This window comes from Lepidochelys olivacea (assembly GCF_965140295.1).
Source record: "Lepidochelys olivacea isolate rLepOli2 genome assembly, chromosome: 26".
Classification (NCBI taxonomy): Eukaryota; Metazoa; Chordata; order Testudines; family Cheloniidae; genus Lepidochelys; species Lepidochelys olivacea.
The window spans coordinates 16936382-17215146 of record NC_140436.1 but is presented as its reverse complement, the minus strand read 5'-3'; positions in this window follow the sequence as shown (position 1 = coordinate 17215146).

The window sequence follows — 278765 nt, the reverse complement described above, 5'->3', positions numbered from 1 at the left end:
CCTCAGCAAGCAAGCAAACAAACACAGACTCGGATACTTACCAGTCCCAGAAAAACTCCTCCTGTGAGGTGCTCTGCTGTCCCCGCTGCTCAGCTGGTTCTCTGCCACTCAGTTGGTTCGTGAAGCTCTGGCTATCTTTAAACAGCCAGGCTTCCCTGTCGCAAACCAACAGACACCCTACTGCCCGCTCCCTGCAGGCTAGCAGCCAATCAGACAATCACTCAGGCTTTCGCACTCCAGCCCCAGCAAACACACGCTCGGATGATTCCTCAGCAAGCAAACAAACACAGACTCGGATACTTACCAGTCCCAGGCTAACTCCTGCTGTGTGCTGCTCTTCTGTCCCCGCTGCTCAGCTGGTTCTCCGCCGCTCAGCTGGTACGCGAAGATCTGGCTATTTTTAAACAGCCAGGCTTCCCTGTCGCAAACCAACAGACACCCTACTGCCCGCTCCCTGCAGGCTAGCAGCCAATCAGACACTCACTCAGGCTCTCACACTGCCCCCCCAGCAAACACACACTCGGATACTTCCTCAGCAAGCAAACAAACACAGACTCGGATACTTACCAGTCCCAGGCAAACTCCTGCTGTGTGCTGCTCTGCTGTCCCTGCTGCTCAGCTGGTTCTCCACCGCTCAGTTGGTTCGCGAAGCTCTGGCTATTTTTAAACAGCCAGGCATCCCTGTCGCAAACCAACAGACACCCTACTGCCCGCTCCCTGCAGGCTAGCAGCCAATCAGACACTCACTCCGGCTCTCACACTGCCCCCCGCAGCAAACACACGCTCGGATACTTCCTCAGCAAGCAAACAAACACAGACTCGGATACTTACCAGTCCAAGGCAAACTCCTGCTGTGTGCTGCTCTGCTGTCCCCGCTGTTCAGCTGGTTCTCCGCCACTCAGCTGGTTCGCGAAGCTCTGGCTATTTTTAGACAGCCAGGCTTCCCTGTTGCAAACCAACAGACACCCTACTGCCCGCTCCCTCCAGGCTAGCAGCCAATCAGACACTCACTCAGGCTCTCACACTGCCCCCCCAGCAAACACACGCTCGGATACTTCCTCAGCAAGCAAACAAACACAGACTCGGATACTTACCAGTCCCAGGCAAACTCCTGCTGTGAGCTGCTTTGCTGTCCCCGCTTCTCAGCTGGTTCTCCGCCGCTCAGTGGGTTCACGAAGCTCTGGCTATTTTTAAACAGCCAGGCTTCCCTGTCGCAAACCAACAGTACCCTACTGCCCGCTCCCTGCAGGCTAGCAGCCAATCAGACACTCACTCAGGCTCTCACAATGCCCCCCCAGCAAACACACGCTCGGATACTTCCTCAGCAAGCAAACAAACACAGACTCGGATACTTACCAGTCCCAGGCAAACTCCTGCTGTGAGCTGCTCTGCTGTCCCAGCTGCTCAGCTGGTTCTCTGCCACTCAGTTGGTTCGTGAAGCTCTGGCTATCTTTAAACAGCCAGGCTTCCCTGTCGCAAACCAACAGACACCCTACTGCCCGCTCCCTGCAGGCTAGCAGCCAATCAGACACTCACTCCGGCTCTCACACTGCCCCCCCAGCAAACACACACTCGGATACTTCCTCAGCAAGCAAACAAACACAGACTCGGATAATTACCAGTCCCAGGCAAACTCCTGCTGTGTGCTGCTCTGCTGTCCCCGCTGCTCAGCTGGTCCTGCACCGCTCAGTTGGTTCGCGAAGCTCTGGCTATTTTTAAACAGCCAGGCATCCCTGTCGCAAACCAAGAGACACCCTACTGCCCGCTCCCTGCAGGCTAGCAGCCAATCAGACACTCACTCCGGCTCTCACACTGCCCCCCCCAGCAAACACACACTCGGATACTTCCTCAGCAAGCAAATAACACAGACTCGGATACTTACCAGTCCCAGGCAAACTCCTACTCTGAGCTGCTCTGCTGTCCCCGCTGCTCAGCTGGTTCTCCGCCGCTCAGCTGGTTCGCGAAGCTCTGGCTATTTTTAAACAACCAGGCTTCCCTGTCGCAAACAAACAGACAGCCTACTGCCCGCGCCCTGCAGGCTAGCAGCCAATCAGACACTCACTCAGGCTCTCACACTGCCCCCCCAGCAAACACACGCTCGGATACTTCCTCAGCAAGCAAACAAACACAGACTCGGATACTTACCAGTCCAAGGCAAACTCCTGCTGTGTGCTGCTCTGCTGTCCCCGCTGTTCAGCTGGTTCTCCGCCACTCAGCTGGTTCGCGAAGCTCTGGCTATTTTTAGACAGCCAGGCTTCCCTGTCGCAAACCAACAGTACCCTACTGCCCGCTCCCTGCAGGCTAGCAGCCAATCAGACACTCACTCAGGCTCTCACAATGCCCCCCCAGCAAACACACGCTCGGATACTTCCTCAGCAAGCAAACAAACACAGACTCGGATATTTACCAGTCCCAGGCAAACTCCTGCTCTGAGCTGCTCTGCTGTCCCCGCTGCTCAGCTGGTTCTCCGCCGCTCAGCTGGTTCGCGAAGCTCTGGCTATTTTTAAACAGTCAGGCTTCCCTGTCGCAAAAAAACAGACAGCCTACTGCCCGCCCCCTGCAGGCTAGCAGCCAATCAGACACTCACTCAGGCTCTCACACTGCCCCCCCAGCAAACACACGCTCGGATACTTCCTCAGCAAGCAAACAAACACAGACTCGGATACTTACCAGTCCTAGGCAAACTCCTGCTGTGTGCTGCTCTGCTGTCCCCGCTGTTCAGCTGGTTCTCCGCCACTCAGCTGGTTCGCAAAGCTCTGGCTATTTTTAGACAGCCAGGCTTCCCTGTCGCAAACCAACAGACACCCTACTGCCCGCCCCCTGCAGGCTAGCAGCCAATCAGACACTCACTCAGGCTCTCACACTGCCCCCCCAGCAAACACACGCTCGGATACTTCCTCAGCAAGCAAACAAACACAGACTCGGATACTTACCAGTCCCAGGCAAACTCCTGCTGTGAGCTGCTCTGCTGTCCCCGCTGTTCAGCTGGTTCTCCGCCGCTCAGCTGGTTCGCGAAGCTCTGGCTATTTTTAAACAGCTAGGCTTCCCTGTCGCAAACAGACACCCTACTGCCCGCCCCCTGCAGGCTAGAAGCCAATCAGACACTCACTCAGGGTCTCACACTGCCCCCCCAGCAAACACACGCTCGGATACTTCCTCAGCAAGCAAACAAACACAGACTCGGATACTTACCAGTCCCAGGCAAACTCCTGCTCTGTGCTGCTCTGCTGCCCCGCTGCTCAGCTGGTTCTCCACCGCTCAGTTGGTTCGCGAAGCTCTGGCTATTTTTAAACAGCCAGGCTTCCCTGTCGCAAAAAAACAGACAGCCTACTGCCCGCCCCCTGCAGGCTAGCAGCCAATCAGACACTCACTCATGCTCTCACACTGCCCCCCAGCAAACACACGCTCGGATACTTCCTCAGCAAGCAAGCAAACAAACACAGACTCGGATACTTACCAGTCCCAGAAAAACTCCTCCTGTGAGGTGCTCTGCTGTCCCCGCTGCTCAGCTGGTTCTCTGCCACTCAGTTGGTTCGTGAAGCTCTGGCTATCTTTAAACAGCCAGGCTTCCCTGTCGCAAACCAACAGACACCCTACTGCCCGCTCCCTGCAGGCTAGCAGCCAATCAGACAATCACTCAGGCTTTCGCACTCCAGCCCCAGCAAACACACGCTCGGATGATTCCTCAGCAAGCAAACAAACACAGACTCGGATACTTACCAGTCCCAGGCTAACTCCTGCTGTGTGCTGCTCTTCTGTCCCCGCTGCTCAGCTGGTTCTCCGCCGCTCAGCTGGTACGCGAAGATCTGGCTATTTTTAAACAGCCAGGCTTCCCTGTCGCAAACCAACAGACACCCTACTGCCCGCTCCCTGCAGGCTAGCAGCCAATCAGACACTCACTCAGGCTCTCACACTGCCCCCCCAGCAAACACACACTCGGATACTTCCTCAGCAAGCAAACAAACACAGACTCGGATACTTACCAGTCCCAGGCAAACTCCTGCTGTGTGCTGCTCTGCTGTCCCTGCTGCTCAGCTGGTTCTCCACCGCTCAGTTGGTTCGCGAAGCTCTGGCTATTTTTAAACAGCCAGGCATCCCTGTCGCAAACCAACAGACACCCTACTGCCCGCTCCCTGCAGGCTAGCAGCCAATCAGACACTCACTCCGGCTCTCACACTGCCCCCCGCAGCAAACACACGCTCGGATACTTCCTCAGCAAGCAAACAAACACAGACTCGGATACTTACCAGTCCAAGGCAAACTCCTGCTGTGTGCTGCTCTGCTGTCCCCGCTGTTCAGCTGGTTCTCCGCCACTCAGCTGGTTCGCGAAGCTCTGGCTAATTTTAGACAGCCAGGCTTCCCTGTCGCAAACCAACAGACACCCTACTGCCCGCTCCCTGCAGGCTAGCAGCCAATCAGACACTCACTCAGGCTCTCACAATGCCCCCCCAGCAAACACACGCTCGGATACTTCCTCAGCAAGCAAACAAACACAGACTCGGATACTTACCAGTCCCAGGCAAACTCCTGCTGTGAGCTGCTCTGCTGTCCCCGCTGCTCAGCTGGTTCTCCGCCGCTCAGTGGGTTCGCGAAGCTCTGGCTATTTTTAAACAGCCAGGCTTCCCTGTCACAAACCAAGAGTACCCTACTGCCCGCTCCCTGCAGGCTAGCAGCCTATCAGACACTCACTCAGGCTCTCACACTGCCCCCCCAGCAAACACACGCTCGGATACTTTCTCAGCAAGCAAACAAACACAGACTCGGATACTTACCAGTCCCAGAAAAACTCCTCCTGTGAACTGCTCTGCTGTCCCCGCTGCTCAGCTGGTTCTCCGCCGCTCAGCTGGTTCGCAAAGCTCTGGCTATTTTTAAACAGCCAGGCTTCCCTGTCGCAAACCAACAGACACCCTACTGCCCGCCCCCTGCAGGCTAGCAGCCAATCAGACACTCACTCAGGCTCTCACACTGCCCCCCCAGCAAACACACGCTCGGATACTTCCTCAGCAAGCAAACAAACACAGACTCGGATACTTACCAGTCCCAGGCAAACTCCTGCTGTGAGCTGCTCTGCTGTCCCAGCTGCTCAGCTGGTTCTCCGCCGCTCAGTGGGTTCGCCAAACTCTGGCTATTTTTAAACAGTCAGGCTTCCCTGTCGCAAACCAACAGTACCCTACTGCCCGACCCCTGCAGGCTAGCAGCCAATCAGACACTCACTCAGGCTCTCACACTGCCCCCCCAGCAAACACACGCTCGGATACTTCCTCAGCAAGCAAACAAACACAGACTCGGATACTTACCAGTCCCAGGCAAACTCCTGCTCTGTGCTGCTCTGCTGCCCCGCTGCTCAGCTGGTTCTCCACCGCTCAGTTGGTTCGCGATGCTCTGGCTATTTTTAAACAGCCAGGCTTCCCTGTCGCAAAAAAACAGACAGCCTACTGCCCGCCCCCTGCAGGCTAGCAGCCAATCAGACACTCACTCATGCTCTCACACTGCCCCCCAGCAAACACACGCTCGGATACTTCCTCAGCAAGCAAGCAAACAAACACAGACTCGGATACTTACCAGTCCCAGAAAAACTCCTCCTGTGAGGTGCTCTGCTGTCCCCGCTGCTCAGCTGGTTCTCTGCCACTCAGTTGGTTCGCGAAGCTCTGGCTATCTTTAAACAGCCAGGCTTCCCTGTCGCAAACCAACAGACACCCTACTGCCCGCTCCCTGCAGGCTAGCAGCCAATCAGACAATCACTCAGGCTTTCGCACTCCAGCCCCAGCAAACACACGCTCGGATGATTCCTCAGCAAGCAAACAAACACAGACTCGGATACTTACCAGTCCCAGGCTAACTCCTGCTGTGTGCTGCTCTTCTGTCCCCGCTGCTCAGCTGGTTCTCCGCCGCTCAGTTGGTTCGCGAAGCTCTGGCTATTTTTAAACAGCCAGGCATCCCTGTCGCAAACCAACAGACACCCTACTGCCCGCTCCCTGCAGGCTAGCAGCCAATCAGACACTCACTCCGGCTCTCACACTGCCCCCCGCAGCAAACACACGCTCGGATACTTCCTCAGCAAGCAAACAAACACAGACTCGGATACTTACCAGTCCAAGGCAAACTCCTGCTGTGTGCTGCTCTGCTGTCCCCGCTGTTCAGCTGGTTCTCCGCCACTCAGCTGGTTCGCGAAGCTCTGGCTATTTTTAGACAGCCAGGCTTCCCTGTCGCAAACCAACAGACACCCTACTGCCCGCCCCCTGCAGGCTAGCAGCCAATCAGACACTCACTCAGGCTCTCACACTGCCCCCCCAGCAAACACACGCTCGGATACTTCCTCAGCAAGCAAACAAACACAGACTCGGATACTTACCAGTCCCAGGCAAACTCCTGCTGTGAGCTGCTCTGCTGTCCCCGCTTCTCAGCTGGTTCTCCGCCGCTCAGTGGGTTCACGAAGCTCTGGCTATTTTTAAACAGCCAGGCTTCCCTGTCGCAAACCAACAGTACCCTACTGCCCGCTCCCTGCAGGCTAGCAGCCAATCAGACACTCACTCAGGCTCTCACAATGCCCCCCCAGCAAACACACGCTCGGATACTTCCTCAGCAAGCAAACAAACACAGACTCGGATACTTACCAGTCCCAGGCAAACTCCTGCTGTGAGCTGCTCTGCTGTCCCCGCTGCTCAGCTGGTTCTCCGCCGCTCAGTGGGTTCGCAAAGCTCTGGCTATTTTTAAACAGCCAGGCTTCCCTGTCGCAAACCAACAGACACCCTACTGCCCGCCCCCTGCAGGCTAGCAGCCAATCAGACACTCACTCAGGCTCTCACACTGCCCCCCCAGCAAACACACGCTCGGATACTTCCTCAGCAAGCAAACAAACACAGACTCGGATACTTACCAGTCCCAGAAAAAATCCTCCTGTGTGCTGCTCTGCTGTCCCCGCTGCTCAGCTGGTTCTCCACCGCTCAGTTGTTTCGCGAAGCACTGGCTATTTTTAAACAGCCAGGCATCCCTGTCGCAAACCAACAGACACCCTACTGCCCGCTCCCTGCAGGCTAGCAGCCAATCAGACACTCACTCAGGCTCCCACACTGCCCCCCCCAGCAAACACACGCTCGGATACTTCCTCAGCAAGCAAACAAACACAGACTCGGATACTTACCAGTCCCAGGCAAACTCCTGCTGTGAGCTGCTCTGCTGTCCCCGCTGCTCAGCTGGTTCTCCGCCGCGCAGTGGGTTCACGAAGCTCTGGCTATTTTTAAACAGCCAGGCTTCCCTGTCGCAAACCAACAGTACCCTACTGCCCGCTCCCTGCAGGCTAGCAGCCAATCAGACACTCACTCAGGCTCTCACAATGCCCCCCCAGCAAACACACGCTCGGATACTTCCTCAGCAAGCAAACAAACACAGACTCGGATACTTACCAGTCCCAGGCAAACTCCTGCTCTGAGCTGCTCTGCTGTCCCCGCTGCTCACCTGGTTCTCCGCCGCTCAGTGGGTTCGCGAAGCTCTGGCTATTTTTAAACAGCCAGGCTTCCCTGTCACAAACCAAGAGTACCCTACTGCCCGCTCCCTGCAGGCTAGCAGCCTATCAGACACTCACTCAGGCTCTCACACTGCTTGCTGAGAAAGTATCCGAGCGTGTGTTTGCTGGGGGGGCAAACAAACACAGACTCGGATACTTACCAGTCCCAGAAAAACTCCTCCTGTGAACTGCTCTGCTGTCCCCGCTGCTCAGCTGGTTCTCCGCCGCTCAGCTGGTTCGCAAAGCTCTGGCTATTTTTAAACAGCCAGGCTTCCCTGTCGCAAACCAACAGACACCCTACTGCCCGCCCCCTGCAGGCTAGCAGCCAATCAGACACTCACTCAGGCTCTCACACTACCCCCCCAGCAAACACACGCTCGGATACTTCCTCAGCAAGCAAACAAACACAGACTCGGATACTTACCAGTCCCAGGCAAACTCCTGCTGTGAGCTGCTCTGCTGTCCCCGCTGCTCAGCTGGTTCTCCGCCGCTCAGTGGGTTCGCCAAACTCTGGCTATTTTTAAACAGTCAGGCTTCCCTGTCGCAAACCAACAGTACCCTACTGCCCGACCCCTGCAGGCTAGCAGCCAATCAGACACTCACTCAGGCTCTCACAATGCCCCCCCAGCAAACACACGCTCGGATACTTCCTCAGCAAGCAAACAAACACAGACTCGGATACTTACCAGTCCCAGGCAAACTCCTGCTGTGAGCTGCTCTGCTGTCCCAGCTGCTCAGCTGGTTCTCTGCCACTCAGTTGGTTCGTGAAGCTCTGGCTATCTTTAAACAGCCAGGCTTCCCTGTCGCAAACCAACAGACACCCTACTGCCCGCTCCCTGCAGGCTAGCAGCCAATCAGACACTCACTCCGGCTCTCACACTGCCCCCCCAGCAAACACACACTCGGATACTTCCTCAGCAAGCAAACAAACACAGACTCGGATACTTACCAGTCCCAGGCAAACTCCTGCTGTGTGCTGCTCTGCTGTCCCCGCTGCTCAGCTGGTTCTGCACCGCTCAGTTGGTTCGCGAAGCTCTGGCTATTTTTAAACAGCCAGGCATCCCTGTCGCAAACCAACAGACACCCTACTGCCCGCCCCCTGCAGGCTAGCAGCCAATCAGACACTCACTCCGGCTCTCACACTGCCCCCCCCAGCAAACACACACTCGGATACTTCCTCAGCAAGCAAATAACACAGACTCGGATACTTACCAGTCCCAGGCAAACTCCTACTCTGAGCTGCTCTGCTGTCCCCGCTGCTCAGCTGGTTCTCCGCCGCTCAGCTGGTTCGCGAAGCTCTGGCTATTTTTAAACAACCAGGCTTCCCTGTCGCAAACAAACAGACAGCCTACTGCCCGCGCCCTGCAGGCTAGCAGCCAATCAGACACTCACTCAGGCTCTCACAATGCCCCCCCAGCAAACACACGCTCGGATACTTCCTCAGCAAGCAAACAAACACAGACTCGGATACTTACCAGTCCCAGGCAAACTCCTGCTCTGAGCTGCTCTGCTGTCCCCGCTGCTCAGCTGGTTCTCCGCCGCTCAGTGGGTTCGCGAAGCTCTGGCTATTTTTAAACAGCCAGGCTTCCCTGTCACAAACCAAGAGTACCCTACTGCCCGCTCCCTGCAGGCTAGCAGCCTATCAGACACTCACTCAGGCTCTCACACTGCCCCCCCAGCAAACACACGCTCGGATACTTTCTCAGCAAGCAAACAAACACAGACTCGGATACTTACCAGTCCCAGAAAAACTCCTCCTGTGAACTGCTCTGCTGTCCCCGCTGCTCAGCTGGTTCTCCGCCGCTCAGCTGGTTCGCAAAGCTCTGGCTATTTTTAAACAGCCAGGCTTCCCTGTCGCAAACCAACAGACACCCTACTGCCCGCCCCCTGCAGGCTAGCAACCAATCAGACACTCACCCAGGCTCTCACACTACCCCCCCAGCAAACACACGCTCGGATACTTCCTCAGCAAGCAAACAAACACAGACTCGGATACTTACCAGTCCCAGAAAAACTCCTCCTGTGTGCTGCTCTGCTGTCCCCGCTGCTCAGCTGGTTCTCCACCGCTCAGTTGTTTCGCGAAGCACTGGCTATTTTTAAACAGCCAGGCATCCCTGTCGCAAACCAACAGACACCCTACTGCCCGCTCCCTGCAGGCTAGCAGCCAATCAGACACTCACTCAGGCTCCCACACTGCCCCCCCCCAGCAAACACACGCTCGGATACTTCCTCAGCAAGCAAAGAAACACAGACTCGGATACTTACCAGTCCCAGGCAAACTCCTGCTGTGAGCTGCTCTGCTGTCCCCGCTGCTCAGCTGGTTCTCCGCCGCTCAGTGGGTTCGCCAAACTCTGGCTATTTTTAAACAGTCAGGCTTCCCTGTCGCAAACCAACAGTACCCTACTGCCCGACCCCTGCAGGCTAGCAGCCAATCAGACACTCACTCAGGCTCTCACAATGCCCCCCCAGCAAACACACGCTCGGATACTTCCTCAGCAAGCAAACAAACACAGACTCGGATACTTACCAGTCCCAGGCAAACTCCTGCTGTGAGCTGCTCTGCTGTCCCAGCTGCTCAACCGGTTCTCTGCCACTCAGTTGGTTCGTGAAGCTCTGGCTATCTTTAAACAGCCAGGCTTCCCTGTCGCAAACCAACAGACACCCTACTGCCCGCTCCCTGCAGGCTAGCAGCCAATCAGACACTCACTCCGGCTCTCACACTGCCCCCCCAGCAAACACACACTCGGATACTTCCTCAGCAAGCAAACAAACACAGACTCGGATACTTACCAGTCCCAGGCAAACTCCTGCTGTGTGCTGCTGTGCTGTCCCCGCTGCTCAGCTGGTTCTGCACCGCTCAGTTGGTTCGCGAAGCTCTGGCTATTTTTAAACAGCCAGGCATCCCTGTCGCAAACCAACAGACACCCTACTGCCCGCCCCCTGCAGGCTAGCAGCCAATCAGACACTCACTCCGGCTCTCACACTGCCCCCCCCAGCAAACACACACTCGGATACTTCCTCAGCAAGCAAATAACACAGACTCGGATACTTACCAGTCCCAGGCAAACTCCTACTCTGAGCTGCTCTGCTGTCCCCGCTGCTCAGCTGGTTCTCCGCCGCTCAGCTGGTTCGCGAAGCTCTGGCTATTTTTAAACAACCAGGCTTCCCTGTCGCAAACAAACAGACAGCCTACTGCCCGCGCCCTGCAGGCTAGCAGCCAATCAGACACTCACTCAGGCTCTCACACTGCCCCCCCAGCAAACACACGCTCGGATACTTCCTCAGCAAGCAAACAAACACAGACTCGGATACTTACCAGTCCAAGGCAAACTCCTGCTGTGTGCTGCTCTGCTGTCCCCGCTGTTCAGCTGGTTCTCCGCCACTCAGCTGGTTCGCGAAGCTCTGGCTATTTTTAGACAGCCAGGCTTCCCTGTCGCAAACCAACAGTACCCTACTGCCCGCTCCCTGCAGGCTAGCAGCCAATCAGACACTCACTCAGGCTCTCACACTGCCCCCCCAGCAAACACACGCTCGGATACTTCCTCAGCAAGCAAACAAACACAGACTCGGATACTTACCAGTCCTAGGCAAACTCCTGCTGTGTGCTGCTCTGCTGTCCCCGCTGTTCAGCTGGTTCTCCGCCACTCAGCTGGTTCGCAAAGCTCTGGCTATTTTTAGACAGCCAGGCTTCCCTGTCGCAAACCAACAGACACCCTACTGCCCGCCCCCTGCAGGCTAGCAGCCAATCAGACACTCACTCAGGCTCTCACACTGCCCCCCCAGCAAACACACGCTCGGATACTTCCTCAGCAAGCAAACAAACACAGACTCGGATACTTACCAGTCCCAGGCAAACTCCTGCTGTGAGCTGCTCTGCTGTCCCCGCTGCTCAGCTGGTTCTCCGCCGCTCAGCTGGTTCGCGAAGCTCTGGCTATTTTTAAACAGCTAGGCTTCCCTGTCGCAAACAGACACCCTACTGCCCGCCCCCTGCAGGCTAGCAGCCAATCAGACACTCACTCAGGCTCTCACACTGCCCCCCCAGCAAACACACGCTCGGATACTTCCTCAGCAAGCAAACAAACACAGACTCGGATACTTACCAGTCCCAGGCAAACTCCTGCTCTGTGCTGCTCTGCTGCCCCGCTGCTCAGCTGGTTCTCCACCGCTCAGTTGGTTCGCGAAGCTCTGGCTATTTTTAAACAGCCAGGCTTCCCTGTCGCAAAAAAACAGACAGCCTACTGCCCGCCCCCTGCAGGCTAGCAGCCAATCAGACACTCACTCATGCTCTCACACTGCCCCCCAGCAAACACACGCTCGGATACTTCCTCAGCAAGCAAGCAAACAAACACAGACTCGGATACTTACCAGTCCCAGAAAAACTCCTCCTGTGAGGTGCTCTGCTGTCCCCGCTGCTCAGCTGGTTCTCTGCCACTCAGTTGGTTCGTGAAGCTCTGGCTATCTTTAAACAGCCAGGCTTCCCTGTCGCAAACCAACAGACACCCTACTGCCCGCTCCCTGCAGGCTAGCAGCCAATCAGACAATCACTCAGGCTTTCGCACTCCAGCCCCAGCAAACACACGCTCGGATGATTCCTCAGCAAGCAAACAAACACAGACTCGGATACTTACCAGTCCCAGGCTAACTCCTGCTGTGTGCTGCTCTTCTGTCCCCGCTGCTCAGCTGGTTCTCCGCCGCTCAGCTGGTACGCGAAGATCTGGCTATTTTTAAACAGCCAGGCTTCCCTGTCGCAAACCTACAGACACCCTACTGCCCGCTCCCTGCAGGCTAGCAGCCAATCAGACACTCACTCAGGCTCTCACACTGCCCCCCCAGCAAACACACACTCGGATACTTCCTCAGCAAGCAAACAAACACAGACTCGGATACTTACCAGTCCCAGGCAAACTCCTGCTGTGTGCTGCTCTGCTGTCCCTGCTGCTCAGCTGGTTCTCCACCGCTCAGTTGGTTCGCGAAGCTCTGGCTATTTTTAAACAGCCAGGCATCCCTGTCGCAAACCAACAGACACCCTACTGCCCGCTCCCTGCAGGCTAGCAGCCAATCAGACACTCACTCCGGCTCTCACACTGCCCCCCGCAGCAAACACACGCTCGGATACTTCCTCAGCAAGCAAACAAACACAGACTCGGATACTTACCAGTCCAAGGCAAACTCCTGCTGTGTGCTGCTCTGCTGTCCCCGCTGTTCAGCTGGTTCTCCGCCACTCAGCTGGTTCACGAAGCTCTGGCTATTTTTAGACAGCCAGGCTTCCCTGTCGCAAACCAACAGACACCCTACTGCCCGCCCCCTGCAGGCTAGCAGCCAATCAGACACTCACTCAGGCTCTCACACTGCCCCCCCAGCAAACACACGCTCGGATACTTCCTCAGCAAGCAAACAAACACAGACTCGGATACTTACCAGTCCCAGGCAAACTCCTGCTGTGAGCTGCTCTGCTGTCCCCGCTTCTCAGCTGGTTCTCCGCCGCTCAGTGGGTTCACGAAGCTCTGGCTATTTTTAAACAGCCAGGCTTCCCTGTCGCAAACCAACAGTACCCTACTGCCCGCTCCCTGCAGGCTAGCAGCCAATCAGACACTCACTCAGGCTCTCACAATGCCCCCCCAGCAAACACACGCTCGGATACTTCCTCAGCAAGCAAACAAACACAGACTCGGATACTTACCAGTCCCAGGCAAACTCCTGCTGTGAGCTGCTCTGCTGTCCCCGCTGCTCAGCTGGTTCTCCGCCGCTCAGTGGGTTCGCGAAGCTCTGGCTATTTTTAAACAGCCAGGCTTCCCTGTCACAAACCAACAGACACCCTACTGCCCGCTCCCTGCAGGCTAGCAGCCAATCAGACACTCACTCAGGCTCTCACACTGCCCCCCAGCAAACACACGCTCGGATACTTCCTCAGCAAGCAAACAAACACAGACTCGGATACTTACCAGTCCCAGACAAACTCCTGCTGTGAGCTGCTCTGCTGTTCCCGCTGCTCAGCTGGTTCTCCGCCGCTCAGCTGGTTCGTGAAGCTCTGGCTATTTTTAAACAGCCAGTATTCCTGTCGCAAACAAACAGACAGCCTACTGCCCGCCGCCTGCAGGCTAGCAACCGATTCGACACTCAATCAGGCTCTCACACTGCCCCCCCAGCAAACACACGCTCGGATACTTCCTCAGCAAGCAAACAAACACAGACTCGGATACTTACCAGTCCCAGGCTAACTCCTGCTGTGTGCTGCTCTGCTGTCCCCGCTGCTCAACTGGTTCTCCACCGCTCAGTTGGTTCGCGAAGCTCTGGCCATTTTTAAACAGCCAGGCTTCCCTGTCGCAAACCAACAGACACCCTACTGCCCGCTCCCTGCAGGCTAGCAGCCAATCAGACACTCACTCAGGCTCTCACACTGCCCCCCAGCAAACACACGCTCGGATACTTCCTCAGCAAGCAAACAAACACAGACTCGGATACTTACCAGTCCCAGACAAACTCCTGCTGTGAGCTGCTCTGCTGTTCCCGCTGCTCAGCTGGTTCTCCGCCGCTCAGCTGGTTCGCGAAGCTCTGGCTATTTTTAAACAGCCAGTATTCCTGTCGCAAACAAACAGACAGCCTACTGCCCGCCGCCTGCAGGCTAGCAACCGATTCGACACTCAATCAGGCTCTCACACTGCCCCCCCAGCAAACACACGCTCGGATACTTCCTCAGCAAGCAAACAAACACAGACTCGGATACTTACCAGTCCCAGGCTAACTCCTGCTGTGTGCTGCTCTGCTGTCCCCGCTGCTCAGTTGGTTCTCCGCCGCTCAGCTGGTTCGCGAAGCTCTGGCTATTTTTAAACAGCCAGGCTTCCCTGTCACAAACCAACAGACATCCCAATGCCCGCCCCCTGCAGGCTAGCAGCCAATCAGACACTCACTCAGGCTCTCACACTGCCCCCCCCAGCAAACACACACTCGGATACTTCCTCAGCAAGCAAATAACACAGACTCGGATACTTACCAGTCCAAGGCAAACTCCTGCTGTGTGCTGCTCTGCTGTCCCCGCTGTTCAGCTGGTTCTCCGCCACTCAGCTGGTTCGCGAAGCTCTGGCTACTTTTAGACAGCCAGGCTTCCCTGTCGCAAACCAACAGGACCCTACTGCCCGCTCCCTGCAGGCTAGCAGCCAATCAGACACTCACTCAGGCTCTCACAATGCCCCCCCAGCAAACACACGCTCGGATACTTCCTCAGCAAGCAAACAAACACAGACTCGGATATTTACCAGTCCCAGGCAAACTCCTGCTCTGAGCTGCTCTGCTGTCCCCGCTGCTCAGCTGGTTCTCCGCCGCTCAGCTGGTTCGCGAAGCTCTGGCTATTTTTAAACAGCCAGGCTTCCCTGTCGCAAAAAAACAGACAGCCTACTGCCCGCCCCCTGCAGGCTAGCAGCCAATCAGACACTCACTCAGGCTCTCACACTGCCCCCCCAGCAAACACACGCTCGGATACTTCCTCAGCAAGCAAACAAACACAGACTCGGATACTTACCAGTCCCAGGCAAACTCCTGCTGTGAGCTGCTCTGCTGTCCCCGCTGCTCAGCTGGTTCTCCGCCGCTCAGCTGGTTCGCGAAGCTCTGGCTATTTTTAAACAGCTAGGCTTCCCTGTCGCAAACAGACACCCTACTGCCCGCCCCCTGCAGGCTAGCAGCCAATCAGACACTCACTCAGGCTCTCACACTGCCCCCCCAGCAAACACACGCTCGGATACTTCCTCAGCAAGCAAACAAACACAGACTCGGATACTTACCAGTCCCAGGCAAACTCCTGCTCTGTGCTGCTCTGCTGCCCCGCTGCTCAGCTGGTTCTCCACCGCTCAGTTGGTTCGCGAAGCTCTGGCTATTTTTAAACAGCCAGGCTTCCCTGTCGCAAAAAAACAGACACCCTACTGCCCGCCCCCTGCAGGCTAGCAGCCAATCAGACACTCACTCATGCTCTCACACTGCCCCCCAGCAAACACACGCTCGGATACTTCCTCAGCAAGCAAGCAAACAAACACAGACTCGGATACTTACCAGTCTCAGAAAAACTCCTCCTGTGAGGTGCTCTGCTGTCCCCGCTGCTCAGCTGGTTCTCTGCCACTCAGTTGGTTCGTGAAGCTCTGGCTATCTTTAAACAGCCAGGCTTCCCTGTCGCAAACCAACAGACACCCTACTGCCCGCTCCCTGCAGGCTAGCAGCCAATCAGACAATCACTGAGGCTTTCGCACTCCAGCCCCAGCAAACACACGCTCGGATGATTCCTCAGCAAGCAAACAAACACAGACTCGGATACTTACCAGTCCCAGGCTAACTCCTGCTGTGTGCTGCTCTTCTGTCCCCGCTGCTCAGCTGGTTCTCCGCCGCTCAGCTGGTACGCGAAGATCTGGCTATTTTTAAACAGCCAGGCTTCCCTGTCGCAAACCTACAGACACCCTACTGCCCGCTCCCTGCAGGCTAGCAGCCAATCAGACACTCACTCAGGCTCTCACACTGCCCCCCCAGCAAACACACACTCGGATACTTCCTCAGCAAGCAAACAAACACAGACTCGGATACTTACCAGTCCCAGGCAAACTCCTGCTGTGTGCTGCTCTGCTGTCCCTGCTGCTCAGCTGGTTCTCCACCGCTCAGTTGGTTCGCGAAGCTCTGGCTATTTTTAAACAGCCAGGCATCCCTGTCGCAAACCAACAGACACCCTACTGCCCGCTCCCTGCAGGCTAGCAGCCAATCAGACACTCACTCCGGCTCTCACACTGCCCCCCGCAGCAAACACACGCTCGGATACTTCCTCAGCAAGCAAACAAACACAGACTCGGATACTTACCAGTCCAAGGCAAACTCCTGCTGTGTGCTGCTCTGCTGTCCCCGCTGTTCAGCTGGTTCTCCGCCACTCAGCTGGTTCACGAAGCTCTGGCTATTTTTAGACAGCCAGGCTTCCCTGTCGCAAACCAACAGACACCCTACTGCCCGCCCCCTGCAGGCTAGCAGCCAATCAGACACTCACTCAGGCTCTCACACTGCCCCCCCAGCAAACACACGCTCGGATACTTCCTCAGCAAGCAAACAAACACAGACTCGGATACTTACCAGTCCCAGGCAAACTCCTGCTGTGAGCTGCTCTGCTGTCCCCGCTTCTCAGCTGGTTCTCCGCCGCTCAGTGGGTTCACGAAGCTCTGGCTATTTTTAAACAGCCAGGCTTCCCTGTCGCAAACCAACAGTACCCTACTGCCCGCTCCCTGCAGGCTAGCAGCCAATCAGACACTCACTCAGGCTCTCACAATGCCCCCCCAGCAAACACACGCTCGGATACTTCCTCAGCAAGCAAACAAACACAGACTCGGATACTTACCAGTCCCAGGCAAACTCCTGCTGTGAGCTGCTCTGCTGTCCCCGCTGCTCAGCTGGTTCTCCGCCGCTCAGTGGGTTCGCGAAGCTCTGGCTATTTTTAAAGAGCCAGGCTTCCCTGTCACAAACCAAGAGTACCCTACTGCCCGCTCCCTGCAGGCTAGCAGCCAATCAGACACTCACTCAGGCTCTCACACTGCCCCCCCAGCAAACACACGCTCGGATACTTCCTCAGCAAGCAAACAAACACAGACTCGGATACTTACCAGTCCAAGGCAAACTCCTGCTGTGTGCTGCTCTGCTGTCCCCGCTGTTCAGCTGGTTCTCCGCCACTCAGCTGGTTCGCGAAGCTCTGGCTATTTTTAGACAGCCAGGCTTCCCTGTCGCAAACCAACAGGACCCTACTGCCCGCTCCCTGCAGGCTAGCAGCCAATCAGACACTCACTCAGGCTCTCACAATGCCCCCCCAGCAAACACACGCTCGGATACTTCCTCAGCAAGCAAACAAACACAGACTCGGATATTTACCAGTCCCAGGCAAACTCCTGCTCTGAGCTGCTCTGCTGTCCCCGCTGCTCAGCTGGTTCTCCGCCGCTCAGCTGGTTCGCGAAGCTCTGGCTATTTTTAAACAGCCAGGCTTCCCTGTCGCAAAAAAACAGACTGCCTACTGCCCGCCCCCTGCAGGCTAGCAGCCAATCAGACACTCACTCAGGCTCTCACACTGCCCCCCCAGCAAACACACGCTCGGATACTTCCTCAGCAAGCAAACAAACACAGACTCGGATACTTACCAGTCCTAGGCAAACTCCTGCTGTGTGCTGCTCTGCTGTCCCCGCTGTTCAGCTGGTTCTCCGCCACTCAGCTGGTTCGCAAAGCTCTGGCTATTTTTAGACAGCCAGGCTTCCCTGTCGCAAACCAACAGACACCATACTGCCCGCCCCCTGCAGGCTAGCAGCCAATGAGACACTCACTCAGGCTCTCACACTGCCCCCCCAGCAAACACACGCTCGGATACTTCCTCAGCAAGCAAACAAACACAGACTCGGATACTTACCAGTCCCAGGGAAACTCCTGCTGTGAGCTGCTCTGCTGTCCCCGCTGCTCAGCTGGTTCTCCGCCGCTCAGCTGGTTCGCGAAGCTCTGGCTATTTTTAAACAGCTAGGCTTCCCTGTCGCAAACAGACACCCTACTGCCCGCCCCCTGCAGGCTAGCAGCCAATCAGACACTCACTCAGGCTCTCACACTGCCCCCCCAGCAAACACACGCTCGGATACTTCCTCAGCAAGCAAACAAACACAGACTCGGATACTTACCAGTCCCAGGCAAACTCCCGCTGTGTGCTGCTCTGCTGTCCCCGCTGCTCAGCTGTTTCTCCGCCACTCAGCTGGTTCGCGAAGCTCTGGCTATTTTTAAACAGCCAGGCTTCCCTGTCGCAAACCAGACACCCTACTGCCCGCCCCCTGCAGGCTAGCAGCCAATCAGACACTCACTCAGGCTCTCACACTGCCCCCCCAGCAAACACACGCTCGGATACTTCCTCAGCAAGCAAACAAACACAGACTCGGATACTTACCAGTCCCAGGCAAACTCCTGCTCTGTGCTGCTCTGCTGCCCCGCTGCTCAGCTGGTTCTCCACCGCTCAGTTGGTTCGCGAAGCTCTGGCTATTTTTAAACAGCCAGGCTTCCCTGTCGCAAAAAAACAGACAGCCTACTGCCCGCCCCCTGCAGGCTAGCAGCCAATCAGACACTCACTCATGCTCTCACACTGCCCCCCAGCAAACACACGCTCGGATACTTCCTCAGCAAGCAAGCAAACAAACACAGACTCGGATACTTACCAGTCCCAGAAAAACTCCTCCTGTGAGGTGCTCTGCTGTCCCCGCTGCTCAGCTGGTTCTCTGCCACTCAGTTGGTTCGTGAAGCTCTGGCTATCTTTAAACAGCCAGGCTTCCCTGTCGCAAACCAACAGACACCCTACTGCCCGCTCCCTGCAGGCTAGCAGCCAATCAGACAATCACTCAGGCTTTCGCACTCCAGCCCCAGCAAACACACGCTCGGATGATTCCTCAGCAAGCAAACAAACACAGACTCGGATACTTACCAGTCCCAGGCTAACTCCTGCTGTGTGCTGCTCTTCTGTCCCCGCTGCTCAGCTGGTTCTCCGCCGCTCAGCTGGTACGCGAAGATCTGGCTATTTTTAAACAGCCAGGCTTCCCTGTCGCAAACCTACAGACACCCTACTGCCCGCTCCCTGCAGGCTAGCAGCCAATCAGACACTCACTCAGGCTCTCACACTGCCCCCCCAGCAAACACACACACGGATACTTCCTCAGCAAGCAAACAAACACAGACTCGGATACTTACCAGTCCCAGGCAAACTCCTGCTGTGTGCTGCTCTGCTGTCCCTGCTGCTCAGCTGGTTCTCCACCGCTCAGTTGGTTCGCGAAGCTCTGGCTATTTTTAAACAGCCAGGCATCCCTGTCGCAAACCAACAGACACCCTACTGCCCGCTCCCTGCAGGCTAGCAGCCAATCAGACACTCACTCCGGCTCTCACACTGCCCCCCGCAGCAAACACACGCTCGGATACTTCCTCAGCAAGCAAACAAACACAGACTCGGATACTTACCAGTCCCAGGCAAACTCCTGCTGTGTGCTGCTCTGCTGTCCCCGCTGCTCAACTGGTTCTCCACCGCTCAGCTGGTTCGCGAAGCTCTGGCTATTTTTAAACAACCAGGCTTCCCTGTCGCAAACAAACAGACAGCCTACTGCCCGCGCCCTGCAGGCTAGCAGCCAATCAGACACTCACTCAGGCTCTCACACTGCCCCCCCAGCAAACACACGCTCGGATACTTCCTCAGCAAGCAAACAAACACAGACTCGGATACTTACCAGTCCAAGGCAAACTCCTGCTGTGTGCTGCTCTGCTGTCCCCGCTGTTCAGCTGGTTCTCCGCCACTCAGCTGGTTCGCGAAGCTCTGGCTATTTTTAGACAGCCAGGCTTCCCTGTCGCAAACCAACAGGACCCTACTGCCCGCTCCCTGCAGGCTAGCAGCCAATCAGACACTCACTCAGGCTCTCACAATGCCCCCCCAGCAAACACACGCTCGGATACTTCCTCAGCAAGCAAACAAACACAGACTCGGATATTTACCAGTCCCAGGCAAACTCCTGCTCTGAGCTGCTCTGCTGTCCCCGCTGCTCAGCTGGTTCTCCGCCGCTCAGCTGGTTCGCGAAGCTCTGGCTATTTTTAAACAGCCAGGCTTCCCTGTCGCAAAAAAACAGACAGCCTACTGCCCGCCCCCTGCAGGCTAGCAGCCAATCAGACACTCACTCAGGCTCTCACACTGCCCCCCCAGCAAACACACGCTCGGATACTTCCTCAGCAAGCAAACAAACACAGACTCAGATACTTACCAGTCCTAGGCAAACTCCTGCTGTGTGCTGCTCTGCTGTCCCCGCTGTTCAGCTGGTTCTCCGCCACTCAGCTGGTTCGCAAAGCTCTGGCTATTTTTAGACAGCCAGGCTTCCCTGTCGCAAACCAACAGACACCATACTGCCCGCCCCCTGCAGGCTAGCAGCCAATGAGACACTCACTCAGGCTCTCACACTGCCCCCCCAGCAAACACACGCTCGGATACTTCCTCAGCAAGCAAACAAACACAGACTCGGATACTTACCAGTCCCAGGCAAACTCCTGCTGTGAGCTGCTCTGCTGTCAGCGCTGCTCAGCTGGTTCTCCGCCGCTCAGCTGGTTCGCGAAGCTCTGGCTATTTTTAAACAGCTAGGCTTCCCTGTCGCAAACAGACACCCTACTGCCCGCCCCCTGCAGGCTAGCAGCCAATCAGACACTCACTCAGGCTCTCACACTGCCCCCCCAGCAAACACACGCTCGGATACTTCCTCAGCAAGCAAACAAACACAGACTCGGATACTTACCAGTCCCAGGCAAACTCCCGCTGTGTGCTGCTCTGCTGTCCCCGCTGCTCAGCTGTTTCTCCGCCACTCAGCTGGTTCGCGAAGCTCTGGCTATTTTTAAACAGCCAGGCTTCCCTGTCGCAAACCAGACACCCTACTGCCCGCCCCCTGCAGGCTAGCAGCCAATCAGACACTCACTCAGGCTCTCACACTGCCCCCCCAGCAAACACACGCTCGGATACTTCCTCAGCAAGCAAACAAACACAGACTCGGATACTTACCAGTCCCAGGCAAACTCCTGCTGTGAGCTGCTCTGCTGTCCCCGCTGCTCAGCTGGTTCTCCGCCGCTCAGTGGGTTCGCCAAACTCTGGCTATTTTTAAACAGCCAGGCTTCCCTGTCGCAAACCAACAGTACCCTACTGCCCGCTCCCTGCAGGCTAGCAGCCAATCAGACACTCACTCAGGCTCTCACACTGCCCCCCAGCAAACACACGCTCGGATACTTCCTCAGCAAGCAAGCAAACAAACACAGACTCGGATACTTACCAGTCCCAGAAAAACTCCTCCTGTGAGGTGCTCTGCTGTCCCCGCTGCTCAGCTGGTTCTCTGCCACTCAGTTGGTTCGTGAAGCTCTGGCTATCTTTAAACAGCCAGGCTTCCCTGTCGCAAACCAACAGACACCCTACTGCCCGCTCCCTGCAGGCTAGCAGCCAATCAGACACTCACTCCGGCTCTCACACTGCCCCCCCAGCAAACACACACTCGGATACTTCCTCAGCAAGCAAACAAACACAGACTCGGATACTTACCAGTCCCAGGCAAACTCCTGCTGTGTGCTGCTCTGCTGTCCCCGCTGCTCAGCTGGTTCTCAACCGCTCAGTTGGTTCGCGAAGCTCTGGCTATTTTTAAACAGCCAGGCATCCCTGTCGCAAACCAACAGACACCCTACTGCCCGCTCCCTGCACGCTCGCAGCCAATCAGACACTCACTCCGGCTCTCACACTGCCCCCCCCAGCAAACACACACTCGGATACTTCCTCAGCAAGCAAATAACACAGACTCGGATACTTACCAGTCCCAGGCAAACTCCTACTCTGAGCTGCTCTGCTGTCCCCGCTGCTCAGCTGGTTCTCCGCCGCTCAGCTGGTTCGCGAAGCTCTGGCTATTTTTAAACAACCAGGCTTCCCTGTCGCAAACAAACAGACAGCCTACTGCCCGCGCCCTGCAGGCTAGCAGCCAATCAGACACTCACTCAGGCTCTCACACTGCCCCCCCAGCAAACACACGCTCGGATACTTCCTCAGCAAGCAAACAAACACAGACTCGGATACTTACCAGTCCAAGGCAAACTCCTGCTGTGTGCTGCTCTGCTGTCCCCGCTGTTCAGCTGGTTCTCCGCCACTCAGCTGGTTCGCGAAGCTCTGGCTATTTTTAGACAGCCAGGCTTCCCTGTCGCAAACCAACAGTACCCTACTGCCCGCTCCCTGCAGGCTAGCAGCCAATCAGACACTCACTCAGGCTCTCACAATGCCCCCCCAGCAAACACACGCTCGGATACTTCCTCAGCAAGCAAACAAACACAGACTCGGATATTTACCAGTCCCAGGCAAACTCCTGCTCTGAGCTGCTCTGCTGTCCCCGCTGCTCAGCTGGTTCTCCGCCGCTCAGCTGGTTCGCGAAGCTCTGGCTATTTTTAAACAGCCAGGCTTCCCTGTCGCAAAAAAACAGACAGCCTACTGCCCGCCCCCTGCAGGCTAGCAGCCAATCAGACACTCACTCAGGCTCTCACAATGCCCCCCCAGCAAACACACGCTCGGATACTTCCTCAGCAAGCAAACAAACACAGACTCAGATACTTACCAGTCCCAGGCAAACTCCTGCTGTGAGCTGCTCTGCTGTCCCCGCTGCTCAGCTGGTTCTCCGCCGCTCAGTGGGTTCGCGAAGCTCTGGCTATTTTTAAACAGCCAGGCTTCCCTGTCACAAACCAAGAGTACCCTACTGCCCGCTCCCTGCAGGCTAGCAGCCTATCAGACACTCACTCAGGCTCTCACACTGCCCCCCCAGCAAACACACGCTCGGATACTTCCTCAGCAAGCAAACAAACACAGACTCGGATACTTACCAGTCCAAGGCAAACTCCTGCTGTGTGCTGCTCTGCTGTCCCCGCTGTTCAGCTGGTTCTCCGCCACTCAGCTGGTTCGCGAAGCTCTGGCTATTTTTAGACAGCCAGGCTTCCCTGTCGCAAACCAACAGGACCCTACTGCCCGCTCCCTGCAGGCTAGCAGCCAATCAGACACTCACTCAGGCTCTCACAATGCCCCCCCAGCAAACACACGCTCGGATACTTCCTCAGCAAGCAAACAAACACAGACTCGGATATTTACCAGTCCCAGGCAAACTCCTGCTCTGAGCTGCTCTGCTGTCCCCGCTGCTCAGCTGGTTCTCCGCCGCTCAGCTGGTTCGCGAAGCTCTGGCTATTTTTAAACAGCCAGGCTTCCCTGTCGCAAAAAAACAGACAGCCTACTGCCCGCCCCCTGCAGGCTAGCAGCCAATCAGACACTCACTCAGGCTCTCACACTGCCCCCCCAGCAAACACACGCTCGGATACTTCCTCAGCAAGCAAACAAACACAGACTCGGATACTTACCAGTCCTAGGCAAACTCCTGCTGTGTGCTGCTCTGCTGTCCCCGCTGTTCAGCTGGTTCTCCGCCACTCAGCTGGTTCGCAAAGCTCTGGCTATTTTTAGACAGCCAGGCTTCCCTGTCGCAAACCAACAGACACCATACTGCCCGCCCCCTGCAGGCTAGCAGCCAATGAGACACTCACTCAGGCTCTCACACTGCCCCCCCAGCAAACACACGCTCGGATACTTCCTCAGCAAGCAAACAAACACAGACTCGGATACTTACCAGTCCCAGGCAAACTCCTGCTGTGAGCTGCTCTGCTGTCAGCGCTGCTCAGCTGGTTCTCCGCCGCTCAGCTGGTTCGCGAAGCTCTGGCTATTTTTAAACAGCTAGGCTTCCCTGTCGCAAACAGACACCCTACTGCCCGCCCCCTGCAGGCTAGCAGCCAATCAGACACTCACTCAGGCTCTCACACTGCCCCCCCAGCAAACACACGCTCGGATACTTCCTCAGCAAGCAAACAAACACAGACTCGGATACTTACCAGTCCCAGGCAAACTCCCGCTGTGTGCTGCTCTGCTGTCCCCGCTGCTCAGCTGTTTCTCCGCCACTCAGCTGGTTCGCGAAGCTCTGGCTATTTTTAAACAGCCAGGCTTCCCTGTCGCAAACCAGACACCCTACTGCCCGCCCCCTGCAGGCTAGCAGCCAATCAGACACTCACTCAGGCTCTCACACTGCCCCCCCAGCAAACACACGCTCGGATACTTCCTCAGCAAGCAAACAAACACAGACTCGGATACTTACCAGTCCCAGGCAAACTCCTGCTGTGAGCTGCTCTGCTGTCCCCGCTGCTCAGCTGGTTCTCCGCCGCTCAGTGGGTTCGCCAAACTCTGGCTATTTTTAAACAGCCAGGCTTCCCTGTCGCAAACCAACAGTACCCTACTGCCCGCTCCCTGCAGGCTAGCAGCCAATCAGACACTCACTCAGGCTCTCACACTGCCCCCCAGCAAACACACGCTCGGATACTTCCTCAGCAAGCAAGCAAACAAACACAGACTCGGATACTTACCAGTCCCAGAAAAACTCCTCCTGTGAGGTGCTCTGCTGTCCCCGCTGCTCAGCTGGTTCTCTGCCACTCAGTTGGTTCGTGAAGCTCTGGCTATCTTTAAACAGCCAGGCTTCCCTGTCGCAAACCAACAGACACCCTACTGCCCGCTCCCTGCAGGCTAGCAGCCAATCAGACACTCACTCCGGCTCTCACACTGCCCCCCCAGCAAACACACACTCGGATACTTCCTCAGCAAGCAAACAAACACAGACTCGGATACTTACCAGTCCCAGGCAAACTCCTGCTGTGTGCTGCTCTGCTGTCCCCGCTGCTCAGCTGGTTCTCAACCGCTCAGTTGGTTCGCGAAGCTCTGGCTATTTTTAAACAGCCAGGCATCCCTGTCGCAAACCAACAGACACCCTACTGCCCGCTCCCTGCAGGCTCGCAGCCAATCAGACACTCACTCCGGCTCTCACACTGCCCCCCCCAGCAAACACACACTCGGATACTTCCTCAGCAAGCAAATAACACAGACTCGGATACTTACCAGTCCCAGGCAAACTCCTACTCTGAGCTGCTCTGCTGTCCCCGCTGCTCAGCTGGTTCTCCGCCGCTCAGCTGGTTCGCGAAGCTCTGGCTATTTTTAAACAACCAGGCTTCCCTGTCGCAAACAAACAGACAGCCTACTGCCCGCGCCCTGCAGGCTAGCAGCCAATCAGACACTCACTCAGGCTCTCACACTGCCCCCCCAGCAAACACACGCTCGGATACTTCCTCAGCAAGCAAACAAACACAGACTCGGATACTTACCAGTCCAAGGCAAACTCCTGCTGTGTGCTGCTCTGCTGTCCCCGCTGTTCAGCTGGTTCTCCGCCACTCAGCTGGTTCGCGAAGCTCTGGCTATTTTTAGACAGCCAGGCTTCCCTGTCGCAAACCAACAGTACCCTACTGCCCGCTCCCTGCAGGCTAGCAGCCAATCAGACACTCACTCAGGCTCTCACAATGCCCCCCCAGCAAACACACGCTCGGATACTTCCTCAGCAAGCAAACAAACACAGACTCGGATATTTACCAGTCCCAGGCAAACTCCTGCTCTGAGCTGCTCTGCTGTCCCCGCTGCTCAGCTGGTTCTCCGCCGCTCAGCTGGTTCGCGAAGCTCTGGCTATTTTTAAACAGCCAGGCTTCCCTGTCGCAAAAAAACAGACAGCCTACTGCCCGCCCCCTGCAGGCTAGCAGCCAATCAGACACTCACTCAGGCTCTCACAATGCCCCCCCAGCAAACACACGCTCGGATACTTCCTCAGCAAGCAAACAAACACAGACTCAGATACTTACCAGTCCCAGGCAAACTCCTGCTGTGAGCTGCTCTGCTGTCCCCGCTGCTCAGCTGGTTCTCCGCCGCTCAGTGGGTTCGCGAAGCTCTGGCTATTTTTAAACAGCCAGGCTTCCCTGTCACAAACCAAGAGTACCCTACTGCCCGCTCCCTGCAGGCTAGCAGCCTATCAGACACTCACTCAGGCTCTCACACTGCCCCCCCAGCAAACACACGCTCGGATACTTCCTCAGCAAGCAAACAAACACAGACTCGGATACTTACCAGTCCCAGGCAAACTCCTGCTGTGAGCTGCTCTGCTGTCCCCGCTGCTCAGCTGGTTCTCCGCCGCTCAGTGGGTTCGCGAAGCTCTGGCTATTTTTAAACAGCCAGGCTTCCCTGTCACAAACCAAGAGTACCCTACTGCCCGCTCCCTGCAGGCTAGCAGCCTATCAGACACTCACTCAGGCTCTCACACTGCCCCCCCAGCAAACACACGCTCGGATACTTTCTCAGCAAGCAAACAAACACAGACTCGGATACTTACCAGTCCCAGAAAAACTCCTCCTGTGAACTGCTCTGCTGTCCCCGCTGCTCAGCTGGTTCTCCGCCGCTCAGCTGGTTCGCAAAGCTCTGGCTATTTTTAAACAGCCAGGCTTCCCTGTCGCAAACCAACAGACACCCTACTGCCCGCCCCCTGCAGGCTAGCAGCCAATCAGACACTCACTCAGGCTCTCACAATGCCCCCCCAGCAAACACACACTCGGATACTTCCTCAGCAAGCAAACAAACACAGACTCGGATACTTACCAGTCCCAGGCAAACTCCTGCTGTGTGCTGCTCTGCTGTCCCCGCTGCTCAGCTGGTTCTCCACCGCTCAGTTGGTTCGCGAAGCTCTGGCTATTTTTAAACAGCCAGGCATCCCTGTCGCAAACCAACAGACACCCTACTGCCCGCTCCCTGCAGGCTCGCAGCCAATCAGACACTCACTCCGGCTCTCACACTGCCCCCCCCAGCAAACACACACTCGGATACTTCCTCAGCAAGCAAACAAACACAGACTCGGATATTTACCAGTACCAGGCAAACTCCTGCTCTGAGCTGCTCTGCTGTCCCCGCTGCTCAGCTGGTTCTCCGCCGCTCAGCTGGTTCGCGAAGCTCTGGCTATTTTTAAACAGCCAGGCTTCCCTGTCGCAAAAAAACAGACAGCCTACTGCCCGCCCCCTGCAGGCTAGCAGCCAATCAGACACTCACTCAGGCTCTCACAATGCCCCCCCAGCAAACACACGCTCGGATACTTCCTCAGCAAGCAAACAAACACAGACTCGGATACTTACCAGTCCAAGGCAAACTCCTGCTGTGTGCTGCTCTGCTGTCCCCGCTGTTCAGCTGGTTCTCCGCCACTCAGCTGGTTCGCGAAGCTCTGGCTATTTTTAGACAGCCAGGCTTCCCTGTCGCAAACCAACAGTACCCTACTGCCCGCTCCCTGCAGGCTAGCAGCCAATCAGACACTCACTCAGGCTCTCACAATGCCCCCCCAGCAAACACACGCTCGGATACTTCCTCAGCAAGCAAACAAACACAGACTCGGATATTTACCAGTCCCAGGCAAACTCCTGCTCTCAGCTGCTCTGCTGTCCCCGCTGCTCAGCTGGTTCTCCGCCGCTCAGCTGGTTCGCGAAGCTCTGGCTATTTTTAAACAGCCAGGCTTCCCTGTCGCAAAAAAACAGACAGCCTACTGCCCGCCCCCTGCAGGCTAGCAGCCAATCAGACACTCACTCAGGCTCTCACACTGCCCCCCCAGCAAACACACGCTCGGATACTTCCTCAGCAAGCAAACAAACACAGACTCGGATACTTACCAGTCCTAGGCAAACTCCTGCTGTGTGCTGCTCTGCTGTCCCCGCTGTTCAGCTGGTTCTCCGCCACTCAGCTGGTTCGCGAAGCTCTGCCTATTTTTAGACAGCCAGGCTTCCCTGTCGCAAACCAACAGACACCCTATTGCCCGCCCCCTGCAGGCTAGCAGCCAATCAGACACTCACTCAGGCTCTCACACTGCCCCCCCAGCAAACACACGCTCGGATACTTCCTCAGCAAGCAAACAAACACAGACTCGGATACCTACCAGTCCCAGGCAAACTCCTGCTCTGTGCTGCTCTGCTGCCCCGCTGCTCAGCTGGTTCTCCACCGCTCAGTTGGTTCGCGAAGCTCTGGCTATTTTTAAACAGCCAGGCTTCCCTGTCGCAAAAAAACAGACAGCCTACTGCCCGCCCCCTGCAGGCTAGCAGCCAATCAGACACTCACTCATGCTCTCACACTGCCCCCCAGCAAACACACGCTCGGATACTTCCTCAGCAAGCAAGCAAACAAACACAGACTCGGATACTTACCAGTCCCAGAAAAACTCCTCCTGTGAGGTGCTCTGCTGTCCCCGCTGCTCAGCTGGTTCTCTGCCACTCAGTTGGTTCGTGAAGCTCTGGCTATCTTTAAACAGCCAGGCTTCCCTGTCGCAAACCAACAGACACCCTACTGCCCGCTCCCTGCAGGCTAGCAGCCAATCAGACAATCACTCAGGCTTTCGCACTCCAGCCCCAGCAAACACACGCTCGGATGATTCCTCAGCAAGCAAACAAACACAGACTCGGATACTTACCAGTCCCAGGCTAACTCCTGCTGTGTGCTGCTCTTCTGTCCCCGCTGCTCAGCTGGTTCTCCGCCGCTCAGCTGGTACGCGAAGATCTGGCTATTTTTAAACAGCCAGGCTTCCCTGTCGCAAACCAACAGACACCCTACTGCCCGCTCCCTGCAGGCTAGCAGCCAATCAGACACTCACTCAGGCTCTCACACTGCCCCCCCAGCAAACACACACTCGGATACTTCCTCAGCAAGCAAACAAACACAGACTCGGATACTTACCAGTCCCAGGCAAACTCCTGCTGTGTGCTGCTCTGCTGTCCCTGCTGCTCAGCTGGTTCTCCACCGCTCAGTTGGTTTGCGAAGCTCTGGCTATTTTTAAACAGCCAGGCATCCCTGTCGCAAACCAACAGACACCCTACTGCCCGCTCCCTGCAGGCTAGCAGCCAATCAGACACTCACTCCGGCTCTCACACTGCCCCCCGCAGCAAACACACGCTCGGATACTTCCTCAGCAAGCAAACAAACACAGACTCGGATACTTACCAGTCCAAGGCAAACTCCTGCTGTGTGCTGCTCTGCTGTCCCCGCTGTTCAGCTGGTTCTCCGCCACTCAGCTGGTTCGCGAAGCTCTGGCTATTTTTAGACAGCCAGGCTTCCCTGTCGCAAACCAACAGACACCCTACTGCCCGCCCCCTGCAGGCTAGCAGCCAATCAGACACTCACTCAGGCTCTCACACTGCCCCCCAGCAAACACACGCTCGGATACTTCCTCAGCAAGCAAACAAACACAGACTCGGATACTTACCAGTCCCAGGCAAACTCCTGCTGTGAGCTGCTCTGCTGTCCCCGCTTCTCAGCTGGTTCTCCGCCGCTCAGTGGGTTCACGAAGCTCTGGCTATTTTTAAACAGCCAGGCTTCCCTGTCGCAAACCAACAGTACCCTACTGCCCGCTCCCTGCAGGCTAGCAGCCAATCAGACACTCACTCAGGCTCTCACAATGCCCCCCCAGCAAACACACGCTCGGATACTTCCTCAGCAAGCAAACAAACACAGACTCGGATACTTACCAGTCCCAGGCAAACTCCTGCTGTGAGCTGCTCTGCTGTCCCCGCTGCTCAGCTGGTTCTCCGCCGCTCAGTGGGTTCGCGAAGCTCTGGCTATTTTTAAACAGCCAGGCTTCCCTGTCACAAACCAAGAGTACCCTACTGCCCGCTCCCTGCAGGCTAGCAGCCTATCAGACACTCACTCAGGCTCTCACACTGCCCCCCCAGCAAACACACGCTCGGATACTTTCTCAGCAAGCAAACAAACACAGACTCGGATACTTACCAGTCCCAGAAAAACTCCTCCTGTGAACTGCTCTGCTGTCCCCGCTGTTCAGCTGGTTCTCCGCCGCTCAGCTGGTTCGCAAAGCTCTGGCTATTTTTAAACAGCCAGGCTTCCCTGTCGCAAACCAACAGACACCCTACTGCCCGCCCCCTGCAGGCTAGCAGCCAATCAGACACTCACTCAGGCTCTCACACTGCCCCCCCAGCAAACACACGCTCGGATACTTCCTCAGCAAGCAAACAAACACAGACTCGGATACTTACCAGTCCCAGAAAAAATCCTCCTGTGTGCTGCTCTGCTGTCCCCGCTGCTCAGCTGGTTCTCCACCGCTCAGTTGTTTCGCGAAGCACTGGCTATTTTTAAACAGCCAGGCATCCCTGTCGCAAACCAACAGACACCCTACTGCCCGCTCCCTGCAGGCTAGCAGCCAATCAGACACTCACTCAGGCTCCCACACTGCCCCCCCCCAGCAAACACACGCTCGGATACTTCCTCAGCAAGCAAACAAACACAGACTCGGATACTTACCAGTCCCAGGCAAACTCCTGCTGTGAGCTGCTCTGCTGTCCCCGCTGCTCAGCTGGTTCTCCGCCGCTCAGTGGGTTCGCCAAACTCTGGCTATTTTTAAACAGTCAGGCTTCCCTGTCGCAAACCAACAGTACCCTACTGCCCGACCCCTGCAGGCTAGCAGCCAATCAGACACTCACTCAGGCTCTCACAATGCCCCCCCAGCAAACACACGCTCGGATACTTCCTCAGCAAGCAAACAAACACAGACTCGGATACTTACCAGTCCCAGGCAAACTCCTGCTGTGAGCTGCTCTGCTGTCCCAGCTGCTCAGCTGGTTCTCCGCCGCTCAGCTGGTTCGCGAAGCTCTGGCTATTTTTAAACAGCCAGGCTTCCCTGTCGCAAACAAACAGACACCCTACTGCCCGCCCCCTGCAGGCTAGCAGCCAATCAGACACTCACTCAGGCTCTCACACTGCCCCCACAGCAAACACACGCTCGGATACTTCCTCAGCAAGCAAACAAACACAGACTCGGATACTTACCAGTCCCAGGCAAACTCCTGCTGTGTGCTGCTCTGCTGTCTCCGCTGCTCAGCTGGTTCTCCACCGCTCAGTTGGTTCGCGAAGCTCTGGCCATTTTTAAACAGCCAGGCTTCCCTGTCGCAAACCAACAGACACCCTACTGCCCGCTCCCTGCAGGCTAGCAGCCAATCAGACACTCACTCAGGCTCTCACACTGCCCCCCAGCAAACACACGCTCGGATACTTCCTCAGCAAGCAAACAAACACAGACTCGGATACTTACCAGTCCCAGACAAACTCCTGCTGTGAGCTGCTCTGCTGTTCCCGCTGCTCAGCTGGTTCTCCGCCGCTCAGCTGGTTCGCGAAGCTCTGGCTATTTTTAAACAGCCAGTATTCCTGTCGCAAACAAACAGACAGACTACTGCCCGCCGCCTGCAGGCTAGCAACCGATTCGACACTCAATCAGGCTCTCACACTGCCCCCCCAGCAAACACACGCTCGGATACTTCCTCAGCAAGCAAACAAACACAGACTCGGATACTTACCAGTCCCAGGCTAACTCCTGCTGTGTGCTGCTCTGCTGTCCCCGCTGCTCAGTTGGTTCTCCGCCGCTCAGCTGGTTCGCGAAGCTCTGGCTATTTTTAAACAGCCAGGCTTCCCTGTCACAAACCAACAGACATCCCAATGCCCGCCCCCTGCAGGCTAGCAGCCAATCAGACACTCACTCAGGCTCTCACACTGCCCCCACAGCAAACACACGCTCGGATACTTCCTCAGCAAGCAAAGAAACACAGACTCGGATACTTACCAGTCCCAGGCAAACTCCTGCTGTGAGCTGCTCTGCTGTCCCCGCTGCTCAGCTGGTTCTCCGCCACTCAGCTGGTACGCGAAGATCTGGCTATTTTTAAACAGCCAGGCTTCCCTGTCGCAAACCAACAGACACCCTACTGCCCGCTCCCTGCAGGCTAGCAGCCAATCAGACACTCACTCAGGCTCTCACACTGCCCCCCCCCAGCAAACACACACTCGGATACTTCCTCAGCAAGCAAACAAACACAGACTCGGATACTTACCAGTCCCAGGCAAACTCCTGCTGTGTGCTGCTCTGCTGTCCCCGCTGCTCAGCTGGTTATAAACCGCTCAGTTGGTTCGCGAAGCTCTGGCTATTTTTAAACAGCCAGGCATCCCTGTCGCAAACCAACAGACACCCTACTGCCCGCTCCCTGCAGGCTAGCAGCCAATCAGACACTCACTCCGGCTCTCACACTGCCCCCCCAGCAAACACACACTCGGATACTTCCTCAGCAAGCAAACAAACACAGACTCGGATACTTACCAGTCCCAGGCAAACTCCTGCTGTGAGCTGCTCTGCTGTCCCCGCTGCTCAGCTGGTTCTCCGCCGCTCAGTGGGTTCGCGAAGCTCTGGCTATTTTTAAACAGCCAGGCTTCCCTGTCACAAACCAAGAGTACCCTACTGCCCGCTCCCTGCAGGCTAGCAGCCTATCAGACACTCACTCAGGCTCTCACACTGCCCCCCCAGCAAACACACGGTCGGATACTTTCTCAGCAAGCAAACAAACACAGACTCGGATACTTACCAGTCCCAGGCAAACTCCTGCTGTGTGCTGCTCTGCTGTCCCCGCTGCTCAGCTGGTTCTCCACCGCTCAGTTGGTTCGCGAAGCTCTGGCTATTTTTAAACAGCCAGGCATCCCTGTCGCAAACCAACAGACACCCTACTGCCCGCTCCCTGCAGGCTAGCAGCCAATCAGACACTCACTCCGGCTCTCACACTGCCCTCCCCAGCAAACACACACTCGGATACTTCCTCAGCAAGCAAACAAACACCGACTCGGATACTTACCAGTCCCAGGCAAACTCCTGCTCTGAGCTGCTCTGCTGTCCCCGCTGCTCAGCTAGTTCTCCGCCGCTCAGCTGGTTTGCGAAGCTCTGGCTATTTTTAAACAACCAGGCTTCCCTGTCGCAAACCAACAGACACCCTACTGCCCGCTCCCTGCAGGCTAGCAGCCAATCAGACACTCACTCAGGCTCTCACACTGCCCCCCCAGCAAACACACACTCGGATACTTCCTCAGCAAGCAAACAAACACAGACTCGGATACTTACCAGTCCCAGGCAAACTCCTGCTGTGTGCTGCTCTGCTGTCCCTGCTGCTCAGCTGGTTCTCCTCCGCTCAGTTGGTTCGCGAAGCTCTGGCTATTTTTAAACAGCCAGGCATCCCTGTCGCAAACCAACAGTACCCTACTGCCCGCTCCCTGCAGGCTAGCAGCCAATCAGACACTCACTCAGGCTCTCACACTGCCCCCCAGCAAACACACGCTCGGATACTTCCTCAGCAAGCAAGCAAACAAACACAGACTCGGATACTTACCAGTCCCAGAAAAAACTCCTCCTGTGAGGTGCTCTGCTGTCCCCGCTGCTCAGCTGGTTCTCTGCCACTCAGTTGGTTCGTGAAGCTCTGGCTATCTTTAAACAGCCAGGCTTCCCTGTCGCAAACCAACAGACACCCTACTGCCCGCTCCCTGCAGGCTAGCAGCCAATCAGACACTCACTCCGGCTCTCACACTGCCCCCCCAGCAAACACACACTCGGATACTTCCTCAGCAAGCAAACAAACACAGACTCGGATACTTACCAGTCCCAGGCAAACTCCTGCTGTGTGCTGCTCTGCTGTCCCCGCTGCTCAGCTGGTTCTCAACCGCTCAGTTGGTTCGCGAAGCTCTGGCTATTTTTAAACAGCCAGGCATCCCTGTCGCAAACCAACAGACACCCTACTGCCCGCTCCCTGCAGGCTCGCAGCCAATCAGACACTCACTCCGGCTCTCACACTGCCCCCCCCAGCAAACACACACTCGGATACTTCCTCAGCAAGCAAATAACACAGACTCGGATACTTACCAGTCCCAGGCAAACTCCTACTCTGAGCTGCTCTGCTGTCCCCGCTGCTCAGCTGGTTCTCCGCCGCTCAGCTGGTTCGCGAAGCTCTGGCTATTTTTAAACAACCAGGCTTCCCTGTCGCAAACAAACAGACAGCCTACTGCCCGCGCCCTGCAGGCTAGCAGCCAATCAGACACTCACTCAGGCTCTCACACTGCCCCCCCAGCAAACACACGCTCGGATACTTCCTCAGCAAGCAAACAAACACAGACTCGGATACTTACCAGTCCAAGGCAAACTCCTGCTGTGTGCTGCTCTGCTGTCCCCGCTGTTCAGCTGGTTCTCCGCCACTCAGCTGGTTCGCGAAGCTCTGGCTATTTTTAGACAGCCAGGCTTCCCTGTCGCAAACCAACAGTACCCTACTGCCCGCTCCCTGCAGGCTAGCAGCCAATCAGACACTCACTCAGGCTCTCACAATGCCCCCCCAGCAAACACACGCTCGGATACTTCCTCAGCAAGCAAACAAACACAGACTCGGATATTTACCAGTCCCAGGCAAACTCCTGCTCTGAGCTGCTCTGCTGTCCCCGCTGCTCAGCTGGTTCTCCGCCGCTCAGCTGGTTCGCGAAGCTCTGGCTATTTTTAAACAGCCAGGCTTCCCTGTCGCAAAAAAACAGACAGCCTACTGCCCGCCCCCTGCAGGCTAGCAGCCAATCAGACACTCACTCAGGCTCTCACAATGCCCCCCCAGCAAACACACGCTCGGATACTTCCTCAGCAAGCAAACAAACACAGACTCAGATACTTACCAGTCCCAGGCAAACTCCTGCTGTGAGCTGCTCTGCTGTCCCCGCTGCTCAGCTGGTTCTCCGCCGCTCAGTGGGTTCGCGAAGCTCTGGCTATTTTTAAACAGCCAGGCTTCCCTGTCACAAACCAAGAGTACCCTACTGCCCGCTCCCTGCAGGCTAGCAGCCTATCAGACACTCACTCAGGCTCTCACACTGCCCCCCCAGCAAACACACGCTCGGATACTTCCTCAGCAAGCAAACAAACACAGACTCGGATACTTACCAGTCCAAGGCAAACTCCTGCTGTGTGCTGCTCTGCTGTCCCCGCTGTTCAGCTGGTTCTCCGCCACTCAGCTGGTTCGCGAAGCTCTGGCTATTTTTAGACAGCCAGGCTTCCCTGTCGCAAACCAACAGGACCCTACTGCCCGCTCCCTGCAGGCTAGCAGCCAATCAGACACTCACTCAGGCTCTCACAATGCCCCCCCAGCAAACACACGCTCGGATACTTCCTCAGCAAGCAAACAAACACAGACTCGGATATTTACCAGTCCCAGGCAAACTCCTGCTCTGAGCTGCTCTGCTGTCCCCGCTGCTCAGCTGGTTCTCCGCCGCTCAGCTGGTTCGCGAAGCTCTGGCTATTTTTAAACAGCCAGGCTTCCCTGTCGCAAAAAAACAGACAGCCTACTGCCCGCCCCCTGCAGGCTAGCAGCCAATCAGACACTCACTCAGGCTCTCACACTGCCCCCCCAGCAAACACACGCTCGGATACTTCCTCAGCAAGCAAACAAACACAGACTCGGATACTTACCAGTCCTAGGCAAACTCCTGCTGTGTGCTGCTCTGCTGTCCCCGCTGTTCAGCTGGTTCTCCGCCACTCAGCTGGTTCGCAAAGCTCTGGCTATTTTTAGACAGCCAGGCTTCCCTGTCGCAAACCAACAGACACCATACTGCCCGCCCCCTGCAGGCTAGCAGCCAATGAGACACTCACTCAGGCTCTCACACTGCCCCCCCAGCAAACACACGCTCGGATACTTCCTCAGCAAGCAAACAAACACAGACTCGGATACTTACCAGTCCCAGGCAAACTCCTGCTGTGAGCTGCTCTGCTGTCAGCGCTGCTCAGCTGGTTCTCCGCCGCTCAGCTGGTTCGCGAAGCTCTGGCTATTTTTAAACAGCTAGGCTTCCCTGTCGCAAACAGACACCCTACTGCCCGCCCCCTGCAGGCTAGCAGCCAATCAGACACTCACTCAGGCTCTCACACTGCCCCCCCAGCAAACACACGCTCGGATACTTCCTCAGCAAGCAAACAAACACAGACTCGGATACTTACCAGTCCCAGGCAAACTCCTGCTGTGAGCTGCTCTGCTGTCCCCGCTGCTCAGCTGGTTCTCCGCCGCTCAGTGGGTTCGCCAAACTCTGGCTATTTTTAAACAGCCAGGCTTCCCTGTCGCAAACCAACAGTACCCTACTGCCCGCTCCCTGCAGGCTAGCAGCCAATCAGACACTCACTCAGGCTCTCACACTGCCCCCCAGCAAACACACGCTCGGATACTTCCTCAGCAAGCAAGCAAACAAACACAGACTCGGATACTTACCAGTCCCAGAAAAACTCCTCCTGTGAGGTGCTCTGCTGTCCCCGCTGCTCAGCTGGTTCTCTGCCACTCAGTTGGTTCGTGAAGCTCTGGCTATCTTTAAACAGCCAGGCTTCCCTGTCGCAAACCAACAGACACCCTACTGCCCGCTCCCTGCAGGCTAGCAGCCAATCAGACACTCACTCCGGCTCTCACACTGCCCCCCCAGCAAACACACACTCGGATACTTCCTCAGCAAGCAAACAAACACAGACTCGGATACTTACCAGTCCCAGGCAAACTCCTGCTGTGTGCTGCTCTGCTGTCCCCGCTGCTCAGCTGGTTCTCAACCGCTCAGTTGGTTCGCGAAGCTCTGGCTATTTTTAAACAGCCAGGCATCCCTGTCGCAAACCAACAGACACCCTACTGCCCGCTCCCTGCAGGCTCGCAGCCAATCAGACACTCACTCCGGCTCTCACACTGCCCCCCCCAGCAAACACACACTCGGATACTTCCTCAGCAAGCAAATAACACAGACTCGGATACTTACCAGTCCCAGGCAAACTCCTACTCTGAGCTGCTCTGCTGTCCCCGCTGCTCAGCTGGTTCTCCGCCGCTCAGCTGGTTCGCGAAGCTCTGGCTATTTTTAAACAACCAGGCTTCCCTGTCGCAAACAAACAGACAGCCTACTGCCCGCGCCCTGCAGGCTAGCAGCCAATCAGACACTCACTCAGGCTCTCACACTGCCCCCCCAGCAAACACACGCTCGGATACTTCCTCAGCAAGCAAACAAACACAGACTCGGATACTTACCAGTCCAAGGCAAACTCCTGCTGTGTGCTGCTCTGCTGTCCCCGCTGTTCAGCTGGTTCTCCGCCACTCAGCTGGTTCGCGAAGCTCTGGCTATTTTTAGACAGCCAGGCTTCCCTGTCGCAAACCAACAGTACCCTACTGCCCGCTCCCTGCAGGCTAGCAGCCAATCAGACACTCACTCAGGCTCTCACAATGCCCCCCCAGCAAACACACGCTCGGATACTTCCTCAGCAAGCAAACAAACACAGACTCGGATATTTACCAGTCCCAGGCAAACTCCTGCTCTGAGCTGCTCTGCTGTCCCCGCTGCTCAGCTGGTTCTCCGCCGCTCAGCTGGTTCGCGAAGCTCTGGCTATTTTTAAACAGCCAGGCTTCCCTGTCGCAAAAAAACAGACAGCCTACTGCCCGCCCCCTGCAGGCTAGCAGCCAATCAGACACTCACTCAGGCTCTCACAATGCCCCCCCAGCAAACACACGCTCGGATACTTCCTCAGCAAGCAAACAAACACAGACTCAGATACTTACCAGTCCCAGGCAAACTCCTGCTGTGAGCTGCTCTGCTGTCCCCGCTGCTCAGCTGGTTCTCCGCCGCTCAGTGGGTTCGCGAAGCTCTGGCTATTTTTAAACAGCCAGGCTTCCCTGTCACAAACCAAGAGTACCCTACTGCCCGCTCCCTGCAGGCTAGCAGCCTATCAGACACTCACTCAGGCTCTCACACTGCCCCCCCAGCAAACACACGCTCGGATACTTCCTCAGCAAGCAAACAAACACAGACTCGGATACTTACCAGTCCCAGGCAAACTCCTGCTGTGAGCTGCTCTGCTGTCCCCGCTGCTCAGCTGGTTCTCCGCCGCTCAGTGGGTTCGCGAAGCTCTGGCTATTTTTAAACAGCCAGGCTTCCCTGTCACAAACCAAGAGTACCCTACTGCCCGCTCCCTGCAGGCTAGCAGCCTATCAGACACTCACTCAGGCTCTCACACTGCCCCCCCAGCAAACACACGCTCGGATACTTTCTCAGCAAGCAAACAAACACAGACTCGGATACTTACCAGTCCCAGAAAAACTCCTCCTGTGAACTGCTCTGCTGTCCCCGCTGCTCAGCTGGTTCTCCGCCGCTCAGCTGGTTCGCAAAGCTCTGGCTATTTTTAAACAGCCAGGCTTCCCTGTCGCAAACCAACAGACACCCTACTGCCCGCCCCCTGCAGGCTAGCAGCCAATCAGACACTCACTCAGGCTCTCACAATGCCCCCCCAGCAAACACACACTCGGATACTTCCTCAGCAAGCAAACAAACACAGACTCGGATACTTACCAGTCCCAGGCAAACTCCTGCTGTGTGCTGCTCTGCTGTCCCCGCTGCTCAGCTGGTTCTCCACCGCTCAGTTGGTTCGCGAAGCTCTGGCTATTTTTAAACAGCCAGGCATCCCTGTCGCAAACCAACAGACACCCTACTGCCCGCTCCCTGCAGGCTCGCAGCCAATCAGACACTCACTCCGGCTCTCACACTGCCCCCCCCAGCAAACACACACTCGGATACTTCCTCAGCAAGCAAACAAACACAGACTCGGATATTTACCAGTACCAGGCAAACTCCTGCTCTGAGCTGCTCTGCTGTCCCCGCTGCTCAGCTGGTTCTCCGCCGCTCAGCTGGTTCGCGAAGCTCTGGCTATTTTTAAACAGCCAGGCTTCCCTGTCGCAAAAAAACAGACAGCCTACTGCCCGCCCCCTGCAGGCTAGCAGCCAATCAGACACTCACTCAGGCTCTCACAATGCCCCCCCAGCAAACACACGCTCGGATACTTCCTCAGCAAGCAAACAAACACAGACTCGGATACTTACCAGTCCAAGGCAAACTCCTGCTGTGTGCTGCTCTGCTGTCCCCGCTGTTCAGCTGGTTCTCCGCCACTCAGCTGGTTCGCGAAGCTCTGGCTATTTTTAGACAGCCAGGCTTCCCTGTCGCAAACCAACAGTACCCTACTGCCCGCTCCCTGCAGGCTAGCAGCCAATCAGACACTCACTCAGGCTCTCACAATGCCCCCCCAGCAAACACACGCTCGGATACTTCCTCAGCAAGCAAACAAACACAGACTCGGATATTTACCAGTCCCAGGCAAACTCCTGCTCTCAGCTGCTCTGCTGTCCCCGCTGCTCAGCTGGTTCTCCGCCGCTCAGCTGGTTCGCGAAGCTCTGGCTATTTTTAAACAGCCAGGCTTCCCTGTCGCAAAAAAACAGACAGCCTACTGCCCGCCCCCTGCAGGCTAGCAGCCAATCAGACACTCACTCAGGCTCTCACACTGCCCCCCCAGCAAACACACGCTCGGATACTTCCTCAGCAAGCAAACAAACACAGACTCGGATACTTACCAGTCCTAGGCAAACTCCTGCTGTGTGCTGCTCTGCTGTCCCCGCTGTTCAGCTGGTTCTCCGCCACTCAGCTGGTTCGCGAAGCTCTGCCTATTTTTAGACAGCCAGGCTTCCCTGTCGCAAACCAACAGACACCCTATTGCCCGCCCCCTGCAGGCTAGCAGCCAATCAGACACTCACTCAGGCTCTCACACTGCCCCCCCAGCAAACACACGCTCGGATACTTCCTCAGCAAGCAAACAAACACAGACTCGGATACTTACCAGTCCCAGGCAAACTCCTGCTGTGAGCTGCTCTGCTGTGCCCGCTGCTCAGCTGGTTCTCCGCCGCTCAGCTGGTTCGCGAAGCTCTGGCTATTTTTAAACAGCTAGGCTTCCCTGTCGCAAACAGACACCCTACTGCCCGCCCCCTGCAGGCTAGCAGCCAATCAGACACTCACTCAGGCTCTCACACTGCCCCCCCAGCAAACACACGCTCGGATACTTCCTCAGCAAGCAAACAAACACAGACTCGGATACCTACCAGTCCCAGGCAAACTCCTGCTCTGTGCTGCTCTGCTGCCCCGCTGCTCAGCTGGTTCTCCACCGCTCAGTTGGTTCGCGAAGCTCTGGCTATTTTTAAACAGCCAGGCTTCCCTGTCGCAAAAAAACAGACAGCCTACTGCCCGCCCCCTGCAGGCTAGCAGCCAATCAGACACTCACTCATGCTCTCACACTGCCCCCCAGCAAACACACGCTCGGATACTTCCTCAGCAAGCAAGCAAACAAACACAGACTCGGATACTTACCAGTCCCAGAAAAACTCCTCCTGTGAGGTGCTCTGCTGTCCCCGCTGCTCAGCTGGTTCTCTGCCACTCAGTTGGTTCGTGAAGCTCTGGCTATCTTTAAACAGCCAGGCTTCCCTGTCGCAAACCAACAGACACCCTACTGCCCGCTCCCTGCAGGCTAGCAGCCAATCAGACAATCACTCAGGCTTTCGCACTCCAGCCCCAGCAAACACACGCTCGGATGATTCCTCAGCAAGCAAACAAACACAGACTCGGATACTTACCAGTCCCAGGCTAACTCCTGCTGTGTGCTGCTCTTCTGTCCCCGCTGCTCAGCTGGTTCTCCGCCGCTCAGCTGGTACGCGAAGATCTGGCTATTTTTAAACAGCCAGGCTTCCCTGTCGCAAACCAACAGACACCCTACTGCCCGCTCCCTGCAGGCTAGCAGCCAATCAGACACTCACTCAGGCTCTCACACTGCCCCCCCAGCAAACACACACTCGGATACTTCCTCAGCAAGCAAACAAACACAGACTCGGATACTTACCAGTCCCAGGCAAACTCCTGCTGTGTGCTGCTCTGCTGTCCCTGCTGCTCAGCTGGTTCTCCACCGCTCAGTTGGTTTGCGAAGCTCTGGCTATTTTTAAACAGCCAGGCATCCCTGTCGCAAACCAACAGACACCCTACTGCCCGCTCCCTGCAGGCTAGCAGCCAATCAGACACTCACTCCGGCTCTCACACTGCCCCCCGCAGCAAACACACGCTCGGATACTTCCTCAGCAAGCAAACAAACACAGACTCGGATACTTACCAGTCCAAGGCAAACTCCTGCTGTGTGCTGCTCTGCTGTCCCCGCTGTTCAGCTGGTTCTCCGCCACTCAGCTGGTTCGCGAAGCTCTGGCTATTTTTAGACAGCCAGGCTTCCCTGTCGCAAACCAACAGACACCCTACTGCCCGCCCCCTGCAGGCTAGCAGCCAATCAGACACTCACTCAGGCTCTCACACTGCCCCCCAGCAAACACACGCTCGGATACTTCCTCAGCAAGCAAACAAACACAGACTCGGATACTTACCAGTCCCAGGCAAACTCCTGCTGTGAGCTGCTCTGCTGTCCCCGCTTCTCAGCTGGTTCTCCGCCGCTCAGTGGGTTCACGAAGCTCTGGCTATTTTTAAACAGCCAGGCTTCCCTGTCGCAAACCAACAGTACCCTACTGCCCGCTCCCTGCAGGCTAGCAGCCAATCAGACACTCACTCAGGCTCTCACAATGCCCCCCCAGCAAACACACGCTCGGATACTTCCTCAGCAAGCAAACAAACACAGACTCGGATACTTACCAGTCCCAGGCAAACTCCTGCTGTGAGCTGCTCTGCTGTCCCCGCTGCTCAGCTGGTTCTCCGCCGCTCAGTGGGTTCGCGAAGCTCTGGCTATTTTTAAACAGCCAGGCTTCCCTGTCACAAACCAAGAGTACCCTACTGCCCGCTCCCTGCAGGCTAGCAGCCTATCAGACACTCACTCAGGCTCTCACACTGCCCCCCCAGCAAACACACGCTCGGATACTTTCTCAGCAAGCAAACAAACACAGACTCGGATACTTACCAGTCCCAGAAAAACTCCTCCTGTGAACTGCTCTGCTGTCCCCGCTGTTCAGCTGGTTCTCCGCCGCTCAGCTGGTTCGCAAAGCTCTGGCTATTTTTAAACAGCCAGGCTTCCCTGTCGCAAACCAACAGACACCCTACTGCCCGCCCCCTGCAGGCTAGCAGCCAATCAGACACTCACTCAGGCTCTCACACTGCCCCCCCAGCAAACACACGCTCGGATACTTCCTCAGCAAGCAAACAAACACAGACTCGGATACTTACCAGTCCCAGAAAAAATCCTCCTGTGTGCTGCTCTGCTGTCCCCGCTGCTCAGCTGGTTCTCCACCGCTCAGTTGTTTCGCGAAGCACTGGCTATTTTTAAACAGCCAGGCATCCCTGTCGCAAACCAACAGACACCCTACTGCCCGCTCCCTGCAGGCTAGCAGCCAATCAGACACTCACTCAGGCTCCCACACTGCCCCCCCCCAGCAAACACACGCTCGGATACTTCCTCAGCAAGCAAACAAACACAGACTCGGATACTTACCAGTCCCAGGCAAACTCCTGCTGTGAGCTGCTCTGCTGTCCCCGCTGCTCAGCTGGTTCTCCGCCGCTCAGTGGGTTCGCCAAACTCTGGCTATTTTTAAACAGTCAGGCTTCCCTGTCGCAAACCAACAGTACCCTACTGCCCGACCCCTGCAGGCTAGCAGCCAATCAGACACTCACTCAGGCTCTCACAATGCCCCCCCAGCAAACACACGCTCGGATACTTCCTCAGCAAGCAAACAAACACAGACTCGGATACTTACCAGTCCCAGGCAAACTCCTGCTGTGAGCTGCTCTGCTGTCCCAGCTGCTCAGCTGGTTCTCCGCCGCTCAGCTGGTTCGCGAAGCTCTGGCTATTTTTAAACAGCCAGGCTTCCCTGTCGCAAACAAACAGACACCCTACTGCCCGCCCCCTGCAGGCTAGCAGCCAATCAGACACTCACTCAGGCTCTCACACTGCCCCCACAGCAAACACACGCTCGGATACTTCCTCAGCAAGCAAACAAACACAGACTCGGATACTTACCAGTCCCAGGCAAACTCCTGCTGTGTGCTGCTCTGCTGTCTCCGCTGCTCAGCTGGTTCTCCACCGCTCAGTTGGTTCGCGAAGCTCTGGCCATTTTTAAACAGCCAGGCTTCCCTGTCGCAAACCAACAGACACCCTACTGCCCGCTCCCTGCAGGCTAGCAGCCAATCAGACACTCACTCAGGCTCTCACACTGCCCCCCAGCAAACACACGCTCGGATACTTCCTCAGCAAGCAAACAAACACAGACTCGGATACTTACCAGTCCCAGACAAACTCCTGCTGTGAGCTGCTCTGCTGTTCCCGCTGCTCAGCTGGTTCTCCGCCGCTCAGCTGGTTCGCGAAGCTCTGGCTATTTTTAAACAGCCAGTATTCCTGTCGCAAACAAACAGACAGACTACTGCCCGCCGCCTGCAGGCTAGCAACCGATTCGACACTCAATCAGGCTCTCACACTGCCCCCCCAGCAAACACACGCTCGGATACTTCCTCAGCAAGCAAACAAACACAGACTCGGATACTTACCAGTCCCAGGCTAACTCCTGCTGTGTGCTGCTCTGCTGTCCCCGCTGCTCAGTTGGTTCTCCGCCGCTCAGCTGGTTCGCGAAGCTCTGGCTATTTTTAAACAGCCAGGCTTCCCTGTCACAAACCAACAGACATCCCAATGCCCGCCCCCTGCAGGCTAGCAGCCAATCAGACACTCACTCAGGCTCTCACACTGCACCCACAGCAAACACACGCTCGGATACTTCCTCAGCAAGCAAAGAAACACAGACTCGGATACTTACCAGTCCCAGGCAAACTCCTGCTGTGAGCTGCTCTGCTGTCCCCGCTGCTCAGCTGGTTCTCCGCCACTCAGCTGGTACGCGAAGATCTGGCTATTTTTAAACAGCCAGGCTTCCCTGTCGCAAACCAACAGACACCCTACTGCCCGCTCCCTGCAGGCTAGCAGCCAATCAGACACTCACTCAGGCTCTCACACTGCCCCCCCCCAGCAAACACACACTCGGATACTTCCTCAGCAAGCAAACAAACACAGACTCGGATACTTACCAGTCCCAGGCAAACTCCTGCTGTGTGCTGCTCTGCTGTCCCCGCTGCTCAGCTGGTTATAAACCGCTCAGTTGGTTCGCGAAGCTCTGGCTATTTTTAAACAGCCAGGCATCCCTGTCGCAAACCAACAGACACCCTACTGCCCGCTCCCTGCAGGCTAGCAGCCAATCAGACACTCACTCCGGCTCTCACACTGCCCCCCCAGCAAACACACACTCGGATACTTCCTCAGCAAGCAAACAAACACAGACTCGGATACTTACCAGTCCCAGGCAAACTCCTGCTGTGAGCTGCTCTGCTGTCCCCGCTGCTCAGCTGGTTCTCCGCCGCTCAGTGGGTTCGCGAAGCTCTGGCTATTTTTAAACAGCCAGGCTTCCCTGTCACAAACCAAGAGTACCCTACTGCCCGCTCCCTGCAGGCTAGCAGCCTATCAGACACTCACTCAGGCTCTCACACTGCCCCCCCAGCAAACACACGGTCGGATACTTTCTCAGCAAGCAAACAAACACAGACTCGGATACTTACCAGTCCCAGGCAAACTCCTGCTGTGTGCTGCTCTGCTGTCCCCGCTGCTCAGCTGGTTCTCCACCGCTCAGTTGGTTCGCGAAGCTCTGGCTATTTTTAAACAGCCAGGCATCCCTGTCGCAAACCAACAGACACCCTACTGCCCGCTCCCTGCAGGCTAGCAGCCAATCAGACACTCACTCCGGCTCTCACACTGCCCTCCCCAGCAAACACACACTCGGATACTTCCTCAGCAAGCAAACAAACACCGACTCGGATACTTACCAGTCCCAGGCAAACTCCTGCTCTGAGCTGCTCTGCTGTCCCCGCTGCTCAGCTAGTTCTCCGCCGCTCAGCTGGTTTGCGAAGCTCTGGCTATTTTTAAACAACCAGGCTTCCCTGTCGCAAACCAACAGACACCCTACTGCCCGCTCCCTGCAGGCTAGCAGCCAATCAGACACTCACTCAGGCTCTCACACTGCCCCCCCAGCAAACACACACTCGGATACTTCCTCAGCAAGCAAACAAACACAGACTCGGATACTTACCAGTCCCAGGCAAACTCCTGCTGTGTGCTGCTCTGCTGTCCCTGCTGCTCAGCTGGTTCTCCTCCGCTCAGTTGGTTCGCGAAGCTCTGGCTATTTTTAAACAGCCAGGCATCCCTGTCGCAAACCAACAGACACCCTACTGCCCGCTCCCTGCAGGCTAGCAGCCAATCAGACACTCACTCCGGCTCTCACACTGCCCCCCGCAGCAAACACACGCTCGGATACTTCCTCAGCAAGCAAACAAACACAGACTCGGATACTGACCAGTCCAAGGCAAACTCCTGCTGTGTGCTGCTCTGCTGTCCCCGCTGTTCAGCTGGTTCTCCGCCACTCAGCTGGTTCGCGAAGCTCTGGCTATTTTTAGACAGCCAGGCTTCCCTGTCGCAAACCAACAGACACCCTACTGCCCGCCCCCTGCAGGCTAGCAGCCAATCAGACACTCACTCAGGCTCTCACACTGCCCCCCCAGCAAACACACGCTCGGATACTTCCTCAGCAAGCAAACAAACAAAGACTCGGATACTTACCAGTCCCAGGCAAACTCCTGCTGTGAGCTGCTCTGCTGTCCCCGCTTCTCAGCTGGTTCTCCGCCGCTCAGTGGGTTCACGAAGCTCTGGCTATTTTTAAACAGCCAGGCTTCCCTGTCGCAAACCAACAGTACCCTACTGCCCGCCCCCTGCAGGCTAGCAGCCAATCAGACACTCACTCAGGCTCTCACACTGCCCCCCCAGCAAACACACGCTCGGATACTTTCTCAGCAAGCAAACAAACACAGACTCGGATACTTACCAGTCCCAGAAAAACTCCTCCTGTGAACTGCTCTGCTGTCCCCGCTGTTCAGCTGGTTCTCCGCCGCTCAGCTGGTTCGCAAAGCTCTGGCTATTTTTAAACAGCCAGGCTTCCCTGTCGCAAACCAACAGACACCCTACTGCCCGCCCCCTGCAGGCTAGCAGCCAATCAGACACTCACTCAGGCTCTCACACTGCCCCCCCAGCAAACACACGCTCGGATACTTCCTCAGCAAGCAAACAAACACAGACTCGGATACTTACCAGTCCCAGAAAAAATCCTCCTGTGTGCTGCTCTGCTGTCCCCGCTGCTCAGCTGGTTCTCCACCGCTCAGTTGTTTCGCGAAGCACTGGCTATTTTTAAACAGCCAGGCATCCCTGTCGCAAACCAACAGACACCCTACTGCCCGCTCCCTGCAGGCTAGCAGCCAATCAGACACTCACTCAGGCTCCCACACTGCCCCCCCCCAGCAAACACACGCTCGGATACTTCCTCAGCAAGCAAACAAACACAGACTCGGATACTTACCAGTCCCAGGCAAACTCCTGCTGTGAGCTGCTCTGCTGTCCCCGCTGCTCAGCTGGTTCTCCGCCGCTCAGTGGGTTCGCCAAACTCTGGCTATTTTTAAACAGTCAGGCTTCCCTGTCGCAAACCAACAGTACCCTACTGCCCGACCCCTGCAGGCTAGCAGCCAATCAGACACTCACTCAGGCTCTCACAATGCCCCCCCAGCAAACACACGCTCGGATACTTCCTCAGCAAGCAAACAAACACAGACTCGGATACTTACCAGTCCCAGGCAAACTCCTGCTGTGAGCTGCTCTGCTGTCCCAGCTGCTCAGCTGGTTCTCCGCCGCTCAGCTGGTTCGCGAAGCTCTGGCTATTTTTAAACAGCCAGGCTTCCCTGTCGCAAACAAACAGACACCCTACTGCCCGCCCCCTGCAGGCTAGCAGCCAATCAGACACTCACTCAGGCTCTCACACTGCCCCCACAGCAAACACACGCTCGGATACTTCCTCAGCAAGCAAACAAACACAGACTCGGATACTTACCAGTCCCAGGCAAACTCCTGCTGTGTGCTGCTCTGCTGTCTCCGCTGCTCAGCTGGTTCTCCACCGCTCAGTTGGTTCGCGAAGCTCTGGCCATTTTTAAACAGCCAGGCTTCCCTGTCGCAAACCAACAGACACCCTACTGCCCGCTCCCTGCAGGCTAGCAGCCAATCAGACACTCACTCAGGCTCTCACACTGCCCCCCAGCAAACACACGCTCGGATACTTCCTCAGCAAGCAAACAAACACAGACTCGGATACTTACCAGTCCCAGACAAACTCCTGCTGTGAGCTGCTCTGCTGTTCCCGCTGCTCAGCTGGTTCTCCGCCGCTCAGCTGGTTCGCGAAGCTCTGGCTATTTTTAAACAGCCAGTATTCCTGTCGCAAACAAACAGACAGACTACTGCCCGCCGCCTGCAGGCTAGCAACCGATTCGACACTCAATCAGGCTCTCACACTGCCCCCCCAGCAAACACACGCTCGGATACTTCCTCAGCAAGCAAACAAACACAGACTCGGATACTTACCAGTCCCAGGCTAACTCCTGCTGTGTGCTGCTCTGCTGTCCCCGCTGCTCAGTTGGTTCTCCGCCGCTCAGCTGGTTCGCGAAGCTCTGGCTATTTTTAAACAGCCAGGCTTCCCTGTCACAAACCAACAGACATCCCAATGCCCGCCCCCTGCAGGCTAGCAGCCAATCAGACACTCACTCAGGCTCTCACACTGCACCCACAGCAAACACACGCTCGGATACTTCCTCAGCAAGCAAAGAAACACAGACTCGGATACTTACCAGTCCCAGGCAAACTCCTGCTGTGAGCTGCTCTGCTGTCCCCGCTGCTCAGCTGGTTCTCCGCCACTCAGCTGGTACGCGAAGATCTGGCTATTTTTAAACAGCCAGGCTTCCCTGTCGCAAACCAACAGACACCCTACTGCCCGCTCCCTGCAGGCTAGCAGCCAATCAGACACTCACTCAGGCTCTCACACTGCCCCCCCCCAGCAAACACACACTCGGATACTTCCTCAGCAAGCAAACAAACACAGACTCGGATACTTACCAGTCCCAGGCAAACTCCTGCTGTGTGCTGCTCTGCTGTCCCCGCTGCTCAGCTGGTTATAAACCGCTCAGTTGGTTCGCGAAGCTCTGGCTATTTTTAAACAGCCAGGCATCCCTGTCGCAAACCAACAGACACCCTACTGCCCGCTCCCTGCAGGCTAGCAGCCAATCAGACACTCACTCCGGCTCTCACACTGCCCCCCCAGCAAACACACACTCGGATACTTCCTCAGCAAGCAAACAAACACAGACTCGGATACTTACCAGTCCCAGGCAAACTCCTGCTGTGAGCTGCTCTGCTGTCCCCGCTGCTCAGCTGGTTCTCCGCCGCTCAGTGGGTTCGCGAAGCTCTGGCTATTTTTAAACAGCCAGGCTTCCCTGTCACAAACCAAGAGTACCCTACTGCCCGCTCCCTGCAGGCTAGCAGCCTATCAGACACTCACTCAGGCTCTCACACTGCCCCCCCAGCAAACACACGGTCGGATACTTTCTCAGCAAGCAAACAAACACAGACTCGGATACTTACCAGTCCCAGGCAAACTCCTGCTGTGTGCTGCTCTGCTGTCCCCGCTGCTCAGCTGGTTCTCCACCGCTCAGTTGGTTCGCGAAGCTCTGGCTATTTTTAAACAGCCAGGCATCCCTGTCGCAAACCAACAGACACCCTACTGCCCGCTCCCTGCAGGCTAGCAGCCAATCAGACACTCACTCCGGCTCTCACACTGCCCTCCCCAGCAAACACACACTCGGATACTTCCTCAGCAAGCAAACAAACACCGACTCGGATACTTACCAGTCCCAGGCAAACTCCTGCTCTGAGCTGCTCTGCTGTCCCCGCTGCTCAGCTAGTTCTCCGCCGCTCAGCTGGTTTGCGAAGCTCTGGCTATTTTTAAACAACCAGGCTTCCCTGTCGCAAACCAACAGACACCCTACTGCCCGCTCCCTGCAGGCTAGCAGCCAATCAGACACTCACTCAGGCTCTCACACTGCCCCCCCAGCAAACACACACTCGGATACTTCCTCAGCAAGCAAACAAACACAGACTCGGATACTTACCAGTCCCAGGCAAACTCCTGCTGTGTGCTGCTCTGCTGTCCCTGCTGCTCAGCTGGTTCTCCTCCGCTCAGTTGGTTCGCGAAGCTCTGGCTATTTTTAAACAGCCAGGCATCCCTGTCGCAAACCAACAGACACCCTACTGCCCGCTCCCTGCAGGCTAGCAGCCAATCAGACACTCACTCCGGCTCTCACACTGCCCCCCGCAGCAAACACACGCTCGGATACTTCCTCAGCAAGCAAACAAACACAGACTCGGATACTGACCAGTCCAAGGCAAACTCCTGCTGTGTGCTGCTCTGCTGTCCCCGCTGTTCAGCTGGTTCTCCGCCACTCAGCTGGTTCGCGAAGCTCTGGCTATTTTTAGACAGCCAGGCTTCCCTGTCGCAAACCAACAGACACCCTACTGCCCGCCCCCTGCAGGCTAGCAGCCAATCAGACACTCACTCAGGCTCTCACACTGCCCCCCCAGCAAACACACGCTCGGATACTTCCTCAGCAAGCAAACAAACAAAGACTCGGATACTTACCAGTCCCAGGCAAACTCCTGCTGTGAGCTGCTCTGCTGTCCCCGCTTCTCAGCTGGTTCTCCGCCGCTCAGTGGGTTCACGAAGCTCTGGCTATTTTTAAACAGCCAGGCTTCCCTGTCGCAAACCAACAGTACCCTACTGCCCGCTCCCTGCAGGCTAGCAGCCAATCAGACACTCACTCAGGCTCTCACAATGCCCCCCCAGCAAACACACGCTCGGATACTTCCTCAGCAAGCGAACAAACACAGACTCGGATACTTACCAGTCCCAGGCAAACTCCTGCTGTGAGCTGCTCTGCTGTCCCCGCTGCTCAGCTGGTTCTCCACCGCTCAGTTGGTTCGCGAAGCTCTGGCCATTTTTAAACAGCCAGGCTTCCCTGTCGCAAACCAACAGACACCCTACTGCCCGCTCCCTGCAGGCTAGCAGCCAATCAGACACTCACTCAGGCTCTCACACTGCCCCCCAGCAAACACACGCTCGGATACTTCCTCAGCAAGCAAACAAACACAGACTCGGATACTTACCAGTCCCAGACAAACTCCTGCTGTGAGCTGCTCTGCTGTTCCCGCTGCTCAGCTGGTTCTCCGCCGCTCAGCTGGTACGCGAAGATCTGGCTATTTTTAAACAGCCAGGCTTCCCTGTCGCAAACCAACAGACACCCTACTGCCCGCTCCCTGCAGGCTAGCAGCCAATCAGACACTCACTCAGGCTCTCACACTGCCCCCCCCCAGCAAACACACACTCGGATACTTCCTCAGCAAGCAAACAAACACAGACTCGGATACTTACCAGTCCCAGGCAAACTCCTGCTGTGTGCTGCTCTGCTGTCCCCGCTGCTCAGCTGGTTCTCCACCGCTCAGTTGGTTCGCGAAGCTCTGGCTATTTTTAAACAGCCAGGCATCCCTGTCGCAAACCAACAGACACCCTACTGCCCGCTCCCTGCAGGCTAGCAGCCAATCAGACACTCACTCCGGCTCTCACACTGCCCCCCCAGCAAACACACACTCGGATACTTCCTCAGCAAGCAAACAAACACAGACTCGGATACTTACCAGTCCCAGGCAAACTCCTGCTGTGAGCTGCTCTGCTGTCCCCGCTGCTCAGCTGGTTCTCCGCCGCTCAGTGGGTTCGCGAAGCTCTGGCTATTTTTAAACAGCCAGGCTTCCCTGTCACAAACCAAGAGTACCCTACTGCCCGCTCCCTGCAGGCTAGCAGCCTATCAGACACTCACTCAGGCTCTCACACTGCCCCCCCAGCAAACACACGGTCGGATACTTTCTCAGCAAGCAAACAAACACAGACTCGGATACTTACCAGTCCCAGAAAAACTCCTCCTGTGAACTGCTCTGCTGTCCCCGCTGCTCAGCTGGTTCTCCGCCGCTCAGTGGGTTCGCCAAACTCTGGCTATTTTTAAACAGTCAGGCTTCCCTGTCGCAAACCAACAGTACCCTACTGCCCGGCCCCTGCAGGCTAGCAGCCAATCAGACACTCACTCAGGCTCTCACACTGCCCCCCCAGCAAACACACGCTCGGATACTTCCTCAGCAAGCAAACAAACACAGACTCGGATACTTACCAGTCCCAGGCTAACTCCTGCTGTGTGCTGCTCAGCTGTCCCCGCTGCTCAGCTGGTTCTCCGCCGCTCAGCTGGTTCGCGAAGCTCTGGCTATTTTTAAACAGCCAGGCTTCCCTGTCGCAAACCAACAGACACCCTACTGCTCGACCCCTGCAGGCTAGCAGCCAATCAGACACTCACTCAGGCTCTCACAATGCCCCCCCAGCAAACACACGCTCGGATACTTCCTCAGCAAGCAAACAAACACAGACTCGGATACTTACCAGTCCCAGGCAAACTCCTGCTGTGAGCTGCTCTGCTGTCCCAGCTGCTCAGCTGGTTCTCCGCCGCTCAGCTGGTTCGCGAAGCTCTGGCTATTTTTAAACAGCCAGGCTTCCCTGTCGCAAACAAACAGACACCCTACTGCCCGCCCCCTGCAGGCTAGCAGCCAATCAGACACTCACTCAGGCTCTCACACTGCCCCCACAGCAAACGCACGCTCGGATACTTCCTCAGCAAGCAAACAAACACAGACTCGGATACTTACCAGTCCCAGGCAAACTCCTGCTGTGTGCTGCTCTGCTGTCTCCGCTGCTCAGCTGGTTCTCCACCGCTCAGTTGGTTCGCGAAGCTCTGGCCATTTTTAAACAGCCAGGCTTCCCTGTCGCAAACCAACAGACACCCTACTGCCCGCTCCCTGCAGGCTAGCAGCCAATCAGACACTCACTCAGGCTCTCACACTGCCCCCCAGCAAACACACGCTCGGATACTTCCTCAGCAAGCAAACAAACACAGACTCGGATACTTACCAGTCCCAGGCAAACTCCTGCTGTGTGCTGCTCTGCTGTCTCCGCTGCTCAGCTGGTTCTCCACCGCTCAGTTGGTTCGCGAAGCTCTGGCCATTTTTAAACAGCCAGGCTTCCCTGTCGCAAACCAACAGACACCCTACTGCCCGCTCCCTGCAGGCTAGCAGCCAATCAGACACTCACTCAGGCTCTCACACTGCCCCCCAGCAAACACACGCTCGGATACTTCCTCAGCAAGCAAACAAACACAGACTCGGATACTTACCAGTCCCAGACAAACTCCTGCTGTGAGCTGCTCTGCTGTTCCCGCTGCTCAGCTGGTTCTCCGCCGCTCAGCTGGTTCGCGAAGCTCTGGCTATTTTTAAACAGCCAGTATTCCTGTCGCAAACAAACAGACAGACTACTGCCCGCCGCCTGCAGGCTAGCAACCGATTCGACACTCAATCAGGCTCTCACACTGCCCCCCCAGCAAACACACGCTCGGATACTTCCTCAGCAAGCAAACAAACACAGACTCGGATACTTACCAGTCCCAGGCTAACTCCTGCTGTGTGCTGCTCTGCTGTCCCCGCTGCTCAGTTGGTTCTCCGCCGCTCAGCTGGTTCGCGAAGCTCTGGCTATTTTTAAACAGCCAGGCTTCCCTGTCACAAACCAACAGACATCCCAATGCCCGCCCCCTGCAGGCTAGCAGCCAATCAGACACTCACTCAGGCTCTCACACTGCACCCACAGCAAACACACGCTCGGATACTTCCTCAGCAAGCAAAGAAACACAGACTCGGATACTTACCAGTCCCAGGCAAACTCCTGCTGTGAGCTGCTCTGCTGTCCCCGCTGCTCAGCTGGTTCTCCGCCACTCAGCTGGTACGCGAAGATCTGGCTATTTTTAAACAGCCAGGCTTCCCTGTCGCAAACCAACAGACACCCTACTGCCCGCTCCCTGCAGGCTAGCAGCCAATCAGACACTCACTCAGGCTCTCACACTGCCCCCCCCCAGCAAACACACACTCGGATACTTCCTCAGCAAGCAAACAAACACAGACTCGGATACTTACCAGTCCCAGGCAAACTCCTGCTGTGTGCTGCTCTGCTGTCCCCGCTGCTCAGCTGGTTATAAACCGCTCAGTTGGTTCGCGAAGCTCTGGCTATTTTTAAACAGCCAGGCATCCCTGTCGCAAACCAACAGACACCCTACTGCCCGCTCCCTGCAGGCTAGCAGCCAATCAGACACTCACTCCGGCTCTCACACTGCCCCCCCAGCAAACACACACTCGGATACTTCCTCAGCAAGCAAACAAACACAGACTCGGATACTTACCAGTCCCAGGCAAACTCCTGCTGTGAGCTGCTCTGCTGTCCCCGCTGCTCAGCTGGTTCTCCGCCGCTCAGTGGGTTCGCGAAGCTCTGGCTATTTTTAAACAGCCAGGCTTCCCTGTCACAAACCAAGAGTACCCTACTGCCCGCTCCCTGCAGGCTAGCAGCCTATCAGACACTCACTCAGGCTCTCACACTGCCCCCCCAGCAAACACACGGTCGGATACTTTCTCAGCAAGCAAACAAACACAGACTCGGATACTTACCAGTCCCAGGCAAACTCCTGCTGTGTGCTGCTCTGCTGTCCCCGCTGCTCAGCTGGTTCTCCACCGCTCAGTTGGTTCGCGAAGCTCTGGCTATTTTTAAACAGCCAGGCATCCCTGTCGCAAACCAACAGACACCCTACTGCCCGCTCCCTGCAGGCTAGCAGCCAATCAGACACTCACTCCGGCTCTCACACTGCCCTCCCCAGCAAACACACACTCGGATACTTCCTCAGCAAGCAAACAAACACCGACTCGGATACTTACCAGTCCCAGGCAAACTCCTGCTCTGAGCTGCTCTGCTGTCCCCGCTGCTCAGCTAGTTCTCCGCCGCTCAGCTGGTTTGCGAAGCTCTGGCTATTTTTAAACAACCAGGCTTCCCTGTCGCAAACCAACAGACACCCTACTGCCCGCTCCCTGCAGGCTAGCAGCCAATCAGACACTCACTCAGGCTCTCACACTGCCCCCCCAGCAAACACACACTCGGATACTTCCTCAGCAAGCAAACAAACACAGACTCGGATACTTACCAGTCCCAGGCAAACTCCTGCTGTGTGCTGCTCTGCTGTCCCTGCTGCTCAGCTGGTTCTCCTCCGCTCAGTTGGTTCGCGAAGCTCTGGCTATTTTTAAACAGCCAGGCATCCCTGTCGCAAACCAACAGACACCCTACTGCCCGCTCCCTGCAGGCTAGCAGCCAATCAGACACTCACTCCGGCTCTCACACTGCCCCCCGCAGCAAACACACGCTCGGATACTTCCTCAGCAAGCAAACAAACACAGACTCGGATACTGACCAGTCCAAGGCAAACTCCTGCTGTGTGCTGCTCTGCTGTCCCCGCTGTTCAGCTGGTTCTCCGCCACTCAGCTGGTTCGCGAAGCTCTGGCTATTTTTAGACAGCCAGGCTTCCCTGTCGCAAACCAACAGACACCCTACTGCCCGCCCCCTGCAGGCTAGCAGCCAATCAGACACTCACTCAGGCTCTCACACTGCCCCCCCAGCAAACACACGCTCGGATACTTCCTCAGCAAGCAAACAAACAAAGACTCGGATACTTACCAGTCCCAGGCAAACTCCTGCTGTGAGCTGCTCTGCTGTCCCCGCTTCTCAGCTGGTTCTCCGCCGCTCAGTGGGTTCACGAAGCTCTGGCTATTTTTAAACAGCCAGGCTTCCCTGTCGCAAACCAACAGTACCCTACTGCCCGCTCCCTGCAGGCTAGCAGCCAATCAGACACTCACTCAGGCTCTCACAATGCCCCCCCAGCAAACACACGCTCGGATACTTCCTCAGCAAGCGAACAAACACAGACTCGGATACTTACCAGTCCCAGGCAAACTCCTGCTGTGAGCTGCTCTGCTGTCCCCGCTGCTCAGCTGGTTCTCCACCGCTCAGTTGGTTCGCGAAGCTCTGGCCATTTTTAAACAGCCAGGCTTCCCTGTCGCAAACCAACAGACACCCTACTGCCCGCTCCCTGCAGGCTAGCAGCCAATCAGACACTCACTCAGGCTCTCACACTGCCCCCCAGCAAACACACGCTCGGATACTTCCTCAGCAAGCAAACAAACACAGACTCGGATACTTACCAGTCCCAGACAAACTCCTGCTGTGAGCTGCTCTGCTGTTCCCGCTGCTCAGCTGGTTCTCCGCCGCTCAGCTGGTACGCGAAGATCTGGCTATTTTTAAACAGCCAGGCTTCCCTGTCGCAAACCAACAGACACCCTACTGCCCGCTCCCTGCAGGCTAGCAGCCAATCAGACACTCACTCAGGCTCTCACACTGCCCCCCCCCAGCAAACACACACTCGGATACTTCCTCAGCAAGCAAACAAACACAGACTCGGATACTTACCAGTCCCAGGCAAACTCCTGCTGTGTGCTGCTCTGCTGTCCCCGCTGCTCAGCTGGTTCTCCACCGCTCAGTTGGTTCGCGAAGCTCTGGCTATTTTTAAACAGCCAGGCATCCCTGTCGCAAACCAACAGACACCCTACTGCCCGCTCCCTGCAGGCTAGCAGCCAATCAGACACTCACTCCGGCTCTCACACTGCCCCCCCAGCAAACACACACTCGGATACTTCCTCAGCAAGCAAACAAACACAGACTCGGATACTTACCAGTCCCAGGCAAACTCCTGCTGTGAGCTGCTCTGCTGTCCCCGCTGCTCAGCTGGTTCTCCGCCGCTCAGTGGGTTCGCGAAGCTCTGGCTATTTTTAAACAGCCAGGCTTCCCTGTCACAAACCAAGAGTACCCTACTGCCCGCTCCCTGCAGGCTAGCAGCCTATCAGACACTCACTCAGGCTCTCACACTGCCCCCCCAGCAAACACACGGTCGGATACTTTCTCAGCAAGCAAACAAACACAGACTCGGATACTTACCAGTCCCAGAAAAACTCCTCCTGTGAACTGCTCTGCTGTCCCCGCTGCTCAGCTGGTTCTCCGCCGCTCAGTGGGTTCGCCAAACTCTGGCTATTTTTAAACAGTCAGGCTTCCCTGTCGCAAACCAACAGTACCCTACTGCCCGGCCCCTGCAGGCTAGCAGCCAATCAGACACTCACTCAGGCTCTCACACTGCCCCCCCAGCAAACACACGCTCGGATACTTCCTCAGCAAGCAAACAAACACAGACTCGGATACTTACCAGTCCCAGGCTAACTCCTGCTGTGTGCTGCTCAGCTGTCCCCGCTGCTCAGCTGGTTCTCCGCCGCTCAGCTGGTTCGCGAAGCTCTGGCTATTTTTAAACAGCCAGGCTTCCCTGTCGCAAACCAACAGACACCCTACTGCTCGACCCCTGCAGGCTAGCAGCCAATCAGACACTCACTCAGGCTCTCACAATGCCCCCCCAGCAAACACACGCTCGGATACTTCCTCAGCAAGCAAACAAACACAGACTCGGATACTTACCAGTCCCAGGCAAACTCCTGCTGTGAGCTGCTCTGCTGTCCCAGCTGCTCAGCTGGTTCTCCGCCGCTCAGTTGGTTCGCGAAGCTCTGGCCATTTTTAAACAGCCAGCCTTCCCTGTCGCAAACCAACAGACACCCTACTGCTCGACCCCTGCAGGCTAGCAGCCAATCAGACACTCACTCAGGCTCTCACAATGCCCCCCCAGCAAACACACGCTCGGATACTTCCTCAGCAAGCAAACAAACACAGACTCGGATACTTACCAGTCCCAGGCAAACTCCTGCTGTGAGCTGCTCTGCTGTCCCAGCTGCTCAGCTGGTTCTCCGCCGCTCAGTTGGTTCGCGAAGCTCTGGCCATTTTTAAACAGCCAGGCTTCCCTGTCGCAAACCAACAGACACCCTACTGCCCGCTCCCTGCAGGCTAGCAGCCAATCAGACACTCACTCAGGCTCTCACACTGCCCCCCAGCAAACACACGCTCGGATACTTCCTCAGCAAGCAAACAAACACAGACTCGGATACTTACCAGTCCCAGGCAAACTCCTGCTGTGAGCTGCTCTGCTGTCCCCGCTGCTCAGCTGGTTCTCCGCCGCTCAGCTGGTACGCGAAGATCTGGCTATTTTTAAACAGCCAGGCTTCCCTGTCGCAAACCAACAGACACCCTACTGCCCGCTCCCTGCAGGCTAGCAGCCAATCAGACACTCACTCAGGCTCTCACACTGCCCCCCCAGCAAACACACACTCGGATACTTCCTCAGCAAGCAAACAAACACAGACTCGGATACTTACCAGTCCCAGGCAAACTCCTGCTGTGTGCTGCTCTGCTGTCCCCGCTGCTCAGCTGGTTCTCCACCGCTCAGTTGGTTCGCGAAGCTCTGGCTATTTTTAAACAGCCAGTCATCCCTGTCGCAAACCAACAGACACCCTACTGCCCGCTCCCTGCAGGCTAGCAGCCAATCAGACACTCACTCCGGCTCTCACACTGCCCTCCCCAGCAAACACACACTCGGATACTTCCTCAGCAAGCAAACAAACACCGACTCGGATACTTACCAGTCCCAGGCAAACTCCTGCTCTGAGCTGCTCTGCTGTCCCCGCTGCTCAGCTAGTTCTCCGCCGCTCAGCTGGTTCGCGAAGCTCTGGCTATTTTTAAACAACCAGGCTTCCCTGTCGCAAACCAACAGACACCCTACTGCCCGCTCCCTGCAGGCTAGCAGCCAATCAGACACTCACTCAGGCTCTCACACTGCCCCCCCAGCAAACACACACTCGGATACTTCCTCAGCAAGCAAACAAACACAGACTCGGATACTTACCAGTCCCAGGCAAACTCCTGCTGTGTGCTGCTCTGCTGTCCCTGCTGCTCAGCTGGTTCTCCTCCGCTCAGTTGGTTCGCGAAGCTCTGGCTATTTTTAAACAGCCAGGCATCCCTGTCGCAAACCAACAGACACCCTACTGCCCGCTCCCTGCAGGCTAGCAGCCAATCAGACACTCACTCCGGCTCTCACACTGCCCCCCGCAGCAAACACACGCTCGGATACTTCCTCAGCAAGCAAACAAACACAGACTCGGATACTGACCAGTCCAAGGCAAACTCCTGCTGTGTGCTGCTCTGCTGTCCCCGCTGTTCAGCTGGTTCTCCGCCACTCAGCTGGTTCGCGAAGCTCTGGCTATTTTTAGACAGCCAGGCTTCCCTGTCGCAAACCAACAGACACCCTACTGCCCGCCCCCTGCAGGCTAGCAGCCAATCAGACACTCACTCAGGCTCTCACACTGCCCCCCCAGCAAACACACGCTCGGATACTTCCTCAGCAAGCAAACAAACAAAGACTCGGATACTTACCAGTCCCAGGCAAACTCCTGCTGTGAGCTGCTCTGCTGTCCCCGCTTCTCAGCTGGTTCTCCGCCGCTCAGTGGGTTCACTAAGCTCTGGCTATTTTTAAACAGCCAGGCTTCCCTGTCGCAAACCAACAGTACCCTACTGCCCGCTCCCTGCAGGCTAGCAGCCAATCAGACACTCACTCAGGCTCTCACAATGCCCCCCCAGCAAACACACGCTCGGATACTTCCTCAGCAAGCGAACAAACACAGACTCGGATACTTACCAGTCCCAGGCAAACTCCTGCTGTGAGCTGCTCTGCTGTCCCCGCTGCTCAGCTGGTTCTCCACCGCTCAGTTGGTTCGCGAAGCTCTGGCCATTTTTAAACAGCCAGGCTTCCCTGTCGCAAACCAACAGACACCCTACTGCCCGCTCCCTGCAGGCTAGCAGCCAATCAGACACTCACTCAGGCTCTCACACTGCCCCCCAGCAAACACACGCTCGGATACTTCCTCAGCAAGCAAACAAACACAGACTCGGATACTTACCAGTCCCAGACAAACTCCTGCTGTGAGCTGCTCTGCTGTTCCCGCTGCTCAGCTGGTTCTCCGTCGCTCAGCTGGTTCGCGAAGCTCTGGCTATTTTTAAACAGCCAGTATTCCTGTCGCAAACAAACAGACAGCCTACTGCCCGCCGCCTGCAGGCTAGCAACCGATTCGACACTCAATCAGGCTCTCACACTGCCCCCCCAGCAAACACACGCTCGGATACTTCCTCAGCAAGCAAACAAACACAGACTCGGATACTTACCAGTCCCAGGCTAACTCCTGCTGTGTGCTGCTCTGCTGTCCCCGCTGCTCAGTTGGTTCTCCGCCGCTCAGCTGGTTCGCGAAGCTCTGGCTATTTTTAAACAGCCAGGCTTCCCTGTCACAAACCAACAGACATCCCAATGCCCGCCCCCTGCAGGCTAGCAGCCAATCAGACACTCACTCAGGCTCTCACACTGCCCCCACAGCAAACACACGCTCGGATACTTCCTCAGCAAGCAAAGAAACACAGACTCGGATACTTACCAGTCCCAGGCAAACTCCTGCTGTGAGCTGCTCTGCTGTCCCCGCTGCTCAGCTGGTTCTCCGCCGCTCAGCTGGTACGCGAAGATCTGGCTATTTTTAAACAGCCAGGCTTCCCTGTCGCAAACCAACAGACACCCTACTGCCCGCTCCCTGCAGGCTAGCAGCCAATCAGACACTCACTCAGGCTCTCACACTGCCCCCCCAGCAAACACACACTCGGATACTTCCTCAGCAAGCAAACAAACACAGACTCGGATACTTACCAGTCCCAGGCAAACTCCTGCTGTGTGCTGCTCTGCTGTCCCCGCTGCTCAGCTGGTTCTCCACCGCTCAGTTGGTTCGCGAAGCTCTGGCTATTTTTAAACAGCCAGGCATCCCTGTCGCAAACCAACAGACACCCTACTGCCCGCTCCCTGCAGGCTAGCAGCCAATCAGACACTCACTCCGGCTCTCACACTGCCCCCCCCAGCAAACACACACTCGGATACTTCCTCAGCAAGCAAACAAACACAGACTCGGATACTTACCAGTCCCAGGCAAACTCCTGCTGTGAGCTGCTCTGCTGTCCCCGCTGCTCAGCTGGTTCTCCGCCGCTCAGTGGGTTCGCGAAGCTCTGGCTATTTTTAAACAGCCAGGCTTCCCTGTCACAAACCAAGAGTACCCTACTGCCCGCTCCCTGCAGGCTAGCAGCCTATCAGACACTCACTCAGGCTCTCACACTGCCCCCCCAGCAAACACACGCTCGGATACTTTCTCAGCAAGCAAACAAACACAGACTCGGATACTTACCAGTCCCAGAAAAACTCCTCCTGTGAACTGCTCTGCTGTCCCCGCTGCTCAGCTGGTTCTCCGCCGCTCAGCTGGTTCGCGAAGCTCTGGCTATTTTTAAACAGCCAGGCTTCCCTGTCGCAAACCAACAGACACCCTACTGCTCGACCCCTGCAGGCTAGCAGCCAATCAGACACTCACTCAGGCTCTCACAATGCCCCCCCAGCAAACACACGCTCGGATACTTCCTCAGCAAGCAAACAAACACAGACTCGGATACTTACCAGTCCCAGGCAAACTCCTGCTGTGAGCTGCTCTGCTGTCCCAGCTGCTCAGCTGGTTCTCCGCCGCTCAGCTGGTACGCGAAGCTCTGGCTATTTTTAAACAGCCAGGCTTCCCTGTCGCAAACAAACAGACACCCTACTGCCCGCCCCCTGCAGGCTAGCTGCCAATCAGACACTCACTCAGGCTCTCACACTGCCCCCCCAGCAAACACACGCTCGGATACTTCCTCAGCAAGAAAACAAACACAGACTCGGATACTTACCAGTCCCAGGCAAACTCCTGCTGTGTGCTGCTCTGCTGTCCCCGCTGCTCAGCTGGTTCTCCACCGCTCAGTTGGTTCGCGAAGCTCTGGCCATTTTTAAACAGCCAGGCTTCCCTGTCGCAAACCAACAGACACCCTACTGCCCGCTCCCTGCAGGCTAGCAGCCAATCAGACACTCACTCAGGCTCTCACACTGCCCCCCAGCAAACACACGCTCGGATACTTCCTCAGCAAGCAAACAAACACAGACTCGGATACTTACCAGTCCCAGACAAACTCCTGCTGTGAGCTGCTCTGCTGTTCCCGCTGCTCAGCTGGTTCTCCGCCGCTCAGCTGGTTCGCGAAGCTCTGGCTATTTTTAAACAGCCAGTATTCCTGTCGCAAACAAACAGACAGCCTATTGCCCGCCGCCTACAGGCTAGCAACCGATTCGACACTCAATCAGGCTCTCACACTGCCCCCCCAGCAAACACACGCTCGGATACTTCCTCAGCAAGCAAACAAACACAGACTCGGATACTTACCAGTCCCAGGCTAACTCCTGCTGTGTGCTGCTCTGCTGTCCCCGCTGCTCAGTTGGTTCTCCGCCGCTCAGCTGGTTCGCGAAGCTCTGGCTATTTTTAAACAGCCAGGCTTCCCTGTCACAAACCAACAGACATCCCAATGCCCGCCCCCTGCAGGCTAGCAGCCAATCAGACACTCACTCAGGCTCTCACACTGCCCCCACAGCAAACACACGCTCGGATACTTCCTCAGCAAGCAAAGAAACACAGACTCGGATACTTACCAGTCCCAGGCAAACTCCTGCTGTGAGCTGCTCTGCTGTCCCCGCTGCTCAGCTGGTTCTCCGCCGCTCAGCTGGTACGCGAAGATCTGGCTATTTTTAAACAGCCAGGCTTCCCTGTCGCAAACCAACAGACACCCTACTGCCCGCTCCCTGCAGGCTAGCAGCCAATCAGACACTCACTCAGGCTCTCACACTGCCCCCCCAGCAAACACACACTCGGATACTTCCTCAGCAAGCAAACAAACACAGACTCGGACACTTACCAGTCCCAGGCAAACTCCTGCTGTGTGCTGCTCTGCTGTCCCCGCTGCTCAGCTGGTTCTCCACCGCTCAGTTGGTTCGTGAAGCTCTGGCTATTTTTAAACAGCCAGGCATCCCTGTCGCAAACCAACAGACACCCTACTGCCCGCTCCCTGCAGGCTAGCAGCCAATCAGACACTCAATCAGGCTCTCACACTGCCCCCCCAGCAAACACACGCTCGGGTACTTCCTCAGCAAGCAAACAAACACCGACTCGGATACTTACCAGTCCAAGGCAAACTCCTGCTGTGTGCTGCTCTGCTGTCCCCGCTGTTCAGCTGGTTCTCCGCCACTCAGCTGGTTCGCGAAGCTCTGGCTATTTTTAGACAGCCAGGCTTCCCTGTCGCAAACCAACAGACACCCTACTGCCCGCCCCCTGCAGGCTAGCAGCCAATCAGACACTCACTCAGGCTCTCACACTGCCCCCCCAGCAAACACACGCTCGGATACTTCCTCAGCAAGCAAACAAACACAGACTCGGATACTTACCAGTCCCAGGCAAACTCCTGCTGTGAGCTGCTCTGCTGTCCCCGCTGCTCAGCTGGTTCTCCGCCGCTCAGTGGGTTCACGAAGCTCTGGCTATTTTTAAACAGCCAGGCTTCCCTGTCGCAAACCAACAGTACCCTACTGCCCGCTCCCTGCAGGCTAGCAGCCAATCAGACACTCACTCAGGCTCTCACAATGCCCCCCCAGCAAACACACGCTCGGATACTTTCTCAGCAAGCAAACAAACACAGACTCGGATACTTACCAGTCCCAGAAAAACTTCTCCTGTGAACTGCTCTGCTGTCCCCGCTGCTCAGCTGGTTCTCCGCCGCTCAGCTGGTTCGCAAAGCTCTGGCTATTTTTAAACAGCCAGGCTTCCCTGTCGCAAACCAACAGACACCGTACTGCCCGCCCCCTGCAGGCTAGCAGCCAATCAGACACTCACTCAGGCTCTCACACTGCCCCCCCAGCAAACACACGCTCGGATACTTCCTCAGCAAGCAAACAAACACAGACTCGGATACTTACCAGTCCCAGAAAAACTCCTCCTGTGTGCTGCTCTGCTGTCCCCGCTGCTCAGCTGGTTCTCCACCGCTCAGTTGTTTCGCGAAGCACTGGCTATTTTTAAACAGCCAGGCATCCCTGTCGCAAACCAACAGACACCCTACTGCCCGCACCCTGCAGGCTAGCAGCCAATCAGACACTCACTCAGGCTCCCACACTGCCCCCCCCAGCAAACACACGCTCGGATACTTCCTCAGCAAGCAAACAAACGCAGACTCGGATACTTACCAGTCCCAGGCTAACTCCTGCTGTGTGCTGCTCTGCTGTCCCCGCTGCTCAGCTGGTTCTCCGCCGCTCAGCTGGTTCGCGAAGCTCTGGCTATTTTTAAACAGCCAGGCTTCCCTGTCGCAAACCAACAGACACCCTACTGCCCGCCCCCTGCAGGCTAGCAGCCAATCAGACACTCACTCAGGCTCTCACACTGCCCCCACAGCAAACACACGCTCGGATACTTCCTCAGCAAGCAAGCAAACAAACACAGACTCGGATACTTACCAGTCCCAGGCTAACTCCTGCTGTGTGGTGCTCTGCTGTCCCCGCTGCTCAGTTGGTTCTCCGCCGCTCAGCTGGTTCGCGAAGCTCTGGCTATTTTTAAACAGCCAGGCTTCCCTGTCACAAACCAACAGACATCCGAATGCCCGCCCCCTGCAGGCTAGCAGCCAATCAGACACTCACTCAGGCTCTCACACTGCCCCCACAGCAAACACACGCTCGGATACTTCCTCAGCAAGCAAAGAAACACAGACTCGGATACTTACCAGTCCCAGGCAAACTCCTGCTGTGAGCTGCTCTGCTGTCCCCGCTGCTCAGCTGGTTCTCCGCCGCTCAGCTGGTTCGCGAAGCTCTGGCTATTTTTAGACAGCCAGGCTTCCCTGTCGCAAACCAACAGACACCCTACTGCCCGCCCCCTGCAGGCTAGCAGCCAATGAGACACTCACTCAGGCTCTCACACTGCCCCCCCAGCAAACACACGCTCGGATACTTCCTCAGCAAGCAAACAAACACAGACTCGGATACTTACCAGTCCCAGGCAAACTCCTGCTGTGAGCTGCTCTGCTGTCCCCGCTGCTCAGCTGGTTCTCCGCCGCTCAGCTGGTTCGCGAAGCTCTGGCTATTTTTAAACAGCTAGGCTTCCCTGTCACAAACAGACACCCTACTGCCCGCCCCCTGCAGGCTAGCAGCCAATCAGACACACACTCAGGTTCTCACACTGCCCCCCCAGCAAACACACGCTCGGATACTTCCTCAGCAAGCAAACAAACACAGACTCGGACACTTACCAGTCCCAGGCTAACTCCTGCTGTGTGCTGCTCTGCTGTCCCCGCTGCTCAGTTGGTTCTCCGCCGCTCAGCTGGTTCGCGAAGCTCTGGCTATTTTTAAACAGCCAGGCTTCCCTGTCACAAACCAACAGACATCCCAATGCCCGCCCCCTGCAGGCTAGCAGCCAATCAGACACTCACTCAGGCTCTCACACTGCCCCCACAGCAAACACACGCTCGGATACTTCCTCAGCAAGCAAAGAAACACAGACTCGGATACTTACCAGTCCCAGGCAAACTCCTGCTGTGAGCTGCTCTGCTGTCCCCGCTGCTCAGCTGGTTCTCCGCCGCTCAGCTGGTTCGCGAAGCTCTGGCTATTTTTAAACAGCCAGTATTCCTGTCGCAAACAAACAGACAGCCTACTGCCCGGCCCCTGCAGGCTAGCAGCCAATCAGACACTCACTCAGGCTCTCACACTGCCCCCCCAGCAAACACACGCTCGGATACTTCCTCAGCAAGCAAACAAACACAGACTCGGATACTTACCAGTCCTAGGCAAACTCCTGCTGTGTGCTGCTCTGCTGTCCCCGCTGTTCAGCTGGTTCTCCGCCACTCAGCTGGTTCGCGAAGCTCTGGCTATTTTTAGACAGCCAGGCTTCCCTGTCGCAAACCAACAGACACCCTACTGCCCGCCCCCTGCAGGCTAGCAGCCAATGAGACACTCACTCAGGCTCTCACACTGCCCCCCCAGCAAACACACGCTCGGATACTTCCTCAGCAAGCAAACAAACACAGACTCGGATACTTACCAGTCCCAGGCAAACTCCTGCTCTGTGCTGCTCTGCTGCCCCGCTGCTCAGCTGGTTCTCCACCGCTCAGTTGGTTCGCGAAGCTCTGGCTATTTTTAAACAGCTAGGCTTCCCTGTCGCAAACAGACACCCTACTGCCCGCTCCCTGCAGGCTAGCAGCCAATCAGACACTCACTCAGGCTCTCACACTGCCCCCCCAGCAAACACACGCTCGGATACTTCCTCAGCAAGCAAACAAACACAGACTCGAATACTTACCAGTGCCAGGCAAACTCCCGCTGTGTGCTGCTCTGCTGTCCCCGCTGCTCAGCTGTTTCTCCGCCACTCAGCTGGTTCGCGAAGCTCTGGCTATTTTTAAACAGCCAGGCTTCCCTGTCGCAAACCAGACACCCTACTGCCCGCCCCCTGCAGTCTAGCACCAATCAGACACTCACTCAGGCTCTCACACTGCCCCCCCAGCAAACACACGCTCGGATACTTCCTCAGCAAGCAAACAAACACAGACTCGGATACTTACCAGTCCCAGGCAAACTCCTGCTGTGAGCTGCTCTGCTGTCCCCGCTGCTCAGCTGGTTCTCCGCCGCTCAGTGGGTTCACCAAACTCTGGCTATTTTTAAACAGCCAGGCTTCCCTGTCGCAAACCAACAGTACCCTACTGCCCGCTCCCTGCAGGCTAGCAGCCAATCAGACACTCACTCAGGCTCTCACACTGCCCCCCAGCAAACACACGCTCGGATACTTCCTCAGCAAGCAAGCAAACAAACACAGACTCGGATACTTACCAGTCCCAGAAAAACTCCTCCTATAAGGTGCTCTGCTGTCCCCGCTGCTCAGCTGGTTCTCCGCCACTCAGTTGGTTCGTGAAGCTCTGGATATCTTTAAACAGCCAGGCTTCCCTGTCGCAAACCAACAGACACCCTACTGCCTGTCCCTGCAGGCTAGCAGCCAATCAGACAATCACTCAGGCTGTCGCACTCCAGCCCCAGCAAACACACGCTCGGATGATTCCTCAGCAAGCAAACAAACACAGACTCGGATACTTACCAGTCCCAGGCTAACTCCTGCTGTGTGCTGCTCTGCTGTCCCCGCTGCTCAGCTGGTTCTCCACCGCTCAGTTGGTTCGCGAAGCTCTGGCTATTTTTAAACAGCCAGGCATCCCTGTCGCAAACCAACAGACACCCTACTGCCCGCTCCCTGCAGGCTAGCAGCCAATCAGACACTCACTCAGGCTCTCACACTGCCCCCCCAGTAAACACACGCTCGGATACTTCCTCAGCAAGCAAACAAACACAGACTCGGATACTTACCAGTCCCAGGCAAACTCCTGCTGTGAGCTGCTCTGCTGTCCCCGCTGCTCAGCTGGTTCTCCGCCGCTCAGTGGGTTCACGAAGCTCTGTCTATTTTTAAACAGCCAGGCTTCCCTGTCGCAAACCAACAGTACCCTACTGCCCGCTCCCTGCAGGCTAGCAGCCAATCAGACACTCACTCAGGCTCTCACAATGCCCCCCCAGCAAACACACGCTCGGATACTTCCTCAGCAAGCAAACAAACACAGACTCGGATACTTACCAGTCCCAGGAAAACTCCTGCTGTGAGCTGCTCTGCTGTCCCCGCTGCTCAGCTGGTTCTCCGCCGCTCAGTGGGTTCGCAAAGCTCTGGCTATTTTTAAACAGCCAGGCTTCCCTGTCACAAACCAAGAGTACCCTACTGCCCGCTCCCTGCAGGCTAGCAGCCTATCAGACACTCACTCAGGCTCTCACACTGCCCCCCCAGCAAACACACGCTCGGATACTTTCTCAGCAAGCAAACAAACACAGACTCGGATACTTACCAGTCCCAGAAAAACTCCTCCTGTGAGCTGCTCTGCTGTCCCCGCTGCTCAGCTGGTTCTCCGCCGCTCAGCTGGTTCGCAAAGCTCTGGCTATTTTTAAACAGCCAGTATTCCTGTCGCAAACAAACAGACAGCCTACTGCCCGCCGCCTGCAGGCTAGCAACCGATTCGACACTCAATCAGGCTCTCACACTGCCACCCAGCAAACACACGCTCGGATACTTCCTCAGCAAGCAAACAAACACAGACTCGGATACTTACCAGTCCCAGGTTAACTCCTGCTGTGTGCTGCTCTGCTGTCCCCGCGGCTCAGTTGGTTCTCCGCCGCTCAGCTGGTTCGCGAAGCTCTGGCTATTTTTAAACAGCCAGGCTTCCCTGTCACAAACCAACAGACATCCCAATGCCCGCCCCCTGCAGGCTAGCAGCCAATCAGACACTCACTCAGGCTCTCACACTGCCCCCACAGCAAACACACGCTCGGATACTTCCTCAGCAAGCAAAGAAACACAGACTCGGATACTTACCAGTCCCAGGCAAACTCCTGCTGTGAGCTGCTCTGCTGTCCCCGCTGCTCAGCTGGTTCTCCGCCGCTCAGCTGGTACGCGAAGATCTGGCTATTTTTAAACAGCCAGGCTTCCCTGTCGCAAACCAACAGACACCCTACTGCCCGCTCCCTGCAGGCTAGCAGCCAATCAGACACTCACTCAGGCTCTCACACTGCCCCCCCAGCAAACACACACTCGGATACTTCCTCAGCAAGCAAACAAACACAGACTCGGATACTTACCAGTCCCAGGCAAACTCCTGCTGTGTGCTGCTCTGCTGTCCCCGCTGCTCAGCTGGTTCTCCACCGCTCAGTTGGTTCGCGAAGCTCTGGCTATTTTTAAACAGCCAGGCATCCCTGTCGCAAACCAACAGACACCCTACTGCCCGCTCCCTGCAGGCTAGCAGCCAATCAGACACTCACTCCGGCTCTCACACTGCCCCCCCCAGCAAACACACACTCGGTTACTTCCTCAACAAGCAAACAAACACAGACTCGGATACTTACCAGTCCAAGGCAAACTCCTGCTGTGAGCTGCTCTGCTGTCCCCGCTGCTCAGCTGGTTCTCCGCCGCTCAGTGGGTTCGCGAAGCTCTGGCTATTTTTAAACAGCCAGGCTTCCCTGTCACAAACCAAGAGTACCCTACTGCCCGCTCCCTGCAGGCTAGCAGCCTATCAGACACTCACTCAGGCTCTCACACTGCCCCCCCAACAAACACACGCTCGGATACTTTCTCAGCAAGCAAACAAACACAGACTCGGATACTTACCAGTCCCAGAAAAACTCCTCCTGTGAACTGCTCTGCTGTCCCCGCTGCTCAGCTGGTTCTCCGCCGCTCAGCTGGTTCGCAAAGCTCTGGCTATTTTTAAACAGCCAGGCTTCCCTGTCGCAAACCAACAGACACCCTACTGCCCGCCCCCTGCAGGCTAGCAGCCAATCAGACACTCACTCAGGCTCTCACACTGCCCCCCCAGCAAACACACGCTCGGATACTTCCTCAGCAAGCAAACAAACACAGACTCGGATACTTACCAGTCCCAGGCTAACTCCTGCTGTGTGCTGCTCTGCTGTCCCCGCTGCTCAGTTGGTTCTCCGCCGCTCAGCTGGTTCGCGAAGCTCTGGCTATTTTTAAACAGCCAGGCTTCCCTGTCACAAACCAACAGACATCCCAATGCCCGCCCCCTGCAGGCTAGCAGCCAATCAGACACTCACTCAGGCTCTCACACTGCCCCCACAGCAAACACACGCTCGGATACTTCCTCAGCAAGCAAAGAAACACAGACTCGGATACTTACCAGTCCCAGGCAAACTCCTGCTGTGAGCTGCTCTGCTGTCCCCGCTGCTCAGCTGGTTCTCCGCCGCTCAGCTGGTTCGCGAAGCTCTGGCTATTTTTAAACAGCCAGTATTCCTGTCGCAAACAAACAGACAGCCTACTGCCCGGCCCCTGCAGGCTAGCAGCCAATCAGACACTCACTCAGGCTCTCACACTGCCCCCCCAGCAAACACACGCTCGGATACTTCCTCAGCAAGCAAACAAACACAGACTCGGATACTTACCAGTCCTAGGCAAACTCCTGCTGTGTGCTGCTCTGCTGTCCCCGCTGTTCAGCTGGTTCTCCGCCACTCAGCTGGTTCGCGAAGCTCTGGCTATTTTTAGACAGCCAGGCTTCCCTGTCGCAAACCAACAGACACCCTACTGCCCGCCCCCTGCAGGCTAGCAGCCAATGAGACACTCACTCAGGCTCTCACACTGCCCCCCCAGCAAACACACGCTCGGATACTTCCTCAGCAAGCAAACAAACACAGACTCGGATACTTACCAGTCCCAGGCAAACTCCTGCTGTGAGCTGCTCTGCTGTCCCCGCTGCTCAGCTGGTTCTCCGCTGCTCAGCTGGTTCGCGAAGCTCTGGCTATTTTTAAACAGCCAGTATTCCTGTCGCAAACAAACAGACAGCCTACTGCCCGGCCCCTGCAGGCTAGCAGCCAATCAGACACTCACTCAGGCTCTCACACTGCCCCCCAGCAAACACACGCTCGGATACTTCCTCAGCAAGCAAGCAAACAAACACAGACTCGGATACTTACCAGTCCCAGGCTAACTCCTGCTGTGAGCTGCTCTGCTGTCCCCGCTGCTCAGCTGGTTCTCCGCCGCTCAGTGGGTTCACGAAGCTCTGGCTATTTTTAAACAGCCAGGCTTCCCTGTCGCAAACCAACAGTACCCTACTGCCCGCTCCCTGCAGGCTAGCAGCCAATCAGACACTCACTCAGGCTCTCACAATGCCCCCCCAGCAAACACACGCTCGGATACTTTCTCAGCAAGCAAACAAACACAGACTCGGATACTTACCAGTCCCAGAAAAACTTCTCCTGTGAACTGCTCTGCTGTCCCCGCTGCTCAGCTGGTTCTCCGCCGCTCAGCTGGTTCGCAAAGCTCTGGCTATTTTTAAACAGCCAGGCTTCCCTGTCGCAAACCAACAGACACCCTACTGCCCGCCCCCTGCAGGCTAGCAGCCAATCAGACACTCACTCAGGCTCTCACACTGCCCCCCCAGCAAACACACGCTCGGATACTTCCTCAGCAAGCAAACAAACACAGACTCGGATACTTACCAGTCCCAGAAAAACTCCTCCTGTGTGCTGCTCTGCTGTCCCCGCTGCTCAGCTGGTTCTCCACCGCTCAGTTGTTTCGCGAAGCACTGGCTATTTTTAAACAGCCAGGCATCCCTGTCGCAAACCAACAGACACCCTACTGCCCGCACCCTGCAGGCTAGCAGCCAATCAGACACTCACTCAGGCTCCCACACTGCCCCCCCCAGCAAACACACGCTCGGATACTTCCTCAGCAAGCAAACAAACGCAGACTCGGATACTTACCAGTCCCAGGCTAACTCCTGCTGTGTGCTGCTCTGCTGTCCCCGCTGCTCAGCTGGTTCTCCGCCGCTCAGCTGGTTCGCGAAGCTCTGGCTATTTTTAAACAGCCAGGCTTCCCTGTCGCAAACCAACAGACACCCTACTGCCCGCCCCCTGCAGGCTAGCAGCCAATCAGACACTCACTCAGGCTCTCACACTGCCCCCACAGCAAACACACGCTCGGATACTTCCTCAGCAAGCAAGCAAACAAACACAGACTCGGATACTTACCAGTCCCAGGCTAACTCCTGCTGTGTGGTGCTCTGCTGTCCCCGCTGCTCAGTTGGTTCTCCGCCGCTCAGCTGGTTCGCGAAGCTCTGGCTATTTTTAAACAGCCAGGCTTCCCTGTCACAAACCAACAGACATCCGAATGCCCGCCCCCTGCAGGCTAGCAGCCAATCAGACACTCACTCAGGCTCTCACACTGCCCCCACAGCAAACACACGCTCGGATACTTCCTCAGCAAGCAAAGAAACACAGACTCGGATACTTACCAGTCCCAGGCAAACTCCTGCTGTGAGCTGCTCTGCTGTCCCCGCTGCTCAGCTGGTTCTCCGCCGCTCAGCTGGTTCGCGAAGCTCTGGCTATTTTTAGACAGCCAGGCTTCCCTGTCGCAAACCAACAGACACCCTACTGCCCGCCCCCTGCAGGCTAGCAGCCAATGAGACACTCACTCAGGCTCTCACACTGCCCCCCCAGCAAACACACGCTCGGATACTTCCTCAGCAAGCAAACAAACACAGACTCGGATACTTACCAGTCCCAGGCAAACTCCTGCTGTGAGCTGCTCTGCTGTCCCCGCTGCTCAGCTGGTTCTCCGCCGCTCAGCTGGTTCGCGAAGCTCTGGCTATTTTTAAACAGCTAGGCTTCCCTGTCACAAACAGACACCCTACTGCCCGCCCCCTGCAGGCTAGCAGCCAATCAGACACTCACTCAGGTTCTCACACTGCCCCCCCAGCAAACACACGCTCGGATACTTCCTCAGCAAGCAAACAAACACAGACTCGGACACTTACCAGTCCCAGGCTAACTCCTGCTGTGTGCTGCTCTGCTGTCCCCGCTGCTCAGTTGGTTCTCCGCCGCTCAGCTGGTTCGCGAAGCTCTGGCTATTTTTAAACAGCCAGGCTTCCCTGTCACAAACCAACAGACATCCCAATGCCCGCCCCCTGCAGGCTAGCAGCCAATCAGACACTCACTCAGGCTCTCACACTGCCCCCACAGCAAACACACGCTCGGATACTTCCTCAGCAAGCAAAGAAACACAGACTCGGATACTTACCAGTCCCAGGCAAACTCCTGCTGTGAGCTGCTCTGCTGTCCCCGCTGCTCAGCTGGTTCTCCGCCGCTCAGCTGGTTCGCGAAGCTCTGGCTATTTTTAAACAGCCAGTATTCCTGTCGCAAACAAACAGACAGCCTACTGCCCGGCCCCTGCAGGCTAGCAGCCAATCAGACACTCACTCAGGCTCTCACACTGCCCCCCCAGCAAACACACGCTCGGATACTTCCTCAGCAAGCAAACAAACACAGACTCGGATACTTACCAGTCCTAGGCAAACTCCTGCTGTGTGCTGCTCTGCTGTCCCCGCTGTTCAGCTGGTTCTCCGCCACTCAGCTGGTTCGCGAAGCTCTGGCTATTTTTAGACAGCCAGGCTTCCCTGTCGCAAACCAACAGACACCCTACTGCCCGCCCCCTGCAGGCTAGCAGCCAATGAGACACTCACTCAGGCTCTCACACTGCCCCCCCAGCAAACACACGCTCGGATACTTCCTCAGCAAGCAAACAAACACAGACTCGGATACTTACCAGTCCCAGGCAAACTCCTGCTCTGTGCTGCTCTGCTGCCCCGCTGCTCAGCTGGTTCTCCACCGCTCAGTTGGTTCGCGAAGCTCTGGCTATTTTTAAACAGCTAGGCTTCCCTGTCGCAAACAGACACCCTACTGCCCGCTCCCTGCAGGCTAGCAGCCAATCAGACACTCACTCAGGCTCTCACACTGCCCCCCCAGCAAACACACGCTCGGATACTTCCTCAGCAAGCAAACAAACACAGACTCGAATACTTACCAGTGCCAGGCAAACTCCCGCTGTGTGCTGCTCTGCTGTCCCCGCTGCTCAGCTGTTTCTCCGCCACTCAGCTGGTTCGCGAAGCTCTGGCTATTTTTAAACAGCCAGGCTTCCCTGTCGCAAACCAGACACCCTACTGCCCGCCCCCTGCAGTCTAGCACCAATCAGACACTCACTCAGGCTCTCACACTGCCCCCCCAGCAAACACACGCTCGGATACTTCCTCAGCAAGCAAACAAACACAGACTCGGATACTTACCAGTCCCAGGCAAACTCCTGCTGTGAGCTGCTCTGCTGTCCCCGCTGCTCAGCTGGTTCTCCGCCGCTCAGTGGGTTCACCAAACTCTGGCTATTTTTAAACAGCCAGGCTTCCCTGTCGCAAACCAACAGTACCCTACTGCCCGCTCCCTGCAGGCTAGCAGCCAATCAGACACTCACTCAGGCTCTCACACTGCCCCCCAGCAAACACACGCTCGGATACTTCCTCAGCAAGCAAGCAAACAAACACAGACTCGGATACTTACCAGTCCCAGAAAAACTCCTCCTATAAGGTGCTCTGCTGTCCCCGCTGCTCAGCTGGTTCTCTGCCACTCAGTTGGTTCGTGAAGCTCTGGATATCTTTAAACAGCCAGGCTTCCCTGTCGCAAACCAACAGACACCCTACTGCCTGTCCCTGCAGGCTAGCAGCCAATCAGACAATCACTCAGGCTGTCGCACTCCAGCCCCAGCAAACACACGCTCGGATGATTCCTCAGCAAGCAAACAAACACAGACTCGGATACTTACCAGTCCCAGGCTAACTCCTGCTGTGTGCTGCTCTGCTGTCCCCGCTGCTCAGCTGGTTCTCCACCGCTCAGTTGGTTCGCGAAGCTCTGGCTATTTTTAAACAGCCAGGCATCCCTGTCGCAAACCAACAGACACCCTACTGCCCGCTCCCTGCAGGCTAGCAGCCAATCAGACACTCACTCAGGCTCTCACACTGCCCCCCCAGTAAACACACGCTCGGATACTTCCTCAGCAAGCAAACAAACACAGACTCGGATACTTACCAGTCCCAGGCAAACTCCTGCTGTGAGCTGCTCTGCTGTCCCCGCTGCTCAGCTGGTTCTCCGCCGCTCAGTGGGTTCACGAAGCTCTGTCTATTTTTAAACAGCCAGGCTTCCCTGTCGCAAACCAACAGTACCCTACTGCCCGCTCCCTGCAGGCTAGCAGCCAATCAGACACTCACTCAGGCTCTCACAATGCCCCCCCAGCAAACACACGCTCGGATACTTCCTCAGCAAGCAAACAAACACAGACTCGGATACTTACCAGTCCCAGGAAAACTCCTGCTGTGAGCTGCTCTGCTGTCCCCGCTGCTCAGCTGGTTCTCCGCCGCTCAGTGGGTTCGCAAAGCTCTGGCTATTTTTAAACAGCCAGGCTTCCCTGTCACAAACCAAGAGTACCCTACTGCCCGCTCCCTGCAGGCTAGCAGCCTATCAGACACTCACTCAGGCTCTCACACTGCCCCCCCAGCAAACACACGCTCGGATACTTTCTCAGCAAGCAAACAAACACAGACTCGGATACTTACCAGTCCCAGAAAAACTCCTCCTGTGAGCTGCTCTGCTGTCCCCGCTGCTCAGCTGGTTCTCCGCCGCTCAGCTGGTTCGCAAAGCTCTGGCTATTTTTAAACAGCCAGTATTCCTGTCGCAAACAAACAGACAGCCTACTGCCCGCCGCCTGCAGGCTAGCAACCGATTCGACACTCAATCAGGCTCTCACACTGCCACCCAGCAAACACACGCTCGGATACTTCCTCAGCAAGCAAACAAACACAGACTCGGATACTTACCAGTCCCAGGTTAACTCCTGCTGTGTGCTGCTCTGCTGTCCCCGCGGCTCAGTTGGTTCTCCGCCGCTCAGCTGGTTCGCGAAGCTCTGGCTATTTTTAAACAGCCAGGCTTCCCTGTCACAAACCAACAGACATCCCAATGCCCGCCCCCTGCAGGCTAGCAGCCAATCAGACACTCACTCAGGCTCTCACACTGCCCCCACAGCAAACACACGCTCGGATACTTCCTCAGCAAGCAAAGAAACACAGACTCGGATACTTACCAGTCCCAGGCAAACTCCTGCTGTGAGCTGCTCTGCTGTCCCCGCTGCTCAGCTGGTTCTCCGCCGCTCAGCTGGTACGCGAAGATCTGGCTATTTTTAAACAGCCAGGCTTCCCTGTCGCAAACCAACAGACACCCTACTGCCCGCTCCCTGCAGGCTAGCAGCCAATCAGACACTCACTCAGGCTCTCACACTGCCCCCCCAGCAAACACACACTCGGATACTTCCTCAGCAAGCAAACAAACACAGACTCGGATACTTACCAGTCCCAGGCAAACTCCTGCTGTGTGCTGCTCTGCTGTCCCCGCTGCTCAGCTGGTTCTCCACCGCTCAGTTGGTTCGCGAAGCTCTGGCTATTTTTAAACAGCCAGGCATCCCTGTCGCAAACCAACAGACACCCTACTGCCCGCTCCCTGCAGGCTAGCAGCCAATCAGACACTCACTCCGGCTCTCACACTGCCCCCCCCAGCAAACACACACTCGGTTACTTCCTCAGCAAGCAAACAAACACAGACTCGGATACTTACCAGTCCAAGGCAAACTCCTGCTGTGAGCTGCTCTGCTGTCCCCGCTGCTCAGCTGGTTCTCCGCCGCTCAGTGGGTTCGCGAAGCTCTGGCTATTTTTAAACAGCCAGGCTTCCCTGTCACAAACCAAGAGTACCCTACTGCCCGCTCCCTGCAGGCTAGCAGCCTATCAGACACTCACTCAGGCTCTCACACTGCCCCCCCAACAAACACACGCTCGGATACTTTCTCAGCAAGCAAACAAACACAGACTCGGATACTTACCAGTCCCAGAAAAACTCCTCCTGTGAACTGCTCTGCTGTCCCCGCTGCTCAGCTGGTTCTCCGCCGCTCAGCTGGTTCGCAAAGCTCTGGCTATTTTTAAACAGCCAGGCTTCCCTGTCGCAAACCAACAGACACCCTACTGCCCGCCCCCTGCAGGCTAGCAGCCAATCAGACACTCACTCAGGCTCTCACACTGCCCCCCCAGCAAACACACGCTCGGATACTTCCTCAGCAAGCAAACAAACACAGACTCGGATACTTACCAGTCCCAGGCTAACTCCTGCTGTGTGCTGCTCTGCTGTCCCCGCTGCTCAGTTGGTTCTCCGCCGCTCAGCTGGTTCGCGAAGCTCTGGCTATTTTTAAACAGCCAGGCTTCCCTGTCACAAACCAACAGACATCCCAATGCCCGCCCCCTGCAGGCTAGCAGCCAATCAGACACTCACTCAGGCTCTCACACTGCCCCCACAGCAAACACACGCTCGGATACTTCCTCAGCAAGCAAAGAAACACAGACTCGGATACTTACCAGTCCCAGGCAAACTCCTGCTGTGAGCTGCTCTGCTGTCCCCGCTGCTCAGCTGGTTCTCCGCCGCTCAGCTGGTTCGCGAAGCTCTGGCTATTTTTAAACAGCCAGTATTCCTGTCGCAAACAAACAGACAGCCTACTGCCCGGCCCCTGCAGGCTAGCAGCCAATCAGACACTCACTCAGGCTCTCACACTGCCCCCCCAGCAAACACACGCTCGGATACTTCCTCAGCAAGCAAACAAACACAGACTCGGATACTTACCAGTCCTAGGCAAACTCCTGCTGTGTGCTGCTCTGCTGTCCCCGCTGTTCAGCTGGTTCTCCGCCACTCAGCTGGTTCGCGAAGCTCTGGCTATTTTTAGACAGCCAGGCTTCCCTGTCGCAAACCAACAGACACCCTACTGCCCGCCCCCTGCAGGCTAGCAGCCAATGAGACACTCACTCAGGCTCTCACACTGCCCCCCCAGCAAACACACGCTCGGATACTTCCTCAGCAAGCAAACAAACACAGACTCGGATACTTACCAGTCCCAGGCAAACTCCTGCTGTGAGCTGCTCTGCTGTCCCCGCTGCTCAGCTGGTTCTCCGCTGCTCAGCTGGTTCGCGAAGCTCTGGCTATTTTTAAACAGCCAGTATTCCTGTCGCAAACAAACAGACAGCCTACTGCCCGGCCCCTGCAGGCTAGCAGCCAATCAGACACTCACTCAGGCTCTCACACTGCCCCCCAGCAAACACACGCTCGGATACTTCCTCAGCAAGCAAGCAAACAAACACAGACTCGGATACTTACCAGTCCCAGGCTAACTCCTGCTGTGTGCTGCTCTTCTGTCCCCGCTGCTCAGCTGGTTCTCCGCCGCTCAGCTGGTACGCGAAGATCTGGCTATTTTTAAACAGCCAGGCTTCCCTGTCGCAAACCAACAGACACCCTACTGCCCGCTCCCTGCAGGCTAGCAGCCAATCAGACACTCACTCAGGCTCTCACACTGCCCCCCCAGCAAACACACACTCGGATACTTCCTCAGCAAGCAAACAAACACAGACTCGGATACTTACCAGTCCCAGGTTAACTCCTGCTGTGTGCTGCTCTGCTGTCCCCGCTGCTCAGTTGGTTCTCCGCCGCTCAGCTGGTTCGCGAAGCTCTGGCTATTTTTAAACAGCCAGGCTTCCCTGTCACAAACCAACAGACATCCCAATGCCCGCCCCCTGCAGGCTAGCAGCCAATCAGACACTCACTCAGGCTCTCACACTGCCCCCACAGCAAACACACGCTCGGATACTTCCTCAGCAAGCAAAGAAACACAGACTCGGATACTTACCAGTCCCAGGCAAACTCCTGCTGTGAGCTGCTCTGCTGTCCCCGCTGCTCAGCTGGTTCTCCGCCGCTCAGCTGGTACGCGAAGATCTGGCTATTTTTAAACAGCCAGGCTTCCCTGTCGCAAACCAACAGACACCCTACTGCCCGCTCCCTGCAGGCTAGCAGCCAATCAGACACTCACTCAGGCTCTCACACTGCCCCCCCAGCAAACACACACTCGGATACTTCCTCAGCAAGCAAACAAACACAGACTCGGATACTTACCAGTCCCAGGCAAACTCCTGCTGTGTGCTGCTCTGCTGTCCCCGCTGCTCAGCTGGTTCTCCACCGCTCAGTTGGTTCGCGAAGCTCTGGCTATTTTTAAACAGCCAGGCATCCCTGTCGCAAACCAACAGACACCCTACTGCCCGCTCCCTGCAGGCTAGCAGCCAATCAGACACTCACTCCGGCTCTCACACTGCCCCCCCCAGCAAACACACACTCGGATACTTCCTCAGCAAGCAAACAAACACAGACTCGGATACTTACCAGTCCCAGGCAAACTCCTGCTGTGAGCTGCTCTGCTGTCCCCGCTGCTCAGCTGGTTCTCCGCCGCTCAGTGGGTTCGCGAAGCTCTGGCTATTTTTAAACAGCCAGGCTTCCCTGTCACAAACCAAGAGTACCCTACTGCCCGCTCCCTGCAGGCTAGCAGCCTATCAGACACTCACTCAGGGTCTCACACTGCCCCCCCAGCAAACACACACTCGGATACTTCCTCAGCAAGCAAACAAACACAGACTCGGATACTTACCAGTCCCAGAAAAACTCCTCCTGTGAGCTGCTCTGCTGTCCCCGCTGCTCAGCTGGTTCTCCGCCGCTCAGCTGGTTCGCAAAGCTCTGGCTATTTTTAAACAGCCAGTATTCCTGTCGCAAACAAACAGACAGCCTACTGCCCGCCGCCTGCAGGCTAGCAACCGATTCGACACTCAATCAGGCTCTCACACTGCCCCCCCAGCAAACACACGCTCGGATACTTCCTCAGCAAGCAAAGAAACACAGACTCGGATACTTACCAGTCCCAGGCAAACTCCTGCTGTGAGCTGCTCTGCTGTCCCCGCTGCTCAGCTGGTTCTCCGCCGCTCAGCTGGTTCGCGAAGCTCTGGCTATTTTTAAACAGCCAGTATTCCTGTCGCAAACAAACAGACAGCCTACTGCCCGGCCCCTGCAGGCTAGCAGCCAATCAGACACTCACTCAGGCTCTCACACTGCCCCCCCAGCAAACACACGCTCGGATACTTCCTCAGCAAGCAAACAAACACAGACTCGGATACTTACCAGTCCTAGGCAAACTCCTGCTGTGTGCTGCTCTGCTGTCCCCGCTGTTCAGCTGGTTCTCCGCCACTCAGCTGGTTCGCGAAGCTCTGGCTATTTTTAGACAGCCAGGCTTCCCTGTCGCAAACCAACAGACACCCTACTGCCCGCCCCCTGCAGGCTAGCAGCCAATGAGACACTCACTCAGGCTCTCACACTGCCCCCCCAGCAAACACACGCTCGGATACTTCCTCAGCAAGCAAACAAACACAGACTCGGATACTTACCAGTCCCAGGCAAACTCCTGCTCTGTGCTGCTCTGCTGCCCCGCTGCTCAGCTGGTTCTCCACCGCTCAGTGGGTTCACCATACTCTGGCTATTTTTAAACAGCCAGGCTTCCCTGTCGCAAACCAACAGTACCCTACTGCCCGCTCCCTGCAGGCTAGCAGCCAATCAGACACTCACTCAGGCTCTCACACTGCCCCCCAGCAAACACACGCTCGGATACTTCCTCAGCAAGCAAGCAAACAAACACAGACTCGGATACTTACCAGTCCCAGAAAAACTCCTCCTGTGAGGTGCTCTGCTGTCCCCGCTGCTCAGCTGGTTCTCTGCCACTCAGTTGGTTCGTGAAGCTCTGGATATCTTTAAACAGCCAGGCTTCCCTGTCGCAAACCAACAGACACCCTACTGCCTGTCCCTGCAGGCTAGCAGCCAATCAGACAATCACTCAGGCTGTCGCACTCCAGCCCCAGCAAACACACGCTCGGATGATTCCTCAGCAAGCAAACAAACACAGACTCGGATACTTACCAGTCCCAGGCTAACTCCTGCTGTGTGCTGCTCTTCTGTCCCCGCTGCTCAGCTGGTTCTCCGCCGCTCAGCTGGTACGCGAAGATCTGGCTATTTTTAAACAGCCAGGCTTCCCTGTCGCAAACCAACAGACACCCTACTGCCCGCTCCCTGCAGGCTAGCAGCCAATCAGACACTCACTCAGGCTCTCACACTGCCCCCCCAGCAAACACACACTCGGATACTTCCTCAGCAAGCAAACAAACACAGACTCGGATACTTACCAGTCCCAGGCAAACTCCTGCTGTGTGCTGCTCTGCTGTCCCCGCTGCTCAGCTGGTTCTCCACCGCTCAGTTGGTTCGCGAAGCTCTGGCTATTTTTAAACAGCCAGGCATCCCTGTCGCAAACCAACAGACACCCTACTGCCCGCTCCCTGCAGGCTAGCAGCCAATCAGACACTCACTCAGGCTCTCACACTGCCCCCCCAGCAAACACAGGCTCGGATACTTCCTCAGCAAGCAAACAAACACAGACTCGGATACTTACCAGTCCAAGGCAAACTCCTGCTGTGTGCTGCTCTGCTGTCCCCGCTGTTCAGCTGGTTCTCCGCCACTCAGCTGGTTCGCGAAGCTCTGGCTATTTTTAGACAGCCAGGCTTCCCTGTCGCAAACCAACAGACACCCTACTGCCCGCCCCCTGCAGGCTAGCAGCCAATCAGACACTCACTCAGGCTCTCACACTGCCCCCCCAGCAAACACACGCTCGGATACTTCCTCAGCAAGCAAACAAACACAGACTCGGATACTTACCAGTCCCAGGCAAACTCCTGCTGTGAGCTGCTCTGCTGTCCCCGCTGCTCAGCTGGTTCTCCGCCGCTCAGTGGGTTCACGAAGCTCTGTCTATTTTTAAACAGCCAGGCTTCCCTGTCGCAAACCAACAGTACCCTACTGCCCGCTCCCTGCAGGCTAGCAGCCAATCAGACACTCACTCAGGCTCTCACAATGCCCCCCCAGCAAACACACGCTCGGATACTTCCTCAGCAAGCAAACAAACACAGACTCGGATACTTACCAGTCCCAGGCAAACTCCTGCTGTGAGCTGCTCTGCTGTCCCCGCTGCTCAGCTGGTTCTCCGCCGCTCAGTGGGTTCGCAAAGCTCTGGCTATTTTTAAACAGCCAGGCTTCCCTGTCACAAACCAAGAGTACCCTACTGCCCGCTCCCTGCAGGCTAGCAGCCTATCAGACACTCACTCAGGCTCTCACACTGCCCCCCCAGCAAACACACGCTCGGATACTTTCTCAGCAAGCAAACAAACACAGACTCGGATACTTACCAGTCCCAGGCAAACTCCTGCTGTGTGCTGCTCTTCTGTCCCCGCTGCTCAGTTGGTTCTCCGCCGCTCAGCTGGTTCGCGAAGCTCTGGCTATTTTTAAACAGAAAGGCTTCCCTGTCACAAACCAACAGACATCCCAATGCCCGCCCCCTGCAGGCCAGCAGCCAATCAGACACTCACTCAGGCTCTCACACTGCCCCCACAGCAAACACACGCTCGGATACTTCCTCAGCAAGCAAACAAACACAGACTCGGATACTTACCAGTCCCAGGCAAACTCCTGCTGTGAGCTGCTCTGCTGTCCCCGCTGCTCAGCTGGTCTCCGCCGCTCAGCTGGTTCGCGAAGCTCTGGCTATTTTTAGACAGCCAGGCTTCCCTGTCGCAAACCAACAGACACCCTACTGCCCGCCCCCTGCAGGCTAGCAGCCAATGAGACACTCACTCAGGCTCTCACACTGCCCCCCCAGCAAACACACGCTCTGATACTTCCTCAGCAAGCAAACAAACACAGACTCGGATACTTACCAGTCCCAGGCAAACTCCTGCTCTGTGCTGCTCTGCTGCCCCGCTGCTCAGCTGGTTCTCCACCGCTCAGTTTGTTCGCGAAGCTCTGGCTATTTTTAAACAGCCAGGCATCCCTGTCGCAAACCAACAGACACCCTACTGCCCGCTCCGTGCAGGCTAGCAGCCAATCAGACACTCACTCAGGCTCTCACACTGCCCCCCCAGCAAACACACGCTCGGATACTTCCTCAGCAAGCAAACAAACACAGACTCGGATACTTACCAGTCCCAGGCAAACTCCCGCTGTGTGCTGCTCTGCTGTCCCCGCTGCTCAGCTGTTTCTCCGCCACTCAGCTGGTTCGCGAAGCTCTGGCTATTTATAAACAGCCAGGCTTCCCTGTCGCAAACCAGACACCCTACTGCCCGCCCCCTGCAGGCTAGCAGCCAATCAGACACTCACTCAGGCTCTCACACTGCCCCCCCAGCAAACACACGCTCGGATACTTCCTCAGCAAGCAAACAAACACAGACTAGGATACTTACCAGTCCCAGAAAAACTCCTGCTGTGAGCTGCTCTGCTGTCCCCGCTGCTCAGCTGTTTCTCCGCCACTCAGCTGGTTCGCGAAGCTCTGGCTATTTTTAAACAGCCAGGCATCCCTGTCGCAAACCAACAGACACCCTACTGCCCGCTCCCTGCAGGCTAACAGCCAATCAGACACTCACTCAGGCTCTCACACTGCCCCCCAGCAAACACACGCTCGGATACTTCCTCAGCAAGCAAGCAAACAAACACAGACTCGGATACTTACCAGTCCCAGAAAAACTCCTCCTGTGAGGTGCTCTGCTGTCCCCGCTGCTCAGCTGGTTCTCTGCCACTCAGTTGGTTCGTGAAGCTCTGGCTATCTTTAAACAGCCAGGCTTCCCTGTCGCAAACCAACAGACACCCTACTGCCCGCTCCCTGCAGGCTAGCAGCCAATCAGACAATCACTCAGGCTGTCGCACTCCAGCCCCAGCAAACACACGCTCGGATGATTCCTCAGCAAGCAAACAAACACAGACTCGGATACTCACCAGTCCCAGGCAAACTCCTGCTCTGAGCTGCTCTGCTGTCCCCGCTGCTCAGCTGGTTCTCCGCCGCTCAGCTGGTTCGCGAAGCTCTGGCTATTTTTAAACAACCAGGCTTCCCTGTCGCAAACAAACAGACAGCCTACTGCCCGCCCCCTGCAGGCTAGCAGCCAATCAGACACTCACTCAGGCTCTCACACTGCCCCCCCAGCAAACACACGCTCGGATACTTCCTCAGCAAGCAAACAAACACAGGCTCGGATACTTACCAGTCCAAGGCAAACTCCTGCTGTGTGCTGCTCTGCTGTCCCCGCTGTTCAGCTGGTTCTCCGCCACTCAGCTGGTTCGCGAAGCTCTGGCTATTTTTAGACAGCCAGGCTTCCCTGTCGCAAACCAACAGACATCCGAATGCCCGCCCCCTGCAGGCCAGCAGCCAATCAGACACTCACTCAGGCTCTCACACTGCCCCCACAGCAAACACACGCTCGGATACTTCCTCAGCAAGCAAACAAACACAGACTCGGATACTTACCAGTCCCAGGCAAACTCCTGCTGTGAGCTGCTCTGCTGTCCCCGCTGCTCAGCTGGTCTCCGCCGCTCAGCTGGTTCGCGAAGCTCTGGCTATTTTTAGACAGCCAGGCTTCCCTGTCGCAAACCAACAGACACCCTACTGCCCGCCCCCTGCAGGCTAGCAGCCAATGAGACACTCACTCAGGCTCTCACACTGCCCCCCCAGCAAACACACGCTCTGATACTTCCTCAGCAAGCAAACAAACACAGACTCGGATACTTACCAGTCCCAGGCAAACTCCTGCTCTGTGCTGCTCTGCTGCCCCGCTGCTCAGCTGGTTCTCCACCGCTCAGTTTGTTCGCGAAGCTCTGGCTATTTTTAAACAGCCAGGCATCCCTGTCGCAAACCAACAGACACCCTACTGCCCGCTCCGTGCAGGCTAGCAGCCAATCAGACACTCACTCAGGCTCTCACACTGCCCCCCCAGCAAACACACGCTCGGATACTTCCTCAGCAAGCAAACAAACACAGACTCGGATACTTACCAGTCCCAGGCAAACTCCCGCTGTGTGCTGCTCTGCTGTCCCCGCTGCTCAGCTGTTTCTCCGCCACTCAGCTGGTTCGCGAAGCTCTGGCTATTTATAAACAGCCAGGCTTCCCTGTCGCAAACCAGACACCCTACTGCCCGCCCCCTGCAGGCTAGCAGCCAATCAGACACTCACTCAGGCTCTCACACTGCCCCCCCAGCAAACACACGCTCGGATACTTCCTCAGCAAGCAAACAAACACAGACTAGGATACTTACCAGTCCCAGAAAAACTCCTGCTGTGAGCTGCTCTGCTGTCCCCGCTGCTCAGCTGTTTCTCCGCCACTCAGCTGGTTCGCGAATCTCTGGCTATTTTTAAACAGCCAGGCATCCCTGTCGCAAACCAACAGACACCCTACTGCCCGCTCCCTGCAGGCTAACAGCCAATCAGACACTCACTCAGGCTCTCACACTGCCCCCCAGCAAACACACGCTCGGATACTTCCTCAGCAAGCAAACAAACACAGACTCGGATACTTACCAGTCCCAGGCAAACTCCTGCTGTGTGCTGCTCTGCTGTCCCCACTGCTCAGCTGGTTCTCCGCCGCTCAGTTGGTTCGCGAAGCTCTGGCTATTTTTAAACAGCCAGGCTTCCCTGTCGCAAACCAACAGACACCCTACTGCCCGCCCCCTGCAGGCTAGCAGCCAATCAGACACTCACTCAGGCTCTCACACTGCCCCCCCAGCAAACACACGCTCGGATACTTCCTCAGCAAGCAAACAAACACAGACTCGGATACTTACCAGTCCCAGGCAAACTCCTGCTGTGAGCTGCTCTGCTGTCCCAGCTGCTCAGCTGGTTCTCCGCCGCTCAGCTGGTTCGCGAAGCTCTGGCTATTTTTAAACAGCCAGGCTTCCTTGTCGCAAACAAACAGACACCCTACTGCCCGCCCCCTGCAGGCTAGCAGCCAATCAGACACTCACTCAGGCTCTCACACTGCCCCCACAGCAAACACACGCTCGGATACTTCCTCAGCAAGCAAACAAACACAGACTCGGATACTTACCAGTCCCAGGCAAATTCCTGCTGTGTGCTGCTCTGCTGTCCCCGCTGCTCAGCTGCTTCTCCACCGCTCAGTTGGTTCGCGAAGCTCTGGCCATTTTTAAACAGCCAGGCTTCCCTGTCACAAACCAACAGACATCCCAATGCCCGCCCCCTGCAGGCTAGCAGCCAATCAGACACTCACTCAGGCTCTCACAATGCCCCCCCAGCAAACACACGCTCGGATACTTCCTCAGCAAGCAAACAAACACAGACTTGGATACTTACTAGTCCCAGGCAAACTCCTGCTGTGAGCTGCTCTGCTGTCCCCGCTACTCAAGCTACTCAAGCTGTTGTTCAGCCTCTCGGCACTGGGTGCCAGCAACAGCATTTGGCGTCTCTGGGTGGGACGTCCCCAGCTGCCAACTATAAAGGGAGCAGCCAGTCAGGCAGCGGCACAGGAGCTAGCAAACAGAGCTGTAAACAGGGGAGTTTGAGTGGGAGTTCTGTTGGAGGAGAAGGTATTTGTGTTTGTTTGGTTTTGTATTGGTAGTACCTGTATGTGTAGAGGCTTGTAGGTTCTCTGTGCTGGGAGAGAAGCTGAGCCCTGATTAGGGGGCGGGGCTTCCCTGACTAGGGGTCCAATAAAGGCAGCGGCACAGACAGCTGCAGCGGCACAGGAGCTAGCAAACAGAGCTGTAAACAGGGGAGTTTCAGTGGTGGTATCTGTATGTGTAGAGGCTTGGAGGGGCTTTGTGCTGGGAGAGAAGCTGAGCCCTGATTAGGGGGCGGGGCTTCACTGACTAGGGGTACTATAAAGGGAGCAGCCAGTCGGGCATCGGCACAGGAGCTATCAAACAGAGCTGTAAAGAGGGGAGTTTGACGGGGAGTTCTGTTGGAGGAGAAGGTATTTGTGTGTGTTTGGTTTTGTTGGTAGTATCTGTGTGTGTAGAGGCTTGGAGGGGCATTGTGCTGGGAGAGAAGCTGAGCCCTGATTAGGGGGCGGGGCTTCACTGACTAGGGGTCCTATAAAGGGAGCAGCCAGTCGGGCATCGGCACAGGAGCTATCAAACAGAGCTGTAAAGAGGGGAGTTTGAGTGGGAGTTCTGTTGGAGGAGAAGGTATTTGTGTGTTTGGTTTTGTATTGGTAGTACCTGTATGTGTAGGGGCTTTGTGCTGGGAGAGAAGCTGAGCCCTGATTAGGGGGCGGGGCTTCACTGACTAGGGGTCCTATAAAGGTAGCGGCACAGACAGCTGCAGCGTCACAGGAACTAGCAAACAGAGCTCTAAACAGGGGAGTTTGAGTGGGAGTTCTGTTGGAGGAGAAGGTATTTGTGTGTGTTTGGTTTTGTACTGGTAGTATCTGTATGTGTAGAGGCTTGTAGGGGCTTTGTTCTGGGAGAGAAGCTGAGCCCTTATTAGGGGGCGGGGCTTCACTGACTAGGGGTCCTATAAAGGTAGCGGCACAAACAGCTGCAGCAGCACAGGAGCTAGCAAACAGAGCTGTAAACAGTGGGGTTTGAGTGGGAGTTCTGTTGGCGTAGAAGGTATTTGTGTGTGTGTGTTTGGTTTGTATTGTTAGTATCTGTATGTGTAATGGGCTTTGTGCTGGGAGAGAAGCTGAGCCCTGATGAGGGGGCGGGGCTTCCCTGACTAGGGGTCCTATAAAGGGAGCAGCCAGTCAGGCAGCGTCACAGGAGCTAGCAAACAGAGCTGTAAACAGGGGAGTTTGAGTGGGAGTTCTGTTGGAGGAGAAGGTATTTGTGTGTGTTTGGTTTTGTATTGGTAGTATCTGTATGTGTAGAGGCTTGGAGGGGCTTTGTGCTTAGAGAGAAGCTGAGCCCTGATTAGAGGGCGGGGCTTCACTGACTAGGGGTCCTATAAAGGTAGCAGCTAGTCAGGCAGCGGAACAGGAGCAAGCAAACAGAGCTGTAAACAGGGGAGTTTGAGTGGGAGTTCTGTTGGAGGAGAAGGTATTTGTGTGTGTTTGGTTTCGTATTGGTAGTATCTGTATGTGTAGAGGCTTTGTGCTGGGAGAGAAGCTGAGCCCTGATTAGGGGGCGGGGTTTCCCTGACTAGGGGTCCTATAAAGGGAGCAGCCAGTCAGGCAGTGGCACAGACAGCTGCAGCGGCACAGGAGTGTTGGGAACACTGGGGCATGGCCACTAGGTAACTTAAGGGGATGGAAGACCACGAGTGTCGATGAAGCCCCCTCGCACTAGGCCCCAGTGTCCTTGCCCCCCCCTTCTGCCTGGAGGCACTTACAGCAGCTCTGCGTGCTAGGCCCAAGTGTCCTTGGCCCCCCCGCCTGGGGGCACACACAGCAATTATGCTGAAAATTTGCAACAGTATGTTGCAGAGTTAAACTGCTTAAAACTAAGCAAGGCCAAACAAAAAAAATATAAAAAACAATGCTAAATAAAGCAGCTTTATGTATAGTTTAACAAATAATACAAAAAATTAAAAAACTAGCTGGGAACTGGATTGGCTGGCTCTATAAATACTTGGAGCAGCTTGCTATTAAATAAATATGCTAAAAAAATGTATAAAAGCCTGTGTAACTTCCTGCTCTGTGGTACAGGATTTGAAATTCAAATCTCCCTATACCTTTTTAAAGCTTCAAATAAACTTTTCTGCTTCTCCACCCCGTTGTAATTATTGGGTGTAGCACACCGGGTAACGAACCAACTCAAGCTGTTGTTCAGCCTCTCGGCACTGGGTGCCAGCAACAGCTTTTGGCGTCCCTGGGTGGGCTCGAGGCTGCAATTTAGCCTTGCCCGGACCCCTCCTGGAGGTCAAGGATTGCGGCAAGAACCGACGCCCAGTGCACACCGGTGAGTTCATCGGGGGCCTCGGAGGAGACGCGATTTGATCGACCCCAGAGGGCACAACCGTGCAACGCACTCATATAGTGGAGAAGCTGTTGTGGACCACGGTGAAGAACCGGTCCCTTAGACGTGGGGAGGAGCAGCTGCAGGCCATGGTGAAGAACCGGTTCCTTGGATAAGGTAGGATCCTTTTAAAATCCGGATTATATGCTCTGTTGGAACCTGGGGACGCCCAGAGTTACCCTGTAGGTATGGGACAGGGACAGAGCTCAGAGGTTAGGGCACGGTGTACGCCCCTAGAGTGCATTCTAGCAAACTGGAAGATATTTGGTGCGAATCCAATAACTAAAAGCCAATTAAAACAATTCTGTACAGTTGACTGGCCTCAATATCAACTAAAGGACCAGGAGTGGTGGCCACCAGGAGGGTCAATTAATTACAACACGATCCTTCAGTTACTTCTGTTCTGTCAAAAAACAAGAAAATGGAATAAACATATGTATGCGCATTTGTTTCTGACTTTATGTACTCGACCAGATATTTTACAGCGCTGTAATCTGACTCCAACTGGTTTGGTAGCAGCTAATGTTAGTCCCCAGACCCCCACCCCCACTGTAATGGCAGAGCCGGTGTCCCCTTCGGCCCCTACACCCACACCTTGTAAGTCCCCAATGGTTGGCCTATACTCCTTAATCACTGAAACTAAAGTCGCCCGGTCTGAATCAGACAGGCGTCCTGCCACAACTATGCAGGTTTATACTCATGTGCCCTTTAATCCTGTGGATTTGGCTGCTTTCAAAGCACAGGCAAAAGAGTTTTCCACCAACCCAAGCAGGTTTATATCAGTCTTTAAGGGGTGCCTCAGTAGTCACAAGCCGGACTGGAATAATTGTAACGTCCTCCTGAGAACCCTGTTGTCTAAAGTGAAGAGGAATCAGGTTACAGCTAAGGCAAGGGGAGCGTCAGCTTTCAAAAAAAAATCTATCTGTCAAGTTCCTACCCCAAGTAACCTTAAGCGGCTCAGGGCATTTCTGGGTATGGCAGGCTTTTGCAGAATATGGATCCCAGAGTTTGGACTGTGGGCTAAACCCCTGTACAACTGTGTAAAAGGAGCAAATCATGACCCCTTCTATTGGACCCCAAAGGCTAACAAAGCATTTAAAATCCTAAAAAAAAAAAATTAATAAAAGCCCTGGCTCTGGGCCTGCCAGATCTCTCTAAACCGTTTCAGTTGTATGTACATGAACGAAGGGGGGTGGCGCTAGGAGTGCTTACACAGCTGTTAGGCGCATGGAAGCGTCCTGTGGCTTATTTTTCTAAGCAATTGAATCAGGTTGCAAAGGGTTGGCCGGCATGTTTACGGGCGGTCGCAGCTACTGCCCTATTGCTTAAAAAAACCGAGAAGCTAACATTGGAAGGGGTTACGCAAATCTATACTCCCCATATGGTCCGAGCCTTATTGAATACAAAGGGAGGGCTTTGGCTCACCCAGGCTCGGATTGCTCGGTACCAGGCTAAGCTGTTAGAGAACTCTGAAGTCACCTTACAGCCTTGCCCCTCCCTTAACCCAGCCACTCTCTTGCCAGAAACAGAGGAACAGAAACATGACTGTTTAAAAATCATAAATGTCCAGTACTCCAGCCGTCCGGATTTAAAGGATGTACCTCTCCCAAATGCAAATTATGAGTGGTACACTAATGGTAGCAGTACTGTAATAGATGGGCAAAAAAGGGCGGGTTATGCTGTTGTGACCCTCCATGACACTGTGGAAGCTGAAGGTTTGCCTGCTGGGACCTCTGCCCAGCTTGCCGAACTAATAGCCCTGACCCGTGCACTTAAACTGTCAAAAGGAAAGCGGGTCAACATTTTTACTGATTGAAAGTATGCTTTTGGTGTGCTGCATGCTCATGCTAGCCTATAAAAGCAAAGGGGAATGCTGACAGCCCAAGGCTCCCAGTCAAGTACGGGCCCCAAATCCTCCGGCTCCTAGAAGCTGTACAACTCCCCTCGGAAGTGGCGGTGGTACACTGTAAAGCCCATCAAAGGGAGAATCAAGATGTGGCCAGAGGTAACGCCCGGGCAGATAGAGAGGCTAAGCATGCTGCCACCCTGCCATCCCCTCAGACTGAGAACGCCCATATGCATGCCCTTATCCCATCAGTAGGGGAGCTTCCAACCCCTCAGTACTCTGGGAAAAAAAGACAGCTAACTGACAAACTCGGTCTCCGGGAAAAGGAGGGATGGCTCCATTCCCCAGAAGGGAAGGTCCTCCTACCAAAGGGCCTAATCCAGCCGGTGCTGCAGAACCTACATCAAACCACTCATGCTGGCAGAAAAGCACTTATCCAGCTAATGGGAAAATACTTTATCACTTCCGGACTCCGACCCCTGGCTGCCCAGGTACAAGCGGACTGCTTAGTCTGCCAAAAGAATAACCCCTGACCGGGACATCCTGTGCCACCAGCTGCCCTAGAACCCACTCCGGGCCCCGAACAAATGTGGCAAATAGACTTTACTAAGTTTCCCCGGACCCAAGGGTTCAAATATCTCCTTGTTATAGTGGATCGGTTCAGCGGATGGCCAAAAGTCTTCCCATGCCGTAACTGCACTGCCAGGACAGTGGCCCCCCAAGTTTGTTAAGGAGCTCATTCCTCGCTTTGGACTCCCCCTGTGAATGGAATCTGACAACGGGACACACTTCACATCAAAAATCATTCAAAGCATCTCACATGCCTTACAGATCCCCTGGAAACTCCATACGCCCTGGAGACCGCAAGCCAGTGGGGTAGTGGAGCGTACCAATCAGACCCTTAAATGGCATCTCTCAAAAGTGTGCCAAGAAGCCTCACTGCGATGGCCTGATGCTTTGCCCCTCGTCCTACTCCGTATCCGCGTTCTCCCAAAGGGTAGATTAGGGCTCAGTCCCTTTGAAATTATGTTTGAAAGGGCATGGCCCATGAATGGCACCCCGGTTCTGTCAGGGGAATGAAAGTTGGGTAATGTTTTTTTGTCACAGTATATGTGTTCCCTGTCTGCTGTTCTCTTGTCTCTTCACAGGTATACCAAGGATTCCCAGCTTCTCCCCTTGGACTCTCCCGTCCACTCCTTACAGCCCGGTGACTCTGTGCTTGTTTGCACCTAAAAAAACGAGCCTCTCCAAAAAAAGTAAAAAGAACCCTATACCATCCTGCTGATTTCCCATACAGCGGCAAAAATCAAAAAAACACAAGAACTGGATCCATCACTCTCGTCTGAAGGCAGTACCTGCCCCCTCGTCAGCAGAACCGTGGACCGTCCAACCTGCTGACTCCTCATCTAGTAACAATCTCGGGCTAAAGCTACTGTTTAAAAAACACAAATTGCGGGCTGGGGTTTGTCGTCTTGGCTTGGTGGTTTATTTAGCCTGCTATTGAAATTTCTCTTTCCTGTATTGCTTGTATTACTGGTATTATGCTGTGCGGTATCATGTGTCAGGGCCCTTTTGCAAAAGTTAATAAGTCATTCTCTTCAGGGCTATCACAAAGTGCTTATGCAAAGTTATATTATAAAAAAATAAGTAGCCCGAGTAAAAAAACTCAAAGCCAAGGCTGTTGAGTGTTCTCAAAGGGGGGAGTTGTTGGGAACACTGGGGCATGGCCACTAGGTAACTCAAGGGGCTGGAAGACCACAAGATTTTTCAAATCTCCCTGTAGCTTTTTAAAGCTTCAAATAAACTTTTCTGCTTCTCCACCCGGTTGTAATTATTGGGTGTAGCACACCGGGTAACGAACCAACTCAAGCTGTTGTTCAGGCTCTCGGCACTGGGTGCCAGCAACAGGAGCTAGCAAACAGAGCTGTAAACAGGGGAGTTTGAGTGGGAGTTCTGTTGGAGGAGAAGGTATTTGTGTGTGTTTGGTTTTGCATTGGTAGTATCTGTATGTGTAGGGGCTTTGTGCTGGAGGAGAAGCTGAGCCCTGATTAGGGGGCGGGGCTTCACTGACAAGGGGTCCTATAAAGGTAGCGGCACAGACAGGTGCAGCGGCACAGGAGCTGGCAAACAGAGCTGTAAAGAGTGGGGTTTGATTGGGAGTTCTGTTGGAGGAGAAGGTATTTGTGTGTGTGTTTGGTTTTGTATTGGTAGTATCTGTATGTGTAGGGGCTTTGTGCTGGGAGAGAAGCTGAGCCCTGATTAGGGGGCGGGGCTCCACTGACTAGGGGTCCTATAAAGGGAGCAGCCTGTCAGGCAGCGGCACAGGAGCTAGCAAACAGAGCTGTAAACAGGGGAGTTTGAGTGGGAGTTCTGTTGGAGGAGAAGATATTTGTGTGTGTTTGGTTTTGTATTGGTAGTGTCCGTATGTGTAGGGGCTTTGTGCTGGGAGAGAATCTGTGCCCTGATTAGGGGGCGGGGCTTCACTGACTAGGGGTCCTCTAAAGGTAGCCGCCAGTCAGGCAGCGGCACAGACAGCTGCAGTGGCAGAGGAGCTAGCAAACAGAGCTGTAAACAGGGGAGTTTGAGTGGGAGTTCTGTTGGAGGAGAAGGTATTTGTGTGTGTTTGGTTTTGTATTGGTAGTATCTGTATGTGTAGGGGCTTTGTGCTGGGAGAGAAGCTGAGCCCTGATTAGGGGGCGGGGCTCGCCTGACTATGGGTCCTATAAAGGTAGCAGCCAGTCAGGCAGCGGCACAGGAGCTAACAAACAGAGCTGTAAACAGGGGAGTTTGAGTGGGAGTTCTGTTGGAGGAGAAGGTGTTTGTGTGTGTTTGGTTTTGTATTGGTAGTATCTGTATGTGTAGAGGCTTGGAGGGGCTTTGTGCTGCGAGAGAAGCTGAGCCCTGATTAGGGGGCGGGGATTCCTGACTAGGGGTCTTTTAAAGGTAGCAGCCAGTCAGGCAGCGGCATAGACAGCTGCAGCGGCACAGGAGCTAGCAAACAGAGCTGTAAAAAGGGGAGTTTGAGTGGGAGTTCTGTTGGAGGAGAAGGTATTTGTGTGTGTTTGGTTTTGTATTTGTAGTGTCTGTATGTGTAGGGGCTTTGTGCTGGGAGAGAAGCTGAGCCGTGATTAGGGGCGGGGCTTCACTGACTAGGGGTCCTATAAAGGTAGCAGCCAGTCAGGCAGCGGCACAGGAGCTAGCAAACAGAGCTGTAAACAGGGGAGTTGGAGTGGGAGTTCCGTTGGAGGAGAAGGTATTTGTGTGTGTTTGGTTTTGTATTGGTAGTATCTGAATGTGTAGGGGCTTTGTGCTGGGAGAGAAGCTGAGCCCCGATTAGGGGGCGGGGCTTCACTGACTAGGGGTCCTATAAAGGTAGCAGCCAGTCAGACAGCGGCACAGGAGCTAGCAAACAGAGCTGTAAGCAGGGGAGTTTGAGTGGGAGTTCTGTTGGAGGAGGAGGGATTTGTGTGTGTTTGGTTTTGTATTGGTAGTATCTGTATGTGTAGAGGCTTGGAGGGGCTTTGTGCTGGGAGAGAAGCTGAGCCCTGATTAGGGGGCGGGGCTTCACTGACTAGGGGTCCTATAAAGGTAGCAGCCAGTCAGGCAGCGGCACAGACAGCTGCAGTGGCACAGGAGCTATCAAACAGAGCTGTAAACAGGGGAATTTGAGTGGGAGTTCTGTTGGAGGAGAAGGTATTTGTGTGTGTTTGGATTTGTATTGTCAGTACCTGTATGTGCAGGGGCTTTGTGCTGGGAGAGAAGCTGAGCCCTGATTAGGGGGCGGGGCTTCACTGACTAGGGGTCCTATAAAGGTAGCAGACAGTCAGGCAGCGGCACAGGAGCTAGCAAACAGAGCTGTAAAGAGGGGAGTTTGAGTGGGAGTTCCTTTGGAGGAGAAGGTATTTGTGTGTGTTTGGATTTGTATTGTCAGTATCTGTATGTGCAGGGGCTTTGTGCTGGGAGAAGCTGAGCCCTGATTAGGGGGCGGGGCTTCCCTGACTAGGGGTCCTATAAAGGTAGCAGCCAGTCAGGCAGCGGCAAAGGAGCTAGCAAACAGAGCTGTAAACAGGGGAGTTTGAGTGGGAGTTCTGTTGGAGGAGAAGGTATTTGTGTGTGTGTGTTTTTGTATTGGTAGTATCTGTATGTGTAGAGGCTTTGAGGGGCTTTGTGCTGGGAGAGAAGCTGAGCCCTGATTAGGGGGCGGGGCTTCACTGACTAGGGGTCCTATAAAGGTAGCAGACAGTCAGGCAGCGGCACAGGAGCTAGCAAACAGAGCTGTAAAGAGGGGAGTTTGAGTGGGAGTTCTGTTGGAGGAGAAGGTATTTGTGTGTGTTTTTGTATTGGTATTATCTGTATGTGTAGAGGCTTGGAGGGGCTTTGTGATGGGAGGGAAGCTGAGCCCTGATTAGGGGGCGGGGCTTCACTGACTATGGGTCCTATAAAGGGAGCAGCCAATCAGGCAGCGGCACAGACAGCTGCAGTGGCACAGGAGCTAGCAAACAGAGCTGTAAACAGGGGAGTTTGAGTGGGAGTTCTGTTGGAGGAGAAGGTATTTGTGTTTGTTTGGTTTTGTATTGGTAGTATCCGTATGTGTAGAGGCTTGGAGGGGCTAGGTGCTGCGAGAGAAGCTGAGCCCTGATTAGGGGGCGGGGCTTCACTGACTAGGGGTCCTATAAAGGTAGCAGACAGTCAGGCAGCGGCACAGGAGCTAGCAAACAGAGCTGTGAACAGGCGAGTTTGAGTGGGAGTTCTGTTGGAGGAGGAGGGATTTGTGTGTGTTTGGTTTTGTATTGGTAGTATCTGTATGTGTAGAGGCTTGGAGGGGCTTTGTGCTGGGAGAGAAGCTGAGCCCTGATTAGGGGGCGGGGCTTCACTGACTAGGGGTCCTATAAAGGTAGCAGCCAGTCAGGCAGCGGCACAGACAGCTGCAGTGGCACAGGAGCTATCAAACAGAGCTGTAAACAGGGGAATTTGAGTGGGAGTTCTGTTGGAGGAGAAGGTATTTGTGTGTGTTTGGTTTTGTATTGGTAGTATCTGTATGTGTAGGGGCTTTGTGCTGGGAGAGAAGCTGAGCCCTGATTAGGGGGCGGGGCTTCACTGACTAGGGGTCCTATAAAGGTAGCAGCCCGTCAGACAGCGGCTCAGGAGCTAGCAAACAGAGCTGTGAACAGGGGAGTTTGAGTGGGAGTTCTGTTGGAGGAGAAGGTATTTGTGTGTGTTTGGTTTTGTATTGGTAGTATCTGTATGTGTAGAGGCTTTGAGGGGCTTTGTGCTGGGAGAGAAGCTGAGCCCTGATTAGGGGGCGGGGCTTCACTGACTAGGGGTCCTATAAAGGTAGCAGCCCGTCAGACAGCGGCACAGGAGCTAGCAAACAGAGCTGTGAACAGGCGAGTTTGAGTGGGAGTTCTGTTGGAGGAGAAGGTATTTGTGTGTGTGTGTTTTTGTATTGGTAGTATCTGTATGTGTAGAGGCTTTGAGGGGCTTTGTGCTGGGAGAGAAGCTGAGCCCTGATTAGGGGGCGGGGCTTCACTGACTAGGGGTCCTATAAAGGTAGCAGACAGTCAGGCAGCGGCACAGGAGCTAGCAAACAGAGCTGTAAAGAGGGGAGTTTGAGTGGGAGTTCCTTTGGAGGAGAAGGTATTTGTGTGTGTTTGGATTTGTATTGTCAGTATCTGTATGTGCAGGGGCTTTGTGCTGGGAGAAGCTGAGCCCTGATTAGGGGGCGGGGCTTCCCTGACTAGGGGTCCTATAAAGGTAGCAGCCAGTCAGGCAGCGGCAAAGGAGCTAGCAAACAGAGCTGTAAACAGGGGAGTTTGAGTGGGAGTTCTGTTGGAGGAGAAGGTATTTGTGTGTGTGTGTTTTTGTATTGGTAGTATCTGTATGTGTAGAGGCTTTGAGGGGCTTTGTGCTGGGAGAGAAGCTGAGCCCTGATTAGGGGGCGGGGCTTCACTGACTAGGGGTCCTATAAAGGTAGCAGACAGTCAGGCAGCGGCACAGGAGCTAGCAAACAGAGCTGTAAAGAGGGGAGTTTGAGTGGGAGTTCTGTTGGAGGAGAAGGTATTTGTGTGTGTTTTTGTATTGGTATTATCTGTATGTGTAGAGGCTTGGAGGGGCTTTGTGATGGGAGGGAAGCTGAGCCCTGATTAGGGGGCGGGGCTTCACTGACTATGGGTCCTATAAAGGGAGCAGCCAATCAGGCAGCGGCACAGACAGCTGCAGTGGCACAGGAGCTAGCAAACAGAGCTGTAAACAGGGGAGTTTGAGTGGGAGTTCTGTTGGAGGAGAAGGTATTTGTGTTTGTTTGGTTTTGTATTGGTAGTATCCGTATGTGTAGAGGCTTGGAGGGGCTAGGTGCTGCGAGAGAAGCTGAGCCCTGATTAGGGGGCGGGGCTTCACTGACTAGGGGTCCTATAAAGGTAGCAGACAGTCAGGCAGCGGCACAGGAGCTAGCAAACAGAGCTGTGAACAGGCGAGTTTGAGTGGGAGTTCTGTTGGAGGAGGAGGGATTTGTGTGTGTTTGGTTTTGTATTGGTAGTATCTGTATGTGTAGAGGCTTGGAGGGGCTTTGTGCTGGGAGAGAAGCTGAGCCCTGATTAGGGGGCGGGGCTTCACTGACTAGGGGTCCTATAAAGGTAGCAGCCAGTCAGGCAGCGGCACAGACAGCTGCAGTGGCACAGGAGCTATCAAACAGAGCTGTAAACAGGGGAATTTGAGTGGGAGTTCTGTTGGAGGAGAAGGTATTTGTGTGTGTTTGGTTTTGTATTGGTAGTATCTGTATGTGTAGGGGCTTTGTGCTGGGAGAGAAGCTGAGCCCTGATTAGGGGGCGGGGCTTCACTGACTAGGGGTCCTATAAAGGTAGCAGCCCGTCAGACAGCGGCTCAGGAGCTAGCAAACAGAGCTGTGAACAGGGGAGTTTGAGTGGGAGTTCTGTTGGAGGAGAAGGTATTTGTGTGTGTTTGGTTTTGTATTGGTAGTATCTGTATGTGTAGAGGCTTTGAGGGGCTTTGTGCTGGGAGAGAAGCTGAGCCCTGATTAGGGGGCGGGGCTTCACTGACTAGGGGTCCTATAAAGGTAGCAGCCCGTCAGACAGCGGCACAGGAGCTAGCAAACAGAGCTGTGAACAGGCGAGTTTGAGTGGGAGTTCTGTTGGAGGAGAAGGTATTTGTGTGTGTGTGTTTTTGTATTGGTAGTATCTGTATGTGTAGAGGCTTTGAGGGGCTTTGTGCTGGGAGAGAAGCTGAGCCCTGATTAGGGGGCGGGGCTTCACTGACTAGGGGTCCTATAAAGGTAGCAGACAGTCAGGCAGCGGCACAGGAGCTAGCAAACAGAGCTGTAAAGAGGGGAGTTTGAGTGGGAGTTCCTTTGGAGGAGAAGGTATTTGTGTGTGTTTGGATTTGTATTGTCAGTATCTGTATGTGCAGGGGCTTTGTGCTGGGAGAAGCTGAGCCCTGATTAGGGGGCGGGGCTTCCCTGACTAGGGGTCCTATAAAGGTAGCAGCCAGTCAGGCAGCGGCAAAGGAGCTAGCAAACAGAGCTGTAAACAGGGGAGTTTGAGTGGGAGTTCTGTTGGAGGAGAAGGTATTTGTGTGTGTGTGTTTTTGTATTGGTAGTATCTGTATGTGTAGAGGCTTTGAGGGGCTTTGTGCTGGGAGAGAAGCTGAGCCCTGATTAGGGGGCGGGGCTTCACTGACTAGGGGTCCTATAAAGGTAGCAGACAGTCAGGCAGCGGCACAGGAGCTAGCAAACAGAGCTGTAAAGAGGGGAGTTTGAGTGGGAGTTCTGTTGGAGGAGAAGGTATTTGTGTGTGTTTTTGTATTGGTATTATCTGTATGTGTAGAGGCTTGGAGGGGCTTTGTGATGGGAGGGAAGCTGAGCCCTGATTAGGGGGCGGGGCTTCACTGACTATGGGTCCTATAAAGGGAGCAGCCAATCAGGCAGCGGCACAGACAGCTGCAGTGGCACAGGAGCTAGCAAACAGAGCTGTAAACAGGGGAGTTTGAGTGGGAGTTCTGTTGGAGGAGAAGGTATTTGTGTTTGTTTGGTTTTGTATTGGTAGTATCCGTATGTGTAGAGGCTTGGAGGGGCTAGGTGCTGCGAGAGAAGCTGAGCCCTGATTAGGGGGCGGGGCTTCACTGACTAGGGGTCCTATAAAGGTAGCAGACAGTCAGGCAGCGGCACAGGAGCTAGCAAACAGAGCTGTGAACAGGCGAGTTTGAGTGGGAGTTCTGTTGGAGGAGGAGGGATTTGTGTGTGTTTGGTTTTGTATTGGTAGTATCTGTATGTGTAGAGGCTTGGAGGGGCTTTGTGCTGGGAGAGAAGCTGAGCCCTGATTAGGGGGCGGGGCTTCACTGACTAGGGGTCCTATAAAGGTAGCAGCCAGTCAGGCAGCGGCACAGACAGCTGCAGTGGCACAGGAGCTATCAAACAGAGCTGTAAACAGGGGAATTTGAGTGGGAGTTCTGTTGGAGGAGAAGGTATTTGTGTGTGTTTGGTTTTGTATTGGTAGTATCTGTATGTGTAGGGGCTTTGTGCTGGGAGAGAAGCTGAGCCCTGATTAGGGGGCGGGGCTTCACTGACTAGGGGTCCTATAAAGGTAGCAGCCCGTCAGACAGCGGCTCAGGAGCTAGCAAACAGAGCTGTGAACAGGGGAGTTTGAGTGGGAGTTCTGTTGGAGGAGAAGGTATTTGTGTGTGTTTGGTTTTGTATTGGTAGTATCTGTATGTGCAGAGGCTTGGAGGGGCTTTGTGCTGGGAGAGAAGCTGAGCCCTGATTAGGGGGCGGGGCTTCACTGACTAGGGGTCCTATAAAGGTAGCAGCCAGTCAGGCAGCGGCACAGACAGCTGCAGCGGCACAGGAGCTAGCAAACAGAGCTGTGAACAGGCGAGTTTGAGTGGGAGTTCTGTTGGAGGAGAAGGTATTTGTGTGTGTGTGTTTTTGTATTGGTAGTATCTGTATGTGTAGAGGCTTTGAGGGGCTTTGTGCTGGGAGAGAAGCTGAGCCCTGATTAGGGGGCGGGGCTTCACTGACTAGGGGTCCTATAAAGGTAGCAGACAGTCAGGCAGCGGCACAGGAGCTAGCAAACAGAGCTGTAAAGAGGGGAGTTTGAGTGGGAGTTCCTTTGGAGGAGAAGGTATTTGTGTGTGTTTGGATTTGTATTGTCAGTATCTGTATGTGCAGGGGCTTTGTGCTGGGAGAAGCTGAGCCCTGATTAGGGGGCGGGGCTTCCCTGACTAGGGGTCCTATAAAGGTAGCAGCCAGTCAGGCAGCGGCAAAGGAGCTAGCAAACAGAGCTGTAAACAGGGGAGTTTGAGTGGGAGTTCTGTTGGAGGAGAAGGTATATGTGTGTGTGTGTTTTTGTATTGGTAGTATCTGTATGTGTAGAGGCTTTGAGGGGCTTTGTGCTGGGAGAGAAGCTGAGCCCTGATTAGGGGGCGGGGCTTCACTGACTAGGGGTCCTATAAAGGTAGCAGACAGTCAGGCAGCGGCACAGGAGCTAGCAAACAGAGCTGTAAACAGGGGAGTTTGAGTGAGAGTTCTGTTGGAGGAGAAGGTATTTGTGTGTGTTTGGTTTTGTATTGGTAGTATCTGTATGTGTAGAGCCTTGGAGGGGCTTTGTGCTGGGAGGGAAGCTGAGCCCTGATTAGGGGGCGGGGCTTCACTGACTAGGGGTCCTATAAAGGTAGCAGCCAGTCAGGCGTCGGCACAGACAGCTGCAGCGGCACAGGAGCTAGCAAACAGAGCTGTAAACAGGGGAGTTTGAGTGGGAGTTCTGTTGGAGGAGAAGGTATTTGTGTGTGTTTGGTTTTGTATTGGTAATATCTGTATGTGTAGGGGCTTTGTGCTGGGAGAGAAGCTGAGCCCTGATTTGGGGGCGTGGCTTCACTGACTAGGGGTCCTATAAAGGTAGCAGCCAGTCAGACAGCGGCACAGGAGCTACCAAACAGAGCTGTAAGCAGGGGAGTTTGAGTGGGAGTTCTGTTGGAGGAGGAGGTATTTGTCTGTGTTTGGTTTTGTATTGGTAGTATCTGTATGTGTAGAGGCTTGGAGGGGCTTTGTGCTGGGAGAGAAGCTGAGCCCTGATTAGGGGGCGGGGCTTCACTGACTTGGGGTCCTATAAAGGTAGCAGCCAGTCAGGCAGCGGCACAGACAGCTGCAGTGGCACAGGAGCTATCAAACAGAGCTGTAAACAGGGGAATTTGAGTGGGAGTTCTGTTGGAGGAGAAGGTATTTGTGTGTGTTTGGATTTGTATTGTCAGTATCTGTATGTGCAGGGGCTTTGTGCTGGGAGAGAAGCTGAGCCCTGATTAGGGGGCGGGGCTTCACTGACTAGGGGTCCTATGAAGGTAGCAGCCAGTCAGGCAGCGGCACAGGAGCTAGCAAACAGAGCTGTAAACAGGGGAGTTTGAGTGGGAGTTCTGTTTGAGGAGAAGGTATTTGTTTGTGTTTTTGCATTGGTAGTATCTGTATGTGTAGAGGCTTTGAGGGGCTTTGTGCTGGGAGAGAAGCTGAGCCCTGATTAGGGGGCGGGGCTTCACTGACTAGGGGTCCTATAAAGGTAGCAGACAGTCAGGCAGCGGCACAGGAGCTAGCAAACAGAGCTGTAAACAGGGGAGTTTGAGTGGGAGTTCTGTTTGAGGAGAAGGTATTTGTTTGTGTTTTTGCATTGGTAGTATCTGTATGTGTAGAGGCTTTGAGGGGCTTTGTGCTGGGAGAGAAGCTGAGCCCTGATTAGGGGGCGGGGCTTCACTGACTAGGGGTCCTATAAAGGTAGCAGCCAGTCAGGCAGCGGCACAGACAGCTGCAGCGGCACAGGAGCTAGCAAACAGAGCTCTAAACAGGGGAGTTTGAGTGGGAGTTCTGTTGGAGGAGAAGGTATTTGTGTGTGTTTGGTTTTGTATTGGTAGTATCTGTATGTGTAGAGGCTTGGAGGGGCTTTGTGCTGGGAGAGAAGCTGAGCCCTGATTAGGGGGCGGGGCTTCACTGACTAGGGGTCCTATAAAGGTAGCAGCCAGTCAGCCAGCGGCACAGACAGCTGCAGCGGCACAGGAGCTAGCAAACAGAGCTCTAAACAGGGGAGTTTGAGTGGGAGTTCTGTTGGAGGAGAAGGTATTTGTGTGTGTTTGGTTTTGTATTGGTAGTATCTGTATGTGCAGAGGCTTGGAGGGGCTTTGTGCTGGGAGAGAAGCTGAGCCCTGATTAGGGGGCGGGGCTTCACTGACCAGGGGTCCTATAAAGGTAGCAGCCAGTCAGGCAGCGGCACAGGAGCTAGCAAACAGAGCTGTAAACAGGGGAGTTTGAGTGGGAGTTCTGTTGGAGGAGAAGGTATTTGTGTGTGTTTGGTTTTGTATTGGTAATATCTGTATGTGTAGGGGCTTTGTGCTGGGAGAGAAGCTGAGCCCTGATTAGGGGGCGGGGCTTCACTGACTAGGGGTCCTATAAAGGTAGCAGCCAGTCAGACAGCGGCACAGGAGCTAGCAAACAGAGCTGTAAGCAGGGGAGTTTGAGTGGGAGTTCTGTTGGAGGAGGAGGTATTTGTGTGTGTTTGGTTTTGTATTGGTAGTATCTGTATGTGTAGAGGCTTGGAGGGGCTTTGTGCTGGGAGAGAAGCTGAGCCCTGATTAGGGGGCGGGGCTTCACTGACTTGGGGTCCTATAAAGGTAGCAGCCAGTCAGGCAGCGGCACAGTAGCTAGCAAACAGAGATGTAAAGAGGGGAGTTTGAGTGGGAGTTCTGTTGGAGGAGAAGGTATTTGTGTGTGTTTGGTTTTGTATTGGTAGTATCTGTATGTGTAGGGGCTTTGTGCTGGGAGAGAAGCTGAGCCCTGATTAGGGGGCGGGGCTTCACTGACTAGGGGTCCTATAAAGGTAGCAGCCAGTCAGACAGCGGCTCAGGAGCTAGCAAACAGAGCTGTGAACAGGGGAGTTTGAGTGGGAGTTCTGTTGGAGGAGAAGGTATTTGTGTGTGTTTTTGTTTTGGTAGTATCTGTATGTGTAGAGGCTTTGAGGGGCTAGGTGCTGCGAGAGAAGCTGAGTCCTGATTAGGGGGCGGGGCTTCACTGACTAGGGGTCCTATAAAGGTAGCAGCCAGTCAGGCAGCGGCACAGACAGCTGCAGTGGCACAGGAGCTAGCAAGCAGAGCTGTAAACAGGGGAGTTTGAGTGGGAGTTCTGTTGGAGGAGATGGTGTTTGTGTGTGTTTGGTTTTGTATTGGTATTATCTGTATGTGTAGGGGCTTTGTGGTGGGAGAGAAGCTGAGCCCTGATTAGGGGGCGGGGCTTCACTGACTAGGGTTCCTATAAAGGTAGCAGCCAGTCAGGCAGCGTAACAGACAGCTGCAGTGGCACAGGAGCTATCAAACAGAGCTGTAAACAGGGGAATTAGAGTGGGAGTTCTGTTGGAGGAGAAGGTATTTGTGTGTGTTTGGTTTTGTATTGGTAGTATCTGTATGTGTATTGGTTTGAAGGGGCTTTGTGCTTGGAGAGAAGCTGAGCCCTGATTAGGGGGCGGGGCTTCACTGACTAGGGGTCCTATAAAGGTAGCAGCCAGTCAGGCAGCGGCACAGGAGCTAGCAAACAGAGCTGTAAACAGGGGAGTTTGAGTGGGAGTTCTGTTGGAGGAGAAGGTATTTGTGTGTGTTTTTGTATTGGTAGTATCTGTATGTGCAGAGGCTTTGAGGGGCTTTGTGCTGGGAGAGAAGCTGAGCCCTGATTAGGGGGCGGGGCTTCACTGACTAGGGGTCCTATAAAGGTAGCAGCCAGTCAGGCAGCGGCACAGGAGCTAGCAAACAGAGCTGTAAACAGGGGAGTTTGAGTGGGAGTTCTGTTGGAGGAGAAGGTATTTGTGTGTGTTTTTGTATTGGTATTATCTGTATGTGTAGGGGCTTTGTGGTGGGAGAGAAGCTGAGCCCTGATTAGGGGGCGGGGCTTCACTGACTAGGGTTCCTATAAAGGTAGCAGCCAGTCAGGCAGCGTAACAGACAGCTGCAGCGGCACAGGAGCTAGCAAACAGAGCTGTAAACAGGGGAGTTTGAGTGGGAGTTCTGTTGGAGGAGAAGGTATTTGTGTGTGTTTGGTTTTGTATTGGTAATATCTGTATGTGTAGGGGCTTTGTGCTGGGAGAGAAGCTGAGCCCTGATTTGGGGGCGTGGCTTCACTGACTAGGGGTCCTATAAAGGTAGCAGCCAGTCAGACAGCGGCACAGGAGCTACCAAACAGAGCTGTAAGCAGGGGAGTTTGAGTGGGAGTTCTGTTGGAGGAGGAGGTATTTGTCTGTGTTTGGTTTTGTATTGGTAGTATCTGTATGTGTAGAGGCTTGGAGGGGCTTTGTGCTGGGAGAGAAGCTGAGCCCTGATTAGGGGGCGGGGCTTCACTGACTTGGGGTCCTATAAAGGTAGCAGCCAGTCAGGCAGCGGCACAGACAGCTGCAGCGGCACAGGAGCTAGCAAACAGAGCTGTAAAGAGGGGAGTTTGAGTGGGAGTTCCTTTGGAGGAGAAGGTATTTGTGTGTGTTTGGATTTGTATTGTCAGTATCTGTATGTGCAGGGGCTTTGTGCTGGGAGAAGCTGAGCCCTGATTAGGGGGCGGGGCTTCCCTGACTAGGGGTCCTATAAAGGTAGCAGCCAGTCAGGCAGCGGCAAAGGAGCTAGCAAACAGAGCTGTAAACAGGGGAGTTTGAGTGGGAGTTCTGTTGGAGGAGAAGGTATTTGTGTGTGTGTGTTTTTGTATTGGTAGTATCTGTATGTGTAGAGGCTTTGAGGGGCTTTGTGCTGGGAGAGAAGCTGAGCCCTGATTAGGGGGCGGGGCTTCACTGACTAGGGGTCCTATAAAGGTAGCAGACAGTCAGGCAGCGGCACAGGAGCTAGCAAACAGAGCTGTAAAGAGGGGAGTTTGAGTGGGAGTTCTGTTGGAGGAGAAGGTATTTGTGTGTGTTTTTGTATTGGTATTATCTGTATGTGTAGAGGCTTGGAGGGGCTTTGTGATGGGAGGGAAGCTGAGCCCTGATTAGGGGGCGGGGCTTCACTGACTATGGGTCCTATAAAGGGAGCAGCCAATCAGGCAGCGGCACAGACAGCTGCAGTGGCACAGGAGCTAGCAAACAGAGCTGTAAACAGGGGAGTTTGAGTGGGAGTTCTGTTGGAGGAGAAGGTATTTGTGTTTGTTTGGTTTTGTATTGGTAGTATCCGTATGTGTAGAGGCTTGGAGGGGCTAGGTGCTGCGAGAGAAGCTGAGCCCTGATTAGGGGGCGGGGCTTCACTGACTAGGGGTCCTATAAAGGTAGCAGACAGTCAGGCAGCGGCACAGGAGCTAGCAAACAGAGCTGTGAACAGGCGAGTTTGAGTGGGAGTTCTGTTGGAGGAGGAGGGATTTGTGTGTGTTTGGTTTTGTATTGGTAGTATCTGTATGTGTAGAGGCTTGGAGGGGCTTTGTGCTGGGAGAGAAGCTGAGCCCTGATTAGGGGGCGGGGCTTCACTGACTAGGGGTCCTATAAAGGTAGCAGCCAGTCAGGCAGCGGCACAGACAGCTGCAGTGGCACAGGAGCTATCAAACAGAGCTGTAAACAGGGGAATTTGAGTGGGAGTTCTGTTGGAGGAGAAGGTATTTGTGTGTGTTTGGTTTTGTATTGGTAGTATCTGTATGTGTAGGGGCTTTGTGCTGGGAGAGAAGCTGAGCCCTGATTAGGGGGCGGGGCTTCACTGACTAGGGGTCCTATAAAGGTAGCAGCCCGTCAGACAGCGGCTCAGGAGCTAGCAAACAGAGCTGTGAACAGGGGAGTTTGAGTGGGAGTTCTGTTGGAGGAGAAGGTATTTGTGTGTGTTTGGTTTTGTATTGGTAGTATCTGTATGTGCAGAGGCTTGGAGGGGCTTTGTGCTGGGAGAGAAGCTGAGCCCTGATTAGGGGGCGGGGCTTCACTGACTAGGGGTCCTATAAAGGTAGCAGCCAGTCAGGCAGCGGCACAGACAGCTGCAGCGGCACAGGAGCTAGCAAACAGAGCTGTGAACAGGCGAGTTTGAGTGGGAGTTCTGTTGGAGGAGAAGGTATTTGTGTGTGTGTGTTTTTGTATTGGTAGTATCTGTATGTGTAGAGGCTTTGAGGGGCTTTGTGCTGGGAGAGAAGCTGAGCCCTGATTAGGGGGCGGGGCTTCACTGACTAGGGGTCCTATAAAGGTAGCAGACAGTCAGGCAGCGGCACAGGAGCTAGCAAACAGAGCTGTAAAGAGGGGAGTTTGAGTGGGAGTTCCTTTGGAGGAGAAGGTATTTGTGTGTGTTTGGATTTGTATTGTCAGTATCTGTATGTGCAGGGGCTTTGTGCTGGGAGAAGCTGAGCCCTGATTAGGGGGCGGGGCTTCCCTGACTAGGGGTCCTATAAAGGTAGCAGCCAGTCAGGCAGCGGCAAAGGAGCTAGCAAACAGAGCTGTAAACAGGGGAGTTTGAGTGGGAGTTCTGTTGGAGGAGAAGGTATATGTGTGTGTGTGTTTTTGTATTGGTAGTATCTGTATGTGTAGAGGCTTTGAGGGGCTTTGTGCTGGGAGAGAAGCTGAGCCCTGATTAGGGGGCGGGGCTTCACTGACTAGGGGTCCTATAAAGGTAGCAGACAGTCAGGCAGCGGCACAGGAGCTAGCAAACAGAGCTGTAAACAGGGGAGTTTGAGTGAGAGTTCTGTTGGAGGAGAAGGTATTTGTGTGTGTTTGGTTTTGTATTGGTAGTATCTGTATGTGTAGAGCCTTGGAGGGGCTTTGTGCTGGGAGGGAAGCTGAGCCCTGATTAGGGGGCGGGGCTTCACTGACTAGGGGTCCTATAAAGGTAGCAGCCAGTCAGGCGTCGGCACAGACAGCTGCAGCGGCACAGGAGCTAGCAAACAGAGCTGTAAACAGGGGAGTTTGAGTGGGAGTTCTGTTGGAGGAGAAGGTATTTGTGTGTGTTTGGTTTTGTATTGGTAATATCTGTATGTGTAGGGGCTTTGTGCTGGGAGAGAAGCTGAGCCCTGATTTGGGGGCGTGGCTTCACTGACTAGGGGTCCTATAAAGGTAGCAGCCAGTCAGACAGCGGCACAGGAGCTACCAAACAGAGCTGTAAGCAGGGGAGTTTGAGTGGGAGTTCTGTTGGAGGAGGAGGTATTTGTCTGTGTTTGGTTTTGTATTGGTAGTATCTGTATGTGTAGAGGCTTGGAGGGGCTTTGTGCTGGGAGAGAAGCTGAGCCCTGATTAGGGGGCGGGGCTTCACTGACTTGGGGTCCTATAAAGGTAGCAGCCAGTCAGGCAGCGGCACAGACAGCTGCAGTGGCACAGGAGCTATCAAACAGAGCTGTAAACAGGGGAATTTGAGTGGGAGTTCTGTTGGAGGAGAAGGTATTTGTGTGTGTTTGGATTTGTATTGTCAGTATCTGTATGTGCAGGGGCTTTGTGCTGGGAGAGAAGCTGAGCCCTGATTAGGGGGCGGGGCTTCACTGACTAGGGGTCCTATGAAGGTAGCAGCCAGTCAGGCAGCGGCACAGGAGCTAGCAAACAGAGCTGTAAACAGGGGAGTTTGAGTGGGAGTTCTGTTTGAGGAGAAGGTATTTGTTTGTGTTTTTGCATTGGTAGTATCTGTATGTGTAGAGGCTTTGAGGGGCTTTGTGCTGGGAGAGAAGCTGAGCCCTGATTAGGGGGCGGGGCTTCACTGACTAGGGGTCCTATAAAGGTAGCAGACAGTCAGGCAGCGGCACAGGAGCTAGCAAACAGAGCTGTAAACAGGGGAGTTTGAGTGGGAGTTCTGTTTGAGGAGAAGGTATTTGTTTGTGTTTTTGCATTGGTAGTATCTGTATGTGTAGAGGCTTTGAGGGGCTTTGTGCTGGGAGAGAAGCTGAGCCCTGATTAGGGGGCGGGGCTTCACTGACTAGGGGTCCTATAAAGGTAGCAGCCAGTCAGGCAGCGGCACAGACAGCTGCAGCGGCACAGGAGCTAGCAAACAGAGCTCTAAACAGGGGAGTTTGAGTGGGAGTTCTGTTGGAGGAGAAGGTATTTGTGTGTGTTTGGTTTTGTATTGGTAGTATCTGTATGTGTAGAGGCTTGGAGGGGCTTTGTGCTGGGAGAGAAGCTGAGCCCTGATTAGGGGGCGGGGCTTCACTGACTAGGGGTCCTATAAAGGTAGCAGCCAGTCAGCCAGCGGCACAGACAGCTGCAGCGGCACAGGAGCTAGCAAACAGAGCTCTAAACAGGGGAGTTTGAGTGGGAGTTCTGTTGGAGGAGAAGGTATTTGTGTGTGTTTGGTTTTGTATTGGTAGTATCTGTATGTGCAGAGGCTTGGAGGGGCTTTGTGCTGGGAGAGAAGCTGAGCCCTGATTAGGGGGCGGGGCTTCACTGACCAGGGGTCCTATAAAGGTAGCAGCCAGTCAGGCAGCGGCACAGGAGCTAGCAAACAGAGCTGTAAACAGGGGAGTTTGAGTGGGAGTTCTGTTGGAGGAGAAGGTATTTGTGTGTGTTTGGTTTTGTATTGGTAATATCTGTATGTGTAGGGGCTTTGTGCTGGGAGAGAAGCTGAGCCCTGATTAGGGGGCGGGGCTTCACTGACTAGGGGTCCTATAAAGGTAGCAGCCAGTCAGACAGCGGCACAGGAGCTAGCAAACAGAGCTGTAAGCAGGGGAGTTTGAGTGGGAGTTCTGTTGGAGGAGGAGGTATTTGTGTGTGTTTGGTTTTGTATTGGTAGTATCTGTATGTGTAGAGGCTTGGAGGGGCTTTGTGCTGGGAGAGAAGCTGAGCCCTGATTAGGGGGCGGGGCTTCACTGACTTGGGGTCCTATAAAGGTAGCAGCCAGTCAGGCAGCGGCACAGTAGCTAGCAAACAGAGATGTAAAGAGGGGAGTTTGAGTGGGAGTTCTGTTGGAGGAGAAGGTATTTGTGTGTGTTTGGTTTTGTATTGGTAGTATCTGTATGTGTAGGGGCTTTGTGCTGGGAGAGAAGCTGAGCCCTGATTAGGGGGCGGGGCTTCACTGACTAGGGGTCCTATAAAGGTAGCAGCCAGTCAGACAGCGGCTCAGGAGCTAGCAAACAGAGCTGTGAACAGGGGAGTTTGAGTGGGAGTTCTGTTGGAGGAGAAGGTATTTGTGTGTGTTTTTGTTTTGGTAGTATCTGTATGTGTAGAGGCTTTGAGGGGCTAGGTGCTGCGAGAGAAGCTGAGTCCTGATTAGGGGGCGGGGCTTCACTGACTAGGGGTCCTATAAAGGTAGCAGCCAGTCAGGCAGCGGCACAGACAGCTGCAGTGGCACAGGAGCTAGCAAGCAGAGCTGTAAACAGGGGAGTTTGAGTGGGAGTTCTGTTGGAGGAGATGGTGTTTGTGTGTGTTTGGTTTTGTATTGGTATTATCTGTATGTGTAGGGGCTTTGTGGTGGGAGAGAAGCTGAGCCCTGATTAGGGGGCGGGGCTTCACTGACTAGGGTTCCTATAAAGGTAGCAGCCAGTCAGGCAGCGTAACAGACAGCTGCAGTGGCACAGGAGCTATCAAACAGAGCTGTAAACAGGGGAATTAGAGTGGGAGTTCTGTTGGAGGAGAAGGTATTTGTGTGTGTTTGGTTTTGTATTGGTAGTATCTGTATGTGTATTGGTTTGAAGGGGCTTTGTGCTTGGAGAGAAGCTGAGCCCTGATTAGGGGGCGGGGCTTCACTGACTAGGGGTCCTATAAAGGTAGCAGCCAGTCAGGCAGCGGCACAGGAGCTAGCAAACAGAGCTGTAAACAGGGGAGTTTGAGTGGGAGTTCTGTTGGAGGAGAAGGTATTTGTGTGTGTTTTTGTATTGGTAGTATCTGTATGTGCAGAGGCTTTGAGGGGCTTTGTGCTGGGAGAGAAGCTGAGCCCTGATTAGGGGGCGGGGCTTCACTGACTAGGGGTCCTATAAAGGTAGCAGCCAGTCAGGCAGCGGCACAGGAGCTAGCAAACAGAGCTGTAAACAGGGGAGTTTGAGTGGGAGTTCTGTTGGAGGAGAAGGTATTTGTGTGTGTTTTTGTATTGGTATTATCTGTATGTGTAGGGGCTTTGTGGTGGGAGAGAAGCTGAGCCCTGATTAGGGGGCGGGGCTTCACTGACTAGGGTTCCTATAAAGGTAGCAGCCAGTCAGGCAGCGTAACAGACAGCTGCAGCGGCACAGGAGCTAGCAAACAGAGCTGTAAACAGGGGAGTTTGAGTGGGAGTTCTGTTGGAGGAGAAGGTATTTGTGTGTGTTTGGTTTTGTATTGGTAATATCTGTATGTGTAGGGGCTTTGTGCTGGGAGAGAAGCTGAGCCCTGATTTGGGGGCGTGGCTTCACTGACTAGGGGTCCTATAAAGGTAGCAGCCAGTCAGACAGCGGCACAGGAGCTACCAAACAGAGCTGTAAGCAGGGGAGTTTGAGTGGGAGTTCTGTTGGAGGAGGAGGTATTTGTCTGTGTTTGGTTTTGTATTGGTAGTATCTGTATGTGTAGAGGCTTGGAGGGGCTTTGTGCTGGGAGAGAAGCTGAGCCCTGATTAGGGGGCGGGGCTTCACTGACTTGGGGTCCTATAAAGGTAGCAGCCAGTCAGGCAGCGGCACAGACAGCTGCAGTGGCACAGGAGCTATCAAACAGAGCTGTAAACAGGGGAATTTGAGTGGGAGTTCTGTTGGAGGAGAAGGTATTTGTGTGTGTTTGGATTTGTATTGTCAGTATCTGTATGTGCAGGGGCTTTGTGCTGGGAGAGAAGCTGAGCCCTGATTAGGGGGCGGGGCTTCACTGACTAGGGGTCCTATGAAGGTAGCAGCCAGTCAGGCAGCGGCACAGGAGCTAGCAAACAGAGCTGTAAACAGGGGAGTTTGAGTGGGAGTTCTGTTTGAGGAGAAGGTATTTGTTTGTGTTTTTGCATTGGTAGTATCTGTATGTGTAGAGGCTTTGAGGGGCTTTGTGCTGGGAGAGAAGCTGAGCCCTGATTAGGGGGCGGGGCTTCACTGACTAGGGGTCCTATAAAGGTAGCAGACAGTCAGGCAGCGGCACAGGAGCTAGCAAACAGAGCTGTAAACAGGGGAGTTTGAGTGGGAGTTCTGTTTGAGGAGAAGGTATTTGTTTGTGTTTTTGCATTGGTAGTATCTGTATGTGTAGAGGCTTTGAGGGGCTTTGTGCTGGGAGAGAAGCTGAGCCCTGATTAGGGGGCGGGGCTTCACTGACTAGGGGTCCTATAAAGGTAGCAGCCAGTCAGGCAGCGGCACAGACAGCTGCAGCGGCACAGGAGCTAGCAAACAGAGCTCTAAACAGGGGAGTTTGAGTGGGAGTTCTGTTGGAGGAGAAGGTATTTGTGTGTGTTTGGTTTTGTATTGGTAGTATCTGTATGTGTAGAGGCTTGGAGGGGCTTTGTGCTGGGAGAGAAGCTGAGCCCTGATTAGGGGGCGGGGCTTCACTGACTAGGGGTCCTATAAAGGTAGCAGCCAGTCAGCCAGCGGCACAGACAGCTGCAGCGGCACAGGAGCTAGCAAACAGAGCTCTAAACAGGGGAGTTTGAGTGGGAGTTCTGTTGGAGGAGAAGGTATTTGTGTGTGTTTGGTTTTGTATTGGTAGTATCTGTATGTGCAGAGGCTTGGAGGGGCTTTGTGCTGGGAGAGAAGCTGAGCCCTGATTAGGGGGCGGGGCTTCACTGACCAGGGGTCCTATAAAGGTAGCAGCCAGTCAGGCAGCGGCACAGGAGCTAGCAAACAGAGCTGTAAACAGGGGAGTTTGAGTGGGAGTTCTGTTGGAGGAGAAGGTATTTGTGTGTGTTTGGTTTTGTATTGGTAATATCTGTATGTGTAGGGGCTTTGTGCTGGGAGAGAAGCTGAGCCCTGATTAGGGGGCGGGGCTTCACTGACTAGGGGTCCTATAAAGGTAGCAGCCAGTCAGACAGCGGCACAGGAGCTAGCAAACAGAGCTGTAAGCAGGGGAGTTTGAGTGGGAGTTCTGTTGGAGGAGGAGGTATTTGTGTGTGTTTGGTTTTGTATTGGTAGTATCTGTATGTGTAGAGGCTTGGAGGGGCTTTGTGCTGGGAGAGAAGCTGAGCCCTGATTAGGGGGCGGGGCTTCACTGACTTGGGGTCCTATAAAGGTAGCAGCCAGTCAGGCAGCGGCACAGGAGCTAGCAAACAGAGATGTAAAGAGGGGAGTTTGAGTGGGAGTTCTGTTGGAGGAGAAGGTATTTGTGTGTGTTTGGTTTTGTATTGGTAGTATCTGTATGTGTAGGGGCTTTGTGCTGGGAGAGAAGCTGAGCCCTGATTAGGGGGCGGGGCTTCACTGACTAGGGGTCCTATAAAGGTAGCAGCCAGTCAGACAGCGGCTCAGGAGCTAGCAAACAGAGCTGTGAACAGGGGAGTTTGAGTGGGAGTTCTGTTGGAGGAGAAGGTATTTGTGTGTGTTTTTGTTTTGGTAGTATCTGTATGTGTAGAGGCTTTGAGGGGCTAGGTGCTGCGAGAGAAGCTGAGTCCTGATTAGGGGGCGGGGCTTCACTGACTAGGGGTCCTATAAAGGTAGCAGCCAGTCAGGCAGCGGCACAGACAGCTGCAGTGGCACAGGAGCTAGCAAGCAGAGCTGTAAACAGGGGAGTTTGAGTGGGAGTTCTGTTGGAGGAGATGGTGTTTGTGTGTGTTTGGTTTTGTATTGGTATTATCTGTATGTGTAGGGGCTTTGTGGTGGGAGAGAAGCTGAGCCCTGATTAGGGGGCGGGGCTTCACTGACTAGGGTTCCTATAAAGGTAGCAGCCAGTCAGGCAGCGTAACAGACAGCTGCAGTGGCACAGGAGCTATCAAACAGAGCTGTAAACAGGGGAATTAGAGTGGGAGTTCTGTTGGAGGAGAAGGTATTTGTGTGTGTTTGGTTTTGTATTGGTAGTATCTGTATGTGTATTGGTTTGAAGGGGCTTTGTGCTTGGAGAGAAGCTGAGCCCTGATTAGGGGGCGGGGCTTCACTGACTAGGGGTCCTATAAAGGTAGCAGCCAGTCAGGCAGCGGCACAGGAGCTAGCAAACAGAGCTGTAAACAGGGGAGTTTGAGTGGGAGTTCTGTTGGAGGAGAAGGTATTTGTGTGTGTTTTTGTATTGGTAGTATCTGTATGTGCAGAGGCTTTGAGGGGCTTTGTGCTGGGAGAGAAGCTGAGCCCTGATTAGGGGGCGGGGCTTCACTGACTAGGGGTCCTATAAAGGTAGCAGCCAGTCAGGCAGCGGCACAGGAGCTAGCAAACAGAGCTGTAAACAGGGGAGTTTGAGTGGGAGTTCTGTTGGAGGAGAAGGTATTTGTGTGTGTTTTTGTATTGGTATTATCTGTATGTGTAGGGGCTTTGTGGTGGGAGAGAAGCTGAGCCCTGATTAGGGGGCGGGGCTTCACTGACTAGGGTTCCTATAAAGGTAGCAGCCAGTCAGGCAGCGTAACAGACAGCTGCAGTGGCACAGGAGCTATCAAACAGAGCTGTAAACAGGGGAATTTGAGTGGGAGTTCTGTTGGAGGAGAAGGTATTCGTGTGTGTTTGGTTTTGTATTGGTAGTATCTGTATGTGTAGGGGCTTTGTGCTGGGAGAGAAGCTGAGCCCTGGTTAGGGGGCGGGGCTTCACTGACTTGGGGTCCTATAAAGGTAGCAGCCAGTCAGGCAGCGGCACAGACAGCTGCAGTGGCACAGGAGCTATCAAACAGAGCTGTAAACAGGGGAATTTGAGTGGGAGTTCTGTTGGAGGAGAAGGTATTTGTGTGTGTTTGGATTTGTATTGTCAGTATCTGTATGTGCAGGGGCTTTGTGCTGGGAGAGAAGCTGAGCCCTGATTAGGGGGCGGGGCTTCACTGACTAGGGGTCCTATGAAGGTAGCAGCCAGTCAGGCAGCGGCACAGGAGCTAGCAAACAGAGCTGTAAACAGGGGAGTTTGAGTGGGAGTTCTGTTTGAGGAGAAGGTATTTGTTTGTGTTTTTGCATTGGTAGTATCTGTATGTGTAGAGGCTTTGAGGGGCTTTGTGCTGGGAGAGAAGCTGAGCCCTGATTAGGGGGCGGGGCTTCACTGACTAGGGGTCCTATAAAGGTAGCAGACAGTCAGGCAGCGGCACAGGAGCTAGCAAACAGAGCTGTAAACAGGGGAGTTTGAGTGGGAGTTCTGTTTGAGGAGAAGGTATTTGTTTGTGTTTTTGCATTGGTAGTATCTGTATGTGTAGAGGCTTTGAGGGGCTTTGTGCTGGGAGAGAAGCTGAGCCCTGATTAGGGGGCGGGGCTTCACTGACTAGGGGTCCTATAAAGGTAGCAGCCAGTCAGGCAGCGGCACAGACAGCTGCAGCGGCACAGGAGCTAGCAAACAGAGCTCTAAACAGGGGAGTTTGAGTGGGAGTTCTGTTGGAGGAGAAGGTATTTGTGTGTGTTTGGTTTTGTATTGGTAGTATCTGTATGTGTAGAGGCTTGGAGGGGCTTTGTGCTGGGAGAGAAGCTGAGCCCTGATTAGGGGGCGGGGCTTCACTGACTAGGGGTCCTATAAAGGTAGCAGCCAGTCAGCCAGCGGCACAGACAGCTGCAGCGGCACAGGAGCTAGCAAACAGAGCTCTAAACAGGGGAGTTTGAGTGGGAGTTCTGTTGGAGGAGAAGGTATTTGTGTGTGTTTGGTTTTGTATTGGTAGTATCTGTATGTGCAGAGGCTTGGAGGGGCTTTGTGCTGGGAGAGAAGCTGAGCCCTGATTAGGGGGCGGGGCTTCACTGACCAGGGGTCCTATAAAGGTAGCAGCCAGTCAGGCAGCGGCACAGGAGCTAGCAAACAGAGCTGTAAACAGGGGAGTTTGAGTGGGAGTTCTGTTGGAGGAGAAGGTATTTGTGTGTGTTTGGTTTTGTATTGGTAATATCTGTATGTGTAGGGGCTTTGTGCTGGGAGAGAAGCTGAGCCCTGATTAGGGGGCGGGGCTTCACTGACTAGGGGTCCTATAAAGGTAGCAGCCAGTCAGACAGCGGCACAGGAGCTAGCAAACAGAGCTGTAAGCAGGGGAGTTTGAGTGGGAGTTCTGTTGGAGGAGGAGGTATTTGTGTGTGTTTGGTTTTGTATTGGTAGTATCTGTATGTGTAGAGGCTTGGAGGGGCTTTGTGCTGGGAGAGAAGCTGAGCCCTGATTAGGGGGCGGGGCTTCACTGACTTGGGGTCCTATAAAGGTAGCAGCCAGTCAGGCAGCGGCACAGGAGCTAGCAAACAGAGATGTAAAGAGGGGAGTTTGAGTGGGAGTTCTGTTGGAGGAGAAGGTATTTGTGTGTGTTTGGTTTTGTATTGGTAGTATCTGTATGTGTAGGGGCTTTGTGCTGGGAGAGAAGCTGAGCCCTGATTAGGGGGCGGGGCTTCACTGACTAGGGGTCCTATAAAGGTAGCAGCCAGTCAGACAGCGGCTCAGGAGCTAGCAAACAGAGCTGTGAACAGGGGAGTTTGAGTGGGAGTTCTGTTGGAGGAGAAGGTATTTGTGTGTGTTTTTGTTTTGGTAGTATCTGTATGTGTAGAGGCTTTGAGGGGCTAGGTGCTGCGAGAGAAGCTGAGTCCTGATTAGGGGGCGGGGCTTCACTGACTAGGGGTCCTATAAAGGTAGCAGCCAGTCAGGCAGCGGCACAGACAGCTGCAGTGGCACAGGAGCTAGCAAGCAGAGCTGTAAACAGGGGAGTTTGAGTGGGAGTTCTGTTGGAGGAGATGGTGTTTGTGTGTGTTTGGTTTTGTATTGGTATTATCTGTATGTGTAGGGGCTTTGTGGTGGGAGAGAAGCTGAGCCCTGATTAGGGGGCGGGGCTTCACTGACTAGGGTTCCTATAAAGGTAGCAGCCAGTCAGGCAGCGTAACAGACAGCTGCAGTGGCACAGGAGCTATCAAACAGAGCTGTAAACAGGGGAATTAGAGTGGGAGTTCTGTTGGAGGAGAAGGTATTTGTGTGTGTTTGGTTTTGTATTGGTAGTATCTGTATGTGTATTGGTTTGAAGGGGCTTTGTGCTTGGAGAGAAGCTGAGCCCTGATTAGGGGGCGGGGCTTCACTGACTAGGGGTCCTATAAAGGTAGCAGCCAGTCAGGCAGCGGCACAGGAGCTAGCAAACAGAGCTGTAAACAGGGGAGTTTGAGTGGGAGTTCTGTTGGAGGAGAAGGTATTTGTGTGTGTTTTTGTATTGGTAGTATCTGTATGTGCAGAGGCTTTGAGGGGCTTTGTGCTGGGAGAGAAGCTGAGCCCTGATTAGGGGGCGGGGCTTCACTGACTAGGGGTCCTATAAAGGTAGCAGCCAGTCAGGCAGCGGCACAGGAGCTAGCAAACAGAGCTGTAAACAGGGGAGTTTGAGTGGGAGTTCTGTTGGAGGAGAAGGTATTTGTGTGTGTTTTTGTATTGGTATTATCTGTATGTGTAGGGGCTTTGTGGTGGGAGAGAAGCTGAGCCCTGATTAGGGGGCGGGGCTTCACTGACTAGGGTTCCTATAAAGGTAGCAGCCAGTCAGGCAGCGTAACAGACAGCTGCAGTGGCACAGGAGCTATCAAACAGAGCTGTAAACAGGGGAATTTGAGTGGGAGTTCTGTTGGAGGAGAAGGTATTCGTGTGTGTTTGGTTTTGTATTGGTAGTATCTGTATGTGTAGGGGCTTTGTGCTGGGAGAGAAGCTGAGCCCTGATTAGGGGGCGGGGCTTCACTGACTAGGGGTCCTATAAAGGTAGCAGCCAGTCAGGCAGCGGCACAGGAGCTAGCAAACAGAGCTGTAAACAGGGGAGTTTGAGTGGGAGTTCTGTTGGAGGAGAAGGTATTTGTGTGTGTTTTTGTTTTGGTAGTATCTGTATGTGTATTGGTTTGAAGGGGCTTTGTGCTTGGAGAGAAGCTGAGCCCTGATTAGGGGGCGGGGCTTCACTGACTAGGGGTCTTATAAAGGTAGCAGCCAGTCAGGCAGCGGCACAGACAGCTGCAGTGGCACAGGAGCTAGCAAACAGAGCTGTAAACAGGGGAGTTTGAGTGGGAGTTCTGTTGGAGGAGAAGGTATTTGTGTGTTTGGTTTTGTATTGGTAGTATCCGTATGTGTAGAGGCTTGGAGGGGCTAGGTGCTGCGAGAGAAGCTGAGCCCTGATTAGGGGGCGGGGCTTCACTGACTAGGGGTCCTATAAAGGTAGCAGCCAGTCAGGCAGCGGCACAGGAGCTAGCAAACAGAGCTGTGAACAGGCGAGTTTGAGTGGGAGTTCTGTTGGAGGAGAAGGTATTTGTGTGTTTGGTTTTGTATTGGTAGTATCTGTATGTGTAGAGGCTTGGAGGGGCTTTGTGCTGGGAGAGAAGCTGAGCCCTGATTAGGGGGCGGGGCTTCACTGACTAGGGGTCCTATAAAGGTAGCAGCCAGTCAGGCAGCGGCACGGACAGCTGCAGCGGCACAGGAGCTAGCAAACAGAGCTCTAAACAGGGGAGTTTGAGTGGGAGTTGTGTTGGAGGAGAAGGTATTTGTGTGTGTTTGGTTTTGTATTGGTAGTATCTGTATGTGCAGAGGCTTTGAGGGGCTTTGTGCTGGGAGAGAAGCTGAGCCCTGATTAGGGGGCGGGGCTTCCCTGACTAGGGGTCCTATAAAGGTAGCAGCCAGTCAGGCACTGGCAAAGGAGCTAGCAAACAGAGCTGTAAACAGGGGAGTTTGAGTGGGAGTTCTGTTGGAGGAGAAGGTATTTGTGTGTGTTTTTGTATTGGTATTATCTGTATGTGTAGGGGCTTTGTGGTGGGAGAGAAGCTGAGCCCTGATTAGGGGGCGGGGGTTCACTGACTAGGGTTCCTATAAAGGTAGCAGCCAGTCAGGCAGCGTAACAGACAGCTGCAGTGGCACAGGAGCTATCAAACAGAGCTGTAAACAGGGGAATTTGAGTGGGAGTTCTGTTGGAGGAGAAGGTATTTGTGTGTGTTTGGATTTGTATTGTCAGTATCTGTATGTGCAGGGGCTTTGTGCTGGGAGAGAAGCTGAGCCCTGATTAGGGGGCGGGGCTTCCCTGACTAGGGGTCCTATAAAGGTAGCAGCCAGTCAGGCACTGGCAAAGGAGCTAGCAAACAGACCTGTAAACAGGGGAGTTTGAGTGGGAGTTCTGTTGGAGGAGAAGGTATTTGTGTGTGTTTGGTTTTGTATTGGTAGTATCTGTATGTGTATTGGTTTGAAGGGGCTTTGTGCTTGGAGAGAAGCTGAGCCCTGATTAGGGGGCGGGGCTTCACTGACTAGGGGTCCTATAAAGGTAGCAGCCAGTCAGGCAGCGGCACAGACAGCTGCAGCGGCACAGGAGCTAGCAAACAGAGCTGTAAACAGGGGAGTTTGAGTGGGAGTTCTGTTGGAGGAGAAGGTATTTGTGTGTGTTTTTGTATTGGTAGTATCCGTATGTGCAGAGGCTTTGAGGGGCTTTGTGCTGGGAGAGAAGCTGAGCCCTGATTAGGGGGCGGGGCTTCACTGACTAGGGGTCCTATAAAGGTAGCAGCCAGTCAGGCAGCGGCTCAGGAGCTAGCAAACAGAGCTGTAAACAGGGGAGTTTGAGTGGGAGTTCTGTTGGAGGAGAAGGTATTTGTGTGTGTTTTTGTATTGGTATTATCTGTATGTGTAGGGGCTTTGTGGTGGGAGAGAAGCTGAGCCCTGATTAGGGGGCGGGGCTTCACTGACTAGGGTTCCTATAAAGGTAGCAGCCAGTCAGGCAGCGTAACAGACAGCTGCAGTGGCACAGGAGCTATCAAACAGAGCTGTAAACAGGGGAATTTGAGTGGGAGTTCTGTTGGAGGAGAAGGTATTTGTGTGTGTTTTTGTTTTGGTAGTATCTGTATGTGTAGGGGCTTTGTGCTGGGAGACAAGCTGAGTCCTGATTAGGGGGCGGGGCTTCACTGACTAGGGGTCCTATAAAGGTAGCAGCCAGTCAGGCAGCGGCACAGACAGCTGCAGTGGCACAGGAGCTAGCAAACAGAGCTGTAAACAGGGGAGTTTGAGTGGGAGTTCTGTTGGAGGAGATGGTGTTTGTGTGTGTTTGGTTTTGTATTGGTAGTATCTGTATGTGTAGGGGTTTGGCGGGGCTTTGTGCTTGGAGAGAAGCTGAGCCCTGATTAGGGGGCGGGGCTTCACTGACTAGGGGTCCTATAAAGGTAGCAGCCAGTCAGGCAGAGGCACAGGAGCTAGCAAACAGAGCTGTGAACAGGCGAGTTTGAGTGGGAGTTCTGTTGGAGGAGAAGGTATTTGTGTGTTTGGTTTTGTATTGGTAGTATCTGTATGTGTAGAGGCTTGGAGGGGCTTTGTGCTGGGAGAGAAGCTGAGCCCTGATGAGGGGGCGGAGCTTCACTGACTAGGGGTCCTATAAAGGTAGCAGCCAGTCAGGCAGCGGCACGGACAGCTGCAGCGGCACAGGAGCTAGCAAACAGAGCTCTAAACAGGGGAGTTTGAGTGGGAGTTCTGTTGGAGGAGAAGGTATTTGTGTGTGTTTGGTTTTGTATTGGTAGTATCTGTATGTGCAGAGGCTTTGAGGGGCTTTGTGCTGGGAGAGAAGCTGAGCCCTGATTAGGGGGCGGGGCTTCACTGACTAGGGGTCCTATAAAGGTAGCAGCCAGTCAGGCAGCGGCACAGGAGCTAGCAAACAGAGCTGTAAACAGGGGAGTTTGAGTGGGAGTTCTGTTGGAGGAGAAGGTATTTGTGTGTGTTTTTGTATTGGTATTATCTGTATGTGTAGGGGCTTTGTGGTGGGAGAGAAGCTGAGCCCTGATTAGGGGGCGGGGCTTCACTGACTAGGGTTCCTATAAAGGTAGCAGCCAGTCAGGCAGCGTAACAGACAGCTGCAGTGGCACAGGAGCTATCAAACAGAGCTGTAAACAGGGGAATTTGAGTGGGAGTTCTGTTGGAGGAGAAGGTATTTGTGTGTGTTTGGATTTGTATTGTCAGTATCTGTATGTGCAGGGGCTTTGTGCTGGGAGAGAAGCTGAGCCCTGATTAGGGGGCGGGGCTTCCCTGACTAGGGGTCCTATAAAGGTAGCAGCCAGTCAGGCACTGGCAAAGGAGCTAGCAAACAGACCTGTAAACAGGGGAGTTTGAGTGGGAGTTCTGTTGGAGGAGAAGGTATTTGTGTGTGTTTGGTTTTGTATTGGTAGTATCTGTATGTGTATTGGTTTGAAGGGGCTTTGTGCTTGGAGAGAAGCTGAGCCCTGATTAGGGGGCGGGGCTTCACTGTCTAGGGGTCCTATAAAGGTAGCAGCCAGTCAGGCAGCGGCACAGACAGCTGCAGCGGCACAGGAGCTAGCAAACAGAGCTGTAAACAGGGGAGTTTGAGTGGGAGTTCTGTTGGAGGAGAAGGTATTTGTGTGTGTTTTTGTATTGGTAGTATCTGTATGTGTAGAGGTTTGAAGGGGCTTTGTGCTGGGAGAGAAGCTGAGCCCTGATTAGGGGGCGGGGCTTCACTGACTAGGGGTCCTATAAAGGGAGCAGCCAGTCAGGCAGCGGCACAGACAGCTGCAGCGGCACAGGAGCTAGCAAACAGAGCTGTAAACAGGGGAGTTTGAGTGGGAGTTCTGTTGGAGGAGAAGGTATTTGTGTGTGTTTGGATTTGTATTGTCAGTATCTGTATGTGCAGGGGCTTTGTGCTGGGAGAGAAGCTGAGCCCTGATTAGGGGGCGGGGCTTCCCTGACTAGGGTTCCTATAAAGGTAGCAGCCAGTCAGGCAGCGGCACAGGAGCTAGCAAACAGAGCTGTAAACAGGGGAGTTTGAGTGGGAGTTCTGTTGGAGGAGAAGGTATTTGTGTGTGTTTGGTTTTGTAATGGTAGTATCTGTATGTGTAGGGGCTTTGTGCTGGGAGAGAAGCTGAGCCCTGGTTAGGGGGCGGGGCTTCACTGACTAGGGGTCCTATAAAGGTAGCAGCCAGTCAGGCAGCGGCACAGACAGCTGCAGCGGCACAGGAGCTATCAAACAGAGCTGTAAACAGGGGAATTTGAGTGGGATTTCTGTTGGAGGAGAAGGTATTTGTGTGTGTTTGGATTTGTATTGTCAGTATCTGTATGTGCAGGGGCTTTGTGCTGGGAGAGAAGCTGAGCCCTGATTAGGGGGCGGGGCTTCCCTGACTAGGGGTCCTATAAAGGTAGCAGCCAGTCAGGCAGCGGCAAAGGAGCTAGCAAACAGAGCTGTAAACAGGGGAGTTTGAGTGGGAGTTCTGTTGGAGGAGGAGGTATTTGTGGGTGTTTAGTTTTGTATTGGTAGTATCTGTATGTGTAGGGGCTTTGTGCTGGGAGAGAAGCTGAGCCCTGATTAGGGGGCGGGGCTTCACTGACTAGGGGTCCTATAAAGGTAGCAGCCATTCAGGCAGCATCACAGACAGCTGCAGCGGCACAGGAGCTAGCAAACAGAGCTGTAAACAGGGGAGTTTGAGTGGGAGTTCTGTTGGAGGAGAAGGTATTTGTGTGTGTTTTTGTATTGGTACTATCTGTATGTGTAGAGGTTTGAATGGGCTTTGTGCTGGGAGAGAAGCTGAGCCCTGATTAGGGGGCGGGGCTTCACTGACTAGGGGTCCTATAAAGGTAGCAGCCAGTCAGGCAGCGGCACAGGAGCTAGCAAACAGAGCTGTAAACAGGGGACTTTGAGTCGGAGTTCTGTTGGAGGAGAAGGTATTTGTGTGTGTTTGGTTTTGTATTGGTAGTATCTGTATGTGTAGGGGCTTTGTGCTGGGAGAGAAGCTGAGCCCTGATTAGGGGGCGGGGCTTCACTGACTAGGGGTCCTATAAAGGTAGCAGCCAGTCAGGCAGCGGCACAGACAGCTGCAGCGGCAGAGGAGCTAGCAAACAGAGCTGTAAACAGGGGAGTTTGAGTGGGAGTTCTGTTGGAGGAGAAGGTATTTGTGTGTGTTTGGTTTTGTATTGGTAGTATCTGTATGTGTAGGGGCTTTGTGCTGGGAGAGAAGCTGAGCCCTGATTTGGGGGCGGGGCTTCACTGACTAGGGGTCCTATAAAGGTAGCAGCCAGTCAGACAGCGGCACAGGAGCTAGCAAACAGAGCTGTAAGCAGGGGAGTTTGAGTGGGAGTTCTGTTGGAGGAGGAATTATTTGTCTGTGTTTGGCGTTGTATTGGTAGTATCTGTATGTGTAGAGGCTTGGAGGGGCTTTGTGCTGGGAGAGAAGCTGAGCCCTGATTAGGGGGCGGGGCTTCACTGACTTGGGGTCCTATAAAGGTAGCAGCCAGTCAGGCAGCGGCACAGGAGCTCACAAACAGAGCTGTGAATAGGGGAGTTTGAGTGGGAGTTCTGTTGGAGGAGAAGGTATTTGTGTGTTTTTTTGTATTGGTAGTATCTGTATGTGTAGAGGCTTGGAGGGGCTTTGTGCTGGGAGAGAAGCTGAGCCCTGATTAGGGGGCGGGGCTTCACTGACTAGGGGTCCTATAAAGGGAGCAGCCAGTCTGGCAGCGGCACAGACAGCTGCAGCGGCACAGGAGCTAGCAAACAGAGCTGTAAACAGGGGAGTTTGAGTGGGAGTTCTGTTGGAGGAGAAGGTATTTGTGTGTGTTTTTGTATTGGTAGTATCTGTATGTGTATTGGTTTGAAGGGGCTTTGTGCTTGGAGAGAAGCTGAGCCCTGATTAGGGGGCGGGGCTTCACTGACTAGGGGTCCTATAAAGGTAGCAGCCAGTCAGGCAGCGGCACAGGAGCTCACAAACAGAGCTGTGAATAGGGGAGTTTGAGTGGGAGTTCTGTTGGAGGAGAGGGTATTTGTGTGTGTTTGGTTTTGCTTTGGTAGTATCTGTATGTGTAGAGGCTTGGAGGGGCTTTGTGCTGGAAGAGAAGCTGAGCCCTGATTAGGGGGCGGGGCGTCACTGACTAGGGGTCCTATAAAGGTAGCAGCCAGTCAGGCAGCGGCACAGGAGCTAGCAAACAGAGCTGTAAACAGGGGAGTTTGAGTGGGAGTTCTGTTGGAGGAGAAGGTATTTGTGTGTGTGTGTTTTTGTATTGGTAGTATCTGTATGTGTAGAGGCTTTGAGGGGCTTTGTGCTGGGAGAGAAGCTGAGCTCCGATTAGGGGGCGGGGCTTCACTGACTAGCGGTCCTATAAAGGTGGCAGCCAGTCAGGCGGCGGCACAGACAGCTGCAGCAGCACAGGAGCTTGCAAACAGAGCTCTAAACAGGGGAGTTTGAGAGGGAGTTCTCTTGGAGGAGAAGGTATTTGTGTGTGTTTGGTTTTGTATTGGTAGTGTCTGTATGTGTAGAGGCTTGGAGGGGCTTTGTGCTGGGAGAGAAGCTGAGCCCTGATTAGGGGGCGGGGCTTCACTGAATAGGGGTCCTATAAAGGTACCAGCCAGTCACGCAGCGGCACAGGAGCTAGCAAACAGAGCTGTAAACAGGGGAGTTTGAGTGGGAGTTCTGTTGGAGGAGAAGGTATTTGTGGGTGTTTAGTTTTGTATTGGTAGTATCTGTATGTGTAGGGGCTTTGTGCTGGGAGAGAAGCTGAGCCCTGATTAGGGGGCGGGGCTTCACTGACTAGGGGTCCTATAAAGGTAGCAGCCAGTCAGGCAGCAGCACAGACAGCTGCAGCGGCACAGGAGCTAGCAAACAGAGCTGTAAACAGGGGAGTTTGAGTGGGAGTTCTGTTGGAGGAGAAGGTATTTGTGTGTGTTTTTGTATTGGTACTATCTGTATGTGTAGAGGTTTGAATGGGCTTTGTGCTGGGAGAGAAGCTGAGCCCTGATTAGGGGGCGGGGCTTCACTGACTAGGGGTCCTATAAAGGTAGCAGCCAGTCAGGCAGCGGCACAGGAGCTAGCAAACAGAGCTGTAAGCAGGGGAGTTTGAGTGGGAGTTCTGTTGGAGGAGAAGGTATTTGTGTGTGTTTGGTTTTCTATTGGTAGTATCTGTATGTGTAGGGGCTTTGTGCTGGGAGAGAAGCTGAGCCCTGATTTGGGGGCGGGGCTTCACTGACTAGGGGTCCTATAAAGGTAGCAGCCAGTCAGACAGCGGCACAGGAGCTAGCAAACAGAGCTGTAAGCAGGGGAGTTTGAGTGGGAGTTCTGTTGGAGGAGGAATTATTTGTCTGTGTTTGGCGTTGTATTGGTAATATCTGTATGTGTAGAGGCTTGGAGGGGCTTTGTGCTGGGAGAGAAGCTGAGCCCTGATTAGGGGGCGGGGCTTCACTGACTTGGGGTCCTATAAAGGTAGCAGCCAGTCAGGCAGCGGCACAGGAGCTAGCAAACAGAGCTGTAAACAGGGGAGTTTGAGTGGGAGTTCTGTTGGAGGAGAAGGTATTTGTGTGTGTTTGGTTTTGTATTGGTAGTATCTGTATGTGTAGGGGCTTTGTGCTGGGAGAGAAGCTGAGCCCTGATTAGGGGGCGGGGCTTCACTGACTAGGGGTCCTATAAAGGTAGCAGCCAGTCAGACAGCGGCTCAGGAGCTAGCAAACAGAGCTGTGAACAGGGGAGTTTGAGTGGGAGTTCTGTTGGAGGAGAAGGTATTTGTGTGTGTTTTTGTTTTGGTAGTATCTGTATGTGTAGAGGCTTTGAGGGGCTAGGTGCTGCGAGAGAAGCTGAGTCCTGATTAGGGGGCGGGGCTTCACTGACTAGGGGTCCTATAAAGGTAGCAGCCAGTCAGGCAGCGGCACAGACAGCTGCAGTGGCACAGGAGCTAGCAAGCAGAGCTGTAAACAGGGGAGTTTGAGTGGGAGTTCTGTTGGAGGAGATGGTGTTTGTGTGTGTTTGGTTTTGTATTGGTATTATCTGTATGTGTAGGGGCTTTGTGGTGGGAGAGAAGCTGAGCCCTGATTAGGGGGCGGGGCTTCACTGACTAGGGTTCCTATAAAGGTAGCAGCCAGTCAGGCAGCGTAACAGACAGCTGCAGTGGCACAGGAGCTATCAAACAGAGCTGTAAACAGGGGAATTAGAGTGGGAGTTCTGTTGGAGGAGAAGGTATTTGTGTGTGTTTGGTTTTGTATTGGTAGTATCTGTATGTGTATTGGTTTGAAGGGGCTTTGTGCTTGGAGAGAAGCTGAGCCCTGATTAGGGGGCGGGGCTTCACTGACTAGGGGTCCTATAAAGGTAGCAGCCAGTCAGGCAGCGGCACAGGAGCTAGCAAACAGAGCTGTAAACAGGGGAGTTTGAGTGGGAGTTCTGTTGGAGGAGAAGGTATTTGTGTGTGTTTTTGTATTGGTAGTATCTGTATGTGCAGAGGCTTTGAGGGGCTTTGTGCTGGGAGAGAAGCTGAGCCCTGATTAGGGGGCGGGGCTTCACTGACTAGGGGTCCTATAAAGGTAGCAGCCAGTCAGGCAGCGGCACAGGAGCTAGCAAACAGAGCTGTAAACAGGGGAGTTTGAGTGGGAGTTCTGTTGGAGGAGAAGGTATTTGTGTGTGTTTTTGTATTGGTATTATCTGTATGTGTAGGGGCTTTGTGGTGGGAGAGAAGCTGAGCCCTGATTAGGGGGCGGGGCTTCACTGACTAGGGTTCCTATAAAGGTAGCAGCCAGTCAGGCAGCGTAACAGACAGCTGCAGTGGCACAGGAGCTATCAAACAGAGCTGTAAACAGGGGAATTTGAGTGGGAGTTCTGTTGGAGGAGAAGGTATTCGTGTGTGTTTGGTTTTGTATTGGTAGTATCTGTATGTGTAGGGGCTTTGTGCTGGGAGAGAAGCTGAGCCCTGATTAGGGGGCGGGGCTTCACTGACTAGGGGTCCTATAAAGGTAGCAGCCAGTCAGGCAGCGGCACAGGAGCTAGCAAACAGAGCTGTAAACAGGGGAGTTTGAGTGGGAGTTCTGTTGGAGGAGAAGGTATTTGTGTGTGTTTTTGTTTTGGTAGTATCTGTATGTGTATTGGTTTGAAGGGGCTTTGTGCTTGGAGAGAAGCTGAGCCCTGATTAGGGGGCGGGGCTTCACTGACTAGGGGTCTTATAAAGGTAGCAGCCAGTCAGGCAGCGGCACAGACAGCTGCAGTGGCACAGGAGCTAGCAAACAGAGCTGTAAACAGGGGAGTTTGAGTGGGAGTTCTGTTGGAGGAGAAGGTATTTGTGTGTTTGGTTTTGTATTGGTAGTATCCGTATGTGTAGAGGCTTGGAGGGGCTAGGTGCTGCGAGAGAAGCTGAGCCCTGATTAGGGGGCGGGGCTTCACTGACTAGGGGTCCTATAAAGGTAGCAGCCAGTCAGGCAGCGGCACAGGAGCTAGCAAACAGAGCTGTGAACAGGCGAGTTTGAGTGGGAGTTCTGTTGGAGGAGAAGGTATTTGTGTGTTTGGTTTTGTATTGGTAGTATCTGTATGTGTAGAGGCTTGGAGGGGCTTTGTGCTGGGAGAGAAGCTGAGCCCTGATTAGGGGGCGGGGCTTCACTGACTAGGGGTCCTATAAAGGTAGCAGCCAGTCAGGCAGCGGCACGGACAGCTGCAGCGGCACAGGAGCTAGCAAACAGAGCTCTAAACAGGGGAGTTTGAGTGGGAGTTGTGTTGGAGGAGAAGGTATTTGTGTGTGTTTGGTTTTGTATTGGTAGTATCTGTATGTGCAGAGGCTTTGAGGGGCTTTGTGCTGGGAGAGAAGCTGAGCCCTGATTAGGGGGCGGGGCTTCCCTGACTAGGGGTCCTATAAAGGTAGCAGCCAGTCAGGCACTGGCAAAGGAGCTAGCAAACAGAGCTGTAAACAGGGGAGTTTGAGTGGGAGTTCTGTTGGAGGAGAAGGTATTTGTGTGTGTTTTTGTATTGGTATTATCTGTATGTGTAGGGGCTTTGTGGTGGGAGAGAAGCTGAGCCCTGATTAGGGGGCGGGGGTTCACTGACTAGGGTTCCTATAAAGGTAGCAGCCAGTCAGGCAGCGTAACAGACAGCTGCAGTGGCACAGGAGCTATCAAACAGAGCTGTAAACAGGGGAATTTGAGTGGGAGTTCTGTTGGAGGAGAAGGTATTTGTGTGTGTTTGGATTTGTATTGTCAGTATCTGTATGTGCAGGGGCTTTGTGCTGGGAGAGAAGCTGAGCCCTGATTAGGGGGCGGGGCTTCCCTGACTAGGGGTCCTATAAAGGTAGCAGCCAGTCAGGCACTGGCAAAGGAGCTAGCAAACAGACCTGTAAACAGGGGAGTTTGAGTGGGAGTTCTGTTGGAGGAGAAGGTATTTGTGTGTGTTTGGTTTTGTATTGGTAGTATCTGTATGTGTATTGGTTTGAAGGGGCTTTGTGCTTGGAGAGAAGCTGAGCCCTGATTAGGGGGCGGGGCTTCACTGACTAGGGGTCCTATAAAGGTAGCAGCCAGTCAGGCAGCGGCACAGACAGCTGCAGCGGCACAGGAGCTAGCAAACAGAGCTGTAAACAGGGGAGTTTGAGTGGGAGTTCTGTTGGAGGAGAAGGTATTTGTGTGTGTTTTTGTATTGGTAGTATCCGTATGTGCAGAGGCTTTGAGGGGCTTTGTGCTGGGAGAGAAGCTGAGCCCTGATTAGGGGGCGGGGCTTCACTGACTAGGGGTCCTATAAAGGTAGCAGCCAGTCAGGCAGCGGCTCAGGAGCTAGCAAACAGAGCTGTAAACAGGGGAGTTTGAGTGGGAGTTCTGTTGGAGGAGAAGGTATTTGTGTGTGTTTTTGTATTGGTATTATCTGTATGTGTAGGGGCTTTGTGGTGGGAGAGAAGCTGAGCCCTGATTAGGGGGCGGGGCTTCACTGACTAGGGTTCCTATAAAGGTAGCAGCCAGTCAGGCAGCGTAACAGACAGCTGCAGTGGCACAGGAGCTATCAAACAGAGCTGTAAACAGGGGAATTTGAGTGGGAGTTCTGTTGGAGGAGAAGGTATTTGTGTGTGTTTTTGTTTTGGTAGTATCTGTATGTGTAGGGGCTTTGTGCTGGGAGACAAGCTGAGTCCTGATTAGGGGGCGGGGCTTCACTGACTAGGGGTCCTATAAAGGTAGCAGCCAGTCAGGCAGCGGCACAGACAGCTGCAGTGGCACAGGAGCTAGCAAACAGAGCTGTAAACAGGGGAGTTTGAGTGGGAGTTCTGTTGGAGGAGATGGTGTTTGTGTGTGTTTGGTTTTGTATTGGTAGTATCTGTATGTGTAGGGGTTTGGCGGGGCTTTGTGCTTGGAGAGAAGCTGAGCCCTGATTAGGGGGCGGGGCTTCACTGACTAGGGGTCCTATAAAGGTAGCAGCCAGTCAGGCAGAGGCACAGGAGCTAGCAAACAGAGCTGTGAACAGGCGAGTTTGAGTGGGAGTTCTGTTGGAGGAGAAGGTATTTGTGTGTTTGGTTTTGTATTGGTAGTATCTGTATGTGTAGAGGCTTGGAGGGGCTTTGTGCTGGGAGAGAAGCTGAGCCCTGATGAGGGGGCGGAGCTTCACTGACTAGGGGTCCTATAAAGGTAGCAGCCAGTCAGGCAGCGGCACGGACAGCTGCAGCGGCACAGGAGCTAGCAAACAGAGCTCTAAACAGGGGAGTTTGAGTGGGAGTTCTGTTGGAGGAGAAGGTATTTGTGTGTGTTTGGTTTTGTATTGGTAGTATCTGTATGTGCAGAGGCTTTGAGGGGCTTTGTGCTGGGAGAGAAGCTGAGCCCTGATTAGGGGGCGGGGCTTCACTGACTAGGGGTCCTATAAAGGTAGCAGCCAGTCAGGCAGCGGCACAGGAGCTAGCAAACAGAGCTGTAAACAGGGGAGTTTGAGTGGGAGTTCTGTTGGAGGAGAAGGTATTTGTGTGTGTTTTTGTATTGGTATTATCTGTATGTGTAGGGGCTTTGTGGTGGGAGAGAAGCTGAGCCCTGATTAGGGGGCGGGGCTTCACTGACTAGGGTTCCTATAAAGGTAGCAGCCAGTCAGGCAGCGTAACAGACAGCTGCAGTGGCACAGGAGCTATCAAACAGAGCTGTAAACAGGGGAATTTGAGTGGGAGTTCTGTTGGAGGAGAAGGTATTTGTGTGTGTTTGGATTTGTATTGTCAGTATCTGTATGTGCAGGGGCTTTGTGCTGGGAGAGAAGCTGAGCCCTGATTAGGGGGCGGGGCTTCCCTGACTAGGGGTCCTATAAAGGTAGCAGCCAGTCAGGCACTGGCAAAGGAGCTAGCAAACAGACCTGTAAACAGGGGAGTTTGAGTGGGAGTTCTGTTGGAGGAGAAGGTATTTGTGTGTGTTTGGTTTTGTATTGGTAGTATCTGTATGTGTATTGGTTTGAAGGGGCTTTGTGCTTGGAGAGAAGCTGAGCCCTGATTAGGGGGCGGGGCTTCACTGTCTAGGGGTCCTATAAAGGTAGCAGCCAGTCAGGCAGCGGCACAGACAGCTGCAGCGGCACAGGAGCTAGCAAACAGAGCTGTAAACAGGGGAGTTTGAGTGGGAGTTCTGTTGGAGGAGAAGGTATTTGTGTGTGTTTTTGTATTGGTAGTATCTGTATGTGTAGAGGTTTGAAGGGGCTTTGTGCTGGGAGAGAAGCTGAGCCCTGATTAGGGGGCGGGGCTTCACTGACTAGGGGTCCTATAAAGGGAGCAGCCAGTCAGGCAGCGGCACAGACAGCTGCAGCGGCACAGGAGCTAGCAAACAGAGCTGTAAACAGGGGAGTTTGAGTGGGAGTTCTGTTGGAGGAGAAGGTATTTGTGTGTGTTTGGATTTGTATTGTCAGTATCTGTATGTGCAGGGGCTTTGTGCTGGGAGAGAAGCTGAGCCCTGATTAGGGGGCGGGGCTTCCCTGACTAGGGTTCCTATAAAGGTAGCAGCCAGTCAGGCAGCGGCACAGGAGCTAGCAAACAGAGCTGTAAACAGGGGAGTTTGAGTGGGAGTTCTGTTGGAGGAGAAGGTATTTGTGTGTGTTTGGTTTTGTAATGGTAGTATCTGTATGTGTAGGGGCTTTGTGCTGGGAGAGAAGCTGAGCCCTGGTTAGGGGGCGGGGCTTCACTGACTAGGGGTCCTATAAAGGTAGCAGCCAGTCAGGCAGCGGCACAGACAGCTGCAGCGGCACAGGAGCTATCAAACAGAGCTGTAAACAGGGGAATTTGAGTGGGATTTCTGTTGGAGGAGAAGGTATTTGTGTGTGTTTGGATTTGTATTGTCAGTATCTGTATGTGCAGGGGCTTTGTGCTGGGAGAGAAGCTGAGCCCTGATTAGGGGGCGGGGCTTCCCTGACTAGGGGTCCTATAAAGGTAGCAGCCAGTCAGGCAGCGGCAAAGGAGCTAGCAAACAGAGCTGTAAACAGGGGAGTTTGAGTGGGAGTTCTGTTGGAGGAGGAGGTATTTGTGGGTGTTTAGTTTTGTATTGGTAGTATCTGTATGTGTAGGGGCTTTGTGCTGGGAGAGAAGCTGAGCCCTGATTAGGGGGCGGGGCTTCACTGACTAGGGGTCCTATAAAGGTAGCAGCCATTCAGGCAGCATCACAGACAGCTGCAGCGGCACAGGAGCTAGCAAACAGAGCTGTAAACAGGGGAGTTTGAGTGGGAGTTCTGTTGGAGGAGAAGGTATTTGTGTGTGTTTTTGTATTGGTACTATCTGTATGTGTAGAGGTTTGAATGGGCTTTGTGCTGGGAGAGAAGCTGAGCCCTGATTAGGGGGCGGGGCTTCACTGACTAGGGGTCCTATAAAGGTAGCAGCCAGTCAGGCAGCGGCACAGGAGCTAGCAAACAGAGCTGTAAACAGGGGACTTTGAGTCGGAGTTCTGTTGGAGGAGAAGGTATTTGTGTGTGTTTGGTTTTGTATTGGTAGTATCTGTATGTGTAGGGGCTTTGTGCTGGGAGAGAAGCTGAGCCCTGATTAGGGGGCGGGGCTTCACTGACTAGGGGTCCTATAAAGGTAGCAGCCAGTCAGGCAGCGGCACAGACAGCTGCAGCGGCAGAGGAGCTAGCAAACAGAGCTGTAAACAGGGGAGTTTGAGTGGGAGTTCTGTTGGAGGAGAAGGTATTTGTGTGTGTTTGGTTTTGTATTGGTAGTATCTGTATGTGTAGGGGCTTTGTGCTGGGAGAGAAGCTGAGCCCTGATTTGGGGGCGGGGCTTCACTGACTAGGGGTCCTATAAAGGTAGCAGCCAGTCAGACAGCGGCACAGGAGCTAGCAAACAGAGCTGTAAGCAGGGGAGTTTGAGTGGGAGTTCTGTTGGAGGAGGAATTATTTGTCTGTGTTTGGCGTTGTATTGGTAGTATCTGTATGTGTAGAGGCTTGGAGGGGCTTTGTGCTGGGAGAGAAGCTGAGCCCTGATTAGGGGGCGGGGCTTCACTGACTTGGGGTCCTATAAAGGTAGCAGCCAGTCAGGCAGCGGCACAGGAGCTCACAAACAGAGCTGTGAATAGGGGAGTTTGAGTGGGAGTTCTGTTGGAGGAGAAGGTATTTGTGTGTTTTTTTGTATTGGTAGTATCTGTATGTGTAGAGGCTTGGAGGGGCTTTGTGCTGGGAGAGAAGCTGAGCCCTGATTAGGGGGCGGGGCTTCACTGACTAGGGGTCCTATAAAGGGAGCAGCCAGTCTGGCAGCGGCACAGACAGCTGCAGCGGCACAGGAGCTAGCAAACAGAGCTGTAAACAGGGGAGTTTGAGTGGGAGTTCTGTTGGAGGAGAAGGTATTTGTGTGTGTTTTTGTATTGGTAGTATCTGTATGTGTATTGGTTTGAAGGGGCTTTGTGCTTGGAGAGAAGCTGAGCCCTGATTAGGGGGCGGGGCTTCACTGACTAGGGGTCCTATAAAGGTAGCAGCCAGTCAGGCAGCGGCACAGGAGCTCACAAACAGAGCTGTGAATAGGGGAGTTTGAGTGGGAGTTCTGTTGGAGGAGAGGGTATTTGTGTGTGTTTGGTTTTGCTTTGGTAGTATCTGTATGTGTAGAGGCTTGGAGGGGCTTTGTGCTGGAAGAGAAGCTGAGCCCTGATTAGGGGGCGGGGCGTCACTGACTAGGGGTCCTATAAAGGTAGCAGCCAGTCAGGCAGCGGCACAGGAGCTAGCAAACAGAGCTGTAAACAGGGGAGTTTGAGTGGGAGTTCTGTTGGAGGAGAAGGTATTTGTGTGTGTGTGTTTTTGTATTGGTAGTATCTGTATGTGTAGAGGCTTTGAGGGGCTTTGTGCTGGGAGAGAAGCTGAGCTCCGATTAGGGGGCGGGGCTTCACTGACTAGCGGTCCTATAAAGGTGGCAGCCAGTCAGGCGGCGGCACAGACAGCTGCAGCAGCACAGGAGCTTGCAAACAGAGCTCTAAACAGGGGAGTTTGAGAGGGAGTTCTCTTGGAGGAGAAGGTATTTGTGTGTGTTTGGTTTTGTATTGGTAGTGTCTGTATGTGTAGAGGCTTGGAGGGGCTTTGTGCTGGGAGAGAAGCTGAGCCCTGATTAGGGGGCGGGGCTTCACTGAATAGGGGTCCTATAAAGGTACCAGCCAGTCACGCAGCGGCACAGGAGCTAGCAAACAGAGCTGTAAACAGGGGAGTTTGAGTGGGAGTTCTGTTGGAGGAGAAGGTATTTGTGGGTGTTTAGTTTTGTATTGGTAGTATCTGTATGTGTAGGGGCTTTGTGCTGGGAGAGAAGCTGAGCCCTGATTAGGGGGCGGGGCTTCACTGACTAGGGGTCCTATAAAGGTAGCAGCCAGTCAGGCAGCAGCACAGACAGCTGCAGCGGCACAGGAGCTAGCAAACAGAGCTGTAAACAGGGGAGTTTGAGTGGGAGTTCTGTTGGAGGAGAAGGTATTTGTGTGTGTTTTTGTATTGGTACTATCTGTATGTGTAGAGGTTTGAATGGGCTTTGTGCTGGGAGAGAAGCTGAGCCCTGATTAGGGGGCGGGGCTTCACTGACTAGGGGTCCTATAAAGGTAGCAGCCAGTCAGGCAGCGGCACAGGAGCTAGCAAACAGAGCTGTAAGCAGGGGAGTTTGAGTGGGAGTTCTGTTGGAGGAGAAGGTATTTGTGTGTGTTTGGTTTTCTATTGGTAGTATCTGTATGTGTAGGGGCTTTGTGCTGGGAGAGAAGCTGAGCCCTGATTTGGGGGCGGGGCTTCACTGACTAGGGGTCCTATAAAGGTAGCAGCCAGTCAGACAGCGGCACAGGAGCTAGCAAACAGAGCTGTAAGCAGGGGAGTTTGAGTGGGAGTTCTGTTGGAGGAGGAATTATTTGTCTGTGTTTGGCGTTGTATTGGTAATATCTGTATGTGTAGAGGCTTGGAGGGGCTTTGTGCTGGGAGAGAAGCTGAGCCCTGATTAGGGGGCGGGGCTTCACTGACTTGGGGTCCTATAAAGGTAGCAGCCAGTCAGGCAGCGGCACAGGAGCTAGCAAACAGAGCTGTAAACAGGGGAGTTTGAGTGGGAGTTCTGTTGGAGGAGAAGGTATTTGTGTGTGTTTGGTTTTGTATTGGTAGTATCTGTATGTGTAGGGGCTTTGTGCTGGGAGAGAAGCTGAGCCCTGATTAGGGGGCGGGGCTTCACTGACTAGGGGTCCTATAAAGGTAGCAGCCAGTCAGGCAGCGGCACAGGAGCTAGCAAACAGAGCTGTAAACAGGGGAGTTTGAGTGGGAGTTCTGTTGGAGGAGAGGGTATTTGTGTGTGTTTGGTTTTGCTTTGGTAGTATCTGTATGTGTAGAGGCTTGGAGGGGCTTTGTGCTGGGAGAGAAGCTGAGCCCTGATTAGGGGGCGGCGCTTCACTGACTAGGGGTCCTATAAAGGTAGCAGCCAGTCAGGCAGCGGCACAGGAGCTAGCAAACAGAGCTGTAAACAGGGGAGTTTGAGTGGGAGTTCTGTTGGAGGAGAAGGTATTTGTGTGTGTGTGTTTTTGTATTGGTAGTATCTGTATGTGTAGAGGCTTTGAGGGGCTTTGTGCTGGGAGAGAAGCTGAGCTCCGATTAGGGGGCGGGGCTTCACTGACTAGCGGTCCTATAAAGGTGGCAGCCAGTCAGGCGGCGGCACAGACAGCTGCAGCAGCACAGGAGCTAGCAAACAGAGCTCTAAACAGGGGAGTTTGAGAGGGAGTTCTCTTGGAGGAGAAGGTATTTGTGTTTGTTTGGTTTTGTATTGGTAGTGTCTGTATGTGTAGAGGCTTGGAGGGGCTTTGTGCTGGGAGAGAAGCTGAGCCCTGATTAGGGGGCGGGGCTTCACTGAATAGGGGTCCTATAAAGGTACCAGCCAGTCAGGCAGCGGCACAGGAGCTAGCAAACAGAGCTGTAAACAGGGCAGTTTGAGTGCGAGTTCTGTTGGAGGAGAAGGTATTTGTGTGTGTTTGGTTTTGTATTGGTAGTATCTGTATGTGTAGAGGCTTGGAGGGGCTAGGTGCTGCGAGAGAAGCTGAGCCCTGATTAGGAGGCGGGGCTTCACTGACTAGGGGTCCTATAAAGGTAGCAGCCAGTCAGGCAGCGGCACAGGAGCTAGCAAACAGAGCTGTGAACAGGGGAGTTTGAGTGGGAGTTCTGTTGGAGGAGAAGGTATTTGTGTGTGTTTTTGTATTGGTATTATCTGTATGTGTAGAGGCTTGGAGGGGCTAGGTGCTGCGAGAGAAGCTGAGCCCTGATTAGGGGGCGGGGCTTCACTGACGAGGGGTCCTATAAAGGTAGCAGGCAGTCAGGCAGCGGCACAGACACCTGCAGCGGCACAGGAGCTAGCAAACAGAGCTGTAAACAGGGGAGTTTGAGTGGGAGTTCTGTTGGAGGAGAAGGTATTTGTGTGTGTTTGGTTTTGTATTGGTAGTATCTGTATGTGTAGAGGCTTGGAGGGGCTAGGTGCTGCGAGAGAAGCTGAGCCCTGATTAGGAGGCGGGGCTTCACTGACTAGGGGTCCTATAAAGGTAGCAGCCAGTCAGGCAGCGGCACAGGAGCTAGCAAACAGAGCTGTGAACAGGGGAGTTTGAGTGGGAGTTCTGTTGGAGGAGAAGTTATTTGTTTGTGTTTTTGTATTGGTAGTATCTGTATGTGTAGAGGTTTGAAGGGGCTTTGTGCTGGGAGAGAAGCTGAGCCCTGATTAGGGGGCGGGGCTTCACTGACTAGGGGTCCTATAAAGGTAGCAGCCAGTCAGACAGCGGCACAGGAGCTAGCAAACAGAGCTGTAAGCAGGGGAGTTTGAGTGGGAGTTCTGTTAGAGGAGAAGGTATTTGTGTGTGTTTGGTTTTGTATTGGTAGTATCTGTATGTGTAGGGGCTTTGTGCTGGGAGAGAAGCTGAGCCCTGATTAGGGGGCGGGGCTTCCCTGACTAGGGGTCCTATAAAGGTAGCAGCCAGTCAGGCAGCGGCAAAGGAGCTAGCAAACAGAGCAGTAAACAGGGGAGTTTGAGTGGGAGTTCTGTTGGAGGAGAAGGTATTTGTGTGTGTTTGGTTTTGTATTGGTAGTATCTGTATGTGTAGGGGCTTTGTGCTGGGAGAGAAGCTGAGCCCTGATTAGGGGGCGGGGCTTCACTGACTAGGGGTCCTATAAAGGTAGCAGCCAGTCAGGCAGCGGCACAGGAGCTAGCAAACAGAGCTGTAAACAGGGGAGTTTGAGTGGGAGTTCTGTTTGAGGAGAAGGTATTTGTTTGTGTTTTTGCATTGGTAGTATCTGTATGTGTAGAGGCTTGGAGGGGCTTTGTGCTGGGAGAGAAGCTGAGCCCTGATTAGGGGGCGGGGCTTCACTGACTAGGGGTCCTATAAAGGTAGCAGACAGTCAGGCAGTGGCACAGACAGCTGCAGCGGCACAGGAGCTAGCAAACAGAGCTCTAAACAGGGGAGTTTGAGTGGGAGTTCTGTTGGAGGAGAAGGTATTTGTGTGTGTTTGGTTTTGTATTGGTAGTATCTGTATGTGTAGAGGCTTGGAGGGGCTTTGTGCTGGGAGAGAAGCTGAGCCCTGATTAGGGGGCGGGGCTTCACTGACTAGGGGTCCTATAAAGGTAGCAGCCAGTCAGCCAGCGGCACAGACAGCTGCAGCGGCACAGGAGCTAGCAAACAGAGCTCTAAACAGGGGAGTTTGAGTGGGAGTTCTGTTGGAGGAGAAGGTATTTGTGTGTGTTTGGTTTTGTATTGGTAGTATCTGTATGTGCAGAGGCTTGGAGGGGCTTTGTGCTGGGAGAGAAGCTGAGCCCTGATTAGGGGGCGGGGCTTCACTGACTAGGGGTCCTATAAAGGTAGCAGCCAGTCAGGCAGCGGCACAGACAGCTGCAGCGGCACAGGAGCTAGCAAACAGAGCTGTGAACAGGGGAGTTTGAGTGGGAGTTCTGTTGGAGGATTAGGTATTTGTGTGTGTGTGTTTTTGTATTGGTAGTATCTGTATGTGTAGAGGCTTTGAGGGGCTTTGTTCTGGGAGAGAAGCTGAGCCCTGATTAGGGGGCGGGGCTTCACTGACTAGGGGTCCTATAAAGGTAGCAGCCAGTCAGGCAGCGGCACAGGAGCTAGCAAACAGAGCTGTAAACAGGGGAGTTTGAGTGGGAGTTCTGTTGGAGGAGAAGGTATTTGTGTGTGTTTGGTTTTGTATTGGTAGTATCTGTATGTGTAGGGGCTTTGTGCTGGGAGAGAAGCTGAGCCCTGATTTGGGGGCGGGGCTTCACTGACTAGGGGTCCTATAAAGGTAGCAGCCAGTCAGGCAGCAGCACAGACAGCTGCAGCGGCACAGGAGCTAGCAAACAGAGCTGTAAACAGGGGAGTTTGAGTGGGAGTTCTGTTGGAGGAGAAGGTATTTGTGTGTGTTTTTGTATTGGTACTATCTGTATGTGTAGAGGTTTGAAGGGGCTTTGTGCTGGGAGAGAAGCTGAGCCCTGATTAGGGGGCGGGGCTTCACTGACTAGGGGTCCTATAAAGGTAGCAGCCAGTCAGGCAGCGGCACAGACAGCTGCAGCGGCACAGGAGCTAGCAAACAGAGCTGTAAACAGGGGAGTTTGAGTGGGAGTTCTGTTGGAGGAGAAGGTATTTGTGTGTGTTTGGTTTTGTATTGGTAGTATCTGTATGTGTATTGGTTTGAAGGGGCTTTGTGCTTGGAGAGAAGCTGAGCCCTGATTAGGGGGCGGGGCTTCACTGACTAGGGTTCCTATCAAGGTAGCAGCCAGTCAGGCAGCGGAACAGACAGCTGCAGTGGCACAGGAGCTATCAAACAGAGCTGTAAACAGGGGAATTTGAGTGGGATTTCTGTTGGAGGAGAAGGTATTTGTGTGTGTTTGGATTTGTATTGTCAGTATCTGTATGTGCAGGGGCTTTGTGCTGGGAGAGAAGCTGAGCCCTGATTAGGGGGCGGGGCTTCCCTGACTAGGGGTCCTATAAAGGTAGCAGCCAGTCAGGCAGCGGCAAAGGAGCTAGCAAACAGAGCTGTAAACAGGGGAGTTTGAGTGGGAGTTCTGTTGGAGGAGAAGGTATTTGTGGGTGTTTAGTTTTGTATTGGTAGTATCTGTATGTGTAGGGGCTTTGTGCTGGGAGAGAAGCTGAGCCCTGATTAGGGGGCGGGGCTTCACTGACTAGGGGTCCTATAAAGGTAGCAGCCAGTCAGGCAGCGGCACAGGAGCTAGCAAACAGAGCTGTAAACAGGGGAGTTTGAGTCGGAGTTCTGTTGGAGGAGAAGGTATTTGTGTGTGTTTGGTTTTGTATTGGTAGTATCTGTATGTGTAGGGGCTTTGTGCTGGGAGAGAAGCTGAGCCCTGATTAGGGGGCGGGGCTTCACTGTCTAGGGGTCCTATAAAGGTAGCAGCCAGTCAGGCAGCGGCACAGACAGCTGCAGCGGCACAGGAGCTAGCAAACAGAGCTGTAAACAGGGGAGTTTGAGTGGGAGTTCTGTTGGAGGAGAAGGTATTTGTGTGTGTTTGGTTTTGTATTGGTAGTATCTGTATGTGTAGGGGCTTTGTGCTGGGAGAGAAGCTGAGCCCTGATTTGGGGGCGGGGCTTCACTGACTAGGGGTCCTATAAAGGTAGCAGCCAGTCAGACAGCGGCACAGGAGCTAGCAAACAGAGCTGTAAGCAGGGGAGTTTGAGTGGGAGTTCTGTTGGAGGAGGAATTATTTGTCTGTGTTTGGCGTTGTATTGGTAGTATCTGTATGTGTAGAGGCTTGGAGGGGCTTTGTGCTGGGAGAGAAGCTGAGCCCTGATTAGGGGGCGGGGCTTCACTGACTTGGGGTCCTATAAAGGTAGCAGCCAGTCAGGCAGCGGCACAGGAGCTAGCAAACAGAGCTGTAAACAGGGGAGTTTGAGTGGGAGTTCTGTTGGAGGAGAAGGTATTTGTGTGTTTTTTTGTATTGGTAGTATCTGTATGTGTAGAGGCTTGGAGGGGCTTTGTGCTGGGAGAGAAGCTGAGCCCTGATTAGGGGGCGGGGCTTCACTGACTAGGGGTCCTATAAAGGGAGCAGCCAGTCTGGCAGCGGCACAGAGAGCTGCAGCGGCACAGGAGCTAGCAAACAGAGCTGTAAACAGGGGAGTTTGAGTGGGAGTTCTGTTGGAGGAGAAGGTATTTGTGTGTGTTTTTGTATTGGTAGTATCTGTATGTGTATTGGTTTGAAGGGGCTTTGTGCTTGGAGAGAAGCTGAGCCCTGATTAGGGGGCGGGGCTTCACTGACTAGGGGTCCTATAAAGGTAGCAGCCAGTCAGGCAGCGGCACAGGAGCTAGCAAACAGAGCTGTAAACAGGGGAGTTTGAGTCGGAGTTCTGTTGGAGGAGAAGGTATTTGTGTGTGTTTAGTTTTGTATTGGTAGTATCTGTATGTGTAGGGGCTTTGTGCTGGGAGAGAAGCTGAGCCCTGATTAGGGGGCGGGGCTTCACTGACTAGGGGTCCTATAAAGGTAGCAGCCAGTCAGGCAGCAGCACAGACAGCTGCAGCGGCACAGGAGCTAGCAAACAGAGCTGTAAACAGGGGAGTTTGAGTGGGAGTTCTGTTGGAGGAGAAGGTATTTGTGTGTGTTTTTGTATTGGTACCATCTGTATGTGTAGAGGTTTGAAGGGGCTTTGTGCTGGGAGAGAAGCTGAGCCCTGATTAGGGGGCGGGGCGTCACTGACTAGGGGTCCTATAAAGGTACCAGCCAGTCAGGCAGCGGCACAGGAGCTAGCAAACAGAGCTGTAAACAGGGGAGTTTGAGTGGGAGTTCTGTTGGAGGAGAAGGTATTTGTGTGTGTTTGGTTTTGTATTGGTAGTATCTGTATGTGTAGGGGCTTTGTGCTGGGAGAGAAGCTGAGCCCTGATTTGGGGGCGGGGCTTCACTGACTAGGGGTCCTATAAAGGTAGCAGCCAGTCAGACAGCGGCACAGGAGCTAGCAAACAGAGCTGTAAACAGGGGAGTTTGAGTGGGAGTTCTGTTGGAGGAGAAGGTATTTGTGTGTGTTTGGTTTTGTATTGGTAGTATCTGTATGTGTAGGGGCTTTGTGCTGGGAGAGAAGCTGAGCCCTGGTTAGGGGGCGGGGCTTCACTGACTAGGGGTCCTATAAAGGTAGCAGCCAGTCAGGCAGCAGCACAGACAGCTGCAGCGGCACAGGAGCTAGCAAACAGAGCTGTAAACAGGGGAGTTTGAGTGGGAGTTCTGTTGGAGGAGAAGGTATTTGTGTGTGTTTTTGTATTGGTACTATCTGTATGTGTAGAGGTTTGAAGGGGCTTTGTGCTGGGAGAGAAGCTGAGCCCTGATTAGGGGGCGGGGCTTCACTGACTAGGGGTCCTATAAAGGTAGCAGCCAGTCAGGCAGCGGCACAGACAGCTGCAGCGGCACAGGAGCTAGCAAACAGAGCTGTAAACAGGGGAGTTTGAGTGGGAGTTCTGTTGGAGGAGAAGGTATTTGTGTGTGTTTGGTTTTGTATTGGTAGTATCTGTATGTGTATTGGTTTGAAGGGGCTTTGTGCTTGGAGAGAAGCTGAGCCCTGATTAGGGGGCGGGGCTTCACTGACTAGGGTTCCTATCAAGGTAGCAGCCAGTCAGGCAGCGGAACAGACAGCTGCAGTGGCACAGGAGCTATCAAACAGAGCTGTAAACAGGGGAATTTGAGTGGGATTTCTGTTGGAGGAGAAGGTATTTGTGTGTGTTTGGATTTGTATTGTCAGTATCTGTATGTGCAGGGGCTTTGTGCTGGGAGAGAAGCTGAGCCCTGATTAGGGGGCGGGGCTTCCCTGACTAGGGGTCCTATAAAGGTAGCAGCCAGTCAGGCAGCGGCAAAGGAGCTAGCAAACAGAGCTGTAAACAGGGGAGTTTGAGTGGGAGTTCTGTTGGAGGAGAAGGTATTTGTGGGTGTTTAGTTTTGTATTGGTAGTATCTGTATGTGTAGGGGCTTTGTGCTGGGAGAGAAGCTGAGCCCTGATTAGGGGGCGGGGCTTCACTGACTAGGGGTCCTATAAAGGTAGCAGCCAGTCAGGCAGCGGCACAGGAGCTAGCAAACAGAGCTGTAAACAGGGGAGTTTGAGTCGGAGTTCTGTTGGAGGAGAAGGTATTTGTGTGTGTTTGGTTTTGTATTGGTAGTATCTGTATGTGTAGGGGCTTTGTGCTGGGAGAGAAGCTGAGCCCTGATTAGGGGGCGGGGCTTCACTGACTAGGGGTCCTATAAAGGTAGCAGCCAGTCAGGCAGCAGCACAGACAGCTGCAGCGGCACAGGAGCTAGCAAACAGAGCTGTAAACAGGGGAGTTTGAGTGGGAGTTCTGTTGGAGGAGAAGGTATTGGTGTGTGTTTTTGTGTTGGTAGTATCTGTATGTGTAGAGGTTTGAAGGGGCTTTGTGCTGGGAGAGAAGCTGAGCCCTGATTAGGGGGCGGGGCTTCACTGTCTAGGGGTCCTATAAAGGTAGCAGCCAGTCAGGCAGCGGCACAGACAGCTGCAGCGGCACAGGAGCTAGCAAACAGAGCTGTAAACAGGGGAGTTTGAGTGGGAGTTCTGTTGGAGGAGAAGGTATTTGTGTGTGTTTGGTTTTGTATTGGTAGTATCTGTATGTGTAGGGGCTTTGTGCTGGGAGAGAAGCTGAGCCCTGATTTGGGGGCGGGGCTTCACTGACTAGGGGTCCTATAAAGGTAGCAGCCAGTCAGACAGCGGCACAGGAGCTAGCAAACAGAGCTGTAAGCAGGGGAGTTTGAGTGGGAGTTCTGTTGGAGGAGGAATTATTTGTCTGTGTTTGGCGTTGTATTGGTAGTATCTGTATGTGTAGAGGCTTGGAGGGGCTTTGTGCTGGGAGAGAAGCTGAGCCCTGATTAGGGGGCGGGGCTTCACTGACTTGGGGTCCTATAAAGGTAGCAGCCAGTCAGGCAGCGGCACAGGAGCTAGCAAACAGAGCTGTAAACAGGGGAGTTTGAGTGGGAGTTCTGTTGGAGGAGAAGGTATTTGTGTGTTTTTTTGTATTGGTAGTATCTGTATGTGTAGAGGCTTGGAGGGGCTTTGTGCTGGGAGAGAAGCTGAGCCCTGATTAGGGGGCGGGGCTTCACTGACTAGGGGTCCTATAAAGGGAGCAGCCAGTCTGGCAGCGGCACAGAGAGCTGCAGCGGCACAGGAGCTAGCAAACAGAGCTGTAAACAGGGGAGTTTGAGTGGGAGTTCTGTTGGAGGAGAAGGTATTTGTGTGTGTTTTTGTATTGGTAGTATCTGTATGTGTATTGGTTTGAAGGGGCTTTGTGCTTGGAGAGAAGCTGAGCCCTGATTAGGGGGCGGGGCTTCACTGACTAGGGGTCCTATAAAGGTAGCAGCCAGTCAGGCAGCGGCACAGGAGCTCACAAACAGAGCTGTGAATAGGGGAGTTTGAGTGGGAGTTCTGTTGGAGGAGAGGGTATTTGTGGGTGTTTAGTTTTGTATTGGTAGTATCTGTATGTGTAGGGGCTTTGTGCTGGGAGAGAAGCTGAGCCCTGATTAGGGGGCGGGGCTTCACTGACTAGGGGTCCTATAAAGGTAGCAGCCAGTCAGGCAGCAGCACAGACAGCTGCAGCGGCACAGGAGCTAGCAAACAGAGCTGTAAACAGGGGAGTTTGAGTGGGAGTTCTGTTGGAGGAGAAGGTATTTGTGTGTGTTTTTGTATTGGTACTATCTGTATGTGTAGAGGTTTGAAGGGGCTTTGTGCTGGGAGAGAAGCTGAGCCCTGATTAGGGGGCGGGGCGTCACTGACTAGGGGTCCTATAAAGGTACCAGCCAGTCAGGCAGCGGCACAGGAGCTAGCAAACAGAGCTGTAAACAGGGGAGTTTGAGTGGGAGTTCTGTTGGAGGAGAAGGTATTTGTGTGTGTTTGGTTTTGTATTGGTAGTATCTGTATGTGTATTGGTTTGAAGGGGCTTTGTGCTTGGAGAGAAGCTGAGCCCTGATTAGGGGGCGGGGCTTCACTGACTAGGGTTCCTATCAAGGTAGCAGCCAGTCAGGCAGCGGAACAGACAGCTGCAGTGGCACAGGAGCTATCAAACAGAGCTGTAAACAGGGGAATTTGAGTGGGATTTCTGTTGGAGGAGAAGGTATTTGTGTGTGTTTGGATTTGTATTGTCAGTATCTGTATGTGCAGGGGCTTTGTGCTGGGAGAGAAGCTGAGCCCTGATTAGGGGGCGGGGCTTCCCTGACTAGGGGTCCTATAAAGGTAGCAGCCAGTCAGGCAGCGGCAAAGGAGCTAGCAAACAGAGCTGTAAACAGGGGAGTTTGAGTGGGAGTTCTGTTGGAGGAGAAGGTATTTGTGGGTGTTTAGTTTTGTATTGGTAGTATCTGTATGTGTAGGGGCTTTGTGCTGGGAGAGAAGCTGAGCCCTGATTAGGGGGCGGGGCTTCACTGACTAGGGGTCCTATAAAGGTAGCAGCCAGTCAGTCAGCGGCACAGGAGCTAGCAAACAGAGCTGTAAACAGGGGAGTTTGAGTCGGAGTTCTGTTGGAGGAGAAGGTATTTGTGTGTGTTTGGTTTTGTATTGGTAGTATCTGTATGTGTAGGGGCTTTGTGCTGGGAGAGAAGCTGAGCCCTGATTAGGGGGCGGGGCTTCACTGACTAGGGGTCCTATAAAGGTAGCAGCCAGTCAGGCAGCAGCACAGACAGCTGCAGCGGCACAGGAGCTAGCAAACAGAGCTGTAAACAGGGGAGTTTGAGTGGGAGTTCTGTTGGAGGAGAAGGTATTGGTGTGTGTTTTTGTGTTGGTAGTATCTGTATGTGTAGAGGTTTGAAGGGGCTTTGTGCTGGGAGAGAAGCTGAGCCCTGATTAGGGGGCGGGGCTTCACTGTCTAGGGGTCCTATAAAGGTAGCAGCCAGTCAGGCAGCGGCACAGACAGCTGCAGCGGCACAGGAGCTAGCAAACAGAGCTGTAAACAGGGGAGTTTGAGTGGGAGTTCTGTTGGAGGAGAAGGTATTTGTGTGTGTTTGGTTTTGTATTGGTAGTATCTGTATGTGTAGGGGCTTTGTGCTGGGAGAGAAGCTGAGCCCTGATTTGGGGGCGGGGCTTCACTGACTAGGGGTCCTATAAAGGTAGCAGCCAGTCAGACAGCGGCACAGGAGCTAGCAAACAGAGCTGTAAGCAGGGGAGTTTGAGTGGGAGTTCTGTTGGAGGAGGAATTATTTGTCTGTGTTTGGCGTTGTATTGGTAGTATCTGTATGTGTAGAGGCTTGGAGGGGCTTTGTGCTGGGAGAGAAGCTGAGCCCTGATTAGGGGGCGGGGCTTCACTGACTTGGGGTCCTATAAAGGTAGCAGCCAGTCAGGCAGCGGCACAGGAGCTAGCAAACAGAGCTGTAAACAGGGGAGTTTGAGTGGGAGTTCTGTTGGAGGAGAAGGTATTTGTGTGTTTTTTTGTATTGGTAGTATCTGTATGTGTAGAGGCTTGGAGGGGCTTTGTGCTGGGAGAGAAGCTGAGCCCTGATTAGGGGGCGGGGCTTCACTGACTAGGGGTCCTATAAAGGGAGCAGCCAGTCTGGCAGCGGCACAGAGAGCTGCAGCGGCACAGGAGCTAGCAAACAGAGCTGTAAACAGGGGAGTTTGAGTGGGAGTTCTGTTGGAGGAGAAGGTATTTGTGTGTGTTTTTGTATTGGTAGTATCTGTATGTGTATTGGTTTGAAGGGGCTTTGTGCTTGGAGAGAAGCTGAGCCCTGATTAGGGGGCGGGGCTTCACTGACTAGGGGTCCTATAAAGGTAGCAGCCAGTCAGGCAGCGGCACAGGAGCTCACAAACAGAGCTGTGAATAGGGGAGTTTGAGTGGGAGTTCTGTTGGAGGAGAGGGTATTTGTGTGTGTTTGGTTTTGCTTTGGTAGTATCTGTATGTGTAGAGGCTTGGAGGGGCTTTGTGCTGGGAGAGAAGCTGAGCCCTGATTAGGGGGCGGGGCGTCACTGACTAGGGGTCCTATAAAGGTACCAGCCAGTCAGGCAGCGGCACAGGAGCTAGCAAACAGAGCTGTAAACAGGGGAGTTTGAGTGGGAGTTCTGTTGGAGGAGAAGGTATTTGTGGGTGTTTAGTTTTGTATTGGTAGTATCTGTATGTGTAGGGGCTTTGTGCTGGGAGAGAAGCTGAGCCCTGATTAGGGGGCGGGGCTTCACTGACTAGGGGTCCTATAAAGGTAGCAGCCAGTCAGGCAGCAGCACAGACAGCTGCAGCGGCACAGGAGCTAGCAAACAGAGCTGTAAACAGGGGAGTTTGAGTGGGAGTTCTGTTGGAGGAGAAGGTATTTGTGTGTGTTTTTGTATTGGTACTATCTGTATGTGTAGAGGTTTGAATGGGCTTTGTGCTGGGAGAGAAGCTGAGCCCTGATTAGGGGGCGGGGCTTCACTGACTAGGGGTCCTATAAAGGTAGCAGCCAGTCAGGCAGCGGCACAGGAGCTAGCAAACAGAGCTGTAAGCAGGGGAGTTTGAGTGGGAGTTCTGTTGGAGGAGAAGGTATTTGTGTGTGTTTGGTTTTGTATTGGTAGTATCTGTATGTGTAGGGGCTTTGTGCTGGGAGAGAAGCTGAGCCCTGATTTGGGGGCGGGGCTTCACTGACTAGGGGTCCTATAAAGGTAGCAGCCAGTCAGACAGCGGCACAGGAGCTAGCAAACAGAGCTGTAAGCAGGGGAGTTTGAGTGGGAGTTCTGTTGGAGGAGGAATTATTTGTCTGTGTTTGGCGTTGTATTCGTAGTATCTGTATGTGTAGAGGCTTGGAGGGGCTTTGTGCTGGGAGAGAAGCTGAGCCCTGATTAGGGGGCGGGGCTTCACTGACTTGGGGTCCTATAAAGGTAGCAGCCAGTCAGGCAGCGGCACAGGAGCTAGCAAACAGAGCTGTAAACAGGGGAGTTTGAGTGGGAGTTCTGTTGGAGGAGAAGGTATTTGTGTGTGTTTGGTTTTGTATTGGTAGTATCTGTATGTGTAGGGGCTTTGTGCTGGGAGAGAAGCTGAGCCCTGATTAGGGGGCGGGGCTTCACTGACTAGGGGTCCTATAAAGGTAGCAGCCAGTCAGGCAGCGGCACAGGAGCTAGCAAACAGAGCTGTAAACAGGGGAGTTTGAGTGGGAGTTCTGTTGGAGGAGAAGGTATTTGTGTGTTTTTTTGTATTGGTAGTATCTGTATGTGTAGAGGCTTGGAGGGGCTTTGTGCTGGGAGAGAAGCTGAGCCCTGATTAGGGGGCGGGGCTTCACTGACTAGGGGTCCTATAAAGGTAGCAGCCAGTCAGGCAGCGGCACAGGAGCTCACAAACAGAGCTGTGAATAGGGGAGTTTGAGTGGGAGTTCTGTTGGAGGAGAGGGTATTTGTGTGTGTTTGGTTTTGCTTTGGTAGTATCTGTATGTGTAGAGGCTTGGAGGGGCTTTGTGCTGGGAGAGAAGCTGAGCCCTGATTAGGGGGCGGCGCTTCACTGACTAGGGGTCCTATAAAGGTAGCAGCCAGTCAGGCAGCGGCACAGGAGCTAGCAAACAGAGCTGTAAACAGGGGAGTTTGAGTGGGAGTTCTGTTGGAGGAGAAGGTATTTGTGTGTGTGTGTTTTTGTATTGGTAGTATCTGTATGTGTAGAGGCTTTGAGGGGCTTTGTGCTGGGAGAGAAGCTGAGCTCCGATTAGGGGGCGGGGCTTCACTGACTAGCGGTCCTATAAAGGTGGCAGCCAGTCAGGCGGCGGCACAGACAGCTGCAGCAGCACAGGAGCTAGCAAACAGAGCTCTAAACAGGGGAGTTTGAGAGGGAGTTCTCTTGGAGGAGAAGGTATTTGTGTGTGTTTGGTTTTGTATTGGTAGTGTCTGTATGTGTAGAGGCTTGGAGGGGCTTTGTGCTGGGAGAGAAGCTGAGCCCTGATTAGGGGGCGGGGCTTCACTGAATAGGGGTCCTATAAAGGTACCAGCCAGTCAGGCAGCGGCACAGGAGCTAGCAAACAGAGCTGTAAACAGGGGAGTTTGAGTGGGAGTTCTGTTGGAGGAGAAGGTATTTGTGGGTGTTTAGTTTTGTATTGGTAGTATCTGTATGTGTAGGGGCTTTGTGCTGGGAGAGAAGCTGAGCCCTGATTAGGGGGCGGGGCTTCACTGACTAGGGGTCCTATAAAGGTAGCAGCCAGTCAGGCAGCAGCACAGACAGCTGCAGCGGCACAGGAGCTAGCAAACAGAGCTGTAAACAGGGGAGTTTGAGTGGGAGTTCTGTTGGAGGAGAAGGTATTTGTGTGTGTTTTTGTATTGGTACTATCTGTATGTGTAGAGGTTTGAATGGGCTTTGTGCTGGGAGAGAAGCTGAGCCCTGATTAGGGGGCGGGGCTTCACTGACTTGGGGTCCTATAAAGGTAGCAGCCAGTCAGGCAGCGGCACAGGAGCTAGCAAACAGAGCTGTAAACAGGGGAGTTTGAGTGGGAGTTCTGTTGGAGGAGAAGGTATTTGTGTGTGTTTGGTTTTGTATTGGTAGTATCTGTATGTGTAGGGGCTTTGTGCTGGGAGAGAAGCTGAGCCCTGATTAGGGGGCGGGGCTTCACTGACTAGGGGTCCTATAAAGGTAGCAGCCAGTCAGGCAGCGGCACAGGAGCTAGCAAACAGAGCTGTAAACAGGGGAGTTTGAGTGGGAGTTCTGTTGGAGGAGAAGGTATTTGTGTGTTTTTTTGTATTGGTAGTATCTGTATGTGTAGAGGCTTGGAGGGGCTTTGTGCTGGGAGAGAAGCTGAGCCCTGATTAGGGGGCGGCGCTTCACTGACTAGGGGTCCTATAAAGGTAGCAGCCAGTCAGGCAGCGGCACAGGAGCTAGCAAACAGAGCTGTAAACAGGGGAGTTTGAGTGGGAGTTCTGTTGGAGGAGAAGGTATTTGTGTGTGTGTGTTTTTGTATTGGTAGTATCTGTATGTGTAGAGGCTTTGAGGGGCTTTGTGCTGGGAGAGAAGCTGAGCTCCGATTAGGGGGCGGGGCTTCACTGACTAGCGGTCCTATAAAGGTGGCAGCCAGTCAGGCGGCGGCACACACAGCTGCAGCAGCACAGGAGCTAGCAAACAGAGCTCTAAACAGGGGAGTTTGAGAGGGAGTTCTCTTGGAGGAGAAGGTATTTGTGTGTGTTTGGTTTTGTATTGGTAGTGTCTGTATGTGTAGAGGCTTGGAGGGGCTTTGTGCTGGGAGAGAAGCTGAGCCCTGATTAGGGGGCGGGGCTTCACTGAATAGGGGTCCTATAAAGGTACCAGCCAGTCAGGCAGCGGCACAGGAGCTAGCAAACAGAGCTGTAAACAGGGCAGTTTGAGTGGGAGTTCTGTTGGAGGAGAAGGTATTTGTGTGTGTTTGGTTTTGTATTGGTAGTATCTGTATGTGTAGAGGCTTGGAGGGGCTAGGTGCTGCGAGAGAAGCTGAGCCCTGATTAGGAGGCGGGGCTTCACTGACTAGGGGTCCTATAAAGGTAGCAGCCAGTCAGGCAGCGGCACAGGAGCTAGCAAACAGAGCTGTGAACAGGGGAGTTTGAGTGGGAGTTCTGTTGGAGGAGAAGGTATTTGTGTGTGTTTTTGTATTGGTATTATCTGTATGTGTAGAGGCTTGGAGGGGCTAGGTGCTGCGAGAGAAGCTGAGCCCTGATTAGGGGGCGGGGCTTCACTGACGAGGGGTCCTATAAAGGTAGCAGCCAGTCAGGCAGCGGCACAGACACCTGCAGCGGCACAGGAGCTAGCAAACAGAGCTGTGAACAGGGGAGTTTGAGTGGGAGTTCTGTTGGAGGAGAAGGTATTTGTTTGTGTTTTTGTATTGGTAGTATCTGTATGTGTAGAGGTTTGAAGGGGCTTTGTGCTGGGAGAGAAGCTGAGCCCTGATTAGGGGGCGGGGCTTCACTGACTAGGGGTCCTATAAAGGTAGCAGCCAGTCAGACAGCGGCACAGGAGCTAGCAAACAGAGCTGTAAGCAGGGGAGTTTGAGTGGGAGTTCTGTTAGAGGAGAAGGTATTTGTGTGTGTTTGGTTTTGTATTGGTAGTATCTGTATGTGTAGGGGCTTTGTGCTGGGAGAGAAGCTGAGCCCTGATTAGGGGGCGGGGCTTCACTGACTAGGGGTCCTATAAAGGTAGCAGCCAGTCAGGCAGCGGCACAGACAGCTGCAGGGGCACAGGAGCTATCAAACAGAGCTGTAAACAGGGGAATTTGAGTGGGAGTTCTGTTGGAGGAGAAGGTATTTGTGTGTGTTTGGTTTTGTATTGGTAGTATCTGTATGTGTAGGGGCTTTGTGCTGGGAGAGAAGCTGAGCCCTGATTAGGGGGCGGGGCTTCACTGACTAGGGGTCCTATAAAGGTAGCAGCCAGTCAGACAGCGGCACAGGAGCTAGCAAACAGAGCTGTAAACAGGGGAGTTTGAGTGGGAGTTCTGTTTGAGGAGAAGGTATTTGTTTGTGTTTTTGCATTGGTAGTATCTGTATGTGTAGAGGCTTGGAGGGGCTTTGTGCTGGGAGAGAAGCTGAGCCCTGATTAGGGGGCGGGGCTTCACTGACTAGGGGTCCTATAAAGGTAGCAGACAGTCAGGCAGCGGCACAGACAGCTGCAGCGGCACAGGAGCTAGCAAACAGAGCTCTAAACAGGGGAGTTTGAGTGGGAGTTCTGTTGGAGGAGAAGGTATTTGTGTGTGTTTGGTTTTGTATTGGTAGTATCTGTATGTGTAGAGGCTTGGAGGGGCTCTGTGCTGGGAGAGAAGCTGAGCCCTGATTAGGGGGCGGGGCTTCACTGACTAGGGGTCCTATAAAGGTAGCAGCCAGTCAGCCAGCGGCACAGACAGCTGCAGCGGCACAAGAGCTAGGAAACAGAGCTCTAAACAGGGGAGTTTGAGTGGGAGTTCTGTTGGAGGAGAAGGTATTTGTGTGTGTGTGTTTTTGTATTGGTAGTATCTGAATGTGCAGAGGCTTTGAGGGGCTTTGTTCTGGGAGAGAAGCTGAGCCCTGATTAGGGGGCGGGGCTTCACTGACTAGGGGTCCTATAAAGGTAGCAGCCAGTCAGGCAGCGGCACAGGAGCTAGCAAACAGAGCTGTAAACAGGGGAGTTTGAGTGGGAGTTCTGTTGGAGGAGAAGGTATTTGTGTGTGTTTGGTTTTGTATTGGTAGTATCTGTATGTGTAGGGGCTTTGTGCTGGGAGAGAAGCTGAGCCCTGATTAGGGGGCGGGGCTTCACTGACTAGGGGTCCTATAAAGGTAGCAGCCAGTCAGACAGCGGCACAGGAGCTAGCAAACAGAGCTGTAAGCAGGGGCGTTTGAGTGGGAGTTCTGTTGGAGGAGGAGGTATTTGTGTGTGTTTGGTTTTGTAATGGTAGTATCTGTATGTGTAGGGGCTTTGTGCTGGGAGAGAAGCTGAGCCCTGGTTAGGGGGCGGGGCTTCACTGACTAGGGGTCCTATAAAGGTAGCAGCCAGTCAGGCAGCGGCACAGACAGCTGCAGCGGCACAGGAGCTAGCAAACAGAGCTGTAAACAGGGGAGTTGGAGTGGGAGTTCTGTTGGAGGAGATGGTATTTGTGTGTGTTTGGTTTTGTATTGGTAGTATCTGTATGTGTATTGGTTTGAAGGGGCTTTGTGCTGGGAGAGAAGCTGAGCCCTGATTAGGGGGCGGGGCTTCCCTGACTAGGTCCTATAAAGGTAGCAGCCAGTCAGGCAGCGGCAAAGGAGCTAGCAAACAGAGCTGTAAACAGGGGAGTTTGAGTGGGAGTTCTGTTGGAGGAGAAGGTATTTGTGTGTGTTTGGTTTTGTATTGGTAGTATCTGTATGTGTAGGGGCTTTGTGCTGGGAGAGAAGCTGAGCCCTGGTTAGGGGGCGGGGCTTCACTGACTAGGGGTCCTATAAAGGTAGCAGCCAGTCAGGCAGCAGCACAGACAGCTGCAGCGGCACAGGAGCTAGCAAACAGAGCTGTAAACAGGGGAGTTTGAGTGGGAGTTCTGTTGGAGGAGAAGGTATTTGTGTGTGTTTTTGTATTGGTACTATCTGTATGTGTAGAGGTTTGAAGGGGCTTTGTGCTGGGAGAGAAGCTGAGTCCTGATTAGGGGGCGGGGCTTCACTGACTAGGGGTCCTATAAAGGTAGCAGCCAGTCAGACAGCGGCACAGGAGCTAGCAAACAGAGCTGTAAACAGGGGAGTTTGAGTGGGAGTTCTGTTGGAGGAGAAGGTATTTGTGTGTGTTTGGTTTTGTATTGGTAGTATCTGTATGTGTATTGGTTTGAAGGGGCTTTGTGCTTGGAGAGAAGCTGAGCCCTGATTAGGGGGCGGGGCTTCACTGACTAGGGTTCCTATCAAGGTAGCAGCCAGTCAGGCAGCGGAACAGACAGCTGCAGTGGCACAGGAGCTATCAAACAGAGCTGTAAACAGGGGAATTTGAGTGGGATTTCTGTTGGAGGAGAAGGTATTTGTGTGTTTGGATTTGTATTGTCAGTATCTGTATGTGCAGGGGCTTTGTGCTGGGAGAGAAGCTGAGCCCTGATTTGGGGGCGGGGCTTCACTGACTAGGGGTCCTATAAAGGTAGCAGCCAGTCAGACAGCGGCACAGGAGCTAGCAAACAGAGCTGTAAGCAGGGGAGTTTGAGTGGGAGTTCTGTTGGAGGAGGAATTATTTGTCTGTGTTTGGCGTTGTATTGGTAGTATCTGTATGTGTAGAGGCTTGGAGGGGCTTTGTGCTGGGAGAGAAGCTGAGCCCTGATTAGGGGGCGGGGCTTCACTGACTTGGGGTCCTATAAAGGTAGCAGCCAGTCAGGCAGCGGCACAGGAGCTAGCAAACAGAGCTGTAAACAGGGGAGTTTGAGTGGGAGTTCTGTTGGAGGAGAAGGTATTTGTGTGTTTTTTTGTATTGGTAGTATCTGTATGTGTAGAGGCTTGGAGGGGCTTTGTGCTGGGAGAGAAGCTGAGCCCTGATTAGGGGGCGGGGCTTCACTGACTAGGGGTCCTATAAAGGGAGCAGCCAGTCTGGCAGCGGCACAGACAGCTGCAGCGGCACAGGAGCTAGCAAACAGAGCTGTAAACAGGGGAGTTTGAGTGGGAGTTCTGTTGGAGGAGAAGGTATTTGTGTGTGTTTTTGTATTGGTAGTATCTGTATGTGTATTGGTTTGAAGGGGCTTTGTGCTTGGAGAGAAGCTGAGCCCTGATTAGGGGGCGGGGCTTCACTGACTAGGGGTCCTATAAAGGTAGCAGCCAGTCAGGCAGCGGCACAGGAGCTAGCAAACAGAGCTGTAAACAGGGGAGTTTGAGTGGGAGTTCTGTTGGAGGAGAAGGTATTTGTGTGTGTGTGTTTTTGTATTGGTAGTATCTGTATGTGTAGGGGCTTTGTGCTGGGAGAGAAGCTGAGCCCTGATTAGGGGGCGGGGCTTCACTGACTAGGGGTCCTATAAAGGTAGCAGCCAGTCAGGCAGCGGCACAGGAGCTAGCAAACAGAGCTGTAAACAGGGGAGTTTGAGTGGGAGTTCTGTTGGAGGAGAAGGTATTTGTGTGTTTTTTTGTATTGGTAGTATCTGTATGTGTAGAGGCTTCGAGGGGCTTTGTGCTGGGAGAGAAGCTGAGCCCTGATTAGGGGGCGGGGCTTCACTGACTAGGGGTCCTATAAAGGTAGCAGCCAGTCAGGCAGCGGCACAGGAGCTCACAAACAGAGCTGTGAATAGGGGAGTTTGAGTGGGAGTTCTGTTGGAGGAGAGGGTATTTGTGTGTGTTTGGTTTTGCTTTGGTAGTATCTGTATGTGTAGAGGCTTGGAGGGGCTTTGTGCTGGGAGAGAAGCTGAGCTCCGATTAGGGGGCGGGGCTTCACTGAATAGGGGTCCTATAAAGGTGGCAGCCAGTCAGGCGGCGTCACAGACAGCTGCAGCAGCACAGGAGCTAGCAAACAGAGCTCTAAACAGGGGAGTTTGAGAGGGAGTTCTCTTGGAGGAGAAGGTATTTGTGTGTGTTTGGTTTTGTATTGGTAGTGTCTGTATGTGTAGAGGCTTGGAGGGGCTTTGTGCTGGGAGAGAAGCTGAGCCCTGATTAGGGGGCGGGGCTTCACTGAATAGGGGTCCTATAAAGGTACCAGCCAGTCAGGCAGCGGCACAGGAGCTAGCAAACAGAGCTGTAAACAGGGCAGTTTGAGTGGGAGTTCTGTTGGAGGAGAAGGTATTTGTGTGTGTTTGGTTTTGTATTGGTAGTATCTGTATGTGTAGAGGCTTGGAGGGGCTAGGTGCTGCGAGAGAAGCTGAGCCCTGATTAGGAGGCGGGGCTTCACTGACTAGGGGTCCTATAAAGGTAGCAGCCAGTCAGGCAGCGGCACAGGAGCTAGCAAACAGAGCTGTGAACAGGGGAGTTTGAGTGGGAGTTCTGTTGGAGGAGAAGGTATTTGTGTGTGTTTTTGTATTGGTATTATCTGTATGTGTAGAGGCTTGGAGGGGCTAGGTGCTGCGAGAGAAGCTGAGCCCTGATTAGGGGGCGGGGCTTCACTGACGAGGGGTCCTATAAAGGTAGCAGCCAGTCAGGCAGCGGCACAGACACCTGCAGCGGCACAGGAGCTAGCAAACAGAGCTGTAAACAGGGGAGTTTGAGTGGGAGTTCTGTTGGAGGAGAAGGTATTTGTGTGTGTTTGGTTTTGTATTGGTAGTATCTGTATGTGTAGAGGCTTGGAGGGGCTAGGTGCTGCGAGAGAAGCTGAGCCCTGATTAGGAGGCGGGGCTTCACTGACTAGGGGTCCTATAAAGGTAGCAGCCAGTCAGGCAGCGGCACAGGAGCTAGCAAACAGAGCTGTGAACAGGGGAGTTTGAGTGGGAGTTCTGTTGGAGGAGAAGGTATTTGTTTGTGTTTTTGTATTGGTAGTATCTGTATGTGTAGAGGTTTGAAGGGGCTTTGTGCTGGGAGAGAAGCTGAGCCCTGATTAGGGGGCGGGGCTTCACTGACTAGGGGTCCTATAAAGGTAGCAGCCAGTCAGGCAGCGGCACAGACAGCTGCAGTGGCACAGGAGCTATCAAACAGAGCTGTAAACAGGGGAATTTGAGTGGGAGTTCTGTTGGAGGAGAAGGTATTTGTGTGTGTTTGGATTTGTATTGTCAGTATCTGTATGTGCAGGGGCTTTGTGCTGGGAGAGAAGCTGAGCCCTGATTAGGGGGCGGGGCTTCCCTGACTAGGGGTCCTATAAAGGTAGCAGCCAGTCAGGCAGCGGCAAAGGAGCTAGCAAACAGAGCAGTAAACAGGGGAGTTTGAGTGGGAGTTCTGTTGGAGGAGAAGGTATTTGTGTGTGTTTGGTTTTGTATTGGTAGTATCTGTATGTGTAGGGGCTTTGTGCTGGGAGAGAAGCTGAGCCCTGATTAGGGGGCGGGGCTTCACTGACTAGGGGTCCTATAAAGGTAGCAGCCAGTCAGGCAGCGGCACAGGAGCTAGCAAACAGAGCTGTAAACAGGGGAGTTTGAGTGGGAGTTCTGTTTGAGGAGAAGGTATTTGTTTGTGTTTTTGCATTGGTAGTATCTGTATGTGTAGAGGCTTGGAGGGGCTTTGTGCTGGGAGAGAAGCTGAGCCCTGATTAGGGGGCGGGGCTTCACTGACTAGGGGTCCTATAAAGGTAGCAGACAGTCAGGCAGCGGCACAGACAGCTGCAGCGGCACAGGAGCTAGCAAACAGAGCTCTAAACAGGGGAGTTTGAGTGGGAGTTCTGTTGGAGGAGAAGGTATTTGTGTGTGTTTGGTTTTGTATTGGTAGTATCTGTATGTGCAGAGGCTTGGAGGGGCTTTGTGCTGGGAGAGAAGCTGAGCCCTGATTAGGGGGCGGGGCTTCACTGACTAGGGGTCCTATAAAGGTAGCAGCCAGTCAGGCAGCGGCACAGACAGCTGCAGCGGCACAGGAGCTAGCAAACAGAGCTGTAAACAGGGGAGTTTGAGTGGGAGTTCTGTTGGAGGAGAAGGTATTTGTGTGTGTGTGTTTTTGTATTGGTAGTATCTGTATGTGTAGAGGCTTTGAGGGGCTTTGTGCTGGGAGAGAAGCTGAGCTCCGATTAGGGGGCGGGGCTTCACTGACTAGCGGTCCTATAAAGGTGGCAGCCAGTCAGGCGGCGTCACAGACAGCTGCAGCAGCACAGGAGCTAGCAAACAGAGCTCTAAACAGGGGAGTTTGAGAGGGAGTTCTCTTGGAGGAGAAGGTATTTGTGTGCGTTTGGTTTTGTATTGGTAGTGTCTGTATGTGTAGAGGCTTGGAGGGGCTTTGTGCTGGGAGAGAAGCTGAGCCCTGATTAGGGGGCGGGGCTTCACTGAATAGGGGTCCTATAAAGGTACCAGCCAGTCAGGCAGCGGCACAGGAGCTAGCAAACAGAGCTGTAAACAGGGCAGTTTGAGTGGGAGTTCTGTTGGAGGAGAAGGTATTTGTGTGTGGTTTTGTATTGGTAGTATCTGTATGTGTAGAGGTTTGAAGGGGCTTTGTGCTGGGAGAGAAGCTGAGCCCTGATTAGGGGGCGGGGCTTCACTGACTAGGGGTCCTATAAAGGTAGCAGCCAGTCAGGCAGCGGCACAGACAGCTGCAGCGGCACAGGAGCTAGCAAACAGAGCTGTAAACAGGGGAGTTTGAGTGGGAGTTCTGTTGGAGGAGAAGGTATTTGTGTGTGTTTGGTTTTGTATTGGCAGTATCTGTATGTGTAGAGGCTTGGAGGGGCTAGGTGCTGCGAGAGAAGCTGAGCCCTGATTAGGAGGCGGGGCTTCACTGACTAGGGGTCCTATAAAGGTAGCAGCCAGTCAGGCAACGGCACAGGAGCTAGCAAACAGAGCTGTGAACAGGGGAGTTTGAGTGGGAGTTCTGTTGGAGGAGAAGGTATTTGTTTGTGTTTTTGTATTGGTAGTATCTGTATGTGTAGAGGTTTGAAGGGGCTTTGTGCTGGGAGAGAAGCTGAGCCCTGATTAGGGGGCGGGGCTTCACTGACTAGGGGTCCTATAAAGGTAGCAGCCAGTCAGGCAGCGGCACAGACAGCTGCAGCGGCACAGGAGCTAGCAAACAGAGCTGTAAACAGGGGAGTTTGAGTGGGAGTTCTGTTGGAGGAGAAGGTATTTGTGTGTTTGGTTTTGTATTGGTAGTATCTGTATGTGCAGAGGCTTGGAGGGGCTTTGTGCTGGGAGGGAAGCTGAGCCCTGATTAGGGGTCGGGGCTTCACTGACTAGGGGTCCTATAAAGGTAGCAGCCAGTCAGACAGCGGCACAGGAGCTTGCAAACAGAGCTGTAAGCAGGGGAGTTTGAGTGGGAGTTCTGTTAGAGGAGAAGGTATTTGTGTGTGTTTGGTTTTGTATTGGTAGTATCTGTATGTGTAGGGGCTTTGTGCTGGGAGAGAAGCTGAGCCCTGATTAGGGGGCGGGGCTTCACTGACTATGGGTCCTATAAAGGTAGCAGCCAGTCAGGCAGCGGCACAGACAGCTGCAGTGGCACAGGAGCTATCAAACAGAGCTGTAAACAGGGGAATTTGAGTGGGAGTTCTGTTGGAGGAGAAGGTATTAGTGTGTTTGGATTTGTATTGTCAGTATCTGTATGTGCAGGGGCTTTGTGCTGGGAGAGAAGCTGAGCCCTGATTAGGGGGCGGGGCTTCCCTGACTAGGGGTCCTATAAAGGTAGCAGCCAGTCAGGCAGCGGCAAAGGAGCTAGCAAACAGAGCAGTAAACAGGGGAGTTTGAGTGGGAGTTCTGTTGGAGGAGAAGGTATTTGTGTGTGTTTGGTTTTGTATTGGTAGTATCTGTATGTGTAGGGGCTTTGTGCTGGGAGAGAAGCTGAGCCCTGATTAGGGGGCGGGGCTTCACTGACTAGGGGTCCTATAAAGGTAGCAGCCAGTCAGGCAGCGGCACAGGAGCTAGCAAACAGAGCTGTAAACAGGGGAGTTTGAGTGGGAGTTCTGTTTGAGGAGAAGGTATTTGTTTGTGTTTTTGCATTGGTAGTATCTGTATGTGTAGAGGCTTGGAGGGGCTTTGTGCTGGGAGAGAAGCTGAGCCCTGATTAGGGGGCGGGGCTTCACTGACTAGGGGTCCTATAAAGGTAGCAGACAGTCAGGCAGCGGCACAGACAGCTGCAGCGGCACAGGAGCTAGCAAACAGAGCTCTAAACAGGGGAGTTTGAGTGGGAGTTCTGTTGGAGGAGAAGGTATTTGTGTGTGTTTGGTTTTGTATTGGTAGTACCTGTATGTGCAGAGGCTTGGAGGGGCTTTGTGCTGGGAGAGAAGCTGAGCCCTGATTAGGGGGCGGGGCTTCACTGACTAGGGGTCCTATAAAGGTAGCAGCCAGTCAGGCAGCGGCACAGACAGCTGCAGCGGCACAGGAGCTAGCAAACAGAGCTGTGAACAGGGGAGTTTGAGTGGGAGTTCTGTTGGAGGATTAGGTATTTGTGTGTGTGTGTTTTTGTATTGGTAGTATCTGTATGTGTAGAGGTTTGAGGGGCTTTGTTCTGGGAGAGAAGCTGAGCCCTGATTAGGGGGCGGGGCTTCACTGACTAGGGGTCCTATAAAGGTAGCAGCCAGTCAGGCAGCGGCACAGGAGCTAGCAAACAGAGCTGTAAACAGGGGAGTTTGAGTGGGAGTTCTGTTGGAGGAGAAGGTATTTGTGTGTTTTTTTGTATTGGTAGTATCTGTATGTGTAGAGGCTTCGAGGGGCTTTGTGCTGGGAGAGAAGCTGAGCCCTGATTAGGGGGCGGGGCTTCACTGACTAGGGGTCCTATAAAGGTAGCAGCCAGTCAGGCAGCGGCACAGGAGCTAGCAAACAGAGCTGTGAATAGGGGAGTTTGAGTGGGAGTTCTGTTGGAGGAGAGGGTATTTGTGTGTGTTTGGTTTTGCTTTGGTAGTATCTGTATGTGTAGAGGCTTGGAGGGGCTTTGTGCTGGGAGAGAAGCTGAGCTCCGATTAGGGGGCGGGGCTTCACTGAATAGGGGTCCTATAAAGGTGGCAGCCAGTCAGGCGGCGTCACAGACAGCTGCAGCAGCACAGGAGCTAGCAAACAGAGCTCTAAACAGGGGAGTTTGAGAGGGAGTTCTCTTGGAGGAGAAGGTATTTGTGTGTGTTTGGTTTTGTATTGGTAGTGTCTGTATGTGTAGAGGCTTGGAGGGGCTTTGTGCTGGGAGAGAAGCTGAGCCCTGATTAGGGGGCGGGGCTTCACTGAATAGGGGTCCTATAAAGGTACCAGCCAGTCAGGCAGCGGCACAGGAGCTAGCAAACAGAGCTGTAAACAGGGGAGTTTGAGTGGGAGTTCTGTTGGAGGAGAAGGTATTTGTGTGTGTTTGGTTTTGTATTGGTAGTATCTGTATGTGTAGAGGCTTGGAGGGGCTAGGTGCTGCGAGAGAAGCTGAGCCCTGATTAGGGGGCGGGGCTTCACTGACTAGGGGTCCTATAAAGGTAGCAGCCAGTCAGGCAGCGGCACAGGAGCTAGCAAACAGAGCTGTAAACAGGGCAGTTTGAGTGGGAGTTCTGTTGGAGGAGAAGGTATTTGTGTGTGTTTTTGTATTGGTATTATCTGTATGTGTAGAGGCTTGGAGGGGCTTTGAGATGGGAGAGAAGCTGGGCCCTGATTAGGGGGCGGGGCTTCACTGATTAGGGGTCCTAGAAAAGGAGCAGCCAGTCAGGCAGCGGCACAGACAGCTGCAGTGGCACAGGAGCTAGCAAACAGAGCAGTAAAGAGGGGAGTTTCAGTGGGAGTTCTGTTGGAGGAGAAGGTATTTGTGTGTGTTTTTGTATTGGTATTATCTGTATGTGTATAGGCTTGGAGGGGCTAGGTGCTGCGACAGAAGCTGAGCCCTGATTAGGGGGCGGGGCTTCACTGACTAGGGGTCCTATAAAGGTAGCAGCCAGTCAGGCAGCGGCACAGACAGCTGCAGCGGCACAGGAGCTAGCAAACAGAGCTGTGAACAGGGGAGTTTGAGTGGGAGTTCTGTTGGAGGAGAAGGTATTTGTGTGTGTTTGGTTTTGTATTGGTAGTATCTGTATGTGTAGAGGCTTGGAGGGGCTTTGTGCTGGGAGAGAAGCTGAGCCCTGATTAGGGCGCGGGGCTTCACTGACTAGGGGTCCTATAAAGGTAGCAGCCAGTCAGGCAGCGGCACGGACAGCTGCAGCGGCACAGGAGCTAGCAAACAGAGCTGTAAACAGGGGAGTTTGAGTGGGAGTTCTGTTGGAGGAGAAGGTATTTGTGTGTGTTTGGATTTGTATTGTCAGTATCTGTATGTGCAGGGGCTTTGTGCTGGGAGAGAAGCTGAGCCCTGATTAGGGGGCGGGGCTTCCCTGACTAGGGGTCCTATAAAGGTAGCAGCCAGTCAGGCAGCGGCAAAGGAGCTAGGAAACAGACCTGTAAACAGGGGAGTTTGAATGGGAGTTCTGTTGGAGGAGATGGTATTTGTGTGTGCTTGGTTTTGTATTGGTAGTATCTGTATGTGTAGGGGCTTTGTGCTTGGAGAGAAGATGAGCCCTGATTAGGGGGCGGGGCTTCACTGACTAGGGGTCCTATAAAGGTAGCAGCCAGTCAGGCAGCGGCACAGACAGCTGCAGCGGCACAGGAGCTAGCAAACAGAGCTGTAAACAGGGGAGTTTAAGTGGGAGTTCTGTTGGAGGAGAAGGTATTTGTGTGTGTTTGGTTTTGTAATGGTAGTATCTGTATGTGTAGGGGCTTTGTGCTGGGAGAGAAGCTGAGCCCTGGTTAGGGGGCGGGGCTTCACTGATTAGGGGTCCTATAAAGGTAGCAGCCAGTCAGGCAGCGGCACAGACAGCTGCAGCGGCACAGGAGCTAGCAAACAGAGCTGTAAACAGGGGAGTTGGAGTGGGAGTTCTGTTGGAGGAGATGGTATTTGTGTGTGTTTGGTTTTGTATTGGTAGTATCTGTGTGTGTATTGGTTTGAAGGGGCTTTGTGCTGGGAGAGAAGCTGAGCCCTGATTAGGGGGCGGGGCTTCCCTGACTAGGGGTCCTATAAAGGTAGCAGCCAGTCAGGCAGCGGCAAAGGAGCTAGCAAACAGAGCTGTAAAGAGGGGAGTTTGAGTGGGAGTTCTGTTGGAGGAGAAGGTATTTGTGTGTGTTTTTGTATTGGTACTATCTGTATGTGTAGAGGTTTGAAGGGCTTTTGTGCTGGGAGAGAAGCTGAGCCCTGATTAGGGGGCGGGGCTTCACTGACTAGGGGTCCTATAAAGGTAGCAGCCAGTCAGGCAGCGGCACAGACAGCTGCAGCGCAGAGGAGCTAGCAAACAGAGCTGTAAACAGGGCAGTTTGAGTGGGAGTTCTGTTGGAGGAGAAGGTATTTGTGTGTGTTTGGTTTTGTATTGGTAGTATCTGTATGTGTATTGGTTTGAAGGGGCTTTGTGCTTGGAGAGAAGCTGAGCCCTGATTAGGGGGCGGGGCTTCACTGACTAGGGTTCCTATCAAGGTAGCAGCCAGTCAGGCAGCGGAACAGACAGCTGCAGTGGCACAGGAGCTATCAAACAGAGCTGTAAACAGGGGAATTTGAGTGGGATTTCTGTTGGAGGAGAAGGTATTTGTGTGTGTTTGGATTTGTATTGTCAGTATCTGTATGTGCAGGGGCTTTGTGCTGGGAGAGAAGCTGAGCCCTGATTAGGGGGCGGGGCTTCACTGACTTGGGGTCCTATAAAGGTAGCAGCCAGTCAGCCAGCGGCACAGGAGCTAGCAAACAGAGCTGTAAACAGGGGAGTTTGAGTCGGAGTTCTGTTGGAGGAGAAGGTATTTGTGTGTGTTTGGTTTTGTATTGGTAGTATCTGTATGTGTAGGGGCTTTGTGCTGGGAGAGAAGCTGAGCCCTGATTAGGGGGCGGGGCTTCACTGACTAGGGGTCCTATAAAGGTAGCAGCCAGTCAGGCAGCAGCACAGACAGCTGCAGCGGCACAGGAGCTAGCAAACAGAGCTGTAAACAGGGGAGTTTGAGTGGGAGTTCTGTTGGAGGAGAAGGTATTTGTGTGTGTTTTTGTGTTGGTAGTATCTGTATGTGTAGAGGTTTGAAGGGGCTTTGTGCTGGGAGAGAAGCTGAGCCCTGATTAGGGGGCGGGGCTTCACTGTCTAGGGGTCCTATAAAGGTAGCAGCCAGTCAGACAGCCGCTCAGGAGCTAGCAAACAGAGCTGTAAGCAGGGGAGTTTGAGTGGGAGTTCTATTGGAGGAGGAATTATTTGTCTGTGTTTGGCGTTGTATTGGTAGTATCTTTATGTGTAGAGGCTTGGAGGGGCTTTGTGCTGGGAGAGAAGCTGAGCCCTGATTAGGGGGCGGGGCTTCACTGACTTGGGGTCCTATAAAGGTAGCAGCCAGTCAGGCAGCGGCACAGGAGCTAGCAAACAGAGCTGTAAACAGGGGAGTTTGAGTGGGAGTTCTGTTGGAGGAGAAGGTATTTGTGTGTGTTTGGTTTTGTATTGGTAGTATCTGTATGTGTAGGGGCTTTGTGCTGGGAGAGAAGCTGAGCCCTGATTAGGGGGCGGGGCTTCACTGACTAGGGGTCCTATAAAGGTAGCAGCCAGTCAGGCAGCGGCACAGGAGCTAGCAAACAGAGCTGTAAACAGGGGAGTTTGAGTGGGAGTTCTGTTGGAGGAGAAGGTATTTGTGTGTGTTTTTGTATTGGTAGTATCTGTATGTGTATTGGTTTGAAGGGGCTTTGTGCTTGGAGAGAAGCTGAGCCCTGATTAGGGGGCGGGGCTTCACTGACTAGGGGTCCTATGAAGGTAGCAGCCAGTCAGGCAGCGGCACAGGAGCTCACAAACAGAGCTGTGAATAGGGGAGTTTGAGTGGGAGTTCTGTTGGAGGAGAAGGTATTTGTGTGTGTTTGGTTTTGTATTGTCAGTATCTGTATGTGCAGGGGCTTTGTGCTGGGAGAGAAGCTGAGCCCTGATTAGGGGGCGGGGCTTCCCTGACTAGGGGTCCTATAAAGGTAGCAGCCAGTCAGGCAGCGGCACAGGAGCTAGCAAACAGAGCTGTAAACAGGGGAGTTTGAGTGGGAGTTCTGTTGGAGGAGAAGGTATTTGTGTGTGTTTGGTTTTGTATTGGTAGTATCTGTATGTGTAGAGGCTTGGAGGGGTAGGTGCTGCGAGAGAAGCTGAGCCCTGATTAGGAGGCGGGGCTTCACTGACTAGGGGTCCTATAAAGGTAGCAGCCAGTCAGGCAGCGGCACAGGAGCTAGCAAACAGAGCTGTGAACAGGGGAGTTTGAGTGGGAGTTCTGTTGGAGGAGAAGGTATTTGTGTGTGTTTTTGTATTGGTATTATCTGTATGTGTAGAGGCTTGGAGGGGCTAGGTGCTGCGAGAGAAGCTGAGCCCTGATTAGGGGGCGGGGCTTCACTGACGAGGGGTCCTATAAAGGTAGCAGCCAGTCAGGCAGCGGCACAGACACCTGCAGCGGCACAGGAGCTAGCAAACAGAGCTGTAAACAGGGGAGTTTGAGTGGGAGTTCTGTTGGAGGAGAAGGTATTTGTGTGTGTTTGGTTTTGTATTGGTAGTATCTGTATGTGTAGAGGCTTGGAGGGGCTAGGTGCTGCGAGAGAAGCTGAGCCCTGATTAGGAGGCGGGGCTTAACTGACTAGGGGTCCTATAAAGGTAGCAGCCAGTCAGGCAGCGGCACAGGAGCTAGCAAACAGAGCTGTAAACAGGGGAGTTTGAGTGGGAGTTCTGTTGGAGGAGAAGGTATTTGTGTGTGTTTGGTTTTGTATTGGTAGTATCTGTATGTGCAGAGGCTTGGAGGGGCTTTGTGCTGGGAGGGAAGCTGAGCCCTGATTAGGGGTCGGGGCTTCACTGACTAGGGGTCCTATAAAGGTAGCAGCCAGTCAGGCATCGGCACAGACAGCTGCAGCGGCACAGGAGCTAGTAAACAGAGCTGTAAACAGGGGAGTTTGAGTGGGAGTTCTGTTGGAGGAGAAGGTATTTGTGTGTGTTTGGTTTTGTATTGGTAGTATCTGTATGTATAGGGGCTTTGTGCTGGGAGAGAAGCTGAGCCCTGATTTGGGGGCGGGGCTTCACTGACTAGGGGTCCTATAAAGGTAGCAGCCAGTCAGACAGCGGCACAGGAGCTAGCAAACAGAGCTGTAAACAGGGGAGTTTGAGTGGGAGTTCTGTTGGAGGAGAAGGTATTTGTGTGTGTTTTTGTATTGGTACTATCTGTATGTGTAGAGGTTTGAAGGGGCTTTGTGCTGGGAGAGAAGCTGAGCCCTGATTAGGGGGCGGGGCTTCACTGACTAGGGGTCCTATAAAGGTAGCAGCCAGTCAGGCAGCGGCACAGACAGCTGCAGCGGCACAGGAGCAAGCAAACAGAGCTGTAAACAGGGGAGTTTGAGTGGGAGTTCTGTTGGAGGAGAAGGTATTTGTGTGTGTTTGGTTTTGTATTGGTAGTATCTGTATGTGTAGGGGCTTTGTGCTGGGAGAGAAGCTGAGCCCTGATTTGGGGGCGGGGCTTCACTGACTAGGGGTCCTATAAAGGTAGCAGCCAGTCAGACAGCGGCACAGGAGCTAGCAAATAGAGCTGTAAGCAGGGGAGTTTGAGTGGGAGTTCTGTTGGAGGAGGAGGTATTTGTCCGTGTTTGGTTTTGTATTGGTAGTATCTGTATGTGTAGAGGCTTGGAGGGGCTTTGTGCTGTGAGAGAAGCTGAGCCCTGATTAGGGGGCGGGGCTTCACTGACTTGGGGTCCTATAAAGGTAGCAGCCAGTCAGGCAGCGGCACAGGAGCTAGCAAACAGAGCTGTAAACAGGGGAGTTTGAGTGGGAGTTCTGTTGGAGGAGAAGGTATTTGTGTGTGTGTGTTTTTGTATTGGTAGTATCTGTATGTGTAGAGGCTTTGAGGGGCTTTGTGCTGGGAGAGAAGCTGAGCCCTGATTAGGGGGCGGGGCTTCACTGACTAGCGGTCCTATAAAGGTGGCAGCCAGTCAGGCAGCGGCACAGACAGCTGCAGCGGCACAGGAGCTAGCAAACAGAGCTCTAAACAGGGGAGTTTGAGTGGGAGTTCTGTTGGAGGAGAAGGTATTTGTGTGTGTTTGGTTTTGTATTGGTAGTATCTGTATGTGTAGAGGCTTGGAGGGGCTTTGTGCTGGGAGAGAAGCTGAGCCCTGATTAGGGGGCGGGGCTTCACTGACTAGGGGTCCTATAAAGGTAACAGCCAGTCAGGCGGTGGCACAGACAGCTGCAGCGGCACAGGAGCTAGCAAACAGAGCTCTAAACAGGGGAGTTTGAGTGGGAGTTCTCTTGGAGGAGAAGGTATTTGTGTGTGTTTGGTTTTGTATTGGTAGTGTCTGTATGTGTAGAGGCTTGGAGGGGCTTTGTGCTGGGAGAGAAGCTGAGCCCTGATTAGGGGGCGGGGCTTCACTGAATAGGGGGCCTATAAAGGTACCAGCCAGTCAGGCAGCGGCACAGGAGCTAGCAAACAGAGCTGTAAACAGGGCAGTTTGAGTGGGAGTTCTGTTGGAGGAGAAGGTATTTGTGTGTGTTTGGTTTTGTATTGTCAGTATCTGTATGTGCAGGGGCTTTGTGCTGGGAGAGAAGCTGAGCCCTGATTAGGGGGCGGGGCTTCACTGACTAGGGGTCCTATAAAGGTAGCAGCCAGTCAGGCAGCGGCACAGGAGCTAGCAAACAGAGCTGTAAACAGGGGAGTTTGAGTGGGAGTTCTGTTGGAGGAGAAGGTATTTGTGTGTGTTTGGTTTTGTATTGCTAGTATCTGTATGTGTAGAGGCTTGGAGGGGCTAGGTGCTGCGAGAGAAGCTGAGCCCTGATTAGGAGGCGGGGCTTCACTGACTAGGGGTCCTATAAAGGTAGCAGCCAGTCAGGCAGCGGCACAGGAGCTAGCAAACAGAGCTGTAAACAGGGGAGTTTGAGTGGGAGTTCTGTTGGAGGAGAAGGTATTTGTGTGTGTTTGGTTTTGTATTGGTAGTATCTGTATGTGCAGAGGCTTGGAGGGGCTTTGTGCTGGGAGGGAAGCTGAGCCCTGATTAGGGGTCGGGGCTTCACTGACTAGGGGTCCTATAAAGGTAGCAGCCAGTCAGGCAGCGGCACAGACAGCTGCAGCGGCACAGGAGCTAGCAAACAGAGCTGTACACAGGGGAGTTTGAGTGGGAGTTCTGTTGGAGGAGAAGGTATTTGTGTGTGTTTGGTTTTGTATTGGTAGTATCTGTATGTGCAGAGGCTTGGAGGGGCTTTGTGCTGGGAGGGAAGCTGAGCCCTGATTAGGGGTCGGGGCTTCACTGACTAGGGGTCCTATAAAGGTAGCAGCCAGTCAGGCAGCGGCACAGGAGCTAGCAAACAGAGCTGTGAACAGGGGAGTTTGAGTGGGAGTTCTGTTGGAGGAGAAGGTATTTGTTTGTGTTTTTGTATTGGTAGTATCTGTATGTGTAGAGGTTTGAAGGGGCTTTGTGCTGGGAGAGAAGCTGAGCCCTGATTAGGGGGCGGGGCTTCACTGACTAGGGGTCCTATAAAGGTAGCAGCCAGTCAGGCAGCGGCACAGACAGCTGCAGCGGCACAGGAGCTAGCAAACAGAGCTGTACACAGGGGAGTTTGAGTGGGAGTTCTGTTGGAGGAGAAGGTATTTGTGTGTGTTTGGTTTTGTATTGGTAGTATCTGTATGTGCAGAGGCTTGGAGGGGCTTTGTGCTGGGAGGGAAGCTGAGCCCTGATTAGGGGTCGGGGCTTCACTGACTAGGGGTCCTATAAAGGTAGCAGCCAGTCAGGCATCGGCACAGACAGCTGCAGCGGCACAGGAGCTAGTAAACAGAGCTGTAAACAGGGGAGTTTGAGTGGGAGTTCTGTTGGAGGAGAAGGTATTTGTGTGTGTTTGGTTTTGTATTGGTAGTATCTGTATGTATAGGGGCTTTGTGCTGGGAGAGAAGCTGAGCCCTGATTTGGGGGCGGGGCTTCACTGACTAGGGGTCCTATAAAGGTAGCAGCCAGTCAGACAGCGGCACAGGAGCTAGCAAACAGAGCTGTAAACAGGGGAGTTTGAGTGGGAGTTCTGTTGGAGGAGAAGGTATTTGTGTGTGTTTTTGTATTGGTACTATCTGTATGTGTAGAGGTTTGAAGGGGCTTTGTGCTGGGAGAGAAGCTGAGCCCTGATTAGGGGGCGGGGCTTCACTGACTAGGGGTCCTATAAAGGTAGCAGCCAGTCAGGCAGCGGCACAGACAGCTGCAGCGGCACAGGAGCAAGCAAACAGAGCTGTAAACAGGGGAGTTAGAGTGGGAGTTCTGTTGGAGGAGAAGGTATTTGTGTGTGTTTGGTTTTGTATTGGGAGTATCTGTATGTGTAGGGGCTTTGTGCTGGGAGAGAAGCTGAGCCCTGATTTGGGGGCGGGGCTTCACTGACTAGGGGTCCTATAAAGGTAGCAGCCAGTCAGACAGCGGCACAGGAGCTAGCAAATAGAGCTGTAAGCAGGGGAGTTTGAGTGGGAGTTCTGTTGGAGGAGGAGGTATTTGTCCGTGTTTGGTTTTGTATTGGTAGTATCTGTATGTGTAGAGGCTTGGAGGGGCTTTGTGCTGGGAGAGAAGCTGAGCCCTGATTAGGGGGCGGGGCTTCACTGACTTGGGGTCCTATAAAGGTAGCAGCCAGTCAGGCAGCGGCACAGGAGCTAGCAAACAGAGCTGTAAACAGGGGAGTTTGAGTGGGAGTTCTGTTGGAGGAGAAGGTATTTGTGTGTGTTTTTGTATTGGTAGTATCTGTATGTGTAGAGGTTTGAAGGGGCTTTGTGCTGGGAGAGAAGCTGAGCCCTGATTAGGGGGCGGGGCTTCACTGACTAGGGGTCCTATAAAGGTAGCAGCCAGTCAGGCAGCGGCACAGACAGCTGCAGCGGCACAGGAGCTAGCAAACAGAGCTGTGAACAGGGGAGTTTGAGTGGGAGTTCTGTTGGAGGAGATGGTATTTGTGTGTGTTTGGTTTTGTATTGGTAGTATCTGTATGTGTATTGGTTTGAAGGGGGTTTGTGCTTGGAGAGAAGCTGAGCCCTGATTAGGGGGCGGGGCTTCACCTACTATGGGTCCTATGAAGGTAGCAGCCAGTCAGGCAGCGGCACAGGAGCTCACAAACAGAGCTGTGAATAGGGGAGTTTGAGTGGGAGTTCTGTTGGAGGAGAAGGTATTTGTGTGTGTGTGTTTTTGTATTGGTAGTATCTGTATGTGCAGGGGCTTTGTGCTGGGAGAGAAGCTGAGCCCTGATTAGGGGGCGGGGCTTCCCTGACTAGGGGTCCTATAAAGGTAGCAGCCAGTCAGGCAGCGGCACAGGAGCTAGCAAACAGAGCTGTAAACAGGGGAGTTTGAGTGGGAGTTCTGTTGGAGGAGAAGGTATTTGTGTGTGTTTGGTTTTGTATTGGTAGTATCTGTATGTGTAGAGGCTTGGAGGGGCTAGGTGCTGCGAGAGAAGCTGAGCCCTGATTAGGGGGCGGGGCTTCACTGAATAGGGGTCCTATAAAGGTACCAGCCAGTCAGGCAGCGGCACAGGAGCTAGCAAACAGAGCTGTAAACAGGGCAGTTTGAGTGGGAGTTCTGTTGGAGGAGAAGGTATTTGTGTGTGTTTTTGTATTGGTATTATCTGTATGTGTAGAGGCTTGGAGGGGCTTTGAGATGGGAGAGAAGGTGGGCCCTGATTAGGGGGCGGGGCTTCACTGATTAGGGGTCCTAGAAAAGGAGCAGCCAGTCAGGCAGCGGCACAGACAGCTGCAGTGGCACAGGAGCTAGCAAACAGAGCAGTAAAGAGGGGAGTTTCAGTGGGAGTTCTGTTGGAGGAGAAGGTATTTGTGTGTGTTTTTGTATTGGTATTATCTGTATGTGTATAGGCTTGGAGGGGCTAGGTGCTGCGACAGAAGCTGAGCCCTGATTAGGGGGCGGGGCTTCACTGACTAGGGGTCCTATAAAGGTAGCAGCCAGTCAGGCAGCGGCACAGACAGCTGCAGCGGCACAGGAGCTAGCAAACAGAGCTGTAAACAGGGGAGTTTGAGTGGGAGTTCTGTTGGAGGAGAAGGTATTTGTGTGTGTTTGGTTTTGTATTGGTAGTATCTGTATGTGTAGAGGCTTGGAGGGGCTAGGTGCTGCGAGAGAAGCTGAGCCCTGATTAGGAGGCGGGGCTTCACTGACTAGGGGTCCTATAAAGGTAGCAGCCAGTCAGGCAGCGGCGCAGGAGCTAGCAAACAGAGCTGTGAACAGGGGAGTTTGAGTGGGAGTTCTGTTGGAGGAGAAGGTATTTGTGTGTGTTTGGTTTTGTATTGTCAGTATCTGTATGTGCAGGGGCTTTGTGCTGGGAGAGAAGCTGAGCCCTGATTAGGGGGCGGGGCTTCCCTGACTAGGGGTCCTATAAAGGTAGCAGCCAGTCAGGCAGCGGCACAGGAGCTAGCAAACAGAGCTGTAAACAGGGGAGTTTGAGTGGGAGTTCTGTTGGAGGAGAAGGTATTTGTGTGTGTTTGGTTTTGTATTGGTAGTATCTGTATGTGTAGAGGCTTGGAGGGGCTAGGTGCTGCGAGAGAAGCTGAGCCCTGATTAGGGGGCGGGGCTTCACTGAATAGGGGTCCTATAAAGGTAGCAGCCAGTCAGGCATCGGCACAGACAGCTGCAGCGGCACAGGAGCTAGTAAACAGAGCTGTAAACAGGGGAGTTTGAGTGGGAGTTCTGTTGGAGGAGAAGGTATTTGTGTGTGTTTGGTTTTGTATTGTCAGTATCTGTATGTGCAGGGGCTTTGTGCTGGGAGAGAAGCTGAGCCCTGATTAGGGGGCGGGGCTTCCCTGACTAGGGGTCCTATAAAGGTAGCAGCCAGTCAGGCAGCGGCACAGGAGCTAGCAAACAGAGCTGTAAACAGGGGAGTTTGAGTGGGAGTTCTGTTGGAGGAGAAGGTATTTGTGTGTGTTTGGTTTTGTATTGGTACTATCTGTATGTGCAGAGGCTTGGAGGGGCTTTGTGCTGGGAGGGAAGCTGAGCCCTGATTAGGGGTCGGGGCTTCACTGACTAGGGGTCCTATAAAGGTAGCAGCCAGTCAGGCATCGGCACAGACAGCTGCAGCGGCACAGGAGCTAGTAAACAGAGCTGTAAACAGGGGAGTTTGAGTGGGAGTTCTGTTGGAGGAGAAGGTATTTGTGTGTGTTTGGTTTTGTATTGTCAGTATCTGTATGTGCAGGGGCTTTGTGCTGGGAGAGAAGCTGAGCCCTGATTAGGGGGCGGGGCTTCCCTGACTAGGGGTCCTATAAAGGTAGCAGCCAGTCAGGCAGCGGCACAGGAGCTAGCAAACAGAGCTGTAAACAGGGGAGTTTGAGTGGGAGTTCTGTTGGAGGAGAAGGTATTTGTGTGTGTTTGGTTTTGTATTGTCAGTATCTGTATGTGCAGGGGCTTTGTGCTGGGAGAGAAGCTGAGCCCTGATTAGGGGGCGGGGCTTCACTGACTAGGGGCCCTATAAAGGGAGCAGCCAGTCTGGCAGCGGCACAGACAGCTGCAGCGGCACAGGAGCTAGCAAACAGAGCTGTAAACAGGGGAGTTTGAGTGGGAGTTCTGTTGGAGGAGAAGGTATTTGTGTGTGTTTTTGTATTGGTAGTATCTGTATGTGTAGAGGTTTGAAGGGGCTTTGTGCTGGGAGAGAAGCTGAGCCCTGATTAGGGGGCGGGGCTTCACTGACTAGGGGTCCTATAAAGGTAGCAGCCAGTCAGGCAGCGGCACAGACAGCTGCAGCGGCACAGGAGCTAGCAAACAGAGCTGTAAACAGGGGAGTTTGAGTGGGAGTTCTGTTGGAGGAGATGGTATTTGTGTGTTTGGTTTTGTATTGGTAGTATCTGTATGTGTATTGGTTTGAAGGGGCTTTGTGCTTGGAGAGAAGCTGAGCCCTGATTAGGGGGCGGGGCTTCACTGACTAGGGGTCCTATAAAGGTAGCAGCCAGTCAGGCAGCGGCACAGGAGCTAGCAAACAGAGCTGTAAACAGGGGAGTTTGAGTGGGAGTTCTGTTGGAGGAGAAGGTATTTGTGTGTGTTTGGTTTTGTATTGGTAGTATCTGTATGTGTAGGGGCTTTGTGCTGGGAGAGAAGCTGAGCCCTGATTAGGGGGCGGGGCTTCCCTGACTAGGGGTCCTATAAAGGTAGCAGCCAGTCAGACAGCGGCTCAGGAGCTAGCAAACAGAGCTGTGAACAGGGGAGTTTGAGTGGGAGTTCTGTTGGAGGAGAAGGTATTTGTGTGTGTTTGGTTTTGTATTGGTAGTATCTGTATGTGCAGAGGCTTGGAGGGGTTTTGTGCTGGGAGAGAAGCTGAGCCCTGATGAGGGGGCGGGGCTTCACTGACTAGGGGTCCTATAAAGGTAGCAGCCAGTCAGGCAGCGGAACAGACAGCTGCAGCGGCACAGGAGCTATCAAACAGAGCTGTAAACAGGGGAGTTTGAGTGGGAGTTCTGTTGGAGGAGAAGGTATTTGTGTGTGTTTGGTTTTGTATTGGTAGTATGTGTATGTGTAGGGGCTTTGTGCTGGGAGAGAAGCTGAGCCCTGATTAGGGGGCGGGGCTTCACTGACTAGGGGTCCTATAAAGATAGCAGCCAGTCAGACAGCGGCTCAGGAGCTAGCAAACAGAGCTGTGAACAGGGGAGTTTGAGTAGGAGTTCTGTTGGAGGAGAAGGTATTTGTGTGTGTTTTTGTTTTGGTAGTATCTGTATGTGTAGAGGCTTGGAGGGGCTTTGTGCTGGGAGAGAAGCTGAGCCCTGATTAGGGGGCGGGGCTTCACTGACTAGGGGTCCTATAAAGCTAGCAGCCAGTCAGGCAGCGGAACAGACAGCTGCAGTGGCACAGGAGCTAGCAAACAGAGCTGTAAACAGGGGAGTTTGAGTGGGAGTTCTGTTGGAGGAGAAGGTATTTGTGTGTTTGGTTTTGCTTTGGTAGTATCTGTATGTGTAGAGGCTTGGAGGGGCTTTGTGCTGGGAGAGAAGCTGAGCCCTGATTAGGGGGCGGGGCTTCACTGACTAGGGGTCCTATAAAGGTAGCAGCCAGTCAGGCAGCGGCACAGGAGCTAGCAAAGAGAGCTGTAAACAGGGGAGTTTGAGTGGGAGTTCTGTTGGAGGAGAAGGTATTTGTGTGTGTTTGGTTTTGTATTGGTAGTATCTGTATGTGTAGGGGCTTTGTGCTGGGAGAGAAGCTGAGCGCTGATTTGGGGGCGGGGCTTCACTGACTAGGGGTCCTATAAAGGTAGCAGCCAGTCAGGCAGCGGCACAGACAGCTGCAGCGGCACAGGAGCTAGCAAACAGAGCTGTAAACAGGGAAGTTTGAGTGGGAGTTCTGTTGGAGGAGAAGGTATTTGTGTGTGTTTTTGTATTGGTATTATCTGTATGTGTAGAGGCTTGGAGGGGCTTTGTGCTGGGAGAGAAGCTGAGCCCTGATTAGGGGGCGGGGCTTCACTGACTAGGGGTCCTATAGAGGTAGCAGCCAGTCAGGCAGCGGCACAGACAGCTGCAGCGGCACGGGAGCTAACAAACATAGCTGTAAACAGGGGAGTTTCAGTGGGAGTTCTGTTGGAGGAGAAGGTATTTGTGTGTGTGTGTTTTTGTATTGGTAGTATCTGTATGTGTAGGGGCTTTGTGCTGGGAGAGAAGCTGAGCCCTGATTAGGGGGCGGGGCTTCACTGACTAGGGGTCCTATAAAGATAGCAGCCAGTCAGACAGCGGCTCAGGAGCTAGCAAACAGAGCTGTGAACAGGGGAGTTTGAGTAGGAGTTCTGTTGGAGGAGAAGGTATTTGTGTGTTTTTGTTTTGGTAGTATCTGTATGTGTAGAGGCTTGGAGGGGCTTTGTGCTGGGAGAGAAGTTGAGCCCTGATTAGGGGGCGGGGCTTCACTGACTAGGGGTCCTATAAAGCTAGCAGCCAGTCAGGCAGCGGAACAGACAGCTGCAGTGGCACAGGAGCTAGCAAACAGAGCTGTAAACAGGGGAGTTTGAGTGGGAGTTCTGTTGGAGGAGAAGGTATTTGTGTGTTTGGTTTTGCTTTGGTAGTATCTGTATGTGTAGAGGCTTGGAGGGGCTTTGTGCTGGGAGAGAAGCTGAGCCCTGATTAGGGGGCGGGGCTTCACTGACTAGGGGTCCTATAAAGGTAGCAGCCAGTCAGGCAGCGGCACAGACAGCTGCAGCGGCACAGGAGATAGCAAACATAGCTGTAAACAGGGGAGTTTGAGTGGGAGTTCTGTTGGAGGAGAAGGTATTTGTGTGTGTTTGGTTTTGTATTGGTAGTATCTGTATGTGCAGAGGCTTGGAGGGGCTTTGTGCTGGGAGAGAAGCTGAGCCCTGATTAGGGGGCGGGGCTTCACTGACTAGGGGTCCTATAAAGGTAGCAGCCAGTCAGGCAGCGGCACAGACAGCTGCAGCGGCACAGGATCTAGCAAACAGAGCTGTGAACAGGGGAGTTTGAGTGGGAGTTCTGTTGGAGGAGAAGGTATTTGTGTGTGTGTGTGTTTTTGTATTGGTAGTATCTGTATGTGTAGAGGCTTGGAGGGGTTTTGTGCTGGGAGAGAAGCTGAGCCCTGATTAGGGGGCGGGGCTTCACTGACTAGGGGTCCTATAAAGGTAGCAGCCAGTCAGGCAGCGGAACAGGCAGCTGCAACCGCACAGGAGCTATAAAACAGAGCTGTAAACAGGGGAGTTTGAGTGGGAGTTCTGTTGGAGGAGAAGGTATTTGTGTTTGTTTGGTTTTGTATTGGTAGTATGTGTATGTGTAGGGGCTTTGTGCTGGGAGAGAAGCTGAGCCCTGATTAGGGGGCGGGGCTTCACTGACTAGGGGTCCTATAAAGGTAGCAGCCAGTCAGGCAGCGGAACAGACAGCTGCAGTGGCACAGGAGCTATCAAACAGAGGTGTAAACAGGGGAATTTGAGTGGGAGTTCTGTTGGAGGAGAAGGTATTTGTGTGTGTTTGGATTTGTATTGTCAGGATCTGTATGTGCAGGGGCTTTGTGCTGGGAGAGAAGCTGAGCCCTGATTAGGGGCGCGGCTTCACTGACTAGGGGTCCTATAAAGGTAGCAGCCAGTCAGGCAGCGGCACAAGAGCTAGCAAACAGAGCTGTGAACAGGGGAGTTTGAGTGGGAGTTCTGTTGGAGGAGAAGGTATTTGTGTGTGTTTTTGTATTGGTATTATCTGTATGTGTAGAGGCTTGGAGGGGCTTTGTGCTGGGAGAGAAGCTGAGCCCTGATTAGGGGGCGGGGCTTCACTGACTAGGGGTCCTATAAAGGTAGCAGCCAGTCAGGCAGCGGCACAGACAGCTGCAGCGGCACAGGAGCTAGCAAACATAGCTGTAAACAGGGGAGTTTGAGTGGGAGTTCTGTTGGAGGAGAAGGTATTTGTGTGTGTGTGTTTTTGTATTGGTAGTATCTGTATGTGTAGGGGCTTTGTGCTGGGAGAGAAGCTGAGCCCTGATTAGGGGGCGGGGCTTCACTGACTAGGGGTCCTATAAAGATAGCAGCCAGTCAGACAGCGGCTCAGGAGCTAGCAAACAGAGCTGTGAACAGGGGAGTTTGAGTAGGAGTTCTGTTGGAGGAGAAGGTATTTGTGTGTGTTTTTGTTTTGGTAGTATCTGTATGTGTAGAGGCTTGGAGGGGTTTTGTGCTGGGAGAGAAGTTGAGCCCTGATTAGGGGGCGGGGCTTCACTGACTAGGGGTCCTATAAAGGTAGCAGCCAGTCAGGCAGCGGCACAGGAGCTAGCAAACAGAGCTGTAAACAGGGGAGTTTGAGTGGGAGTTCTGTTGGAGGAGCAGGTATTTGTGTGTGTTTGGTTTTGTATTGGTAGTATCTGTATGTGTAGGGGCTTTGTGCTGGGAGAGAAGCTGAGCCCTGATTTGGGGGCGGGGCTTCACTGACTAGGGGTCCTATAAAGGTAGCAGCCAGTCAGGCAGCGGCACAGACAGCTGCAGCGGACAGGAGCTAGCAAACAGAGCTGTAAACAGGGGAGTTTGAGTGGGAGTTCTGTTGGAGGAGATGGTATTTGTGTGTGTTTGGTTTTGTATTGGTAGTATCTGTATGTGTATTGGTTTGAAGGGGCTTTGTGCTGGGAGAGAAGCTGAGCCCTGATTAGGGGCGCGGCTTCACTGACTAGGGGTCCTATAAAGGTAGCAGCCAGTCAGGCAGCGGCACAGGAGCTCACAAACAGAGCTGTGAACAGGGGAGTTTGAGTGGGAGTTCTGTTGGAGGAGAAGGTATTTGTGTGTGTTTTTGTATTGGTATTATCTGTATGTGTAGAGGCTTGGAGGGGCTTTGTGCTGGGAGAGAAGCTGAGCCCTGATTAGGGGGCGGGGCTTCACTGACTAGGGGTCCTATAAAGGTAGCAGCCAGTCAGGCAGCGGCACAGACAGCTGCAGCGGCACAGGAGCTAGCAAACATAGCTGTAAACAGGGGAGTTTGAGTGGGAGTTCTGTTGGAGGAGAAGGTATTTGTGTGTGTGTGTTTTTGTATTGGTAGTATCTGTATGTGTAGAGGCTTGGAGGAGCTTTGTGCTGGGAGAGAAGCTGAGCCCTGATTAGGGGGCGGGGCTTCACTGACTAGGGGTCCTATAAAGATAGCAGCCAGTCAGACAGCGGCTCAGGAGCTAGCAAACAGAGCTGTGAACAGGGGAGTTTGAGTAGGAATTCTGTTGGAGGAGAAGGTATTTGTGTGTGTTTTTGTTTTGGTAGTATCTGTATGTGTAGAGGCTTGGAGGGGCTTTGTGCTGGGAGAGAAGTTGAGCCCTGATTAGGGGGCGGGGCTTCACTGACTAGGGGTCCTATAAAGCTAGCAGCCAGTCAGGCAGCGGAACAGACAGCTGCAGTGGCACAGGAGCTAGCAAACAGAGCTGTAAACAGGGGAGTTTGAGTGGGAGTTCTGTTGGAGGAGAAGGTATTTGTGTGTCTGGTTTTGCTTTGGTAGTATCTGTATGTGTAGAGGCTTGGAGGGGCTTTGTGCTGGGAGAGAAGCTGAGCCCTGATTAGGGGGCGGGGCTTCACTGACTAGGGGTCCTATAAAGGTAGCAGCCAGTCAGGCAGCGGCACAGGAGCTAGCAAACAGAGCTGTAAACAGGGGAGTTTGAGTGGGAGTTCTGTTGGAGGAGCAGGTATTTGTGTGTGTTTGGTTTTGTATTGGTAGTATCTGTATGTGTAGGGGCTTTGTGCTGGGAGAGAAGCTGAGCCCTGATTTGGGGGCGGGGCTTCACTGACTAGGGGTCCTATAAAGGTAGCAGCCAGTCAGGCAGCGGCACAGACAGCTGCAGCGGACAGGAGCTAGCAAACAGAGCTGTAAACAGGGGAGTTTGAGTGGGAGTTCTGTTGGAGGAGACGGTATTTGTGTGTGTTTGGTTTTGCTTTGGTAGTATCTGTATGTGTAGAGGCTTGGAGGGGCTTTGTGCTGGGAGAGAAGCTGAGCCCTGATTAGGGGCGCGGCTTCACTGACTAGGGGTCCTATAAAGGTAGCAGCCAGTCAGGCAGCGGCACAGGAGCTAGCAAACAGAGCTGTGAACAGGGGAGTTTGAGTGGGAGTTCTGTTGGAGGAGAAGGTATTTGTGTGTGTTTTTGTATTGGTATTATCTGTATGTGTAGAGGCTTGGAGGGGCTTTGTGCTGGGAGAGAAGCTGAGCCCTGATTAGGGGGCGGGGCTTCACTGACTAGGGGTCCTATAAAGGTAGCAGCCAGTCAGGCAGCGGCACAGACAGCTGCAGCGGCACAGGAGCTAGCAAACATAGCTGTAAACAGGGGAGTTTGAGTGGGAGTTCTGTTGGAGGAGAAGGTATTTGTGTGTGTGTGTTTTTGTATTGGTAGTATCTGTATGTGTAGAGGCTTTGTGCTGGGAGAGAAGCTGAGCCCTGATTAGGGGGCGGGGCTTCCCTGACTAGGGGTCCTATAAAGGTAGCAGCCAGTCAGGCAGCGGCAAAGGAGCTAGCAAACAGAGCTGTAAGCAGGGGAGTTTGAGTGGGAGTTCTGTTGGAGGAGAAGGTATTTGTGTGTGTTTGGTTTTGTATTGGTAGTATCTGTATGTGTAGAGGCTTGGAGGGGCTTTGTGCTGGGAGAGAAGCTGGGCCCTGATTAGAGGGCGGGGCTTCACTGACTAGGGGTCCTATAAAGGCAGCAGCCAGTCAGGCAGCGGCACAGACAGCTGCAGTGGCACAGGAGCTAGCAAACAGAGCTGTAAACAGGGGAGTTTGAGTGGGCGTTCTGTTGGAGGAGAAGGTATTTGTGTGTGTTTGGTTTTGTATTGGTAGTATCTGTATGTGTAGGGGCTTTGTGCTGGGAGAGAAGCTGAGCCCTGATTAGGGGGCGGGGCTTCACTGACTAGGGGTCCTATAAAGGTAGCAGCCAGTCAGGCAGCGGCACTAGACAGCTGCAGTGGCACAGGAGCTAGCAAGCAGAGCTGTAAAGAGGGGATTTTGAGTGGGAGTTCTGTTGGAGGAGAAGGTATTTGTGTGTGTTCGGTTTTGTATTGGTAGTATCTGTATGTGTAGGGGCTTTGTGCTGGGAGAGAAGCTGAGCCCTGATTAGGGGGCGGGGCTTCACTGACTAGGGGTCCTTTAAAGGTAGCAGCCAGTCAGGCAGCGGCACTAGACAGCTGCAGTGGCACAGGAGCTAGCAAACAGAGCTGTAAAGAGGGGATTTTGAGTGGGAGTTCTGTTGGAGGAGAAGGTATTTGTGTGTGTTCGGTTTTGTATTGGTAGTATCTGTATGTGTAGGGGTTTGTCGGGGCTTTGTGCTTGGAGAGAAGCTGAGCCCTGATTAGGAGGCGGGGCTTCACTGACTAGGGGTCCTATAAAGGTAGCAGACAGTCAGGCAGCGGAACAGACAGCTGCAGTGGCACAGGAGCTCGCAAACAGAGCTGTAAGCAGGGGAGTTTGAGTGGGAGTTCTGTTGGAGGAGAAGGTATTTGTGTGTGTTTTTGTATTGGTAGTATCTGTATGTGTAGAGGCTTGGAGGGGCTAGGTGCTGGGAGAGAAGCTGAGCCCTGATTAGGGGGCGGGGCTTCCTGAATAGGGGTCCTATAAAGGTAGCAGCCAGTCAGGCAGCGGCACAGGAGCTAGCAAACAGAGCTGTGAACAGGGGAGTTTGAGTGGGAGTTCTGTTGGAGGAGAAGGTATTTGTGTGTGTTTTTGTATTGGTATTATCTGTATGTGTAGAGGCTTGGAGGGGCTAGGTGCTGCGAGAGAAGCTGAGCCCTGATTAGGGGGCGGGGCTTCCCTGACTAGGGGTCCTATAAAGGTAGCAGCCAGTCAGGCAGCGGCACAGGAGCTAGCAAACAGACCTGTAAACAGGGGAGTTTGAGTGGGAGTTCTGTTGGAGGAGAAGGTACTTGTGTGTGTTCGGTTTTGTATTGGTAGTATCTGTAAGTGTACGGGCTTTGTGCTGGGAGAGAAGCTGAGCCCTGATTAGGGGGCGGGGCTTCACTGACTAGGGGTCCTATAAAGGTAGCATCCAGTCAGGCAGCGGCACAGGAGCTAGCAAACAGCGCTGTAAACAGGGGAGTTTGAGTGGGAGTTCTGTTGGAGGAGAAGGTATTTGTGTGTGTTCGGTTTTGTATTGGCAGTGTCTGTATGTGTACGGGCTTTGTGCTGGGAGAGAAGCTGAGCCCTGATTAGGGGGCGGGGCTTCACTGACGAGGGGTCCTGTGAAGGGAGCAGCCAGTCAGGCAGCGGCACAGGAGCTAGCAAACAGCGCTGTAAACAGGGGAGTTTGAGTGGGAGTTCTGTTGGAGGAGAAGGTATTTGTGTGTGTTTGGATTTGTATTGTCAGTATCTGTATGTGCAGGGGCTTTGTGCTGGGAGAAGCTGAGCCCTGATTAGGGGGCGGGGCTTAACTGATTAGGGGTCCTAGAAAGGAAGCAGCCAGTCAGGCAGCGGCACAGACAGCTGCAGTGGAACTGGAGCTAGCAAACAGACCTGTAAACAGGGCAGTTTGAGTGGGAGTTCTGTTGGAGGAGAAGGTATTTGTGTGTGTTTGGTTTTGTATTGGTAGTATCTGTATGTGTAGGGGCTTTGTGCTGGGAGAGAAGCTGAGCCCTGATAAGGGGGCGGGGCTTCACTGACTAGGGGTCCTATAAAGGTAGCAGCCAGTCAGGAAGGGGCACAGACAGCTGCAGCGGCACAGGAGCTTGCAAACAGAGCTGTAAACAGGGGAGTTTGAGTGGGAGTTGTGTTGGAGGAGAAGGTATTTGTGTGTGTTTGGTTTTGTATTGGTAGTACCTGTATGTGTAGGGGCTTTGTGCTGGGAGAGAAGCTGAGCCCTGGTCTGGGGGCGGGGCTTCACTGACTAGGGGTCCTATAAAGGTAGCAGCCAGTCAGGCAGCGGCACAGGAGCTAGCAAACAGAGTTGTGAACAGGGGAGTTTGAGTGGGAGTTCTGTTGGAGGGGAAGGTATTGGTGTGTGTTTTTGTATTGGTATTATCTGTATGTGTAGAGGCTTGGAGGAGCTAGGTGCTGCGAGAGAAGCTGAGCCCTGATTAGGGGGCGGGGCTTCACTGACTAGGGGTCCTATAAAGATAGCAGCAAGTCAGGCAGCGGCACAGACAGCTGCAGCGGCACAGGAGCTAGCAAACAGAGCTGTAAACAGGGGAGTTTGAGTGGGAGTTCTGTTGGAGGAGGAGGTATTTGTGTGTCTTTGGTTTTGTATTGTCAGTATCTGTATGTGCAGGGGCTTTGTGCTGGGAGAGAAGCTGAGCCCTGATTAGGGGGCGGGGCTTCCCTGACTAGGGGTCCTATAATGGTAGCAGCCAGTCAGGCAGCGGCAGACAGCTGCAGCGGCACAGGAGCTAGCAAACAGAGCTGTAAACAGGGGAGTTTGAGTGGGAGTTCTTTTGGAGGAGAAGGTATTTGTGTGTTTTTTTGTATTGGTAGTATCTGTATGTGTAGAGGCTTGGAGGGGCTTTGTGCTGGGAGAGAAGCTGAGCCCTGATTAGGGGGCGGGGCTTCACTGACTAGGGGTCCTATAAAGGTAGCAGCCAGTCAGGCAGCGGCACAGGAGCTAGCAGACAGACCTGTAAACAGGGGAGTTTGAGTGGGAGTTCTGTTGGAGGAGAAGGTATTTGTGTGTGTTTTTGTATTGGTATTATCTGTATGTGTAGAGGCTTGGAGGGGCTTTGTGCTGGGAGAGAAGCTGGGCCCTGATTAGAGGGCGGGGCTTCACTGACTAGGGGTCCTATAAAGGCAGCAGCCAGTCAGGCAGCGGCACAGACAGCTGCAGTGGCACAGGCGCTAGCAAACAGAGCTGTAAACAGGGGATTTTGAGTGGGAGTTCTGTTGGAGGACAAGGTATTTGTGTGTGTTCGGTTTTGTATTGGTAGTATCTGTATGTGTATGGGCTTTGTGCTGGGAGAGAAGCTGAGCCCTGATTAGGGGGCGGGGCTTCACTGACTAGGGGTCCTATAAAGGTAGCAGCCAGTCAGGCAGCGGCACTAGACAGCTGCAGTGGCACAGGAGCTAGCAAACAGAGCTGTAAAGAGGGGATTTTGAGTGGGAGTTCTGTTGGAGGAGAAGGTATTTGTGTGTGTTCGGTTTTGTATTGGTAGTATCTGTATGTGTAGGGGTTTGTCGGGGCTTTGTGCTTGGAGAGAAGCTGAGCCCTGATTAGGGGGCGGGGCTTCACTGACTAGGGGTCCTATAAAGGTAGCAGACAGTCAGGCAGCGGAACAGACAGCTGCAGTGGCACAGGAGCTAGCAAACAGAGCTGTAAAGAGGGGATTTTGAGTGGGAGTTCTTTTGGAGGAGAAGGTATTTGTGTGTGTTCGGTTTTGTATTGGTAGTATCTGTATGTGTAGAGGCTTGGAGGGGCTAGGTGCTGGGAGAGAAGCTGAGCCCTGATTAGGGGGCGGGGCTTCCTGACTAGGGGACCTATAAAGGTAGCAGCCAGTCAGGCAGCGGCACAGGAGCTAGCAAACAGAGCTGTGAACAGGGGAGTTTGAGTGGGAGTTCTGTTGGAGGAGAAGGTATTTGTGTGTGTTTTTGTATTGGTATTATCTGTATGTGTAGAGGCTTGGAGGGGCTAGGTGCTGCGAGAGAAGCTGAGCCCTGATTAGGGGGCGGGGCTTCACTGACTAGGGGTCCTATAAAGGTAGCAGCCAGTCAGGCAGCGTCACAGACAGCTGCAGCGGCACAGGAGCTAGCAAACAGAGCTGTAAACAGGGGAGTTTGAGTGGGAGTTCTGTTGGAGGAGAAGGTATTTGTGTGTGTTTCGTTTTGTATTGTCAGTATCTGTATGTGCAGGGGATTTGTGCTGGGAGAGAAGCTGAGCCCTGATTAGGGGGCGGGGCTTCCCTGACTATGGGTCCTATAAAGGTAGCAGCCAGTCAGGCAGTGGAACAGACAGCTGCAGCGGCACAGGAGCTAGCAAACAGAGCTGTAAACAGGGGAGTTTGACTGGGAGTTCTGTTGGAGGAGAAGGTATTTGTGTGTTTTTTTGTATTGGTAGTATCTGTATGTGTATAGGCTTGGAGGGGCTAGGTGCTGCGAGAGAAGCTGAGCCCTGATTAGGGGGCGGGGCTTCCCTGACTAGGGGTCCTATAAAGGTAGCAGCCAGTCAGGCAGCGGCAAAGGAGCTAGCAAACAGAGCTGTAACAGGGGAGTTTGAGTGGGAGTTCTGTTGGAGGAGAAGGTATTTGTGTTTGTTTGGTTTTGTATTGGTAGTATCTGTATGTGTAGGGGCTTTGTGCTGGGAGAGAAGCTGAGCCGTGATTAGGGGGCGGGGCTTCCCTGACTAGTGGTCCTATAAAGGTAGCAGCCAGTAAGACAGCGGCTCAGGAGCTAGCAAACAGAGCTGTAAGCAGGGGAGTTTGAGTGGGAGTTCTGTTGGAGGAGAAGGTATTTGTCTGTGTTTTTGTATTGGTAGTATCTGTATGTGTAGAGGTTTGAAGGGGCTTTGTGCTGGGAGAGAAGCTGAGCCCTGATTAGGGGGCGGGGCTTCACTGACTAGGCGTCCTATAAAGGTAGCAGCCAGTCAGGCAGCGGCACAGACAGCTGCAGCGGCACAGGAGCTAGCAAACAGAGCTGTAAACAGGGAAGTTTGAGTGGGAGTTCTGTTGGAGGAGATGGTATTTGTGTGTGTTTGGTTTTGTATTGGTAGTATCTGTATGTGTGTTGGTTTGGCGGGGCTTTGTGCTTGGAGAGAAGCTGAGCCCTGATTAGGGGGCGGGGCTTCACTGACTAGGGGTCCTATAAAGGTAGCAGCCAGTCAGGCAGCGGCTCAGGAGCTAGCAAACAGAGCTGTAAACAGGGGAGTTTGAGTGGGAGTTCTGTTGGAGGAGCAGGTATTTGTGTGTGTTTGGTTTTGTATTGGTAGTATCTGTATGTGTAGAGGCTTGGAGGGGCTTTGTGCTGGGAGAGAAGCTGAGCCCTGATTAGGGGGCGGGGCTTCCCTGACTAGTGGTCCTATAAAGGGAGCAGCCAGTCAGGCAGCGGCACAGGAGCTAGCAAACAGAGCTGTGAACAGGGGAGTTTGAGTGGGAGTTCTGTTGCAGGAGAAGGTATTTGTGTGTGTTTGGTTTTGTATTGGTAGTATCTGTATGTGTAGAGGCTTGGAGGGGCTTTGTGCTGGGAGAGAAGCTGAGCCCTGATTAGGGGGCGGGTCTTCACTGACTAGGGGTCCTATAAAGGTAGCAGCCAGTCAGGCAGCGGCACAGACAGCTGCAGCGGCAGAGGAGCTAGCAAACAGAGCTGTGAACAGGGGAGTTTGAGTGGGAGTTCTGTTGGAGGAGAAGGTATTTGTGTGTTTTTTTGTATTGGTAGTATCTGTATGTGTAGAGGTTTGAAGGGGCTTTGTGCTGGGAGAGAAGCTGAGCCCTGATTAGGGGGCGGGGCTTCACTGACTAGGGGTCCTATAAAGGTAGCAGCCAGTCAGGCAGCGGCACAGACAGCTGCAGCGGCAGAGGAGCTAGCAAACAGAGCTGTGAACAGGGGAGTTTGAGTGGGAGTTCTGTTGGAGGAGAAGGTATTTGTGTGTTTTTTTGTATTGGTAGTATCTGTATGTGTAGAGGTTTGAAGGGGCTTTGTGCTGGGAGAGAAGCTGAGCCCTGATTAGGGGGCGGGGCTTCACTGACTAGGGGTCCTATAAAGGTAGCAGACAGTCAGGCAGCGGCACAGGAGCTAGCAAACAGAGCTGTAAACAGGGGAGTTTGAGTGGGAGTTCTGTTGGAGGAGAAGGTATTTGTGTGTGTTTGGTTTTGTATTTGTAGTATCTGTATGTGTAGGGGCTTTGTGCTGGGAGAGAAGCTGAGCCCTGATTAGGGGGCGGGGCTTCACTGACTAGGGGTCCTATAAAGCTAGCAGCCAGTCAGGCAGCGGCACAGGAGCTAGCAGACAGACCTGTAAACAGGGGAGTTTGAGTGGGAGTTCTGTTGGAGGAGAAGGTATTTGTGTGTGTTTTTGTATTGGTATTATCTGTATGTGTAGAGTCTTGGAGGGGATTTGTGCTGGGAGAGAAGCTGGGCCCTGATTAGAGGGCGGGGCTTCACTGACTAGGGGTACTATAAAGGGAGCAGCCAGTCAGGCATCGGCTAAGACAGCTGCAGCGGCACAGGAGCTAGTAAACAGAGCTGTAAACAGGGGAGTTTGAGTGGGAGTTCTGTTGGAGGAGGAGGTATTTGTGTGTGTTTGGTTTTGTATTGTCAGTATCTGTATGTGCAGGGGCTTTGTGCTTGGAGAGAAGCTGGGCCCTGATTAGGGGGCGGGGATTCACTGACTAGGGGTCCTATAAAGGGAGCAGCCAGTCAGGCAGCGGCACAGACAGTTGCAGTGGCACAGGCGCTAGCAAACAGATCTGTAAACAGGGCAGTTTGAGTGGGAGTTCTGTTGGAGGAGAAGGTATTTGTGTGTGTTTGGTTTTGTATTGGTAGTATCTGTATGTGCAGAGGCTTTGTGCTGGGAGAGAAGCTGGGCCCTGATTAGGGGGCGGGAATTCACTGACTAGGGGTCCTATAAAGGTAGCAGCCAGTCAGGCAGCGGCTGAGACAGATGCAGCGGCACAGGAGCTAGCAAACAGAGCTGTAAACAGGGGAGTTGGAGTGGGAGTTGTGTTGGAGGAGAAGGTATTTGTTTGTGTTTGGTTTTGTATTGGTAGTATCTGTATGTGTAGGGGCTTTGTGCTGGGAGAGAAGCTGAGCCCTGGTTTGGGGGCGGGGCTTCACTGACTAGGGGTCCTATAAAGGTAGCAGACAGTCAGGCAGCGGCACAGGAGCTAGCAAACAGAGCTGTAAACAGGGGAGTTTGAGTGGGAGTTCTGTTGAAGGAGAAGGTATTTGTGTGTGTTTGGTTTTGTATTGGTAGTATCTGTATGTGTAGGGGCTTTGTGCTGGGAGAGAAGCTGAGCCCTGATTAGGGGGCGGGGCTTCACTGACTAGGGGTCCTATAAAGGTAGCAGCCAGTCGGGCAGCGGCACAGGAGCTAGCAAACAGAGCTGTAAACAGGGGAGTTTGAGTGGGAGTTCTGTTGGAGGAGAAGGTATTTGTGTGTGTTTGGTTTTGTATTGGTAGTATCTGTATGTGTAGGGGCTTTGTGCTGGGAGAGAAGCTGAGCCCTGATTAGGGGGCGGGGCTTCACTGACTAGGGGACCTATAAAGATAGCAGCCAGTCAGACAGCGGCTCAGGAGCTAGCAAACAGAGCTGTGAACAGGGGAGTTTGAGTAGGAGTTCTGTTGGAGGAGAAGGTATTTGTGTGTGTTTTTGTTTTGGTAGTATCTGTATGTGTAGAGGCTTGGCGGGGCTTTGTGCTTCGAGAGAAGCTGAGCCCTGATTAGGGGGCGGGGCTTCACTGACTAGGGGTCCTATAAAGGTAGCAGACAGTCAGGCAGCGGCACAGGAGCTAGCAAACAGAGCTGTAAACAGGGGAGTTTGAGTGGGAGTTCTGTTGGAGGAGAAGGTATTCGTGTGTGTTTGGTTTTGTATTGGTAGTATCTGTATGTGTAGGGGCTTTGTGCTGGGAGAGAAGCTGAGCCCTGATTAGGGGGCGGGGCTTCACTGACTAGGGGTCCTATAAAGGTAGCAGACAGTCAGGCAGCGGCACAGGAGTTATCAAACAGAGCTGTAAACAGGGGAGTTTGAGTGGGAGTTCTGTTGGAGGAGAAGGTATTTGTGTGTGTTTTTGTATTGGTATTATCTGTATGTGTAGAGGCTTGGAGGGACTTTGTGATGGGAGAGAAGCTGAGCCCTGATTAGGGGGCGGGGCTTCACTGACTAGGGGTCCTACAAAGGTAGCAGCCAATCAGGCAGCGGCACAGACAGCTGCAGTGGCACAGGAGCTAGCAAACAGAGCTGTAAACAGGGGAGTTTGAGTGGGAGTTCTGTTGGAGGAGCAGGTATTTGTGTGTGTTTGGTTTTGTATTGGTAGTATCTGTATGTGTAGAGGCTTGGAGGGGCTTTGTGCTGGGAGAGAAGCTGAGCCCTGATTAGGGGGCGGGGCTTCACTGACTAGGGGTCCTATAAAGGGAGCAGCCAGTCAGGCAGCGGCACAGGAGCTAGCAAACAGAGCTGTGAACAGGGGAGTTTGAGTGGGAGTTCTGTTGCAGGAGAAGGTATTTGTGTGTGTTTGGTTTTGTATTGGTAGTATCTGTATGTGTAGAGGCTTGGAGGGGCTTTGTGCTGGGAGAGAAGCTGAGCCCTGATTAGGGGGCGGGGCTTCCCTGATTAGGGGTCCTATAAAGGTAGCAGCCAGTCAGGCAGCGGCACAGGAGCTAGCAAACAGAGCTGTAAAGAGGGGAGTTTGAGTGGGAGTTCTGTTGGAGGAGAAGGTATTTGTGTGTGTTTTTGTATTGGTATTATCTGTATGTGTATAGGCTTGGAGGGGCTAGGTGCTGCGAGAGAAGCTGAGCCCTGATTAGGGGGCGGGGCTTCCCTGACTAGGGGTCCTATAAAGGTAGCAGCCAGTCAGGCAGCGGCAAAGGAGCTAGCAAACAGAGCTGTAACAGGGGAGTTTGAGTGGGAGTTCTGTTGGAGGAGAAGGTATTTGTCTGTGTTTGGTTTTGTATTGGTAGTATCTGTATGTGTAGAGGCTTGGAGTGGCTTTGTGCTTGGAGAGAAGCTGAGCCCTGATTAGGGGGCGGGGCTTCACTGACTAGGGGTCCTATAAAGGTAGCAGCCAGTCAGGCAGCGGCAAAGGAGCTAGAAAACAGAGCTGTAAGCAGGGGAGTTTGAGTGGGAGTTCTGTTGGAGGAGAAGGTATTTGTGTTTGTTTGGTTTTGTATTGGTAGTATCTGTATGTGTAGGGGCTTTGTGCTGGGAGAGAAGCTGAGCCGTGATTAGGGGGCGGGGCTTCCCTGACTAGTGGTCCTATAAAGGTAGCAGCCAGTAAGACAGCGGCTCAGGAGCTAGCAAACAGAGCTGTAAGCAGGGGAGTTTGAGTGGGAGTTCTGTTGGAGGAGAAGGTATTTGTGTGTGTTTTTGTATTGGTAGTATCTGTATGTGTAGAGGTTTGAAGGGGCTTTGTGCTGGGAGAGAAGCTGAGCCCTGATTAGGGGGCGGGGCTTCACTGACTAGGCGTCCTATAAAGGTAGCAGCCAGTCAGGCAGCGGCACAGACAGCTGCAGCGGCACAGGAGCTAGCAAACAGAGCTGTAAACAGGGAAGTTTGAGTGGGAGTTCTGTTGGAGGAGAAGGTATTTGTGTGTGTTTGGTTTTGCTTTGGTAGTATCTGTATGTGTAGAGGCTTCGAGGGGCTTTGTGCTGGGAGAGAAGCTGAGCCCTGATTAGGGGGCGGGGCTTCACTGACTAGGGGTCCTATAAAGGTAGCAGACAGTCAGGCAGCGGCACAGGAGCTAGCAAACAGAGCTGTAAACAGGGGAGTTTGAGTGGGAGTTCTGTTGGAGGAGAAGGTATTTGTGTGTGTTTTTGTATTCGTATTATCTGTATGTGTAGAGACTTGGAGGGGCTTTGTGCTGGGAGAGAAGCTGAGCCCTGATTAGGGGGCGGGGCTTCACTGACTAGGGGTCCTATAAAGGTAGCAGCCAGTCAGGCAGCGGAACAGACAGCTGCAGCGGCACAGGAGCTGTCAAACAGAGCTGTAAACAGGGGAGTTTGAGTGGGAGTTCTGTTGGAGGAGATGGTATTTGTGTGTGTTTGGTTTTGTATTGGTAGTATCTGTATGTGTGTTGGTTTGGCGGGGCTTTGTGCTTGGAGAGAAGCTGAGCCCTGATTAGGGGGCGGGGCTTCACTGACTAGGGGTCCTATAAAGGTAGCAGCCAGTCAGGCAGCGGCTCAGGAGCTAGCAAACGGAGCTGTAAACAGGGGAGTTTGAGTGGGAGTTCTGTTGGAGGAGCAGGTATTTGTGTGTGTTTGGTTTTGTATTGGTAGTATCTGTATGTGTAGAGGCTTGGAGGGGCTTTGTGCTGGGAGAGAAGCTGAGCCCTGATTAGGGGGCGGGGCTTCCCTGACTAGGGGTCCTATAAAGGGAGCAGCCAGTAACGCAGCGGCACAGGAGCTAGCAAACAGAGCTGTGAACAGGGGAGTTTGAGTGGGAGTTCTGTTGCAGGAGAAGGTATTTGTGTGTGTTTGGTTTTGTATTGGTAGTATCTGTATGTGTAGAGGCTTGGAGGGGCTTTGTGCTGCGAGAGAAGCTGAGCCCTGATTAGGGGGCGGGGCTTCACTGACTAGGGGTCCTATAAAGGTAGGAGCCAGTCAGGCAGCGGCACAGGAGCTAGCAAACAGAGCTGTGAACAGGGGAGTTTGAGTGGGAGTTCTGTTGGAGGAGAAGGTATTTCTGTGTGTTTTTGTATTGGTATTATCTGTATGTGTAGAGGCTTGGAGGGGCTATGTGCTGCGAGAGAAGCTGAGCCCTGATTAGGGGGCGGGGCTTCACTGACTAGGGGTCCTATAAAGGTAGCAGCCAGTCAGGCAGCGGCACAGACAGCTGCAGCGGCACAGGAGCTAGCAAACAGAGCTGTAAACAGGGGAGTTTGAGTGGGAGTTCTGTTGGAGGAGAAGGTATTTGTGTGTGTTTGGTTTTGTACTGTCAGTATCCGTATGTGCAGGGGCTTTGTGCTGGGAGAGAAGCTGAGCCCTGATTAGGGGGCGGGGCTTCCCTGACTAGGGGTCCTATAAAGGTAGCAGCCAGTCAGGCAGCGGCACAGGAGCTAGCAAACAGAGCTGTAAGCAGGGGAGTTTGAGTGGGAGTTCTGTTGGAGGAGAAGGTATTTGTGTGTGTTTGGTTTTGTATTGGTAGTATCTGTATGTGTAGAGGCTTGGAGGGGCTTTGTGCTTGGAGAGAAGCTGAGCCCTGATTAGGGGGCGGGGCTTCACTGACTAGGGGTCCTATAAAGGTAGCAGCCAGTCAGGCAGCGGCAAAGGAGCTAGAAAACAGAGCTGTAAGCAGGGGAGTTTGAGTGGGAGTTCTGTTGGAGGAGAAGGTATTTGTGTTTGTTTGGTTTTGTATTGGTAGTATCTGTATGTGTAGGGGCTTTGTGCTGGGAGAGAAGCTGAGCCGTGATTAGGGGGCGGGGCTTCCCTGACTAGTGGTCCTATAAAGGTAGCAGCCAGTAAGACAGCGGCTCAGGAGCTAGCAAACAGAGCTGTAAGCAGGGGAGTTTGAGTGGGAGTTCTGTTGGAGGAGAAGGTATTTGTGTGTGTTTTTGTATTGGTAGTATCTGTATGTGTAGAGGTTTGAAGGGGCTTTGTGCTGGGAGAGAAGCTGAGCCCTGATTAGGGGGCGGGGCTTCACTGACTAGGGGTCCTATAAAGGTAGCAGCCAGTCAGGCAGCGGCACAGGAGCTATCAAACAGAGCTGTAAACAGGGGAGTTTGAGTGGGAGTTCTGTTGGAGGAGAAGGTATTTGTGTGTGTTTGGTTTTGTATTTGTAGTATCTGTATGTGTAGGGGCTTTGTGCTGGGAGAGAAGCTGAGCCCTGATTAGGGGGCGGGGCTTCACTGACTAGGGGTCCTATAAAGGTAGCAGCCAGTCAGGCAGCGGCACAGGAGCTAGCAAACAGAGCTGTAAACAGGGGAGTTTGAGTGGGAGTTCTGTTGGAGGAGAAGGTATTGGTGTGTGTTTGGTTTTGTATTGGTAGTATCTGTATGTGTAGGGGCTTTGTGCTGGGAGAGAAGCTGAGCCCTGATTAGGGGGCGGGGCTTCACTGACTAGGGGACCTATAAAGATAGCAGCCAGTCAGACAGCGGCTCAGGAGCTAGCAAACAGAGCTGTGAACAGGGGAGTTTGAGTAGGAGTTCTGTTGGAGGAGAAGGTATTTGTGTGTGTTTTTGTTTTGGTAGTATCTGTATGTGTAGAGGCTTGGAGGGGCTAGGTGCTGCGAGAGAAGCTGAGCCCTGATTAGGGGGCGGGGCTTCACTGACTAGGGGTCCCATAAAGGTAGCAGCCAGTCAGACAGCGGCACAGACAGCTGCAGCGGCACAGGAGCTAGCAAACAGAGCTGTAAACAGGGGAGTTTGAGTGGGAGTTCTGTTGGAGGAGATGGTATTTGTGTGTGTTTGGTTTTGTATTGGTAGTATCTGTATGTGTAGGGGTTTGGCGGGGCTTTGTGCTGGGAGAGAAGCTGAGCCCTGATTAGGGGGCGGGGCTTCACTGACTAGGGGTCCTATAAAGGTAGCAGACAGTCAGGCAGCGGCACAGGAGCTAGCAAACAGAGCTGTAAACAGGGGAGTTTGAGTGGGAGTTCTGTTGGAGGAGAAGGTATTTGTGTGTGTTTGGTTTTGTATTGGTAGTATCTGTATGTGTAGGGGCTTTGTGCTGGGAGAGAAGCTGAGCCCTGATTAGGGGGCGGGGCTTCACTGACTAGGGGTCCTATAAAGGTAGCAGCCAGTCAGGCAGCGGCACAGGAGCTAGCAAACAGAGCTGTAAACAGGGGAATTTGAGTGGGAGTTCTGTTGGAGGAGAAGGTATTTGTGTGTGTTTGGATTTGTATTGTCAGTATCTGTATGTGCAGGGGCTTTGTGCTGGGAGAGAAGCTGAGCCCTGATTAGGGGGCGGGGCTTCCCTGACTAGGGGTCCTATAAAGGTAGCAGCCAGTCAGGCAGCGGCAAAGGAGCAAGCAAACAGAGCTGTAAACAGGGGAGTTTGAGTGGGAGTTCTGTTGGAGGAGAAGGTATTTGTGTGTGTTTTTGTATTGGTATTATCTGTATGTGTAGAGGCTTGGAGGGACTTTGTGATGGGAGAGAAGCTGAGCCCTGATTAGGGGGCGGGGCTTCACTGACTAGGGGTCCTACAAAGGTAGCAGCCAATCAGGCAGCGGCACAGACAGCTGCAGTGGCACAGGAGCTAGCAAACAGAGCTGTAAACAGGGGAGTTGGAGTGGGAGTTCTGTTGGAGGAGAAGGTATTTGTGTGTGTTTGGTTTTGTATTGGTAGTATCTGTATGTGTAGGGGCTTTGTGCTGGGAGAGAAGCTGAGCCCTGATTAGGGGGCGGGGCTTCACTGACTAGGGGTCCTATAAAGGGAGCAGCCAGTCAGGCAGCGGCACAGGAGCTAGCAAACAGAGCTGTGAACAGGGGAGTTTGAGTGGGAGTTCTGTTGGAGGGGAAGGTATTTGTGTGTGTGTGTTTTTTTTATTGGTAGTATCTGTATGTGTAGAGGCTTGGAGGGGCTTTGTGCTGGGAGAGAAGCTGAGCCCTGATTAGGGGGCGGGGCTTCACTGACTAGGGGTCCTATAAAGGGAGCAGCCAGTCAGGCAGCGGCACAGACAGCTGCAGCGGCACAGGAGCTAGCAAACAGAGCTGTGAACAGGGGAGTTTGAGTGGGAGTTCTGTTGCAGGAGAAGGTATTTGTGTGTGTTTGGTTTTGTATTGGTAGTATCTATATGTGTAGAGGCTTGGAGGGGCTTTGTGCTGGGAGAGAAGCTGAGCCCTGATTAGGGGGCGGGTCTTCACTGACTAGGGGTCCTATAAAGGTAGCAGCCAGTCAGGCAGCGGCACAGACAGCTGCAGCGGCACAGGAGCTAGCAAACAGAGCTGTAAACAGGGGAGTTTGAGTGGGAGTTCTGTTGGAGGAGAAGGTATTTGTGTGTGTTTGGTTTTGTACTGTCAGTATCTGTATGTGCAGGGGCTTTGTGCTGGGAGAGAAGCTGAGCCCTGATTAGGGGGCGGGGCTTCCCTGACTAGGGGTTCTATAAAGGTAGCAGCCAGTCAGGCAGCGGCACAGGAGCTAGCAAACACAGCTGTAAAGAGGGGAGTTTGAGTGGGAGTTCTGTTGGAGGAGAAGGTATTTGTGTGTTCTTTTGTATTGGTATTATCTGTATGTGTATAGGCTTGGAGGGGCTAGGTGATGCGAGAGAAGCTGAGCCCTGATTAGGGGGCGGGGCTTCACTGACTAGGGGTCCTATAAAGGTAGCAGCCAGTCAGGCTGCGGCAGACAGCTGCAGCGGCACAGGAGCTAGCAAACAGAGCTGTAAACAGGGGAGTTTGAGTGGGAGTTCTGTTGGAGGAGAAGGTATTTGTGTGTGTTTGGTTTTGCATTGGTAGTATCTGTATGTGTAGAGGCTTGGAGGGGCTTTGTGCTGGGAGAGAAGCTGAGCCCTGATTAGGGGGCGGGGCTTCACTGACTAGGGGTCCTATAAAGGTAGCAGCCAGTCAGGCAGCGGCACAGGAGCTAGCAAACAGAGCTGTGAACAGGGGAGTTTTAGTGGGAGTTCTGTTGGAGGAGAAGGTATTCATGTGTGTGTGTTTTTGTGTTGGTAGTATCTGTATGTGTAGGGGCTTTGTGCTGGGAGAGAAGCTGAGCCCTGATTAGGGGGCGGGGCTTCCCTGACTAGGGGTCCTATAAAGGTAGCAGCCAGTCAGGCAGCGGCACAGGAGCTAGCAAACAGAGCTGTAAACAGGGAAGTTTGAGTGGGAGTTCTGTTGGAGGAGAAGGTATTTGTGTGTGTTTGGTTTTGCTTTGGTAGTATCTGTATGTGTAGAGGCTTGGAGGGGCTTTGTGCTGGGAGAGAAGCTGAGCCCTGATTAGGGGGCGGGGCTTCACTGACTAGGGGTCCTATAAAGGTAGAAGACAGTTAGGCAGCGGCACAGGAGCTAGCAAACAGAGCTGTAAACAGGGGAGTTTGAGTGGGAGTTCTGTTGGAGGAGAAGGTATTTGTGTGTGTTTTTGTATTCGTATTATCTGTATGTGTAGAGGCTTGGAGGGGCTTTGTGCTGGGAGAGAAGCTGAGCCCTGATTAGGGGGCGGGGCTTCACTGACTAGGGGTCCTATAAAGGTAGCAGCCAGTCAGGCAGCTGCAAAGGAGCTAGCAAACAGAGCTGTAAACAGGGGAGTTTGAGTGGGAGTTCTGTTGGAGGAGAAGGTATTTGTGTGTGTTTGGTTTTGTATTGGTAGTATCTGTATGTGTAGGGGCTTTGTGCTGGGAGAGAAGCTGAGCCCTGATTAGGGGGCGGGGCTTCCCTGACTAGGGGTCCTATAAAGGTAGCAGCCAGTCAGACAGCGGCACAGACAGCTGCAGCGGCACAGGAGCTAGCAAACATAGCTGTAAACGGGGGAGTTTGAGTGGGAGTTCTGTTGGAGGAGAATGTATTTATGTGTGTTTTTGTATTGGTAGTATCTGTATGTGTAGAGGTTTGAAGGGGCTTTGTGCTGGGAGAGAAGCTGAGCCCTGATTAGGGGGCGGGGCTTCACTGACTAGGGGTCCTATAAAGGTAGCAGCCAGTCAGGCAGCGGCACAGACAGCTGCAGCGGCACAGGAGCTAGCAAACAGAGCTGTAAACAGGGGAGTTTGAGTGGGAGTTCTGTTGGAGGAGAAGGTATTTGTGTGTGTTTGGTTTTGCTTTGCTAGTATCTGTATGTGTAGAGGCTTGGAGGGGCTTTGTGCTGGGAGAGAAGCTGAGCCCTGATTAGGGGGCGGGGCTTCACTGACTAGGGGTCCTATAAAGGTAGTAGACAGTCAGGCAGCGGCACAGGAGCTAGCAAACAGAGCTGTAAACAGGGGAGTTTGAGTGGGAGTTCTGTTGGAGGAGAAGGTATTTGTGTGTGTTTGGTTTTGTATTGGTAGTATCTGTATGTGTAGGGGCTTTGTGCTGGGAGAGAAGCTGAGCCCTGATTAGGGGGCGGGGCTTCACTGACTAGGGGTCCTATAAAGGTAGCAGCCAGTCAGGCAGCGGCAAAGGAGCTCGCAAACAGAGCTGTAAACAGGGGAGTTTGAGTGGGAGTTCTGTTGGAGGAGAAGGTATTTGTGTGTGTTTGGTTTTGTATTGGTAGTATCTGTATGTGTAGGGGCTTTGTGCTGGGAGAGAAGCTGAGCCCTGATTAGGGGGCGGGGCTTCCCTGACTAGGGGTCCTATAAAGGTAGCAGCCAGTCAGACAGCGGCTCAGGAGCTAGCAAACAGAGCTGTGAACAGGGGAGTTTGAGTAGGAGTTCTGTTGGACGAGAAGGTATTTGTGTGTGTTTTTGTTTTGGTAGTATCTGTATGTGTAGAGGCTTGGAGGGGCTTTGTGCTGGGAGAGAAGCTGAGCTCTGATTAGGGGGCGGGGCTTCACTGACTAGGGGTCCTAGAAAGGTAGCAGCCAGTCAGGCAGCGGCACAGACAGCTGCAGCGGCACAGGAGCTAGCAAACAGAGCTGTAAACGGGGGAGTTTGAGTGGGAGTTCTGTTGGAGGAGAATGTATTTGTGTGTGTTTTTGTATTGGTAGTATCTGTAAGTGTAGAGGTTTGAAGGGGCTTTGTGCTGGGAGAGAAGCTGAGCCCTGATTAGGGGGCGGGGCTTCACTGACTAGGGGTCCTATAAAGGTAGCAGCCAGTCAGGCAGCGGCACAGACAGCTGCAGCGGCACAGGAGCTAGCAAACAGAGCTGTAAACAGGGGAGTTTGAGTGGGAGTTCTGTTGGAGGAGAAGGTATTTGTGTGTGTTTGGTTTTGCTTTGGTAGTATCGTATGTGTAGAGGCTTGGAGGGGCTTTGTGCTGGGAGAGAAGCTGAGCCCTGATTAGGGGGCGGGGCTTCACTGACTAGGGGTCCTATAAAGGTAGCAGCCAGTCACGCAGCGGCACAGGAGCTAGCAAACAGAGCTGTAAACAGGGGAGTTTGAGTGGGAGTTCTGTTGGAGGAGAAGGTATTTGTGTGTGTTTGGTTTTGTATTGGTAGTATCTGTATGTGTGTTGGTTTGGCGGGGCTTTGTGCTTGGAGAGAAGCTGAGCCCTGATTAGGGGGCGGGGCTTCACTGGCTAGGGGTCCTATAAAGGTAGCAGCCAGTCAGGCAGCGGCTCAGGAGCTAGCAAACAGAGCTCTAAACAGGGGAGTTTGAGTGGGAGTTCTGTTGGAGGAGAAGGTATTTGTGTGTGTTTGGTTTTGTATTGGTAGTATCTGTATGTGTAGAGGCTTGGAGGGGCTTTGTGCTGGGAGAGAAGCTGAGCCCTGATTAGGGGGCGGGGCTTCCCTGACTAGGGGTCCTATAAAGGGAGCAGCCAGTCAGGCAGCGGCACAGGAGCTAGCAAACAGAGCTGTGAACAGGGGAGTTTGAGTGGGAGTTCTGTTGCAGGAGAAGGTATTTGTGTGTGTTTGGTTTTGTATTGGTAGTATCTGTACGTGTATAGGCTTGGAGGGGCTAGGTGCTGCGAGAGAAGCTGAGCCCTGATTAGGGGGCGGGGCTTCCCTGACTAGGGGTCCTATAAAGGTAGCAGCCAGTCAGGCAGCGGCAGACAGCTGCAGCGGCACAGGAGCTAGCAAACAGAGCTGTAAACAGGGGAGTTTGAGTGGGAGTTCTGTTGGAGGAGAAGGTATTTGTGTGTGTTTGGTTTTGTATTGTCAGTATCTGTATGTGCAGGGGCTTTGTGCTGGGAGAGAAGCTGAGCCCTGATTAGGGGGCGGGGCTTCACTGACTAGGGGTCCTATAAAGGTAGCAGCCAGTCAGGCAGCTGCAAAGGAGCTAGCAAACAGAGCTGTAAACAGGGGAGTTTGAGTGGGAGTTCTGTTGGAGGAGAAGGTATTTGTGTGTGTTTGGTTTTGTATTGGTAGTATCTGTATGTGTAGGGGCTTTGTGCTGGGAGAGAAGCTGAGCCCTGATTAGGGGGCGGGGCTTCCCTGACTAGGGGTCCTATAAAGGGAGCAGCAAGTCAGGCAGCGGCACAGACAGCTGCAGCGGCACAGGAGCTAGCAAACATAGCTGTAAACGGGGGAGTTTGAGTGGGAGTTCTGTTGGAGGAGAATGTATTTATGTGTGTTTTTGTATTGGTAGTATCTGTATGTGTAGAGGTTTGAAGGGGCTTTGTGCTGGGAGAGAAGCTGAGCCCTGATTAGGGGGCGGGGCTTCACTGACTAGGGGTCCTATAAAGGTAGCAGCCAGTCAGGCAGCGGCACAGACAGCTGCAGCGGCACAGGAGCAGGCAAACAGAGCTGTAAACAGGGGAGTTTGAGTGGGAGTTCTGTTGGAGGAGAAGGTATTTGTGTGTGTTTGGTTTTGCTTTGCTAGTATCTGTATGTGTAGAGGCTTGGAGGGGCTTTGTGCTGGGAGAGAAGCTGAGCCCTGATTAGGGGGCGGGGCTTCACTGACTAGGGGTCCTATAAAGGTAGTAGACAGTCAGGCAGCGGCACAGGAGCTAGCAAACAGAGCTGTAAACAGGGGAGTTGGAGTGGGAGTTCTGTTGGAGGAGAAGGTATTTGTGTGTGTTTGGTTTTGTATTGGTAGTATCTGTATGTGTAGGGGCTTTGCGCTGGGAGAGAAGCTGAGCCCTGATTAGGGGGCGGGGCTTCACTGACTAGGGGTCCTATAAAGGTAGCAGCTAGTCAGGCAGCGGCACAGGAGCTAGCAAACAGAGCTGTAAACAGGGGAGTTTGAGTGGGAGTTCTGTTGGAGGAGCAGGTATTTGTGTGTGTTTGGTTTTGTATTGGTAGTATCTGTATGTGTAGAGGCTTGGAGGGGCTTTGTGCTGGGAGAGTTGCTGAGCCCTGATTAGTGGGCGGGGCTTCACTGACTAGGGGTCCTATAAAGGGAGCAGCAAGTCAGGCAGCGGCACAGACAGCTGCAGCGGCACAGGAGCTAGCAAACATAGCTGTAAACGGGGGAGTTTGAGTGGGAGTTCTGTTGGAGGAGAATGTATTTGTGTGTTTTTGTATTGGTAGTATCTGTATGTGTAGAGGTTTGAAGGGGCTTTGTGCTGGGAGAGAAGCTGAGCCCTGATTAGGGGGCGGGGCTTCACTGACTAGGGGTCCTATAAAGGTAGCAGCCAGTCAGGCAGCGGCACAGACAGCTGCAGCGGCACAGGAGCAGGCAAACAGAGCTGTAAACAGGGGAGTTTGAGTGGGAGTTCTGTTGGAGGAGAAGGTATTTGTGTGTGTTTGGTTTTGCTTTGCTAGTATCTGTATGTGTAGAGGCTTGGAGGGGCTTTGTGCTGGGAGAGAAGCTGAGCCCTGATTAGGGGGCGGGGCTTCACTGACTAGGGGTCCTATAAAGGTAGTAGACAGTCAGGCAGCGGCACAGGAGCTAGCAAACAGAGCTGTAAACAGGGGAGTTGGAGTGGGAGTTCTGTTGGAGGAGAAGGTATTTGTGTGTGTTTGGTTTTGTATTGGTAGTATCTGTATGTGTAGGGGCTTTGTGCTGGGAGAGAAGCTGAGCCCTGATTAGGGGGCGGGGCTTCACTGACTAGGGGTCCTATAAAGGTAGCAGCTAGTCAGGCAGCGGCACAGGAGCTAGCAAACAGAGCTGTAAACAGGGGAGTTTGAGTGGGAGTTCTGTTGGAGGAGAAGGTATTTGTGTGTGTTTTTGTATTGGTATTATCTGTATGTGTAGAGGATTGGAGGGGCTTTGTGATGGGAGAGAAGCTGAGCCCTGATTAGGGGGCGGTGCTTCACTGACTAGGGGTCCTACAAAGGTAGCAGCCAATCAGGCAGCGGCACAGACAGCTGCAGTGGCACAGGAGCTAGCAAACAGAGCTGTAAACAGGGGAGTTTGAGTGGGAGTTCTGTTGGAGGAGAAGGTATTTGTGTGTGTTTGGTTTTGTATTGGTAGTATCTGTATGTGTAGGGGCTTTGTGCTGGGAGAGAAGCTGAGCCCTGATTAGGGGGCGGGGCTTCACTGACTAGGGGTCCTATAAAGGTAGCAGCCAGTCAGGCAGCAGCACAGACAGCTGCAGTGGCACAGGAGCTATCAAACAGAGCTGTAAACAGGGGAATTTGAGTGGGAGTTCTGTTGGAGGAGAAGGTATTTGTGTGTGTTTGGATTTGTATTGTCAGTATCTGTATGTGCAGGGGCTTTGTGCTGGGAGAGAAGCTGAGCCCTGATTAGGGGGCGGGGCTTCCCTGACTAGGGGTCCTATAAAGGTAGCAGCCAGTCAGGCAGCGGCAAAGGAGCTAGCAAACAGAGCTGTAAACAGGGGAGTTTGAGTGGGAGTTCTGTTGGAGGAGAAGGTATTTGTGTGTGTTTGGTTTTGTATTGGTAGTATCTGTATGTGTAGGGGCTTTGTGCTGGGAGAGAAGCTGAGCCCTGATTAGGGGGCGGGGCTTCCCTGACTAGGGGTCCTATAAAGGTAGCAGCCAGTCAGACAGCGGCTCAGGAGCTAGCAAACAGAGCTGTGAACAGGGGAGTTTGAGTAGGAGTTCTGTTGGACGAGAAGGTATTTGTGTGTGTTTTTGTTTTGGTAGTATCTGTATTTGTAGAGGCTTGGAGGGGCTAGGTGCTGCGAGAGAAGCTGAGCCCTGATTAGGGGGCGGGGCTTCACTGACTAGGGGTCCTATAAAGGTAGCAGCCAGTCAGACAGCGGCACAGACAGCTGCAGCGGCACAGGAGCTAGCAAACAGAGCTGTAAACGGGAGTTTGAGTGGGAGTTCTGTTGGAGGAGCAGGTATTTGTGTGTGTTTGGTTTTGCTTTGGTAGTATCTGTATGTGTAGAGGCTTGGAGGGGCTTTGTGCTGGGAGAGAAGCTGAGCCCTGATTAGGGGGCGGGGCTTCACTGACTAGGGGTCCTATAAAGGTAGCAGCCAGTCACGCAGCGGCACAGGAGCTAGCAAACAGAGCTGTAAACAGGGGAGTTTGAGTGGGAGTTCTGTTGGAGGAGAAGGTGTTTGTGTGTGTGTTTTTTTTTTATTGGTAGTATCTGTATGTGTAGAGGCTTGGAGGGGCTTTGTGCTGGGAGAGAAGCTGAGCCCTGATTAGGGGGCGGGGCTTCACTGACTAGGGGTCCTATAAAGGGAGCAGCCAGTCAGGCAGCGGCTCAGGAGCTAGCAAACAGAGCTGTAAACAGGGGAGTTTGAGTGGGAGTTCTGTTGGAGGAGAAGGTATTTGTGTGTGTTTGGTTTTGTATTGGTAGTATCTGTATGTGTAGAGGCTTGGAGGGGCTTTGTGCTGGGAGAGAAGCTGAGCCCTGATTAGGGGGCGGGGCTTCCCTGACTAGGGGTCCTATAAAGGGAGCAGCCAGTCAGGCAGCGGCACAGGAGCTAGCAAACAGAGCTGTGAACAGGGGAGTTTGAGTGGGAGTTCTGTTGCAGGAGAAGGTATTTGTGTGTGTTTGGTTTTGTATTGGTAGTATGTGTATGTGTAGGGGCTTTGTGCTGGGAGAGATGCTGAGCCCTGATTAGGGGGCGGGGCTTCACTGACTAGGGGTCCTATAAAGGTAGCAGCCAGTCAGGCAGCGTCACAGACAGCTGCAGCGGCACAGGAGCTAGCAAACAGAGCTGTAAACAGGGGAGTTTGAGTGGGAGTTCTGTTGGAGGAGAAAGTATTTGTGTGTGTTTGGTTTTGTATTGTCAGTATCTGTATGTGCAGGGGATTTGTGCTGGGAGAGAAGCTGAGCCCTGATTAGGGGGCGCGGCTTCCCTGACTAGGGGTCCTATAAAGGGAGCAGCCAGTCAGGCAGCGGCACAGACAGCTGCAGCGGCACAGGAGCTAGCAAACAGAGCTGTAAACAGGGGAGTTTGAGTGGGAGTTCTGTTGGAGGAGATGGTATTTGTGTGTGTTTGGTTTTGTATTGGTAGTATCTGTATGTGTAGGGGTTTGGCGGGGCTTTGTGCTTGGAGAGAAGCTGAGCCCTGATTAGGGGGCGGGGCTTCACTGACTAGGGGTCCTATAAAGGTAGCAGCCAGTCAGGCAGTGGAACAGACAGCTGCAGCGGCAAAGGAGCTAGCAAACAGAGCTGTAAACAGGGGAGTTTGACTGGGAGTTCTGTTGGAGGAGAAGGTATTTGTGTGTTTTTTTGTATTGGTAGTATCTGTATGTGTAGAGGCTTGGAGGGGCTTTGTGATGGGAGAAAAGCTGGGCCCTGATTAGGGGGCGGGGCTTCACTGATTAGGGGTCCTAGAAAGAAAGCAGCCAGTCAGGCAGCGGCACAGACAGCTGCAGTGGCACAGGAGCTAGCAAACAGAGCTGTAAGCAGGGGAGTTTGAGTGGGAGTTGTGTTGGAGGAGAAGCTATTTGTATGTGTTTGGTTTTGTATTGGTAGTATCTGTATGTGTAGGGGCTTTGTGCTGGGAGAGAAGCTGAGCCCTGGTTTGGGGGCGGGGCTTCACTGACTAGGGGTCCTATAAAGGTAGCAGCCAGTCAGGCAGCGGCACAGGAGCTAGCAAACAGACCTGTAAACAGGGCAGTTTGAGTGGGAGTTCTGTTGGAGGAGAAGGTATTTGTGTGTGTTCGGTTTGGATTGGTAGTATCTGTATGTGTACGGGCTTTGTGCTGGGAGAGAAGCTGAGCCCTGATTAGGGGGCGGGGCTTCACTGACTAGGGGTCCTATAAAGGTAGCAGCCAGTCAGGCAGCGGCACAGGAGCTAGCAAACAGAGCTGTAAACAGGGCAGTTTGAGTGGGAGTTCTGTTGGAGGAGAAGGTATTTGTGTGTGTTTTTGTATTGGTATTATCTGTATGTGTAGAGGCTTGGAGGGGCTTTGTGATGGGAGAGAAGCTGAGCCCTGATTAGGGGGCGGGGCTTCACTTATTAGGGGTCCTATAAAGGTAGCAGCCAGTCAGGCAGCGGCACAGGAGCTAGCAAACAGAGCTGTAAACAGGGCAGTTTGAGTGGGAGTTCTGTTGGAGGAGAAGGTATTTGTGTGTGTTTGGTTTTGTATTGGTAGTATCTGTATGTGTAGGGGCTTTGTGCTGGGAGAGAAGCTGAGCCCTGATAAGGGGGCGGGGCTTCACTGACTAGGGGTCCTATAAAGGTAGCAGCCAGTCAGGAAGCGGCACAGACAGCTGCAGCGGCACAGGAGCTTGCAAACAGAGCTGTAAACAGGGGAGTTTGAGTGGGAGTTCTGTTGGAGGAGAAGGTATTTGTGTGTGTTTGGTTTTGTATTGGTAGTACCTGTATGTGTAGGGGCTTTGTGCTGGGAGAGAAGCTGAGCCCTGGTTTGGGGGCGGGGCTTCACTGACTAGGGGTCCTATAAAGGTAGCAGCCAGTCAGGCAGCGGCACAGGAGCTAGCAAACAGAGTTGTGAACAGGGGAGTTTGAGTGGGAGTTCTGTTGGAGGAGAAGGTATTTGTGTGTGTTTTTGTATAAGTATTATCTGTATGTGTAGAGGCTTGGAGGGGCTAGCTGCTGCGAGAGAAGCTGAGCCCTGATTAGGGGGCGGGGCTTCACTGACTAGGGGTCCTATAAAGATAGCAGCAAGTCAGGCAGCGGCACAGACAGCTGCAGCGGCACAGGAGCTAGCAAACAGAGCTGTAAACAGGGGAGTTTGAGTGGGAGTTCTGTTGGAGGAGGAGGTATTTGTGTGTCTTTGGTTTTGTATTGTCAGTATCTGTATGTGCAGGGGCTTTGTGCTGGGAGAGAAGCTGAGCCCTGATTAGGGGGCGGGGCTTCCCTGACTAGGGGTCCTATAAAGGTAGCAGCCAGTCAGGCAGCGGCACAGGAGCTAGCAAACAGAGTTTTGAACAGGGGAGTTTGAGTGGGAGTTCTGTTGGAGGAGAAGGTATTTGTGTGTGTTTGGTTTTGTATTGGTAGTATCTGTATGTGTAGGGGCTTTGTGCTGGGAGAGAAGCTGAGCCCTGATTAGGGGGCGGGGCTTCACTCACTAGGGGTCCTATAAAGGTAGCAGCCAGTCAGGCAGCGGCACAGAAAGCTTCAGTGGCACAGGAGCTAGCAAACAGAGCTGTAAACAGGGGAGTTTGATCGGGAGTTCTGTTGGAGGAGAAGGTATTTGTGTGTTTTTTGTATTGGTAGTATCTGTATATGTAGAGGCTTGGAGGGGCTTTGTGCTGGGAGAGAAGCTGAGCCCTGATCAGGGGGCGGGGCTTCACTGACTAGGGGTCCTATAAAGGTAGGAGCCACTCAGGCAGCGGCACAGGAGCTAGCAGACAGACCTGTAAACAGGGGAGTTTGAGTGGGAGTTCTGTTGGAGGAGAAGGTATTTGTGTGTTTTTTTGTATTGGTAGTATCTGTATGTTTAGAGGCTTGGAGGGGCTTTGTGCTGGGAGAGAAGCTGAGCCCTGATTAGGGGGCGGGGCTTCACTGACTAGGGGTCCTATAAAGCTAGCAGCCAGTCAGGCAGCGGCACAGGAGCTAGCAGACAGACCTGTAAACAGGGGAGTTTGAGTGGGAGTTCTGTTGGAGGAGAAGGTATTTGTGTGTGTTTTTGTATTGGTATTATCTGTATGTGTAGAGTCTTGGAGGGGCTTTGTGCTGGGAGAGAAGCTGGGCCCTGATTAGAGGGCGGGGCTTCACTGACTAGGGGTCCTATAAAGGCAGCAGCCAGTCAGGCAGCGGCACAGACAGCTGCAGTGGCACAGGCGCTAGCAAACAGAGCTGTAAACACGGGAGTTTGAGTGGGCGTTCTGTTGGAGGAGAAGGTATTTGTGTGTGTTTGGTTTTGTATTGGTAGTATCTGTATGTGTAGGGGCTTTGTGCTGGGAGAGAAGCTGAGCCCTGATTAGGGGGCGGGGCTTCACTGACTAGGGGTCCTATAAAGGTAGCAGCCAGTCAGGCAGCGGCACTAGACAGCTGCAGTGGCACAGGAGCTAGCAAACAGAGCTGTAAAGAGGGGATTTTGAGTGGGAGTTCTGTTGGAGGAGAAGGTATTTGTGTGTGTTCGGTTTTGTATTGGTAGTATCTGTATGTGTAGGGGTTTGTCGGGGCTTTGTGCTTGGAGAGAAGCTGAGCCCTGATTAGGGGGCGGGGCTTCACTGACTAGGGGTCCTATAAAGGTAGCAGACAGTCAGGCAGCGGAACAGACAGCTGCAGTGGCACAGGAGCTCGCAAACAGAGCTGTAAGCAGGGGAGTTTGAGTGGGAGTTCTGTTGGAGGAGAAGGTATTTGTGTGTGTTTTTGTATTGGTAGTATCTGTATGTGTAGAGGCTTGGAGGGGCTAGGTGCTGGGAGAGAAGCTGAGCCCTGATTAGGGGGCGGGGCTTCCTGACTAGGGCTCCTATAAAGGTAGCAGCCAGTCAGGCAGCGGCACAGGAGCTAGCAAACAGAGCTGTGAACAGGGGAGTTTGAGTGGGAGTTCTGTTGGAGGAGAAGGTATTTGTGTGTGTTTTTGTATTGGTATTATCTGTATGTGTAGAGGCTTGGAGGGGCTAGGTGCTGCGAGAGAAGCTGAGCCCTGATTAGGGGGCGGGGCTTCACTGACTAGGGGTCCTATAAAGGTAGCAGCCAGTCAGGCAGCGTCACAGACAGCTGCAGCGGCACAGGAGCTAGCAAACAGAGCTGTAAACAGGGGAGTTTGAGTGGGAGTTCTGTTGGAGGAGAAGGTATTTGTCTGTGTTTGGTTTTGTATTGTCAGTATCTGTATGTGCAGGGGATTTGTGCTGGGAGAGAAGCTGAGCCCTGATTAGGGGGCGGGGCTTCCCTGACTAGGGGTCCTATAAAGGGAGCAGCCAGTCAGGCAGCGGCGCAGACAGCTGCAGCGGCACAGGAGCTAGCAAACAGAGCTGTAAACAGGGGAGTTTGAGTGGGAGTTCTGTTGGAGGAGATGGTATTTGTGTGTGTTTGGTTTTGTATTGGTAGTATCTGTATGTGTAGGGGTTTGGCGGGGCTTTGTGCTTGGAGAGAAGCTGAGCCCTGATTAGGGGGCGGGGCTTCACTGACTAGGGGTCCTATAAAGGTAGCAGCCAGTCAGGCAGTGGAACAGACAGCTGCAGCGGCACAGGAGCTAGCAAACAGAGCTGTAAACAGGGGAGTTTGACTGGGAGTTCTGTTGGAGGAGAAGGTATTTGTGTGTTTTTTTATATTGGTAGTATCTGTATGTGTAGAGGCTTGGAGGGGCTTTGTGTTGGGAGAGAAGCTGAGCCCTGATTAGGGTGCGGGGCTTCACTGACGAGGGGTCCTGTAAAGGTGGTAGCCAGTCAGGCAGCGGCACAGACAGCTGCTGCGGCACAGGAGCTAGCAAACAGAGCTGTAAACAGGGGAGTTTGAGTGGGAGTTCTGTTGGAGGAGAAGGTATTTGTGTGTGTTTTTGTATAGGTATTATCTGTATGTGTAGAGGCTTGGAGGGGCTTTGTGATGGGAGAAAAGCTGGGCCCTGATTAGGGGGCGGGGCTTCACTGATTAGGGGTCCTAGAAAGGGAGCAGGCAGTCAGGCAGCGGCACAGACAGCTGCAGCGGCACAGGAGCTAGCAAACAGAGCTGTAAACAGGGGAGTTTGAGTGGGAGTTCTGTTGGAGGAGATGGTATTTCTGTGTGTTTGGTTTTGTATTGGTAGTATCTGTATGTGTAGGGGTTTGGCGGGGCTTTGTGCTTGGAGAGAAGCTGAGCCCTGATTAGGGGGCGGGGCTTCACTGACTAGGGGTCCTATAAAGGTAGCAGCCAGTCAGGCAGTGGAACAGACAGCTGCAGCGGCACAGGAACTAGCAAACAGACCTGTAAACAGGGCAGTTTGAGTGGGAGTTCTGTTGGAGGAGAAGGTATTTGTGTGTGTTTGGTTTTGTATTGGTAGTATCTGTATGTGTAGGGGCTTTGTGCTGGGAGAGAAGCTGAGCCCTGATAAGGGGGCGGGGCTTCACTGACTAGGGGTCCTATAAAGGTAGCAGCCAGTCAGGAAGCGGCACAGACAGCTGCAGCGGCACAGGAGCTAGCAAACAGAGTTGTGAACAGGGGAGTTTGAGTGGGAGTTCTGTTGGAGGAGAAGGTATTTGTGTGTGTTTTTGTATTGGTATTATCTGTATGTGTAGAGGCTTGGAGGGGCTAGGTGCTGCGAGAGAAGCTGAGCCCTGATTAGGGGGCGGGGCTTCACTGACTAGGGGTCCTATAAAGATAGCAGCAAGTCAGGCAGCGGCACAGACAGCTGCAGCGGCACAGGAGCTAGCAAACAGAGCTGTAAACAGGGGAGTTTTAGTGGGAGTTCTGTTGGAGGAGGAGGTATTTGTGTGTCTTTGGTTTTGTATTGTCAGTATCTGTATGTGTAGGGGTTTGGCGGGGCTTTGTGCTTGGAGAGAAGCTGAGCCCTGATTAGGGGGCGGGGCTTCACTGACTAGGGGTCCTATAAAGGTAGCAGCCAGTCAGGCAGTGGAACAGACAGCTGCAGCGGCACAGGAACTAGCAAACAGAGCTGTAAACAGGGGAGTTTGACTGGGAGTTCTGTTGGAGGAGAAGGTATTTGTGTGTTTTTTTGTATTGGTAGTATCTGTATGTGTAGAGGCTTGGAGGGGCTTTGTGTTGGGAGAGAAGCTGAGCCCTGATTAGGGGGCGGGGCTTCACTGACGAGGGGTCCTGTAAAGGTGGTAGCCAGTCAGGCAGCGGCACAGACAGCTGCAGCGGCACAGGAGCTAGCAAACAGAGCTGTAAACAGGGGAGTTTGAGTGGGAGTTCTGTTGGAGGAGATGGTATTTGTGTGTGTTTGGTTTTGTATTGGAAGTAGCTGTATGTGTAGGGGTTTGGCGGGGCTTTGTGCTTGGAGAGAAGCTGAGCCCTGATTAGGGGGCGGGGCTTCACTGATTAGGGGTCCTAGAAAGGAAGCAGCCAGTCAGGCAGCGGCACAGACAGCTGCAGTGGAACAGAAGCTAGCAAACAGACCTGTAAACAGGGCAGTTTGAGTGGGAGTTCTGTTGGAGGAGAAGGTATTTGTGTGTGTTTTTGTATTGGTATTATCTGTATGTGTAGAGGCTTGGAGGGGCTAGGTGCTGCGAGAGAAGCTGAGCCCTGATTAGGGGGCGGGGCTTCACTGACTAGGGGTCCTATAAAGATAGCAGCAAGTCAGGCAGCGGCACAGACAGCTGCAGCGGCACAGGAGCTAGCAAACAGAGCTGTAAACAGGGGAGTTTGAGTGGGAGTTCTGTTGGAGGAGGAGGTATTTGTGTGTCTTTGGTTTTGTATTGTCAGTATCTGTATGTGCAGGGGCTTTGTGCTGGGAGAGAAGCTGAGCCCTGATTAGGGGGCGGGGCTTCCCTGACTAGGGGTCCTATAAAGGTAGCAGCCAGTCAGGCAGCGGCAGACAGCTGCAGCGGCACAGGAGCTAGCAAACAGAGCTGTAAACAGGGGAGTTTGAGTGGGAGTTCTGTTGGAGGAGAAGGTATTTGTGTGTTTTTTGTATTGGTAGTATCTGTATATGTAGAGGCTTGGAGGGGCTTTGTGCTGGGAGAGAAGCTGAGCCCTGATCAGGGGGCGGGGATTCACTGACTAGGGGTCCTATAAAGGTAGGAGCCACTCAGGCAGCGGCACAGGAGCTAGCAAACAGAGCTGTAAGCGGGGGAGTTTGAGTGGGAGTTCTTTTGGAGGAGAAGGTATTTGTGTGTTTTTTTGTATTGGTAGTATCTGTATGTTTAGAGGCTTGGAGGGGCTTTGTGCTGGGAGAGAAGCTGAGCCCTGATTAGGGGGCGGGGCTTCACTGACTAGGGGTCCTATAAAGCTAGCAGCCAGTCAGGCAGCGGCACAGGAGCTAGCAGACAGACCTGTAAACAGGGGAGTTTGAGTTGGAGTTCTGTTGGAGGAGAAGGTATTTGTGTGTGTTTGGTTTTGTATTGTCAGTATCTGTATGTGCAGGGGCTTTGTGCTGGGAGAGAAGCTGAGCCCTGATTAGGGGGCGGGGCTTCCCTGACGAGGGGTCCTATAAAGGTAGCAGCCAGTCAGGCAGCGGCACAGGAGCTAGCAAACAGAGCTGTAAACGGGGGATTTTGAGTGGGAGTTCTGTTGGAGGAGGAGGTATTTGTGTGTGTTTGGTTTTGTATTGTCAGTATCTGTATGTGCAGGGGCTTTGTGCTGGGAGAGAAGCTGAGCCCTGATTAGGGGGCGGGGCTTCACTGACTAGGTGTCCTATAAAGGTAGCAGCCAGTCAGGCAGCGGCAGACAGCTGCAGTGGCACAGGAGCTAGCAAACAGAGCTGTAAACAGGGGAGTTGGAGTGGGAGTTCTGTTGGAGGAGAAGGTATTTGTGTGTGTTTGGTTTTGTATTGTCAGTATCTGTATGTGCAGGGGCTTTGTGCTGGGAGAGAAGCTGAGCCCTGATTAGGGGGCGGGGCTTCACTGACTAGGGGTCCTATAAAGGTGGCAGCCAGTCAGGCAGCGGCGCAGGAGCTAGCAAACAGATCTGTAAACAGGGCAGTTTGAGTGGGAGTTCTGTTGGAGGAGAAGGTATTTGTGTGTGTTCGGTTTTGTATTGGTAGTATCTGTATGTGTACGGGCTTTGTGCTGGGAGAGAAGCTGAGTCCTGATTAGGGGGCGGGGCTTCACTGACTAGGGGTCCTATAAAGGTAGCAGCCAGTCAGGCAGCGGCACAGGAGCTAGCAAACAGAGCTGTAAATAGGCAAGTTTGAGTGGGAGTTCTGTTGGAGGAGAAGGTATTTGTGTGTGTTTTTGCATTGGTATTATCTGTATGTGTAGAGGCTTTGTGCTGGGAGAGAAGCTGGGCCCTGATTAGGGGGCGGGAATTCACTGACTAGGGGTCCTATAAAGGTAGCAGCCAGTCAGGCAGCGGCTGAGACAGATGCAGCGGCACAGGAGCTAGCAAACAGAGCTGTAAACAGGGGAGTTGGAGTGGGAGTTCTGTTGGAGGAGAAGGTATTTGTGTGTTTTTTTGTATTGGTAGTATCTGTATGTGTAGAGGCTTGGAGGGGCTTTGTGCTGGGAGAGAAGCTGAGTCCTGATTAGGGGGCGGGGCTTCACTGATTAGGTGTCCTATAAAGGTAGCAGCCAGTCAGGCAGCGGCAGACAGCTGCAGCGGCACAGGAGCTAGCAAACAGAGCTGTAAACAGGGGAGTTTGTGTGGGAGTTCTGTTGGAGGAGAAGGTATTTGTGTGTGTTTTTGTATTGGTATTATCTCTATGTGTAGAGGCTTGGAGGGGCTTTGTGCTGGGAGAGAAGCTGGGCCCTGATTAGGGGGCGGGGATTCACTGACTAGGGGTCCTATAAAGGGAGCAGCCAGTCAGGCAGCGGAACAGACAGCTGCAGTGGTACAGGAGCTAGCAAACAGAGCTGTAAACAGGGGAGTTGGAGTGGGAGTTCTGTTGGAGGAGAAGGTATTTGTGTGTGTTTGGTTTTGTATTGTCAGTATCTGTATCTGCAGGGGCTTTGTGCTGGGAGAGAAGCTGTGCCCTGATTAGGGGGCGGGGCTTCCCTGACTAGGGGTCCTATAAAGGTAGCAGCCAGTCAGGCAGCGGCACAGACAGCTGCAGCGACACAGGAGCTAGCAAACAGAGCTGTAAACAGGGGAGTTTGAGTGGGAGTTCTGTTGGAGGAGAAGGTATTTGTGTGTTTTTTTGTATTGGTAGTATCTGTATGTGTAGAGGCTTGGAGGGGCTTTGTGCTGGGAGAGAAGCTGAGTCCTGATTAGGGGGCGGGGCTTCACTGATTAGGTGTCCTATAAAGGTAGCAGCCAGTCAGGCAGCGGCAGACAGCTGCAGCGGCACAGGAGCTAGCAAACAGAGCTGTAAACAGGGGAGTTTGTGTGGGAGTTCTGTTGGAGGAGAAGGTATTTGTGTGTGTTTTTGTATTGGTATTATCTCTATGTGTAGAGGCTTGGAGGGGCTTTGTGCTGGGAGAGAAGCTGGGCCCTGATTAGGGGGCGGGGATTCACTGACTAGGGGTCCTATAAAGGGAGCAGCCAGTCAGGCAGCGGAACAGACAGCTGCAGTGGTACAGGAGCTAGCAAACAGAGCTGTAAACAGGGGAGTTGGAGTGGGAGTTCTGTTGGAGGAGAAGGTATTTGTGTGTGTTTGGTTTTGTATTGTCAGTATCTGTATCTGCAGGGGCTTTGTGCTGGGAGAGAAGCTGTGCCCTGATTAGGGGGCGGGGCTTCCCTGACTAGGGGTCCTATAAAGGTAGCAGCCAGTCAGGCAGCGGCACAGACAGCTGCAGCGACACAGGAGCTAGCAAACAGAGCTGTAAACAGGGGAGTTTGAGTGGGAGTTCTGTTGGAGGAGAAGGTATTTGTGTGTTTTTTTGTATTGGTAGTATCTGTATATATAGAGGCTTGGAGGGGCTTTGTGCTGAGAGAGAAGCTGAGCCCTGATCAGGGGGCGGGGCTTCCCTGACTAGGGGTCCTATAAAGGTAGCAGCCAGTCAGGCAGTGGCACAGGAGCTAGCAAACAGACCTGTAAACAGGGGAGTTTGAGTGGGAGTTCTGTTGGAGGAGAAGGTATTTGTGTGTGTTCGGTTTTGTATTGGTAGTGTCTGTATGTGTACGGGCTTCGTGCTGGAAGAGAAGCTGAGCCCTGATTAGGGGGCGGGGCTTCACTGACTAGGGGTCCTATAAAGGTAGCAGCCAGTCAGGCAGCGGCACAGGAGCTAGCAAACAGAGCTGTAAACAGGGGAGTTTGAGTGGGAGTTCTGTTGGAGGAGAAGGTATTTGTGTGTTTTTTTGTATTGGTAGTATCTGTATATGTAGAGGCTTGGAGGGGCTTTGTGCTGGGAGAGAAGCTGAGCCCTGATCAGGGGGCGGGGATTCACTGACAAGGGGTCCTATAAAGGTAGCAGCCAGTCAGGCAGCGGCACAGACAGCTGCAGTGGCACAGGAGCTAGCAAACAGAGCTGTAAAGAGGGGAGTTTGAGTGGGGGTTCTGTTGGAGGAGAAGGTATTCGTGTGTTTTTTTGTATTGGTAGTATGTGTATATGTAGAGGCTTGGAGGGGCTTTGTGCTGGGAGAGAAGCTGAGCCCTGATCAGGGGGCGGGGCTTCACTGACTAGGGGTCCTATAAAGGTAGCAGCCAGTCAGGCAGCGGCACAGGAGCTAGCAAACAGACCTGTAAACAGGGGAGTTTGAGTGGGAGTTCTGTTGGAGGAGAAGGTACTTGTGTGTGTTCGGTTTTGTATTGGTAGTATCTGTATGTGTACGGTGTTTGTGCTGGGATAGAAGCTGAGCCCTGATTAGGGGGCGGGGCTTCACTGACTAGGGGTCCTATAAAGGTAGCAGCCAGTCAGGCAGCGGCACAGGAGCTAGCAAACAGAGCTGCAAAGAGGGGAGTTTGAGTGGGAGTTCTGTTGGAGGAGAAGGTATTTGTGTGTTTTTTTGTATTGGTAGTATCTGTATATGTAGAGGCTTGGAGGGGCTTTGTGCTGGGAGAGAAGCTGAGCCCTGATCAGGGGGCGGGGCTTCACGGACTAGGGGTCCTATAAAGGTAGGAGCCAGTCAGGCAGCGGCACAGGAGCTAGCAAACAGAGCTGTACGCAGGGGAGTTTGAGTGGGAGTTGTTTTGGAGGAGAAGGTATTTCTGCGTTTTTTTGTATTGGTAGTATCTGTATGTGTAGAGGCTTGGAGGGGCTTTGTGCTGGGAGAGAAGCTGAGCCCTGATCAGGGGGCGGGGCTTCACTGACTAGGGGTCCTATAAAGGTAGCAGCCAGTCAGGCAGCGGCACAGGAGCTAGCAAACAGAGCTGTAAAGAGGGGAGTTTGAGTGGGAGTTCTGTTGGAGGAGAAGGTATTTGTCTGTGTTTTTGTATTGGTATTATCTGTATGTGTAAAGGCTTGGAGGGGCTTTGTGCTGGGAGAGAAGCTGGGTCCTGATTAGGGGGCGGGGATTCACTGACTAGGGGTCCTATAAAGGTAGCAGCCAGTCAGGCAATGGCACAGGAGCTCACAAACAGAGCTGTGAATAGGGGAGTTTGAGTGGGAGTTCTGTTGGAGGAGAAGGTATTTGTGTGTGTTTGGTTTTGTATTGGTAGTATCTGTATGTGTAGAGGCCTGGAGGGGCTTTGTGCTGGGAGAGAACCTGAGCCCTGATTAGGGGGCGGGGCTTCACTGACTAGGGGTCCTATAAAGGTAGCAGCCAGTCAGGCAGCGGCACAGGAGGTAGCAAACAGAGCTGTAAACAGGGGAGTTTGAGTGGGAGTTCTGTTGGAGGAGAAGGTATTTGTGTGTGTTTGGTTTTGTATTGGTAGTATCTGTATCTGTAGGGGGTTTGTGCTGGGAGAGAAGCTGAGCCCTGATTAGGGGGCGGGGCTTCACTGACTAGTGGTCCTATAGAGGTAGCAGCCAGTCAGACAGCGGCTCAGGAGCTAGCAAACAGAGCTGTGAACAGGGGAGTTTGAGTGGGAGTTCTGTTGGAGGAGAAGGTATTTGTGTGTTTGCGTTTTTGTATTGGTAGTATCTGTATGTGTAGAGGCTTTGAGGTGCTTTGTGCTGGGAGAGAAGCTGAGCCCTGATTAGGGGGCGGGGCTTCACTGACTAGCGGTCCTATAAAGGTGGCAGCCAGTCAGGCAGCGGCACAGACAGCTGCAGCGGCACAGGAGCTAGCAAACAGAGCTCTAAACAGGGGAGTTTGAGTGGGAGTTCTCTTGGAGGAGAAGGTATTTGTGTGTGTTTGGTTTTGTATTGGTAGTGTCTGTATGTGTAGAGGCTTGGAGGGGCTTTGTGCTGGGAGAGAAGCTGAGCCCTGATTAGGGGGCGGGGCTTCACTGAATAGGGGTCCCAGAAAAGGAGCAGCCAGTCAGGCAGCAGCACAGACAGCTGCAGTGGCACAGGAGCTAGCAAACAGAGCTGTAAAGAGGGGAGTTTGAGTGGGAGTTCTGTTGGAGGAGAAGGTATTTGTGTGTGTTTGGTTTTGTATTGTCAGTATCTGTATGTGCAGGGGCTTTGTGCTGGGAGAGAAGCTGAGCCCTGATTAGGGGGCGGGGCTTCCCTGACTAGGGGTCCTATAAAGGTAGCAGCCAGTCAGGCAGCGGCACAGGAGCTAGCAAACAGAGCTGTAAACAGGGGAGTTTGAGTGGGAGTTCTGTTGGAGGAGAAGGTATTTGTGTGTTCTTTTGTATTGGTAGTATCTGTACGTGTAGAGGCTTGGAGGGGCTTTGTGCTGGGAGAGAAGCGGAGCCCTGATTAGGGGGCGGGGCTTCACTGACTAGGGGTCCTATGAAGGTAGCAGCCAGTCAGGCAGCGGCACAGGAGATAGCAAACAGAGCTGTAAACAGGGCAGTTTGAGTGGGAGTTCTGTTGGAGGAGAAGGTATTTGTGTGTTTTTTTGTATTGGTAGTATCTGTATATGTAGAGGCTTGGAGGGGCTTTGTGCTGTGAGAGAAGCTGAGCACTGATCAGGGAGCGGGGCTTCACTGACTAGGGGTCCTATAAAGGTAGGAGCCAGTCAGGCAGCGGCACAGGAGCTAGCAAACAGAGCTGTAAACAGGGGAGTTTGAGTGGGAGTTCTGTTGGAGGAGAAGGTATTTGTGTGTGTTTTTGTATTCGTATTATCTGTATGTGTAGAGACTTGGAGGGGCTTTGTGCTGGGAGAGAAGCTGAGCCCTGATTGGGGGCGGGGCTTCACTGACTAGGGGTCCTATAAAGGTAGCAGCCAGTCAGGCAGCGGAACAGACAGCTGCAGCGGCACAGGAGCTGTCAAACAGAGCTGTAAACAGGGGAGTTTGAGTGGGAGTTCTGTTGGAGGAGATGGTATTTGTGTGTGTTTGGTTTTGTATTGGTAGTATCTGTATGTGTGTTGGTTTGGCGGGGCTATGTGCTTGGAGAGAAGCTGAGCCCTGATTAGGGGGCGGGGCTTCACTGACTAGGGGTCCGATAAAGGTAGCAGCCAGTCAGGCAGCGGCTCAGGAGCTAGCAAACAGAGCTGTAAACAGGGGAGTTTGAGTGGGAGTTCTGTTGGAGGAGCAGGTATTTGTGTGTGTTTGGTTTTGTATTGGTAGTATCTGTATGTGTAGAGGCTTGGAGGGGCTTTGTGCTGGGAGAGAAGCTGAGCCCTGATTAGGGGGCGGGTCTTCACTGACTAGGGGTCCTATAAAGGGAGCAGCCAGTCAGGCAGCGGCACAGGAGCTAGCAAACAGAGCTGTAAAGAGGGGAGTTTGAGTGGGAGTTCTGTTGGGGGAGAAGGTATTTGTGTGTGTTTTTGTATTGGTATTATCTGTATGTGTAGAGGCTTGGAGGGGCTTTGTGCTGGGAGAGAAGCTGGGCCCTGATTAGGGGGCGGGGATTCACTGACAAGGGGTCCTATAAAGGTAGCAGCCAGTCAGGCAGCGGCACAGACAGCTGCAGTGGCACAGGCGCTAGCAAACAGAGCTGTAAACAGGGGAGTTTGAGTGGGAGTTCTGTTGGAGTTGAAGGTATTTGTGTGTTTTTTGTATTGGTAGTATCTGTACATGTAGAGGCTTGGAGGGGCTTTGTGCTGGGAGAGAAGCTGAGCCCTGATCAGGGGGCGGGGCTTCACTGACTAGGGGTCCGATAAAGGTAGCAGCCAGTCAGGCAGCGGCACAGGAGCTAGCAAACAGAGCTGTAAGCAGGGGAGTTTGAGTGGGAGTTCTGTTGGAGGAGAAGGTATTTGTGTGTATTTGGTTTTGTATTGGTAGTATCTGTATGTGTAGGGGCTTTGTGCTGGGAGAGAAGCTGAGCCCTGATTAGGGGGCGAGGCTTCACTAACTAGGGGTCCTATAAAGGTAGCAGCAAATCAGACAGCAGCACAGGAGCTAGCAAACAGACCTGTAAACAGGGGAGTTTGAGTGGGAGTTCTGTTGGAGGAGAAGGTATTTGTGTGTGTTCGGTTTTGTATTGGTAGTGTCTGTATGTGTACGGGCTTTATGCTGGGAGAGAAGCTGAGCCCTGATTATGGGGCGGGGCTTCACTGACTAGGGGTCCTATAAAGGTAGCAGCCAGTCAGGCAGCGGAACAGACAGCTGCAGTGGCACAGGAGCTAGTAAACAGAGCTGTAACAAGGGGAGTTTGAGTGGGAGTTCTGTTGGAGGAGAAGGTATTTGTGTGTTTTTTTGTATTGGTAGTATCTGTATATGTAGAGGCTTGGAGGGGCTTTGTGCTGGGAGAGAAGCTGGGCCCTGATTAGGGGGCGGGGCTTCACTGACTAGGGGTCCTATAAAGGTAGCAGCCAGTCAGGCAGCGGCACAGGAGCTCACAAACAGAGCTGTGAATAGGGGAGTTTGAGTGGGAGTTCTGTTGGAGGAGAAGGTATTTGTGTGTGTTTGGTTTTGTATTGGTAGTATCTGTATGTGTAGAGGCTTGGAGGGGCTTTGTGCTGGGAGAGAAGCTGAACCCTGTTAGGGGGCGGGGCTTCACTGACTAGGGGTCCTATAAAGGTAGCAGCCAGTCAGGCAGCGGCACAGACAGCTGCAGCGGCACAGGAGCTAGCAAACAGAGCTCTAAACAGGGGAGTTTGAGTGGGAGTTCTGTTGGAGGAGAAGGTATTTGTGTGTGTTTGGTTTTGTATTGGTAGTATCTGTATGTGTAGAGGCTTGGAGGGGCTTTGTGCTGGGAGAGAAGCTGAGCCCTGATTAGGGGGCGGGGCTTCACTGACTAGGGGTCCTATAAAGGTAGCAGCCAGTCAGGCAGCGGCACAGGAGGTAGCAAACAGAGCTGTAAACAGGGGAGTTTGAGTGGGAGTTCTGTTGGAGGAGAAGGTATTTGTGTGTGTTTGGTTTTGTATTGGTAGTATCTGTATGTGTAGGGGGTTTGTGCTGGGAGAGAAGCTGAGCCCTGATTAGGGGGCGGGGCTTCACTGACTAGTGGTCCTATAGAGGTAGCAGCCAGTCAGACAGCGGCTCAGGAGCTAGCAAACAGAGCTGTGAACAGGGGAGTTTGAGTGGGAGTTCTGTTGGAGGAGAAGGTATTTGTGTGTTTGTGTTTTTGTATTGGTAGTATCTGTATGTGTAGAGGCTTTGAGGGGCTTTGTGCTGGGAGAGAAGCTGAGCCCTGATAAGGGGGCGGGGCTTCACTGACTAGCGGTCCTATAAAGGTGGCAGCCAGTCAGGCAGCGGCACAGACAGCTGCAGCGGCACAGGAGCTAGCAAACAGAGCTCTAAACAGGGGAGTTTGAGTGGGAGTTCTGTTGGAGGAGAAGGTATTTGTGTGTGTTTGGTTTTGTATTGGTAGTATCTGTATGTGTAGAGGCTTGGAGGGGCTTTGTGCTGGGAGAGAAGCTGAGCCCTGATTAGGGGGCGGGGCTTCACTGACTAGGGGTCCTATAAAGGTAGCAGCCAGTCAGGCAGCGGCTAAGACAGCTGCAGCGGCACAGGAGCTAGCAAACAGAGCTGTAACAAGGGGAGTTTGAGTGGGAGTTCTGTTGGAGGAGAAGGTATTTGTGTGTTTTTTTGTATTGGTAGTATCTGTATATGTAGAGGCTTGGAGGGGCTTTGTGCTGGGAGAGAAGCTGGGCCCTGATTAGGGGGCGGGGCTTCACTGACTAGGGGTCCTATAAAGGTAGCAGCCAGTCAGGCAGCGGCACAGGAGCTCACAAACAGAGCTGTGAATAGGGGAGTTTGAGTGGGAGTTCTGTTGGAGGAGAAGGTATTTGTGTGTGTTTGGTTTTGTATTGGTAGTATCTGTATGTGTAGAGGCTTGGAGGGGCTTTGTGCTGGGAGAGAAGCTGAACCCTGTTAGGGGGCGGGGCTTCACTGACTAGGGGTCCTATAAAGGTAGCAGCCAGTCAGGCAGCGGCACAGACAGCTGCAGCGGCACAGGAGCTAGCAAACAGAGCTCTAAACAGGGGAGTTTGAGTGGGAGTTCTGTTGGAGGAGAAGGTATTTGTGTGTGTTTGGTTTTGTATTGGTAGTATCTGTATGTGTAGAGGCTTGGAGGGGCTTTGTGCTGGGAGAGAAGCTGAGCCCTGATTAGGGGGCGGGGCTTCACTGACTAGGGGTCCTATAAAGGTAGCAGCCAGTCAGGCAGCGGCACAGGAGGTAGCAAACAGAGCTGTAAACAGGGGAGTTTGAGTGGGAGTTCTGTTGGAGGAGAAGGTATTTGTGTGTGTTTGGTTTTGTATTGGTAGTATCTGTATGTGTAGGGGGTTTGTGCTGGGAGAGAAGCTGAGCCCTGATTAGGGGGCGGGGCTTCACTGACTAGTGGTCCTATAGAGGTAGCAGCCAGTCAGACAGCGGCTCAGGAGCTAGCAAACAGAGCTGTGAACAGGGGAGTTTGAGTGGGAGTTCTGTTGGAGGAGAAGGTATTTGTGTGTTTGTGTTTTTGTATTGGTAGTATCTGTATGTGTAGAGGCTTTGAGGGGCTTTGTGCTGGGAGAGAAGCTGAGCCCTGATTAGGGGGCGGGGCTTCACAGACTAGCGGTCCTATAAAGGTGGCAGCCAGTCAGGCAGCGGCACAGACAGCTGCAGCGGCACAGGAGCTAGCAAACAGAGCTCTAAACAGGGGAGTTTGAGTGGGAGTTCTGTTGGAGGAGAAGGTATTTGTGTGTGTTTGGTTTTGTATTGGTAGTATCTGTATGTGTAGAGGCTTGGAGGGGCTTTGTGCTGGGAGAGAATCTGAGCCCTGATTAGGGGGCGGGGCTTCACTGACTAGGGGTCCTATAAAGGTAGCAGCCAGTCAGGCGGCGGCACAGACAGCTGCAGCGGCACAGGAGCTAGCAAACAGAGCTCTAAACAGGGGAGTTTGAGTGGGAGTTCTCTTGGAGGAGAAGGTATTTGTGTGTGTTTGGTTTTGTATTGGTAGTGTCTGTATGTGTAGAGGCTTGGAGGGGCTTTGTGCTGGGAGAGAAGCTGAGCCCTGATTAGGGGGCGGGGCTTCACTGAATAGGGGTCCTATAAAGGTACCAGCCAGTCAGGCAGCGGCACAGGAGCTAGCAAACAGAGCTGTAAACAGGGCAGTTTGAGTGGGAGTTCTGTTGGAGGAGAAGGTATTTGTGTGTGTTTTTGTATTGGTATTATCTGTATGTGTAGAGGCTTGGAGGGGCTTTGAGATGGGAGAGAAGCTGGGCCCTGATTAGTGGGCGGGGCTTCACTGATTAGGGGTCCCAGAAAAGGAGCAGCCAGTCAGGCAGCAGCACAGACAGCTGCAGTGGCACAGGAGCTAGCAAACAGAGCTGTAAAGAGGGGAGTTTGAGTGGGAGTTCTGTTGGAGGAGAAGGTATTTGTGTGTGTTTGGTTTTGTATTGTCAGTATCTGTATGTGCAGGGGCTTTGTGCTGGGAGAGAAGCTGAGCCCTGATTAGGGGGCGGGGCTTCCCTGACTAGGGGTTCTATAAAGGTAGCAGCCAGTCAGGCAGCGGCACAGGAGCTAGCAAACAGAGCTGTAAACAGGGGAGTTTGAGTGGGAGTTCTATTGGAGGAGAAGGTATTTGTGTGTTCTTTTGCATTGGTAGTATCTGTACGTGTAGAGGCTTGGAGGGGCTTTGTGCTGGGAGAGAAGCTGGGCCCTGATTAGGGGGCGGGGCTTCACTGACTAGGGGTCCTATAAAGGTAGCAGCCAGTCAGGCAGCGGCACAGGAGCTCACAAACAGAGCTGTGAATAGGGGAGTTTGAGTGGGAGTTCTGTTGGAGGAGAAGGTATTTGTGTGTGTTTGGTTTTGTATTGGTAGTATCTGTATGTGTAGAGGCTTGGAGGGGCTTTGTGCTGGGAGAGAAGCTGAACCCTGTTAGGGGGCGGGGCTTCACTGACTAGGGGTCCTATAAAGGTAGCAGCCAGTCAGGCAGCGGCACAGGAGGTAGCAAACAGAGCTGTAAACAGGGGAGTTTGAGTGGGAGTTCTGTTGGAGGAGAAGGTATTTGTGTGTGTTTGGTTTTGTATTGGTAGTATCTGTATGTGTAGAGGCTTGGAGGGGCTTTGTGCTGGGAGAGAAGCTGAGCCCTGATTAGGGGGCGGGGCTTCACTGACTAGGGGTCCTATAAAGGTAGCAGCCAGTCAGGCAGCGGCACAGGAGGTAGCAAACAGAGCTGTAAACAGGGGAGTTTGAGTGGGAGTTCTGTTGGAGGAGAAGGTATTTGTGTGTGTTTGGTTTTGTATTGGTAGTATCTGTATGTGTAGGGGGTTTGTGCTGGGAGAGAAGCTGAGCCCTGATTAGGGGGCGGGGCTTCACTGACTAGTGGTCCTATAGAGGTAGCAGCCAGTCAGACAGCGGCTCAGGAGCTAGCAAACAGAGCTGTGAACAGGGGAGTTTGAGTGGGAGTTCTGTTGGAGGAGAAGGTATTTGTGTGTTTGTGTTTTTGTATTGGTAGTATCTGTATGTGTAGAGGCTTTGAGGGGCTTTGTGCTGGGAGAGAAGCTGAGCCCTGATAAGGGGGCGGGGCTTCACTGACTAGCGGTCCTATAAAGGTGGCAGCCAGTCAGGCAGCGGCACAGACAGCTGCAGCGGCACAGGAGCTAGCAAACAGAGCTCTAAACAGGGGAGTTTGAGTGGGAGTTCTGTTGGAGGAGAAGGTATTTGTGTGTGTTTGGTTTTGTATTGGTAGTATCTGTATGTGTAGAGGCTTGGAGGGGCTTTGTGCTGGGAGAGAAGCTGAGCCCTGATTAGGGGGCGGGGCTTCACTGACTAGGGGTCCTATAAAGGTAGCAGCCAGTCAGGCAGCGGCTAAGACAGCTGCAGCGGCACAGGAGCTAGCAAACAGAGCTGTAACAAGGGGAGTTTGAGTGGGAGTTCTGTTGGAGGAGAAGGTATTTGTGTGTTTTTTTGTATTGGTAGTATCTGTATATGTAGAGGCTTGGAGGGGCTTTGTGCTGGGAGAGAAGCTGGGCCCTGATTAGGGGGCGGGGCTTCACTGACTAGGGGTCCTATAAAGGTAGCAGCCAGTCAGGCAGCGGCACAGGAGCTCACAAACAGAGCTGTGAATAGGGGAGTTTGAGTGGGAGTTCTGTTGGAGGAGAAGGTATTTGTGTGTGTTTGGTTTTGTATTGGTAGTATCTGTATGTGTAGAGGCTTGGAGGGGCTTTGTGCTGGGAGAGAAGCTGAACCCTGCTAGGGGGCGGGGCTTCACTGACTAGGGGTCCTATAAAGGTAGCAGCCAGTCAGGCAGCGGCACAGACAGCTGCAGCGGCACAGGAGCTAGCAAACAGAGCTCTAAACAGGGGAGTTTGAGTGGGAGTTCTGTTGGAGGAGAAGGTATTTGTGTGTGTTTGGTTTTGTATTGGTAGTATCTGTATGTGTAGAGGCTTGGAGGGGCTTTGTGCTGGGAGAGAAGCTGAGCCCTGATTAGGGGGCGGGGCTTCACTGACTAGGGGTCCTATAAAGGTAGCAGCCAGTCAGGCAGCGGCACAGGAGTTAGCAAACAGAGCTGTAAACAGGGGAGTTTGAGTGGGAGTTCTGTTGGAGGAGAAGGTATTTGTGTGTGTTTGGTTTTGTATTGGTAGTATCTGTATGTGTAGGGGGTTTGTGCTGGGAGAGAAGCTGAGCCCTGATTAGGGGGCGGGGCTTCACTGACTAGTGGTCCTATAGAGGTAGCAGCCAGTCAGACAGCGGCTCAGGAGCTAGCAAACAGAGCTGTGAACAGGGGAGTTTGAGTGGGAGTTCTGTTGGAGGAGAAGGTATTTGTGTGTTTGTGTTTTTGTATTGGTAGTATCTGTATGTGTAGAGGCTTTGAGGGGCTTTGTGCTGGGAGAGAAGCTGAGCCCTGATTAGGGGGCGGGGCTTCACAGACTAGCGGTCCTATAAAGGTGGCAGCCAGTCAGGCAGCGGCACAGACAGCTGCAGCGGCACAGGAGCTAGCAAACAGAGCTCTAAACAGGGGAGTTTGAGTGGGAGTTCTGTTGGAGGAGAAGGTATTTGTGTGTGTTTGGTTTTGTATTGGTAGTATCTGTATGTGTAGAGGCTTGGAGGGGCTTTGTGCTGGGAGAGAAGCTGAGCCCTGATTAGGGGGCGGGGCTTCACTGACTAGGGGTCCTATAAATGTAGCAGCCAGTCAGGCGGCGGCACAGACAGCTGCAGCGGCACAGGAGCTAGCAAACAGAGCTCTAAACAGGGGAGTTTGAGTGGGAGTTCTCTTGGAGGAGAAGGTATTTGTGTGTGTTTGGTTTTGTATTGGTAGTGTCTGTATGTGTAGAGGCTTGGAGGGGCTTTGTGCTGGGAGAGAAGCTGAGCCCTGATTAGGGGGCGGGGCTTCACTGAATAGGGGTCCTATAAAGGTACCAGCCAGTCAGGCAGCGGCACAGGAGCTAGCAAACAGAGCTGTAAACAGGGCAGTTTGAGTGGGAGTTCTGTTGGAGGAGAAGGTATTTGTGTGTGTTTTTGTATTGGTATTATCTGTATGTGTAGAGGCTTGGAGGGGCTTTGAGATGGGAGAGAAGCTGGGCCCTGATTAGTGGGCGGGGCTTCACTGATTAGGGGTCCCAGAAAAGGAGCAGCCAGTCAGGCAGCAGCACAGACAGCTGCAGTGGCACAGGAGCTAGCAAACAGAGCTGTAAAGAGGGGAGTTTGAGTGGGAGTTCTGTTGGAGGAGAAGGTATTTGTGTGTGTTTGGTTTTGTATTGTCAGTATCTGTATGTGCAGGGGCTTTGTGCTGGGAGAGAAGCTGAGCCCTGATTAGGGGGCGGGGCTTCCCTGACTAGGGGTTCTATAAAGGTAGCAGCCAGTCAGGCAGCGGCACAGGAGCTAGCAAACAGAGCTGTAAACAGGGGAGTTTGAGTGGGAGTTCTGTTGGAGGAGAAGGTATTTGTGTGTTCTTTTGCATTGGTAGTATCTGTACGTGTAGAGGCTTGGAGGGGCTTTGTGCTTGCAGAGAAGCGGAGCCCTGATTAGGGGGCGGGGCTTCACTGACTAGGGGTCCTATGAAGGTAGCAGCCAGTCAGGCAGCGGCACAGGAGATAGCAAACAGAGATGTAAACAGGGCAGTTTGAGTGGGAGTTCTGTTGGAGGAGAAGGTATTTGTGTGTTGTTTTGTATTGGTAGTATCTGTATATGTAGAGGCTTGGAGGGGCTTTGTGCTGGGAGAGAAGCTGAGCACTGATCAGGGAGCGGGGCTTCACTGACTAGGGGTCCTATAAAGGTAGGAGCCAGTCAGGCAGCGGCACAGGAGCTAGCAAACAGAGCTGTAAGCAGGGGAGTTTGAGTGAGAGTTCTTTTGGAGGAGAAGGTATTTGTGTGTTTTTTTTGTATTGGTAGTATCTGTATGTGTATTGGTTTGGCGGGGCTTTGTGCTTGGAGAGAAGCTGAGCCCTGATTAGGGGGCGGGGCTTCACTGACTAGGGGTCCTATAAATGTAGCAGCCAGTCAGGCAGCGGCACAGGAGCTAGCAAACAGAGCTGTAAACAGGCGAGTTTGAGTGGGAGTTCTGTTGGAGGAGAAGGTATTTGTGTGTGTTTGGTTTTGTATTGGTAGTATCTGTATGTGTAGGGGCTTTGTGCTGGGAGAGAAGCTGAGCCCTGATTAGGGGGCGGGGCTTCACTGACTAGGGGTCCTATAAAGGTAGCAGCCAGTCAGGCAGCGGCACAGACAGCTGCAGCGGCACAGGAGCTAGCAAACAGAGCTGTAAACAGGGGAGTTTGAGTGGGAGTTCTGTTGGAGGAGATGGTATTTGTGTGTTTTTTTGTATTGGTAGTATCTGTATGTGTATTGGTTTGAAGGGGCTTTGTGCTTGGAGAGAAGCTGAGCCCTGATTAGGGGGCGGGGATTCACTGACAAGGGGTCCTATAAAGGTAGCAGCCAGTCAGGCAGCGGCACAGACAGCTGCAGTGGCACAGGCGCTAGCAAACAGAGCTGTAAACAGGGGAGTTTGAGTGGGAGTTCTGTTGGAGTTGAAGGTATTTGTGTGTTTTTTTGTATTGGTAGTATCTGTATATGTAGAGGCTTGGAAGGGCTTTGTGCTGGGAGAGAAGCTGAGCCCTGATCAGGGGGCGGGGCTTCACTGACTAGGGGTCCTATAAAGGTAGGAGCCAGTCAGGCAGCGGCACAGGAGCTAGCAAACAGAGCTGTAAGCAGGGGAGTTTGAGTGGGAGTTCTTTTGGAGGAGAAGGTATTTGTGCGTTTTTTTGTATTGGTAGTATCTGTATGTGTAGAGGCTTGGAGGGGCTTTGTGCTGGGAGAGAAGCTGAGCCCTGATCAGGGGGCGGGGCTTCATTGACTAGGGGTCCTATAAAGGTAGCAGCCAGTCAGGCAGCGGCACAGGAGCTAGCAAACAGAGCTGTAAACAGGGGAGTTTGAGTGGGAGTTCTGTTGGAGGAGAAGGTATTTGTGTGTGTTTGGTTTTGTATTGGTAGTATCTGTATGTGTAGGGGCTTTGTGCTGAAAGAGAAGCTGAGCCCTGATTAGGGGGCGAGGCTTCACTGACTAGGGGTCCTATAAAGGTAGCAGCCAGTCAGACAGCAGCACAGGAGCTAGCAAACAGTGCTGTAAGCAGGGGAGTTTGAGTGGGAGTTCTGTTGGAGGAGAAGGTATTTGTGTGTGTTTTTGTATTGGTATTATCTGTATGTGTAGAGGCTTGGAGGGGCTTTGTGATGGGAGAGAAGCTGGGCCCTGATTAGGGGGCGGGGATTCACTGACAAGGGGTCCTATAAAGGTAGCAGCCAGTCAGGCAGCGGCACAGACAGCTGCAGCGGCACAGGAGCTAGCAAACAGAGCTGCAAAGAGGGGAGTTTGAGTGGGAGTTCTGTTGGAGGAGAAGGTATTTGTGCGTTTTTTTGTATTGGTAGTATCTGTATGTGTAGAGGCTTGGAGGGGCTTTGTGCTGGGAGAGAAGCTGAGCCCTGATCAGGGGGCGGGGCTTCACTGACTAGGGGTCCTATAAAGGTAGCAGCCAGTCAGGCAGCGGCACAGGAGCTAGCAAACAGACCTGTAAACAGGGGAGTTTGGGTGGGAGTTCTGTTGGAGGAGAAGGTATTTGTGTGTGTTCGGTTTTGTATTGGTAGTGTCTGTATGTGTACGGGCTTTGTGCTGGGAGAGAAGCTGAGCCCTGATTAGGGGGCGGGGCTTCACTGACTAGGGGTCCTATAAAGGTAGCAGCCAGTCAGGCAGCGGAACAGACAGCTGCAGTGGCACAGGAGCTAGCAAACAGAGCTGTAAACAGGGGAGTTTGAGTGGGAGTTCTGTTGGAGGAGAAGATATTTGTGTTTGTTTTGTATTGGTAGTATCTGTATGTGTAGAGGTTTGAAGGGGCTTTGTGCTGGGAGAGAAGCTGAGCCCTGATTATGGGGCGGGGCTTCACTGACTAGGGGTCCTATAAAGGTAGCAGCCAGTCAGGCAGCGGCTAAGACAGCTGCAGCGGCACAGGAGCTAGCAAACAGAGCTGTAAACAGGGGAGTTTGAGTGGGAGTTCTGTTGGAGGAGAAGGTATTTGTGTGTGTTTTTGTATTGGTATTATCTGTATGTGTAGAGGCTTGGAGGGGTTTGAGATGGGAGAGAAGCTGGGCCCTGATTAGTGGGCGGGGCTTCACTGATTAGGGGTCCTAGAAAAGGAGCAGCCAGTCAGGCAGCAGCACAGACAGCTGCAGTGGCACAGGAGCTAGCAAACAGAGCTGTAAAGAGGGGAGTTTGAGTGGGAGTTCTGTTGGAGGAGAAGGTATTTGTGTGTGTGTGTTTTTGTATTGGTAGTATCTGTATGTGTAGAGGCTTGGAGGGGCTTTGTGCTGGGAGAGAAGCTGAGCCCTGATTAGGGGGCGGGGCTTCACTGACTAGGGGTCCTATAAAGGTAGCAGCCAGTCAGACAGCGGCTCAGGAGCTAGCAAACAGAGCTGTGAACAGGGGAGTTTGAGTAGGAGTTCTGTTGGAGGAGAAGGTATTTGTGTGTGTTTTTGTTTTGGTAGTATCTGTATGTGTAGAGGCTTGGAGGGGCTAGGTGCTGCGAGAGAAGCTGAGCCCTGATTAGGGGGCGGGGCTTCACTGACTAGGGGTCCTATAAAGATAGCAGCCAGTCAGGCAGCGGCACAGACAGCTGCAGCGGCACAGGAGCTAGCAAACAGAGCTGTAAACAGGGGAGTTTGAGTGGGAGTTCTGTTGGAGGAGAAGGTATTTGTGTGTGTTTGGTTTTGTATTTTTAGTATCTGTATGTGCAGAGGCTTGGAGGGGCTTTGTGCTGGGAGAGAAGCTGAGCCCTGATTAGGGGGCGGGGCTTCACTGACTAGGGGTCCTATAAAGGTAGCAGCCAGTCAGGCAGCGGCACAGACAGCTGCAGCGGCACAGGAGATAGCAAACAGAGCTATAAACAGGGGAGTTTGAGTGGGAGTTCTGTTGGAGGAGAATGTATTTGTGTGTGTTTTTGTATTGGTAGTATATGTATGTGTAGGGGCTTTGTGCTGGGAGAGAAGCTGAGCCCTGATTAGAGGGCGGGGCTTCACTGACTAGGGGTACTATAAAGGTAGCAGCCAGTCAGGCAGCGGCGAAGGAGCTAGCAAACAGTGCTGTAAACAGGGGAGTTTGAGTGGGAGTTCTGTTGTGGGAGAAGGTATTTGTGTGTGTTTTTGTATTGGTAGTATCTGTATGTGTAGAGGCTTGGAGGGGCTAGGTGCTGCGAGAGAAGCTGAGCCCTGATTAGGGGGCGGGGCTTCACTGACTAGGGGTCCTATAAAGGTAGCAGCCAGTCAGGCAGCGGCACAGACAGCTGCAGCGGCACAGGAGCTAGCAAACAGAGCTGTAAACAGGGGAGTTTGATTGGGAGTTCTGTTGGAGGAGAAGGTATTTTTGTGTGTTTGGTTTTGTATTGTCAGTATCTGTATGTGCAGGGGCTTTGTGCTGGGAGAGAAGCTGAGCCCTGATTAGGGGGCGGGGCTTCACTGACTAGGGGTCCTATAAAGGTAGCAGCCAGTCAGGCAGCGGCACAGGAGCTAGCAAACAGATCTGTAAGCAGGGGAGTTTGAGTGGGAGTTCAGTTGGAGGAGAAGGTATTTGTGTGTGTTTGGTTTTGTTTTGGTAGTGTCTGCATGTGTAGATGCTTGGAGGGGCTTTGTGCTGGAAGAGAAGTTGAGCCCTGATTAGGGGGCGGGGCTTCACTGACTAGGGGTCCTATAAAGGTAGCAGCCAGTCAGGCAGCGGCACAGGAGCTAGCAAACTGAGCTGTGAACAGGGGAGTTTGAGTGGGAGTTCTGTTGGAGGAGAAGGTATTTGTGTGTGTTTTTGTATTCGTAGTATCTGTATTTGTAGAGGCTTGGAGGGGCTAGGTGCTGCGAGAGAAGCTGAGCCCTGATTAGGGGGGGGGCTTCACTGACTAGGGGTCCTATAAAGGTAGCAGCCAGCCAGGCAGCGGCAGACAGCTGCAGCGGCACAGGAGCTAGCAAACAGAGCTGTAAACAGGGGAGTTTGAGTGGGAGTTCTGTTGGAGGAGAAGGTATTTGTGTGTGTGTGTTTTTGTATTGGTAGTATCTGTATGTGTAGAGGCTTGGAGGGGCTTTGTGCTGGGAGAGAAGCTGAGCCCTGATTAGGGGGCGGGGCTTCACTGACTAGGGGTCCTATAAAGGTAGCAGCCAGTCAGGCAGCGGCACAGGAGCTAGCAAACAGAGCTGTGAACAGGGCAGTTTGAGTGGGAGTTCTGTTGGAGGAGAAGGTATTTGTGTGTGTTTGGTTTTGTATTGGTAGTATCTGTATGTGTAGGGGCTTTGTGCTGGGAGAGAAGCTGAGCCCTGATTAGGGGGCGGGGCTTCACTGACTAGGGGTCCTATAAAGGGAGCAGCCAGTCAGGCAGCGGCACAGGAGCTAGCAAACAGAGCTGTGAACAGGGGAGTTTGAGTGGGAGTTCTGTTGGAGGAGAAGGTATTTCTGTGTGTTTGGTTTTGTATTGGTAGTATCTGTATGTGTAGAGGCTTGGAGGGGCTTTGTGCTGGGAGAGAAGCTGAGCCCTGATTAGGGGGCGGGGCTTCACTGACTAGGGGTCCTATAAAGGTACTAGCCAGTCAGGCAGCGGCACAGGAGCTAGCAAACAGACCTGTAAACAGGGCAGTTTGAGTGGGAGTTCTGTTGGAGGAGAAGGTATTTGTGTGTGTTCGGTTTTGTATTGGTAGTATCTGTATGTGTACGGGCTTTGTGCTGGGAGAGAAACTGAGCCCTGATTAGGGGGCGGAGCTTCACTGACTAGGGGTCCTATAAAGGTAGCAGCCAGTCAGGCAGCGGCACAGGAGCTAGCAAACAGAGCTGTAAGCAGGGGAGTTTGAGTGGGCGTTCTGTTGGAGGAGAAGGTATTTGTGTGTGTTTGGTTTTGTATTGGTAGTATCTGTATGTGTAGAGGCTTTGTGCTGGGAGAGAAGCTGAGCCCTGATTAGGGGGCGGGGCTTCACTGATTAGGGGTCCTATAAAGGTAGCAGCCAGTCAGGCAGCGGCACAGGAGCTAGCAAACAGAGCTGTGAACAGGGGAGTTTGAGTGGGAGTTCTGTTGGAGGAGAAGGTATTTGTGTGTGTTTTTGTATTCGTAGTATCTGTATGTGTAGAGGCTTGGAGGGGCTAGGTGCTGCGAGAGAAGCTGAGCCGTGATTAGGGGGCGGGGCTTCACTGACTAGGGGTCCTATAAAGGTAGCAGCCAGCCAGGCAGCGGCAGACAGCTGCAGCGGCACAGGAGCTAGCAAACAGAGCTGTAAACAGGGGAGTTTGAGTGGGAGTTCTGTTGGAGGAGAAGGTATTTGTGTGTGTGTGTTTTTGTATTGGTAGTATCTGTATGTGTAGAGGCTTGGAGGGGCTTTGTGCTGGGAGAGAAGCTGAGCCCTGATTAGGGGGCGGGGCTTCACTGACTAGGGGTCCTATAAAGTTAGCAGCCAGTCAGGCAGCGGCACAGGAGCTAGCAAACAGAGCTGTGAACAGGGCAGTTTGAGTGGGAGTTCTGTTGGAGGAGAAGGTATTTGTGTGTGTTTGGTTTTGTATTGGTAGTATCTGTATGTGTAGGGGCTTTGTGCTGGGAGAGAAGCTGAGCCCTGATTAGGGGGCGGGGCTTCACTGACTACGGGTCCTATAAAGGTAGCAGCCAGTCAGACAGCGGCTCAGGAGCTAGCAAACAGAGCTGTAAGCAAGGGAGTTTGAGTGGGAGTTCTGTTGGAGGAGATGGTATTTGTGTGTGTTTTTGTATTGGTCGTATCTGTATGTGTAGGGGTTTGGCGGGGCTAGGTGCTGGGAGAGAAGCTGTGCCCTGATTAGGGGGCGGGCTTCACTGACTAGGCGTCCTATAAAGGTAGCAGCCAGTCAGGCAGCGGCACAGACAGCTGCAGCGGCACAGGAGCTAGCAAACGGAGCTGTAAACAGGGGAGTTTGAGTGGGAGTTCTGTTGGAGGAAAAGGTATTTGTGTGTGTTTGGTTTTGTATTGGTAGTGTCTGTATGTGCAGAGGCTTGGAGGGGCTTTGTGCTGGGAGAGAAGCTGAGCCCTGATTAGGGGGCGGGGCTTCACTGACTAGGGGTCCTATAAAGGTAGCAGCCAGTCAGACAGCGGCTCAGGAGCTAGCAAACAGAGCTGTGAACAGGGGAGTTTGAGTAGGAGATCTGTTGGAGGAGAAGGTATTTGTGTGTGTTTTTGTATTGGTAGTATCTGTATGTGTAGAGGCTTGGAGGGGCTAGGTGCTGCGAGAGAAGCTGAGCCCTGATTAGGGGGCGGGGCTTCACTGACTAGGGGTCCTATAAAGGTAGCAGCCAGTCAGGCAGCGGCACAGGAGCTAGCAAACTGAGCTATGAACAGGGGAGTTTGAGTGGGAGTTCTGTTGGAGGAGAAGGTATTTGTGTGTGTTTCTGTATTCGTAGTATCTGTATGTGTAGAGGCTTGGAGGGGCTAGGTGCTGCGAGAGAAGCTGAGCCCTGATTAGGGGGGGGGCTTCACTGACTAGGGGTCCTATAAAGGTAGCAGCCAGCCAGGCAGCGGCAGACAGCTGCAGCGGCACAGGAGCTAGCAAACAGCGCTGTAAACAGGGGAGTTTGAGTGGTAGTTCTGTTGGAGGAGAAGGTATTTGTGTGTGTGTGTTTTTGTATTGGTAGTATCTGTATGTGTAGAGGCTTGGAGGGGCTTTGTGCTGGGAGAGAAGCTGAGCCCTGATTAGGGGGCGGGGCTTCACTGACTAGGGGTCCTATAAAGGTAGCAGCCAGTCAGGCAGCGGCACAGGAGCTAGCAAACAGAGCTGTGAACAGGGCAGTTTGAGTGGGAGTTCTGTTGGAGGAGAAGGTATTTGTGTGTGTTTGGTTTTGTATTGGTAGTATCTGTATGTGTAGGGGCTTTGTGCTGGGAGAGAAGCGGAGCCCTGATTAGGGGGCGGGGCTTCACTGACTAGGGGTCCTATAAAGGTAGCAGCCAGTCAGGCAGCGGCACAGGAGCTAGCAAACAGAGCTGTGAACAGGGCAGTTTGAGTGGGAGTTCTGTTGGAGGAGATGGTATTTGTGTGTGTTTTTGTATTGGTCGTATCTGTATGTGTAGGGGTTTGGCGGGGCTAGGTGCTGGGAGAGAAGCTGTGCCCTGATTAGGGGGCGGGCTTCACTGACTAGGCGTCCTATAAAGGTAGCAGCCAGTCAGGCAGCGGCAAAGACAGCTGCAGCGGCACAGGAGCTTGCAAACGGAGCTGTGAACAGGGCAGTTTGAGTGGGAGTTCTGTTGGAGGAGAAGGTATTTGTGTGTGTTTTTGTATTGGTAGTACTTGTATGTGTAGGGGCTTTGTGCTGGGAGAGAAGCTGGGCCCTGATTAGGGGGCGGGGCTTCACTGACTAGGGGTCCTATAAAGTGAGCAGCCAGTCAGGCAGCGGGACAGGAGCTAGCAGACAGAGCTGTAAGCAGGGGAGTTTGAGTGGGAGTTCTGCTGGAGGAGAAGGTATTTCTGTGTGTTTGGTTTTGTATTGGTAGTATCTGTATGTGTAGAGGCTTGGAGGGGCTTTGTGCTGGGAGAGAAGCTGAGCCCTGATTAGGGGGCGGGGCTTCACTGACTAGGGGTCCTATAAAGGTACTAGCCAGTCAGGCAGCGGCACAGGAGCTAGCAAACAGACCTGTAAACAGGGCAGTTTGAGTGGGAGTTCTGTTGGAGGAGAAGGTATTTGTGTGTGTTCGGTTTTGTATTGGTAGTATCTGTATGTGTACGGGCTTTGTGCTGGGAGAGAAGCTGAGCCCTGATTAGGGGGCGGGGCTTCACTGACTAGGGGTCCTATAAAGGTAGCAGCCAGTCAGGCAGCGGCACAGGAGCTAGCAAACAGAGCTGTAAACAGGGGGGTTTGAGTGGGCGTTCTGTTGGAGGAGAAGGTATTTGTGTGTGTTTGGTTTTGTATTGGTAGTATCTGTATGTGTAGAGGCTTGGACGGGCTTTGTGCTGGGAGAGAAGCTGAGCCCTGATTAGGGGGCGGGGCTTCACTGACTAGGGGTCCTATAAAGGTAGCAGCCAGTCAGCCAGCGGCAGACAGCTGCAGCGGCACAGGAGCTAGCAAACAGAGCTGTAAACAGGGGAGTTTGAGTGGGAGTTCTGTTGGAGGAGAAGGTATTTGTGTGTGTTTGGTTTTGTATTTTCAGTATCTGTATGTGCAGGGGCTAGGTGCTGCGAGAGAAGCTGAGCCCTGATTAGGGGGCGGGGCTTCACTGACTAGGGGTCCTATAAAGGTAGCAGCCAGCCAGGCAGCGGCAGACAGCTGCAGCGGCACAGGAGCTAGCAAACAGAGCTGTAAACAGGGGAGTTTGAGTGGGAGTTCTGTTGGAGGAGAAGGTATTTGTGTGTGTGTGTTTTTGTATTGGTAGTATCTGTATGTGTAGAGGCTTGGAGGGGCTTTGTGCTGGGAGAGAAGCTGAGCCCTGATTAGGGGGCGGGGCTTCACTGACTAGGGGTCCTATAAAGGTAGCAGCCAGTCAGGCAGTGGCACAGGAGCTAGCAAACAGAGCTGTGAACAGGGCAGTTTGAGTGGGAGTTCTGTTGGAGGAGAAGGTATTTGTGTGTGTTTGGTTTTGTATTGGTAGTATCTGTATGTGTAGGGGCTTTGTGCTGGGAGAGAAGCTGAGCCCTGATTAGGGGGCGGGGCTTCACTGACTAGGGGTCCTATAAAGGTAGCAGCCAGTCAGACAGCGGCTCAGGAGCTAGCAAACAGAGCTGTAAGCAAGGGAGTTTGAGTGGGAGTTCTGTTGGAGGAGATGGTATTTGTGTGTGTTTTTGTATTGGTCGTATCTGTATGTGTAGGGGTTTGGCGGGGCTAGGTGCTGGGAGAGAAGCTGTGCCCTGATTAGGGGGCGGGCTTCACTGACTAGGCGTCCTATAAAGGTAGCAGCCAGTCAGGCAGCGGCACAGACAGCTGCAGCGGCACAGGAGCTAGCAAACAGACCTGTAAACAGGGGAGTGTGAGTGGGAGTTCTGTTGGAGGAGAAGGTATTTGTGTGTGTTTTTGTATTGGTATTATCTGTATGTGTAGAGGCTTGGAGGGGCTTTGTGGTGGGAGAGAAGCTGGGCCCTGATTAGGGGGCGGGGATTCACTGACTAGGGGTCCTAGAAAGGGAGCAGCCAGTCAGGCAGCGGCACAGACAGCTGCAGTGGCACAGGAGCTAGCAAACAGAGCTGTAAAGAGGGGAGTTTGAGTGGGAGTTCTGTTGGAGGAGAAGGTATTTGTGTGTGCTTCGTTTTGTATTGGTAGTATCTGTATGTGTAGGGGCTTTGTTCTGGGAGAGAAGCTGAGCCCTGATTAGGGGGCGGGGCTTCACTGACCAGGGGTCCTATAAAGGTAGCAGCCAGTCAGGCAGCGGCACAGACAGCTGCAGTGGCACAGGAGCTAGCAAACAGAGCTGTAAAGAGGGGAGTTTGAGTGGGAGTTCTGTTGGAGGAGAAGGTATTTGTGTGTTTTTTTGTACTGGTAGTATCTGTATATGTAGAGGCTTGGAGGGGCTTTGTGCTGGGAGAGAAGCTGAGCCCTGATCAGGGGGCGGGGCTTCACTGACTAGGGGTCCTATAAAGGTAGGAGCCAGTCAGGCAGCGGCACAGGAGCTAGCAAACAGACCTGTAAATAGGGGAGTTTGAGTGGGAGTTCTGTTGGAGGAGAAGGTATTTGTGTGTGTTCGGTTTTGTATTGGTAGTATCTGTATGTGTACGGGCTTTGTGCTGGGAGAGAAGCTGAGCCCTGATTAGGGGGCGGGGCTTCACTGACTAGGGGTCCTATAAAGGTAGCAGCCAGTCAGGCAGCGGCACAGGAGCTAGCAAACAGAGCTGTAAGCAGGGGAGTTTGAGTGGGAGTTCTGTTGGAGGAGAAGGTATTTGTGTGTGTTTGGTTTTGTACTGGTAGTATCTGTATGTGTAGAGGCTTGGAGGGGCGAGGTGCTGGGAGAGAAGCTGAGCCCTGATTAGGGGGCGGGGCTTCACTGACTAGGGGTCCTATAAAGGTAGCAGCCAGTCAGGCAGCGGCACAGACAGCTGCAGTGGCACAGGAGCTAGCAAACAGAGCTCTAAACAGCGGAGTTTGAGTGGGAGTTCTGTTGGAGGAGAATTTATTTGTGTGTGTTTGGTTTTGTATTGGTAGTATCTGTATGTGTAGAGGCTTGGAGGGGCTTTGTGCTGGGAGAGAAGCTGAGCTCTGATTAGGGAGCGGGGCTTCACTGACTAGGGGTCCTATAAAGGTACCAGCCAGTCAGGCAGCGGCACAGGAGCTAGCAAACAGAGCTGTAAACAGGGGAGTTTGAGTGGGAGTTCTGTTGGAGGAGAAGGTATTTGTGTGTGTTTTTGTTTTGGTATTATCTGTATGTGTAGAGGCTTGGAGGGGCTTTGTGATGGGAGAGAAGCTGAGCCCTGATCAGGGGGCGGAGCTTCACTGACTAGGGGTCCTATAAAGGTAGCAGTCAGTCAGGCAGCGGCACAGGAGCTAGCAAACAGAGCTGGAAACAGGGGAGTTTGAGTGGGAGTTCTGTTGGAGGAGAAGGTATTTGTGTGTGTTTTTGTATTGGTATTATCCGTATGTGTAGAGGCTTGGAGGGGCTTTGTGATGGGAGAGAAGCTGGGCCCTGATTAGGGGGCGGGGCTTCACTCATTAGGGGTCCTAGAAAGGGAGCAGCCAGTCAGGCAGCGGCACAGACAGCTTCAGTGGCACAGGAGCTAGCAAACAGACCTGTAAAGAGGGGAGTTTGAGTGGGAGTTCTGTTGGAGGAGATGGTATTTGTGTGTGTTTGGTTTTGTATTTATAGTGTCTGTATGTGTAGGGGTTTGTCGGGGCTTTGTGCTTGGAGAGAAGCTGAGCCCTGATTAGGGGGCGGGGCTTCACTGACTAGGGGTCCTATAAAGGTAGCAGACAGTCAGGCAGAGGAACAGACAGCTGCAGTGGCACAGGAGCTCGCAAACAGAGCTGTAAGCAGGGGAGTTTGAGTGGGAGTTCTGTTGGAGGAGAAGGTATTTGTGTGTGTTTGGTTTTTTATTGGTAGTATCTGTATGTGTAGGGGTTTGGCGGGGCTTTGTGCTTGGAGAGAAGCTGAGCCCTCATTAGGGGGCGGAGCTTCACTGACTAGGGGTCCTATAAAGGTACCAGCCAGTCAGGCAGCGGCACAGGAGCTAGCAAACAGACCTGTAAACAGGGCAGTTTGAGTGGGAGTTCTGTTGGAGGAGAAGGTATTTGTGTGTGTTCGGTTTTGTATTGGTAGTATCTGTATGTGTACGGGCTTTGTGCTGGGAGAGAAGCTGAGCCCTGATTAGGGGGCGGGGCTTCACTGACTAGGGGTCCTATAAAGGTAGCAGCCAGTCAGGCAGCGGCACAGGAGCTAGCAAACAGACCTGTAAACAGGGGAGTTTGAGTGGGAGTTCTGTTGGAGGAGATGGTATTTGTGTGTTTTTTTTGTATTGGTAGTATCTGTATGTGTAGAGTCTTGGAGGGGCTTTGTGCTGGGAGAGAAGCTGGGCCCTGATTAGGGGGCGGGGCTTCAGTGACTAGGGGTCCTAGAAAGGGAGCAGCCAGTCAGGCAGCGGCACAGACAGCTGCAGTGGCACAGGCGCTAGCAAACAGAGCTGTAAACAGGGGAGTTTGAGTGGGCGTTCTGTTGGAGGAGAAGGTATTTGAGTGTGTTTGGTATTGTATTGGTAGTATCTGTATGTGTAGAGGCTTGGAGGGGCTTTCTGCTGGGAGAGAAGCTGAGCCCTGATTAGGGGGCGGGGCTTCACTGACTAGGGGTCCTATAAAGGTACCAGCCGGTCAGGCAGCGGCACAGGAGCTAGCAAACAGACCTGTAAACAGGGGAGTTTGAGTGGGAGTTCTGTTGGAGGAGATGGTATTTGTGTGTTTTTTTTGTATTGGTAGTATCTGTATGTGTAGAGTCTTGGAGGGGCTTTGTGCTGGGAGAGAAGCTGGGCCCTGATTAGGGGGCGGGGCTTCAGTGACTAGGGGTCCTAGAAAGGGAGCAGCCAGTCAGGCAGCGGCACAGACAGCTGCAGTGGCACAGGCGCTAGCAAACAGAGCTGTAAACAGGGGAGTTTGAGTGGGCGTTCTGTTGGAGGAGAAGGTATTTGAGTGTGTTTGGTATTGTATTGGTAGTATCTGTATGTGTAGAGGCTTGGAGGGGCTTTGTGCTGGGAGAGAAGCTGAGCCCTGATTAGGGGGCGGGGCTTCACTGACTAGGGGTCCTATAAAGGTACCAGCCGGTCAGGCAGCGGCACAGGAGCTAGCAAACAGACCTGTAAACAGGGCAGTTTGAGTGGGAGTTCTGTTGGAGGAGAAGGTATTTGTGTGTGTTCGGTTTTGTATTGGTAGTATCTGTATGTGTAGGGGCTTTGTGCTGGGAGAGAAGCTGAGCCCTGATTAGGGGGCGGGGCTTCACTGACTAGGGGTCCTATAAAGGTAGCAGCCAGTCAGACAGCGACACAGGAGCTAGCAAACAGAGCTGTAAGCAGGGGAGTTTGAGTGGGAGTTCTGTTGGAGGAGAAGGTATTTGTGTGTGTTTGGTTTTGTATTGTCAGTATCTGTATGTGCAGTGGCTTTGTGCCGGGAGAGAAGCTGAGCCCTGATTAGGGGGCGGGGCTTCACTGACTAGGGGTCCTATAAAAGTAGCAGCCAGTCAGACAGCGGCACAGGAGCTAGCAAACAGAGCTGTAATCAGGGGAGTTTGAGTGGGAGTTCTGTTGGAGGAGAAGGTATTTGTGTGTGTTTGGTTTTGTATTGGTAGTATCTGTATGTGTAGGGGTTTGGCGGGGCTTTGTGCTTGGAGAGAAGCTGAGCCCTCATTAGGGGGCGGAGCTTCACTGACTAGGGGTCCTATAAAGGTAGCAGCCAGTCAGACAGCGGCACAGGAGATAGCAAACAGAGCTGTAAGCAGGGGAGTTTGAGTGGGAGTTCTGTTGGAGGAGAAGGTATTTGTGTGTGTTTGGTTTTGTACTGGTAGTATCTGTATGTGTAGAGGCTTGGAGGGGCTTTGTGCTGGGAGAGAAGCTGGGCCCTGATTAGGGGGCGGGGCTTCACTGATTATGGGTCCTAGAAAGGGAGCAGCCAGTCAGACAGCGGCAAAGACAGCTGCAGTGGCACAGGAGCTAGCAAACAGAGCTGTAAAGAGGGGAGTTTGAGTGGGAGTTCTGTTGGAGGAGAAGGTATTTGTGTGTGTTTGGTTTTGTATTGGTAGTATCTGTATGTGTAGGGGCTTTGTGCTGGGAGAGAAGCTGAGCCCTGATTAGGGGGCGGGGCTTCACTGACTAGGGGTCCTATAAAGGTAGCAGCCAGTCAGGCAGCGGCAACAGACAGCTGCAGTGGCACAGGAGCTAGCAAACAGAGCTGTAAAGAGGGGATTTTGAGTGGGAGTTCTGTTGGAGGAGAATTTATTTGTGTGTGTTCGGTTTTGTATTGGTAGTATCTGTATGTGTACGGGCTTTGTGCTGGGAGAGAAGCTGAGCCCTGATCAGGGGGCGGGGCTTCACTGACTAGGGGTCTTATAAAGGTAGGAGCCAGTCAGGCAGCGGCACAGGAGCTAGCAAACAGAGCTGTAAGCAGGGGAGTTTGAGTGGGAGTTCTGTTGGAGGAGATGGTATTTGTGTGTGTTTGGTTTTGTATTGGTAGTATCTGTATGTGTAGGGGTTTGTCGGGGCTTTGTGCTTGGAGAGAAGCTGAGCCCTGATTAGGGGGCGGGGCTTCACTGACTAGGGGTCCTATAAAGGTAGCAGACAGTCAGGCAACGGAATAGACAGCTGCAGTGGCACAGGAGCTCGCAAACAGAGCTGTAAGCAGGGGAGTTTGAGTGGGAGTTCTGTTGGAGGAGAAGGTATTTGTGTGTGTTTTTGTATTGGTAGTATCTGTATGTGTAGAGGCTTCGAGGGGCTAGGTGCTGGGAGAGAAGCTGAGCCCTGATTAGGGGGCGGGGCTTCACTGACTAGGGGTCCTATAAAGGTAGCAGCCAATCAGGCAGCGGCACAGACAGCTGCAGCGGCACAGGAGCTAGCAAACAGAGCTGTAAACAGGGGAGTTTGAGTGGGAGTTCTGTTGGAGGAGAAGGTATTGGTGTGTGTTTCGTTTTGTACTGGTAGTATCTGTATGTGTAGAGGCTTGGAGGGGCTTTGTGCTGGGAGAGAAGCTGAGCCCTGATTAGGGAGCGGGGCTTCAGTGACTAGGGGTCCTATAAAGGTACCAGCCAGTCAGGCAGCGGCAGAGGAGCTAGCAAACAGAGCTGTAAACAGGGGAGTTTGAGTGGGAGTTCTGTTGGAGGAGAAGGTATTTGTGTGTGTTTTTGTATTGGTATTATCTGTATGTGTAGAGGATTGGAGGGGCTTTGTGATGGGAGAGAAGCTGAGCCCTGATCAGGGGGCGCGGCTTCACTGACTATGGGTCCTATAAATGTAGCAGCCAGTCAGGCAGCGGCACAGGAGCTGGCAAACAGAGCTGTAAACAGGGGAGTTTGAGTGGGAGTTCTGTTGGAGGAGATGGTATTTGTGTGTGTTTGGTTTTGTATTGGTAGTATCTGTATGTGTATTGGTTTGAAGGGGCTTTGTGCTTGGAGAGAAGCTGAGCCCTGATTAGGGGGCGGGGATTCACTGACAAGGGGTCCTATAAAGGTAGCAGCCAGTCAGGCAGCGGCACAGACAGCTGCAGTGGCACAGGCGCTAGCAAACAGAGCTGTAAACAGGGGAGTTTGAGTGGGAGTTCTGTTGGAGTTGAAGGTATTGGTGTGTTTTTTTGTATTGGTAGTATCTGTATATGTAGAGGCTTGGAGGGGCTTTGTGCTGGGAGAGAAGCTGAGCCCTGATCAGGGTGCGGGGCTTCACTGACTAGGGGTCCTATAAAGGTAGGAGCCAGTCAGGCAGCGGCACAGGAGCTAGCAAACAGAGCTGTAAGCAGGGGAGTTTGAGTGGGAGTTCTTTTGGAGGAGAAGGTATTTGTGCGTTTTTTTGTATTGGTAGTATCTGTATGTGTAGAGGCTTGGGGGGGCTTTGTGCTGGGAGAGAAGCTGAGCCCTGATCAGGGGGCGGGGCTTCACTGACTAGGGGTCCTATAAAGGTAGCAGCCAGTCAGGCAGCGGCACAGGAGCTAGCAAACAGAGCTTTAAACAGGGGAGTTTGAGTGGGAGTTCTGTTGGAGGAGAAGGTATTTGTGTGTGTTTGGTTTTGTATTGGTAGTATCTGTATGTGTAGGGGCTTTGTGCTGGGAGAGAAGCTGAGCCCTGATTAGGGGGCGAGGCTTCACTGACTAGGGGTCCTATAAAGGTAGCAGCCAGTCAGACAGCAGCACAGGAGCTAGCAAACAGTGCTGTAAGCAGGGGAGTTTGAGTGGGAGTTCTGTTGGAGGAGAAGGTATTTGTGTGTGTTTTTGTATTGGTATTATCTGTATGTGTAGAGGCTTGGAGGGGCTTTGTGATGGGAGAGAAGCTGGGCCCTGATGAGGGGGCGGGGCTTCACTGATTAGGGGTCCTAGAAAGGGAGCAGCCAGTCAGGCAGCGGCACAGACAGCTGCAGTGGCACAGGAGCTAGCAAACAGAGCTGTAAAGAGGGGAGTTTGAGTGGGGGTTCTGTTGGAGGAGAAGGTATTCGTGTGTTTTTTTGTATTGGTAGTATCTGTATATGTAGAGTCTTGGAGGGGCTTTGTGCTGGGAGAGAAGCTGAGCCCTGATCAGGGCGCGGGGCTTCACTGACTAGGGGTCCTATAAAGGTAGCAGCCAGTCAGGCAGCGGCACAGGAGCTAGCAAACAGACCTGTAAACAGGGGAGTTTGAGTGGGAGTTCTGTTGGAGGAGAAGGTATTTGTGTGTGTTCGGTTTTGTATTGGTAGTGTCTGTATGTGTACGGGCTTTGTGCTGGGAGAGAAGCTGAGCCCTGATTAGGGGGCGGGGCTTCACTGACTAGGGGTCCTATAAAGGTAGCAGCCAGTCAGGCAGCGGAAAAGACAGCTGCAGCGGCACAGGAGCTAGCAAACAGAGCTGTAAACAGGGGAGTTTGAGCGGGAGTTCTGTTGGAGGAGAAGGTATTTGTGTGTGTTTGGTTTTGTATTGGTAGTATGTGCATGTGTAGGGGCTTTGTGATGGGAGAGAAGTTGAGCCCTGATTTGGGGGCGGGGCTTCACTGACTTGGGGTCCTATAAAGGTAGCAGCCAGTCAGGCAGCGGCACAGGAGCTAGCAAACAGAGCTGTAAACAGGGGAGTTTGAGTGGGAGTTCTGTTGGAGGAGAAGGTATTTGTGTGTGTTTGGTTTTGTATTGGTAGTATCTGTATGTGTAGGGGTTTGGAGGGGCTTTGTGCTGGGAGAGAAGCTGAGCCCTGATTAGGGGGCGGGGCTTCACTGACAAGGGGTCCTATAAAGGGAGCAGCCAGTCAGGCAGCGGCACAGACAGCTGCAGCGGCACAGGAGCTAGCAAACAGAGCTGTAAACAGGGGAGTTTGAGTGGGAGTTCTGTTGGAGGAGACGGTATTTGTGTGTGTTTGGTTTTGTATTGGTAGTATCTGTATGTGTAGGGGCTTTGTGCTGGGAGAGAAGCTGAGCCCTGATTAGGGGGCGGGGCTTCACTGACAAGGGGTCCTATAAAGGGAGCAGCCAGTCAGGCAGCGGCAAAGACAGCTGCAGCAGCACAGGAGCTAGCAAACAGAGATGTAAACGGGGGAGTTTGAGTGGGATTTCTGTTGGAGGAGAAGGTATTTGTGTGTGTTTTTGTATTGGTATTATCTGTATGTGTAGAGGCTTGGAGGGGCTTTGAGATGGGAGAGAAGCTGGGCCCTGATTAGTGGGCGGGGCTTCACTGATTAGGGGTCCTATAAAGGTAGCAGCCAGTCAGGCAGCGGCACAGACAGCTGCAGCAGCACAGGAGCTAGCAAACAGAGCTGTGAACAGGGGAGTTTTAGTGGGAGTTCTGTTGGAGGAGAAGGTATTTGTGTGTGTGTCTTTTTGTATTGGTAGTATCTGTATGTGTAGGGGCTTTGTGCTGGGAGAGAAGCTGAGCCCTGATTAGGTGGCGGGGCTTCCCTCACTAGGGGTCCTATAAAGGTAGCAGCCAGTCAGGCAGCGGCAAAGGAGCTAGCAAACAGTGCTGTAAACAGGGGAGTTTGAGTGGGAGTTCTCTTGGAGGAGAAGGTATTTGTGTGTGTTTGGTTTTGTATTGTCAGTATCTGTATGTGCAGGGGCTTTGTGCTGGGAGAGAAGCTGAGCCCTGATTAGGGGGCGGGGCTTCACTGACTAGTGGTCCTATAAAGGTAGCAGCCAGTAAGACAGCGGCTCAGGAGCTAGCAAACGAGCTGTAAGCAGGGGAGTTTGAGTGGGAGTTCTGTTGGAGGAGAAGGTATTTGTGTGTGTTTGGTTTTGTATTGTCAGTATCTGTATGTGCAGGGGCTTTGTGCTGGGAGAGAAGCTGAGCCCTGATTAGGGGGCGGGGCTTCCCTGACTAGGGGTCCTATAAAGGTAGCAGCCAGTCAGGCAGCGGCACAGGAGCTAGCAAACAGAGCTGTAAACAGGGGAGTTTGAGTGGGAGTTCTGTTGGAGGAGAAGGTATTTGTGTGTTCTTTTGTATTGGTGGTATCTGTATGTGTAGAGGCTTGGAGGGGCTTTGTGCTGGGAGAGAAGCTGAGCCCTGATTAGGGGGCGGGGCTTCACTGATTAGGGGTCCTATAAAGGTAGCAGCCAGTCAGGCAGCGGCAGACAGCTGCAGCGGCACAGGAGCTAGCAAACAGAGCTGTAAACAGGGGAGTTTGAGTGGGAGTTCTCTTGGAGGAGAAGGTATTTGTGTGTGTTTGGTTTTGTATTGTCAGTATCTGTATGTGCAGGGGCTTTGTGCTGGGAGAGAAGCTGAGCCCTGATTAGGGGGCGGGGCTTCCCTGACTAGGGGTCCTATAAAGGTGGCAGCCAGTCAGGCAGCGGCACAGGAGCTAGCAAACAGAGCTGTAAACAGGGGAGTTTGAGTGGGAGTTCTGTTGGAGGAGAAGGTATTTGTGTGTTCTTTTGTATTGGTAGTATCTGTATGTGTAGAGGCTTGGACGGGCTTTGTGCTGGGAGAGAAGCTGAGCCCTGATTAGGGGGCGGGGCTTCACTGACTAGGGGTCCTATAAAGGTAGCAGCCAGTCAGGCAGCGGCAGACAGCTGCAGCGGCACAGGAGCTAGCAAACAGAGCTGTAAACAGGGGAGTTTCAGTGGGAGTTCTGTTGGAGGAGAAGGTATTTGTGTGTGTTTTTGTATTGGTAGTACTTGTATGTGTAGGGGCTTTGTGCTGGGAGAGAAGCTGAGCCCTGATTAGGGGGCGGGGCTTCACTGACTAGGGGTCCTATAAAGGTACCAGCCAGTCAGGCAGCGGCACAGGAGCTAGCAAACAGACCTGTAAACAGGGCAGTTTGAGTGGGAGTTCTGTTGGAGGAGAAGGTATTTGTGTGTGTTTCGTTTTGTATTGGTAGTATCTGTATGTGTAGGGGCTTTGTTCTGGGAGAGAAGGTGAGCCCTGATTAGGGGGCTGGGCTTCACTGACTAGGGGTCCTATAAAGGTACCAGCCAGTCAGGCAGCGGCACAGGAGCTAGCAAACAGAGCTGTAAACAGGGGAGTTTGAGTGGGAGTTCTGTTGGAGGAGAAGGTATTTGTGTGTGTGTGTTTTTGTATTGGTATTATCTGTATGTGTAGAGGCTTGGAGGGGCTTTGTGATGGGAGAGAAGCTGGGCCCTGATTAGGGGGCGGGGATTCACTGACTAGGGGTCCTAGAAAGGGAGCAGCCAGTCAGGCAGCGGCACAGACAGCTGCAGTGGCACAGGAGCTAGCAAACAGAGCTGTAAAGAGGGGAGTTTGAGTGGGAGTTCTGTTGGAGGAGAAGGTATTTGTTTGTGCTTCGTTTTGTATTGGTAGTATCTGTATGTGTAGGGGCTTTGTTCTGGGAGAGAAGATGAGCCCTGATTAGGGGGCGGGGCTTCACTGACCAGGGGTCCTATAAAGGTAGCAGCCAGTCAGGCAGCGGCTCAGACAGCTGCAGTGGCACAGGAGCTAGCAAACAGAGCTGTAAAGAGGGGAGTTTGAGTGGGAGTTCTGTTGGAGGAGAAGGTATTTGTGTGTTTTTTTGTACTGGTAGTATCTGTATATGTAGAGGCTTGGAGGGGCTTTGTGCTGGGAGAGAAGCTGAGCCCTGATCAGGGGGCGGGGCTTCACTGACTAGGGGTCCTATAAAGGTAGCAGCCAGTCAGGCAGCGGCACAGACAGCTGCAGTGGCACAGGAGCTAGCAAACAGAGCTCTAAACAGCGGAGTTTGAGTGGGAGTTCTGTTGGAGGAGAATTTATTTGTGTGTGTTTGGTTTTGTATTGGTAGTATCTGTATGTGTAGAGGCTTGGAGGGGCTTTGTGCTGGGAGAGAAGCTGAGCTCTGATTAGGGAGCGGGGCTTCACTGACTAGGGGTCCTATAAAGGTACCAGCCAGTCAGGCAGCGGCACAGGAGCTAGCAAACAGAGCTGTAAACAGGGGAGTTTGAGTGGGAGTTCTGTTGGAGGAGAAGGTATTTGTGTGTGTTTTTGTTTTGGTATTTGTATGTGTAGAGGCTTGGAGGGGCTTTGTGATGGGAGAGAAGCTGAGCCCTGATCAGGGGGCGGGGCTTCACTGACTAGGGGTCCTATAAAGGTAGCAGTCAGTCAGGCAGCGGCACAGGAGCTAGCAAACAGAGCTGGAAACAGGGGAGTTTGAGTGGGAGTTCTGTTGGAGGAGAAGGTATTTGTGTGTGTTTTTGTATTGGTATTATCCGTATGTGTAGAGGCTTGGAGGGGCTTTGTGATGGGAGAGAAGCTGGGCCCTGATTAGGGGGCCGGGCTTCACTCATTAGGGGTCCTAGAAAGGGAGCAGCCAGTCAGGCAGCGGCACAGACAGCTTCAGTGGCACAGGAGCTAGCAAACAGAGCTGTAAAGAGGGGAGTTTGAGTGGGAGTTCTGTTGGAGGAGATGGTATTTGTGTGTGTTTGGTTTTGTATTTATAGTGTCTGTATGTGTAGGGGTTTGTCGGGGCTTTGTGCTTGGAGAGAAGCTGAGCCCTGATTAGGGGGCGGGGCTTCACTGACTAGGGGTCCTATAAAGGTAGCAGACAGTCAGGCAGAGGAACAGACAGCTGCAGTGGCACAGGAGCTCGCAAACAGACCTGTAAACAGGGCAGTTTGAGTGGGAGTTCTGTTGGAGGACAAGGTATTTGTGTGTGTTCGGTTTTGTATTGGTAGTATCTGTATGTGTACGGGCTTTGTGCTGGGAGAGAAGCTGAGCCCTGATTAGGGGGCGGGGCTTCACTGACTAGGGGTCCTATAAAGGTAGCAGCCAGTCAGGCAGCGGCACAGGAGCTAGCAAACAGACCTGTAAACAGGGGAGTTTGAGTGGGAGTTCTGTTGGAGGAGATGGTATTTGTGTGTTTTTTTGTATTGGTAGTATCTGTATGTGTAGAGTCTTGGAGGGGCTTTGTGCTGGGAGAGAAGCTGGGCCCTGATTAGGGGGCGGGGCTTCACTGACTAGGGGTCCTAGAAAGGGAGCAGCCAGTCAGGCAGCGGCACAGACAGCTGCAGTGGCACAGGCGCTAGCAAACAGAGCTGTAAACAGGGGAGTTTGAGTGGGCGTTCTGTTGGAGAAGAAGGTATTTGAGTGTGTTTGGTATTGTATTGGTAGTATCTGTATGTGTAGAGGCTTGGAGGGGCTTTGTGCTGGGAGACAAGCTGAGCCCTGATTAGGGGGCGGGGCTTCACTGACTAGGGGTCCTATAAAGGTACCAGCCGGTCAGGCAGCGGCACAGGAGCTAGCAAACAGACCTGTAAACAGGGCAGTTTGAGTGGGAGTTCTGTTGGAGGAGAAGGTATTTGTGTGTGTTCGGTTTTGTATTGGTAGTATCTGTATGTGTAGGGGCTTTGTGCTGGGAGAGAAGCTGAGCCCTGATTAGGGGGCGGGGCTTCACTGACTAGGGGTCCTATAAAGGTAGCAGCCAGTCAGACAGCGGCACAGGAGCTAGCAAACAGAGCTGTAAGCAGGGGAGTTTGAGTGGGAGTTCTGTTGGAGGAGAAGGTATTTGTGTGTGTTTGGTTTTGTATTGGTAGTATCTGTATGTGTAGGGGTTTGGCGGGGCTTTGTGCTTGGAGAGAAGCTGAGCCCTCATTAGGGGGCGGAGCTTCACTGACTAGGGGTCCTATAAAGGTAGCAGCCAGTCAGACAGCGGCACAGGAGATAGCAAACAGAGCTGTAAGCAGGGGAGTTTGAGTGGGAGTTCTGTTGGAGGAGAAGGTATTTGTGTGTGTTTGGTTTTGTACTGGTAGTATCTGTATGTGTAGAGGCTTGGAGGGGCTTTGTGCTGGGAGAGAAGCTGAGCCCTGATTAGGGGGCGGGGCTTCACTGACTAGGGTTCCTATAAAGGTAGCAGCCAGTCAGGCAGCGGCACAGGAGCTAGCAAACAGACCTGTAAACAGGGGAGTTTGAGTGGGAGTTCTGTTGGAGGAGAAGGTATTTGTGTGTGATTTTGTATTGGTAGTATCTGTATATGTAGAGGCTTGGAGGGGCTTTGTGCTGGGAGAGAAGCTGGGCCCTGATTAGGGGGCGGGGCTTCACTGATTATGGGTCCTAGAAAGGGAGCAGCCAGTCAGACAGCGGCAAAGACAGCTGCAGTGGCACAGGAGCTAGCAAACAGAGCTGTAAAGAGGGGAGTTTGAGTGGGAGTTCTGTTGGAGGAGAAGGTATTTGTGTGTGTTTGGTTTTGTATTGGTAGTATCTGTATGTGTAGGGGTTTGTCGGGGCTTTGTGCTTGGAGAGAAGCTGAGCCCTGATTAGGGGGCGGGGCTTCACTGACTAGGGGTCCTATAAAGGTAGCAGACAGTCAGGCAACGGAATAGACAGCTGCAGCGGCACAGGAGCTAGCAAACAGAGCTGTAAACAGGGGAGTTTGAGTGGGAGTTCTGTTGGAGGAGAAGGTATTGGTGTGTGTTTCGTTTTGTACTGGTAGTATCTGTATGTGTAGAGGCTTGGAGGGGCGAGGTGCTGGGAGAGAAGCTGAGCCCTGATTACGGGGCGGGGCTTCACTGACTAGGGGTCCTATAAACGTAGCAGCCAGTCAGGCAGCGGCACAGACAGCTGCAGTGGCACAGGAGCTAGCAAACAGAGCTCTAAACAGCGGAGTTTGTGTGGGAGTTCTGTTGGAGGAGAAGGTATTTGTGTGTGTTTGGTTTTGTATTGGCAGTATCTGTATGTGTAGAGGCTTGGAGGGGCTTTGTGCTGGGAGAGAAGCTGAGCCCTGATTAGGGAGCGGGGCTTCAGTGACTAGGGGTCCTATAAAGGTACCAGCCAGTCAGGCAGCGGCAGAGGAGCTAGCAAACAGAGCTGTAAACAGGGGAGTTTGAGTGGGAGTTCTGTTGGAGGAGAAGGTATTTGTGTGTGTTTTTGTATTGGTATTATCTGTATGTGTAGAGGATTGGAGGGGCTTTGTGATGGGAGAGAAGCTGAGCCCTGATCAGGGGGCGGGGCTTCACTGACTATGGGTCCTATAAATGTAGCAGCCAGTCAGGCAGCGGCACAGGAGCTAGCAAACAGAGCTGTAAACAGGGGAGTTTGAGTGGGAGTTCTGTTGGAGGAGATGGTATTTGTGTGTGTTTGGTTTTGTATTGGTAGTATCTGTATGTGTAGGGGCTTTGTGCTGGGAGAGAAGCTGAGCCCTGATTAGGGGGCGAGGCTTCACTGACTAGGGGTCCTATAAAGGTAGCAGCCAGTCAGACAGCAGCACAGGAGCTAGCAAACAGTGCTGTAAGCAGGGGAGTTTGAGTGGGAGTTCTGTTGGAGGAGAAGGTATTTGTGTGTGTTTTTGTATTGGTATTATCTGTATGTGTAGAGGCTTGGAGGGGCTTTGAGATGGGAGAGAAGCTGGGCCCTGATTAGTGGGCGGGGCTTCACTGATTAGGGGTCCTATAAAGGTAGCAGCCAGTCAGGCAGCGGCACAGACAGCTGCAGCAGCACAGGAGCTAGCAAACAGAGCTGTGAACAGGGGAGTTTTAGTGGGAGTTCTGTTGGAGGAGAAGGTATTTGTGTGTGTGTCTTTTTGTATTGGTAGTATCTGTATGTGTAGGGGCTTTGTGCTGGGAGAGAAGCTGAGCCCTGATTAGGTGGCGGGGCTTCCCTCACTAGGGGTCCTATAAAGGTAGCAGCCAGTCAGGCAGCGGCAAAGGAGCTAGCAAACAGTGCTGTAAACAGGGGAGTTTGAGTGGGAGTTCTCTTGGAGGAGAAGGTATTTGTGTGTGTTTGGTTTTGTATTGTCAGTATCTGTATGTGCAGGGGCTTTGTGCTGGGAGAGAAGCTGAGCCCTGATTAGGGGGCGGGGCTTCACTGACTAGTGGTCCTATAAAGGTAGCAGCCAGTAAGACAGCGGCTCAGGAGCTAGCAAACGAGCTGTAAGCAGGGGAGTTTGAGTGGGAGTTCTGTTGGAGGAGAAGGTATTTGTGTGTGTTTGGTTTTGTATTGTCAGTATCTGTATGTGCAGGGGCTTTGTGCTGGGAGAGAAGCTGAGCCCTGATTAGGGGGCGGGGCTTCCCTGACTAGGGGTCCTATAAAGGTAGCAGCCAGTCAGGCAGCGGCACAGGAGCTAGCAAACAGAGCTGTAAACAGGGGAGTTTGAGTGGGAGTTCTGTTGGAGGAGAAGGTATTTGTGTGTTCTTTTGTATTGGTGGTATCTGTATGTGTAGAGGCTTGGAGGGGCTTTGTGCTGGGAGAGAAGCTGAGCCCTGATTAGGGGGCGGGGCTTCACTGATTAGGGGTCCTATAAAGGTAGCAGCCAGTCAGGCAGCGGCAGACAGCTGCAGCGGCACAGGAGCTAGCAAACAGAGCTGTAAACAGGGGAGTTTGAGTGGGAGTTCTCTTGGAGGAGAAGGTATTTGTGTGTGTTTGGTTTTGTATTGTCAGTATCTGTATGTGCAGGGGCTTTGTGCTGGGAGAGAAGCTGAGCCCTGATTAGGGGGCGGGGCTTCCCTGACTAGGGGTCCTATAAAGGTGGCAGCCAGTCAGGCAGCGGCACAGGAGCTAGCAAACAGAGCTGTAAACAGGGGAGTTTGAGTGGGAGTTCTGTTGGAGGAGAAGGTATTTGTGTGTTCTTTTGTATTGGTAGTATCTGTATGTGTAGAGGCTTGGACGGGCTTTGTGCTGGGAGAGAAGCTGAGCCCTGATTAGGGGGCGGGGCTTCACTGACTAGGGGTCCTATAAAGGTAGCAGCCAGTCAGGCAGCGGCAGACAGCTGCAGCGGCACAGGAGCTAGCAAACAGAGCTGTAAACAGGGGAGTTTCAGTGGGAGTTCTGTTGGAGGAGAAGGTATTTGTGTGTGTTTTTGTATTGGTAGTACTTGTATGTGTAGGGGCTTTGTGCTGGGAGAGAAGCTGAGCCCTGATTAGGGGGCGGGGCTTCACTGACTAGGGGTCCTATAAAGGTACCAGCCAGTCAGGCAGCGGCACAGGAGCTAGCAAACAGACCTGTAAACAGGGCAGTTTGAGTGGGAGTTCTGTTGGAGGAGAAGGTATTTGTGTGTGTTTCGTTTTGTATTGGTAGTATCTGTATGTGTAGGGGCTTTGTTCTGGGAGAGAAGATGAGCCCTGATTAGGGGGCTGGGCTTCACTGACTAGGGGTCCTATAAAGGTACCAGCCAGTCAGGCAGCGGCACAGGAGCTAGCAAACAGAGCTGTAAACAGGGGAGTTTGAGTGGGAGTTCTGTTGGAGGAGAAGGTATTTGTGTGTGTGTGTTTTTGTATTGGTATTATCTGTATGTGTAGAGGCTTGGAGGGGCTTTGTGATGGGAGAGAAGCTGGGCCCTGATTAGGGGGCGGGGATTCACTGACTAGGGGTCCTAGAAAGGGAGCAGCCAGTCAGGCAGCGGCACAGACAGCTGCAGTGGCACAGGAGCTAGCAAACAGAGCTGTAAAGAGGGGAGTTTGAGTGGGAGTTCTGTTGGAGGAGAAGGTATTTGTTTGTGCTTCGTTTTGTATTGGTAGTATCTGTATGTGTAGGGGCTTTGTTCTGGGAGAGAAGATGAGCCCTGATTAGGGGGCGGGGCTTCACTGACCAGGGGTCCTATAAAGGTAGCAGCCAGTCAGGCAGCGGCTCAGACAGCTGCAGTGGCACAGGAGCTAGCAAACAGAGCTGTAAAGAGGGGAGTTTGAGTGGGAGTTCTGTTGGAGGAGAAGGTATTTGTGTGTTTTTTTGTACTGGTAGTATCTGTATATGTAGAGGCTTGGAGGGGCTTTGTGCTGGGAGAGAAGCTGAGCCCTGATCAGGGGGCGGGGCTTCACTGACTAGGGGTCCTATAAAGGTAGCAGCCAGTCAGGCAGCGGCACAGACAGCTGCAGTGGCACAGGAGCTAGCAAACAGAGCTCTAAACAGCGGAGTTTGAGTGGGAGTTCTGTTGGAGGAGAATTTATTTGTGTGTGTTTGGTTTTGTATTGGTAGTATCTGTATGTGTAGAGGCTTGGAGGGGCTTTGTGCTGGGAGAGAAGCTGAGCTCTGATTAGGGAGCGGGGCTTCACTGACTAGGGGTCCTATAAAGGTACCAGCCAGTCAGGCAGCGGCACAGGAGCTAGCAAACAGAGCTGTAAACAGGGGAGTTTGAGTGGGAGTTCTGTTGGAGGAGAAGGTATTTGTGTGTGTTTTTGTTTTGGTATTTGTATGTGTAGAGGCTTGGAGGGGCTTTGTGATGGGAGAGAAGCTGAGCCCTGATCAGGGGGCGGGGCTTCACTGACTAGGGGTCCTATAAAGGTAGCAGTCAGTCAGGCAGCGGCACAGGAGCTAGCAAACAGAGCTGGAAACAGGGGAGTTTGAGTGGGAGTTCTGTTGGAGGAGAAGGTATTTGTGTGTGTTTTTGTATTGGTATTATCCGTATGTGTAGAGGCTTGGAGGGGCTTTGTGATGGGAGAGAAGCTGGGCCCTGATTAGGGGGCCGGGCTTCACTCATTAGGGGTCCTAGAAAGGGAGCAGCCAGTCAGGCAGCGGCACAGACAGCTTCAGTGGCACAGGAGCTAGCAAACAGAGCTGTAAAGAGGGGAGTTTGAGTGGGAGTTCTGTTGGAGGAGATGGTATTTGTGTGTGTTTGGTTTTGTATTTATAGTGTCTGTATGTGTAGGGGTTTGTCGGGGCTTTGTGCTTGGAGAGAAGCTGAGCCCTGATTAGGGGGCGGGGCTTCACTGACTAGGGGTCCTATAAAGGTAGCAGACAGTCAGGCAGAGGAACAGACAGCTGCAGTGGCACAGGAGCTCGCAAACAGACCTGTAAACAGGGCAGTTTGAGTGGGAGTTCTGTTGGAGGACAAGGTATTTGTGTGTGTTCGGTTTTGTATTGGTAGTATCTGTATGTGTACGGGCTTTGTGCTGGGAGAGAAGCTGAGCCCTGATTAGGGGGCGGGGCTTCACTGACTAGGGGTCCTATAAAGGTAGCAGCCAGTCAGGCAGCGGCACAGGAGCTAGCAAACAGACCTGTAAACAGGGGAGTTTGAGTGGGAGTTCTGTTGGAGGAGATGGTATTTGTGTGTTTTTTTGTATTGGTAGTATCTGTATGTGTAGAGTCTTGGAGGGGCTTTGTGCTGGGAGAGAAGCTGGGCCCTGATTAGGGGGCGGGGCTTCACTGACTAGGGGTCCTAGAAAGGGAGCAGCCAGTCAGGCAGCGGCACAGACAGCTGCAGTGGCACAGGCGCTAGCAAACAGAGCTGTAAACAGGGGAGTTTGAGTGGGCGTTCTGTTGGAGAAGAAGGTATTTGAGTGTGTTTGGTATTGTATTGGTAGTATCTGTATGTGTAGAGGCTTGGAGGGGCTTTGTGCTGGGAGACAAGCTGAGCCCTGATTAGGGGGCGGGGCTTCACTGACTAGGGGTCCTATAAAGGTACCAGCCGGTCAGGCAGCGGCACAGGAGCTAGCAAACAGACCTGTAAACAGGGCAGTTTGAGTGGGAGTTCTGTTGGAGGAGAAGGTATTTGTGTGTGTTCGGTTTTGTATTGGTAGTATCTGTATGTGTAGGGGCTTTGTGCTGGGAGAGAAGCTGAGCCCTGATTAGGGGGCGGGGCTTCACTGACTAGGGGTCCTATAAAGGTAGCAGCCAGTCAGACAGCGGCACAGGAGCTAGCAAACAGAGCTGTAAGCAGGGGAGTTTGAGTGGGAGTTCTGTTGGAGGAGAAGGTATTTGTGTGTGTTTGGTTTTGTATTGGTAGTATCTGTATGTGTAGGGGTTTGGCGGGGCTTTGTGCTTGGAGAGAAGCTGAGCCCTCATTAGGGGGCGGAGCTTCACTGACTAGGGGTCCTATAAAGGTAGCAGCCAGTCAGACAGCGGCACAGGAGATAGCAAACAGAGCTGTAAGCAGGGGAGTTTGAGTGGGAGTTCTGTTGGAGGAGAAGGTATTTGTGTGTGTTTGGTTTTGTACTGGTAGTATCTGTATGTGTAGAGGCTTGGAGGGGCTTTGTGCTGGGAGAGAAGCTGAGCCCTGATTAGGGGGCGGGGCTTCACTGACTAGGGTTCCTATAAAGGTAGCAGCCAGTCAGGCAGCGGCACAGGAGCTAGCAAACAGACCTGTAAACAGGGGAGTTTGAGTGGGAGTTCTGTTGGAGGAGAAGGTATTTGTGTGTGATTTTGTATTGGTAGTATCTGTATATGTAGAGGCTTGGAGGGGCTTTGTGCTGGGAGAGAAGCTGGGCCCTGATTAGGGGGCGGGGCTTCACTGATTATGGGTCCTAGAAAGGGAGCAGCCAGTCAGACAGCGGCAAAGACAGCTGCAGTGGCACAGGAGCTAGCAAACAGAGCTGTAAAGAGGGGAGTTTGAGTGGGAGTTCTGTTGGAGGAGAAGGTATTTGTGTGTGTTTGGTTTTGTATTGGTAGTATCTGTATGTGTAGGGGTTTGTCGGGGCTTTGTGCTTGGAGAGAAGCTGAGCCCTGATTAGGGGGCGGGGCTTCACTGACTAGGGGTCCTATAAAGGTAGCAGACAGTCAGGCAACGGAATAGACAGCTGCAGCGGCACAGGAGCTAGCAAACAGAGCTGTAAACAGGGGAGTTTGAGTGGGAGTTCTGTTGGAGGAGAAGGTATTGGTGTGTGTTTCGTTTTGTACTGGTAGTATCTGTATGTGTAGAGGCTTGGAGGGGCGAGGTGCTGGGAGAGAAGCTGAGCCCTGATTACGGGGCGGGGCTTCACTGACTAGGGGTCCTATAAACGTAGCAGCCAGTCAGGCAGCGGCACAGACAGCTGCAGTGGCACAGGAGCTAGCAAACAGAGCTCTAAACAGCGGAGTTTGTGTGGGAGTTCTGTTGGAGGAGAAGGTATTTGTGTGTGTTTGGTTTTGTATTGGCAGTATCTGTATGTGTAGAGGCTTGGAGGGGCTTTGTGCTGGGAGAGAAGCTGAGCCCTGATTAGGGAGCGGGGCTTCAGTGACTAGGGGTCCTATAAAGGTACCAGCCAGTCAGGCAGCGGCAGAGGAGCTAGCAAACAGAGCTGTAAACAGGGGAGTTTGAGTGGGAGTTCTGTTGGAGGAGAAGGTATTTGTGTGTGTTTTTGTATTGGTATTATCTGTATGTGTAGAGGATTGGAGGGGCTTTGTGATGGGAGAGAAGCTGAGCCCTGATCAGGGGGCGGGGCTTCACTGACTATGGGTCCTATAAATGTAGCAGCCAGTCAGGCAGCGGCACAGGAGCTAGCAAACAGAGCTGTAAACAGGGGAGTTTGAGTGGGAGTTCTGTTGGAGGAGATGGTATTTGTGTGTGTTTGGTTTTGTATTGGTAGTATCTGTATGTGTAGGGGCTTTGTGCTGGGAGAGAAGCTGAGCCCTGATTAGGGGGCGAGGCTTCACTGACTAGGGGTCCTATAAAGGTAGCAGCCAGTCAGACAGCAGCACAGGAGCTAGCAAACAGTGCTGTAAGCAGGGGAGTTTGAGTGGGAGTTCTGTTGGAGGAGAAGGTATTTGTGTGTGTTTTTGTATTGGTATTATCTGTATGTGTAGAGGCTTGGAGGGGCTTTGTGATGGGAGAGAAGCTGGGCCCTGATTAGGGGGCGGGGCTTCACTGATTAGGGGTCCTAGAAAGGGAGCAGCCAGTCAGGCAGCGGCACAGACAGCTGCAGTGGCACAGGAGCTAGCAAACAGAGCTGTAAAGAGGGGAGTTTGAGTGGGGGTTCTGTTGGAGGAGAAGGTATTCGTGTGTTTTTTTGTATTGGTAGTATCTGTATATGTAGAGTCTTGGAGGGGCTTTGTGCTGGGAGAGAAGCTGAGCCCTGATCAGGGCGCGGGGCTTCACTGACTAGGGGTCCTATAAAGGTAGCAGCCAGTCAGGCAGCGGCACAGGAGCTATCAAACAGACCTGTAAACAGGGGAGTTTGAGTGGGAGTTCTGTTGGAGGAGAAGGTACTTGTGTGTGTTCGGTTTTGTATTGGTAGTATCTGTATGTGTACGGTGTTTGTGCTGGGATAGAAGCTGAGCCCTGATTAGGGGGCGGGGCTTCACTGACTAGGGGTCCTATAAAGGTAGCAGCCAGTCAGGCAGCGGCACAGGAGCTAGCAAACAGAGCTGCAAAGAGGGGAGTTTGAGTGGGAGTTCTGTTGGAGGAGAAGGTATTTGTGCGTTTTTTTGTATTGGTAGTATCTGTATGTGTAGAGGCTTGGAGGGCCTTTGTGCTGGGAGAGAAGCTGAGCCCTGATCAGGGGGCGGGGCTTCACTGACTAGGGGTCCTATAAAGGTAGCAGCCAGTCAGGCAGCGGCACAGGAGCTAGCAAACAGAGCTGTAAACAGGGGAGTTTGAATGGGAGTTCTGTTGGAGGAGAAGGTATTTGTGTGTGTTCGGTTTTGTATTGGTAGTGTCTGTATGTGTACGGGCTTTGTGCTGGGAGAGAAGCTGAGCCCTGATTAGGGGGCGGGGCTTCACTGACTAGGGGTCCTATAAAGGTCGCAGCCAGTCAGGCAGCGGAAAAGACAGCTGCAGCGGCACAGGAGCTAGCAAACAGAGCTGTAAACAGGGGAGTTTGAGTGGGAGTTCTGTTGGAGGAGAAGGTATTTGTGTGTGTTTGGTTTTGTATTGGTACTATCTGTATGTGTAGGGGCTTTGTGCTGGGAGAGAAGCTGAGCCCTGATTAGGGGGCGGGGCTTCACTGACTAGGGGTCCTATAAAGGTAGCAGCCAGTCAGACAGCGGCTCAGGAGCTAGCAAACAGAGCTGTGAACAGGGGAGTTTGAGTAGGAGTTCTGTTGGAGGAGAAGGTATTTGTGTGTGTTTGGTTTTGTATTGGTACTATCTGTATGTGTAGGGGCTTTGTGCTGGGAGAGAAGCTGAGCCCTGATTAGGGGACGGGGCTTCACTGACAAGGGGTCCTATAAAGGGAGCAGCCAGTCAGGCAGCGGCACAGACAGCTGCAGCGGCACAGGAGCTAGCAAACAGAGATGTAAACGGGGGAGTTTGAGTGGGAGTTCTGTGGGAGGAGATGGTATTTGTGTGTGTTTTGTTTTGTATTGGTAGTATCTGTATGTGTATAGGCTTGGAGGGGTTAGGTGCTGCGAGAGAAGCTGAGCCCTGATTAGGGGGCGGGGCTTCACTGACTAGGGGTCCTATAAAGGTAGCAGCCAGTCAGGCGGCGGCACAGACAGCTGCAGCGGCACAGGAGCTAGCAAACAGAGCTGTAAACAGGGGAGTTTGAGTGGGAGTTCTGTTGGAGGAGAAGGTATTTGTGTGTGTTTTTGTATTGGTATTATCTGTATGTGTAGAGGCTTGGAGGGGCTTTGAGATGGGAGAGAAGCTGGGCCCTGATTAGTGGGCGGGGCTTCACTGATTAGGGGTCCTATAAACGTAGCAGCCAGTCAGGCAGCGGCACAGACAGCTGCAGCAGCACAGGAGCTAGCAAACAGAGCTGTGAACAGGGGAGTTTTAGTGGGAGTTCTGTTGGAGGAGAAGGTATTTGTGTGTGTGTGTTTTTGTATTGTCAGTATCTGTATGTGCAGGGGCTTTGTGCTGGGAGAGAAGCTGAGCCCTGATTAGGGGGCGGGGCTTCACTGACTAGTGGTCCTATAAAGGTAGCAGCCAGTAAGACAGCGGCTCAGGAGCTAGCAAACGAGCTGTAAGCAGGGGAGTTTGAGTGGGAGTTCTGTTGGAGGAGAAGGTATTTGTGTGTGTTTGGTTTTGTATTGTCAGTATCTGTATGTGCAGGGGCTTTGTGCTGGGAGAGAAGCTGAGCCCTGATTAGGGGGCGGGGCCTCCCTGACTAGGGGTCCTATAAAGGTAGCAGCCAGTCAGGCAGCGGCAAAGGAGCTAGCAAACAGTGCTGTAAACAGGGGAGTTTGAGTGGGAGTTCTCTTGGAGGAGAAGGTATTTGTGTGTGTTTGGTTTTGTATTGGTAGTATCTGTATGTGTAGGGGCTTTGTGCTGGGAGAGAAGCTGAGCCCTGATTAGGGGGCGGGGCTTCACTGACTAGTGGTCCTATAAAGGTAGCAGCCAGTAAGACAGCGGCTCAGGAGCTAGCAAACGAGCTGTAAGCAGGGGAGTTTGAGTGGGAGTTCTGTTGGAGGAGAAGGTATTTGTGTGTGTTTGGTTTTGTATTGTCAGTATCTGTATGTGCAGGGGCTTTGTGCTGGGAGAGAAGCTGAGCCCTGATTAGGGGGCGGGGCTTCCCTGACTAGGGGTCCTATAAAGGTAGCAGCCAGTCAGGCAGCGGCACAGGAGCTAGCAAACAGAGCTGTAAACAGGGGAGTTTGAGTGGGAGTTCTGTTGGAGGAGAAGGTATTTGTGTGTTCTTTTGTATTGGTGGTATGTGTATGTGTAGAGGCTTGGAGGGGCTTTGTGCTGGGAGAGAAGCTGAGCCCTGATTAGGGGGCGGGGCTTCACTGATTAGGGGTCCTATAAAGGTAGCAGCCAGTCAGGCAGCGGCAGACAGCTGCAGCGGCACAGGAGCTAGCAAACAGAGCTGTAAACAGGGGAGTTTTAGTGGGAGTTCTGTTGGAGGAGAAGGTATTTGTGTGTGTTTGGTTTTGTATTGTCAGTATCTGTATGTGCAGGGGCTTTGTGCTGGGAGAGAAGCTGAGCCCTGATTAGGGGGCGGGGCTTCCCTGACTAGGGGTCCTATAAAGGTGGCAGCCAGTCAGGCAGCGGCACAGGAGCTAGCAAACAGAGCTGTAAACAGGGGAGTTTGAGTGGGAGTTCTGTTGGAGGAGAAGGTATTTGTGTGTTCTTTTGTATTGGTAGTATCTGTATGTGTAGAGGCTTGGACGGGCTTTGTGCTGGGAGAGAAGCTGAGCCCTGATTAGGGGGCGGGGCTTCACTGACTAGGGGTCCTATAAAGGTAGCAGCCAGTCAGGCAGCGGCAGACAGCTGCAGCGGCACAGGAGCTAGCAAACAGTGCTGTAAACAGGGGAGTTTGAGTGGGAGTTCTCTTGGAGGAGAAGGTATTTGTGTGTGTTTGGTTTTGTATTGTCAGTAGCTGTATGTGTAGGGGCTTTGTGCTGGGAGAGAAGCTGAGCCCTGATTAGGGGGCGGGGCTTCCCTGACTAGGGGTCCTATAAAGGTAGCAGCCAGTCAGGCAGCGGCAAAGGAGCTAGCAAACAGAGCTGTAAACAGGGGAGTTTGAGTGGGAGTTCTGTTGGAGGAGAAGGTATTTGTGTGTGTTTTTGTTTTGGTAGTATCTGTATGTGTAGAGGCTTGGAGGGGCTAGGTGCTGCGAGAGAAGCTGAGCCCTGATTAGGGGGCGGGGCTTCACTGACTAGGGGTCCTATAAAGGTAGCAGCCAGTCAGGCAGCGGCACAGACAGCGGCAGCGGCACAGGAGCTAGCAAACAGAGCTGTAAACAGGGGAGTTTGAGTGGGAGTTCTGTTGGAGGAGAAGGTATTTGTGTGTTCTTTTGTATTGGTGGTATCTGTATGTGTAGAGGCTTGGAGGGGCTTTGTGCTGGGAGAGAAGCTGAGCCCTGATTAGGGGGCGGGGCTTCACTGACTAGGGGTCCTATAAAGGGAGCAGCCAGTCAGGCAGCGGCACAGACAGCTGCAGCGGCACAGGAGCTAGCAAACAGAGCTGTAAACAGGGGAGTTTGAGTGGGAGTTATGTTGGAGGAGAAGGTATTTGTGTGTGTTTGGTTTTGTATTGTCAGTATCTGTATGTGCAGGGGCTTTGTGCTGGGAGAGAAGCTGAGCCCTGATTTGGGGGCGGGGCTTCACTGACTAGGGGTTCTATAAAGGTAGCAGACAGTCAGGCAGCGGCACAGACAGCTGCAGCGGCACAGGAGCTAGCAAACAGAGCTGTAAACAGGGGAGTTTGAGTGGGAGTTCTGTTGGAGGAGAAGGTATTTGTGTGTGTTTGGTTTTGTATTGGTAGTATCTGTATGTGTAGGGGCTTTGTGCTGGGAGAGAAGCTGAGCCCTGATTAGGGGGCGGGGCTTCACTGACTAGGGATCCTATAAAGGTAGCAGCCAGTCAGACAGCGGCTAAGGAGCTAGCAAACAGAGCTGTGGACAGGGGAGTTTGAGTAGGAGATCTGTTGGAGGAGAAGGTATTTGTGTGTGTTTTTGTTTTGTTAGTATCTGTATGTGTAGAGGCTTGGGGGGGCTAGGTGCTGGGAGAGAAGCTGAGCCCTGATTAGGGGGCGGGGCTTCACTGACTAGGGGTCCTATAAAGGTAGCAGCCAGTCAGGCAGCGGCACAGGAGCTAGCAAACAGAGCTGTGAACAGGGGAGTTTTAGTGGGAGTTCTGTTGGAGGAGAAGGTATTTGTGTGTGTGTGTTTTTGTATTGTTAGTATCTGTATGTGTAGGGGCTTTGTGCTGGGAGAGAAGCTGAGCCCTGATTAGGGGGCGGGGCTTCACTGACTAGGGGTCCTATAAAGGTAGCAGCCAGTCAGGCAGCGGCACAGGAGCTAGCAAACAGAGCTGTAAACAGGGGAGTTTTAGTGGGAGTTCTGTTGGAGGAGAAGGTATTTGTGTGTTTTTTTGTATTGGTAGTATCTGTATATGTAGAGGCTTGGAGGGGCTTTGTGCTGGGAGAGAAGCTGAGCCCTGATCAGGGGGCGGGGCTTCACTGACTAGGGGTCCTATAAAGGTAGCAGCCAGTCAGGCAGCGGCACAGGAGCTAGCAAACAGAGCTGTAAGCAGGGGAGTTTGAGTGGGAGTTCTGTTGGAGGAGAGGGTATTTGTGTGTGTTTTTGTATTGGTATTATCTGTATGTGTATAGGCTTGGAGGGGCTAGGTGCTGCGAGAGAAGCTGAGCCCTGATTAGGGGGCGGGGCTTCACTGACTAGGGGTCCTATAAAGGTAGCAGCCAGTCAGGCAGCGGCAGACAGCTGCAGCGGCACAGGAGCTAGGAAACAAAGCTGTAAACAGGGGAGTTTGAGTGGGAGTTCTGTTGGAGGAGAAGGTATTTGTGTGTGTTTGGTTTTGTATTGTCAGTATCTGTATGTGCAGGGGCTTTGTGCTGGGAGAGAAGCTGAGCCCTGATTAGGGGGCGGGGCTTCCCTGACTAGGGGTCCTATAAAGGTGGCAGCCAGTCAGGCAGCGGCACAGGAGCTAGCAAACAGAGCTGTAAACAGGGGAGTTTGAGTGGGAGTTCTGTTGGAGGAGAAGGTATTTGTGTGTTCTTTTGTATTGGTAGTATCTGTATGTGTAGAGGCTTGGAGGGGCTTTGTGCTGGGAGAGAAGCTGAGCCCTGATTAGGGGGCGGGGCTTCACTGATTAGGGGTCCTATAAAGGTAGCAGCCAGTCAGGCAGCGGCAGACAGCTGCAGCGGCACAGGAGCTAGCAAACAGTGCTGTAAACAGGGGAGTTTGAGTGGGAGTTCTCTTGGAGGAGAAGGTATTTGTGTGTGTTTGGTTTTGTATTGGTAGTATCTGTATGTGTAGGGGCTTTGTGCTGGGAGAGAAGCTGAGTCCTGATTAGGGGGCGGGGCTTCACTGACTAGGGGTCCTATAAAGGTAGCCGCCAGTCAGGCAGCGGCACAGGAGCTAGCAAACAGAGCTTTAAACAGGGCAGTTCGAGTGGGAGTTCTGTTGGAGGAGAAGGTATTTGTGTGTTTTTTTGTATTGGTAGTATCTGTATATGTAGAGGCTTGGAGGGGCTAGGTGCTGCGAGAGAAGCTGAGCCCTGATTAGGGGGCGGTGCTTCACTGACTAGGGGTCCTATAAAGGTAGCAGCCAGTCAGGCAGCGGCAGACAGCTGCAGCGGCACAGGAGCTAGGAAACAAAGCTGTAAACAGGGGAGTTTGAGTGGGAGTTCTGTTGGAGGAGAAGGTATTTGTGTGTGTTTGGTTTTGTATTGTCAGTATCTGTATGTGCAGGGGCTTTGTGCTGGGAGAGAAGCTGAGCCCTGATTAGGGGGCGGGGCTTCCCTGACTAGGGGTCCTATAAAGGTGGCAGCCAGTCAGGCAGCGGCACAGGAGCTAGCAAACAGAGCTGTAAACAGGGGAGTTTGAGTGGGAGTTCTGTTGGAGGAGAAGGTATTTGTGTGTTCTTTTGTATTGGTAGTATCTGTATGTGTAGAGGCTTGGAGGGGCTTTGTGCTGGGAGAGAAGCTGAGCCCTGATTAGGGGGCGGGGCTTCACTGACTAGGGGTCCTATAAAGGTAGCAGCCAGTCAGGCAGCGGCAGACAGCTGCAGCGGCACAGGAGCTAGCAAACAGTGCTGTAAACAGGGGAGTTTGAGTTGGAGTTCTCTTGGAGGAGAAGGTATTTGTGTGTGTTTGGTTTTGTATTGGTAGTATCTGTATGTGTAGGGGCTTTGTGCTGGGAGAGAAGCTGAGCCCTGATTAGGGGGCGGGGCTTCACTGACTAGGGGTCCTATAAAGGTAGCCGCCAGTCAGGCAGCGGCACAGGAGCTAGCAAACAGAGCTGTGAACAGGGGAGTTTTAGTGGGAGTTCTGTTGGAGGAGAAGGTATTTGTGTGTGTGTGTTTTTGTATTGGTAGTATCTGTATGTGTAGGGGCTTTGTGCTGGGAGAGAAGCTGAGCCCTGATTAGGGGGCGGGGCTTCCCTGACTAGGTGTCCTATAAAGGTAGCAGCCAGTCAGGCAGCGGCAAAGGAGCTAGCAAACAGTGCTGTAAACAGGGGAGTTTGAGTGGGAGTTCTCTTGGAGGAGAAGGTATTTGTGTGTGTTTGGTTTTGTATTGGTAGTATCTGTATGTGTAGGGGCTTTGTGCTGGGAGAGAAGCTGAGCCCTGATTAGGGGGCGGGGCTTCACTGACTAGGGGTCCTATAAAGGTAGCAGCCAGTCAGGCAGCGGCACAGGAGCTAGCAAACAGAGCTGTGAACAGGGGAGTTTTAGTGGGAGTTCTGTTGGAGGAGAAGGTATTTGTGTGTGTTTGGTTTTGTATTGGTAGTATCTGTATGTGTAGGGGCTTTGTGCTGGGAGAGAAGCTGAGCCCTGATTAGGGGGCGGGGCTTCACTGACTAGTGGTCCTATAAAGGTAGCAGCCAGTAAGACAGCGGCTCAGGAGCTAGCAAACGAGCTGTAAGCAGGGGAGTTTGAGTGGGAGTTCTGTTGGAGGAGAAGGTATTTGTGTGTGTTTGGTTTTGTATTGTCAGTATCTGTATGTGCAGGGGCTTTGTGCTCTCAGAGAAGCTGAGCCCTGATTAGGGGGCGGGGCTTCCCTGACTAGGGGTCCTATAAAGGTGGCAGCCAGTCAGGCAGCGGCACAGGAGCTAGCAAACAGAGCTGTAAACAGGGGAGTTTGAGTGGGAGTTCTGTTGGAGGAGAAGGTATTTGTGTGTTCTTTTGTATTGGTAGTATCTGTATGTGTAGAGGCTTGGAGGGGCTTTGTGCTGGGAGAGAAGCTGAGCCCTGATTAGGGGGCGGGGCTTCACTGACTAGGGGTCCTATAAAGGTAGCAGCCAGTCAGGCAGCGGCAGACAGCTGCAGCGGCACAGGAGCTAGCAAACAGTGCTGTAAACAGGGGAGTTTGAGTGGGAGTTCTCTTGGAGGAGAAGGTATTTGTGTGTGTTTGGTTTTGTATTGGTAGTATCTGTATGTGTAGGGGCTTTGTGCTGGGAGAGAAGCTGAGTCCTGATTAGGGGGCGGGGCTTCACTGACTAGGGGTCCTATAAAGGTAGCCGCCAGTCAGGCAGCGGCACAGGAGCTAGCTAACAGAGCTTTAAACAGGGCAGTTCGAGTGGGAGTTCTGTTGGAGGAGAAGGTATTTGTGTGTTTTTTTGTATTGGTAGTATCTGTATATGTAGAGGCTTGGAGGGGCTTTGTGCTGGGAGAGAAGCTGAGCCCTGATTAGGGGGCGGGGCTTCACTGACTAGGGGTCCTATAAAGGTAGCAGCCAGTCAGGCAGCGGCACAGACAGCTGCAGCGGCACAGGAGCTAGCAAACAGAGCTGTACACAGGGGAGTTTGAGTGGGAGTTCTGTTGGAGGAGAAGGTATTTGTGTGTGTTTGGTTTTGTATTGTCAGTATCTGTATGTGCAGGGGCTTTGTGCTCTCAGAGAAGCTGAGCCCTGATTAGGGGGCGGGGCTTCCCTGACTAGGGGTCCTATAAAGGTGGCAGCCAGTCAGGCAGCGGCACAGGAGCTAGCAAACAGAGCTGTAAACAGGGGAGTTTGAGTGGGAGTTCTGTTGGAGGAGAAGGTATTTGTGTGTTCTTTTGTATTGGTAGTATCTGTATGTGTAGAGGCTTGGAGGGGCTTTGTGCTGGGAGAGAAGCTGAGCCCTGATTAGGGGGCGGGGCTTCCCTGACTAGGGGTCCTATAAAGGTGGCAGCCAGTCAGGCAGCGGCACAGGAGCTAGCAAACAGAGCTGTAAACAGGGGAGTTTGAGTGGGAGTTCTGTTGGAGGAGAAGGTATTTGTGTGTTCTTTTGTATTGGTAGTATCTGTATGTGTAGAGGCTTGGAGGGGCTTTGTGCTGGGAGAGAAGCTGAGCCCTGATTAGGGGGCGGGGCTTCACTGATTAGGGGTCCTATAAAGGTAGCAGCCAGTCAGGCAGCGGCAGACAGCTGCAGCGGCACAGGAGCTAGCAAACAGTGCTGTAAACAGGGGAGTTTGAGTGGGAGTTCTCTTGGAGGAGAAGGTATTTGTGTGTGTTTGGTTTTGTATTGGTAGTATCTGTATGTGTAGGGGCTTTGTGCTGGGAGAGAAGCTGAGTCCTGATTAGGGGGCGGGGCTTCACTGACTAGGGGTCCTATAAAGGTAGCCGCCAGTCAGGCAGCGGCACAGGAGCTAGCAAACAGAGCTTTAAACAGGGCAGTTCGAGTGGGAGTTCTGTTGGAGGAGAAGGTATTTGTGTGTTTTTTTGTATTGGTAGTATCTGTATATGTAGAGGCTTGGAGGGGCTAGGTGCTGCGAGAGAAGCTGAGCCCTGATTAGGGGGCGGTGCTTCACTGACTAGGGGTCCTATAAAGGTAGCAGCCAGTCAGGCAGCGGCAGACAGCTGCAGCGGCACAGGAGCTAGGAAACAAAGCTGTAAACAGGGGAGTTTGAGTGGGAGTTCTGTTGGAGGAGAAGGTATTTGTGTGTGTTTGGTTTTGTATTGTCAGTATCTGTATGTGCAGGGGCTTTGTGCTGGGAGAGAAGCTGAGCCCTGATTAGGGGGCGGGGCTTCCCTGACTAGGGGTCCTATAAAGGTGGCAGCCAGTCAGGCAGCGGCACAGGAGCTAGCAAACAGAGCTGTAAACAGGGGAGTTTGAGTGGGAGTTCTGTTGGAGGAGAAGGTATTTGTGTGTTCTTTTGTATTGGTAGTATCTGTATGTGTAGAGGCTTGGAGGGGCTTTGTGCTGGGAGAGAAGCTGAGCCCTGATTAGGGGGCGGGGCTTCACTGACTAGGGGTCCTATAAAGGTAGCAGCCAGTCAGGCAGCGGCAGACAGCTGCAGCGGCACAGGAGCTAGCAAACAGTGCTGTAAACAGGGGAGTTTGAGTTGGAGTTCTCTTGGAGGAGAAGGTATTTGTGTGTGTTTGGTTTTGTATTGGTAGTATCTGTATGTGTAGGGGCTTTGTGCTGGGAGAGAAGCTGAGCCCTGATTAGGGGGCGGGGCTTCACTGACTAGGGGTCCTATAAAGGTAGCCGCCAGTCAGGCAGCGGCACAGGAGCTAGCAAACAGAGCTGTGAACAGGGGAGTTTTAGTGGGAGTTCTGTTGGAGGAGAAGGTATTTGTGTGTGTGTGTTTTTGTATTGGTAGTATCTGTATGTGTAGGGGCTTTGTGCTGGGAGAGAAGCTGAGCCCTGATTAGGGGGCGGGGCTTCCCTGACTAGGTGTCCTATAAAGGTAGCAGCCAGTCAGGCAGCGGCAAAGGAGCTAGCAAACAGTGCTGTAAACAGGGGAGTTTGAGTGGGAGTTCTCTTGGAGGAGAAGGTATTTGTGTGTGTTTGGTTTTGTATTGGTAGTATCTGTATGTGTAGGGGCTTTGTGCTGGGAGAGAAGCTGAGCCCTGATTAGGGGGCGGGGCTTCACTGACTAGGGGTCCTATAAAGGTAGCAGCCAGTCAGGCAGCGGCACAGGAGCTAGCAAACAGAGCTGTGAACAGGGGAGTTTTAGTGGGAGTTCTGTTGGAGGAGAAGGTATTTGTGTGTGTTTGGTTTTGTATTGGTAGTATCTGTATGTGTAGGGGCTTTGTGCTGGGAGAGAAGCTGAGCCCTGATTAGGGGGCGGGGCTTCACTGACTAGTGGTCCTATAAAGGTAGCAGCCAGTAAGACAGCGGCTCAGGAGCTAGCAAACGAGCTGTAAGCAGGGGAGTTTGAGTGGGAGTTCTGTTGGAGGAGAAGGTATTTGTGTGTGTTTGGTTTTGTATTGTCAGTATCTGTATGTGCAGGGGCTTTGTGCTCTCAGAGAAGCTGAGCCCTGATTAGGGGGCGGGGCTTCCCTGACTAGGGGTCCTATAAAGGTGGCAGCCAGTCAGGCAGCGGCACAGGAGCTAGCAAACAGAGCTGTAAACAGGGGAGTTTGAGTGGGAGTTCTGTTGGAGGAGAAGGTATTTGTGTGTTCTTTTGTATTGGTAGTATCTGTATGTGTAGAGGCTTGGAGGGGCTTTGTGCTGGGAGAGAAGCTGAGCCCTGATTAGGGGGCGGGGCTTCACTGACTAGGGGTCCTATAAAGGTAGCAGCCAGTCAGGCAGCGGCAGACAGCTGCAGCGGCACAGGAGCTAGCAAACAGTGCTGTAAACAGGGGAGTTTGAGTGGGAGTTCTCTTGGAGGAGAAGGTATTTGTGTGTGTTTGGTTTTGTATTGGTAGTATCTGTATGTGTAGGGGCTTTGTGCTGGGAGAGAAGCTGAGTCCTGATTAGGGGGCGGGGCTTCACTGACTAGGGGTCCTATAAAGGTAGCCGCCAGTCAGGCAGCGGCACAGGAGCTAGCTAACAGAGCTTTAAACAGGGCAGTTCGAGTGGGAGTTCTGTTGGAGGAGAAGGTATTTGTGTGTTTTTTTGTATTGGTAGTATCTGTATATGTAGAGGCTTGGAGGGGCTTTGTGCTGGGAGAGAAGCTGAGCCCTGATTAGGGGGCGGGGCTTCACTGACTAGGGGTCCTATAAAGGTAGCAGCCAGTCAGGCAGCGGCACAGACAGCTGCAGCGGCACAGGAGCTAGCAAACAGAGCTGTACACAGGGGAGTTTGAGTGGGAGTTCTGTTGGAGGAGAAGGTATTTGTGTGTGTTTGGTTTTGTATTGTCAGTATCTGTATGTGCAGGGGCTTTGTGCTCTCAGAGAAGCTGAGCCCTGATTAGGGGGCGGGGCTTCCCTGACTAGGGGTCCTATAAAGGTGGCAGCCAGTCAGGCAGCGGCACAGGAGCTAGCAAACAGAGCTGTAAACAGGGGAGTTTGAGTGGGAGTTCTGTTGGAGGAGAAGGTATTTGTGTGTTCTTTTGTATTGGTAGTATCTGTATGTGTAGAGGCTTGGAGGGGCTTTGTGCTGGGAGAGAAGCTGAGCCCTGATTAGGGGGCGGGGCTTCACTGACTAGGGGTCCTATAAAGGTAGCAGCCAGTCAGGCAGCGGCAGACAGCTGCAGCGGCACAGGAGCTAGCAAACAGTGCTGTAAACAGGGGAGTTTGAGTGGGAGTTCTCTTGGAGGAGAAGGTATTTGTGTGTGTTTGGTTTTGTATTGGTAGTATCTGTATGTGTAGGGGCTTTGTGCTGGGAGAGAAGCTGAGTCCTGATTAGGGGGCGGGGCTTCACTGACTAGGGGTCCTGTAAAGGTAGCCGCCAGTCAGGCAGCGGCACAGGAGCTAGCTAACAGAGCTTTAAACAGGGCAGTTCGAGTGGGAGTTCTGTTGGAGGAGAAGGTATTTGTGTGTTTTTTTGTATTGGTAGTATCTGTATATGTAGAGGCTTGGAGGGGCTTTGTGCTGGGAGAGAAGCTGAGCCCTGATTAGGGGGCGGGGCTTCACTGACTAGGGGTCCTATAAAGGTAGCAGCCAGTCAGGCAGCGGCACAGACAGCTGCAGCGGCACAGGAGCTAGCAAACAGAGCTGTACACAGGGGAGTTTGAGTGGGAGTTCTGTTGGAGGAGAAGGTATTTGTGTGTGTTTGGTTTTGTATTGTCAGTAGCTGTATGTGCAGGGGCTTTGTGCTGGGAGAGAAGCTGAGCCCTGATTAGGGGGCGGGGCTTCCCTGACTAGGAGTCCTATAAAGGTAGCAGCCAGTCAGGCAGCGGCAAAGGAGCTAGCAAACAGAGCTGTAAACAGGGGAGTTTGAGTGGGAGTTCTGTTGGAGAAGAAGGTATTTGTGTGTGTTTGGTTTTGTATTGGTAGTATCTGTATGTGTAGGGGCTTTGTGCTGGGAGAGAAGCTGAGCCCTGATTAGGGGGCGGGGCTTCCCTGACTAGGGGTCCTATAAAGGTAGCAGCCAGTCAGGCAGCGGCAAAGGAGCTAGCAAACAGAGCTGTAAACAGGGGAGTTTGAGTGGGAGTTCTCTTGGAGGAGAAGGTATTTGTGTGTGTTTGGTTTTGTATTGTCAGTATCTGTATGTGCAGGGGCTTTGTGCTGGGAGAGAAGCTGAGCCCTGATTAGGGGGCGGGGCTTCCCTGACTAGGGGTCCTATAAAGGTAGCAGCCAGTCAGGCAGCGGCACAGGAGCTAGCAAACAGAGCTGTGAACAGGGGAGTTTGAGTGGGAGTTCTGTTGGAGGAGATGGTATTTGTGTGTGTTTGGTTTTGTATTGGTAGTATCTGTATGTGTAGAGGCTTGGAGGGGCTTTGTGCTGGGAGAGAAGCTGAGCCCTGATTAGGGGGCGGGGCTGACTGACTAGGGGTCCTATAAAGGTAGCAGCCAGTCAGGCAGCGGCACAGGAGCGAGCAAACAGAGCTGTAAACAGGGGAGTTTGAGTGGGAGTTTTTTTGGAGGAGATGGTATTTGTGTGTGTTTGGTTTTGTATTGGTAGTATCTGTATGTGTATTGGTTTGGCGGGGCTTTGTGCTTGGAGAGAAGCTGAGCCCTGATTAGGGGGCGGGGCTTCACTGACTAGGGTTCCTATAAAGGTAGCAGCCAGTCAGGCAGAGGAACAGACAGCTGCAGTGGCACAGGAGCTCGCAAACAGAGCTGTAAACAGGGGAGTTTGAGTGGGAGTTCTGTTGGAGGAGAAGGTATTTGTGTGTGTTTTTGTATTGGTAGTATCTGTATGCGTAGAGGGTTGGAGGGGCTTTGTGCTGGGAGAGAAGCTGAGCCCTGATTAGGGGGCGGGGCTTCACTGACTAGGGGTCCTATAAAGGTAGCAGCCAGTAAGGCAGAGGAACAGACAGCTGCAGTGGCACAGGATCTCGCAAACAGAGCTCTAAACAGGGGAGTTTGAGTGGGAGTTCTGTTGGAGGAGAAGGTATTTGTGTGTGTTTTTGTATTGGTAGTATCTGTATGTGTAGAGGCTTGGAGGGGCTAGGTGCTGGGAGAGAAGCTGAGCCCTGATTAGGGGGCGGGGCTTCACTGACTAGGGGTCCTATAAAGGTAGCAGCCAGTCAGGCAGCGGCACAGGAGCTAGCAAACAGAGCTGTAAACAGTGGAGTTTGAGTGGGAGTTCTGTTGGAGGAGAGGGTATTTGTGTGTGTTTTTGTATTGGTAGTATCTGTATGTGTAGAGGCTTGGAGGGGCTAGGTGCTGCGAGAGAAGCTGAGCCCTGATTAGGGGGCGGGGCTTCACTGACTAGGGGTCCTATAAAGGTAGCAGCCAGTCAGGCAGCGGCACAGGAGCGAGCAAACAGAGCTGTAAACAGGGGAGTTTGAGTGGGAGTTCTGTTGGAGGAGAAGGTATTTGTGTGTGTTTGGTTTTGTATTGGTGGTATCTGGATGTGTAGGGGCTTTGTGCTGGGAGAGAAGCTGAGCCCTGATTAGGGGGCGGGGCTTGACTGACTAGCGGTCCTATAAAGGTAGCAGCCAGTCAGGCAGCGACACAGACAGCTGCAGCGGCACAGGAGCTAGCAAACAGAGCTGTAAACAGGGGGGTTTGAGTGGGAGTTCTGTTGGAGGAGAAGGTATTTGTGTGTGTTTGGTTTTGTATTGGTAGTATCTGTTCGTATAGGGGCTTTGTGCTGGGAGAGAAGCTGAGCCCTGATTAGGGGCGGGGCTTCACTGACTAGGGGTCCTATAAAGGTAGCAGCCAGTCAGGCAGCGGCACAGGAGCTAGCGAACAGAGCTGTAAACAGGGGAGTTTGAGTGGGAGTTCTGTTAGAGGAGAAGGTATTTGTGTTTGTTCAGTTTTGTATTGGTAGTATCTGTATGTGTAGGGGCTTTGTTATGGGAGAGAAGCTGGGCCCTGATTAGGGGGCGGGGCTTCCCTGACTAGATGTCCTATAAAGGTAGCAGCCAGTCAGGCAGCGGCACAGGAGCTAGCAAACAGACCCGTAAACAGCGGAGTCTGAGTGGGAGTTCTGTTGGAGGAGAAGGTATTTGTGTGTGTGTTTGGTTTTGTATTTGTGGTATCTGTATGTGTAGAGGCTTGGAGGGGCTTTGTGCTGGGAGACAAGCTGAGCCCTGAATTGGGGGCGGGGCTTCAATGACTAGGGGTCCTATAAAGGTAGCAGCAAGTCCGGCAGCCGCACAGACAGCTGCAGCGGCACAGGAGCTAGCAAACAGAGCTGTAAACAAGGGAGTTTGAGTGGGAGTTCTGTTGGAGGAGAAGGTATTTGTGTGTGTTCGGTTTTGTATTGGTAGTACCTGTATGCGTAGGGGCTTCGTGCTGGGAGAGAAGCTGATCCCTGATTAGGGGGCGGGGATTCGGCTGCTACCTTTATAGGACCCCTAGTCAGTGGTCAGGCAGCGGCACAGACAGCTGCAGCGGCACAGGAGCTAGCAAACAGAGCTGTAAACAGGGGAGTTTTAGTGGGAGTTCTGTTGGAGGAGAAGGTATTTGTGTGTGTTTGGTTTTGTATGGTTAGTACCTGTATGTGTAGGGGCTTTGTTATGGGAGAGAAGCTGGGCCCTGATTAGGGGTCGGGGCTTCCCTGACTAGATGTCCTATAAAGGTAGCAGCCAGTCAGGCAGCGGCACAGGAGCTAGCAAACAGACCTGTAAACAGCGGAGTATGAGTGGGAGTTCTGTTGGAGGAGAAGGTATTTGTGTGTGTTTGGTTTTGTATTGGTAGTATCTGTATGTGTAGAGGCTTGGAGGGGCTTTGTGCTGGGAGAGAAGCTGAGCCCTGATTATGGGGCGCGGCTTCCCTGACTAGGGGTCCTATAAAGGGAGCAGCCAGTCAGGCAGCGGCACAGGAGCTAGCAAACAGAGCTGTGAACAGGGGAGTTTGAGTGGGAGTTCTGTTGGAGGAGAAGGTATTTGTGTGTGTTTGGTTTTGTATTGGTAGTATCTGTATGTGTAGGGGCTTGGAGGGGCTTTGTGCTGGGAGAGAAGCTGAGCCCTGATTATGGGGCGGGGCTTCCCTGACTAGGGGTCCTATAAAGATAGCAGCCAGTCAGGCAGCGGCACAGATGGCTGCAGCGGCACAGGCGCTAGCAAACAGAGCTGTAAACCGGGGAGTTTGAGTGGGTGTTCTGTTGGAGGAGACGGTGTTTGTGTGTGTTTGGTTTTGTATTGGTAGTATCTGTATGCGTAGGGGCTTCGTGCTGGGAGAGAAGCTGATCCCTGATTAGGGGGCGGGGCTTCGGCTGCTACCTTTATAGGACCCCTAGTCAGTGGTCAGGCAGCGGCACAGACAGCTGCAGCGGCACAGGAGCTAGCAAACAGAGCTGTAAACAGGGGAGTTTGAGTGGGAGTTCTGTTGGAGGAGAAGGTGTTTGTGTGTGTTTGGTTTTGTATTGGTAGTATCTGTACGTGTAGAGGCTTGGAGGGGCTTTGTGCTGGGAGAGAAGCTGAGCCCTGATTAGGGAGCGGGGCTTCAGTGACTAGGGGTCCTATAAAGGTACCAGCCAGTCAGGCAGCGGCAGAGGAGCTAGCAAACAGAGCTGTAAACAGGGGAGTTTGAGTGGGAGTTCTGTTGGAGTTGAAGGTATTGGTGTGTTTTTTTGTATTGGTAGTATCTGTATATGTAGAGGCTTGGAGGGGCTTTGTGCTGGGAGAGAAGCTGAGCCCTGATCAGGGTGCGGGGCTTCACTGACTAGGGGTCCTATAAAGGTAGGAGCCAGTCAGGCAGCGGCACAGGAGCTAGCAAACAGAGCTGTAAGCAGGGGAGTTTGAGTGGGAGTTCTTTTGGAGGAGAAGGTATTTGTGCGTTTTTTTGTATTGGTAGTATCTGTATGTGTAGAGGCTTGGGGGGGCTTTGTGCTGGGAGAGAAGCTGAGCCCTGATCAGGGGGCGGGGCTTCACTGACTAGGGGTCCTATAAAGGTAGCAGCCAGTCAGGCAGCGGCACAGGAGCTAGCAAACAGAGCTTTAAACAGGGGAGTTTGAGTGGGAGTTCTGTTGGAGGAGAAGGTATTTGTGTGTGTTTGGTTTTGTATTGGTAGTATCTGTATGTGTAGGGGCTTTGTGCTGGGAGAGAAGCTGAGCCCTGATTAGGGGGCGAGGCTTCACTGACTAGGGGTCCTATAAAGGTAGCAGCCAGTCAGACAGCAGCACAGGAGCTAGCAAACAGTGCTGTAAGCAGGGGAGTTTGAGTGGGAGTTCTGTTGGAGGAGAAGGTATTTGTGTGTGTTTTTGTATTGGTATTATCTGTATGTGTAGAGGCTTGGAGGGGCTTTGTGATGGGAGAGAAGCTGGGCCCTGATGAGGGGGCGGGGCTTCACTGATTAGGGGTCCTAGAAAGGGAGCAGCCAGTCAGGCAGCGGCACAGACAGCTGCAGTGGCACAGGAGCTAGCAAACAGAGCTGTAAAGAGGGGAGTTTGAGTGGGGGTTCTGTTGGAGGAGAAGGTATTCGTGTGTTTTTTTGTATTGGTAGTATCTGTATATGTAGAGTCTTGGAGGGGCTTTGTGCTGGGAGAGAAGCTGAGCCCTGATCAGGGCGCGGGGCTTCACTGACTAGGGGTCCTATAAAGGTAGCAGCCAGTCAGGCAGCGGCACAGGAGCTAGCAAACAGACCTGTAAACAGGGGAGTTTGAGTGGGAGTTCTGTTGGAGGAGAAGGTACTTGTGTGTGTTCGGTTTTGTATTGGTAGTGTCTGTATGTGTACGGGCTTTGTGCTGGGAGAGAAGCTGAGCCCTGATTAGGGGGCGGGGCTTCACTGACTAGGGGTCCTATAAAGGTAGCAGCCAGTCAGGCAGCGGAAAAGACAGCTGCAGCGGCACAGGAGCTAGCAAACAGAGCTGTAAACAGGGGAGTTTGAGTGGGAGTTCTGTTGGAGGAGAAGGTATTTGTGTGTGTTTGGTTTTGTATTGGTAGTATGTGCATGTGTAGGGGCTTTGTGATGGGAGAGAAGTTGAGCCCTGATTTGGGGGCGGGGCTTCACTGACTTGGGGTCCTATAAAGGTAGCAGCCAGTCAGGCAGCGGCACAGGAGCTAGCAAACAGAGCTGTAAACAGGGGAGTTTGAGTGGGAGTTCTGTTGGAGGAGAAGGTATTTGTGTGTGTTTGGTTTTGTATTGGTAGTATCTGTATGTGTAGGGGCTTTGTGCTGGGAGAGAAGCTGAGCCCTGATTAGGGGGCGGCGCTTCACTGACTAGGGATCCTATAAAGGTAGCAGCCAGTCAGACAGCGGCTCAGGAGCTAGCAAACAGAGCTGTGAACAGGGGAGTTTGAGTGGGAGTTCTGTTGGAGGAGAAGGTATTTTTGTGTGTTTGGTTTTGTATTGGTACTATCTGTATGTGTAGGGGGTTTGTGCTGGGAGAGAAGCTGAGCCCTGATTAGAGGCGGGGCTTCACTGACAAGGGGTCCTATAAAGGGAGCAGCCAGTCAGGCAGCGGCAAAGACAGCTGCAGCAGCACAGGAGCTAGCAAACAGAGATGTAAACGGGGGAGTTTGAGTGGGAGTTCTGTTGGAGGAGAAGGTATTTGTGTGTGTTTTTGTATTGGTATTATCTGTATGTGTAGAGGCTTGGAGGGGCTTTGAGATGGGAGAGAAGCTGGGCCCTGATTAGTGGGCGGGGCTTCACTGATTAGGGGTCCTATAAAGGTAGCAGCCAGTCAGGCAGCGGCACAGACAGCTGCAGCAGCACAGGAGCTAGCAAACAGAGCTGTGAACAGGGGAGTTTTAGTGGGAGTTCTGTTGGAGGAGAAGGTATTTGTGTGTGTGTGTTTTTGTATTGGTAGTATCTGTATGTGTAGGGGCTTTGTGCTGGGAGAGAAGCTGAGCCCTGATTAGGTGGCGGGGCTTCCCTCACTAGGGGTCCTATAAAGGTAGCAGCCAGTCAGGCAGCGGCAAAGGAGCTAGCAAACAGTGCTGTAAACAGGGGAGTTTGAGTGGGAGTTCTCTTGGAGGAGAAGGTATTTGTGTGTGTTTGGTTTTGTATTGTCAGTATCTGTATGTGCAGGGGCTTTGTGCTGGGAGAGAAGCTGAGCCCTGATTAGGGGGCGGGGCTTCACTGACTAGTGGTCCTATAAAGGTAGCAGCCAGTAAGACAGCGGCTCAGGAGCTAGCAAACGAGCTGTAAGCAGGGGAGTTTGAGTGGGAGTTCTCTTGGAGGAGAAGGTATTTGTGTGTGTTTGGTTTTGTATTGTCAGTATCTGTATGTGCAGGGGCTTTGTGCTGGGAGAGAAGCTGAGCCCTGATTAGGGGGCGGGGCTTCCCTGACTAGGGGTCCTATAAAGGTGGCAGCCAGTCAGGCAGCGGCACAGGAGCTAGCAAACAGAGCTGTAAACAGGGGAGTTTGAGTGGGAGTTCTGTTGGAGGAGAAGGTATTTGTGTGTTCTTTTGTATTGGTAGTATCTGTATGTGTAGAGGCTTGGACGGGCTTTGTGCTGGGAGAGAAGCTGAGCCCTGATTAGGGGGCGGGGCTTCACTGACTAGGGGTCCTATAAAGGTAGCAGCCAGTCAGGCAGCGGCAGACAGCTGCAGCGGCACAGGAGCTAGCAAACAGAGCTGTAAACAGGGGAGTTTCAGTGGGAGTTCTGTTGGAGGAGAAGGTATTTGTGTGTGTTTTTGTATTGGTAGTACTTGTATGTGTAGGGGCTTTGTGCTGGGAGAGAAGCTGAGCCCTGATTAGGGGGCGGGGCTTCACTGACTAGGGGTCCTATAAAGGTACCAGCCAGTCAGGCAGCGGCACAGTAGCTAGCAAACAGACCTGTAAACAGGGCAGTTTGAGTGGGAGTTCTGTTGGAGGAGAAGGTATTTGTGTGTGTTTCGTTTTGTATTGGTAGTATCTGTATGTGTAGGGGCTTTGTTCTGGGAGAGAAGATGAGCCCTGATTAGGGGGCTGGGCTTCACTGACTAGGGGTCCTATAAAGGTACCAGCCAGTCAGGCAGCGGCACAGGAGCTAGCAAACAGAGCTGTAAACAGGGGAGTTTGAGTGGGAGTTCTGTTGGAGGAGAAGGTATTTGTGTGTGTGTGTTTTTGTATTGGTATTATCTGTATGTGTAGAGGCTTGGAGGGGCTTTGTGATGGGAGAGAAGCTGGGCCCTGATTAGGGGGCGGGGATTCACTGACTAGGGGTCCTAGAAAGGGAGCAGCCAGTCAGGCAGCGGCACAGACAGCTGCAGTGGCACAGGAGCTAGCAAACAGAGCTGTAAAGAGTGGAGTTTGAGTGGGAGTTCTGTTGGAGGAGAAGGTATTTGTTTGTGCTTCGTTTTGTATTGGTAGTATCTGTATGTGTAGGGGCTTTGTTCTGGGAGAGAAGATGAGCCCTGATTAGGGGGCGGGGCTTCACTGACCAGGGGTCCTATAAAGGTAGCAGCCAGTCAGGCAGCGGCTCAGACAGCTGCAGTGGCACAGGAGCTAGCAAACAGAGCTGTAAAGAGGGGAGTTTGAGTGGGAGTTCTGTTGGAGGAGAAGGTATTTGTGTGTTTTTTTGTACTGGTAGTATCTGTATATGTAGAGGCTTGGAGGGGCTTTGTGCTGGGAGAGAAGCTGAGCCCTGATCAGGGGGCGGGGCTTCACTGACTAGGGGTCCTATAAAGGTAGCAGCCAGTCAGGCAGCGGCACAGACAGCTGCAGTGGCACAGGAGCTAGCAAACAGAGCTCTAAACAGCGGAGTTTGAGTGGGAGTTCTGTTGGAGGAGAATTTATTTGTGTGTGTTTGGTTTTGTATTGGTAGTATCTGTATGTGTAGAGGCTTGGAGGGGCTTTGTGCTGGGAGAGAAGCTGAGCTCTGATTAGGGAGCGGGGCTTCACTGACTAGGGGTCCTATAAAGGTACCAGCCAGTCAGGCAGCGGCACAGGAGCTAGCAAACAGAGCTGTAAACAGGGGAGTTTGAGTGGGAGTTCTGTTGGAGGAGAAGGTATTTGTGTGTGTTTTTGTTTTGGTATTATCTGTATGTGTAGAGGCTTGGAGGGGCTTTGTGATGGGAGAGAAGCTGAGCCCTGATCAGGGGGCGGGGCTTCACTGACTAGGGGTCCTATAAAGGTAGCAGTCAGTCAGGCAGCGGCACAGGAGCTAGCAAACAGAGCTGGAAACAGGGGAGTTTGAGTGGGAGTTCTGTTGGAGGAGAAGGTATTTGTGTGTGTTTTTGTATTGGTATTATCCGTATGTGTAGAGGCTTGGAGGGGCTTTGTGATGGGAGAGAAGCTGGGCCCTGATTAGGGGGCCGGGCTTCACTCATTAGGGGTCCTAGAAAGGGAGCAGCCAGTCAGGCAGCGGCACAGACAGCTTCAGTGGCACAGGAGCTAGCAAACAGAGCTGTAAAGAGGGGAGTTTGAGTGGGAGTTCTGTTGGAGGAGATGGTATTTGTGTGTTTTTTTGTATTGGTAGTATCTGTATGTGTAGAGTCTTGGAGGGGCTTTGTGCTGGGAGAGAAGCTGGGCCCTGATTAGGGGGCGGGGCTTCACTGACTAGGGGTCCTAGAAAGGGAGCAGCCAGTCAGGCAGCGGCACAGACAGCTGCAGTGGCACAGGCGCTAGCAAACAGAGCTGTAAACAGGGGAGTTTGAGTGGGCGTTCTGTTGGAGAAGAAGGTATTTGAGTGTGTTTGGTATTGTATTGGTAGTATCTGTATGTGTAGAGGCTTGGAGGGGCTTTGTGCTGGGAGAGAAGCTGAGCCCTGATTAGGGGGCGGGGCTTCACTGACTAGGGGTCCTATAAAGGTACCAGCCGGTCAGGCAGCGGCACAGGAGCTAGCAAACAGACCTGTAAACAGGGCAGTTTGAGTGGGAGTTCTGTTGGAGGAGAAGGTATTTGTGTGTGTTCGGTTTTGTATTGGTAGTATCTGTATGTGTAGGGGCTTTGTGCTGGGAGAGAAGCTGAGCCCTGATTAGGGGGCGGGGCTTCACTGACTAGGGGTCCTATAAAGGTAGCAGCCAGTAAGACAGCGACACAGGAGCTAGCAAACAGAGCTGTAAGCAGGGGAGTTTGAGTGGGAGTTCTGTTGGAGGAGAAGGTATTTGTGTGTGTTTGGTTTTGTATTGTCAGTATCTGTATGTGCAGTGGCTTTGTGCCGGGAGAGAAGCTGAGCCCTGATTAGGGGGCGGGGCTTCACTGACTAGGGGTCCTATAAAAGTAGCAGCCAGTCAGACAGCGGCACAGGAGCTAGCAAACAGAGCTGTAATCAGGGGAGTTTGAGTGGGAGTTCTGTTGGAGGAGAAGGTATTTGTGTGTGTTTGGTTTTGTATTGGTAGTATCTGTATGTGTAGGGGTTTGGCGGGGCTTTGTGCTTGGAGAGAAGCTGAGCCCTCATTAGGGGGCGGAGCTTCACTGACTAGGGGTCCTATAAAGGTAGCAGCCAGTCAGACAGCGGCACAGGAGATAGCAAACAGAGCTGTAAGCAGGGGAGTTTGAGTGGGAGTTCTGTTGGAGGAGAAGGTATTTGTGTGTGATTTTGTATTGGTAGTATCTGTATATGTACAGGCTTGGAGGGGCTTTGTGCTGGGAGAGAAGCTGGGCCCTGATTAGGGGGCGGGGCTTCACTGATTATGGGTCCTAGAAAGGGAGCAGCCAGTCAGACAGCGGCAAAGACAGCTGCAGTGGCACAGGAGCTAGCAAACAGAGCTGTAAAGAGGGGAGTTTGAGTGGGAGTTCTGTTGGAGGAGAAGGTATTTGTGTGTGTTTGGTTTTGTATTGGTAGTATCTGTATGTGTAGGGGTTTGTCGGGGCTTTGTGCTTGGAGAGAAGCTGAGCCCTGATTAGGGGGCGGGGCTTCACTGACTAGGGGTCCTATAAAGGTAGCAGACAGTCAGGCAACGGAATAGACAGCTGCAGCGGCACAGGAGCTAGCAAACAGAGCTGTAAACAGGGGAGTTTGAGTGGGAGTTCTGTTGGAGGAGAAGGTATTGGTGTGTGTTTTTGTATTGGTATTATCTGTATGTGTAGAGGATTGGAGGGGCTTTGTGATGGGAGAGAAGCTGAGCCCTGATCAGGGGGCGGGGCTTCACTGACTATGGGTCCTATAAATGTAGCAGCCAGTCAGGCAGCGGCACAGGAGCTAGCAAACAGAGCTGTAAACAGGGGAGTTTGAGTGGGAGTTCTGTTGGAGGAGATGGTATTTGTGTGTGTTTGGTTTTGTATTGGTAGTATCTGTATGTGTAGGGGCTTTGTGCTGGGAGAGAAGCTGAGCCCTGATTAGGGGGCGAGGCTTCACTGACTAGGGGTCCTATAAAGGTAGCAGCCAGTCAGACAGCAGCACAGGAGCTAGCAAACAGTGCTGTAAGCAGGGGAGTTTGAGTGGGAGTTCTGTTGGAGGAGAAGGTATTTGTGTGTGTTTTTGTATTGGTATTATCTGTATGTGTAGAGGCTTGGAGGGGCTTTGTGATGGGAGAGAAGCTGGGCCCTGATTAGGGGGCGGGGCTTCACTGATTAGGGGTCCTAGAAAGGGAGCAGCCAGTCAGGCAGCGGCACAGACAGCTGCAGTGGCACAGGAGCTAGCAAACAGAGCTGTAAAGAGGGGAGTTTGAGTGGGGGTTCTGTTGGAGGAGAGGTATTCGTGTGTTTTTTTGTATTGGTAGTATCTGTATATGTAGAGTCTTGGAGGGGCTTTGTGCTGGGAGAGAAGCTGAGCCCTGATCAGGGCGCGGGGCTTCACTGACTAGGGGTCCTATAAAGGTAGCAGCCAGTCAGGCAGCGGCACAGGAGCTATCAAACAGACCTGTAAACAGGGGAGTTTGAGTGGGAGTTCTGTTGGAGGAGAAGGTACTTGTGTGTGTTCGGTTTTGTATTGGTAGTATCTGTATGTGTACGGTGTTTGTGCTGGGATAGAAGCTGAGCCCTGATAAGGGGGCGGGGCTTCACTGACTAGGGGTCCTATAAAGGTAGCAGCCAGTCAGGCAGCGGCACAGGAGCTAGCAAACAGAGCTGCAAAGAGGGGAGTTTGAGTGGGAGTTCTGTTGGAGGAGAAGGTATTTGTGCGTTTTTTTGTATTGGTAGTATCTGTATGTGTAGAGGCTTGGAGGGCCTTTGTGCTGGGAGAGAAGCTGAGCCCTGATCAGGGGGCGGGGCTTCACTGACTAGGGGTCCTATAAAGGTAGCAGCCAGTCAGGCAGCGGCACAGGAGCTAGCAAACAGAGCTGTAAACAGGGGAGTTTGAATGGGAGTTCTGTTGGAGGAGAAGGTATTTGTGTGTGTTCGGTTTTGTATTGGTAGTGTCTGTATGTGTACGGGCTTTGTGCTGGGAGAGAAGCTGAGCCCTGATTAGGGGGCGGGGCTTCACTGACTAGGGGTCCTATAAAGGTCGCAGCCAGTCAGGCAGCGGAAAAGACAGCTGCAGCGGCACAGGAGCTAGCAAACAGAGCTGTAAACAGGGGAGTTTGAGTGGGAGTTCTGTTGGAGGAGAAGGTATTTGTGTGTGTTTGGTTTTGTATTGGTAGTATCTGTATGTGTAGAGGCTTGGAGGGGCTTTGTGCTGGGAGAGAAGCTGAGCCCTGATTAGGGGGCGGGGCTTCACTGACTAGGGGTCCTATAAAAGTAGCAGCCAGTCAGACAGCGGCACAGGAGCTAGCAAACAGAGCTGTAATCAGGGGAGTTTGAGTGGGAGTTCTGTTGGAGGAGAAGGTATTTGTGTGTGTTTGGTTTTGTATTGGTAGTATCTGTATGTGTAGGGGTTTGGCGGGGCTTTGTGCTTGGAGAGAAGCTGAGCCCTCATTAGGGGGCGGAGCTTCACTGACTAGGGGTCCTATAAAGGTAGCAGCCAGTCAGACAGCGGCACAGGAGATAGCAAACAGAGCTGTAAGCAGGGGAGTTTGAGTGGGAGTTCTGTTGGAGGAGAAGGTATTTGTGTGTGTTTGGTTTTGTATTGGTAGTATCTGTATGTGTAGGGGCTTTGTGCTGGGAGAGAAGCTGAGCCCTGATTAGGGGGCGAGGCTTCACTGACTAGGGGTCCTATAAAGGTAGCAGCCAGTCAGACAGCAGCACAGGAGCTAGCAAACAGTGCTGTAAGCAGGGGAGTTTGAGTGGGAGTTCTGTTGGAGGAGAAGGTATTTGTGTGTGTTTTTGTATTGGTATTATCTGTATGTGTAGAGGCTTGGAGGGGCTTTGTGATGGGAGAGAAGCTGGGCCCTGATTAGGGGGCGGGGCTTCACTGATTAGGGGTCCTAGAAAGGGAGCAGCCAGTCAGGCAGCGGCACAGACAGCTGCAGTGGCACAGGAGCTAGCAAACAGAGCTGTAAAGAGGGGAGTTTGAGTGGGGGTTCTGTTGGAGGAGAGGTATTCGTGTGTTTTTTTGTATTGGTAGTATCTGTATATGTAGAGTCTTGGAGGGGCTTTGTGCTGGGAGAGAAGCTGAGCCCTGATCAGGGCGCGGGGCTTCACTGACTAGGGGTCCTATAAAGGTAGCAGCCAGTCAGGCAGCGGCACAGGAGCTATCAAACAGACCTGTAAACAGGGGAGTTTGAGTGGGAGTTCTGTTGGAGGAGAAGGTACTTGTGTGTGTTCGGTTTTGTATTGGTAGTATCTGTATGTGTACGGTGTTTGTGCTGGGATAGAAGCTGAGCCCTGATTAGGGGGCGGGGCTTCACTGACTAGGGGTCCTATAAAGGTAGCAGCCAGTCAGGCAGCGGCACAGGAGCTAGCAAACAGAGCTGCAAAGAGGGGAGTTTGAGTGGGAGTTCTGTTGGAGGAGAAGGTATTTGTGCGTTTTTTTGTATTGGTAGTATCTGTATGTGTAGAGGCTTGGAGGGCCTTTGTGCTGGGAGAGAAGCTGAGCCCTGATCAGGGGGCGGGGCTTCACTGACTAGGGGTCCTATAAAGGTAGCAGCCAGTCAGGCAGCGGCACAGGAGCTAGCAAACAGAGCTGTAAACAGGGGAGTTTGAATGGGAGTTCTGTTGGAGGAGAAGGTATTTGTGTGTGTTCGGTTTTGTATTGGTAGTGTCTGTATGTGTACGGGCTTTGTGCTGGGAGAGAAGCTGAGCCCTGATTAGGGGGCGGGGCTTCACTGACTAGGGGTCCTATAAAGGTCGCAGCCAGTCAGGCAGCGGAAAAGACAGCTGCAGCGGCACAGGAGCTAGCAAACAGAGCTGTAAACAGGGGAGTTTGAGTGGGAGTTCTGTTGGAGGAGAAGGTATTTGTGTGTGTTTGGTTTTGTATTGGTAGTATCTGTATGTGTAGAGGCTTGGAGGGGCTTTGTGCTGGGAGAGAAGCTGAGCTCTGATTAGGGAGCGGGGCTTCACTGACTAGGGGTCCTATAAAGGTACCAGCCAGTCAGGCAGCGGCACAGGAGCTAGCAAACAGAGCTGTAAACAGGGGAGTTTGAGTGGGAGTTCTGTTGGAGGAGAAGGTATTTGTGTGTGTTTTTGTTTTGGTATTATCTGTATGTGTAGAGGCTTGGAGGGGCTTTGTGATGGGAGAGAAGCTGAGCCCTGATCAGGGGGCGGGGCTTCACTGACTAGGGGTCCTATAAAGGTAGCAGTCAGTCAGGCAGCGGCACAGGAGCTAGCAAACAGAGCTGGAAACAGGGGAGTTTGAGTGGGAGTTCTGTTGGAGGAGAAGGTATTTGTGTGTGTTTTTGTATTGGTATTATCCGTATGTGTAGAGGCTTGGAGGGGCTTTGTGATGGGAGAGAAGCTGGGCCCTGATTAGGGGGCCGGGCTTCACTCATTAGGGGTCCTAGAAAGGGAGCAGCCAGTCAGGCAGCGGCACAGACAGCTTCAGTGGCACAGGAGCTAGCAAACAGAGCTGTAAAGAGGGGAGTTTGAGTGGGAGTTCTGTTGGAGGAGATGGTATTTGTGTGTGTTTGGTTTTGTATTTATAGTGTCTGTATGTGTAGGGGTTTGTCGGGGCTTTGTGCTTGGAGAGAAGCTGAGCCCTGATTAGGGGGCGGGGCTTCACTGACTAGGGGTCCTATAAAGGTAGCAGACAGTCAGGCAGAGGAACAGACAGCTGCAGTGGCACAGGAGCTCGCAAACAGACCTGTAAACAGGGCAGTTTGAGTGGGAGTTCTGTTGGAGGACAAGGTATTTGTGTGTGTTCGGTTTTGTATTGGTAGTATCTGTATGTGTACGGGCTTTGTGCTGGGAGAGAAGCTGAGCCCTGATTAGGGGGCGGGGCTTCACTGACTAGGGGTCCTATAAAGGTAGCAGCCAGTCAGGCAGCGGCACAGGAGCTAGCAAACAGACCTGTAAACAGGGGAGTTTGAGTGGGAGTTCTGTTGGAGGAGATGGTATTTGTGTGTTTTTTTGTATTGGTAGTATCTGTATGTGTAGAGTCTTGGAGGGGCTTTGTGCTGGGAGAGAAGCTGGGCCCTGATTAGGGGGCGGGGCTTCACTGACTAGGGGTCCTAGAAAGGGAGCAGCCAGTCAGGCAGCGGCACAGACAGCTGCAGTGGCACAGGCGCTAGCAAACAGAGCTGTAAACAGGGGAGTTTGAGTGGGCGTTCTGTTGGAGAAGAAGGTATTTGAGTGTGTTTGGTATTGTATTGGTAGTATCTGTATGTGTAGAGGCTTGGAGGGGCTTTGTGCTGGGAGAGAAGCTGAGCCCTGATTAGGGGGCGGGGCTTCACTGACTAGGGGTCCTATAAAGGTACCAGCCGGTCAGGCAGCGGCACAGGAGCTAGCAAACAGACCTGTAAACAGGGCAGTTTGAGTGGGAGTTCTGTTGGAGGAGAAGGTATTTGTGTGTGTTCGGTTTTGTATTGGTAGTATCTGTATGTGTAGGGGCTTTGTGCTGGGAGAGAAGCTGAGCCCTGATTAGGGGGCGGGGCTTCACTGACTAGGGGTCCTATAAAGGTAGCAGCCAGTAAGACAGCGACACAGGAGCTAGCAAACAGAGCTGTAAGCAGGGGAGTTTGAGTGGGAGTTCTGTTGGAGGAGAAGGTATTTGTGTGTGTTTGGTTTTGTATTGTCAGTATCTGTATGTGCAGTGGCTTTGTGCCGGGAGAGAAGCTGAGCCCTGATTAGGGGGCGGGGCTTCACTGACTAGGGGTCCTATAAAAGTAGCAGCCAGTCAGACAGCGGCACAGGAGCTAGCAAACAGAGCTGTAATCAGGGGAGTTTGAGTGGGAGTTCTGTTGGAGGAGAAGGTATTTGTGTGTGTTTGGTTTTGTATTGGTAGTATCTGTATGTGTAGGGGTTTGGCGGGGCTTTGTGCTTGGAGAGAAGCTGAGCCCTCATTAGGGGGCGGAGCTTCACTGACTAGGGGTCCTATAAAGGTAGCAGCCAGTCAGACAGCGGCACAGGAGATAGCAAACAGAGCTGTAAGCAGGGGAGTTTGAGTGGGAGTTCTGTTGGAGGAGAAGGTATTTGTGTGTGTTTGGTTTTGTACTGGTAGTATCTGTATGTGTAGAGGCTTGGAGGGGCTTTGTGCTGGGAGAGAAGCTGAGCCCTGATTAGGGGGCGGGGCTTCACTGACTAGGGGTCCTATAAAGGTAGCAGCCAGTCAGGCAGCGGCACAGGAGCTAGCAAACAGACCTGTAAACAGGGGAGTTTGAGTGGGAGTTCTGTTGGAGGAGAAGGTATTTGTGTGTGATTTTGTATTGGTAGTATCTGTATATGTAGAGGCTTGGAGGGGCTTTGTGCTGGGAGAGAAGCTGGGCCCTGATTAGGGGGCGGGGCTTCACTGATTATGGGTCCTAGAAAGGGAGCAGCCAGTCAGACAGCGGCAAAGACAGCTGCAGTGGCACAGGAGCTAGCAAACAGAGCTGTAAAGAGGGGAGTTTGAGTGGGAGTTCTGTTGGAGGAGAAGGTATTTGTGTGTGTTTGGTTTTGTATTGGTAGTATCTGTATGTGTAGGGGTTTGTCGGGGCTTTGTGCTTGGAGAGAAGCTGAGCCCTGATTAGGGGGCGGGGCTTCACTGACTAGGGGTCCTATAAAGGTAGCAGACAGTCAGGCAACGGAATAGACAGCTGCAGCGGCACAGGAGCTAGCAAACAGAGCTGTAAACAGGGGAGTTTGAGTGGGAGTTCTGTTGGAGGAGAAGGTATTGGTGTGTGTTTCGTTTTGTACTGGTAGTATCTGTATGTGTAGAGGCTTGGAGGGGCTTTGTGCTGGGAGAGAAGCTGAGCCCTGATTAGGGAGCGGGGCTTCAGTGACTAGGGGTCCTATAAAGGTACCAGCCAGTCAGGCAGCGGCAGAGGAGCTAGCAAACAGAGCTGTAAACAGGGGAGTTTGAGTGGGAGTTCTGTTGGAGGAGAAGGTATTTGTGTGTGTTTTTGTATTGGTATTATCTGTATGTGTAGAGGATTGGAGGGGCTTTGTGATGGGAGAGAAGCTGAGCCCTGATCAGGGGGCGGGGCTTCACTGACTATGGGTCCTATAAATGTAGCAGCCAGTCAGGCAGCGGCACAGGAGCTAGCAAACAGAGCTGTAAACAGGGGAGTTTGAGTGGGAGTTCTGTTGGAGGAGATGGTATTTGTGTGTGTTTGGTTTTGTATTGGTAGTATCTGTATGTGTAGGGGCTTTGTGCTGGGAGAGAAGCTGAGCCCTGATTAGGGGGCGAGGCTTCACTGACTAGGGGTCCTATAAAGGTAGCAGCCAGTCAGACAGCAGCACAGGAGCTAGCAAACAGTGCTGTAAGCAGGGGAGTTTGAGTGGGAGTTCTGTTGGAGGAGAAGGTATTTGTGTGTGTTTTTGTATTGGTATTATCTGTATGTGTAGAGGCTTGGAGGGGCTTTGTGATGGGAGAGAAGCTGGGCCCTGATTAGGGGGCGGGGCTTCACTGATTAGGGGTCCTAGAAAGGGAGCAGCCAGTCAGGCAGCGGCACAGACAGCTGCAGTGGCACAGGAGCTAGCAAACAGAGCTGTAAAGAGGGGAGTTTGAGTGGGGGTTCTGTTGGAGGAGAGGTATTCGTGTGTTTTTTTGTATTGGTAGTATCTGTATATGTAGAGTCTTGGAGGGGCTTTGTGCTGGGAGAGAAGCTGAGCCCTGATCAGGGCGCGGGGCTTCACTGACTAGGGGTCCTATAAAGGTAGCAGCCAGTCAGGCAGCGGCACAGGAGCTATCAAACAGACCTGTAAACAGGGGAGTTTGAGTGGGAGTTCTGTTGGAGGAGAAGGTACTTGTGTGTGTTCGGTTTTGTATTGGTAGTATCTGTATGTGTACGGTGTTTGTGCTGGGATAGAAGCTGAGCCCTGATTAGGGGGCGGGGCTTCACTGACTAGGGGTCCTATAAAGGTAGCAGCCAGTCAGGCAGCGGCACAGGAGCTAGCAAACAGAGCTGCAAAGAGGGGAGTTTGAGTGGGAGTTCTGTTGGAGGAGAAGGTATTTGTGCGTTTTTTTGTATTGGTAGTATCTGTATGTGTAGAGGCTTGGAGGGCCTTTGTGCTGGGAGAGAAGCTGAGCCCTGATCAGGGGGCGGGGCTTCACTGACTAGGGGTCCTATAAAGGTAGCAGCCAGTCAGGCAGCGGCACAGGAGCTAGCAAACAGAGCTGTAAACAGGGGAGTTTGAATGGGAGTTCTGTTGGAGGAGAAGGTATTTGTGTGTGTTCGGTTTTGTATTGGTAGTGTCTGTATGTGTACGGGCTTTGTGCTGGGAGAGAAGCTGAGCCCTGATTAGGGGGCGGGGCTTCACTGACTAGGGGTCCTATAAAGGTCGCAGCCAGTCAGGCAGCGGAAAAGACAGCTGCAGCGGCACAGGAGCTAGCAAACAGAGCTGTAAACAGGGGAGTTTGAGTGGGAGTTCTGTTGGAGGAGAAGGTATTTGTGTGTGTTTGGTTTTGTATTGGTACTATCTGTATGTGTAGGGGCTTTGTGCTGGGAGAGAAGCTGAGCCCTGATTAGGGGGCGGGGCTTCACTGACTAGGGGTCCTATAAAGGTAGCAGCCAGTCAGACAGCGGCTCAGGAGGTAGCAAACAGAGCTGTGAACAGGGGAGTTTGAGTAGGAGTTCTGTTGGAGGAGAAGGTATTTGTGTGTGTTTGGTTTTGTATTGGTACTATCTGTATGTGTAGGGGCTTTGTGCTGGGAGAGAAGCTGAGCCCTGATTAGGGGACGGGGCTTCACTGACAAGGGGTCCTATAAAGGGAGCAGCCAGTCAGGCAGCGGCACAGACAGCTGCAGCGGCACAGGAGCTAGCAAACAGAGATGTAAACGGGGGAGTTTGAGTGGGAGTTCTGTGGGAGGAGATGGTATTTGTGTGTGTTTTGTTTTGTATTGGTAGTATCTGTATGTGTATAGGCTTGGAGGGGTTAGGTGCTGCGAGAGAAGCTGAGCCCTGATTAGGGGGCGGGGCTTCACTGACTAGGGGTCCTATAAAGGTAGCAGCCAGTCAGGCGGCGGCACAGACAGCTGCAGCGGCACAGGAGCTAGCAAACAGAGCTGTAAACAGGGGAGTTTGAGTGGGAGTTCTGTTGGAGGAGAAGGTATTTGTGTGTGTTTTTGTATTGGTATTATCTGTATGTGTAGAGGCTTGGAGGGGCTTTGAGATGGGAGAGAAGCTGGGCCCTGATTAGTGGGCGGGGCTTCACTGATTAGGGGTCCTATAAACGTAGCAGCCAGTCAGGCAGCGGCACAGACAGCTGCAGCAGCACAGGAGCTAGCAAACAGAGCTGTGAACAGGGGAGTTTTAGTGGGAGTTCTGTTGGAGGAGAAGGTATTTGTGTGTGTGTGTTTTTGTATTGGTAGTATCTGTATGTGTAGGGGCTTTGTGCTGGGAGAGAAGCTGAGCCCTGATTAGGTGGCGGGGCTTCCCTCACTAGGGGTCCTATAAAGGTAGCAGCCAGTCAGGCAGCGGCAAAGGAGCTAGCAAACAGTGCTGTAAACAGGGGAGTTTGAGTGGGAGTTCTCTTGGAGGAGAAGGTATTTGTGTGTGTTTGGTTTTGTATTGGTAGTATCTGTATGTGTAGGGGCTTTGTGCTGGGAGAGAAGCTGAGCCCTGATTAGGGGGCGGGGCTGACTGACTAGGGGTCCTATAAAGGTAGCAGCCAGTCAGGCAGCGGCACAGGAGCGAGCAAACAGAGCTGTAAACAGGGGAGTTTGAGTGGGAGTTTTTTTGGAGGAGATGGTATTTGTGTGTGTTTGGTTTTGTATTGGTAGTATCTGTATGTGTATTGGTTTGGCGGGGCTTTGTGCTTGGAGAGAAGCTGAGCCCTGATTAGGGGGCGGGGCTTCACTGACTAGGGTTCCTATAAAGGTAGCAGCCAGTCAGGCAGAGGAACAGACAGCTGCAGTGGCACAGGAGCTCGCAAACAGAGCTGTAAACAGGGGAGTTTGAGTGGGAGTTCTGTTGGAGGAGAAGGTATTTGTGTGTGTTTTTGTATTGGTAGTATCTGTATGCGTAGAGGGTTGGAGGGGCTTTGTGCTGGGAGAGAAGCTGAGCCCTGATTAGGGGGCGGGGCTTCACTGACTAGGGGTCCTATAAAGGTAGCAGCCAGTCAGGCAGAGGAACAGACAGCTGCAGTGGCACAGGATCTCGCAAACAGAGCTCTAAACAGGGGAGTTTGAGTGGGAGTTCTGTTGGAGGAGAAGGTATTTGTGTGTGTTTTTGTATTGGTAGTATCTGTATGTGTAGAGGCTTGGAGGGGCTAGGTGCTGGGAGAGAAGCTGAGCCCTGATTAGGGGGCGGTGCTTCACTGACTAGGGGTCCTATAAAGGTAGCAGCCAGTCAGGCAGCGGCAGACAGCTGCAGCGGCACAGGAGCTAGGAAACAAAGCTGTAAACAGGGGAGTTTGAGTGGGAGTTCTGTTGGAGGAGAAGGTATTTGTGTGTGTTTGGTTTTGTATTGTCAGTATCTGTATGTGCAGGGGCTTTGTGCTGGGAGAGAAGCTGAGCCCTGATTAGGGGGCGGGGCTTCCCTGACTAGGGGTCCTATAAAGGTGGCAGCCAGTCAGGCAGCGGCACAGGAGCTAGCAAACAGAGCTGTAAACAGGGGAGTTTGAGTGGGAGTTCTGTTGGAGGAGAAGGTATTTGTGTGTTCTTTTGTATTGGTAGTATCTGTATGTGTAGAGGCTTGGAGGGGCTTTGTGCTGGGAGAGAAGCTGAGCCCTGATTAGGGGGCGGGGCTTCACTGACTAGGGGTCCTATAAAGGTAGCAGCCAGTCAGGCAGCGGCAGACAGCTGCAGCGGCACAGGAGCTAGCAAACAGTGCTGTAAACAGGGGAGTTTGAGTTGGAGTTCTCTTGGAGGAGAAGGTATTTGTGTGTGTGTGTTTTTGTATTGGTAGTATCTGTATGTGTAGGGGCTTTGTGCTGGGAGAGAAGCTGAGCCCTGATTAGGGGGCGGGGCTTCCCTGACTAGGGGTCCTATAAAGGTAGCAGCCAGTCAGGCAGCGGCAAAGGAGCTAGCAAACAGTGCTGTAAACAGGGGAGTTTGAGTGGGAGTTCTGTTGGAGGAGAAGGTATTTGTGTGTGTTTGGTTTTGTATTGGTAGTATCTGTATGTGTAGGGGCTTTGTGCTGGGAGAGAAGCTGAGCCCTGATTAGGGGGCGGGGCTTCACTGACTAGGGGTCCTATAAAGGTAGCAGCCAGTCAGGCAGCGGCACAGGAGCTAGCAAACAGAGCTGTGAACAGGGGAGTTTTAGTGGGAGTTCTGTTGGAGGAGAAGGTATTTGTGTGTGTGTGTTTTTGTATTGGTAGTATCTGTATGTGTAGGGGCTTTGTGCTGGGAGAGAAGCTGAGCCCTGATTAGGGGGCGGGGCTTCCCTGACTAGGGGTCCTATAAAGGTAGCAGCCAGTCAGGCAGCGGCAAAGGAGCTAGCAAACAGTGCTGTAAACAGGGGAGTTTGAGTGGGAGTTCTCTTGGAGGAGAAGGTATTTGTGTGTGTTTGGTTTTGTATTGGTAGTATCTGTATGTGTAGGGGCTTTGTGCTGGGAGAGAAGCTGAGCCCTGATTAGGGGGCGGGGCTTCACTGACTAGTGGTCCTATAAAGGTAGCAGCCAGTAAGACAGCGGCTCAGGAGCTAGCAAACGAGCTGTAAGCAGGGGAGTTTGAGTGGGAGTTCTGTTGGAGGAGAAGGTATTTGTGTGTGTTTGGTTTTGTATTGTCAGTATCTGTATGTGCAGGGGCTTTGTGCTCTCAGAGAAGCTGAGCCCTGATTAGGGGGCGGGGCTTCCCTGACTAGGGGTCCTATAAAGGTGGCAGCCAGTCAGGCAGCGGCACAGGAGCTAGCAAACAGAGCTGTAAACAGGGGAGTTTGAGTGGGAGTTCTGTTGGAGGAGAAGGTATTTGTGTGTTCTTTTGTATTGGTAGTATCTGTATGTGTAGAGGCTTGGAGGGGCTTTGTGCTGGGAGAGAAGCTGAGCCCTGATTAGGGGGCGGGGCTTCACTGACTAGGGGTCCTATAAAGGTAGCAGCCAGTCAGGCAGCGGCAGACAGCTGCAGCGGCACAGGAGCTAGCAAACAGTGCTGTAAACAGGGGAGTTTGAGTGGGAGTTCTCTTGGAGGAGAAGGTATTTGTGTGTGTCTGGTTTTGTATTGGTAGTATCTGTATGTGTAGGGGCTTTGTGCTGGGAGAGAAGCTGAGTCCTGATTAGGGGGCGGGGCTTCACTGACTAGGGGTCCTATAAAGGTAGCCGCCAGTCAGGCAGCGGCACAGGAGCTAGCTAACAGAGCTTTAAACAGGGCAGTTCGAGTGGGAGTTCTGTTGGAGGAGAAGGTATTTGTGTGTTTTTTTGTATTGGTAGTATCTGTATATGTAGAGGCTTGGAGGGGCTTTGTGCTGGGAGAGAAGCTGAGCCCTGATTAGGGGGCGGGGCTTCACTGACTAGGGGTCCTATAAAGGTAGCAGCCAGTCAGGCAGCGGCACAGACAGCTGCAGCGGCACAGGAGCTAGCAAACAGAGCTGTACACAGGGGAGTTTGAGTGGGAGTTCTGTTGGAGGAGAAGGTATTTGTGTGTGTTTGGTTTTGTATTGTC